This window comes from Mesocricetus auratus, unplaced genomic scaffold (assembly GCF_017639785.1).
Source record: "Mesocricetus auratus isolate SY011 unplaced genomic scaffold, BCM_Maur_2.0 Super-Scaffold_100022, whole genome shotgun sequence".
Lineage (NCBI taxonomy): Eukaryota > Metazoa > Chordata > Mammalia > Rodentia > Cricetidae > Mesocricetus > Mesocricetus auratus.
The window spans coordinates 29157779-29412600 of NW_024429203.1; the positions used below are offsets into that span (position 1 = coordinate 29157779).

A 254822-nucleotide genomic window follows, 5' to 3' on the forward strand; every position below is an offset into this window, starting at 1 on the left:
TGGAGAGCCTGCCGTGAGCACTATCGAACCCTTTCCCCTGGATCCTGCTCTGGAGGAGCCCTGAGTCAGAGCTGCTAAGGCTGGTGTGGGTGTGAGTGGGGAGAGCTGTGAGAGACAGAGACTGAAAACCCCAGATCATTGCTGTCTATATTGGTAGTTAAGGACCAGGCGAGAGTTTACTCAGAATGGAAAATTGCTAGTGAGGTAAAGTGAGCAGGACAAACAGGTTTGTGGGGAATCTTCGGGACTGTTCTCTAAAGTACAGAAATAGTATCAAAGGACGTTATCTAATGCATGCTCCAAATGCTTCAGTGTCTCAAACATCTGCCGAGCCAGGGTCAGCCAGGTTTCCAGAGATGGCAGGTGTGTTCATTGTTCAGTAAATGAGTGTAGCCCGGGCCCTGTGTCTGTAAGCTCCACAGCTGTGGATTTGACCAGCTACCAATCAAAATACCTTGGGGGAAGGGGTTGCATCAGTTTTGAACATATCCAGGCTCACCAAGCAAAGCTACTTCCCAAGGCTTTTATATTAGGTGTTGGAAGCCCAGAGATGGCTTAAAGTCTATGAGAGGACAGTCAGGTTCTATGATATGCTGGCCATAGCTTCATCATACAAACTTTGGGAAGCAGAGTGAGTTTGTACTATATTCTGAAAGTAAGAGAGTGTTTTCAGGGAGCAAGATCTGAAAGATTTAATCATGCCTCTCTCTCTCTCTCTCTCTCTCTCTCTCTCTCTCTCTCTCTCTGTGTGTGTGTGTGTGTGTGTGTGTGTGTGTGTGTGTGTTTAGAGATATGTACATGTGAGTGCAAGTACCCATGGTAGTCAGAAGAGGAAGTTGGATCCCCTGGAGCTGCAGTTACAGGCAATTATAAGCCTCCTGATTTGGGTGCTGGCGATCAAACCCTAGCCCTCTGAAAGAGCAGTATGCGCTCTTAGCCACATGGTTATCTCTTCAGCCCCTGAATCACCTGTGTAGAAAGGTCCCCTCTTTCAGAAAGGACCATGAAAGAGAAGCAAGGAAAAGCAGACTATGAGGCAATGTCAGGAACTAGCAAGAAAGAACGGTGGCAGGTTTTGTTTTGTTTCTGAGACAGGGTCGCACTGTGCAGCCCTGACTGGCCTCAAACTTGCTATGTAACTGAGACTAGCCTTGAACTCTCGGAGAACTGCCTGTCATTCCTTCTGAGTGCTAAGATTAGAGGTGCCCATCCCCATGCCTGGTGTGGCGGCAGTTTTGACCAGGGCTGGCATGAGAAACGGGGCACTAGACAATAAACACTGCACATTTGGGAGGAAGAGCTAGCAGGACTCTGATAGGGAAGGTGTAGGGGGTGAGGAGGGGTGGCCTGTGGGGGGTCAAGGACAACACCCAGATTCTGACCTGGAGGAAAAAGATGGATGGTAATGGCATGGGAGACTGGCAGACAAGGAGAAATCAGAGCTGTGTGTTGGGATATTAAGTTTGACAGCCCCGTGAGATATCCACCTGCAGTTTTGTGATCAGATAAAAAATTGTGATAGGTAAAAAAAGATAACACCGCCGGGCGTTGGTGGCGCACGCCTTTAATCCCAGCACTCGGGAGGCAGAGGCAGGCGGATCTCTGTGAGTTCGAGCCAGGCTGGACCGACAGCCTCCAAAACAATACAGAGAAACCCTGTCTCATAAAAACCAAAAAAAAAAAAAAAAAAAAAAGATAACACCATCTCATCTCTCCCATTTCTTCCACTTGTCCTTACAATACTCTATTAAGATACCATCAGAAATAAAAGGAGTTTGCCACGTTGGAAATTTCCAGGGGAAAATCAATGCACTGAATGAGGGTGAGCTTGGGCCTCAGGAAGGAGAACTTGTATCTCTGGGAACACAAGCCAGGACGTCGTCTCCTAACCGTGTGTACATAAGATATGTAAAGGGAGCAAAGCTGCCCCTCACCTCTCTGGCTGCAGCAGAATCCTGCTGGAAAGTGAAACTAACAGTGGCTCTTCTGTGTGAAAGGGAGGCTAGAAATATCTGATTGTAACAACAGAAACTGGGCACAGTTCCAGGAGGAATTTAAAAGCTAGGAGTTTGAAAATCCAAGAAACTATATACTCTGGTAGTTACAGGTACACCACTGGTCAAGACCCATCTGGTCCTATTTATTTATTCACTCATTTATTTATTTATTTTTGTTTTGCTGTTTGAGACAGGGGTCTCTCTAAAGATCTGCCTGGCTTCACCTCCCAAGTGCTGGGATTAAAGGCATATGCTACCATGCCTACCCCTGTCTGGCCATTTTCATAACTCACTTGGTGGTTGCTCCAAACAATACGAATGGTGGCTAAGCTTATTCATTATGCTCACAAGATACAGTAACAATCCAGGCACAGTGGCTCATACCTGTATTCTCAGCACTCAGGAGGAATGCCGTGAGTTTGAGACCAGTCTGGACTATACAGAAAGACCCTGTCTCAAGGGGGTGCAGGTGGGGGTTGTGGAGGCATGGAAAACTAGTTCAGTCTGTAAGGACTTGTCACACAAGCATGAAGACCTAACCCAGAATACACATAGAAAAAGCTCAGGTGTGGTGGCACACATTTGTAATTCCAGCAATGAGGAGAAAAAGATAAGCAGATTCCTGGGGCTCACTGGCCTAGGCTACTTGGTGAGCCTCAGTCAGTGAGAGACCTCGTCTCAGAAACAACAGTTGAGGTTGTCTTCTGGCTTCCACAGAACTCAAGTGCACACGTGCACGCACATACCCCAAACAAAAACCAATTCAAGATACAATGATTACTTTTTTTTCAATTTTTTCCCTTAGAGGTTTTTTTTTCTATCCCCCACCCCCAGACAGGGTTTCTCTATGTAGCCATGAGTGTCCTTGAACTTGCTCTGTAGACCAGGCTAGCCTTGGACTCAGAGATCCATCTGCCTCTGCCCACCCAAGTGCTGGGATCAAAGGTGTGTGCCACCACGCCTAGACTTAGAGTTGGTTTTGTTTCTGAGAACTGTGCTTTCAAGTATTTTCTATTTCAAAACCCCCATAATCCTCTCTATAAACAAGCCCTGCGGCCAAGACTCCTATAAAAAGAAGTGTACTCCCCAGTGTCCAGAAAGTCAGAATCCACAATCCCTAACTACCTTTCCAACTTCATCCCTAGAGACCTCTGTGGGATACTTTTCACACTAACAATGCATGCAATTCCTTCCTCTTGAGTGTAGTTTAGACCTAGTGATGTGCTTCTAAAGAATAAAATACAGAAATAGTTGTGAGATACACAAAATGGTGACTCTGGCTTTGTGGACAGTCTCCCTTGTTCACTCTGAGGAAGCAGCCATCATGTTAGAAAATGCTTCGAATGAGGCCTAAGTCCCACTACCTTGAGGAGCTGGGTTCAGCCATCCATTGCCTAAGTGAGCTGGGAAGTCGATGCTGCCTGGTCAGGCCTTGAGACAGTCGTGAGATGTTCTGTACACAACCCTGAACCAGAAGTCCCAGGCTAAACCATCTCTGGCTTGCTGGCCCACTGAAACTGAGATAACAGCAGTGTGCTGTGTTGAGTCATATATAAGCTATGGCATTTGTTTCACAACAGTAGATAACTATGATGCTAGCCCAACAGGGTGGTTATAAGGATAAAATAATACAAAGCACCTAGACCAGGTACAGTTACAAGTCTGTACTCCTAACATTTGGTGGGGGTGGGTTGAGAGGATCTGAAATCCAAGGTCATTCTTGGCTACACAGGGAGGCCCTGTCACTTTTCTCGATTTTCATTTTGAAACACAGTCTTAAAAATTATCTAGGAAATTACCTGACACCACAGAAGGCATAGCACAGTGTCGGCTCTACTCTCTTCCCCACCTGTATCCCCTGCCACCACCCCAATACAGACACCCACTGTTTCATGGCTAGATTCCTGCCGTTGCTTTGCAATGGTTTTCTTGGCTTCCTTGTTATTTGGTTGTCTTTTTAAGATGTAATAACGAAACAAAATCTTCAACAACTTCCTATTCCTGAAAGGGAAGACTAAATCTGCATTCAAAGCTCTGTAGAGTGCCCCATACAGTGTTTCTAGGTTCGAATCCCATGACACTATCACACATCCCCATTCTACTAATACTAATCTCCCTATATCTCAAACATACCTCTCACATTCTTACTTTGCTCACTAACATTTACCCCTTTGGTATTCATTACCTCTCTTCTCCTGCATTCTAAACCACCAGCCTGTTACCCACCCACATTAAGTATCACTGAGGACTCTACTTTCCCTGAGCTTTCCCAGACCTTACCACCCTACAGTAAGCATCTTTCTTCTCTAATTAATAACATTTACCCATTTGGCATTTAAAGTCATCAGATTCAGGGACCAGTGGGTAAAGGCACTTCTTAAACATTATGGCCTAAGTTTTGATCCCCAGAATCTACATGGCGGAAGAAGAAAACTAGTTCTTGAATGTAGTCCTCTACCTCTACATGCACACCATGGTATGTGTGCCCCCCAAAAAACTAAATAAATGTGAAATAAATTATTATGCTTGTGTTAAAAAATTCAATCATCAGAGTGAGTTGCCAGGGAGATGCCATGTAGGAGCTGAGGGAGCAAGAGGTCCAGGCATCACCCGTAAGCCAAGACCATGTGGAGATACATAGATCAATAGAAATGGGTTAATGATCAAGAGAGAGCTAGCCAATAAGAAGCCTGAGCTACATGACAAACACTTTATAATTTAAAAAATTAATCATCATAATAAAAGCAGAAGAGGTTGGAGAGTTGGCTCAGTTCAGAGCATTGGCTGTTCTTCCAGAAGACCTGGGTTTGATTGCCAGCACCTACAGGGGCTCTGACAGTAAGAGCCTCTACTAGACAGCAGAGGCTAACAGAAAGTCCAGTGCCAGAATGGGTTACTTCTTTAGGAGTTACTGGCCAGCAAAGTCCCATAGACCCAACCCCACCCCTCAACATTACAGGCTATTGCCATTGCTCTTGGTTACCTTCCAGAATTTGATGGCAAAAACCCTTTTTGCTAAAGATACCACATGCTTGAGTCAGAAAACATGATGAAATAAAACTGGTACTGACCTGGAAGTTTCATCCCTACTAGCTAGCTTTCATAGCACTGGAAAGTACAATGCACAGTTCCAGAGGATAAAATCATCATTAACAATACACAACTGTGAACCCTACAAGCTACAATAATGACTGACCTGGAAATACATGCATTAGTGCACTAGAATCACAAACATCCACTGGTACAAAGAGTAATTGTGATGGATTCAATGACAATGGCCTCCATAGGCTCATAAGCTTGCATGCTTAGTCCACAGCTGATTAACTGTTTGAGATGGATTAGCAGGTATGGCCTTGTTGGAGGCATATTGCTAGGGGTGGGCTTTGAGGTTTCAAAAGCCCATGCCATGCCCAGTCTCTATCTTTCTCTGTCTCTCTCTGTGTTTCTGTCTCTGTCTCAGTCTCTGTCTCTGTCTCTGTCTCTGTCTCTGTCTCTCTCTCTCTCTGTGTGTGTGTGTGTGTGTGTGTGTGTGTGTGTGTGTGTGTGTGTCTTCTGCCTGCAGATCAGGATGCTGAGCCACCATGTTCCTTACCATGATGATCATAGTCTAATCCTCTGAAATGTAAGCAAGCCCCCAATTAAATGCTCTCTTTTCTAAGTGTTGCCTTGGTCATGATTTCTCTTCACAGCAATAGAACAGTGACTATGACAATAACCAACCACTTTCCAATTGGATTTAAGTCCTGCTCCACAAGATAAAATCCATACCTGGCACCATTATTAGGCTACGATTAGACAGGTCATAGGCCCTAGGAGAGAACCTACTACTAGCAGTCTGCTAAGTAGACAGTATTAAACTCTCCTACTGACTTACTGCTATATCCATAAACCAACACATCTCTTGACCTTCATCTAAGAAGCTTCTCTTTATGGTACATGGTGATGACTACAGATCCACAACTGACCAAGGTACACAGAATAAGAGACTGCAAAATGTTCAGCCCTGAAGGGAACACTTATAACATACATGCACACACACACACACACACACACACACACACACACACACACACACACACACGGCTTGGGGATCATTACAGAAGAGGAGGTAGAAAGAATTTAAGAGACATAGGTAGTAGAAAACCCTAAGGAAGCAGTGTCTTCTGGACACATCTAGGCAGCTGCACATATGAGCTCACAGCAATTGCAACAGTATACACAAAACTTGTGCAAGCCCAAGCCAGACCAAATCCCAGCATGGAGAGAGGAGTGGTCACACAATCCCACTACTAACTGTAATGATATTGGCAATTGTTGCTGGCAGAGGGAGAGACAGTTTTCTCTAAGAGAGTAGGCCCTGGTAAGTCAACTGTGTTCCAGTGGGAGACAGCACATCCTAAAGTATTTAGGCAACATAAATTGGTCTTGAAGGGGAAGAGGGGGAAATTCAAAGCCAGGGGAGGGTCTGGGAAGAGCTTGGGGACAGAGGAAGAAAAGGAGGAATGAGAAACTTCAGAAAATATCTAGTTTAAGGATTCCATTTACAGGTAAAAGAACTAAACCTAGAGATGAGTGTGATTCTAAACAGTAACGACCAGCATTTGAGCCCCAAAATGTTCTAGTTAATTAATTCTAAAAATACATACTAGATGTGATAAAATTTCAATAGTGAACCATTTGTCATTCATTTACCTATTTAACAACAACAAAAAAGTCACTGAATGCTATTTACTAGATATGTTCCTTGGAAGAAAGGCTTTGCTCCACAGAAATTTCCCACTAGCAAGAGTATAACAAGAAACAACAAAAGCAGTAATTACAATGTATGTTTGATGTTGCCCCTGAAAGAGAAGTATGGGGAGCCAGACACCTACAACTTTCTCAAAGGCCCCAATGAAAGGACAGAAGAGTTTTAGTTTTATGTCCTTGCCCAGGAGCGGACTTGGCAAGGCCAGTTTAGGGCCGGATTGGGCTGGACCTGATGCCTTGAAAGAATCAGAGCTGTGGTTTCTGGGGATCTGACTTTTGCACTGGGCTGTGGTTACCAGTTCTCAGGCAGCTCTATCTGAGATATCCCATTTTCTCTTTGCCACCAGTGTCTGCTTAGGTCTTTGCTGACCTTAGCCATTTCCCCCTGCAAACGGTATATATGATGGTGTTCTTCTTAATAAACTTGCTTGGCATAAATCAACTTATACAACACCTTCTGGCCCAGCTGTTGCTTTTGTCCTATTTCTCATCTCTGGTCCTCCCTCTCAACTCCTCGAAGTTCAGGGCCCACATTTCTGCTGGTTTGGGTTAAGTGGAGTCCAACATGGGGCTTGAATCCAGGACCCTGAGATTAAAAGTCTCATACTCTATTGACTGAGCTATCTGGTTCCTATCTTTTGGGTTGAGTCTAGCCCTTATAATGGCTGAGCCATGCACCAGCACTAGACTGGCCTTCTCAAGTCCACTCATAGACAAGGATGCAAGGCTCAAGTTCCCTTTGTCCTTTAATCAGAGCCTGAGAAAGTCTTGGTCCCTCTGGCTCCCCATGGAAAAACAAGCCACCAGTATACAGAATAGTATCCTCGGTCCTTTCTATGAACATTCACTAATCCACTCACTCATTCACTTTACAGAGAGATAATAGACAGACAGATTTTAATAGAACAAATAGAATAAGCTAATGTAGTCTTTTGGCCAACAAGATCTCTAAGTAGGTAAAAGGACTTACACAAAGCCTGATGACAAGAGTGTAGATGCCCGTGGAGACCAAGAGGGGCACGGGATTCCATGGAGCTGGAGTTACAGTTTGTCAAGAGATGCCTGATGTAAATGCTGGGGGTCGCCTGATGTAGATGGTGGGTACCAAACTCTGGTCCCCTAGAAGAGCAACAGGTGCTCTTGATATCTGAGCTATCTCTCCAGCCCCTAGAGACTAAATTTCTTAATAGATTGAGTACCCTAAGTTACTTCTAGTTATGCAAAAGGCACAAGTTTCTTCAGTGAAAACTGGACACCTACATGATGTGAGGTAAAGAATGGTGCAATGGTGTTTACCAAGACTGATGGAAACGCTGCCTTTACATGCATTATCAGCTGTAGTCTCAACTTTCTTATTGATATGTGAGCTGCTACTGAGGAACATCATCTCAAACACACTAGTTATTTATATTTGCCTGTAATTCCAGATGTCATGGACACCTGCATAATTTTAATTTAGAAGACTGCATAGTAACCACGTAAGTCAACACAAAAGACCTATGCTACTCAGTAAGGCATTTCCTACACACACTTCTCCTGACTGATCCTGCTTTGCTCTCTGATCACTAAGTTAACCCATATAAGTTGAACTGTATACCTAGTGTTCTTTTCTGTCTTTTAATTATGACTGAATTCTCAAGAATGAATTTGCTTGCTTTGCACAAATAGCTGTTATATTGTGTTCAGTTTGTATTCTAAACTTCTTAAGTATAAGGCTTTGTATTTCTCTGCACATCACAACTAGTGTATACTGGATTCTCGGAATATTGCCATCTAATGAATATTGAGTTGGCTAATACACTGATTATGATCCCAGGAACACTTGCAGAAAAACAGATCCATGGGGAATAAATAAAGGGCTTTTATTATAAATTTTGACAATGCAGTGCCCATTTAGTTAAATTTCAGCTGTCAGAATTTTATTAGTGTGCAATATTTTCTATTGATTAATTGAAAGGCAGGATTGCTGCTATTACTTTGAAAGGTACTTTGTCTTTCAAGTCCCACAAATACCACATAAGGTAAGCAGTTTTCTCATTTTCTTATAAGAAGTTTAAACTGAAAAAAACTGAGTTATTTGTTTAAGATCACTATACAAATAAATTGCAAATGTGTCACGACATCAAAATAAACTATATATATATATCATGAAAAATAAGCTGTACGTATCATTACACACACAAGTAAAAATAACTAAATCTTTAAAAAGAAATATAGTCTCCATACTTTATGCCCCTCTAAAATTTTTCCCTAAGGCTCACATTCTATAAATTGCATAAACATTTTTATTATTTATATTATACCAAGAAAAAGCAAATGCTAGAAATGAAATAGATAACAGAGAATACATACTATGAAAATGTGTTTATTTTGCCTTTAAATGGTTCCACACAAAAACATTTTGCTGAGAATGAAATCATTTTTAATCTCTAGACAACAGACACTCTTAGTGTGGCGTGCTTGGCCCTGGCTCCAATCCTCAGCTCTCCCCTGCTTCCTCACCAAAAACAAATTCAGGGTACACTGTAAGTCTGACTTTTAAATATGAACCTTACAGTTATTTTAACACGCAGACATTCCAGAATACAACATGGAGACACAAATACATGGTGACTACTGGATATTCTAAAGGGACAAAGAGCTTTTTCAAATATGAAAATCAATGAAGCCTTTCTATAATATTAACCCTAATCTCTACTCTCCTTTATATACTACAATGTTGTTGTCAGTTTCATACACTTTTACTTTATAAAGAACTCCTGTAGGAAGAAGTTTCTGGAGGCTTTCCCAGATATAGACAGCTACATTTTCTGTTGTGCTGAAGAAGAAAAAAAAAGGAAAGAAGTTCAAAATGCAAATAATGAACAAAATTTCAGCTTAATATATAGAGAAAACAGGAATTCCAGTAACATCTACCACTGTATCAATATTTTAGAAATGACACGATAATCCATAAAATGTTAACTTGTTTCATTTCTCCTGCTCAAGGCGAGACAGTGACACACACCTTACAACGTCTGCAAAGTAGGGCACGTCCAGATCCAGGTTCTTGTGATCAAGCGGCTTCATGATGGCCTCCTGCAGACAGGAGAGGGAACACCACTGAGTGTTTATAACTCAGTAATGAAGGGTTCCTTCCCCCAGGCCTCAGAGTCTCTCCCTCTCACTTAGCCAAGACTCAACACTGGGAAGTAGTCCGACAAGGCTGTGAAACAAAGTTGGGCCCAGCTCCCTGTAATGACTGCAGATCCTTGCTCCTAATGCAGAGGGAAGAAACCACAGCGACAGAGTTCCTGGGACTTCCTAGAAACAGAACCCTTGGGATTCACACAGTTCATTTTAGCACTTCTTGAATTATATCTAAAAAGTTACTAGAAACTCTCTCCTACAGCATGGTGTCATCTACACAGTGCCCTGTGCCATTAAGGCCTCATCTAAAATGATGGACATTTTCTAAATTTCTATCCCGAAGAAAAATTTAACAATGACCTTCTGTCTTAGAAGAAAAAAAGTAAACATGTCCTCATCACTCCCTGATGTTTACATATGTTAACATAATGTTTCTTCTTGTCATTTGCAAAGATTTTAATTGCCTTATTCTTTCTAAATTTTTATCATTAGCTCTTCTACAAAAGTTTAAGCATGTGTGAAACAAATTTCCTGAAGGTACACTAATAACTTGTTTTCTTCAACAGAACTGGAATCATACAAAAAGAGAGATTCCTAAATCAACTCCTAAACCACTTGATTTTTAAAAGTAAATCAAATGAAGAGATGTGAATACCAAGAAAATAAGTATTTTTGGTCTATCTTGGACCCCAGTTCTAGCTCCAATTTATCCACTGCAGTTTCTACAGGACTCTAACTTCACTCTATGGCCACAGGAAGCCACTTTTACTGGTGGAAATGTGTAATAATTTAGGCAACCAAAGAAGGAAGAAAACCCCAAGCGCTCTCTAAGTATTCGATCCTTCACTGCTGAGGCTTCTTGGGCTGGTGTCTTATAGCGCACAGTACTGCATATGTTATGTTCTGCGCCCCTCTAAATTCAAAGCCCCTGTCTTTTTTCTTTTTTTGGTTTCTCAAGACAGGGTTTCTCTGTGGCTATGGAGGTTGTCCTGGAACTAGCTCTTGTAGACCAAGCTGGCCTCGAACTCAGAGAGATCTGCCTGCCTCTGCCTCCCAAGTGCTGGGACTAAACGTGTGTGCCACCACCGCCTGGCAAAGTCCCTGTTTTTAGAAGTTCTCTAAATTAATAAGCACAGAGCTATTCACTCATTCATTCATTCACTCATTCATTCCCTTATGCCCTTACTCAATACTTTTTGACCATTTACTACTCTTTACCTCCTAGAAAAGACAATGCATATGTTCTGTGGGCTATGTTTCATTCATTCATCTTTGTATTTCCAATAATTAGCTTTTTAAAAATGATGCAAAGAAGCAAATTTGTTGAATATATGAACAACATGAGAGAGTAATTATTTGTAACATTGTTCTACAAAACATCTGCCAACTTTAAGAATAAAAGTCAGCTGAAATGAAAAACTAAACAAGTAGGTTGAAATAGTGGGAAAATGGACTCTAGGTGAAAAAATCCTCAACCTTGTGAACAAGAATGACCACATAACCTGGGGTAATAAAGTTAACTGTCCAGCATCCCTCAGTTTTAACCTATGAAATAAAGAAACTGGTATAAATAATCTCTAAAATCTCTTGCAACACAAGAATCATACAATTAATACAATCAAGAAGCCTTTTACTGATTACACTCTGATGTGTTATCTCTATGATGAATTGCCTTAAAAACTTAGCATAGAGCTACAGCTGTCAAGTAAGTGTAATCTTGGGGCTTCAGAAATGGTTCAAGATGGCAAACAGCCCTTGATGCTCAGGTTGGGTTTCCAAAACTCACATGGAACAGCTCACAACTATCTGTCACTCCGCTTGTAGAAATCCAAGGCTTCTGGCCTCTACTGTTGCCTGCACTTGTATATTTACGGGGCTAGGACTTCTTCATTCATCTTTGTATTTACAATACTGAAGCTTTAAAAGCTGATTCACAAAATTAAAAATAAATCTTAAAAAAGAAAAAAGAGGCTGGGCATGGTGGCACACACCTTTAATCCCAGCAATGGAGAGGCAGAGACAGGTGGATCTCTGTGAGTTTGAGGCCAGCCCGCCTGGTCTACAACAGTAAGTTCCAGGATGGCCAAGAGAAAAAAAAATCATTAGAAAAAGGTGTGGTATTTTTAAATTTTTATAATCAAGGGTACAACTAGCGAAAACTTCAAAGAAAAGGCTGTATTGTGAAAGAAGGGCAGTTTTGATAAAAAGAAAACATGGGTCTCTTCCAATGAAAAGGAGATAAGCATGTAATGTTTCTCCCCATCACTACAACACAACCTCTACTACTTCCTATTAAGTCCTTAGAAGACCAAAAAGTAGTTGCTATAAACCTTCTCCAATCTCCCACCTACCCCAACTCATACAGTCATGGCATCTCAAGAGACAAGGCAAACAGGGGTACTACAGATTATACTGAGGGGGTACCACATAATAAGCACCCAATACGGTATTACCTCCATGTATTCTTTGAGGTCAGTCAAATTCATAACCATTCCTGTGGCAGGATCAATCTAAGGAAGAAAAAAGGGTGTCTATCATTGTAGTAGGCTCTCCATATTTACACTTGCCCAAAACTGGATGGGTGGCTCAGGCCTGTAACCTTAGCACATGTGAAGCAGAAGCAGGAGGACCTGGAGTTCAAAGCCTTTCTTGGATACACAACAAGTTCAAGCCCAGCCTAGTAGGCTACATGAGATCCTGTCTCAAAAGTGAAATAACTTTGCCAGTCACTAAAGGCGGTACAACATGCAGATTGCGCCCACATTTTCCTTTATCTGAGGGATCTTTCTTGTTCTGGGTGCAGAAGCACCATGTACTCCCAGCACCCTTTTCATTGGATGGACCTTCTGCCCATCCATATATAACAGAGAGGCCTGGCACGGCAGCGGCTCACAACACAGAAAGGCCAGCAATGAAGCAACTGAAACCCAAGCTTTCAACACAGATTTCACCACAGTGTCTGAAGATGGCCCAGCAATCTGAACAAATCCACACACCATTTCCAGCACGTACCTCTCCATGTACTGTCACCACAACTAGGAGAAAGAAAACAAAAATACCAACACAAAAGTATGACTTTCAACAGATCAGCATATATTCACAAGTCAGCAATATAAATTGTTAGACCTCAGCCCCCAAGGATATACTTCAATTTTTCTCCAAATATCTATTCTTTTCATTAAAATCTTTTTATCAATCAGTGCAAGACTCAGCCCAGAGAAACTTGGTGGGAGCTTTGACTGAGCAGAGGAAATGAGCCAGATCCCCAAAGGTGTGAATTCTGCTGGTAAGGTTGAAGAGGAGATGTCACTCAGTGTCTTCCTGGAAAAGTGGAAGATGCATGTGCGTGTCCAATCCCTCCACAGGCAAAAGTACTCATCTTTTACTTTCGAGGATGTGTACTCGGCTCACAGAAATGCTCTGCTGAAAATAGGTGTTCATGCAGAGCATTTGAAAACTTTTGTATTTCCTTAACACACACACACACACACACACACACTACTGGAGAGTCCATGGTGAGTAAGTACACTGAGGTTGGGAGGCATCTCAGACAAAGGAAGAGTCAGGAACTAAACCAGAAGTTGTGATCTGCCGAAGCTTTATGTAACCCTACCTCAAGGCTAGGGCTTAGGTATCGTGATTTGAGGCACCAGGCAAGTCTCAAAGAAGAATGCCCCTTTCCCCCACACAAACCTCTTTCTTACAATACTGCCAGCAAAATTTTATATATAAACTATTTTCTGGCACATAATACATCCCTAAGCAACAGACCCTTTTCATTGGCCATTTTTCACTCAAAATAAAATTTTTTAGTTATTCTGTTATGAAGGTTTTTTAATTTTAAATTTCAACTGATACATAAAAATATTTTAAATCTACATATAAAGGGCTACTATTTGATGTTTCAATCCATATATACATAGTGTGATGTTTAAATCAAGTTAAACATACCTGTCTCCTCAAACATTGATTATAATCAAATTTTAGCATTAGTTTCAATCTAGCCTAATTAAAAGGAAATGGCTAACAGCAGTCTTATTATGTATTCAAATGCCAAAGAAAACACTATAAATCATTTTTGTTGCTGATGTTTTCTACTACCTTTAACAGAGTAGACAACTGCGAGGCAAACCATACACTTACCCAACCAAGACAATAGCTCTTTGTCTTGAATTTCCACTGAAGGGCTCAGAGCACTGACACTGTCCACGAGGCTTCTCAGTCATGACCCCTGTACCTAATTACACACACTTCATTCTTACTCACAGGTTAGAAGTCACTGTGTTCTTCCCTCACCTTTATAATTGTGTCCATGGCCATTTGGATTGTTGCATTTCCCAAACACTTCCAAGTTCTCTTCATCACTCAGAGACGGGCTGATGAAAGAAAGACAGAGAAAGTCAGTGTGAGCCAATTAGACAGCCACATTCCTCCGTTAGCATTGCTCTGGCTTTTGAGAACGCTACACCTTAATTTCACGCTAGATCATCAACCAAAGAGATCACTTGGATTCCACTATCCACCTTTCCATCAAGAACCAACGCACACTCCCTAATGAACTACAGTGCCACATAAAATTATCAACAGCCTTAATTTCAACTCACTTAGTTCACATCAAGATTCCAACAAATTCTCTCACAGTCAGCCCTTGCTCTCTGCCCCCTATCTTTTGGCAAGGTCTCCTGTATCCTAAGCTGGCCTCAAAGTCACCATGTAGCTTAGCATGACTTTGAACTTCTGATTCTCTTGCTTCTGCCTCACAAGTACTGGGATCTGGCAACACATACTGACTTATGCAGGGCAGGGGATGGAGTCCTGGGCTCACACTAGTCAAGCACTCTACCCTCTGAGCTACATCCCACCTCCAATTTTCAATTCAAGGAACACTGAGTATTAGTTACGGGACAAGGGCAGAAGAAAGCAAGGAGTAATGACAAAGCACAAGAGATACTTGTCCCCCAGCTTAAAAATCTCATTTCTCCCGGAAAACAACGACCTCATGCTCTTCTTTTAACAAACTCACTCTTCCCTGAATTAACTATTGCCTAGTGGACACCTTACCAGTATGTTCAGGGACACTCAAATCAGGTAAAACTTTAAAATCACTTCCAATAGCTGTCATTCCAGACAGAAAACAATTTACTCAACGAATTTGTGTATCTATCCCAACTCAGCAAACTCCTTATCGTCTGTATCCTTATTAACTTTATGTTTAAGCTTCCCATTATAAAAATCATTTTGAGGGCTGGAGATGGCTTAGCAGGTAAGAATGCTTACTGCTATGGAAAAGGACCAAGGTTCAGCTCCCAGTGCCCACATGACAACTACCTATAACTCCAGTTCCAAGGAATCTAATGCCCTCTTTTGGCTTCCAGAGGCTGCTTCATGTAAGCTGTGCACATAACACACAAACACAATATTTTTTTAATTTAAATTCTTTAAGATCTTTCTTATCCCATTGACTTTCTCCTTCTGCTTACACTTAGCGAGCACTACAGTTCACAAGGTTTTGCAGAAAATTATCTCAATGTACAAAACTTGGCCACCATTTTAAACTCTACATACGGGAGTATTTAGTATTCCCTGCAATGTCCCCGTCTCCTAGCATGGAACAAAAAAAATCATTGTCCATTAAGGAGTGAGAGGATGCTGTTAGAAATGACTGTTCTCATCTCACAGACAAGGAAATGGAGGTTCAGGGAGCAGACCTCTAGTGAGTAGCGAACTCCCTTCAAAACGAAACTCTCAGGTGCTGAGTTGGGTATCTGGGATTCAATTCCCGACCGCGCTGCTCGCTTTTTTTTTTTTTTTTTTTTAGGGTCACGGGTTGCTACCATGTGTTGCACCCGATAGCTTTCATGCTCCTGTCATTGTGCCTTAGGATGCTCTGGAAACGGTATGATGCGGGTGAGTGGCATGACTCTGAACTTGGGGCAGCCCCAGAGGGAACCTCTCCAAAGTGGAGCCTCGGGGATCAGAGCTCTACCGCCCTCTCCCGGGTGAGGCCCAGTACTGCGGCTCCGTACCTTTACCATTTCCTCTTCCGCCCTCCCCAGATCGCCTCAAACCCACGCGTGAGGCCACGCCCCCGGGGACGTGGCGGGAAACGCCCCGCGCTGGCGGTGACACACGTGGTTACACCCCACCTGTGCAGCCGGTGGCTCGCACTGAAGGACACGAGACGTGACAGTCGCGCGCGGCGACGAACGCCACCTGCCACGCTCATGATTCTCAGGCCAGCTATCCGGGAGTGACCTGCACTTCCGCCTTCCCTGCCGAGACCAGCCCCTCCCTCCGCGACTGCGCAGTACATGCTCGGCCCTCCCCCGCCGGAAGCGCTCCTCCGGGTGGTTTCGGCACTTGGAGCACGTCAGTCCGCTTGGATGCAGTCACTTGCCCCTCCTGCTGTTCAGTCTTTGCTAGGCAGTCAGAAATACCCTGGGGCAGTGAGTGGGTGGGAGCCAGAGGCCTGGATTTTTAAATTGCCCACGATAGTTTGTCTTCCCCTTTCACTCCATTTTTGACAGCTCTGGGTTAGAATTGGAAAATCCAGTGGCTGGTACCCTTATCAGATGCGCTCCAACCCAGTACCACATTGAGAGTGTCCTTAAAGGAAACCCTAGTGCATTGTCACCCGAGTTACTCTGGTGGCTGAGCCCGGAGGATTGATTTTAGGAGTTCCTGTCTATTCTAGGCAGCATAGTGGAAAATAAAGGAAAACTTTGACACTACAATCAGCAGGAGATGTCATGCAACGACCTTCTCAAACCAGACTCAGACCTGAAAACAGATTCATCCTTCAGAACCCTTAGCCTTATGGAACAAGCCAATGCTGATTTTCAGTGCTTTCAAACGAAAGGGCATTCAGGTGTAATCTCCATTGCTCTCGTCCAACATCGACTAGCTGTGTTTGGATCCTTTGTCTCAGAAGGTCAGCATCTATTAAATGCTGTCAGAGAATCAGGTGTAGCATATATATCTGTAATCCTAGCACTGGAGGGTTGAGACAGGAGGATGGTGAGCTCAGAGTCTATCTCAAAAGAATAAAATCCTGTAAGTAATCCAAATGGAACCTATGGCAAGGCAGCCCCCACAGCCATCACCTACCCATTAATTAAATTAAAAACTTAAATTTAAAACGTGTTTACCTAAGATGCCCTAAGTATCAGATACACGCATCCCAGAACAACAAAATGGTTCCTGTCCTCTGGAAGTTCAGGTGAATTGGGGGAGTCAAACAAGTAATATGACAAGCAAAAGTTTACTGATTGTCTCAGAGGGAAAAAGAAAGCTTCTGAGAGCAAATTGTTCTGAGCTGGGTTTTAAGAAGTCCAGCAGATGGGTAAATAATAAATTCCAGGAGGAAATAGTTTAAGCAGATGAAAAATGTGGAAATGTGGCTTGCTTGAGGCATAGTGACAAATTCTTGGCTACCTTGGCATGCAAGACAGAAACTGCACTGGAAATACTGACTGCAGACCAATTAGTTGAAGTACTTTGAGTCTTTAAAGAAAGAAATCAAAGAGGATACCAGAAAATGGAAAGACCTCCCATGCTCTTGGATTGGTAGGATCAACATAATAAAAATGGCAATCTTGCCAAAAGCAGTCTACAGATTCAATACAATCCCTATCAAAATTCTGGCACAATTCTTTACAGACCTGGAAAGAACATCAATCAATGTTTAATGGAAAAACAAAAGGCCCAGGATAGCCAAAACAACCCTATACAATAAAGGAACTTCAGGAGGCATCACCATACATGACTTCAAGCTCTATTATAGAGCTATAGTCCTGAAAACAGCTTGGTATTGGCACAAAAATAGGCAGGTTGACCAATGGAGCCGAATTGAAAACCCTGATTTTAACCCACACACCTATGAACACTTGATTTTTGACAAAGAAGCTAAAACTATACAATGGAAAAAAGAAAGCATCTTCAACAAATGGTGCTGGCATAATTGGGCACTGGTATGCAGAAGACTGCAGATAGATCCATGTTTATCGCTTTGTACAAAACTTAAGTCCAAATGGATCAAAGATCTCAACATAAATCCAGCCTCACTGAAACTTTTAGAAGAGAAAGTGGGAGATACTCTTCAACGAATTGGTACAGGAGACCACTTCCTGAACATAACACCAGTGGCACAGACACTGAGATTGACAATTAACAAATGGGACCTCATGAAAAGCTTCTGTAAGGCAAAGGACACAGTCCACAAGACAAAAAGGTAGTCCACAGAATGGGAAAAAATATTCACTAACCCCACATCTGACAGAGGGCTAATCTCCAAAATTTACAAAGAACTCAAGAAGCAAGTCTCCAAAACACCAAAGGATCCAATTAAAAGGTGGGGTACAGAACTAAACAGAGAATTCTCAATAGAGGAGGCTAAAATGGCCAAGAGATACTTAAGAAAGTGTTCAACATCCTTAGCCATCATGGAAATGCAAATCAAAACAACTTTGAGATACCATCTTACTCCCGTCAGAATGGCTAAAATCAAAAACACCTAAGACAATTTATGCTGGAGAGGATGTGGAGAGAGGGAAACACTCCTCCACTGCTGGTGGGAGTGCCAACTCATACAGCCACTTTGGAAATCAGTATGGAGATTCCTCAGGAAAATGGGAATCAATCTACCACAAGACCCAGCAATTCCATTCTTAGGCATATATCCAAAAGAGGCAAATTCATACAACAAGGGCATCTGTTCCACTATGTTCATAGCATCATTATTTGTAATAACCAGAGCCTGGAAGCAACCTAGATGCCCCTCAACTGAAGAGTGGATAGAGAAAATGTGGTACATTTACACAATGGAGTATTACTCAGCAGAAAAAAACAATGGGATCTTGAAATTCGCAGGTAAATGGATAGTACTGGAAGAAACCATCCTGAGTGAGGTAACCCAGTCACAAAAAAGCAAACATGGTATGTCTCACTCATATATGGATTTTAGACATGGATCAGGAGAGTGCCAGTCTGCACTTCCAATGACAGAGAGTCTGGGAAACAGGAAAGAACATAAAAGATATGCATGGTACCCAAGAGAAGAGAAATGAGGCAAGATCCTCTGAACAGATGGGGAACACAGCGAGGGGGGGGAGTGGGAGCTGGGAAGAAGAGAGGGGGAGAAGAGGAAGAGAGAGTAGGTCTTGGGGGAACAGGAAGGTTGACTGGAGGGGTAGGATAGGGGGAAGAGGGAATCATAGGTTAGAAGACAGATCAGGTACCATTGTGACCTCTAGTGATCTAAAGGGATGACACCAATTGGCAAGCTAAGCAATAGTGTAGAGACCACCTCAAATGCCCATTCCTGATAATGAACTTGATGTCTATGACCATCCTGGAGCCTTCATCCAGTGACTGATGGAAGCAGAGGCAAATACCCAGTTAAACACTGAACTGAACCCAAGGAACCCAGCGGCAGAGAGAGAGAGGAGCCATGAGCAAATTGGCAGAGAATGGGCTGGCAAAAACAGCAGAGACAGCTGATCCAAACAGGGGAGAGCTCTTGAACCAGCATGGGACTGATCCAGACCCCCTGAATGTGAGAGTCAGTGAGGAGGCCTGGGCAACCTATGGGGTCCTGAGCAGTGGATCAGTGTTTATCCCTCAAATACTGACGGACATCATGTGTCCATGACACGGGGAGGGATGCTCTCTCAGCCTGGACTCTTAGGGGACTGCCTGGGCCCTACCCTGAGTGAAGTGACTCTGGATGCCCCCTATGTGGAAGGAGTTGGCAGGAGGGGGGGGGGAGTGGGGGGGAGGTGCGGGAGATGGGGAGGGAGAGGGAACTGAGATTGGCATGTAAAACAAGCTATTTAAAATTAAAAGAAAAAAAAAAGAAACGATGATTATGTGGTCTCTACTGCCACCTGCTGCCCAATCGAATAAAGAACCTTCTGACTTTAATCAGTCTCTGGGAAATTATCTATCTAGAGATTTGAATAAATGCCCACACTTAGCAATGTCCCTCAAAACCACCACTTCTGAAGACTGAGCTAGGGGCGAGATCAGAGTGGTAGTGGGTGGTCTGTAAAAGGAAAACTGAAGTGAATTGACATAGCATCTGCCAGACATCAGAGAAACACCCAGTCCAAAGACGACCAACCACAAAAGCACCCAATTGTAACAGACAGACTGACTTGTTACAGACTTGAAGACAGCCAAGTGCTGGTCTAGATTCTAAGCCAGCATTTCTAAACTTGTGGGCTGTGGCCCTTTGGATTGAATGACCTTTTCACAGGGATCATCTAAGACCACTGGAAAACACAGGTATTTATATTATGGTTCATAACAGTAGTTATGAACAGAAGTTCATAAAATGACAGTTATGAAGTAGCCACAGCATGAGGAAGTGTATTAAAGGGTCGTGGCATTAGGGAGGCTGAGAACCACTGCTCTAAGTCTACTATCCTTGACTATATGTATTTCTTCTCCCAGGGCCTCTCATCACCTATGTGGTAGTGGTAATGACCTAATTTTATTCTTTTTGTGTATATTCTTTTTTCAAAAAGTGTGTGTGTGTGTGTGTGTGTGTGTGTGTGTGTGCGCGCGCGTGCGTGCGTGCTGAGGGGGTTATACACCGGGTCAAAAGATACCTTTGTGGCATTGACCATCTCCCTCTATTTTTACATGGGTCCAGGAACCAAACCCACGTCACCAGGCTTGTACTACAAGCACCTTTACCTGCTGAGCCATCTTATCAGCCCCTTTTCATATATTCTTTTAGCTAGAGAAAAGCATGTTCAATAAGTGAAGACTATCTTCAAAATATCCCCAGGGCTTACAAGATGGCTCCGTGGGTAAATGTGCTTATTGAATGACCCTGATGACCTGAATTTGATCCACAATCCACAAAAGGCCAGATGCTACACCTTGTGTCCATAATCCCAGCACTTGGATGCAGAGATGGAAAACAGAGAATGGAGGATTAGAAGGAGAGAACCCACTGTAGAAAGTTGTCTTCGGACCTCCCTAAGCACTCCAGATCTGAACATATACACACATAGTCCATAGGCACACATACAGTAACAACAAATAAGAACTTTAAATATTATACTGATGATTGCTTGATGGTTTTAAGGAATACCCTTAAGGTAATATAAAACCAGGGCTGAAGAGATCACAAAGCAGTTGAGAGCATGCACACTGCTCTTGTGGGGGATCTGAGTTTGGTCCCCAGCACCCATACCAGGCACCTGTATTCACATACACATTCCCACACACACAGTCACACATAAACACATACATCTTTTTAAAATATATAAAGGGGCTGGAGAGATGGCTCAGTGACTAAGAGTGCGTGTTTCTCTTATAGGGGTCCTGGGTTCAGTTCCCAGTACCCACATGGCAGTTGACAACCATCTGTAACTCCAGTTCCAGGGCATCTGATACTCCATTCTGATCTCCTCAGGCATCAGACATGCATGTGGTACACATACATATATGCAGGTAAAACATTCATACCCATAAATCCTTTTAAATGGCATTAAAAACATAAGACCATAATTATCTCACAAATTATGTTTTTAATAGAAATGTAAACAATTTATTCAGTTTTTATATTAGTTACTTCACCACTGCTGCAAAACAAAACCAAACTGACAGAACAACTAACTGTGGAAAGATTTCCTTTGGCTCACAGTTTCAGGGGATTCAGTCTGCCATATTGGGGAAGCATGGCGGAGCAGCCCATCAGTGGCAAGGTAGGGAGCACGGGTGAAGGCTGTTTACACTGTAGTGGGCCAGCAACCAGAGACAGAGCATGAGAGAACAGGGGCTTCAAAGGCTGGTCTCTGGTGCCTGTGAGCTGACCCCCAAAAGTTTCCACAGCAGCCCAAAATGTGTCACAAGCTGGGACCAAGTGTTCAAAATATGAGCCCAAGGAGGTCGAATCAGGTCCAAACTGCAATAGTTTCGGGTGAGACCCACTGTTTTCTCTCTTCTGTACAGAGTGTACTGGAACCCGACGCTCAGACCTCATGCTTGTGCCATCAGATGGGTACAAATGTTCCGTGGAACCCATAAGGCATCTGCACAGGTACCTCTGCTCGCCCAAGTTCCACCAAGTTCTTAGCATCCAAGACAAGGAGGAAGTTACTTTCACTCTAGAAAAGGAAATGCAACACTAAGGTTCCCTCTTCATTTGAAAATCCATCTTACTGGCTAGGACCTTGCTAAGCGAGAGAGTTCGTTTTACTCATGTTCATATCTGTTCCTGGCACCTATGCCTCTCCTAGCCACCCACTAAATGTCTGTCCAGTTGCCCCACTGGACAGAAACACCATGAATAAAGAAGCCCACACCCAAAGCAAAGAAATACAGTTGTTTGTGCCATTTCTCTTCATAAGACGGCTTTGCATCTAACAGTATTTTTGCTCTGCCCTTTCTAATGTTGTAAAATTTGTGGAAATTCTTTTTCCCAAGTTCCATTTTGTGTTACTTAGGGGCTGTACAAAGGTCGGCGTTGTAAGTCAGACTGAGATTTGTGCCATCCTAATTACTGTAGTGTTAAATACATGGAATAAGCCCATAGCAACGTTAATAATTGACCACAGCACGTTTTTTAAATTAAACCATTAAAGAGCTCAGAATCTCATACCCAGGTGCCACTAATAATTGATCAAAGCTGGTGCCCAAGGAGAACACATTTGCTATAAGATTGCCCAGACAAGTCAGTAAGTAGCATTATTGAGATGCTAGACAGGCTTATGATATTGAACTTTTTTAGGTCAGTTCACTGAAATTAGAAACACAGATGGTGATATGAACATCAGGCCAGAAGCCTGATTTAAATACTGTCTTTACCACTGTGAGATCAGATATAAGTCGCCTGAAACTTCTTGAAGTGACAAGTTCCACATGAATAAAATGATACCCCACAATTTTAATAATTATCATAATATGTATGAACATATATAACAAATGCCTCTGAAGACATGCTGTTATGATTTTACAAATAGGACTTTAAGATGTATTAAAGTATAGACTATGATTTGAAAGTGGAGGATATATATATATATTATTATTATTAAAAAGGGAAGAGGACAGAGAAGATGCCATAAGGTATAAAAGTAGATTATGGCCTGTGTCACTCCACATCATGCTCCAATGAACTAGTGCTGTGTTGTTATGATCATGACAGGCAAATAAACTTACCTGCTTGGGAGTGATCACAACAGAAAGAATAACCCCTCCATCTTCCTCATCGGCTCCTGGTGCCGGAACAAAAATGGGCTCTGAGGGATAAAAGCCATCTTCTCTCCAAACCTGCAAGTCCCCCCAACACATACAAAAGGCATCTGATGAAAGGTGAGGGAAGACTGGGAGACATTCCACGGTGTTTGTCACTCACAGCATAAACTGGACTGTCAACAGGATGTTCCAATATCGAACACAAATCCAGGCTTACTGTGTCACCATCTAATACGATTTCCCATCAACATGAAATATAGGGGTCACTACAGCCTTCACCCCATAATTCCTCCAAAAAATGGCATCAATTTTACCATTGTTTCCCCAAGCTTTGGCTTTCCTTTAGAGTTCTCACAGGAAACCAACCCCTTGCTTAAGTAAATCATGATTCTCAAACTTAGGAAAATAGCTGAGCTATTTTAATATTAAAGAATCCTAAGAACTGGACTGCAGAGGCAGTAAGAACACTGGCTGTTCTTCCAGAGGACCCGGGTTCAGTTCCCATCACACACATACAACAGCTCACAATTTTCTGTACAGCAGCTCCAGGGGATCAAGTGCCTTTGTATGACCTCCATAGGCTCCTGCACACATGTAGTGCACATAATATACTTGGGCACAAACACATACACATATAAACAGATATTTAAATTTTTTAGAAAAATAATACAACTGAGGAATTCCTTTAAACAAAACAGAAATCAATTCAAAGGGCAAGGCAGGTCTTTGAAAAAGTGAGAGAAGAGATTTTCATTACCGTCAGGGTCTTGTTCACCACGTCCACCTTAATCAGAGAATCCCCCACCAAATGCCGGAAACCACAGCCATAGAAGAAATTATATTTTTTGCCATTAAATCGGCCATAGTTGATCTGAGGAAATTCAATCCCTCCTTCTTCTACCAGGTCCTCCTGGTGTAGATTTTCAGGAGAGCACCAGATCTAAAAGAGATCCCCAAGGGATTAAAGGTGGCTGCTTAATTCTCTTTATTTTCTCTCAATGTCTTTCATTTCTTTAGTTTATAGGCATACTACTCTAAGTTGTGGCAGGCTCTGAGAACTAAAGTTCTATGTCATGTTTCATATTGCTCCCCTTTCCATAGTGCGTGCGTGTGTAGATAACATTGTCAGGCATCGTGGCTAAGAAGTCAAATGGCACAAGAGGCAGAGCGCTTCTGTGGTATGCTAAAAGTGAGGCATCCAGAGCTACACAATAAAATTCTCGTGGGAAAAGCAGTGTCTCCAGGAGGTGGGGAAGGTCGGGTCAGTCTCAAAAGCTCACACATTTCACGGCCATTGGCAAGTTGCATATATCTGGCTCAAAGCATAGAAGGTATAGTCAAACACAGTGTCCATCCCACCCAGTTTCTGTGACTCTTGTGCAAACAACTTTGCATGACCTCACCCAGGCTCAGCCAAATGATATGAAACCTGCTGACCACCAAACATCTGGAGAAGAGCCAAAGAATAAAGGAATGTCACTAGAATCCAAATTCTTAGTCTGATGTTCACTAAGAGCTTACCTTTCCATCACCCTGTTTCACAGCACTGGCTGAAGAATAGGAGAGTGGACTAAGGTTCCTACCCTTGGGGGCATCCACACTGACATCTAATGGCAAAACAAATCTTCGAGGGAAAGATTTTGCCACTGAATTATAGAGCTGTTCAGAAGAGAGAAATAAACAGATAGGGGAAATATCATCCCTAGGATAAAAAAAACCAGTAACTTAAATTCAGTCATTACTAGAACTATACAAAGTCAAACTCATTCATTCAATAAATATTTATTGAGTACCTACTGTAGGCTAAGTATTGTTTCAGACACTGGGAATTCAGCACTGAACTTTATGAAATTTGTATTCTAGTGGTGGAATAATAACTACAAAATTAAATATTTATTAATTAACATCAAATAAACAAATGATTACATCTAGTCAAAAGTCCCAGGAACTAGACAGTAACAAGAGAAGGTACTTTTTTCATGTTTGCTAGTTCAGAAAAAGGCCAGCTTAGCAGGCTAGGATTGCCCAGACCCCATACATTCTTTTTCTTTTTTTTAAGTATTTATTTATTTATTATATATACAGTGTTCTGCCTACATACCAGAAGAGGGCACCAAATTGAATTGTAGATGGTTGTGAGCCACTATGTAGTTGCTGGGAATTGAACTCAGAACCTCTGGAAAAGCAGTCAGTGCTCTTAACCTCTGAGCCATCTCTCCAGTCCAACCCCACACATTCTTGAGCAAGGCCAATTTCCAAGACTAACCCTAAACTGGCTCCTAGAAACTGGGTCCTTAAACTGCTGCATCTGATAAGAGTATGTGGAGCCTTGAATAACACTGTGTAATCAATAAACATAGTTCATGATAATCATGTTATTTAAAAAGAGCACCTGGGAGCTAAGGATGTAACTCAATGTTACAGTGCTTACCTAGCATGTACAAGATCCAGGGTTTAGTCTTCATTTGGGGGGAAAAAAGATTAACATCTTAATTCACCTAGGAGTCTAGAACTTCAGGACCTGAAATTAGTTACGTTGGATCAGCCTCCAAGACTGATCCCCAGTAAGTCCCTGGACAACCAGAAAGGTAACAGATCACACACGGTATTGGGACTAGTTCTTTCTATGTGTCCTATGCAACCATACTAGTGAAGAATTGCTGCCAGCTCGAGCCTGGCCTCCTCCAGGTCCTTCTTTTTGTACTTACTGTGTTGTCATACTAAATCTTGTGAGTCCTTCTCATGTGTGAACTGCTAATGCTATGGGGGATCCAAGGAACTCCAAAACAGTCTGTATCCTGAGATGGTGTTTAAGGAGAGATGCAAGGGAAGACGCACAGTTCCTGTGACCTGTGCTTTAAGCATGCTTTTCTCTCCAAATGTTGTAAGATAGGGAAGAGACTGTGCTGTTCCCTTGACCTCCTATCCCATGTCACCTTCACCCTGCACAGAAATGCTTTCACTCACTAAAATACACTGCTAGTCTTTCTTGGAAAAATTTGAAACCTCTAGAATATTATTCTTAAACTTTATAAAGTATTGGCTCTCTAAAGTTTACATTTTAGCCAGGTGGTGTTGGCACAGGCCTTTATCCTCAGAACTTGGGAGGCAGAGAGGCAGGCAGATCTCTGAGTCTGAGGCCAGCCTGGTCTACAGAGTGAGGTCCAGGACAGCTAGGACTGTTACACAGAGAAACCCTGTCTCAAAAATTAATTAATTAATTAATTTTAAAAATTACCTTTTATCAACATTGCTTTTTTTTGTAAAACCTTAGCTAAACAAAAGGACACAGGGTTAAGTCAGGTGATGTGAGCCTTTGAGAAGAACTAAAAGGAGAAAAATCTGGATAAAACATTTTAAAATAGGCGTTTGGAGGTGTTCAAACTAGAAAGGCCAGGAAGGACAATGAGGCTGAGATTTAGGAGAGAAAGGAAACCTGCAGATGGACCAGGTGTTAGAGGCAACTCTTCTCTTCCCCTCTGGACCTAGTGAGATGCTCAACAGCGTTAGTCATTTGAGAAATGTAAATCAAAGCCACGGACACCACTCCACACCCATTGGCATGGTTACTATTTTTAATTTTAAAAAAGCAAATACTGATGCAGGACAGTGGTTCAGTGGGTAAAAGCACTTGTCACAGCATGAGGGCCTGAGTTTGAATTTCCAGAATCCATATAATAGCTAAGTTAGATGTTTGCATAGCACAAACATCTATAATGACTCAGCTTCTACTGGGAAATGAGAGGCAGAGACAGTCGAATTCCCACAAATTGCGATCCACTGCCTCAGCCCCACAAGTTTAAACTTTTTTTTTCTTTTGAGACAGGGTCTCACTATGTATCTCCAGCTGGCCTGGAACTCACTATGTAAACAGACTGGCCTGGAACTTATAGAAACCCAACTGCCTCTACCTCCCAAGTGCTGGGGTTAAAGGTATCTGCCACTATACCTAGTTTAAACACTTTTAAAAGGAAGGAACCAGTATTTCATCACATTAATAAAAAAGGGATAAAATTCATGTGGTACTCCCAAAAGTGAGAAAAAATATGAAATGCTACATTTATCCATGACCAAAATATGAAATGCTACATTTATCCATGACCAAATGTAGAAGTAAAAAGGTAACTTTGCTAATACAACAAAATATACACTTTTTAAAGAAAAAAAATCTTAAGACTGGTGTATTAACACATTGTTGTAATCCCAGAACTTGGAAGACAAAGACAATAGGACCAGGGTTCAAGGCCAGTCTTGACTATACAGTGAGTCCAAAACTAGTCTGTACTTCATGAGACTGTCTCAAAATAGGCATCTATTGATAATTTATGTTCACATGCAATCTGTACACAAATGTTTATAACAACTTTTGTCATATTCACCAAAATTGTAAGCTAGCAAGGTATTCTTCAATAGACAAATAGATGGTCAACTAGTATACACAAGACACTATTGCTCAACAATAATAAAACTATCAAGACACAAAAGACATGGAGGAACCATAAATGCATACTACTAAAAGGAAGGAGAAGGGAGGGAGGGAGGGAGGGAGGGAGGGAGGGAGGGAGAGAGGGAGGGACGGATGGACGGAGGGAGGGATGGAGGGAAAGAAGGAAGGAAGGGAAGGAAGGAAAGAAGGAAGGAAGGAAGGGAAGGAAGGAAAGAAGGAAGGAAGTCATTCTAAAGTGGGTGTGGTGGTACACAGCTCTAACTCCATCATTGGAGAGGGTGAGGAAGGGAGATAATGCATGTTCAAGGCCAGCCTGAACTACAGACATTGTGAAACCGACAGAACTGTAGAGATAGCATAATATTTAACACAAAGGGTGAGCCCTAAGAACTGTAGGCTTTAGTTGGTAATAACAGATCAGTACTGATTCATCAAATATAACAAATGTTATATGCATTCACAACAATGCAAGATGTTAATATTGGGTAAAATGAAGCCAGGCAATGGTGGCACACTTCTTTGATGCCAGCACTCAGGAGGCAGAGGTAGGTGGATCTCTGAGTTGGAAGCCAGCCTGGTCTACAGAGGGAGTTTCAGGACAGCCAGGGCTACACAGAGAAACAACAACAACAACAAAGGGTAAAATGGTTTGCTGCACAAGCCCAACAGCATGGGTTCAATCCCCAGACCCCACGGTAACAGGAGAGAGCCAACTCCTGACAGTTATCTCTTTCCTTCACTGCCTTCACTTGTGTGCTGTGTCACCCATGCTCACACACATCATACAAATGCATGCATACAATGACAATAAACCAAAATTTGCAATACTGATATTAAAGAAACTAAGGAAGAAGACTATATGGGGAAACACTCCATGCTTTCAGCTTTTTTTTCCTTTAAATCTAAATCTGCTTTTAAACAGTCCATTAATTAATAAATGGCAAGCAACATCCTTAAAAATAAAATGTTAATGCCTGGTATGGTGATACACACTTTTAATCCCAGCACTCAGAAGACAGAGGACTTAAACCCAGTTACCTGATCAAGCCCTTCCCCGGTTTTCCTTAGATTCTGTAGATGGTAAACTTCCAGGCTCCTCCCATCATCCTGACAGCACAGATCAATCACAATACAGCCCTGGTCTTCAAAGGCATTGATTTGATGGTAGGTAATAAAAGGGTTGCTGTAATACACTCCTGGGAGAGTCTGCAGGGCATACAAACAATTTTGGAAGACACTCAGTTTTCTTTCCTTTTCCTCCCCGTTCCCTCCTTTCTGGCCCCTTTCGGGAATAAACCACAAAGCTCAAAGCAGGAGGATTCCTACCCCCAGTTACATGCTGTTGTCAGTAGGAACAAAAGGAAGAAAAATCAGCATATAGAAGCAGATGATTTAAACATCGCTTGCTTAAGCACCCCATTTCATGTTAATCAGTGAACTGGGGCTATTTGACACAAACCAATCTATTGTTGTGACTAATTTAAAAGCCCCCTCCCCGAAATGTAGTGTGGTCTCATGTTTTACAGGATAAATAGTTCCTAGACTCTAATTACAAGATTAATAGGTAATGCTGTTACTTAGGATGTTTATTATAAATTAAGTAACTAATTGAAAAATGCACTCATTATTCAAATAATTTTGTAATGAAGTCAGGGAAAATTAAATTTAAGATCCTCTCTTCTTAGATATAAACATAGACAAATACAATAGCACTATTACTAATGGGGACTATAAGAAAATACTCAGCCAACATGCTAGACTTCAGTGGGCTTATGATATTGGCACACCAACAAGTCCCAGAAGCAGCTACTTAAAGTAGCTTCAAGGTGTCCCTGTAGAAGTGAAAGAAGAGCTCTGCATAAACTGCACCCCTCTGCACTACTATGGCATGAGAAAACCTGTGATGAGAGCTTCCTGCACCCTTTTAATTCAGTCAATTAGAGGGGTTCCCCAACATGCAACATCCACTGTGCTAATTAATTAGCAGTCAGTCAGTCCAACCAGCAAAAGAAAATAATACCCTTAGTTAGAAACATCTTTAAAGATAATGCATGAAGGTGAAAAGTCAGCCCTGTAGAAAGTCAACCTCAGGGCAGACATTTTCATGATAAATATGCTCAAATACTCAGCCTCTCCAGTATGCTTATCCACCACATGAAACCGTGTGTTATACTGGGGCTCCCAGCTTATCGCATCAGCAAAGGCCTTCCCCCGGATTTTAGAAGTGACCATTTTCCACAGCTTCATCTTTAGAGGCTGTTCAATGAAGATGATGTAGTTTTCTGTCATTCCTAAAAGGTTTCAGGAAACAATCAAATGTTCGTTGGCACACTAGAGTGAACTGAAATGTGGAAGTAGGGGACCCGTCTGAATGACTGGGCATGCTACTGCTAACCTAAGCAAACACCATCCAGAAATACCTCACTGTTTCCCGGCTTGACTGGACATATTTCCTGTTTCTACATAGAAAAGAGAACTGTTAAGAAGACTTGGGTCAATGCCCTTAGTTGAGTTTTGTTTGGTTTGGTTTGGTTTTTTGCCATTTTAAATTGTTTTGTTTAAGGATAACAGAAAACAGAACAATATTAAAGTGCTGTCTATGCTCAGTGTATTTATTCCTTAGCCCTTTTCCTGTACATACTGGAAGTGAGGACCTAGCAATTTTGACTATCACAATTTATAATACATAAAGTAAATGTTCTGAATAAAGGCTAAAATATCTCAAAAGTTAATAACACATTATTTTTAAAGTCTGAAATAATCTATACAGGATATAAGGTCCCCCACCACACACATATACACATGAAATAGACAAGACCTTTTCATGTGTGACTATTATTTTAGGATTTTAATACTGACTAAAATGTTTAATTATCAATTTATGTTTCCAGTAACTGCTTACATTAAGTAGACATGTACCTTCAAGCAATCTGTAGGCTAGCATAAGGAGTACATGACTAAACTGAATAACTTAACTGGTATTAATGCACTCTTAATCTCATTGTCTTTTTTTTTTTTTTTTTTTTACGAGACAGGGTTTCTCTGTATTGTTTTGGAGGCCCAGCCTCGAACTCACAGAGATCCGCCTGCCTCTGCCTCCCGAGTGCTGGGTAATCTCATTGTCTTAACACTCTGATAAATTATCAACATGGTACTTGTCAAAACTAATCTTTGTGATACAGCAATATTAACCCAGAGCCCAGTGTAACTGGCCTCATCCACAGACTCACCAAAGCTATGGTAGTAAGAAGGTTTCATGTTCTCAGTGGAAGCAATAGAACACAGCACTTGTGCTCCATGAATCGTTTCCCCAGGCTCTGTCTTCTCTGGAGGAACTCTAATAATATTATAGCAAGTACCTGAACAACAAAAATTTCTCCCTTTACCATTTTTACATACATTCTAGAATGAAAGATAACCTTTGCCTTTGCAAGGGCTTGGTATTTAGTGAGCATGCTATAATTATTAATGGATTAACTAATAGCACATGGTTATGTAGCTACTCAGTAAATGAACAAATATTTAGGTGATATTGAATTATCTTCCTGGCATTATAATTTACAGTGTACGACATGATGAACGTGCATAATATGGAATTTCACAATATCCATTACTCTTAAGGAACAAAATAACTAACACTTTTTTCTTGGTTCATTTATTCTGCAACCATTTACTAGTAGTCACCAATTATATTCCAAACACTGTACTAAGAATTCTAAACACTATATTTCAAACTCTTGTATACAGCAGTACACAGAACAGATAAAACCTATTCTTTCCTAAAACTCAAATTCTAATAAAACATATAAGGAAAAATGCAAGGCATCCGATGGTGACATGAACTATAATGTAAAACAAGCTAGTAATGGGGACTCCAGTGATTGTCCATGATTGGACATTCCTGTTTGCCACTTTTAATATGGTAGTCTAGGAAGGCTTCCCTAAGTGAAGACCCAAAGAAGATGAGGAAGAGATTTGAGAACTTCTAAGAGAAATTCGTTCCAGACAGAGGAAAGTGCATTCACAGCCAGGAACAGTTTGTGTGTTCAAATAATAATGAAGAGGCCAGTGTAGTCCTGTCTGATAAGCAAGAAAGATGAGGCTAGAGAGGCGAGTGGATTAAGAGGTCAACTGTAGTCACATATTGCTGAAAATACACAAAAGCAAGGTGAAAGAAGTATTGAAGAAATCAATTAAGAGGTTAGTTCAATAATTTTAATTGTAAGAACACTGTGGTTCAAAAATGGATGGGTAGCCATAGAAATGATGACATGAGGTGGTTGGATTTTGAAGATATCTTGAGAGCATTGCTCAGATGGCTCTGTTGATTAATTGGGTGTAGGTGGAATGAGGGATGATTCCAAGTTGTCATTGCCTATTGGAAGGATGGTGTTGCCATCAACTGAAATGAGGATGACTCATTTTTTGAAAGTATAGCAGAAAAGATCAAAGGTTTGGTTTTGTAATGCCTGTTGACAGCCTGGTAAAAACACTGAATGAGCAACAGGTACAAATTACTGCAGATGTCCAGGGTGGAGATATGAACAGGTTTTGAGAGATCACTTAATATATAGGAAACGTTGATGTTTCAAACGAAGAAGAAGAAGAAGAAGAGGAGGAGGAGGAGGAGGAGGAGGAGGAGGAGGAGGAGGAAGGAAGAAGAAGAAGAAGAAGAAGAAGAAGAAGAAGAAGAAGAAGAAGAAGAAGAAGAAGAAGAAGAAGAAGAAGAAGAAGAAGGGTGGATTAATATGAAGAACATAGTTTAAGTATAAAAACTAACTGGGTTGATAAAATGTTCAAAGAATTTTTGCTAATTTATAAAGAGGATCTTAAAATGTCTGAAAAGGCTAATTTGCCTTTTTATTCCTTAGTCCCTTTCCTACATCTTTTAGTTCTTAAAAGTAGACAATTATAGGCATTTTAAAAATTACAATCAGAATTATTACATATCCAAATGTATCCCAGGTATTCAGGCTCCCTACAACTAGAAATGCATTGAGTTCAAACCCTTACCACTAAACCAGATAATCAAATGAGAAAACAGAAGCAGGTCTGATGTTAGTTAGGATTAGAGTATACTCAAAAATTTCCATTGCTGGCAATTGCATTACCCAATTCACCAAATTTAAACACTTAAGTCATTGAACTATTCTAACTACAGGGCGCTGAGGGCATCGTGAAGATATTATGCAAGACAAGCACCTAATCCGATGAGGAATGTGAAAGACAGCTGCCTTGCTTAGCACCTTGAGTCTGATTCTGGAAGTCCCCAGAAATTTGTATAAACAGGAAGTTGAGGTAAAGCAATAAGCATGGGCAGTCATGATCAGTACCTGAGGTGCAGATTCTCGGCCTCTTTTCAGTTCTGATGAACCAGAATCCCTAAAGATGGATGGAGCCCATGATCTATACTGATAGCAAGTATGCTAGATGATTCTTAGATGCTTTAGGTTGAAATTGATGATCTAGTGACTATTTTAATATACATAATTAAGAATATTTTTCAAATCACAAGTAAGTCTCAAAATAAACTACTTGGTTAACAGAGTTAATAAGAAATGGACTTTTTTGTTTAGGACATAGAAGTGGATTTTTAATGATTAAAAAGTGATGGATGGAACAAAACAAAGTAGGATTTAATGTACATAAAAATCAACGGTCTTCTTAGGAAAAAGGTCCCAATATAGCAATTTAGGTGATGATCAGACTAACTAAATTCTGATCTTTGAGGGCAAAACCCAGGTAATTGTATGGTTCCCCAGTGAATCCAATAGATAGCTAGATTTGAAAAGGTCACCAAAGGCTGTCAAGATAACTCATTAGTAAAGGCACTTGCCAGCAAGTCTGATGACATGAGTTCTATCCCCAGATCACACACGGTACAAGGCAAGAACTGACTCCCACAGGTGGTTCTCTGGTCTCCACATATCACTATACCTATCAGAAGAATGTCTACTGTTCCCTAGGACAGTTTAAATAACTAGTCTCTGGGAGTAAAGAAAACAAGCTGGATGGGAGAGTATTGGGGACATCCTGTCTGTACCTAAGCCAATAAAACTAAAGCTTCAGCATCCATCTTCATATACACTCATATGTATAGATATAGACCCACAGAGGAACAATCCACAAAACCAACTGTTCACCAAAGGTATACCACAACCATAACATAGGTTTCACTGACTGTAGACAATAGTAAGACTAATAGTCAAGGTAGACAGTCACAAATATCTAATATTCTCAACTAACACACTCTTGTTCAGAGAACTTGTTCTCAAAAACAGGAACACTTATTTGCCTTCCCTGAGAGAGTGGGTGTATAATTTTAAAGGTCTTGAGTAAGCGGAGGGAGAAATGGTTACAGGGTGGAGGCTGGATGTTAAATAATATCAATATAGCCTTCTGGACTCAGTGATGTAAAACTAATAAAATGGCCCAACAGAATGACTCACAGCAAGCCTTTGTGTTTAAAGTCAGGTCTGGTTTCAGGTCTGGCTTTAGAGACAAGGACACTGGCTCAAGCAAATGACTTAAACAGTCTCACCTGTAAAATGGAGGTGATAATAGGATTGCACACTTCGAGAGTTGGTGTGTACAGATTAAAGAAAACACAGAGAAATATGCTTATCCCTAGCCCATCTTAAGCACTCCATTAACATTATCTGTACTTATTAACTACTAGAACATTCTGGAGCAGACTGGCAGCAGATTTGGAAGTGTGTAGATGACCAGCATATGGTGTACAGAATTGTGAATGCCATACAACTATGATCTTGACTCACTTTGTCAATTACTTCTGTGTGGTAGTCAGTGGGCCCTCCCCACACCCCTTTTCTATAGCACTTTATATTTCTTGCTTTTACAATACAGTATATCTTTAAAGTTCATATTCAAGAGATATGTGACTATGATGCTTAAAACACCCAAAGTTTATAATGGTACATAAAAATGTAAGTTATGCTGAAAAAGACATACAGGAAATCAGTTGCTCAGCATAGGCACAAAAGGATCACAGAATACATCCTTAATGATAAATCACGTATTTTAACCTCAGTAATGCCTCTTTGGAACCTTCCAAGTGATACTTCCTGCTTGTATTTTGAACATAATGGAGCTTTGGGAAACAGTTTACCCTTAATTATATCTAAAAATACTTTCATCCTCACTTCACCTCTTGGCCCATAGGTGTTCCCCATATTGTATGCTGTTCCATCTGGGTCATAATGAGGGTGTGCAGTAGCTCCATTCACAGCAATGAATTTGCTCCAGTCCACCTGAGGGTTTAAGGTCATTTGAGAATTGTAAATAATACACAATAGATCTTTATTAACATAAATTAGCTTACAGCATAGAAGCAAGTTTTCTATGATGAAAGTATGATATGAGAAACCTCTGAGAAATCAAAATTATTTTTCCTGCTCAAGAAAAAGAAACAAATGAAAAGCAAAACAATAAAAACCAGCAGCAGCACCACAGCCACCAACAAAAACATCTGTACAGATTTATCTAATGTCATGGCAAAGTTCAAAATAAGCATAGCAAATATAATCAAAACTAAAATCAAAATTTTAGTCTGAGGCGGTAGAACACACATGTAATTCCAGCACTTGGGAAACTGAGGCAGGAGGATCACAAGTTTAAAGCCAGCTTAAGATACATGGTGAGCTTTAATCCCAGCACTCGGGAGGCAGAGGCAGGTGGATCTCTGTGAGTTCAAGGCCAGCCTGGTCTACAGAGTGAGTTCCAGGACAGCCTCCAAAACAATACAAAGAAACCCTGTCTTGAAAAGCAAAAAAAAAAAAAAAAAAAAAAAAAAAAAAAAGGATATATGGTGAGTCTGGACCAACTTGGGCTACAAAGCAAGACACTGAATCAACAACAAAAATTTCCTGAAAATGTATTAGTTAATGTGCCAAGAAATATGGGTCTATACAACTTCTAGTCTGGTAGTTACAGTGCCTAGGAAGAACATGAGCCTGTCAGGGCTATATCCCTTATACCCTGGCCTAGTGATGTTAAAACTAAGGTAGGAGTTTGGGATTACCCTAAGGAAGACTAACCCAACAGCATTATAATCCTGACAGAAGGTGATGGTAGCCTAAATTAATGGGTGCCTGTGTTTCTGTGGAGATGAGCCTCTGTTTTCTCCCTTAGCTATCTAGACTCTCAAGGAACTCTGAATAGAAAGAAAATTGGAATCTGTTTTATTCATTTGGGCCTACACATTACCTTTTCCATCCTTCCCAGAGTTTCAATGTCCACTTTATTCATAAAATTGGTCTCAGTGCTCATGTAGTAATCACCCTTGTACTGTACAAAGTTGACATTGGTGTTGTCAGTCATGACTGAAATCAAGTAGCAGACATTAAGTACATGCTCTGAGGGAGAAAATTTCAATGCCCCCCTCTTACACACACACACACACACACACACACACACACACACACATACACAGTGTGTTTTTCAAGGGCTGAAGAAATCTCTCAAGATTTAAGAGCACATGTTGCTCTTCCAGAAGACTTGAATTCTGTTCCTAGCACCCACTTAGGGCAGCTCACAACCATCTGTAATTCCAGCTCCAGGGGAATTCAACAATTTCTTCTGGCCTGCATGAACACCCATGCATATAAATAAAAATGTATTTTAAAATGTATATAGTTCAATACTTCTATTTGTATAGATACTAATTTAAATGATGACCACTGGCATTTTAAGGGATCCTTACCAGGAGGCTCAAACCTTGACATGAAACGTTCAAAGATATTCTTGCACGGGTCAGGAAGAGCCAGTGTGCCAAATTCTGAGATCACAATTCTATCTCCAGCACTGTTGGCCTTGTATGTGTCACTCTGTAGAAACCTGCTCCTGTATGTCACTGTGCCCTTCTCCATTCTGAACTGGTGAAGCAAAGCCATTCCATCAAACCAGTGATTGTATCTGCAAATGGGAGGAAACAATAGAAACTAACTGATGTGTAAGAAAAGCATAGGGTTAAAATGATATTTCTGCCATCCATATATAAAGGTAAGCAAATGGCACGTGCCCCACACCAACCAATAACTCAGAGATTTTGAAATTAAGGAATGCCAGTATTCTGAATTCCCTGGGCTACAACAGGAAAGAGCAACTTGCATTCACCTGGCCCTGACAAAGATGTTAACCTTCCTTGCCCATGCTGATGACATCAAGCATTTAATCTGTCAAACACAAAAAAGAAAAGATCATATAATAGCTCTTTGTTTTTCAATTAATTAACTTATTTATTTATTATTGAGACAGGGTTATAGCTCAGGGTAGTTTCAAACTCATAGTCCTCCTGCATCTACCTCTCCAGTGTTGAGATCAGAGGTATGTATCATTATACTGGCTGTGATAATTTTTTTCAAAACAAGGCTACATTTTTTGTTTACAGGTCTTTGATGTTCCATGCATTAAATTTTATTTTTACATGAGCCATGGCATGAGTGTGGAGGGCAGAGGGCAGAAATCTGTTCTCTCCTTCCATCCTTTCTGGAGATTGAAATCAGGTCATCAGCCGTGGAAGCAAGCACCTTTACCCTCTGGACCATCTTGCCAATCCTGTTCTATCACTTTAATAGGTAATTTCTAGTGCACTGCCTGAAAAGAATGGTTCCTGGAATCAGGGCTGGTCTTTGTTCACTCAGGTTCAAGTCAACATTACTCATGGGAGCCAAAAGACAGAATAAAAGTATCTGCTGATAACTAAAAATGAACCAGTTGTAGAGGTTCATGTATGTTACCAAATATGCCGCCTTGACACACTGCTCTGAGTCTGAAATTCTTGAGGGTCAGCAGCTGCTGATCAGAAGGAAGACAGACATCCCTGTACCTGGAGACAGGGAGTTGAAGCAAAGAGAAAACACTATAACCTGGCTAAACAAACACTCACTTTGACAGTAACTTTCTCATAACTAAATGTCCTAGCTCCAACCCTTGTCACATTCTCCCAATTTACTACTCTTGGCCAAGCTACTATCCAGGCTTTGGCACTAGATGACTCTTCCCCACCCCTCTGTGTGTGTGTGTGTGTGTGTGTGTGTGTGTGTGTGTGTGTGTGTGTGTGTGTGTGTGTGTTGTTTGCTTGTGACAAGGTCTGCCTACATAACCCAGGCTGGCCTTAAACTTGCTATGTAGAGGATGCTAACTTTGAACTTGTGATCTCCTTGCCCCGGCTTCCCAATTACTAGATCATAGGCCTGCACCATACTCAATGGCTTTTAATTTTCTTCCACAGGTTCCCAAGTACATACAAACAAACATTAGCAAACAGAATTTATATGACATTTCCCCCACTATTAATCCTCCCAATTGCTGATTTAATTCTTGGGATTAGTGAAGATCACAAGAGGATGAGGAGAAATTTTACCATCTCTACAGTACACAACATATTATTATCTAGCACTAAAAAGGAAGAAAACCAGCCTGGCGGTAGTGGTGCATGCCTTTAGTCCCACCACTTGGGAGACAGAGGCAGGCGGATCTCTGTGAGTTCGAGGCCAGTCTGATCTACACAGGGAGTTCCAGAACAGCTAGGGCTGTTATACAGAGAAAACCTATCTCAAAAAACAAACAAACAAAAAAAGGAAGATGAACCTTGAGGATCATTATGTTAAGTAAAATAAGCTAGTCATAAAAGGATAGACACTATGATCTACTTATATATGACATTAGAAGTACCCAAAGGGTCAGAGAGCTGGCTCAGTGGGTAAAAGCACAGTGGCCAAGTCAGATGATCTGAGTCTGAGCCCAGAAACCACATGGCCAAAGGAAAGAACCAACTCCTGAAAGCTGTCCTCTGACTCCACATATACACACATGAATGTGCACACAATTATACATACTAAACAAATGTACTTTAAATATTCAAGTTTATAAAAACAGGAATAAGGTTAGCTAATGGACTTGGAGGATAGAGAAAATGACAAATTGCTGTTTAACTGGTTAGTTCCAATTTTGCAAGATGAAAAAATTCTGAAAATGTTTCGCAATGTGAATATACACAATTCTACTACTGAACTGTACAATTAAAATGGTTAAGATGTAAATTTTACATGTTAAGTATTTTACCACATTTTTTAAATGTAGGGAAAAAGAAGAAAAAAAGGCTCCTTTATTCCCATGATTTCAGATGCTGTCTTCATCAGATGCTCAGTTTGACAAGCTGTGGCTCTGTTTCTGGGCATCCTGTTCTGTTATCTGCTCCCTTTTCCTGAACGGCGTCATAATGTTTCAATTGTAGAGAATTTACAGTGTTCTTAATGTCTTGGAGAACACTAACACTTTCCATTTTCAGTGTGTTCTTGATCATTCTTGCATATTTATTTCTCCATATGAACTTTTATATTAATTAGTCTAACTTCCTGTAAATAGCTTCCTGGGATTCTTATTAATATCATAATGTATTTATAAATAATGAAAATGCACCTTTAAATGCTGTCATTCTGTTCAAGAACAAGAGGTGGTTTTTCCATTGGTTCAAATGTGCTTTTTGTTTCTAAGCACAGTGGAACAAGCCTGTCATCCTAGCACCTTAGTGGCAGAAAGTTGAAATCAGGTTATGCCCTACTCTAAGTTACTCCATATTGTCATTCAGTACATTATGCATTGTGGAAATCTATATTTGTGTGCTCATAACACTGAGGCAGGAAGTTTGTCTTGAATTCAAAGCTAGTTCAGGCTATGTAGCAAGACCATGTTCCCATGTCTCCAAACGAAACACCAAGAGCCAAGTCCCTCTTCTAAGTATTTAATCTGCTGCTACCATGAGTGATGTTCTCTACAACAGCATATTTCTACATCCTGTTACCTTGAATTTTACTCTCGTGTTTACTTTTTATTATTTATTTTGGTTTCTTAGGTTTACTAACCTGTCATCTGAAAGGGGAGGGTTTACTTCTTTACTTAGGCTTTGGCCCCTAAATCATCAATACCTTTAATCTAACTGTTAATTACATTAATTACATATGGTTTGATGCTGTGTTACTGCATAGCAGTGGAAACCCCAAACATCTTTCCTGGGTATAGCAAAAAACCAAAAACCAACAAAAAAACCCACCAGACACTTGCAGGGCTACACACAGAGAAACTCCAAACACCAACAACAAAACACTTGTAGCAGTCCCCAATTTAGCCTTACTATTTTTAAATAAAGATATAGCATGAAGAGAGAGACAGGGTATCATATATTAACATGTTATTAAGTCATATTAAGAAACCATCTGTTAAGTCTGATTTTCCTGGAACATTTTATGAGAAATAATGAATTTCAACAAAGTCTTCTCAGCACCTATGAAGATAATCCTATAACTATTTTTCCTGAAGCCAATTATTAATGTGATATGAGTAGATTTCCTATTGATGAGCCAACTTTGCTTTCTTGGACTTAATTCTACTTGATCTTTGTGAATTTTATTTGTAATGTGATGTTAGATTCTGTTGGTTAATAAACAATTTGTCAGTGTCAAATTACTGGGGGGTTTTTGTTGTTTTGTTGTTGTTGTTGTTTTTGGTTTTTCCAGACAGGGTTTCTCTGTGGCTTTGGAGGCTGTCCTGGAACTCACTCTTGTAGACCAGGCTGACCTCGAACTTATAGAGACCCGCCTGCCTCTGCCTCTCGAGTGCTGGGATTAAAGGCGTGTGCCACCAATAATCAGCCAAATTACTGTTTTATGTTTTGTTCTTTTGTATATGTACCTATAATTAGTTTGATGTTTCCGTTCTTGCACTGTCTTTATATATTGAAAGGATGCTTCTCTCATAAAGTCGACTGGGACATTTCCTTCCATCTCTAGGGCCCTAAAATAATTTATAAAACAATATCAATCTACCTCATATATTAATTTTTTATAGAATCGTCTTTGAAATAATCTAAGCCTCATTTCTTTTTTTCTTTAAAGCATACACCCTTAATAAGTGTATTTAGCTGCCTAAAGCTCAATCTGCTGAAATTTTCTATCTCTATCCATTCTAGTAATTCATATTTCCTAGAAAGTTATTCAAGGTTTTCAAATGTATTTGCATTGAGACCTACAAACTCTGTTACAGATTTTTTTTCTGTTTCGATGACTACTTCTTTGTTCTCTCTCATTTCTGTCTATTTGAGCTCTCCCACTTGTCCTTTTTCACTATGTTACCTATTGGTTTGTGTACTTTGTTTGATTTTTCTCCACTTTCAACCTCTACCGCAGCCTCCATCCTCTCTCCTCCCACCAGCAATCTGACCTCTAAAGTAACTACTTGAATGCCTCTTGTAGCAGTTGGGTGGGGCACTCCACTGCATTTCATGCATGCTATTCACTGAAGACAAGGCTCAGCAAATTAAAATGTCTGCAAGTATGAAACATTTCTTAAAATTATCCCGAGAAAATCTCAGTCTCTTGGTCCTTGGCTTATTTCCAAAAACAGATGGAGAGGTGTGATGGACTGTGATAGTCAGGCACACGCTCTGGTGTAGCTGACAGAAAAGTAGGGTGGTAGTTGGCAGGGGAAGGGAGGAACGGAAGGAATTAGCTCTTACAGTAGAGCACTCAGTTCTGTAAAATGAAATGAGTTCTGTGGATGGATGTAATGAAACACAACAGGATGAATGAACTCAGAGTCACTGACCTGTACCCTTTGTACCCTTGTAGGTAGTTAAGATAGTAAGTTTATGATATATATGTGTGTGTGTGTGTATATATATACACATATAGCTCAATTTTTAAAAGGTAATAAGCTCTGAAATATCAAGTCATTCAAATGAATGATTATCCCTACTTTGTAGCAACATAAAGTGTGAATTTTAAGTGTGTGTGTCTATACACACACACACACATCACAGAACTCATGTGACAGTCAAAGGACAACTTATTGGAGTTGGTTCTCTCCTTTGACCATGTGGGCTTGGTTCATGCTTGTTAGCAAATACCTTTAGTCACTAAGCTATCTTGCTGCTATGATAGCATAAATATTTAAAAAGCAAAGCGACAGGATTTCTCCGTGTAGCTTTATAGACCAGGCTGACCTTGAACTCACAGAGATCTACCTGCCTCTGCCTCCAGAGTGCTGCGATTAAAGTTGTGTGCCACCACGTGGCACAATTCTTTTCTTGTTGAATTTGTTTTTGATTTATATATTTTGTTTCATGTACATTAGTGTTTTGCTTGCATGTATATATGTGTACCACATGCATGCCTGCGAGGTTAGAAAAGGGCATCAGATGATGTAGAACTGAAGTTACAGATGGTTGTAAGTTACTATATGGTGCTGGGGCTCAAACACGGGTCCTCTGCAAGTCCCTAGACGACTGCAATTTAAAAAAAAGTCTATATAAATAATGGTGAAGACTGGCATAGAGTAACATAGATTTCTAAGAGAGAATGTATCAGGTAATACATGTCCACCCCTACACCACCCCAATAACTTTGCTATACATCAAATTTTCATACAAAAAAATTCCAACATTTAAAAATGTTACAAAGTAGATTACTTCCTAGCCATATATGTATGTGCCCATCATCTCATACAAAGAAATGATATCCTAAAGATTTACTGGGTTTTCAGCCAGTGTATCTACTTACTGAGTGCTAGCTATCTAGTTACAGGCTATTGATATTTGGAACATTTGGATAAATTAGGAAGCATTTCTGCCCTTGTGGAACTTACATCCTAGCAGAGGAACACAGCTAACATTCATAAACAAGGAAAAACAAACAAGGCTGGAGAAATGGTTCAGCAGTTAATAGTGCTTATTGCTCTTACAGAAGACACGGGTTCAGTCTCCTAAACCCATATGGTGGCTCACAACCATCCATAACTCTATTTTCTGGGGCATCTAATACCCTCTTCTTATCTCCGTGGGCACCAGGCATATTTAGGACACATATACTTTCAAGTAGGCAAGACAGTCAAATAAAATAAATGATAAATAAGTCTTTTTAAAAAACAAACCAACAGAGTATACAGACACCGACAATGATAGTGCTGTATATAAAACTGGTAATGCAGTCATTCTGGTGTTTATAGAATGGGAAGTCACAAGAGGCGTTAAAGGAAGTGAGATTGGAGTTGACATCTGAAGGACAAAAATCAGGCCTGAGAGATGAGGTAAGACAGGTAAGAAAGCATTGATGCCAAGATACTGAGCAAAAATATGAGGAACTGAAAGAGGCTATTGTGTCTAGGAGGTTGGGTGGCAGAGGAAAAGAGGTAGGAGGTGAAGGCGGTGCCCTTCCTTCAGGTCCTTATGGTGAAATATCTCGGTACTCTTACAGAGACCCTTGCATGATTCTCTTGGGGCATAAACCCAAAGAGAACTTCAAATTCACAGTTTGTGCTGAGGGTGAGGGAACAAAATTTAAAAAAAACTTTTTTCTTCCTCTAGGTAACAATTTCCCTATCTATAATCAAAGGGTTAGAACAATCACCACAGTAAAGAAAGACAGTTGAATGCATGTCCCATAGAATCAAACCACACTACGAAACCCAAATTGGTCTCCAAAATCTGGGCTTACTTATCATTTCCAAACTCAAACTTCCCAGGTCCAACTCGAAGTAGATAGCCATTAAGCCATTCAGGAATGTATCCTCGGACCCGAGCAGACACAGTGTCCAGAGTCTCTTCTACAGTGGTCAACAGCGGGGCAATGCACGGTAGATTCTTGCGCTGTCTCAACATGGTTTGGTATTTCCCACCTACTTCTTCAAAACTGTGAAAGAGAAGCAAAAAGAACACACACATATACACGTGCTCACACACATTGTTACATGATCTCTTGTTAATGTCTTTATTACCCTATAGACATAAACACACCCGCGCACACGCTCGCACACACACACACACACACACACATACAGTTACATGACCTCCTGCTAACGTGTTTATCCTCCCACAGACACAAGCACACACATCTGCACACACACAAGTGGTGCATACACACACACAGCGTTACAGGATCTCTTGTTAACATGTTTATTCCCCTACAAATACAAGCACACACATGTGCACACACATACACTGCTACAGATCTCCTGTTAACATGCTTATCTCCCCCCACCCCCACAGACTGGAAGCTGGAGGGAAATGTGAACCTAAACCAAATAGTCTCCAAATTCCTCTTTCCTTTTCCTTTTTCTTCTTAACATGTAATTTCTTTATTGATTCGTTGGAAATTTCACATCATGAACCCTAGTTTTGCTCACCTTTCAGTCTCCATATTCTCCCCTCACTCATGCAGTGGCCCCCAAAGAAAATTTAAAAAAAAAACGAACAAATCAAAAACAGAAAATAAAAACCTCTTCCCTTCTCCATCATTCCCACCTTTCCCACATCTCTGAATTCATCCTGGTGGTATTGGGAGTGGTGTGTCACACACACAGTAGACCCTTTTGTCCAACCAGCTTTACTAGCAAATGTCCATTGCAATGAATCACTGGTCTGGTTCAAGGAATTCCTCTCTCCATTTCCTTATTCTCAAGTTAACATGGATTCTCCATTCTGAACCGTAACAACCCTTATGTTTCTCTCAGTAATAATCTACCAAAGTGTAAACTCAATAGTTTAATTACTACTATTGTCATTTCTCATAGTTGAACAATGTTTTTCTTTTCCTATATTAACTCCACATATTAACTCCAGAGGTGCTAATAGTAATTTAGCTGTTAGAGCAAAAATGGTGGCCATTCGATGGGGAACACGGCGAGGGGTGGGGGGGAGTGGGACCTGGGAAGAATAGAGGGGGTAAAGAGGAAGGGAGTTGGTCATGGGGGAACAGGAAGTTGAGGGGGTGGGGGTAGAATAGGGGGAAGAGGGAATCATAGGATCGAAGACAGATCAGGCACCAGAGTGACCTCGAGTGATCTAAAGGTATAACATCAATTGGCAAGCTAAGCAATAGTGGAGGGACCACTTCGAATGCCCATTCCTGATAATGAACTTGATGTCTATAACCATCCGGGAGCCTTCATCCTGTGACTGATGGAAGCAGAGGCAAACACACAACTAATCACTGAACTGAACCCAAGGAACCCAGTGACAGAGAGAGAGGAGTGATGAGCAAATTGGCAAAGAATGGGCTGGCAAAACCAGCAGAGACAGCTGATCTGAACAGGGGAGTGCTCTTGGACCCCAGACCGACAGTGGGGAGGCCAGCATGGGACTGATCTGGACCCCCCAAATGTGAGTGTCAGTGAGAAGGCCTGGGCAACCTATGGGGCCCTGAGCTGTGGATCAGTGTCTATCCCTGGTATACAAACTGTCTTCATGTGCCTATAGCACAAAGAGAGATGCTCTCTCAGCCTGGACTCTTAGGGGAGTGCCTTGACCCTACCAAGAGTAAAATGACAGACTCTAGATATCCCCTATGTGGAAGGATTTGGCAATAGGGTGGGAGGGAGGGGGGGAAGGGGAGTGCGGGAAGAGGGGAGGGAGAGGGAACTGGGATTGACATGTAAAATAAGCTATTTAAAATTAAAATAAAAAATGATAAAAAAATGGTGGCCATTCAATGTAATATTACCATAGTTACAATGATCATGGTACCTTAGATAAGCCATACCATAACCCCAAAGATAGCACTGTGGTCTCTATGTATTTAGCAGGATTTAGATTTAATTTCATATATATGTATGTATGTATGTACATGTGTACATGAATTATCCACTAATACTCTATAAAATTACATGAAATCAATAAGATACAAGAGTAAAATCCTATACTATACATCAATATGACATTTGCATCATCCCTGTTATTTCATACTTACAAGACTTCACAAGATAGTAGTGTATGAATGCAGAGACGTGTGGTCAAATATAACAAAGTTACTTTTAATACTGTCTACAATCCTTTACTTCATAGAGGTTTTTTACTAGACTAGAAAAAAGATAACAGATAAGCATCCAAAGACCTGAGATGTAATTGGCAATTTATTTTATAGTATATGGTCCAGTTCCTTGAAATATTAAGTTTGAAGCAATGTGACCTTTTACTTTCATAAATATAACAATTCAGTCAGGCTCAGCTCTTTCTTGTTTTCCCAAACAATATTTATTTCGCTCTGAATGCCCTTCCCAAAGCCTCTCCCTAAGAAAATTACAGCTGAGGATATAGGTCAGTGATTAAGTGCTTCTCCCCCAATATGTACAAGAGGAAGTGTTGGATTCCAACACTGAAATATAAAATAAAAAAGACAAGAAGAATGTTTGGCAGTTGTGGTGGCACACAACTGTAATCCCAGCACTGGAAAAGTAAAGAAGGAGGAGCATATGATGCCAGCCTGGCTACAAAGTAAGATACTGTCTCAGAAAGGTGGGAGGAGAGCAGGGGAGGAAGGAGGACTGGAAGGTAGCTCAGTCAATAAATTGCTTACTGTGCAAGCATGGAGCATGGGTTCAATTCCAACACCCACATAAAGAACAACAATAACATTGGGTGTAGGAGCAAGTCTTGTTACACTAGCACTGGGACAGTAGAAGAGTCTACGGTTTGCTGGCCGGCCAGCCAGTCTAGCACAATTAGTTATCAGTTTCAGGGTCAGAGAGAGATCTTATCTCAAAAAATAGAGGTGGAAAGAAACTGAGGAAGACACCTGCTACCAACCCCAAGCTTCTGCCTGTGCACATATACATGCAAACACACACACACACACACACACACACACACACACACACCAGAAATAGTAAAAAGAATTCTACCTGTTGTTCAAGGTCTAACTCAAATGTTACTTCCTTTAAAGAGCATACATAGTCAGAATGCCTAGGTTCAACTCTGAAGTCGTTTTTAAAGTTTTTTAACCTCTCTGTGCTTTTTCTTCTTTTCTAAGACAGAGAAATAAAAATTTTTATCATACCTAAGAAAATAAGTGATCATGCAAGTTTATGGGAAGCTTTAAAACACAATACATACCCCCCAAATATTTAGTATTACTTTTTAACCTTTAATGATCAATACAATAGATGCACTACAGATTTTCTTTCTTTGAATTATTTTAGTTTTTCAACAAAAAGCTAGACATTGCTGAAAGACTAAAAAGCCTCCAAACTCAACAAGAGGAACTTGTTGCCTAAGGGGTTGGATGAGTCACTCCAGTGCCTCTGTCCTGTCTGAAGACTGTGCAACAAAAATACAACCCTATTACTCTCTGGTACAGAAGCAAAAATCCAAATTCCTAGACTCCACTCCACACATAATAATACATAGTCTCTGAGGTGAAGCAAGCAGGTATACAAAAAGGTGGGAACAAAAGATAGTATTTAGGGGTATTAAGAAAATGTTTTGGAAAAAAAGCAAAGAGAAATCTTGGGTTTTTTTTTTCTTACTCTACTTATAAACAGTGGTGAATTTATCTTATCCTCCTCTCAGATTAAAATTCCCCAATAAAAAGCAGATTAGCTATTTTACATAAAACTAAACTGAACACTCCCACTAGATACATGAATTGTAATATTGCACGTTTCATGTCTTTGTACTATATACATGCCTGTTGCCCTTAGAGATCAGAAGTGGGTATTGGATGTCCCTGAACTGGAATGAAGGACAGTTGTGAGCCACCCTGTGTATGCTGGAACTTGGAACCCTGACCATCTGGAAAGGTAGCCAGTGCTCAGAACCTCTAAGCCATCTCTAAGGGCCCTTCATTTTAGATTATATTTAGATATCTGTATGCTCTATACTCCATGTTATTGGCAATCTTGTACTTTTCAAACTTCTTGTAGTATTTGATATGACTGTTACCATCTCCTTACACCTGTTTCTGTTCTTGGTTGGGAGACAAGTTACTCTAACATTTAATTGCTATTTTAACTTTGTTATCCTCTAATTATGCTTTTTGTCAGCTTCCTTATTCATTAGCTGGCAACCTTAGGCAAACATCTTAACCCCATCAAACCTCAAGTTTTTTTCAAGATAAAATAATGATTAAGAGAAGTTAATGATTCCTGCTTATATCTACCATCATAATTAAGTATAATGATACTTTGCAAATGTTAATCTCCCTTACTGATCCTTTCCCTCTTATCACCATATAAATGTCAAGGTCTAACCTTGGACCTTTACTCTTTAATTTCAGCATTCTCCTTAGTAATCTCATCTTGGCTCTTAAATTCTCTAGTTATGTCTTAGACATGACTCTCAACTCTTCACCTTCCCTTTTGATCAGTTCTTACACCAGCTGAAACACCTCACTTCAGTCTCTCTGTGGGCACTGAACTCATCTTGTTCCCTGACCTTACAACATAGATCTTCTGACTACAGCGGCACAGAGTCAGTAGGGGAAATCTGAAAAGGAAGACTTCTGTGGCTTATGTATAAATTTCCCAAACTCAAAATTCTGCATGGGCAACTTTATTTTCACCAGTCTCTCCTCCCTGGGACTACACAGTTTTTCCTAACCTAAGCACATCTTCCTGAGCACAGATGCCTCAACTTCTCTTTCTTACATGTCACTTCCTTCCTACTGCCTAACTCGGGCCCTTGACTCTTAACTGGATGAACAGGCTCCCAGCTGGAGAAGTTGGAAAGAGAAACTAAATGAGGAATGAAGTCTTCTGCACACCAGAACATCCTACTTAGTGAGTTACTTGAGCCCCTTCACATCTTAAGGAAGAAACATTAGGCCAATTGATCCTAATATCTCATTAGGACTACAGATTCTATCTGGATGAGCAGGGGAGATGGTTTTCCACCAGTTCAAGGATAAGAAAAAGGCAGAGACACACTGTTACTAAATCAAATTTCCTACGTACAAATCTGGCTGCATCGTTTATCCCTGCATAACTCACAAGTCACTTGTCATTGTTGAATCTGTCTGACCATGAACTTGAAAGCCTTGTATGGTCTCAGCCCAACCTAGCTGTTTATTCCAGCCCAACTGAGCTACTCTCCAATCTCTTCTCATAATCATTCTATTCTCTTCACCCAGAATATTCCCCATATCCTTTATATGAAATTTGTACGGGCAACTTAACCTCCAAACTCCAGTTTCTGGGTCACCTGCTTCCTAAGCACCACATCCCCATTTCCTCACTGCAGCTGTTGATAGCTTTCCTGTGCTCCTTATCTTGCTGTCTTGTGTGATACAGATAAGTATACTTTACAACCTCTCCTAGCAGTGTTCCTAGAACACAAAGTCTAGCTTACGTCTCCTCTGTCCTAGCACCTAACACACTGTCTTACACACTGCAAGCACTAAGTGATTAGACAATTTTATAATTTACTGTGTATATCAGGGCAACTTCTGGAAGTTCTATATCAAACAGATTACTGAAAATAAATTTTTGAAATACTAGCTATAATAGAAAACTACCAAAGAAAACAACAGAGTTTGAAACCAGTTTGGAGAATGCAAATAGGAGAACCAAACATTTCATCAGAATACAAAGGAGTAGTTTTCAGTTGGGAAAAGTCAGAAAAGAAAAAACGCCTTCTGATGAGGTATCCAACAAAAATCTCTAGAGCTAATCCTGCCCCAGAGGGTTGCATTAACTGAGTAAACACAATGGCTGTTTACGATGAGTAAACCAATTCTGTCAGTCTACTTTCACTTCTCCCTCTGTGGAGTTGCTGCTTGCATCACACAGAGGGAATAATTCAGAAGTCCGCCATAATCGTCAGGACACCCGGCACAGCAGTCCACCTGCACACTGGTAAGAAGGGGACCAGGAAGGGAGCGGCTGGGGGAGTCCCCTACCTGGGAGCTGGCGCACTGCAGTGGCAAGAAGGCCCTGGAGGAACGGAGAAAGATCTGAGGAAACATTACTCAGCTCAGGGGCAGCAGGAAGGACTCAAGATTTCCAAATCCGAAGCCACTGGCCTTAATAAGTAAATAATGAGCCTGAATTGTCTCTGGCTCTGTAACAAAATGAGACTGAGGAAGGGCAGGCAAGAGGTGGGGCCTCAAAACACTGGTAAACTTAGTCTCAGTTCCATGGCATGTATCCCAACCAACTATAAGCAATCTTTGTTTCAACATTAAAATCAGACCAATTATATTCTCCCTCCTTGGCCATCCCTTTTTGGAATCTGCCCCTACCTATACTTAAGTCCATGGAACCAGATTCAGGGGTTCATTACACAACTTCTCTCCCTCTGAATGATTCAAACACAGTTTAAAGTCCAAATTTAGACCAACAGGTTACAGCTCACCCTTCTCCTTTTCATTTAATCCCTTTTCTTCTACATTCACTAATCTTATAAAAAGCATTTTCTCACAATAAAGCACAGACAGGACATGAAGTACTTTCACAAGTATCTTTGAGAATCTAAGTAACTAATACTGCTAGGAAGCAAAACTATCAAGACATGGGGTTCAATGCCCCACTCTTTTCTTTCTTTCCCTTCTTTCTCTTTTAATTCCAACACTCTGGAGGCAGAGGCAGCTAGAACTCTCTAAGGGTTCAAGGTCAGATTGGCATACACAGTGAGTTCTAGTGAGTTAGGGCAACATAGATTCTGCCTCAGACAAGCAAACAAGAAACCTGATGAAATAAAAATTTATTTTGAAGTTTACAGGCAGCGAGATAAGATTCTGTCTAATATGAAAATACAAATTCCTTGTGGTGCCCTATGCAAATGTACCCAAGTTCTAATTCCTTATTTTGGAAAATACATATTGGAAGACCAAATTGTTTATATGATTGAAAGTGGAGATTACAACTTTTTTGATCCAACTAATGTAGTTATATATTAAATAGGTCATTTTGAATAAAATCATAGCTATACTTTATTTGTATAAGAAGAGGAGTTATTTAGTCTGATAAGAGATCCTCTAGACCAAATCCAGCTTCACATTTTCATAGGATTGAAGTGGTCTACCAAAGCCATGTATAAGCTGACATCCTGAGTTCCATATTACCAATTTCCATCTCATCAACCCTACAGGTAAGGCTTCTAAATATAATTAATCAACTTCACAAATCAATGTGGTTAATAAATAATAAGGCACTTGGACAGTCAGACTTGATGGTACATAACCTTAGTGTTGATGCTAAGGAGGTTGAGGCAGATGTACCATGAATTCACCTGGGTTCTACAGAGCATGGCACTTAAAAAATAAATGGACAGGTTATAGTAACTTTCAATTTTTATTTTATTACTTTTATCACATGAAAATATTTCGAGCCAAATTTTTATTAGTCAAATATATGATTATAAGTAAAAATAATTTAATGGCAATATTAAATAGCAGCAGCACATAGTTATATTTTATTATATGTTGAAAAACTGGACAAATTTCCTTTAATGTTTAATGTTGTTTTATAATACTAACCAGGAAAAACATTTTAAAACTACTCCCAAATTAGCTGCTATTTAAACAAATATTGTTAAGCATAATCAAATTAACAGAGTCCTCTTTCACAGTGTAAGAACGGTTATGCAATTTAGGAGTAAAGGAGAAAGAAAAGAACACGTATAGAATTTTTAATTTACATTTTTATACAATGTGCCAAATATTTGACCCTCAAAAAAAGATTACAAACTTCATATTACTGTTCATCTTAAAACCCCTTTTAAGTTTAGAAAAAGTTACAGTTTACTACATATATTTTCTTTAACAAGTAGAATACAGCAATAATAGGAACTGACTTTCAGTTGGTAAAGGTATTTTACTTGTGTAGGGTGTTGGTAATTACTGTAAACCTCTGCTTCAGGAACTCTCTTTTTTGTACCAGAAAGTTTTCAATAATATTGGCTTCTTTGAAGAGTCCATCTAACTCGTCAATGTAAGATGCATCTACTGCTGCTCTCTCACTAATAGGGAAAAAGGCTTGATATTAAAATGAGTTATAAAATCTAGACATGCCATCATTGTCATGTTCTTTATACTGTATCTGCTAGCGATTTCAGTTTCATGGCTTTGCCTATGATAGAGCTTAATTAATTTACTAACATTCTTCAAATATTTTTGACTTTTTAAAAAGTCTAACACACAGAAAGTACATCTTATATAGTTACCTTTAATTATAAAGATATAAATTATTTATATATATATATATTTTGTTTTTAAATTTAAATTAGAAACAAGGTTGCTTCACATGTCAATTCCAGGCCACTCTCCCTTTCCCTCCCCTCTTCCCATGCCCTCCCACCAACCCCCCCCAATATCCCCTCATTTCCCCAGGAAGGGTGAGACCCTCCATGGGGGTGTCCATAGTCTGTCATTTCATCCAGGGCAGGGCCTAGACCCTCCCCAAAGAGTTCAGGGTGAGAGTGCATCTCTCACTGTTAGATGGGAGCCCAAAGTCCATTTGTATATCTGGGATAAATACTGATAAGGCTCAATAGAATACCTAGGCCTTCTCACTGACACCCACATTCAGGGGGTCTTGATCAGTCCCATGCTGGATTCCCAGGCATCAGTCTGGGATTCAAGAGCTAACCCTTGTCAAGTCAGCTGTTTCTGGGGGTTAAACCAGCCCAGTCTTAATGCCTTTGATCATCAGTCCTCCCTCTCTGTCACTGGATTTCTTGAGTTCAGCTCAGTGCTTAGCCGTGGGAGTCTGCCTCTGCTTCCATCAGCCACTGAATGAAGGTTCTGTTTCCCAGACTCTCTGGCCATGGGATTGTAGGCTGGCACTCCCCAGATCTATGTCTAAAATCCATATATGAGAGAGTACATTCCATTTTCTCTTCTTGTGACTGGGTTACCTTGCTCAGGATGGTTTCTTCTAGTGCCAAATGATATAAATTATTAAAATTAAACAAACTATTACAGTATAGTGACTGTCCAGTAATTTATAAACCACCTGGTAACACTTCAAATTCTCAGGCCAATATTCAAATTCAGCCTTGAAATGTATACTAATAAAGTATAAATATACAAAATATTTATCTTTAATACAACACCATTAACACTAATTTCACCAAAAAACACTATTCTTAGCCAGGTGTTAGTGGCTCATGCCTTTAATCCCAGCACTCAGGAAGCAGAGGCAGGAGGATCTCTGTGAGTTCGAGGCCAGCCTGGTCTACAGAGGGAGTTCCAGGACAGCCTCAAAAGCAATACAGAGAAACCCTGACTTGAAAAACAAAACAAAACACTATTCTCAGAGATATATCTGAATAAAAATTTAAAGATACTACCATCTAGAAACCAAACTACATTCATTCTGGTATTAGTGCTAGAAATATGACAAACTATGTTTAGACAAGTTGGGGATTACTCCCTTAAAATAATCAACTCGTCTATTATAAGGGATGAAGATAAAATTGTAACTTCAAATTTCTAATTATCAGATAAAATTTAAGCCATGAAATTAAATTTTTCATTACTGATTTTTCAGGACAAATGGATTTCTAACAGAAATACTCAAAGAATCATAATTACTTGCCTTAAAATCTTTGCATATGTAGACAACATCAGATTAATTTCCTTGCTCATATCTGTTCAAAAAATTGAGTAGGTTGTAAAATCTAACAAAGTTTCTGCATGTTATAGTCAAAACACATAAATACAAGCACTATTTATACATCACCGCTCAAATCCTTCTCCAGAGCATCCTCTTTATAAAGGAGTCCAGAACATTCAGAGAAGGAAGAATCCGATTTTCCAAGAGAGGGTACCTGTGGACTATCTGACATCTGGGGCTAAGAAAAGAAAGAAAACAGATCAATGGTAAGATCTTTAAGATACACATATTCTGTTCATTAAAAAAGCAAACAAAACTTTTTCAGAGGGGTTGGAGATATGGTTCTGTACTACAGTTTTTGCCTAGCATCCTTAAGGCTGTAGGTTTAATTCCCAGTATTTCAGAATTAGAAATGAAACTCTAAGCTTGGGGCTGGGGATTAGTTCAATGGGAAGGCACTGGGGAAAAAAAGCAGACACTCTATACCAGTTATTTACATTTTTATTATCAAGGAACCCTTTAGACACAAGAGACACCTTGCTCAAAAAAACTGAATTTTGTGTAGCTTTGAGATTTTGAAAATGGCTTTTAACTCTTAATAAAAAAAAACAGTCTTGTATCTTGCACCAGTGGATGTTTTTATAATATGGTAACTGTAACTTAGACAACAGCCAAATTGTTGCGAAATTTTGCAATATAGAGACGGTGGAGATGGCTCAGCATTGAAAGAAAGCACTAACCACTGAAATCTGATGATCCAAGTACAGTCCCCAGACCTGCCTACAGTATGTAAGAATTTTACTCATCTTAGCAAATAATTATGCATGTAAAGTCCCATGTATCAAAAAGACATGGACTCACGTTGGTTACGTTTAAGACCATAAACTACCAAGAAGAAATTCCTAAGTAGATTTTTATAGGTCTAGCTAGGTAAAGTCAACATAGTTCCTGCTAGACAGTCCTCTCCCTGGGACTATGAAAACACTAAATTCTACTTACCAATGGAACTTTCTTGAAGAAAAGAAACCAGAAATAGGTAAAATATAATAAAACACTCCAGGAGCATAAAGCTCACCTCCAATTCTCTTGATCTCTTGCAGTTTCTAGAATCAGGTTTTACAAGGTGGTTTGCCATCATACTCTGCAGGCACAAGCTATAAAGTTTAGATAGAGATTTGTCAAATTTAGGTACCAACTCCACACTACAGTCTTCTTCACCCATGTCTTTTTCCCACTTCTACCATCATTAATTTCTGCTCTACTGCTAAACTTCATTTCTCCCTTCTCTATTTCATCCTGTCTCTTAAAACTTTTCATCCAAAAACCTGCTGAGACAGTAAACTCAAGTTTTATCACATGGCATCCAAGGTCATCCATTATCTGAGACCACTTTTAACTACTTGTCTATAAAAAATGAGCTCAACTAACCTCATTAGTAATTCTGTCTTCTTTTAGCATCATAACATTTAAGATTCTTCTCTCTTTATAAAATGTTAATGTTAAGATTATAGGTTAGATCCTCTTGGGACCCTTTCCCCCACTCTGAATTGCCTTGATCAGCCTTGAGATGAGGGTTTGTGTGTGTGTGGTCTTACTGTAACTTGTTATGCCATTTTCGTTTGAGATCCCTGGAAGGCCTGCTCTTTTCTGAAAAGAAACGGAGGAAGAGTGGATCTGGGTGAGAGGGGAGGTGGGAGGGAGAGGCTTGGAGGAGTAGAGGGTGAGAAACTGAGTTGGAATGTAATATATGAGAGAAGAATAATTTTTTTAAAAGTAGAGGTCAGAGCTCCCCTCTTTTTGTCCTTTCAAGAAGGAAGAAAGAGGAGAACTCTAGAGATGGTTGATCACATTTAAACAAATAAAACTAGGCTATCCCAGAAACAGAATCTCTTCATTCTTCTAGTCTGAGATTGTTTCCATTGCCCTACCCGTACCTTAATATGGTATCAAATAAATTCTGAAGTTATTTTCCTAAGAATCTGAACTGTTAAGGTTTAAACTTGAAAAGGCATTGGAATTTAAAAGGATGGCCTTTACATCTTAGAGTTGAAGAACTTTTTACATTCAAAGTATTTGCTTCTCTTTTTTTGTTTGTTAGTTTGTTTTTTGAAACAGGGATCTCTGTCTTTGTAGGCCAGGCTAACCTGAAACAGAGATCTGTCTGATCTGCCTGCCTCTGCCGCCAGAGTGTTGGGATTAAAATAAAGGCCTTTGCCATACACCTGGCTGTTTCTTTTAAATACCATGATTAGATTAAAGCTATAGAGAATCCCTGTACTTATACATAATATGTATATGAAACAAGGGCAAAAAGCAGATTATAAAGACACTTCTAACGTCAGCACGGTACTTCCAAATGCCTGCCATTACCTTCAGGGTGCTAAGCTATCGTAGTAATGTGCAGAAACTGCACGTATGGATGGACTGAGGTTCCTAAGGATTCGAAAAGTATTTCAGGGAAACCACACAAGGAAAAAGTCTTCTTCCCTTTTCTGCTTTTTTCTTTTCTCAAACTAACAATGTATACACACACACACACACAATAAAACTTGTATAATTAGGCAATTCTGTGTTTGTAAAAGTGATTTCTGTCATAATTTAAGACTCCTAAATAGCCAAAGTCTATTAACAGGCAGGGCCTCGCGCTATGAACATTTCCGTGGCCTGGGGCTACACCATCTAAGGCGTCACCTTGTGCAACTGTTTGCTGCAGCTTGTCTAGGTTTTTCTTCTGCGGGAGGTGGTTGGTTTGGTTTCAGATTTTCGGGGACTGAAATTCACCACATAAAGCAGGCTAGCCTGGAACTCACTGGACAGCCGAGGCTGGACTCAAACTCGCAGCAATCCTCCTGTTACCGTGCTCCGAGTGCTGGGATTACAAGTGTGTGCTACCACTGCTGCTCCATCCAGCGCTCTTCACTACGCGATTGTCTCCTCACGCCATTTGCCCGCCTCTTTCCCTCGCCTCTCTCACACCTTCCAGTTTGTGCTGCGGGCCCCACACCGGGCCCCAGCCCCGGAGAGGCCGCGCCCAGCCCCACCCACTGCTTTCCTTCCCACTCGATTTCCCCCCACGTCACGCGCGCTCACCCTCTTGTCCCACTGGCGAGCGGAGATTCGGCCACGACCCGCCGCCTCAGAACAGCGAAGGCTTTGCGCTCCTCTGCGCAGGCGCCCCGGTGCACCGCTCCCGGCAGGCAGCGCGCGCGGCGCGAGTCACGTGACGGCCTCGCTGGCTTGGTCCGCTAGGAGCCTCGCTTCCGTTTATTTCCCGCCTTTTTCTCTCGCCTCCAAGAACCAGAAAGCCCGTTTCCCACGCTGCGGAGAAGTTAGAGTAAACCTCGAAACTGGCCTCTAGGAAGGAGGGGGGCGTTGCTAGGGGCGCCCGGGCGTGTGCCAGGGTCAGGAATCTCAGCAGATGAGCATTAACTGTTTAAAGCTGCTCCTCTCAGGAAAGGGCGCGTTCGGCAGAGGGCGTCTCCACTGGTTCCTCTAGCCCACGGTCTCCATCAGTGTCCCTCTATGTCTTTGATGTGACCAAACCCTGAATCACACCCTTAAAATAACTTTATGGATATGTCAGTAAGTGTAGCTGACCTAGTTAGCGTTCAAAAAGTATTTAGTAATTCGAATGGTGCACACACTCGTGGCTTAACTGTACTGGGTACTTTTGCATGCCGACTTTGACCTGTGGTTTCACAGATGAGCTTCCTAACTTAAACTCTTTCCGGTGAGTCAACCTGGTGCGGAAACAGTATATTCCCTCATAAAACAAAGGTCAATGGCATGCCTCCAGTGAACCCTGAGCACATAATTTACGCTTTGAAAGGCTGTTATTTAACACGTGGTCTTTTGTTTTTGTTTTCTTTTTGTTAATTCTGCCTAACTAGTTCCTTCCCCGATGTGGGAGGTGACGGGCACCTGAAAGTGTGTTGAAGTTTGTACTATTTGCAGTATTAATACACTTTTTGTAAAGTTGGGTATGTTCGTTTTATAGAGCTTTCCTGTCCCTGAGTTCAATCTCTAGCACCCATAAATCAATGTATACTTGTAATTCTAGCACTGGGAGGTAGACGCTAGAGGATCCAAAATTTAAGGTCATCCCTTGGCTACTTTTGAGGCTAGCCTGGGATACTGGAGACTACATTGAAGTTAAAGACCATCTTTTATTAAAAGACTATAGCCAGGCAGTGGTGGCCCATGCCTTTAGTCCCAGCCCTTGGGAGGCAGAGGCAGGCAGATTTCTGTGAGTTCCAGGACAGCAGGTTCTAAAGAGTGAGTTCCAGGACACACACACACACACACACACACACACACACACACACACACACACACACACACGAAAAAAAAACCTGTCTTGAAAAACAAAAAAGCAAGACTATGACTTCTCTAAATTTTTTGTATAAACATGAAATAAAAATTTAAGAATTCCTAACAAATATAATATTCTCCACTATTTATTTGGTTTTGTTGGCTTGTTTTTTAACAAACTGGAATTTATAACCCTCTTATTTCAGTCCTAACTATCCTATATCATTATCATTTGCACTGTTATTTTTAAAGGTCCATTAAATCAAAAAGTCTGAGTGATGCTGGTCTATTCCTCTCCCAGCCTTCACATTGCATTATATCTAAACAGATAATTATCCATTTAGTTCTTAAAATATTTCTAAGGAAAAAAGGTTCTATCCTAATGCATAAATGTTTTCATCATATTAAAAGAAAACTATTATATGCTTTTCTTGTTTTAATGTTACCCTCATTGTGTGGGTAATGAATGAGAAGATTGGATGGTTCTGGTTAGCCAGTGCCTTAGAATCTTCCAAGGGCTGGCGGCGGGTCCATAAAAATACATAGGACACAGAAACATATAGCTTACTTACTCTGTATCATAGAAAAAAGAACCTTGTACCAAAGTCCCCAAAACTTAGAAATGTACAAATCATTAGTTCTACAACTTTAGGACTGGAGGAAGTTCACTGGCACTCACTCTGCTTCTGGTCATTTTGTTGTGCATGTGTGGGGATTGAACCGGGATCATGTTCTTGCTAGTCAAATGCTCTACAGTTGAGCTAACGCCACTGATCGCTTTGTGACCCTACTTCATTCAATCTTTTGTGTCGCTAGGAGGATGAAAACTTGCTGTTTTAAATTCAATCCCATCTGTATTCTTACCACATTCTTCCTTAAAATGTTAGTTTTTCTTCTGGTAATTCATCACACCAAGTCCCTCCAAACATCTCACCACAAACTTCCTCTGGCTATGGACATGATGTTTTCATGACTTTAGGAAATTAAAACTCTGCCCATTTTGTTTTGATTTTTTTAAATTCAAAACTACCTGCTTACACAGCATTTTTTTCCTAACTTTAGAAGTCCTCTTACCATTTCTGTACTGGGAAAAAAATAGTCACTTTCAGATTCCATTGCTAACAAAGCAACAATTTAGCTTGTATCCAGGTAAAAAGGCCCTAAGAAGTACTGCTATTATTTCAAGACTATATTTGCACTCCTGTCTTTAGAAGTAACATTTTAGAAGACTATATCAGTGAGTTAATTAGAAAGCTGTATTAATGAGTTAAAGATAAACCTTACAAAATAATCTCCCTAAGTCATATTTCAAATATTTTAAGTCAGAATGTTTCCACCATCCTAGGAATAGACAGTTCTGGTTTGCCTTTGTGTTGGGGGCAGGAACCTTGCAGGTGCTAACATGCTATAGTATGTATATGGCAGTGAGAAGACAAGCTTCTAATGTCAGTCCTAGGGTGTCCACTGAATTACCTGGGCCAGCTGGCCCTGGCTCTTCTGGGGATTCTCCTGTCCACACTTCTTATTTCCTGTAGGTGCACTGGGATTAGACACTGGTACTACTGTGTCCAGATTTTAGTCTATTTTCACTCAAATTTTTTAAAATCTTTTTTAAAATTTAAATTAGAAACAAGCTTGCTTCACATGTCAATCCCAGCTCTCTCTCCCTCCCTTCCTCCCCCAAGCCCCCATGAACCCTCCCACCCTGAGTACCCCACCCAATCCCCACTCCACTCCCCAGGGAGGGTGAGGCCCTCTATGGGGGATCTCCAGAGTCTTCCATACTCAAGTTTTTTACTCAAAAAAATTCAAATGGTGGGACAGAGGAGACAATTCAGCCAGTAAAGTTCTAGCCACACAAGCATGAGGACCTGTGTTCAATCCCCAACTAACTCACAATAAAAAAAAATTGTCTGTCATAGGACCAGTGAGATGACTCACTGCCAAGCCTAAAGTCTGAGTTCAGTCCACAGGCCCACATGCTGGAAGGAGAGAACCTACTCCTGCAAGATGTCCTCTGACCATCTATGTACTACGGCACACGAATCATCTCCCAACCCCCACACACATATACACACTGAAACAAAAAACTTTTTAAAAAGCTTATTAGCATGATGGCACACACTTGTAACCCAGCACTGGGGAGGTGGGGACAGTCCGGCACCTGGGTCTCACTAGCCCATTAGCTTAGCCAGCCAAATCCCATGTGTACCTCAGATCCTAGTAGGAGACCCTGTCTCAAAAACCATTAAGGACAGTTCTGAGGAACAACACCTGAGACTGGCTTCTGCCTCTACATGAATACACAACTCCCACATATGCACACACAGAAAAAAAATTCTAATGATACAGATTTGGTCTGATGTGATTGTAAAAAGGCTTTATGAAAACAGGCTGTTTCCAAGCCATTGAGAAGAAAATCTGAACAGCCCCTATCATGTGTCATGTGATACCATGTTGAGCCTGGGAAGGAAAACTCCTGAATAAAGTCTTAAAGGGAAGAAAACACCATACAAAATATGTATTCCCCCCAAAATGTATTTTATGTGTATTTTAGGTATAATGACTGCATTACAGACATTCTCTGGTGTGTTTGACAAAAGCATTCCATGCTGAAGTGTGACCAGAGCCTCAGAACAGAGGCCAATGTAAAAAAGGATGCTCTAATTAACCAAGCAGGTTCATTTCCTTATGTTGCTTTCCTAACCTTCTGAAGGAGGCATGGACCTGGGAAGGGCTAGACCCCAGCTTTCCCAGAAGAGATGAATCACCCAATAGTGATGTCTGCATTAAAGGAAATGCCTGTGTTTCTAACACTTTGCTGCAAGTGTGCCTTGGGAAGAGGCACCCTTGGAGGCGGGTCTGAGGCGTGCCAGGGCAGTCTCCTCCCTTTGCTACCTCCTTCCTCCTTCCTCATGCCTCAGTCCTCTTCTCAGACTGCTGCTGGATCCACACCCAGACTTCAAGCTCTCTGTGCCTCCATGCTCTCTGTGGTCCTGGCTGCCTGCTCCAGCTGCTGACAGGGCTGCCACCTTCTACAACTCCAGTATCAGGAAGAGGAAAGAGGCCTCTGCTTCCAGATCACTTCCTCTTGGAGGGAACTATTTAATCCAGGTAAGACATGTCTCTCTCTATTTGTAAACACTGGCATGACAACTAGGGGTAAACAAGCTAAAATGCTATTGAGAGAATTGCGTCTCCTCGGCCACCAAGACAGGAAGTCAGTAATCATATAAGGAACAGAAGCGGGGAACAGGTTGTCTTTCTCTACTAGATGTGGGAGAGTGTCACTTCAGGGCACAGATTCTCTGTTATCTTGTGGAGATTATTAAGGACCCTGGAGAGCTTTTCTTTCTCTTGATTGTTTTCCATATTACTGCAATGTACTGTGCTAGAAAAAATTTAAAGTAGTCACCTAGTGGTTTATTGTAAAGTCCATCACATGTATTCTTCTATAACATTCTTAGATACAGCCTTTGGTATGTTTACAAGCCTCTTTACTATTTGGCCCCATGGAAGAGGGCAGAGTTCTTCTTGCTTTGTTTTCAGACTGTTTCAATGGTACACTGACTTCGCCTCTGATACTCTCTTGTCCACTTGTGAGAATATGAGCTCTAAAAGGCAAGTAGCATCCTAGAATTACTAGAATCAGCTTCAGCTACCCTAGGAACTGCTCAGAACCTCTGCTTCTGGAGCGATAAAGGAAGTCCCAACCCCAGAGCTCCTGCAAGACTGATAATCATAAGATCTGCAGCAGAAGTCTTGGGCAGGTCTGTACTTGGATAGTATAGCATTCCCCAGGAAGATTATTTCACAAGGGAAGGGCTGAATAAAATTATCTCCATTTTGGAGTCAAATAACAAAACCAACCAAGATGTCTTTAATCTCTTTACTTTTTGCCTGTTTTCAGCTGACCAAATTCTGACATGCTCCTGCAGAGGGCCTTTCCTCTTACCTACGGCGCTTTCCCCGTGCTGTTAACCAGGGTCTGACTCTTCCATGGGACTCTTAAAGCACTCTATATTCTTCTGTTCACTGCAGGAGAGAACTGCTCCACCCACCACCCCACCCCACCACTGTTCGCCATCACACAAGTACTCTTCCCCAATGTCCTTGTCCTCTGTTCAAATACGGAACAGTCTTCAAAATTAACATTGACTCTCCTTTCACACACACTCATTCCAAGTATGTCAGTTTCATTTGACCTTTTTTTTTTATACTTAACAGTTGATTAAATATTCCTGTCATTAATGATCTAACTTCCTGTTGTGTTCTGCCCCCATTGCTTCTACATCCCACGTCTACACATCTGTGAGATGGCACAATTGCCGAGTGCTAACTGACTTACTGAACTGAAATGCCACCTGGCCAGTGAGATGGCTCAACAGGTAAAAGGACTGCCTCAAAGCCTGCTGACCTGCGGTCCAGACAGGGAACCCATAAAGAGGGAAGGAAAGACTCGACTCCACAAAGTCGTCCCTCACCTCCACACACATGCCATTACACACTCATACACACATACAAAATGCCGGGGTTTTGGTTTTGTTTTGTTTTTTGGTCTGGTTGGTTGATTGGTTGGGTTTTTTTTTTTTTTTGTTCTTGTTGTTGTTTTTGTTTTTTCGGGACAGGGCCTCACTTTGTAGCACTGGCTGTCCTTAAACTCACTATGTAAAACAGAGTAGACTCAAATTCACAAAGATCTGCCTCTGTCTCCCAAGTGCTGGGATTAAAGGCTTGTGTTGCTACACCTGGCTACAGTGAAGGCATTTTTGTTTGCTTGTTTGTTTGTTTGTTTGTCTTTTAAAGAATTGAAATGCTGAGTGTTGCTCTTGCTGCTGTCGAGATGACTTCCCACCTGATTGTAGAGATTTAATCATGTAGCAGGTCCCCTTTGTTCAGCCCACACCTATTCCACAGAACTGGAGTTCCATAGACAGGGCAAATAGGGTCATAGTTGCTTTTCAAGTTCAAGGCATTTTACTTTTAATACAATGCTAAATTGTAAAGCTCCTAGCAATTTAAAAATTCTAGCTGAATAATATTCTATAGCTGTGTATTGCCTTCCAAAGGTTCTCAACTTTCCTAATGCTTTGACCCTTTAATACAGATCTTCATGCTGTGATGACCCCCAACCATAAAATTATTTTCGTTGCTACTTCATAACTGTAATTTTGCTACTGTTATGAATCATAATGTAAAACCTGTTTTCTGATGGCCTTAGGTGACTTCTGTGAAAGAGTTAAGACCCACAGGTTGAGAAGTACCATAGGAGGAAGTGGCTACTAGGACATTTGCCCCATATAAATGGCTGTTTCGTGGCAGCTCTAGCTATAAGCTTAGAACTGCAGAATGCTGGGGCTGAAAAAAAAGCTGGCCCTCCAGCTTCCTTGTTTTCCAAATGAAGAAACTGAGATCCTGAGACCCTCCCCCCAATTAAGTAACTTAACCCAGGCAAAATTGGACCTCATGAGACCCAATTTTCATCATGCTATTCTGCCATTCCCTCTGTGGCTAGTTTTGAAAGGTTTATACAACTTTGTTTTGAAGACCCAATTCTTTTTTTTTTATTTAAGAATTTTTTTTCATTTTACATTCCAACCCGTTTCCCCTCCCTCCCCTTCTCTTACCTCCCCACTTCTCCCTATCCTATTCCCACCCCATCCACTCCTCAGAGGGGATAAGGCCTCCTGTGGGGAATCACCAAAGTCTGGGATACCAAGTTGAGGCAGGACCAAGACCTTACCCTGAATCAGCCTGGGCAAGGTATCCCACCATAGGTAATGGGTTCCAAAAAGTCAATTCTTGCACCCGGGATAAGTCCTTGTTCCCACTACAGCCCCCATTCCCCAAAACAGAACAAGCTATATAATCGTTACCCACATTTAGAGGGCCTAGTTGGATTCCATACAGGTTCCCCAAGTGTCAGTCCATAGTCGATGAGCTACCACTAGCTTTGGTTGGCTGTCTCTGTGGTTTTCCACATCATGATCTTCACACACACACACACACACACACACACACACACACACACACACACACACCGCTCATATGATCCCTCCTCCCTCTATTCAACTAAGCTCCAGGAGCTCAGCCCAGTGCTTGGTTGTGGATCACTGCATCTTCTTCCATCAGTTACTGGATGCAGATTCTATGATGGGAGCTAGAGTGGTTACAGAGGTAGGCTAGTTTAGGCATCCTCCAGTGATTGCTAGGAGTCTTAGCTGGGGTCCTCCTTGTGGATTCCCAGGAGTTTCCCTAGCATCAGGTTTCTCCCTAACCTCATAATGGCTCCCTCTATCATGATATCTCTTTCATTGCTCTCCCTCTCTGTCCCTCCCCCAACTTGGCCATCTCGAGGATCCCTCATGTTCCCATCCCTCCATCCCCTCGCTTCTACCCGCCTCCCAGTTTACCCAGGAAATCTTAACTATTTCCCCTTCCAGGGGTCCTCCTTGTGTGTCCCTCTTAGGGTCCTCCTTTTTACCGAGCTTCTCTGGGACTGTGGATTGTAGTCTGGCTATTCTTTGTTTTACATCTAATATCCACTTATGAGTGAATACATACTGTATTTGTCTTTCTGGGTCTTTCTACCTCATTCAGGATGGTTTTTATCCAGTTCCATCTATTAGCCTGCAAATTTCAAGATGTCATTTTTTTTTACTGCTGAGTAATACTCCATTGTGTAAACGTACCACATCTTCTTTATTCTTTAGGTGAGGAGCATCTAAGTTGTTTCCAGGTTCTGGCTATTACGAATAATGCTGCTATGAACATAGTGGAGCAAGTGCCCTTGTGATATGGATGTGCTTCCTTTGGGCAAATGCCAAGAGTGGTATTGCTGGAAGAATCAATTCTTGCTATATGCTCCTGGGAGGCTCTATGACACTATTAGGTGATGGCTTGGGAGATGACAATGCTGGAAAAGTACTCCAGGACCTGTGTTCAATCCACAGAATGCAAGTTTAAAAAGCAAGCAAAACTGAGAGGTGCAGTGAGCTCATAACCCCAGTGTTAAGGTGACATAAGCAGGTGGATCCATCATGGAGCTTTCTGACCATCCAGTCTAGCCAGCAGCCAAGTTCCAAGACACTGAGAGGTCCTGTTTCAAAAAAGAAAAAAATATGTGGCCAGTAAATTGGCTCCGAGGATAATGATGCCTGCCACCAACCCTGGCCTCAGAAATGACTTCTCCAAGTTGTCCTGACCTTACACATGTGGACGGACACACACACACACACACACACACACACACACACACACACAAATAAATATTGTTTCTTTACTTTCTAAAAGGATGGATGGTGGTTAATGAATAGTAGCTACAATTGTTCTCTGATCTATACACAACACACACACACACACACACAAACAAGAGTCCATGCATGCATGAATAGTTACACACATACATATGCAAGAGACTATTAATAAACTATTGGATAAAATGTTCAAGACATTCTTATCCACTGGGAACTGTATCTCATAGATTAGAATTGAGAAAGTGAAGAAACATGAGTGAGAAAATTCAGAGAAAAGCCAGGCGTTGGTGGCGCACGCCTTTAATCCCAGCACTCGGGAGGCAGAGGCAGGCGGATCTCTGTGAGTTCGAGGCCAGCCTAGTCTACAAAGTGAGTTCCAGGACAGCCTCCAAAGCCACAGAGAAACCCTGTCTTGAAAAACAAAAAAAAGAAAAGAAAAATCAGAGAAAAATGGGGAGAGGAGTGAAGAGGAGATTAGACTTGCAATCATGATGCACTGAGAGCTAATGGATGTGGGAGCAAAGTGAGAACTTCAAAGTAAATACATAGAACAATATAAATTAGGAGGAATGGGGGTGAGAAAGTTCTTCCATTTAATCAGTCTGTTCTCAGGCTTCCCTATTTTTCTTTCTTTCACTGGGCTTTGAGGAAAGATCTAAGGTCTGTCCCCAAATAGAATGACTTTTTAAAATCTTGGGTTTAACCTGTCTTCCTCCTACCCAAGGAGACTGACCTTTTAAGCCTGAGGAATCAAGAATTATTACATGCTCTCCTTCCCTGGTTTTTGTCAAAGGAACTGCACTTCAAGTTCCCCTAAACTGAATTAGGCAAAATCCAAATAATGTAATAGGAAAATAGCAGTTTAACTTTCTAAGTAATTGGAAATAATATGAATATTTTCAAATTAAAGAGTTGGTAAGATTGGTATAATTTCAGAGCTGCTAGGTCAAGGGGATTGTAAACTGTTTGCACTATTGCCAACTAGAAGAACTTACAGTAATGGGATTATCCACCTCCACCACTATGGTAAAAATTAAGCTATTCCTTACATATTTCAGAAGCTCTCACACTGAGCCATAGTTCCAACCTTCCCCCTTCCTTTTGATACATTTTTTTTAAGTTTGGAGACAGGAGCTAAATTACCTAAGCTTGAACTCACTCTGAGTTACCCAAGCAGGCTCCTGTCCTAACCACTCTTGTAACTGGGGTTACAGGTCTATGCTATCACACTTGATTATAATGCTATTATTAAGTTATTATTTGATAACAATGTGTACATGAGACATGTGTGTGACAGAGGACAATTTTTGTGCAGTCAGTTCTCTCCACCTTTATTTAGGTTCTGGGAATCAAACTCAGATCTCCAGATATGGGCGGCAAGTGCCCAGAACCATCTCACCAGCCATATAATACTATGTTTCATCAGAGTTATTTTCTTTTCTTTTTGCCTTTTTGAGACAGGGTCTCTCAAAACCCAGACTGGACTCTAATTCACTGTGTAACTGAAGAAAATCTTGAACCTCCTGCCTCCTCCTTGAACCTCAGGCCTTTACCTACCAAATGTGATTACTGGTGTACACCAACACGCCCAGGTTTAAATATTTTCAGATCTGATAACAATGTTACTATTTGTGATATGAACAATCTCTAAGTATATAAATACAAGCAAGATGGGAGACAGTATTAAGAGGGCCAAAGTACCACCATGATAAGGTGTGAAGAGAAGGTACTCTACAAAGCATTGTTAATAACGCTGAGAAGGTGGTTGGGAAGAAGGCATGCGTCCATCTTGATGGTTGTCAACATGTGCACCCCAAGAATGGTACCTCCACACTGCTACATTTATTACCAAGGACAAAATAGTCTTGGAAGTATGTGGGATCCTTTCTGAAAGCTATGACTACATTTACACTCTTTATGTTAAAATGATGAAACCTCAAACCTTGGTCCCCCAGCCTCCCTGCTCCCTGGTCCTTGATGAGGCTCCGCCTCTGTCTTCACTAACTTCACTACACTAACTCCTACACCACCACGAGGAATCTCTTGCAACTCCAGCTCCTACAGCACCCATCATACCTTGTCCCACCCACTGGAGTCTGAGTCACTGGAAGATGGGACCAAAGTTTCACTCAGCTTCTGGTCCCACAGTTGACTCATATTAGATGCTGAGAGATTAAATGGTAAACAAGTACGAGAAGTATCGGGAAGAGTGTTTTGTTTGTTTCTATGTTGCTATTGTAATTTTTGAAGGGGGAGCCTTGAGTATGCCAACCAAGCTCTCAAACATTGAGTTGCATCCCCCCACTATGTAGCCTAGGGAGGCATCTCTCCAATTCGTGATCTTACAGCTTTTGCTTCTTGATGTTGGGAATACAAACCTGTACCACTGCCCTGGCCAGCAGGGCACAACAAAGGTCTAGCCCATGGGAACCTGGAATGATGAGACAAGAGACAAGAGAAATGGACACCAAGACAACATGGCTGATCAAGCTGCAAGATTTTATTTTCCTTAGGTTTATTATATAGGTTAGGGCGGAAAACTAGGAAGAGCAGAGTAATCAAAGGAGAGGGGTCATTGCCTAGTAACCAGGCCACTGAAGGTGAGCAGATAACAGGTGTTGGCAAGGTGAAAGGGTCGCAGAAGGAGGGGTTAAGTGATCTAATTGTGGATGTTTCCTTTTTTGCCATCGGTTATTCCTGTGAGCCCAAGTTCTATTCATTAGGAAGTGGGGGAGGGGGAAAGGGTTGAATGGGACTGAAGGTAGCTATGGACTATTCTTTTAAAAAAAAGGCTGGCAATATTTACAAGAGGTTCTAAATAACAATGATCACTCCCGACACACCACCAGACCCATTTAGGAGTAGTAAATTAATAAATAATTTATTTATTTTATGTATATGGATGTTTTGCCTGCATGTACCACTGCTGCCTGTGGAGGCCAGAAGAGGGCATCAGCTTCCCTGGACCTGGAGTTACAGATGGTTGTGAGTCGCCATGTGAGTGCTGAGAATGGATCTGAGTCCTCTTGAAGAGCAGCTGGTGCTCATAATCACTGAGCTGTCTCTCCAGCCATAGGAGTAGTATTTTTAGGGTACCTGAGTCCTTCTCTAAGGCCATTCACTCAATGACTAATTAGATACCCACTACAGTAAATACTAGTAATTTTAAAATCCAAATCTTAACCATAGTATTTGCTATATTCCAGGAAAATTACTTTTGAAAAATATGGGCAGGCAGTGGTGGCATACACCTTTAATCCCAGCACTCAGAGGCAGAGGTGGGCAGATCTTTGTGAGTTCGAGGCCAGCCTGGTCTACAGTGCAAGTTCCAGGACAGCCAGGACTACACAGAGAAACCCTGTCTCAAAAAACAAAAAAAGAGACATGTAAATTATAGAATATTAGAGAAGACAACATAAGCTATCAATTCACTAATAACAAATCAAAACAGAGTCCCACCCTTTACTCCTCTGATCCCCTTCCTCCTTCAAATCATCTCCCTTCTACTTTTCATAGTTTTTAAATTTAGACTGGGCATCTGTGAGAAGATATGCTTTCTGGCTTATTTCATCGAAGATGGTGACTTGCAGTTCCAACCATTTTTCCACCAAGTAATATAATTCATCCTTCTGTATGACTGAATAATACTCATTTGTGTACGTATATATGTTTATCCATTTGTCTGCGAGTGGGCATCAACTGATTCTATAACTTGGCCCTTGTGAACAGTGCCATGAGTATCACAGATATGCACAATGTGTGGCTGTGGTTTATCTGGGTATATACCTAGGAGTGATATACCATGATAATATGATAATTCTATTTTTTGCGGGACCTCCATTTTTATTTCCATAGACTAAACTAAACTATACTTCTATCAGAAATGTAAAAGGGTTCCTTTTTCTCTACATTCTTGCTGGCTTTTGTTTGGAATTTCTTTTTTGTTTTGTTTTTGTGTTTTCTTGATGATAGGTATTCTGACTGGGGTGAAATGGAAACTTGATGTAACTTTTATAAGATTTACTTTTTATTGTATTATATGTGTGTGCTTATGCATCTGTGGAAGGGTATGAGCATGTAAGTATAAGTTGCCATGGAGGCCAGAGACATCAGATCACCTGCAGCTGGTGATTATAGGTAATTATAGGCAATTGTGAGATGCCTGATATGGGTGCTGGGAACTGAACTGAGGTCCTCTGCAGGAGCACTACAAACTCTTAACCAATGAGCCATCTCTCCAACCCCTCAATGTATTCTTAATTTGTGTTTCTCTGGTAGCTGAAGGTGTGAGCCTTTTTTTTTTCTTCATGTATTTATCAACCATTTGTACTTCTTTTGAGAACTACATATTCAGTTCCTTTACCCATTTATTGATTGGAATATAAAATACACTTAATAACTATTCACATTTAGATATAATGAACTGAACGTAGGTCAAATTGTTAAAACATCTGGCACGTAACAAATACTTTAGGATAGTTTCATTAAAATTAAGTTTTTCAACTGGGTTTTCATTCCCTTCTTCTACTGTAAGTACTTGATCTCAGATTATTTTAAAAGAAATTTAGGGCATTCTTAAGAGCACAGACTAAATACTATTTTGGCCAGTTTTTTAGAGCTATAACAGAATACCTAAAGCCAGACAATTTAGGGGGCAGTTGGATGGGGCATCAGGAGAAAGGGAAGGAAACAGAAAGAGAAACAGAGGGAGAGGCTTTTTTTTTGTTTGTTTTGTTTTGTTTTTTTCGAGACAGGGTTTCTCTGTGGCTTTGGAGGCTGTCCTGGAACTAGCTCTTGTAGACCAGGCTGGCCTGGAACTCACAGAGATCCCCCTGCCTCTGCCTCCCAAGTGCTGGGATTAAAGGCGTGCGCCACCAACGCCCGGCGTCAGAGGGAGAGGCTTAAAAAGTAATAAATACAGATGGTCTGTAACCATCTGTAACTAGGGCTCCAGGGCATCCAAAGACACACACACATACACACACACACACACACACACACAAGAAAGAGTTAAAATAAATCTTTCTTTAAAGAGCCCTCTCATGAGAAAAATCTCTAATCCATTCCTTCCTGTGGGCTCCACTTTAATTACCCAGACATCTCCACATGGCCCTACTTCCCACACTGACACATAAAGACCAAGCCTCAACATGAGTCTTGGTGGCTACAAACCATCAAAACAATTAACAGTTATGACTCAGTCACAGTCCTGGTTGCTCCATCCATTAACTGCTCTCAGCACGGGACACCAGCTGTTCTCCAGAACATGCCTGTGGTGTAGGGGAAGTTTGAAGTTTTCCCCTGAAGGTACCGTATCTGAGTATGTTGAAATAAGACTGCAGTCAACAGATTATCAAAAGCAGAGACTAAAATCAATAAAAATCTTGACTAAAATCAAGAGATTATTAACAAACACCTGAGCTACATGAAGAATGAAAACTTACTGAAGCCAGAGAGGATACATTCCTAAGAGAGGAAGTACAGTAAGGTTTGCAGGGGCCTTTAAAGAGTGATAATTACTGTTGGGTGGGGGGGTGGAGCATGACCCCAGAGTCTTGGAATCTCAACACTCCTGAGGCAGGAGGATTATGATTTCAACAGGACCCTGTCTCAAAAGAGGAAGAAAAAAAAAAGACGATTGAAGGTAATTGTGTTCCTCTTTAGTGGACCCGCCTTCAGGAGACAGTGAACTGCAGAGAAGTCCCTTTCCTACTTTAGGAGAAAAAGGGATAGAAAGAACCTGCCAATGACCGTAGAAGGGAGCAGAGAGCCCCTAAGGATGCTGCTTTCATCTGGTCCATTATTTTCTAATTAAAGTACATGCAAGAATCTCATAAAATTAGATAATATTAGTACTATTATCAAATAGTATGTAATACTAATATTAAAACTATTAATAACTAATTGAAAGCTGAGGAAGTGGCTGTTGAGACAGAGCCTTAGGTAGCAATCTTACTGCATAGCCTCCATACTACAGATCCTTCTGGCTCAACCTCACGAGTGCCGCCAAAAAAAATCTATCAATGTAAATAGTGTTTTTTATTCCTTATTAATACATTAAGCAACAAGATCTATTAGGGTAATTTCAAAGTGATAAAGAGCTATATCTTATATATATATATTATTTTTTATTTTTAAATTTAAATTAGAAACAAGGTTGCTTCTCATGTCAATTCCAGGTCACTCTCCCTTTCCCTCCCCTCTTCCCGTGCCCTCCCACCAACCCCCCCAATATCCCCTCATTTCCCCAGGGAGGGTGAGACCCTCCATGGGGGTGTCCATAGTCTGTCATTTCATCCAGGGCAGGGCCTAGACCCTCCCGCAAGAGTTCAGGGTGAGAGTGCATCTCTCACTGTTGGATGGGAGCCCAAAGTCCATTTGTATACCCGGGATAAATACTGATCTACTACCCAAGGCTCAATAGAATACCTAGGCCTCCTCACTGACATCCACATTCAGGGGGTCTTGATCAGTCCCATGCTGGATTCCCAGGCATCAGTCTGGGATTCAAGAGCTAACCCTTGTCAGGTCAGCTGTTTCTGGGGGTTAAACCAGCCCAGTCTTAATGTCTTTGGTCATCAGTCCTCCCTCTCTGTCACTGGATTTCTTGAGTTCAGCTCAGTGCTTAGCCATGGGAGTCTGCCTCTGCTTCCATCAGCCACTGAATGAAGGTTCTGTTTCCCAGACTCTCTGGCCATGGGATTGTAGGCTGGCACTCCCCAGATCTATGTCTAAAATCCATATGTGAGAGAGTACATGCCATGTTTCCCTTTTTGTGACTGGGTTACCTCGCTCAGGATGGTTTCTTCTAGTGTCATCCATTTGCCTGCGAATTTCAGGATTCCATTGTTTTTTTTTCTGCTGAATAGTACTCCATTGTGTAAATGTACCACATTTTCTCTAACCACTCTTCGGTTGAGGGGCATCTAGGTTGCTTCCAAGTTCTGACTATTACAAATAATGCTGCTATGAACATAGTGGAACAGACATCCTTGTTGTATGAATGGGAATCTTTTGGATATACGCCTAAGAGTGGAGTTGCTGGGTCTTGTGGTAGGTTTATTCCCATTTTTCTGAGGAATCTCCATACTGATTTCCAAAGTGGCTGAACCAGTTGGCACTCCCACCAGCAATAGAGGAGTGTTCCCCTTTCACCACATCCTCTCCAGCACAAATTGTCGTTGGTGTTTTTGATTTTAGCCATTCTGACAGGAGTGAGATGGTATCTCAGAGCTGTTTTGATTTGCATTTCCCGGATAGCTAAGGATGTTGAGCACTTTCTCAAGTGCCTCTCAGCCATTTGAGACTCCTCTATTGAGAATTAAGAGCCATATCTTAAACAATATTTCAAGATGCCTGGTAGCAATGGTAGCTGATAATAAGTGAGCATTTCCATTAGTAGCAGGGTCAGGGCACTATAGTTTGTTTCCTACATATCATCAGGAGGGGTACTACATTTCAGCTTAGAAATAAAAGAATAAATATGTACTTTTTTCTACCTGAAGTCACAGATTTCTCATACTTAGAACTCCACAACAAGCCCTTACTCCATGACAAAATTCTGGAAGTATCAACACATGTAATTGTAGAGTAGAATGAGGAAAAGGGAGAAAGCAAATACAATGAGATTTTTTTAAAGAAACATTATATTTATTTATTACTCTACACAAACATAGACAAGCCAGACTCCAGATCAAAAGCTGCTGCTGCCTTCGGAGGAAACCCTCCAACTGTCAGAGACTCTCAGACTTTTCCCACCCTGCCCCAGACACCAGGTAGAAATAGCACACTCTCTCTCTCTCTCTCTCTCTCTCTCTCTCTCTCTCTCTCTCTCTCTCTCTCTCTCTCTCTCTCTCTCTCCTTCACCACTGTAACCAAGAGGTCATGAACCTTCAGCATCTCATCTACAGGAGGTCACTGAGTATTAAGTTCAGATAGAACTGGTCCCCAGTTGAGGATGTATTTCTAGCCTCGCCAGAGAACACGAAACCAATCATTCAATAGTGAGTCATATATTCCTCCTTTAAAATATTATAAAACAGCACTCTCCTGATTCCAAAAGTGTAGTGTGACTGACAGATGCTTCTCTTTTATTAAACATCACAGTATTTATCAGCATATTGAGTAGTAAATGACTTTCAAATGTGGAAGTTTAGAAGGTAGTAATAAGGAGCTGGAGAGATGGCTTGGCAATTAAGAGCTCCGGCTACTCTTCCAGAGCACTGGGGTTCAGAAGTTTCAGCACCCACATGGTGCCTCACAACCAGTTGCAACTTCAGTTCAAGGGGATCTAATGCCTTCTTCTGGCCTCCATGAGAACTGCATGCATGTGGTACAGACATACAAGCAAGCAAACACCAAATAAGTAAGGCAACAATCTTTTTTTAAAAAGTAGAAGGTAAGGGGTTTGTTCATTGTATGTGTACCAAGAACAGTCTTTGTCTCCTCATGGGTGACTCTTTCCTTTCATTAGGAATAATGATGGCTGCCAAACATGAAGAAGGCCCCTGCATCAACTTCAGGGAAATGACATTTATTGACAACACACTTTACTTCACACGTAAGTCTAAACCAATAAGACAAATGCAGGGCTCGGATACAGGTATTCAACTAGAAAGGAAACCATGAAGTGAGATTGGACTCCTGTTTGTCATCCAATTCTACTGTAATGTTAATGAACTCCCCTCTCTTAAGAAACAAAAACAAAAAAACAGATTCCCAAGGCCTCAGTGCCCTGCCCCACATCATGGAGTGGCACTCCAGCAGTAGCTTACTAAGATGATGTCTGGTGCCCATCATAAAAATGTATCATTGAGGAAACATTGCTTCCCAAAAGAAATACAATTCATGATATTCTAGGCCTAGAGTTCTATGTACACCATTCATGTGAATACATTTGACCAAAAAAAAAATCTTCTAAGATTCCATGGTTGATTTGACTTCACTCAAAGGTCAGCTTTTTTTTTTTTTTTGGTAACTTCCTGGAAAATCCTTAGATGTCTTGCCATTTAAACAATAAATTTAAAAGGAAAGTTTTCCACTTCACTAAAAAATGCTTTAGCTATGTATTGAGGTTTACAAATCCTGGATTTAAATGTTTTAATTATTACTGTTTTATTTTATGTGCATAGGTATTTCTCCTGCATGTATATCTGTGTACTAGGAGCAGGAAGTGCTCTTAGAGGCCATAAAAGGGTGTTGGATCCCCTGGAACCAGACTTACAGAGGGTTGTGAGCTACCATGTGGGTGTTGGGAATTGAACCTGGGTCCTTTGGAAGAGCAGACAGTGTTTTTAACCACTGAGTCATCTCTCCAGCTCAAGATTTAAGTTTTATACCCAACATGCAAACCCTGATAAGCTTAATTTTATGAGCTCCTGAATGCTTGTCATCTGATATCCCTAATGGAAGTCAACAGAGCCATCACTATCACACAGAGGTTAGGGAGTAAGGAGTGGGGCCAGGCATGGTGGCACATGCCTTTAATTCCAGTACTTAGGAGAAAGAGATAGGTGGATCTCTGGTTTACAAAGTGAGTTCCAGGGAAGCCAGAGCAATTTACTAAAACCCTGGGTGGGGGTGGTGGAAGGAAGTATAGAGTTGCTAAAGGGCATGGGAGGGGACGTGTTGAGCTGCACTATATATAGAATAATAACATTATGTTTCCCTTTTCCTCCCTTTAGCCGAAGATGATGGTAAAGTATAAATTTATTTTTCTCTCTTTGCAAATTAGAAGGCACTTGACACATCCATTGTCTGCTAGCAGAAACTGTTCATAGAGATGTTTCCTTGGTAGTGAATAATCAGAATTGTATTAAATTCAGATTATTCTATGGTGAGAACATAATAAAACTTAAATTCCTTAGCTAATGGACTAGGTTGTTTCCATTTTACTACTGTTATTTACAGCACCCTTGCAGGGTTCTTGGAGATTTCTGTTGTCTGGTTTGACTTGACACTGGTTATTATTATATAACCTAGACTAGCCCAGATGTCACCTTATCACCTGGATTGGCCTCAAACTTGTGATCCTCCTGCCTTGGCCTCTCCAATGCAGCACACTCAGCAGCATTCTTGTACAACAGTGTTGACTGTTCAGGATAACAGGGAGTAGAAATGCCAGGTTGGCAGAAAAAGGGATAATGGGCAAATCAAAGCTTTAGTCCATTACACACAGCATACAAAGTGGGCTCTGCCTTAGATATTGGGGGGGGCACTTTTTCTGAATTTTCCTTTGTTAGAGGAAAAAAATTGTTCCCTCCATTGAGTTTACATGTGCACTAGCAAGAGATAATTCCTTAGTCTGGTGTGGTGGCACACACTTTAATCCCAGCACTCTGGGAGGCAGAGACAGGCAGAGCTCTGAGTTTTAGGCTAGCCTGACATACAGAGCAAGTTCCAGGACAGTTAAGACTACTGGCCATGTAGATTTTTAGTAAACGAATCACAGTGATACATCTTCACACTGTAAAGGAATATTCTGCAATAATCGAGAGAAGGAGAGATGAGGAAGGGAGACAGAGAGAGAGAGACAGAGAGGGGGGAGGGAGGGAGGGAGGGAGGGAGGGAGGGAGGGAGGGAGGGAGGGAGGGAGGGAGGGAGGGAGGGAGGGAGGGAGGGAGGGAGAGAAGACTTGAAACTACAGCTACAGCTGTGGACTGTAAGACACAGAACTCAGCTGGAAAACAAAGTAGTGACAACTGATGGACCTGTCGTGGCACAGGCCTCAAATTTACATAAATAGTTTTTTTTGTTTTTGTTTTTTGGGACTTTGTTGTTGTTTTGTTTTGGGTTTTGATTTTTCAGTACAGTATTTCTCTGTGTAGCCTGGTGTCCTGGAACTCGCTCTGTAGACCAGGCCAAAATTCATAGAGATCTGTCTGCCTTTGCTTCCTAAGTGCTGGGATTAAAGATGGGCACCACCACGTTGCAGCTGGTTAAGGACTTAAGATACTAACAAAATGCTATCATGAAGCCCCACAAGATGCAGTTATGAAGGGGAGGACAGGCAGAAGATCAGTTAGGGAAGAGGTCCCAGAGACAGGGGAATAAAGGGCTTGGTGATGTCTCAGAGCATGGACAGCTAAATAAAAGTGTAGGAAAACAAAGGAGACTGGCCAGAAAGTAAAATATCTGAACCTGAGGAGGGAGAGCAGTTCTGAGTACAAGCAGGAAACACTTTGGTATGCTCTTAGAAGCAGACTGAAACACTAAAGGCAGCTTGCTCATTGCTGCTTCTAGAACAGAGGATTGTGCTGACTCTGGAAACAGTATTATTAGGTCTGTTTGCTGATCTAATAAAACAACTTACCACTAATGATTCAATATATATTATAGGAGACCTGGAATCAGACGACTTTGGCAGGCTTGAAGGTGGTATAAGCACAGTAATACGAAACATTAATGACCAAGTTCTATTCGTTGACAGAAGAAAACCACCGGTGTTTGAGGATATGACTGATGCTGACCAACAGGGTACTTTTCTCTACTTATTTAAAAACACAGAGGTGACCACCAATTCTTCCTACTCCATTTTACTGCCTGCATTTCCAAATGTCAGATCCCATCCTTAGATGGAAAGTCACAGTAGTAAATATAATTTCACTTTAGAGAACACCCCTTTATTAGCTGGAGTGAGGAGTTTGATGCAATAAAGACACTGGTAGAGGCCACACCACTGTGAGTCTATATGTGTATCTCCAGTCCCCCTATATCAATTGCATTCTCAATAAAAGAAGCTTTTCAAGTTGGATCATTCGTCCCCATTGGTTATAGCTGAACATACTGCTGACACCATCAAAACTCAAATGAAAAGTAAAACGGCATTTCAAATAAATCTGTCTTCCACCAGAACATGAGAGTGCCTCTCAAAATAAACAAGCTTACCATGACTCTCATGATATAAGTTCCAAATATCACCGTTTTGGGCCTACTTAGATGTATATTCTTGAAAAAAATCCTATCCTAAAATTTTTGCCTTAAATGTTTTTAACACTCTATGACTAACATTATGTTTTGAGGCTAGCTTTATTTTTTATTTGAGACAGGATCTCATTATGTAGCCCTGGCTGTCCTGGAACTTGCTTTGTAGACTAAGCTATCCTAAGACTTACAGAGATCAGCCTGCCTCTGCCTCCAGAGTGCTGGAATTAAAGGTGTATAACACCTAGCAGGGTTCACAATGTGTTTAACACACTCAAGAAAAATATCAGAAATCAAGAAAAATATCAGAATATCTTTACCACAGTCAGAATACACTTAACACACTCATGTTGCCCACCCAACGGTTTATAACACCCTGTAAGTGTGGGTGGGCCTCATATCTGTTAACTGTCTGGTCAAACCTGAGTAAGGGTTGTGACTGATCTATTAAGGTGGATCTATCCTTTGTTAAATTTCTACAGATGCCAATTGGGGGGCTATCCTAATTAATGGCCTCACTTATTAATATTTATTTCAGCTAATGAACTCCAGACCAGACTGATAATATATATGTATAGAGATTCTAATGCAAAGGGACTGCCTGTAACCCTCTCTGTGGAGAATCAAAAAATGTTTACTCTCTCCTGTAAGGACAAAGTCATCTCCTTTCAGGTAAGAGTCACCTTCACTTTGCTTCTAGTCATATTAATGGACACAATTATAAAAGCCAGATATCCTCAGAACCCAAAGAACAAAGACAACCACTAAAATGGATGAGTACAGGGAATGGTCAAGCCCTTTGGCCTAGTGATGATACTTGGTTGTCTAATTTTGTCTCTGAGCCTGTCAGACAGGAAGAGACAGCTAAATGCTTTTGTTCAAACAGAGTTTCTTGCATCCCAGACTGACTTCAAGCTCAGTATATAGTTGAGGGTGACCTGGAACTTTCAACCCTTCCATCTCTACTCCCAGGAGCTAGGATTACAATTGTATGTCACCGTGCCAGGTCTCACGCTCAGGGTCTCCCACCAATGCAGACCTTATCCATCATTGCCATAGACTAGGTTCGGGTAAGACCCGCTTCATTTCCCTGTTATATCACCAGAGCTTTGTGGCCAAGGATTACTTCTCATTTAGACTTTAAGATTCAGCGTGGTCCTAGATCTTCTCGTGCAGCTTAAAGTATCTCCTTGAGTTGTGATTAACCAGGCACAGCTTCAGAAGGAGATGCTACTAGAGAACTTTATACCACCATCAGTTCACAGCCCATACTAGTTTGGGAAATAGCCAAGAACTATGGATGTCAATTTAAGTAGTCCAGTTGAAAGCACACCTGCAGAGTCTTCTGCATATCTTAAGAGAATAGAATGCATTTTTAATTCTAGAGATTCCCAATCAGTCCATAGGGACATGGGGATCTTTGCTACCCTGGGGTCAAAGTTAACTCCAAAATACCAGTTCTTTTATTAACATGGAAGAACCTACATTTTCTCATACATCCTGAAAAGGAGACAAGATGCAAGAATAGGAAACCCCTATTCTTTTCCTAGCAGTTGTAGGACAAGTGGGAGGGACTACCATTTCCAGAACCTAGTCCTGATTAGGCCCCTGGTGTCTGGACAACAGATTCAGGAAACAGTACTTGGTACTAAACTCATGACAGAAGGGAGAGACTACTGTCCACTGTCATGCTTGGCAGGAAAGCAGAGTCAGGGGCCACAGACTGAGTCAGTGCAGCTGGGCTATTGGGGAACCCAAGACTCAGCTGTAGAACAGCTGCTGGGTCTAATAATGCTACAGTTTAGTTTCAGGATCCACAGAAAGAAGGAGCTAAGATTCTGACACCTGCATCTCCCATGACTGATTCAGAAACTGGAGATACTGAGCTTAAGGAAGGAGACCATCAGTGTGTTTAGTTAAGGATGATTGAAGACAAGAACTGAAATTATTAGTCCAATGAGATGTCTTTGCTAGAACTTTACTTCACCATTAGCACACCTGAACTCCACTTGGTGGAAGAGAACAGAAGGAAGCTCTCTGGGCAAGGGGAACCAGGAGGCCGGTGTGTTGATAAGCTTGCCATGGTGGGAAAGGTCAGACTGGACGAGAAAATAGCAAGTTAGTAATTAAAGAGGGGAGGTCAGTACTCTTATTATTCCTATATTCAGGGTTTTTTTTTCTTAACTCATGAAAAAAGTAAATCTGCTTTAGGTCTGTTTAGTAATATGCTTCTAAATAAACTGCACATATTCAAATTGTTAAAAATCCTTTAAAAAATATTTCTGTATGTATGTCTGTGTGTATGTGTGCATCTTCAGAGGCCAGAGGGGAAGTTGGATCCCATGGTGCTGGAGTTTGGGCATTTGTGAGCTGTACCCCATGTGGGTGCTAGGAACCAAATTCCAGACTCTGAGAGGCCATAGCAGCAAGCCATCGCTCCAGCCCCAATTGTTTATATCCTCAAAGATTGTGTAATGTCTGGCCAGGCGGTGGTGGCGCACACCTTTAATCCCAGCCCTTGGGAGGCAGAGGCAGGCGGATCTTTGTAAGTTTGAGGCCAGCCTGGTCTACAAATGAGTTTGAAGACAGCCAGGACTGTTACACAGAGAAACCCTGTCTCAAAAAACGAACAACAACAAAAATTATGTAATTTGTGTTTTCTCCACAGGAAATGGATCCACCTGAATATATCAATGATACAGAAAGTGATATCATATTCTTTGAGAGAGGTGTTCCAGGACACAACAAGATACAATTTGAATCTTCACTGTACAAAGGACACTTTCTAGCTTGTGAAAAGGAGGATGATGTTTTCAAACTCATTTTGAAAGAAAAGGATGAAAATGGGGATAAATCTGTAATGTTCACTCTTACTACCTTACCTCACAGGCATTAAGTATTTTTGTGTTCCAGAAAGGCGATTAGAATACATGAGCCTTGTGATAAACCATTCATTCTGTGTTGCCATAACACAATACCCGAGGCTGCATAATTTATAAAGCAAACAGGTCCATTTATCTCATGTGTCTAGCCCAGTTCCTACTCCCTGGTGAATGACCCTGGCTGCATTACAACATGGAAGACAAAGGGAAAGGAATTAGCTGCGTGTGGCATAGCACACGGATGAGCCTCACTTCATAGCAACTCATTCTTGAGAGAGGCTTTAGTTCTCCCCATGCTGGAGCCCTCATGATCTGCTCATCTTCCACCTCTTAAATGTCTCACTGCCTTAATACAGTTATACTGAAGGTCAAGTTTCCAGCACATCTTTCAAAGCAATCTATTCTGTGACGGTGAAATAAATACCAATAATGGCTTCAACATGTCATTAAAGTATGGTAATAGCTGTATGGTGACTTTTAACTTGTGAGGTGGAGAGATGGCGCAGTGACTAAGAGCACTCGCCACTCTTCCAGAGGACTCGTGAGTATATGTGGGGTGTGCACTTGCCACACTGAGTGAGTGGAGTCTCGTCTCCTTCCATCTTTGTGTGGTTTCAGGTTCCAGGGTCTAGGAATCAAACTCATATCAACAGGCTTGCATAGAAGTGTCTTTATCTGTTGAGTCATCTTGCTGACTACATATGCTATCTTAGTCTTTATAATTTTTATTTCTCTGTGAAAAGTTTAAGCAAATAAGCATTATTAGGTAGTTCACACTGACTATGACCCCAGCTCCAGCAGCCCTGACACCTGACACCTCCTTCTGGTCTCTGTGGGCACTCACACACACACACACACACACACACACACACACACACACTCTCTCTCTCTCTCTCTCTCTCTCTCTCTCTCTCTCTCTCTCTCTACACACACACACATACGTGTGCGCACTGCAGGCGCACTTAAAAATAAAATCTAAGCACAGAACACACTGACAGCAACTTTATTTCATCATCCCTGGCCCGCTCTCCAGTATGTTTGGAGTTAGAAAACTGAAGGACTCAATTCTGCCCTGTTGGCTTTCTTTCTATCATTTCTTTGAGATCAAATCTCCTCAAGGCCTTGAATTCAGTCCTGCGTTGACACCCCAGGGTAGGCTTTACTCCTGATGGCTGATGCTTAAAGTGTGGGGTAGAGTGATGTGATTGAGACTGGATTTCAGAGTCAAACAACCTCATTTTTGAATCTTGTTCCGTAACCTAGGAATCAAAATGAACAAGAGATATAGACATGGATATACTCTTTCTGGGGACTCAGTGGCCAGACATATACAATGGAAACAACAGAATCACCTCTTCCACAGGGTAGCTGTGTATGTCACATGAGCTAAAGATCTTGGTGGCACACAGCACAGTTTACACTTCTCCAAGTGTCCACACCCACTTCCCCCTCAGCTTGTCACTCACATCACAGCTCAGACATGAGGCCTTTCCCTCCCTCTTTAGGTCATTTCTCTTCCTGCAGACTCCGTTCTCCTCAAGAGGAACAACACTTCATTGTCTTCTGCTCTTTTTTCCTGACTTAGACATATGTTGTAGTTTTTTTCTTCCTATCTTCTCTCAACACGTGGGCTTTATAATTTAAAAATTATAACTTAAAGAGAATAGTTATAATTTAATTTAGAACTTAAAGTATAGCTCATAAAAGCCTATTCCATTTTCCTTGTTAGTTTTTTTTCTCCAAATTCAAGGCCTTGATTATGCTGTACAGGAGAATTCAAATTTACCCTAGTGCATAGAAAACGGCTACTCACAATTGGAAATCTTGTTAATGTACTGACAGTTGTCCAAAACCTACACAGATGGCTGGGCTGTGTCACAGCTTCAAACAGCCTCAAAATTTGGCCTTTGATTTTTTTTTCCCTCCAGTGATGTCTGAGGTGTTGGTTCACGGCTAGGCCTCTCACTATTTTTATTTGTTTGTTTTGTTTAGTTTTTGTCTGGATATAAAGTCAGTGTATTCACAGAGCTCAGGTGTGAAAACTAGAAAGTAAAAGCAATAAATGGCACAGCCACTGAAAACATAAAGCTTGAGACAAGAGACCAGGAGGCTCAACCTGACTAAAGCAAGCCTTCAATTGAGGCATTTCTCCCTCCTTGTCTCCACCCCCATTGCTTTCTCCCCTTTCTTAGGAATGTTTTCTTTTTGTGTTCTGAAGTAGTCAGGCTCTCTAGAGGAACTGATAGAATAAACATTCTCTCTCTCTCTCTCTCTCTCTCTCTCACACACACACACACACACACACACACACACACACACACACACACAAGACCGACAGGCTGTGGTCCATGCAAGTTCAAGAATGCAGAAGTTGTTCACTCCACAATCTGGATGTGTCAGCTAGCCTTTACCACACACACCATCCCTAACAAGTAGACTCTAACGCCAGTGAAGAAATGAACTGACAGGCGAGAGAGAGGGTGAGCAGGCAAGAGACAGCATACTTCCTTCTTCCACATCTCTTATACAGGCTGCCTCTACAAGGTGTGGCCCGCTAAAGGCGGGTCTTCCCAACCCGAAAGATCTGGAGTAAGATATATCTTCTCATCTCAAAATATCCGAATTAAAAGTAGGACTTTCCCACTTCAAATGACTTAAGAATAATTTCCTCACAGGCGTACCCAACCACTTGGGGTTTAGTTAATTCCAGACGTAGTCAAGTTGACAACCAAGAACAGCCATCTCGGGCATCTTTTAATTTCTTCTACATGTTCTCACCATTCTGAAAACTGTGAAGACTAGATTTTAGATTTTCTAGGGTGCTCCTTTGTCCAGGATAGTATGTAAGTTCTATGGGGTAATACCAAGGTATCAGGGATGGCATGAGTAGGGAACCTGGTGCTCCGTTACTAACAACACACTGTGACATATGCTAAGACATCATTCCCTTGTGGTCTCTGGCCAGCTGCGCACAAAGTCGCTAATTAGCCAATTGCCACTCCTGTCCATGAAACACTTTCAGGAGTTTGGCTGTCTCCCCCTGCATGGTTGACATTCTTGGTCACTGCTCTAGGATCCGTTCTGCCTCCCTCCTTAAGTGTGCCGGTTGCTCAGGCCATTGGTGTCAGTTGACAGCCACTCTCTTGCCTCCCAGATCCCTGGCACAGTTCCATTCACTTGGGCATTGTCCTATCTTTGCCTTGATGGCATTTCCTTACTCACAGTGGTCCTTTGAGGGTGAGTGTGCGAAGGATGTTGGTCAAAATCCAAGTCAAGTATTTTCCCATGGTTGAGAGAAGAGAAATTCCTTTCTGAAGAGGCCAGGAGCTGATGTAGTCACTATTTGCTTAATCTTAAATCATTTTGTACCACTAGTAAGGAAAGAGCCAGCCTTAGGAGAAGCCAACACCCAGAGGGGAGAGCGAGGAGCCAGTGTCTGATAGAAGCACTCCTGCCTGATCCTTTAACACTGAGCTGCTATCAACCTTAAAGGGATTCTCTAGAGCTGTTACTGGGGGGCTTGTAAACTAATCTAGGCAGCCCCGGGAATGCTCCTTAGAACACTGAATGTCCCAGTTTTCTGGATCTGCAGGACTGCACTGAGGAAGGTCAGGTCTTAGCTACTCAGAAGACAGCATGTGAGTCCCTCTGTTTTTGTGTCTCATAAATGCAGGGAGGGATGTCGACCTCCCCTCATCCCTAGATCTCCACAGGGAAGCTCTCATTGGATCCTCTCCACCTCTGCCCCAGACCTGCTTTTTCAGAAGGTGACTGAGCCTGCACAACCTGTAATTCCACATCACTGGTCTCAGAATTACAGGTCATTTGGGTCCTTTAATGTTCCAAGTCTGGGTTGATGGTACAGTATAGAGAGAAACAGGCACATGGGGCGGGGGATGAAGGAAGGCCGATCAGAGGTTCAAAGTCATCCTTAACTGCATAGCAAGTATAGAACTAACCTGGCATAGAGGAAACCTTTCTTGGGAAAATAAAAAGAAGAAAAAGAAAAAACTAGGGAGCTGGTGAGATGGCTGGCAGCTTGCTACAGGGCCTGGGGCCTGAGTTTGGTCCTCAGGACCCACATGCTGGAGGAAAAGAACCAACTCCTGAGAGCTGTCACCCGACCTCCCCTTACTTGTTCCTCCTTGTAACATGAGTATGTGTGAAAACATGCACAATAAGTAAATAAAATATACTTTAAAATTTTACGAGCCTCCAAAGCTCTGAATTCTTGAGGACCCTAGTGAAGAGCCTAGACTGTCTGTGTTGAGGGGCAGAAGGTGACATCTGTGACTTAGGCTTTATCAGTGGCTAGTGGCCTCAGAATCTTCCGTGGTTAAAGATTTCCTCTAGAAAACAGAATGCCAATACCTTCTGGTCCAGGACTGTTGAGGTCACAGGTGCAGGCTGCGCACAGTGTGCAGAAGCAACATGCTGGCCCTGCCTGCCCAGCGTTCCTCTTTCACCTTGATAGCACTGCACACCCAAGCCTTCCAGTAAGTAACTGGAGAGGCGCCACCTTTGTTCTAGTGCCTTCGCATGGATAATTGAACTAAGCAAGGGATCAAACTTGCCCATATAAAATGTCTGTTGTTTGCCAAGCAATGTGTCACTGACTATACAGATGTCCACAAATCAAGTTCCTAACTTAGTCTCCAAGGTCAGACTAGTCTCAGGAAGGTGCACACAAGTTGCTTAAAGAAGAAAAAACAGCCCGAAGGTTAAGTGTAAGACAGGGTTTCTGCATTTTCCTAGGAAGTCATTAAGCCGTGCACTGTATCCTTTTATTAGTAGTAATAGCAGTATTAGTACTTACTAGAATCAATAGTAGTAGTATGTTTGTATGTGTGCATGCACACACATGCACTCGAGATCGCATGCTCACCCTGATTCGTGTGTGGAAGTCAGAAGACAACTTTTTTTTTTAAAGGAGAAACTCTTTTTTTATAAACTTTTTTTTTAAGATTTTATTTATTTATTATGAATACAACATCCTGCCTCTACATATGTCTGCACGCCAGGAGAGGGCACCAGATCTCATTACAGATGGTTGTGAGCCACCATGTGGTTGCTGGGAATTGAACTCAGGACCTCTGGAAGAGCAGTCAGTACTCTTAACCGCTGAGCCATCTCTCCAGCCCCAGAAGACAACTTTTAAGAGTCAATTTTCTCTCCCTCCACCATGTGGGTCCTGGGGGTTGAACCCAGTTCATCAGGATTGGCAGCCAGAACCCTTACCTGCTGAGGCATCTCACAAACCAGATTCTGAACTTCTGACCCTCCTACCTCAGACTGCCGAGCTTTAGCATTACGGGCGTATGCCACCATGCCCAATCCGACTATGTGTTCATTCTCACGTTTGCATAGAGGTCGTAACTTTATCTTATTTGGAAAGTTATCGTTTAACTACACAAGAGAGGGAGAGGTGATCTAAGAACGTGGGATAGAGTGAGGACATGCAGACAACGGAGGTCTGCAGCTAAGTGAGGGGCTCAATCAGAAGTCAGCTCCCCGGGAAGAGTCGAAGAGATCAGTTCTTCTTTCACAGATGTTCTTTTGGGTTATAGCATACATGTCTGCTGGGGAAATACAATTAAAACAAAATCTTGGAGCTGGAGAGATGACTCGGCAGTGAATAACACTAGCTGCTCTTCCACAGGACCTGGGTTCGATTTCCAGCACCCACATGGCAGCTCCAGTACCAGGGGATCTGACATCCTCTTCTGGTCTCCCTAGGCATTGCACATGTGGTGCACAGGCATGACATACAGCCAAAACACCCATACACATAAAGGAAAAATAAAGGAAAAATCAAAGCCAAAATCTTTGGTCAGGGAGAAACAGCTCTGTGGGTAAAAGCACTTGCCACCAGCCCTGACAAACTGAGCTCCATCCCCAGGAACTCCATGATGGAAAGAGAGTCCCACAAGTTGTCCCCTGACCACTACACAAATGTGGGCCCTCCACTCACTTAAATAAAAATAAAATAAATAAGCCAGGCGTTGGTGGCTCACACCTTTAATCCCAGCACTCGGGAGGCAGAGGCAGGTGGATCTCTGTGAGTTCGAGGCCAGCCTGGTCTACAGAGTGAGTTCTAGGACAGCTTCCAAAGCAACACAGAGAAACCCTGTCTCGAAAAAGCAAAAGATAAAATAAATAAATAAATAAATAAATAAATAAATAAAACATCTTGGTTGGCAAGTACAACCCACTTTACACATTCCTGAGATAATCATATCAATCAATCCTCAATTAAGAGGTATTGACAACTTATTATCCATGGCTCATCCTAACTTTCTTGAGTGTTCTAGTTTCATTCTGTTGCTGTGATACAACACTCCAACCAAAACAGGGGTGGGGTGGTATTTGCCTAAACTTCCAGCTCACAATTTATTAATGAGGGAAGTCAGGGCAGGAATTCAGGGTAGGAACCTGAAGGCTACTTGTTATTACTCCTCCCATAAACTAACACACTCTCTCTGTGTCTCTGTGTCTGTCTGCTCTCTCTCTCTCTCTCTCTCTCTCTCTCTCTCTCTCTCTCTCTCTCTCTCTCTCTCTCTCTCTCTCTCGTGTGTGTGTGTGTGTGTGTGTGTGTGTGTGTGTGTGTGTGTGTGTGTGTGTAAAGAGAGAGAGAGGTTCATTGTGTACATTCAGTAGAGAACCCTGAGTAATGACTCAGGAACTTTGACACAATTACTAACGTTCTACTGACAATTCATGAGCAGTCACATAATCTCAACTCTGTTCCTTTGTTTATGAGACAGAACTAATTCATTCCAAATAACCTCCAAATTAGAACTAAATTCATTTCAAATCACCTCCATAACAGAATTAAATTCATTCCAAATCATCTCTCCAGAAGAGCTCTGCCACATCTCTGAGTCCTTGTCTTTATCGCTTTTCCTTTACAGTTGGCTACCGCAACATCCCTTGTCATTCATACTGTGACAGCACAGAGAGGAGGGTTCCAAACAGAATGGAGCACCTGGGACTAACTGCTGCAGCTGGCTCAGTGCCAGCTTTGTCTTGCTCAGTCTGTAGCTGCCAAATTGAGCAGCAGATGTGGGGATTCCCAAAGAGAAAGCTGTGTTCACATCAGACAGTTCCACTTTCCTGTGAATAATATTTTCTTATAAGCTTCTGTGCGATGCTGACTCATTTCTCTATTTAAGACGTTTATTGATCATAGTATAACAGTTAATATTAATAGACACTGGAGATTGGGAACACGCCTTTAATCCCAGCACTCGGGAGGCAGAGGCAGGCAGATTCCTGAAGTTCAAGGCTAGCCTGGTCTACAGAAAGAGTTCCAGGACATCCAGGGCTACACAGAGAGAACCTGTTTTGAAAACAAAAAGGGCAAACACTTAATGCCATCAGAATCCATTTTCTCTTTGGACAATGCTAAAATTACAAGATAGCCAGAGAAAAGGTTCCTTCTCCTCTGCTTAACCTTTTTGCTTCGTTTCTGTTGAGACAGGGTCTCACTGTGTAGTGCCAGCTGGACACAAACTTGTAGTTTTCCTGTCTCTGTCTCCCAACTGCAGGGGTTATAAGCATGTACCACCACATCCTGCTAAGGCTGCTCTTAAGTGTTAGTTACAACACATGTGGTGTGTGTGTGTGTGTGTGTGTGTGTGTGTGTGTGTGTGTGTGTGTGGTGTGTATGTGAAAATCATTTCACAGGAGCCCATCCCTGGTCTTCTGAGTATTGTTTTCAATTTGTGATCCACTGGGCTTACATAGGCTGCTCCTGTGGGCTTCATGTAGGGTCCACTGGTGCCTGAGTAACTCACAAGTAGCTATGTCACTGAAGACAATGCCACAATTTTTTTTGTTGTTGTTTTGTTGGGTTTTGTTTTGTTTGGTTTGGTTTGGTTTGGTTTTTACGAGACAGGGTTTCTCTGTATTGTTTTGGAGGCTATCAGTCCAGCCCAGCCTCGAACTCACAGAGATCCGCCTGCCTCTGCCTCCCAAGTGCTGGGATTAAAGGCGTGCGCCCCCACCGCCCAGCCAACGCCACAAGTTTTATTGGCTAAATTTATTAGATGAAACAAAAGGAGAAAAATAGAAATTTACTGAATTCTGCAAGCTTCTAAGTGACATTAAATATTAATGGAGTAAAAGGGAGAGGGAGAAAAGGAGGAGGAGAAGAGTGAAAAAGCCTGGAGGGAAAGGAACAATGATAGTCTGCGGGTGAGGAAATGTGTGCCCAGTGTACCCAGAGAGTTGAGTCATAGCCCAAGTGTCAAACCATCAGTCACACCCATCTCTTTAGGAGAATATTCAAACCAGAAATAGAGCTGGTAAAGGGTTTAAAAAGTGCCACTTCCTTCTTTAAAAGAAAAGGTTGTTATGTGTATAGGTGTTTTGTCTGCATGTATGTCTGTACATCATGTGTGTGTGTGTGTAGTGCCTAGAAATGTCAAAAGAGAGTCTGATTCCCCCTTAACTGTAGTTATAGAGGGTTGTGAGTCACCGTGTGGGTGCTTGGGATTGAACCCAGGTTCTCTACAAGAGCCATCCCCCTGGTTAAGTGTTATGGGATATTCGATCATACTGTGACACCTTGAATCAGGGGGTGGGATCAATGATTAGCTGACTGGAATTAGCCACAGAGATTTTGGAGGACCCAGGGTATGCTATGATAGAGAGGCACAGGAAAGAGTAGGGAGGGGCTTAGAAAGATTCACGGGCCTTTTTGACCTGGCAAGTGCAGAGATTGGGGGTCAGCTGCTTGATCCATCAGGTTTTTACCCTAATACCTGACTCCGCAGCGTTTACAATAACAGAACAACTTAGATAACACTTTAGTGAAGCCCCTCCTATCCTTCTTCATTCACAGCATCTGAAGACATAAACTCAGTAATAGAAAAAATATAAGCTAAAAGGTGAAGCAGCTGTGACACAAGGAGAGAAAGAAAAACACATCATAAAGAGTCAAAACTGGTTCTGGTGGCCATGGTTGCAATCCCTGCACTCAAGACTCTGAGGCAAGAGGACCAAGGGGAGTTTGAGGTCAACCTGGGCTACACAGTGAGTTCAAAGCCAGCCTGGTCTATATGTAACATGATCTGTCTCAAACAGAAACTTCAAAAGTCAAACTCAGGGGCTTGAAATATGATTCAGCATGAAAGACCACTTGCTGTTAAAGCAAGAGAACCGGAGTTCAAATCCATGTACAGCAGTACATGCCAGTAACCACAGCACAGAGCTCACCTAGCAGCTAGCCTAGCCAAAATGGTAAGTTTCTAATTTAATGAGAGACCCTGTCTCAGAAAATAATGTGGAGAGCAACAAAGGGAAAGACCCAGCCTCCTCCTCTGGTGCCTACATGTGTACAAACGTGCTCCCCCTGACATCCCACACACACCCACAAGCAACAGGAGATAAATTCAATAAATTCCACAAATATAAAGGTCAAGGACAAAGAAGAAACACTATGTTCACCACAAGACAAAGACACATACCCAGGGCTACTCCCCACATCACTCTTTATGACAGACAACAGATTCAAGCTAGAGATGCAAAGCAAGAGGACCAAGTGAATGAATGAGGTAACATCCACATACATTAGGTAGTTTCCTTTGCCAGCAAGTGATGACACACTTGCCTACTCCAGCAGAACAGCACTACTACAGAAGAGGGTGTGTACACGCTGTCTGCAGGCAGACAGATGCAGACGGTGTGACGGTGCAGTGGTGTCACCTAGGACTCAGGCTCTTCTGTGTTTGTCATCTTTAGCATCCTGACGGGGTCGAAGGGGTAATGGGGGCACTGAGTCCCCTTTGCAAGTTCTTTATCTCATAGATAAAATGATTCCAAAGCAGAGCTTGAGGACAATTCACTAGAGTCAGAGGTAAGCAGAGTGCCCTGAGGATTGGGGCATCGATATCAGGGGAAATAGAAGAGGATATAGACAGTCACACTTTTAATAGAGTGAAAGAACAAGCTATACTTTGTAGACTATACATTACCCTGAGGAACACGCCACAAAAGAACAAACAAAACCTTGTGTCTTGGGCATTTGTTCCTTGTAACTGTCGAAGGACAGAACATTCATTGCCTTCCTCCCAGGGTGGCATAGGCCCCTGGCATGAAACCAGCATTCCACCCTTTCAGGCTAACAAAGGAGGAAATCCATCCTAATATTACTTGGGAGGCTGAATGGCCCAGTGGTTAAGAGCACTTCCTCTTCCAGTAGACTCAGGTTGGGTTCCCAACTCACAACAGTTTGTAAATCCAATACCAGGGCATCTGGTGTCCTCTTCTGACTTCCATGAGTACTGCCCTTTGGGGAGGGGGGAGAGGAGTGAGTGAGTGAGTGAGTGTGTGTGTGTGTGTGTGTGTGTGTGTGTATGGGGTGTGTGTGTGTGTGTGTGTGTGTGTGTGTGTGTGTGTGTCTGGTGCCCTCTTCTGGCCTCCATGGGCACTGTCCTTAGAGAGAAGGTTTGCATGCATAGACACAGGCAAGCAAAACTCACACACACAAATAACAATAATGGCACCAGGTTCTTTGCATGTATGTTTTGGCTGTTAGTTTGGCTGCTAACAGTGGGAGCTGGAGTATCTCTGACTCTTGCCTGCTCTTGAGACTCTTTTCCTATTGGGATGGATACCTATCCAACCTTGATATAAGGGCTTTCACCTTGCCTTATTTTACCTTGCTTTGTCCTGTTGGCTGTCCTCTCGTGACGTCCTGCTGCTTTGTAAAGAGGAAACGAAGGGGGAGTGGATCTGTGGGACAGGGGAGATTGTAGGGCGGCTAAGAGGAATGGAGGGGGGGAAACTATGGTTGGGATATATTGTATGAGAAAAGAATCTATTTTCTACTTTTAAAGAAAATTTGAAAAAAAAAAAGAGATATGGTTTAGAGACAGGAAGATTCTCGGTGGGTGACAATGCTTGATGCTGCACCTGATGACCTGAGTTGGGTCCCCAAAACCCATATGGTAAGAAAAGCTGACTCCTCAGGACACCTTCTTACCTTCACAGGAGTGTGACCACCCTGCACGCAAACAAATACAAAATAAGTACGTGCTTAAGAGATTCTTTTTAGGCTTGCCTTGTAGTCTGTCACTGTGTGGCTAGAACTCTGCCTGTGCCTAAGGTATCATTACCACGGATCACTGTCACAATCCCTTCAGCTTTGTGGCTAGGAAGGCATCACTAACAGCATGACCGCCATTGACTTTCTTTGTTGAATTTACTGTTGCCAGTTTGCTTTCAGCTTTGTGGTTCTTTTGAATCCCTGCCATTGGATCACCTTTAACCTTCCAATTGGTCGCCACCAACTATGGAGCCTTAGCACAGATTACAAGGCCATTGCTGGCTCACTTTGAATCTGGCCACAGAAGGCTGGCACTGGAAAACAAGATGGAGACAGCTGGTAGGCTTTCCACCACCGTGCTTGATCTCTGCCTTCTTAGCTTGCTATTATTATTACATGTATTATTTGTTTGAATGTGCTCAAACAGTTTAAGGGATAAACAAAGGGTTATTTCTCCCTCTACACCTTGGGACCTGATGCACAAATTCAGATTGACATGGCTAGCAGTTAAATACGCTCATGGGCGGAGACTTCTCTTCCACCTCTGATTTTTAACTATATTTTCTTTTTTTGGAGGGGGGGTTCATGTATGTCATGAAGAGGTCATAGGACAATGGGAGTCATCTTTTCACCATGTGAACTGAACCCCTGGGATCAAAGTCAGGCTATCAGGCTTGGGAGCAGCTGCCTTTACCCCCCTCACCAGCCCCTCTTCAGTTTTCCAGTTCCCTACCCTACTGCCCAGGTACTGACCACGTGATCATACTGATACAAATGCAAATGGCCCCTGGAAATCAGATGGCCCTTTCATTTAAACACTTTCCAGCCTTGCTGCCCAGCAAGTCCTCAGGGAGTGAAATGTAGTGTTAATACTCATCAAGCCATCAAGTTCGTGCAGCTAGAACATGGGGTTTAGAAGGTTTGACACTCACAGAACACCCTAGTATTAACATAGTTCTAACACCTACTACTCAATCTTCATATTCTAATCATACTTAACTGCCTATCACGAGTCCTTTTCATACTGTGGCATTCTATGTGAATTATTTAATTGCTAAGCCACACAAGTTAAAACTCAGCTGATTCAGACCTGTGGATCAATACTTACTTTTTAATTACTTAGTGTTTCTTTGGGGGTGGGGTGGGTTGTTAAGTAACAATCTCACTATGTAGCCCAAGCTGGCTTGGAACTTGCTGAGGTCAACATTGGCCTCAAATTCACACCAATCTTCCTCCCTCTGCCTCCCAAAAGGCTGGAATTAGAGGAATGTACCACTATACCTGGCACAACAGTTTTTTGTTTTGTTTTCCTTTTTTGGGGGGGAGGAGTGTCGAGATAGGGCTTTGTGTAGCCCTGGCTGTCCTGGAACTAGCTCTGTAGACCACGATGGTCTCAAACTCAGAGATCCATTTGCCTCTGCCTTCCAAGTGCTAGGATTAATGGTGTGCAACACTACTGCCCAATAAAAAACAGGTTTTTATATTGGTTTGGTGTTTGGTTTTTTTTCAAGCCAGAGTTTCTCTGTGTAATAGCCCTGGCCAACCAGGAACTCACTCTGTAGACCAGGCTGGCCTCAAACTCAAGATATCTACCTGCCTCTGCCTCCCGAGGCTGAGACATGACACAGTTTTATTGACTCAACTAGAGCCGGGCATAGCAGTATACAACTCAGGAGGCTAGACAGAATCGTCTGAGATTAGGATTTGGAGGCCAGCCTGGGCAACACACTAAGACAGCATCTCAAATGAAAATAAAACAAGTGAGTTTTGTGGTTCACAAATGTAACCCTACACTTGACACCCATAACTCCAGCACCCGGAGCCAGAGACTGCCACAAGTTTGAGGCCACCCTGGTCTCCTACAAGTTCCTGGCCAGCCTGTTCTACCTATAAAGAGTTCCAGATCAGCTTAAGCCTCTAAGACTCTATCTCAAACAAATAAACTAACAAACAAATGGCTAACCAAAAAACCAGACACTAGGAATACTAGCACATAAAAAAGTACAATGTATATTCGTTATGTAATATTTTATTTAAAAATTTTGCTTTCTCGAGAGTATAATTTGTCACTAGTGATCCCCACAGTGGGAAAACACACTTATCTGAAGAGTAAGCCTGTTTGGAATCCGTCATGTTTTAACCCACCTACAAAGGAGAACTCTCTAAATGCAGCTTTCCTCAATTTCCTTCCTAAGATTTAACAAAAACCAGTAACTGGGGATATAAGCATCCCCTGATCTGAAGTTCCCTAGATTCGAGTCATCAACAGCTGATGTCAACAGAGTGGGAGATTCCAAATGGAATACTTTCCAATTTCATGCAAAGCCAATGACTCATGACTGAACAGTCCTCCCTCCCAGTCCAAGTAGAAAATCTCTTATCCAAGCAAGAATAAGCAGAGCTCTGCTCAGGCAATGGCAGTTAAAGGCAACATGAGCTCATGAAATGTGCAGTCACACTGCGAGTTTGGCGCCTGCAACCACCAACTCAGGGATATGGAACCCAGACTCAGGACTAGTTGAGCCTAGCTCCTCTCAAACCTTTCCCTCAACAAATGAATTCTGAAACTAACCATAAAATTAAAAGAAATTCTGCCCACCCATGGACTTCTCCTTCACGCCCTCCTCACTGGGGTTGAATGGCATCGACAGAGCAGAGGCAAAGAGGCACACAATGTAGGGTGTTGAACTACAGAGGTCAGAGCTTCCAAAGCATGGCAACTGCTTTGCAGATGCCCACATCGTGGTAGTTGAAATAGCAAAGCCCAGCGAAGGTCAGAGCTGAGACGGCCAAGAGGCCTGCCTTGACAGCCTTCTGTGTTGCATTCCCATGAACGTAGTCAGTCACCACTTGTCCAAGGCCCCTAAAGAGAAGAAAGTCACAGCACAGGGCAGTTAGAGGCCATCCAGACAAGCCATGACCTGCTCACATAAGAAGTCAGTCTCAAAACACAAAGTCTTTATCTGTAACTCCAGTAACTGTTTGCTTCCTCCAGGGATTCCATGTAGCCACTTTTATAGGTGGAATTATTTCTATGCTTTGAGATAACAAGCCAAAGCAACTTATGGTAAAACAAGCAAAGAAAAAAAAATTAACAACAAGCCGGGCGTTGGTGGCACACGCCTTTAATCCCAGCACTCGGGAGGCAGAGGCAGACGGATCTCTGTGAGTTCGAAGGCCAGCCTGATCTGCAGAGCGAGTTCCAGGACAGCCTCCAAAGCCACAGAGAAACCCTGTCACAGGGGGAAAAAATCAACAACAGTGAAAACCAAAATACAATCAGTAGTTGCTAATATGTAATAAAGAGAGCTCATCCTGTGGATTTAATTTCCATAGCATATACAGTAACTAAATGTTTCTCTACTATAAAATCTTTTCGGCCAGGAGATGGTGGCACACGCCTTTAATCCCAGCACTTGGGAGGCAGAGGCAGGTGGATCTCTGTGAATTCAAGGCCAGCCTAGTCTACAGAGTGAGTTCCAGGACAGCCAGCACTGTTACACTGAGAATCCCTGTCTTGAAAAACCAAAAACAAACAAGCAAAGAAACAATAAACTCTCCTTTTCATTTTTAACTAAAACAAATGTTCTACAGTATCTTCACTCATGCAGAGTTTACTAAGCAGGTGTGGTTGCCAGAACATGTCATGAATGCTAAGGGTGCAAGAGATAATGGATGTTCCCTGTGTGGAAACAGACATTCCTAGTGAAACAGAAACAAGTAAGTGACTGTATATGCAGCATGAGCAAACACCTTAGGAAGGGTGACTTGGAAGAGGTAAGTGACAAGGGCCCTGGCGTCTCTGAGGAACAGTACGTTAATGAGGCTGGAGTCTGTGAGCAAAGCAAAACCCATACTAAAGCAGGGGCAGACTGCAGAGTGCCCAAAGAAACACTCACCAGGTTTTAAGCAGAAAGTATCCTAAATAAGAAGTGACCCAACTTTACTATTTCTACAGCAGTTTTTTTCTTTGTTTTGTTTTTCTTCAAGACAGGTTTCTCTGTGTAGCTCTGGCTCCTGGAATTCACCCTCCTAGACCAGGCTGGCCTTGAACCCAGAGATCCACCTGCCTCTGCCTCCCGAGTGAGATTAAAGACATGCCCAGCAAACTTTACCCTTTTTTTTTTTTTTTTTTTTTGGTTTTTTACGAGACAGGGTTTCTCTGTTTTGGAGGCTGTCGGTCTAGCCTGGCCTCGAACTCACAGAGATCCACCTGCCTCTGCCTCCCGAGTGCTGGGATTAAAGGCGTGCGCCACCAACACCTGGTGCAAACTTTACCCTTTTAACAGAATACAATTCGTTTTTTTTAGTGCAGTCAAAGTTGTGAACTATCACCACTAATTCTAGAACATTTTCACACATGCAAAAAGAAGCACTAGCCATTAGCCTACTCACTGCCCAATCACCGACTTACTTATCTCTACAGATTTGCCTATTCTAGCATTTCATACAAGACTATGCAGGACTTAGCTATGACCTTTGTGTCATATTTCTTTATTCAGCACAGTTTTGTTTTCAATGTTCATCCATATTGCAGCACACCTCAGTACTCCATTCCTTTATGTGGCTGAATAATACTCTATATTCTATTTTGGCCACATGGATGGTTTTCACTTGTAGCTAATTTAAGTAACGTGCTATGACATTCTTGTGTAGGTTTTAATGTAGGCACATTTTTTCTTTTTTATTGTTACAGTTTTTGTTTTTTGTAATGAGATTTTGCTATGGCCTCAAATTTGCTATGTTGCTAATGATGACTTTGAATCTCTGATCCCTTTGCCTCCTCCTCCTTGGTGCTGGGTTACAGGCAAGCACCAGAACACAAACGCAAGACAAACACTGTAACAACTGAGCTGCCTGACCAGCTCTGTATCTGCACTTAATTATAGAAGGGAAGGGCAGGAAGGGACAAATGCACAAAACAGTAAATAGATGCAGTAGTTCCTAAGGAAAAGACAACAAATGAGAGAACTGAGTAAGTGGTCAGGGAAGGCTTTGCTGAGAGTGCTATGTTCAAGTGCATAACTAGTGAAAGTTTCACACAGAACATGAAGAGTGGAGGGTCCCCAGCGCATCTGAGGACTAGGAAGAAAGCCAGTGTGCCTGAAAGGGGCATCTGGAAACGAAACGAGTGGGTGTGTATTTGTGTGGTGGCAGTGACGGTGGAGGTGGTGGTAGTGGCTGTGGTGGTTGAATGAGAAAGACCTCCAATGGCTCATATATTTGACTACCTGGTCCCCAGTTGGTGGAACTCTTTGGGGAAGACGAGGAGGTGTGGCCTTGCTGGAGGAGTCACTGGGGGTGCTGTGGAGGTTTCAAAAGATTCCCAGTGCTCGCTCTCTGCCTCCTACTTATGGATCAGGATGTGAGCGCTCAGCTCTGGCTCCAGAACCATACTTGCCAATCTGCCTCCATATTCCCCACCGTGACAGTCATGGACTCACCCTCTGAAACTTTAAGTCCCAAATAAAGTCTTGGTCATAGTGTCTCTTCACAGCAATAGAAAAGTAGCTAAGACAGAAGGACACATATGTAATCCCAGGATGTGAGGCTGAGTCAAGACAATTTAAAGTTTAAGGCCAGCTTAGGCTACTCTGACTCAAAAAAGTTGTTTGTATGTTTTTAAGTTTTCCAGAAGTCTTGAGAATTTCAGTCAATGTTTTCTTCATAAACAGACAACAGGCTTGCAGAAAACAGAACAAGCAGATAATGGGGAAGGACTGTTGTACTTGCCAGTGACTGTGCAGAGTGAGGGCTGCAGCCAGGGAGTAGTCCACCACAGAGCAGGGATTCAGGTACCCAGCTGGAAGCAGGCCCAAGAGCAAAACACTGACAACCCTCTCGCTAGTCCAATGGAGAGATGCAGCCTTGGAACCAGCTACAAAAAAGAGGAGATTCACAGAGTTGAGGAAAGACAAACACTTCAACCAATCCAATGATTACTAAAACTGTTAGGATGGTAAATAGTATACTCGTCATAGACCCATTTTGAACACAGAGTCAGACAGCAAGCATATCCTTCATGTCTCTGAGCACACCTTTTTAAAGGCAAGAAGGCAGGCTACGTATCTGTGGAATTAAGGCACCCTTGGACTTCAGTCAAACAGGCATATTATGAATGTAATTTAGTGATCATTAATGATTCTCTTTAAAAAATACTAATAACTGTCTAATCTTTGGAGAAAATGTAGTATGTTCTAAAAACAGCTTAAACCAACCAAATGAAAGAGAAGCAAGGATCCGAGAATACCTTTTAAGGTGATAGTCCTTGTGCCCCTTTAAAATTCAGTGCCAAACAAATGAAACACAAACACTGCTTTTAGACAAGGGAAACAACACAGGCTCTAAGCCTTTCTTTTTTTCTCTTTTCTGTAGTGGGAACTTGTTTCCACCAGTAGTTTCAGGGTGCCAGTCTTAGGGCGTGGCTTCAGTGTGCAGACATGACCCCTTAAGGAAGAGGAAGGATCTCTGGCTCTCTTAGGTGGTGGTCTGAGGCCTGATCAGCACATCCTGCCTCACTGTATCCCGGACCTCCAGGAGCAAAGATCATGGTGGCTCCTTACCTTCATTGTATGAGTATTCCCCAAATATTTGCTATTCTTTTATTCTGACATTCATGGACTTCCTTATTCCGCCCTCATTTTTGATTTGCTTGTTTGTTTGTTTTTTCTAGACTGGTTTCACTGTGGAGCCCTGGCTGTCCTCAAACTCACAGAGATCCTCTTGCCTCTGCCCCCCAAGTGCTAGGATTAAAGGGGTATACCATCACCATCTGGGGGCTCTAAGCATTTCTAAGAGGCTATAAACTCCTCAGAGAACCTGACAAAAGGATGGAGTTCCTACCCAGAAAAATGTGCATGGGCATATACATTAAGACCTATGCATACAACTTTAGGGAACTTTCTTCGGTTCCATGTACTCCAGAACCAGTCTGCTAAATCTAACACAAGAATCCAGATAAGAAAACTGGTAGAAAACAAAAAGGGTTTTGAGTTCAAGGCCAGCCTGGTCTACAGAGTGCAAGTTCAAAGGCCAGCCTCCAAAACAATACAGAGAAACCATGTCTGGCAAAAAAAAAAAAAAAAAAAAAAAAAGAATTGGGGAGGACTGAAAGGTAAAACTTAAAAACCATGATGCTTTAAAAATACTGATCTTAGCAGCCTGGCATGATCGCCCCAAAGAGGCTGAGGCAGGAGGACAGTGTCAGTCTGGAATACAGACTGAATTCTAGGTCAGCTACAGTCTGAGAACTATCTCAAAAGTATTCACAAACAAAAAGACAAATAAAAATCCACAATTTCGCCGGGCGGTGGTGGTGCATGCCTTTAATCCCAGCACTCGGGAGGCAGAGGCAGGCGGATCTCTGTGAGTTCGAGGCCTGGCTGGTCTGACAGCCTCTAAAACAATACAGAGAAACCCTGTCTCATAAAAACCAAAAAAACAAACAAACAAACAAACAAACAAACAAACAAAAACAAAAACAAAAAAACCAAACCACAATTTCAGGAAGAACGTGTCAAGTTTGAGGCTAGGCTGGACTACGAAGCAATTTCCAGACTAGCCAAGACAAAATAAGTATTTCTCTCTCTCCAGACTTTAAAAAATGGAAATATGGTTAACTCATTTATGCTCATATTGTCTAATGTGAATATCACACAGTATTTATCTAGTAAATTCCATATGGCTTTAATTAACCTAAAAAACATTCCAGCTATAAATCCATGATTCAGTACATGCACAAATGGCTCCTCTCCATTGGCAAACAAAACAGAACAACAACTAAAACCCCAGTAACTGAGCTACACTGAGTAGACTTCCTACAGAGCTGTTTTGTTGACAGCAATGTAACAAATTTTGAAATTAGGTAGAAGATTCTCTGTGAATACAAATGGCATCAGCATTCATGTTTGTACTGTCTGCCCAAGGGTATAAACTAGGTCTTTATTTAACCAGCAGACAGGACACACTCCCTGAGAGACACTAAGACCCGCCGAATATGATGATTAGCCCAGATAAACATGGCTGAAGCACCAGTAACCGTGCACAACTGTCTGGAACTCCAGTTCCGGGCACCCAAAACCCTCTTCTGGACTCTGCACCAGGCAAGCAAGTACCCAGACAAGACATGCAGGCAAAACACCCATACACTTAAAATAATAAATAAAATTGCTAAACAACAAATAAAATAATAAAATTGTTCACAAGGCATCGGCAGAGAGGACATACAGTGGTGGCTTGGTGATAGGTGAATGTGCTGTGTGCCATGCCATCCTGGGGTAGGCTGGTCCTGGAGAAATGCTGAGACATAAGCAGGTCTGACCACCCGGCTTCGGAGCAACAGAGCTGAGGAGGAAAGACAGCGATCATAAGCACTTCCTGGCCGGACCAACAGACTTTCTAAACTACCATGAACATGCCACTCAAATCATAAAGGTCTTAAAGGGATTTATTTCTACACATCTGAGTGTCTCACCTACATGTAAGTCCATGTTCCATGTACATGCCTGGTGCCCACAGACGTCCTTCCCCATAACTGGAGTCACACCTCCCCTAGATCTACAGTTATAGTTATGAGCCACCATGTGGGTGCTGGGAAGAGAACCCAAGTTCTCTGAAGAGAAGTCATTGCTCTTAACCATCTCTCTAGTCCCAAACTTGTACTACCAAAAAAAAAATCTGTGCTGGGAATGCAGCTCAGTTGCTTGCCTAGTATGCATGAGGCTGTTTCCAGCACATGACAAGCGGAAGCAGAAGGTCAAGGTCATCCTCACCTACATAAGGAGTTGGGGGTCAGCATGGGATTACATGAGATCCTGTCTCAAAAACAACAAAAGTCTGCAGACTCCTAATAACAACTCATATTGCTCTCATTTATTAAAAAAAAAAACTGGTGGCCTCTTGTTCTTACATTTACTCATCACTTATCTAGTATTAACTACAATCAATACTGTGCTTGGCAGTGAAGCAAGAAAGATAAGGCAAAAGTCTTTGCCCTCAAGATACTCAACGTAGTTTAAAAGTTCACCTATTGCCCTCTTCCTTTTCAAAACCCAATCTCATTTTGTATTCCTGAACTCCTTTTGGATTCTGCCTCACCCAGCTACATCACAGATTAGCTATGGGTCGATGAGCAGCTAAGTTAAATAGCTCTCTAAGGTTTGGTTTCATTTGCAGAAGGAGAATGTTGAGTTTGCTTTCTGTTACTGTGATAAATAAATACCATGATCAAAATCAATTTAGGGAAGGAAAGGGTTTATCTCAGCTTGCGCTTCCATCACTGGGGTTCATCAGAGCAAGAAATCAAGTAGGAGTGAAGCGGCAGTCACAGGAGTGATGCCTGCTCCCTGGCTCACAATCTGTTGGCTTCCTTATTCAGCTAAGGCACAAGTGCCTAGGACAGTGCCACCCACAGTGGGCTGGGCCCTCCCACATCAAACATCAATCAAGACAGTTTCTCAAAGACATGGCCAAAGGTCAGTCTGAAGGAGACAATTCTTCAGTCACTTTCCAAATAACTTTAAGTTGTATCAAGTAGGCAAAAACTAGTCAGTAGTCAACAACTGCATTTACTTCAGAACACTGCTAAAAACTAGGCAACATATACAAAGGATTAATGAATTCCCAGAATGCTAACTGCATACATATATATACACACACACACACGAGAAAAATTTAATATTTTCTCTTTTTTTTTTTTGGAGGTGGGGTTTGTTTTTGAAACAGGGTCTCACTTTATAGCGATGACAGGCCTGGAACTTTCTATGCAGACCAGGCTGGCTTCTCACTCAGAGACTTGCCTCACTCTTTCTCCCTTGTCCATAACCCTGAACTTCCCATCCTCAGGCCTCACCTCCAAGCACTAGAATCACAGGCCTTTTCAGGCCTTCTACCAAGGGAGCTGCCGTCCCAGCAACTCCTGCTCTTTCTTCCTTCTCTTTCCTTACTTCTGTGAAGTGTTACTCCAACTATTTGTACTTCCCAACCATTCACCTATGGAATTGTTTTTAATACTTCCTATGTCTGTTCCAGAAATCCAATAATAGTCAATAGCCAGTCACCAAATCTCTTTAACATTTCCTGAGCCTGCCTTCTCTTCCTTGTACCTTCCAAGCTCAGGACTTCCAGACTAGTCTACCTCAGCAGTGACTTACCTCATCTCCATGACTTGCATCTGAACCTGCTCTATTTCCATCAAGCCATCTACTACACTGTTACTAAACAGTAAGTTTAGACTCGGAGTATATAGTTTGGCAAAAGGGCATGTGCTTAGCACACATGCATGAGATGCTGGATTCAAAGGGAAAAGACGCCAGGCAAGGTGGTGCACACCAGCTACTTCCAGAGGCTGGGCCAGAACAAGTTTCAGGCCAGACAACTAAAAAAACTGAGACTGCAAACCTATCAAGCCTTTCAATGTTACTGTTAACCCGGGCAACAAAGAAAGACTGTATCTTCGGAATATAATAAAGTTAATTCTGTGATTTAGTTCATTTCACCTTTCAAGGCTAATTTCACACTCTGACTTTCAACATATTTTATTTGTTCATTTCTCTCTACACATCTTTCTATTCCTTCACCATGGTTTTGCTGCTCTCCGTTGCTGACTATAATGTACTCTGCAGAACCAAGACAGGCTAGTCCTTCCAAAACAATTACCCCAAACTTTCTCTGAACTCGTTGCACAGCCATTATCAGCACCACCTCCCCCGAGTTCTTTGAGAGTAGAAATTGTTTTATTCGTGTTTGTATACCGGCCTCTTAAGTCCCTTGTATAGCCAAAATGCCTGGTTAAAATGATTATCGAAGCCCTGAGTGGCGGTGCATGGCTGCCATGCACTCGGGAAGCAGTCGGGAAACTGTGGGTTAGCCTGGTCTACAAGGCTGGTAGAGGAAAGCCAGCACCACACAGCAAGCCGCTGTCTCAAGAGATCATCAGACTGATTACTTCCACCCACACTCACATCAGCCCGGTAGCACCACCGCAGCCCGGAGGCTGGAAGTACCAGATGGAGAGAGCAGGCACTAGGTAAACACTTGGGCCTTTGGGCTACAGCGGTCCCGGCTGCGCCCTTGCAGGCGACTCCGGGGCCGAAGAGAAAGCTCCTTCCTCTCATGACGCCCCAGCTCCCGGGGGTCGAGCCCTCACTCCTTCCCTTTCCCTCTCTAGGTCGCAGGAGAAACCTCTGATGGTCAAGACACCTCACCTCGGCCTCCTTGGCCACCGCAGAGGACACCCAGCTTTAAGAGAACCGCCATGTCGCTTATGAGGGCTCAAGGTCGCTCAATAACCCGGAAGTAGTTAGGTAGCAAGCCCCGCCCCGCGTAAAAGACGAGCATAGCAACCTGGAGGGTGAAACGGAAAGAGGGAGGCTGTGCAGTGCTACTGCGCATGCGCACACCAGCGAAGTAACCCACGCTGACAATGGCCGAGCTTGGTGAAGCAGACGAAGCGGAGTTACAGCGCCTGGTGGCCGCAGAGCAGCAGAAGGCGCAGTTCACCGCGCAGGTACGATGGTGAGGAACAAGGGAAGGAGGGTGAGGCGCAGGCCCTGAGCACCCACGGAGGTCTGGACACTGCGGCACAGCGGGCTCATTCGATGCTGGACCCCGGCTGCTCCTCCCGGACTTACGGTGTTCAGTGTCCGGGAGGCTAGCGCTGCATGGGATGAAAGAGGTGCAAAGCAGGGGGAAGGTTTGGGCGACAGAGGGACGTGGTGGTCATATTAGCCGGCCACTGGTACGGAATGGTATTCGAGTCTCTGGGTTCCGACCTTGGGATCCAAAGGCCTGTGTGGAAGACACCCGTCCCCCCGCCCCCATCTTGAGTTCTGGGTTCGTTATTGCCCACTGCCTCTCTGCAATGAATCCTGTGATAATGTATTTGGAAGTGATGATCATTGTTAGATAAAGGTGAGCGCTGCAACAATTAGTGTAGACTCAGTAAGACGGTTTGGCGTTTCCAGGCGTATTTCAAACCAGTGTGCTAACCGTTACTGACCTTGGAAATACTGGTAGCTATCCTGAATTTCAAGAACTGATTACTTAGTACTTTGCTTCCCAAGTAGTATCACTACGCGTTCATAGGTACAATCCCAAACTATGCTCGGTTTGGAGAAATTAGATCCTGACTTCTTCCCATTTTGTAATAGTGCTAGTTGCTTTGAGAATTGTGGGCAGGCAGTGATGGCCCACTCCTTTAATCCCAGCACTCAGGCTGATCTCTTGAGTTTCAGGCCAGCCTGGTCTACAGAGGGAGTTTCAGGTCAGCCAAGGCTGCACAGAAAAACCCTGTCTTGAAAAACGAGAGAGTACCGTGTATAAGGATGAGGAATTCTGGTGACTAGACATCAAAGTGATCCCATGCATGGTATATTATTAAGTGGTCTTTTTATTGAGTCACAGAATGAGAAATATCTATTTTCTTTCCCGGCAGGTGCATCACTTCATGGAACTATGTTGGGATAAGTGTGTGGAGAAGCCAGGAAATCGGCTGGACTCCCGCACTGAAAACTGCCTGTCTAGCTGTGTGGACCGCTTCATTGACACTACTCTTGCCATCACCAGTCGGTTTGCCCAGATGGTACAGAAAGGAGGGCAGTAGACCATACCAAAGAGTGACTGAAGATCCAAAACTTTTTACTAGCAGATTGAATGGCTAGCGGAGAGATGTCAATGTGTTGAATTTGCATCAGGGAGTTACCATGTCTGTGGGTGCTAAAAAGTAACATCAAATGTCCAAAAGTGAAATTTATTTATTGGAATTCAGTAATTCCAGGTTGTATCACACTGGTAAATAAATGTGAAGTCTCTAATTCTTTGCCTTCTAAGTCCCAGTTTCAGAATCAACATAAAGATCTCTGAATGACAGAACACTGTTAAGTGTTCCTTGGCTGGTAGTGCAAATGGGAGATCACAGGTTTTGAAAAGCCACCCTAAGCCATCATTAAGGGGATTAGAGGAACCATCAAAGCCTTAGCCTAAGGCATGGAAGGGAATTTAGGGGTAAGAAAGGTTTAGAACAGAAAACAATTTTATTGCTTATATGACCGAGAAAATTTGAACATGGTTGTAGGGATGGGTAAAAAAAAAAAAAATCAGGTGAAATGTGCTTTTCTTGGGGAAGAGGAAAAAAAAGCCTGTTAATATAGGAGGAAGGTAAGGTCAAGACCCAAACAGAACCAACTTCTTGGAAGTGCCATATTCTGCAGGACTGTCTTCTTGAGTCTGTGCTTAGAATCAGTACTTTTGTAGCACAAAACTGCTTTAGAAATACATGCCCAAAACTACTTCCAACAAAGATTTCACTTGCTTCAAGAAGGTTATGAGGTAGTAACTAGACTCTCCTCCCATTAAACCTCCACTAAACCCAAGGAAAAAGCATACCATGGAACATTGACATTTGAGTACCAAAGTTAATAGTGTTTCACTATCCCAAAAGGTAGCACCTGCTCATTATCAAGGGCTAGGGCACATCTGGCCAACTATGTATTTTAAAAACAAGCACTTTATTAGAAGTATGTTCCATAAAGAGCACAAATTTAGTTAAAACTATAAAATGCCACTTCATGGGATGTCAGCATAGTAGTATTCTATTGCTGGTGTCTGTCATGCTAACCATGAAGTATTTTTGTATTACACATGCAAAAAGTAAGGCCAGGGAGGTTAACTTAACCTGCTCTAAAACTCAATTAGTGGCAGAACCATGACCCCCCCCCCACAGTCTTAGGTCTGAGTTTTTGTGCTTTCTACTCAGTACCAAAAGTGACAACCTCAAAACAAAAACCCTGACAATGTCACTTTACCTTTCCTCTTAATGAAAAGTCAACTAACTGTTCTACCAGCCACTTTTCAGTGGTATTTTGGTTTCTTTTAATATCAGGATCACAGTATAGCAGGGAGAAATAATACGTTCTTGATAATCATAACACAAGTCAGACTGGGAAGAAGGGCGAGTATGTCCCTGAGAAGTTTCATTTTGGAATTGATTCAACTGGTTTCAGGGAAAGTCTAAAATTCATTAATAGAATTAGAAATGAACAAGGAAAACAACAGGGCTGGGGTATGGCTCAGTGGTAGAGCACTTGCCTAGTATATGCAAGGCCTTAAATTCAATCCACAACTTGGTTAAAAAAAAAAAAAAAAAAAAAAAAGACACTTAGATGGCTGTTGCCCTGAATCTCTTTGAAAGCATTATTGGCAACGTGACTAATTCTTTCCATTTGATAGATAGGACAACTGAACATTTAAATAATTTCAAACACTAGCCCATTTTAGGCAATATAATGCAATGGAACTAGAAAACCAACTACTATCCAGTTACTGTTATGCCTGGGTTATATTAAATGTAGCTGTAGACCCTGACCAGCAGGGAAATTAGGCAGAAAACCCTACGTTCAGTAGCAGTCATCTGTGGATCTTACTATGAAGGGAAAAGGTTTGTTCTTATACCCATTTTCCCACTAAGTAAATTAGATACCTGTAGGGCCCAACTATAGAACAAAGCACCAAAGCTGAAGTCAGGATACCTCCTGTATAAATAGCAATTGTTTCCTTGTCAAACTGTTCTATCTAGCACTATTTTAATCCTCCTTCTTCATCCCAGACCCTTGATTCCCCCAAATCCAACATTCCAATTGGTGTGCCCAGATCATTACTGATTTCAGCTTTCTGGGTTCTTTAATTTGATGTCTAGGTATTCTACCCTAAGTGATTAATTGCAAAAAATAATCTCTTCAAGAAACCTTAACAAAATACCAGATTCCCTATTAACAACAAAAGGGGGTGGAGATTAACAATCCAAAATAGGAAAAGGGGCATCTGTGGCAGGGCAACTCTGACCTCCAACCTCGGACCTCAGACTCCTGTGAAGGAGTCACTGGCAAACCCCCATTATTAAGAGCTGCAGACAACCAGCGTCCGTGGGAAGCAAGACTGTGACTTTCCCACTTAGTCATCCTCTGAGCTCTCAGCAGACCTCGAATCGGTAGCCACTTTCCAATTCCTGCGCTTGCTCGTCCTCTCCTGTACTTCAGGGTTAGCCACAGGAACATGAACACTTGTCTCTTTCTTTTTCCGTTTGGTTTTCTTAGTGTCTCTTTCCTCCATTTCCTCAGAGCTGCTAGTTGCTGAATCATCTGACTGGGAAGTAGCCCTTTCTCCTTCCAAAGATAAAGATTTTTTAGACTTTTTCCTGGATTTTTTCTTGCTCTTGTGTGGTTGTTTCCTTTTCCTGGTACTACAAGTTCCAGTTTCTTCTGAGAACTCACTTGAGGAATCTGCTGTTATGTCCATAGCTTCCTTTTTGTTTTTCTTCTGTTTTTTGTGGGACCGTTTTTTCTGCTTCTTTTTATGGGATTTCTTTGACTTCTTATGTTTTCGGGATTCCCGGGAAGATGCTTTCGCCTGGGAAGATGTTTTTTTCCCATTGGTAATGTCTTGCTGGTCACTACTAAGGAAAAGTAAAGACAGAACTTTTATGGGAGAAAGAAAATGTATATTTATATTTAATATTCTTCACTAAATTATTAACATCTGAACTTTAAGCTCATATGGTGGTGCATAGCTATACTCCCAGTACTCAGAAAGCAGAAGATCTTCCAAGTTTGAGGACAGCCTGCTCTACATGTTCTAGGCACCCCAGGACTATAAAAAAGAGACTGTCTCAAAAAAAAAAGCAGTAGTACTGTGAGTTTTCTTTTTTTTTTTTTTTTTTGGTTTTTTTCGAGACACAGAGATCCGCCTGCCTCTGCCTCCCGAGTGCTGGGATTAAAGGCATGCGCCACCACCGCCCAGCATTACTGTGAGTTTTCTATTTTATTATTCTCACAAATGTTTTATTTCCTCATCTTTAAAGTCCTAATTTGAGCGGGTATATACCTGTAATTCCAATGTTTAGAAGGTAGAGGCAGGAGGACCAGGAGTTCAAGGTCATTCTTGGCTAGATGTCAAGTTCAAAGCTATCTTAAGCTATAGAAAATTCTGTACCAAAAACAACAAACAAAAAAAAAACACCAACACCTCCTGATCTGCTATGCTGATTTACATATGAAATACTAAACACCATTATGCTCCCTTATCCATAGTTTCATTATCTCTGATTCTTGTCACCTATGGTCAATTCCAGAAACAATTTGTAAGATTTTAATTGCATGTCTTCCTAATTCCTCCCAGTTCCACTGTGTCCCTAGGACCTGAATCATCGCTGTGTCTAGTTACCAACCCTTTGGTCATTTATTAGCCATCTGGGTTATCAGATCCACTGTCTGGATAGCTTATTTAACAACAACCCTAAAGCACAAGTATGATGCTAACAATTAGGATATGGCAGAGAAAAGCAAGAGGGTATGTTCTTAATGTGAAAAAAAGGTTTTACAGGTATTGTGAGTATAAGAAAGGAACAGGCCAGGCGGTGGTGGCGCACACCTTTAATCCCAGCACTCGGAAGGCAGAGGCAGGCGGATCTCTGTGAGTTCGAGGCCGGGCTGGACCGACAGCCTCCAAAACAATACAGAGAAACCCTGTCTCGTAAAACCAAAAAAAAAAAAAAAAGAAAGGAACAGAATATGGGAGCTAGATAGACAAGATAATAAAAATATACAAGGTTTCAAGTATCTTTAACATGTTCACTAAAGATGATAGTGCACTTAGTTTCTATGGCCCTCATGCTTACAGAACATCAAACTACAATCAGGAAAGGTAAATAAGGATTGCCTCCCAACTAAATGCTGCTTGTTTTCTTTGTTTTGGAGACAAAATTTCATTATGTTCCAGGCTGGCCTCAAACTCCTGGACTCAAGCAATCCTCTTGCCTCAGGCTCCTGAACAGCTGGAACTAAAGGCATATACTTCCATTCTAGGTTCTAGTTATATTTTCAATGGCAAATAAATCTTTTGTAAATATTCGGAACTCTACTTATGGCACAATTTTGCATTCATCTTAGGTGTTTGGTTTTGTTTCTCTAGTAAGTGTATTTACCTACCTGTCTGTTTCAAACTCTTCAGGATACAACTCTTTATAACCACTGTGACCCCATCTGTAAAATGACATAATATATTTTTATGAAGCAACGCATATCATTTTTGGAGATTAAAACAAATTACATTTTGGAGTGCATAAATGCACACATACAGAGAACAAAGGAAAAGGGGGCAACCTAATACCACACAATACCTCAGTAACAGCTCTACTTTCTATACTATCATCTCGAACACAGGATGCTATTCATTGAAAGGTTGTGTCTGTGCTTTAAGAGACACCAAAGAGCTCTCCTCAGTGGTGAAGTCCTTTTCCCAACTACTTTATAGCATTATCTACACTGGGACTTTCTTTTTTTTAAAAAATATTTATTTATTTATTAATACAACATCCTGCTTCCATGTGTGTCTGCAGGCCAGAAGAGGGAACCAGATCTCATTACAGATGGTTGTGAGCCACCATGTGGTTGCTGGGAATTGAACTCAGGACCTCTGAAAGAGCAGTCAACGCTGTTAACCTCTGAGCCATCTCTCCAGCCCTACACTGGGACTTTCTAACAAGTGATTCACATGACAAGAAGTTATCCTTTTAAAGTGCAGAGCCTGTAGCCCAAGGCAACCATTAATCTTTCTGTCTCTATGGATTATCCATTCTGGACATACCACATAACAGAATCTTAGAACACAGCCTTTGTAAAGTTTTAAGGTTATGCATATAGAATTAGTACTTCTCCCTTTTACCACTAAGTACTATTCCACTATATGGGAAGTCTACATTCCGTTTATGCATTCATCAGACACAGCCATTTGGATTTCACTTCTTAGTCATTGTAAATACTGTTGCTATGCACACTCACAAGCTTTTATGGGGACAATCTGTTTTGAAGAATTATATTTACGTGTAAGACTGTCTTGCCTGCCTGTATATATGTGCATCACATGCATGTATGAAGCCCACAGAGCTCAGAAGAGGGTGTCAAATTCCCTGAAATTGGAGTTACGGACAGTTATAAGTTGCCTTGTCAGTGTTGGGAACCAAACCTGGGTCCCCTGCAAGAGGAGCAAGTGCTCTTAACCACTGAGCCATTTCTCCAACCCTAGGTCAATTTCAAGAAATGCATATTCTTGGGCCAAATATCAGTAGGGGTCATAAGAATATAGTAACAAACCTGTCTGGCATGTTGGATTCATAATCATATAGCTTCTTGTTCCAGGATTTTGCCTTAAGAAAATCATCTTCTAGGGCCCCAGAAATTTCATTCTTTGGCCTCCAGTAGTCTCTCTGACTTTCTTCATCAAAACCATCACTTCTCATCCGACTGTAAATGAAAAAAGACAAACGTTTAGATTTTAAAGCAACCTGTGATGCCACTTTATGGAGCATTATAAACATACTCATGGAACATGCTAAGACACTACCTTTGCACCACACGACATCGATACTAAGCCAGTAATACATCACAGTCCACATACTCCATGGACACACTCCCCTGCAATTCTTTTTTTTCTAATGATTTCTCTAAGTACTTTAGAAATCAGGTTATGACCCATCTCATATACCTACTTCCTGTACTTAAGGGCACATGAGGCACTAGAGATATTCCTAATTATTCATACACCCTACACCTCCCATAGAACAGTCAAGCCTGAATAATCCTTTATATTCACACTCATTTTTTTTTTTTCTGAGACAGGATTTCTCTGTGTATCCCTAGCTGTCCTGGAACTCATTTTGTAGATCAGACTGGCCTTGAACTCAGAGATCCGCCTACCTCTGCCTCCTGAGTGTTGGGATTAAAGGTGTGCCACCATACCCAGCCACAACCAAATTATTACAAAGGAAATATAAAAGCCCATTGACCTGGTGAAAAGAATGAGTAAATGTGGCTTTTAAACAGAAGAGCTGGCTCAGTAGTTAAGAATACTTGTTGCTCTTGCAGAGGATGCTAGTTCAAATCCCAGTACCCATGTCAGGAGCTTACAACTGCCTATTAACTCTAACTTCAGGGCATCTAATGATCTCTTCTGGCCCCTGCAGACACCAACAGACACAGAGACACATAATGAATAAAATAAATACCTTTTTAAAAAGGTCTAATAGACTAAAGGAAACAGTATGACTTACTGAATTAATTATAAGACTCCAGGGATGGCTAGAGGGCTAAGCAGCCTGGGAAGCCTGATGACCTGAGTTCTATTCCCAGAGCCCACAATAGTAAGAACAAATTCCTGAAAGTTATGTTCTGACTTCCATGTGTGCACTTTGGCATACCCACATTATATATACCCACACTTCATACACAAAGTTGCCAACACAATAAATGAAATTGTGTTTGTTTTGAGACAAGGTCTCTCTTTGTAGTCTTGGCTGGCCTGAATATACACCAGGCTGCCCTAGAACTCACAAAGATCTATCTGCCTCTGCCTCCTGAGTGCTAGAATTAAAGACACGAGATACCATGCCTAGTAAATAATATAATTTTTATAAGTCGGGAAAAAAAAAAAGAAATACACTCCAGTACAAAATCTTAAAAGCTATTAGACAAGGTTGGAATCCATAAAACCTAAACATTTACAGTAATCCAAGGAGAATTTTTTAATTCCCCACTGAAAATTAGTGTAAAAAGTCAGGTGGTGGCGTTGTATGTGTTTAATCCTAGCACTCAGGAGGTAGAGGCAGGCAGATCTCTAAGTTCAGGGCCAGTCTGGTCTATAGAGTGAGTCCTGGGACAGCCAAAGCTACAGAGAAACCCTGTCTTGAAAAGTCAAAAGACAGCAGCTGGGCAGTGGTGCTCACGCCTTTAATCCCAGCACCTGGAAATCAGAGACAGGCAGATCTCTGAGTTCAAAGCTAGCCTGGTCCACAGAAAGAGTTCCAGGACAGCCAGGGCTATATATATCTAGACAAACCCCTATCAAAAAGAGAGCGGGGACAGGGGAGAGACAAAGAAATGAGAGAGATATGAGCAGGGAGAAAGGGAGAGAGGGAGGGAGGGAGGGAGGGAGGAAGGGAGGGAGGGAGGGAGGAAGGGAGGGAGGGAGGGAGGGAGGGAGGGATCACAGCCATTATTGTTAGACTTGGAACTAAATTTACGAAACAAGGCTTAATGATTTGCCGAACTGAATTCATCTGTCCTTAACATACTAGGATGTTTTAAAGCTAAAGTTAGTAATTCTGAAAAAAAAAAAAAAAGAGAGTTATTTTTGATTCTCAGAGGCACACTTCACCTTGAGCTGCTGGGTACCGTGTTCCTTCTTGTCCCTTGGTAAGCATCCTCCATTTGCTTCTCTAGTTCTCTGATTTTCCACATGTCAGACTCCTCCTGAATCTAGACATTTTCAAAAAGGAAAGAAACAAAAATAAGTCACTAAAAATAGCACTTTGCATCACAGAAAAGGAACTAGCTGAAAGTACATACAATCTGCCTTAACTATGGGGTACAGACTGGGCTATGAACTGGAATAGATTCTGGTTTCTCTAAGGAGTTTAAAAGATGACTAGACAGTCCAGTGCAGTAAATATAAAATTATGTAGCAACAGAGGTTTTGAACCCCTGCATAGACATGCTAATCACCTCATCAGTTAAAAATCCTGCTGCAATCAGCAAGTAATAGCCCTACATGTTTCTGAGATGCAATATGATCGCAACATCTTAACAGCAAGTGATCTTATAGGAAAGTAAAGCAGGAACCATTAGAATATTCCACAAAGCAGCAGCAGAAGCTCAGGGACCTGACCAACATCTTTTTTAAAAACAATTAGGTTTTCTTTCTTTCTGTTTTTTTGTTTTTTCAAGACAGGGATTCTCTTTGTAGTCCTGGCTGTCCTGGAACTCAATTTATAGACCAGGTTGGACTTAAGCTCAGAGATCCACTGATTCTGCCTTCCCAGTGCTGAGTGTACAACTACTGCCTGGCTAACCACTGTTTTCTTAGTTTTTCTCAGTGCCATACATATACACTCCACCACTAGTCTGGTACTCCTTCCCAATCCCTGCCTCTTTGTTTTTGTCTTATTTTTTACTGTTCTTGTTGGTGGTAGGTTATTTGCTGTAGTTGTTTTGAGACAATCTAAATTACTTAGGCAGGCCTTCAATTTGTGGCCCTCCAACCTAGCCTCAGCCTCCTTGATGGCTGAGATTATAAGCCTGTGTACAACATCCAGCAGGAACAGGTGTGTAAATTCCGTAGGCATAGTGTCTTTTTATATTAAGAAAACAGAATAGATGGATGGACAGATAGGTACATAGATATAAATTTTTATTTAACTTACTTTGTGTAAGAATCAGAGAGCGAGAGAGAAGGAGAGAAGGAGCACACAGGTGGGGGTCAGAGATAACTTTCATAAATCAATTATTGAGTCAAGGTCTCTCTTGTTTTCTGTTGCTACACTATGGACTCCAGACTAGCTGGCCCTCAGCTTCTAGCCAATTCTTCCATCTCTACCCACATCCTGCTATAGGAATACTGGGATTACATATTTACATCACTGCATCTGGCTTTCTACCTGGGTTCTGGAGATCTAACTCTGTTGATCAGGCTTGCGTAGCAAATGCTTTTACCTGTGCCATCTTCCCACCCCATTTTGCTTTTTAACGTTTATATTATTTTACTTTATGTGAATGAATATTTTGTCTGTGCGATATGAGGTCAGGAGAGGGTCTCCATTCCCTGGAACTAGAGTTACAGATGGCTGAGAATCAAACCCAGATCCTCTGGAAAAGCAGTCATCTCTCCAGACCCTATATGTTTGTTTGTTTTCTGATTCTTGCCACATAGAATAGGCAAGCCATATACTTAAGCAAATTTCCTGTCTGTCTCCTAAGTGCTGGGATTATAGGCATGCACCATCATACCTGATTCACATTAAAATTCTTGTGAGGCTGGGCAGGACTGGCGCTCGTCTTTAATGCCAGCACCCAGGAGGTAGAGGCAGGCAGATTTCTGTGAGCACACAGCCATCCTGGTCTACAGAGAGTTCCAAGATGGCCAGGGCTGTTACACAAAGAAACCTTGTTTGGATAAAAAATTCTAAAAAAAATTTTTTTCTTGTCAGAAACAAAACAACATAGTTACCAGAAAACTGGAATGCAGATGACAATTGCCAAAAACTTAAGTGAATTTTATTTCTAAGTCTTCCTGAATACACCTACCACAAAAATTATCTTGTTTTTAAGCTGTCACTCTCAAACACAAGGTCCCTATACAACTAGACGTAGAAGTAACACAACTATATAGGTAGCATGGGCAACTACATTATCTGCATCCACAGTGAAAATCTCAGGTGGCAGCTGGGCAAAGGTCTTTAATCACAGTTACTGGAGAAATAACAAGTTCAAGGCCTGCCTGGACTATGAAGTAGATCAAGACCAGCTAGACAACAAACTTAGTGATCCTGTCTCCTAGTTTAATCCCCAGTACCTAACACCCTAATATGATAGTGACAGTGTTAGTAGTGATCAAGCCAGGAGTACAGTTTGCTGAAGAAATCTGAACAAGGGGGTCTTGTCCTTATTTTCACTATAGGTGCACTCTTACTTAGATGACTGTCTAAATTCCCAAACTTTTCTTCCAGCTCCAATCTTTCTCCTTGTTTCCAAGTCTGAGTTTTCAACTTCAAGTTCCTTAATCATAAATACATTCAAAATCAAACTAGTTGCACCTCCCACGTTTGTCCCTTTGTCGTTTTTGTTCCTTAGTCACTGCCTACCCAGTCACAGAGGTGGCATACTGGATTTCACTCTTGTCACATCCCATTGAGTTCCTCTTATCCCTGCTATGCCTCCATCCAAACGTCGGCACCACTCACCTACGACGTTAGTCACCTAATCACCCTCCCCAGTACTCTCTCCATCTTCTATTCCCTACTACAACGACAAAATCATCTGTCTAATAGTACATTTGTTTCTGAACGTATGGCAATCATACAATCTCATGCCCCTACCATGTAAAACAACACTTACAGGTATGATTCCACTTGATGATGACTTCTCTATCACTCCCGAAGAGAAAGTTTCTCTCTTAAGTTTCATAAAAACAACTCTAATTTGACACTCGGGCCTTATCTTCTGTCACTATCCCTATATATCTTATATTTTCTAGATGCATATAATTTCTTGCCCTGAGTGATTAATGCTTGAGGGGTGGGGATGGAATGAAGGACTTTGCATATATGAGGCATTACCGATAAAATGTATCACCAACCCCTGATATTTTGCCTTGCATTAGTGCATGGTGATCTCAGTCAAAAACAATGCATTCAATAAACTTTATTCATCGAGAACCAGTTCAAATATCAGCAACTCAAATACCATTCATTCCGTGAAATCTTTCCAATTTCCCAAGGCAGATTTCTTTATTCCTTCCTTGGTACTCTAAAGCATTTTGTAACTATCTTCATGATATAGTACTTTTCAAACTACGATTGTTTCTTATACATCTTTGCTCTCTCCCAACATAAATCATAGTTTACTGAATGCCCTCAAGAAATGTTGTATCGCCTACCTTATTGTGAGCATCTGTATGCCGGATGACATTCCTCAGGAGGACTTTCCCCAGTGGAACCCGTGACATTCTTTAATCTGAAATGAATCAATAATATGTAATAAATTTATTTTTATTAAATTATAAAGAAACAAAAGGAAAGAGGTAAAAAAAATCACTGAACTTAGAAGACACAGAACCTAAGGGAGAATTTTCCTTTCACCATTAAGATGCAGAACTACAGTGAACATAGTATGAAGAGGATGTGTATAGTAAAAAGTCCTTAAAACTACAGAAGGCTGCTCAAAATTGCTCCTTTGAGCACCGTTTTATTTAGTCCTCACAATTTTTTATGTTTTAAGAGTCAAGTAGTCCCTCAAGATCCATGGGGGATTGGCTCCAGGGCCCCTAAAGGAAACAAAATCCAAGTGCGGACTAGGGATGTGGTAAGTGCATTTCCCTAGTGCAAGGGTCATCCAGGATTCAGCCCCCCAGTAACATATGCATGCACACACACAAAATAATCCTAAGGTGCCTGTCTGTCATTTAGAATAGCATTGTATTTGCATATACACTACACTCTTGTGTGTTTTAATTATGATTTTTTTATCGAGATAGGGTCTCACCTAGTCTCAGCTAGCCTTGATCCTCCTGCCTCCATATCTCACATTCAGAGAGAACATGCATGCACTTCCACACTTAGGGTGGGTGGCGTGTCTAGATTACTTATAACACTTAAACTATGCAACTCTTATGTAAAAATGTTAGAAATAATGGCAAAGGGGAGGAAAGGTCTGTACATGATAAGTACAGATGCAATCTGATTCCTCAAACATTTTCAATCGGCTGTTGTTTGAACCTGTTTGATCCCCGAGTTTGGACTCTATCCCCATTCCTATTTTTAAAGTCAAGATCCTTAAAGTCATAACGAGGCCCCAGCCCAAATAGACCCAGGCAAAAGATTATATCAGTATCCAGGTTAGAAGTCAAATCTCACTCCCCAAAATTAGTTTGCAACTAAGTAAACATCTAGATTTGCGGGTATCAGCATCACATATGTCAACAGTAATAAATACTGAGTTCTAAAAAAATCGCTTTAATAACCTAAATATTTCTATTCAGGACATTTTGTTTCCTACAACGTTTGGAACTTTCAAAACCCAGAAGACAAAGATATTCACATGTGTAGCCACAAGGGACTTGGTGCCACCGTCCCGATGCTCACTCACCCCTCGGTCCTGAGGAAATCAGGCATCTTGTTAGTGTGAGACGAAGAACCACTCCATTACAAGATCTCCTCCGACCCAGGAAGCAAGGAGTCAGGGCTGAAAGGCAGCTCTGCAGCTTCACCCGAGTCCTTCGTGAAAACGCAGCCTTCCCACCGGTTACAGTGCCCTCACCCGAGGCCCAGGCTACGGCTGCCTTCCCCGAGCCGAGCCCGCCAGGCGGCTCTCTCTCCGGGACCCAGGCCAGAGCGGGCGCAGGCGCGGAACGCGGCCTCCGGGCGGGCCCGGGCATTCCCCGCTCCCGCTGGGCTGGGACAGCGCCCGGCGGCTCGGTTTCACTCCCGGGACAGAATGGGGACACGGGGCATGGGTATGGCCTTCCGTTGGGACCCGGGAAGTGTCTAGGGTGCCTGAGGGAGAGCTGGAGGTTTCCAAGGGGAAGTCGGAACAAACACCATGTCTGTCAGCGGGCTCCCGGCCCCGCCGCGGCCTCGGCGCTCCCGGCAGCCTTCCCTCGAAACGCCCTCCCCACCCAAACACACACAAACACACCCATACCGTGCGCCGCAGCTTCGCGTGGCGGGGTGGGAGAAAAGGCGACGGCTTCCTTCCGGGCCGGAAGTCGTGCCCCCGAGAAACGCTTCCTTCCCACGGGAGACTCCCACTGAGCGGGCTCGCCGGTCGCCGGGGAAGCTGACAGGTGCAGGAAGGAAGCTGGCACTCTCCTGAGACGGAGCGGGACGGCCCCGCTGAGGAGCCAGTCCGGCACTGGAGAAAAGATCCGGAACGGGATACGGAGACAGCGCTCTACTTTGCACTCCCCGGACACAGTTAGATGCTGTACCGGACCTGGTTACCATGGTAACAGGAGTCGCGGTTTGTCTCCACACTGAATGAAGAGGTGGGTTTCCCCACATTGGGATAAGCTGTGTGTTCGTTGTTTATTAAATCTAATCTTAATACACAATTTAAGGACTCTAAACCTCTTTTTAATATTTTTGTGGACCGTTTGAGACACTTCTCCGTTGCCGGAGGAGGGTGATGATGCGATCTTAGAATACTACTTGTACGTAGTATTTACCAAGTGTTCCAGCTGTAAGTATTGGCGTTCTTAGTCCTCATCTTCATTTTGAGAAGAATAGGTGTATATTACATATATATTACTTGCTCAAGGCAACATAGCTGTCTGGAGTTAAGAAGAACTTAAGCATACTAGCTCCAGGGACTCTCCACCTCACACACTCCCCACCCCGTTTTCTGAGGCAAGGTCTCAATATGTATCAATATGTAACCCTTGCTGTCCTGGAACTTGCTCTGTAGGCCAGGCTGGCCTCGAACGTATACAGATCCAACTGCCTCTGCCTCCTAAGAGCTGGCATTAAAGGTGTGTGCCACCACTGCCCAGCTCAGTGTTCCTACTTTTGACACCAAGTCTGCCAATATCCAACTATTGGAATAATATCACTACGAAAAACAAGACTTAAAAGGACGTTTCTGTTCCCACTGTATTTGTGACGGCCAGAGAGAGGCACAGGTACAAGGTGGGAATTTAGGAAGTGGTTAGACTTACAGGCTGTAGAAGAGCCAAGGTAAAGCAGAGTGGTTACACAATCTTTTAGACATAGGAAATAACGATTCCAAAAGCCTTCCTCCTCCCCGGAAAGGGGAAGTAAGGCCACAGTCACACAGACCCGTCTTTCCTCAAACCACGTCTTTCCACAGGTACTGGAGGCCTATCTTGTCACTAGTCATGAGGGCATCCTCAGAGGGTCTTCTCACCCAGATTTCCCAGTTCTGGAATATGCTTGATGATTTGGCTGAAAATGATCCTGAGCGCTACAAGAACTTCATTGAGCAGGAGCTAAAAGATGGAAAACAGTTCTGTGTGGGTCCAGAACCACAACTCTGCCTACAAACCAAGATCCTAGTATGTAGAGTTGGTGCAACAGATGATGGGTGTTCAGTGAAAGTACTCCGGGATAACTAGAGAATACCTTACCTGTCTCTAGTGCTACTTTAACACAAGAGAAGTTTATTAAAATTGCCTCTCTAAACAAAAATGAAACAGTGTGGAAGGTTTCATTGAAGGAGTAAAAATGAGAAATTCATACTTGGTATTTGAAAAATACCCAAATGAGGCTTTATTGTCCTAGTAGGTAGAAAAATAGTGACATAATGAATTAAGTTTTTAAAAAGTTTCATTACATTTTGTGTGGGCTCAAGAGAGTGCATTGAAAGGATAGTTGCCTAGCATATGGGAAGGCCTGAAAAAATGTGATGACTTGCATTCAGGATATTATCAAATTTTATTTTATAAAGTCTGACAATATCAAAATTATTCACTTTCTAGAAGCCAAAAGAAAAAATACTTTTTATCAACCTATGTCAATGGAAGAGGATCACAGCTCCCCAGTCAGCCACTCATCCTGTACCTCTAAGTGTTGGCAGACCAGAAGATTTCTCTGAGGCATCAGGTATAAAGAATTAAAGAAAGCATACAGGGATTTTTATTGAACATATTCATAGACCAGATTTTACTTAGTAAAAATTTTTAAATATTTCATTTTACTTCATTAACAAATTAGTGTACTTTATGCACATTTGTTATGATTTCTAATAATATAATCTGCTTTCAACCCACATAGAAATACCAACATGGAATTGGAATTTAGCGTGTATGATGTGTTAGAACAGCCTGAATCAGGCCTTGCCTCCCTGCAGCTCTCTCTGAGACAGTAAAGAATCAGTCTGTGGGGGCTGGAGAGATGGCTCAGCAGTTAAAAGCACTGGCTTCACTTTCAGAGGCACTGAGTTTAATTCCCAGCACCCACATGGCAGCTCACAATTTGTCTTAACTCCAGTCCCAGGGGATCCGACAGTCACACACAGACAAAACAGCAAATGCACAGAAAATAAAATTAACCATCAGTCTGTTCTGTGACTTCACAGCTTTCTATTCATCATCACTTGGCTCTTCTGAGATGTTGTGTACACTATACAGAAGTAAATTATTTAACTGAAGTAAATTATGTGATGTGAAACTTACTTAATAGGTTTTCGCCCCCCCCCACATAATTGATTATTATTTCTCTGTGGATGCAGTAAGCCAAATCAAGTCGAATTGGAAAAAGTATAACAACAGGTTTACTTGAGCAAAGCAACTCCCAGGCAGGTTCTCCAGTCCCAGAGATTGAGGCTGGAGAAACTGTACCCATAAACAAAAGCAGGGAGACTTTGTGGGATGTAGGTGAGGGGTGATGACATGTCTGTCACAAGCTAGGTTTGTGCCCAAGTATGGTCAAAAGCTGGGTGCTTAGGTAAGGACTTGGGCAGCTGGTAACTTCAGGGAAGGAAGCTGCAGTAGCTACCAAGATTGCAGAACTGGGCTTTTTGGTGTCTTTCCTTTGTTCAGAGACTTTCTGAGTGGGTGGTGTTTGGAGAAAGAGACAAGAATGTGACTTCTCTAATCATGCAGGAGTGAGCTGGAGGTTCCAACCGAACATTACTGTCATTTCTAAAAGGTTATAAAAAGTCAGCCTTTTCTTTTGTTCTTCAGATTGGTCCTCAAGGGTATTTTGCCCATGGAGGTGCCCTGCAGCTGCTCTCTGAAGGACCACTTGTCCTGCCCCCTATGGCAGCCAGCTTTCTCTCCCACACTACCTCTCATTCTCGCTCTATGACGCTCCTCTCCAAGCTTTAAAGGGAAGCCAGTGGTTGGAGAGATGGCTCAGCGGTTAAGAGCACTGACTGCTCTTCCAAAGGTCCTGAGTTCAATTCCCGAGGCAACCATATGGTGACTCACAACCACCTTGAATGAGATCTGGTGCCCTCTGCTGGCCTGCAGGCAGAAAGCTGTATATACAATAAAATGTTAAAAAAAAAAAAAAAAAAAAGGGAAGCCAGTAGTTCCCTTTAAGGCCTCATCATGCTTAGATCTCCATCTTCTGCATTATTCTTGTCTAAGCGTTTCCTTTCATCTCACTTCAAAGCCCTTTCTCCTACTAAACTGTATCAGCCTCCTTTCTGGACCAGCCACTGCTGATTTAACACAGTGCTGCTATGGTTGCTCTAAAAACACAGGGATGGGATTTGTACTTTCTAACTTTACTAATATGGGTTAGTATACTGCCTGACAAAAATACTTATAGAAACAAGCTGTCTTCTGAATTACACACAGGTTCATATACAGTTATTGATGTTGCCTACAACCCTGGTGTTCTGCAAGCAGCAGAAAAAGACCAAGGGATCAAAGACCAGTTAATAAAAATGACCATGCATTGCATTGAGGAGCGATTCCAGCTCACACTCGCACATTCATACCATGTTACTGGTTTTAAAATAAAAGGAAGCATTGGGAGAATGAGAGAAAATCTGATGGGCACTAAAACTGACTTCACAGGCTTCAAAGAGACAATGGGAACAGGTAAGTGGATGAATGTAAACTAAAAATAAACTGATGTCAGATTTTGTTTTTGTAACCTGTGTGTATTTTCCAAACCAGAGTCTCTAGCTTAAAAGAATGAGAAACTTAAAATAGAAAATATATATTATTAGAAATGTCAGCGTATCCAGAGAGATGTCAAAATCTTGTAAATTCCCAAGCAAATTATTTGGATTGAAGTTCTGGGCATTTTGGGTCTGTTTAGCTGTGCCAAGATCAAATCTCACCAGAGCCTCACATGCCAGGCAACTCCTACTGAACTGCATGCCCAGCTCTGCTTCAGATTCGTCAGAACTAAATTTCCAAACTAACTTAATCGCAGCATTATCAGCCGTCTCTGTAGACACGCCTATCTTAATGCTCACAATTGATAGTGTTTTGTATCTCTCCTCCCTTTTTTCCATGAAGAAAATATTCTTGAAAATATCAGAAGCAGTACTGAGAGTGAACCAAATCGCCTTCCTCAGGTGCTGCTGACAAAAAAACAAACATCATCAGACAAAGGACGATGTCTCATAGAGGAGATTTCTAGTTCAGAAATCCAGGTGGAAGTTAAGAAACCAGCTTATGAACTAAAGGTTGTAAAGGATCAGAATGAGAAACCTCTGAAAATTGAAGTGAAAATCGAGTTACCTGGGATTAACTCAGTCTCTCTCTGTGAGCTTAGTGTTTCTGAGGTAAGTTAAACAGATACTGTAGTAGTCCTGTTGTGTCTCTGGGGGATGGTTTACAGGAACCCCTGCAGGTAAGATTCACTGATGACCAGTTTTTTATTGTTCGCAAATAGCATTGGCACCTCCTCCATGTATTTGAGGTTACTTCTACTGTTGAGTAACATGTAAGTGCTGCGTAAATTTAATTGTGCATCAACTTGGCATAGCTCTAACAAACACGTGAGATAACTTTAAAGAAAAAGATTGGTTAGGTCATGATCTCAGAGATTCCAGCCTTGTTCAGATAAGTTTTCAGATCTGTGTTGGAAGTATCAAGCACATTGTGACAGGAATACATGACAAAGCAAAACCACCCTTTACTCAAAGCCAGGGAGATAAAAGAAAGATCAAGAGTTCCACAGCCAATACCCTGAATGACCCAAAGACTTCGTACTAAGTCCCACATCCTAAAGGCTACAGCACCTCCCAATATCACTTCTATAGTGGGGGGAACAATCAGAGCTTTGGGGAACAGTTAAGATCCAACTATAGCTAGGCATAATGGTGCACGCCTTTAATCCCAGCATTTAGGGGGCAGATGCTGACAGATCACTGTGATTTTGAGGTCAGCCTGGTCTATATAGTGAGTTTCAGGACAGCTAGGTCTATAAAGAGATCCTCCTGCCTCCTAAATGCTGGGATTAAAGGTGTACTGTACCACCACCAGCTGGCCTGTGTTCTTTTAAACCAGACCAATGACATGTCAAGACAAATAATCTACTATGAACCCGGTCCATCATATGGAGAGAGAGCAACTATAAAAAAGTCTCACATCAGAAATGATTCCAAAAGTCTAGTTGCTGGGGAACAGCAAATCCTAGAAAGCAAATCATGTGAAAGGTCCCGCATGGCAGTGGAGGATGTTCTTTGTCCACAATTCTTTCCCAAGACTAGCTTCTCTAAAGTTTTTTTTCTTTGGTTTTTTGAGACAGGGTTCCTCTGTAGCCTTGGAGGCTGTCCTGGAACTAGCTCAGTAAACCAGGCTGGTCTCGAACTCACAGAGATCTGCCTGTCTCTGCCTCCTAAATGCTTGCTGGGATTAAAGTAGTGTGCCACTACCACCCCAAACTTTATTTTTTATTTTGAAATTTTTAGGTTGATATAAAATAACATGTTCCATAATGGCACCTTCATGTCTTTAAACTGAATTACTAACTGCTATACCTGCTATCTTAGCCAAATATAAGGATTGACTGACATTTGCCTTAGCCTACTCAGAGGCTTTTAACAAGTGCCTCTTAAACTTTGTCTCAGTCTGCCATTGTAGCTAATGGCAATTTCTTTCTTTCTTTTTCTTTCCAGACAGGGTTTTTCAGAGTAGCTTAGGAGTCTATGCTGGCACTCGTTCTGTAGACCAGGCTGGCCTTGAACTCACAGAAATCGGCCTGCCTCTGCCTCCCAAGTGCTAGGTTAAAGGCATGTGCCACCAATGCCCAGCTTAATGGCAATTTCTCACTTTTATTTGTTCTGAATTAATTCCATTTATTTTTCAGCCTTAAATTCTTAGAATTTGGCCGGGCGTTGGTGGCGCACGCCTTTAATCCCAGCACTCGGGAGGCAGAGGCAGGCGGATCTCTGTGAGTTCGAGGCCAGCCTGGACTACCAAGCAAGTTCCAGGACAGCCTCCAAAGCCACAGAGAAACCCTGTCTCGAAATCAAAAAAAAAAAAAAAAACAATAAAAAAATTCTTAGAATTTGGAGGCTGCACATAAATTAGTTATTATCTGTACTCACTCTCAATTTGTAATACCTTATGAAATGTACCAGATAAGAAGCACATGTTAATAACATTCTGTTTCCCACTTCTAAAGGCACACATTACCTGGATACTTTATTGCCTTCAAGATCACCAGGCTAGCTTCACTAAAGGTATTATCACTATTAAACACAGATCACTGTCTTTCAGGCCCCAGGACAGTTTCCTTGCCATCTGAAGTTAAATCCAGAAAACAGCAACACAATGCTCAGGTGGCAACACTCAACTTCTGATACTGTTATTAGTTAAAATTTGATGTGTCCCGTTAGTAATCAAAGTCTTAAAATGCAAAACAGCTCAGGGCAGTGGTATGTGCACACCTTTAATCCCAGCACTTGGGAAGCAGAGGCAGGCACATCTCTGTGAGTTCTAGGTCAGCCTGGTCTACAAAGTTCCAGGACAGGCTCCAAAGCTACACAGAGAAACCCTGTCTCAAAAAATAAAAAATAAATAAATAATCAGCAACTTTATTGTTTGTTGCAAGTCCTATGGCTGTAACTAGGTCTTCATATGAGTAAATGTAGTCTCTGAGCATAACCTTTAAGATGCAATTGTCTCATGATTTTAAAATCTATTTTTTTTATTTTAGGTTGATTTATTGATTGAGGTTTCTGAGAAGTACAGATTATACCTGAATCTTCCAGAATCAGTTAATACAGAAATGACTACAGCAAAATTTGTCAAAAATAAATCTGTATTATTCATTACAATGCCACTGGCATAAAAACAGTGTATTCTGTGTTTTCATTGCTACAGCTCATGTCAGTTATAGGACCTGCATTGTGGGCAGGGGTGGTCAGGTTTTTTTGTTTGTTTGTTTTTGTTGTTGTTTGAGACAGGGTCTCACCGTGTAGCCCTATGTAGCTCAAGCTAGTATCAAACTCATAGAGATCTGCCTGCCTCTACTTCCTGGTTTTAACGGAATGTGCCACCACAGAGAATCCATTACCCTCTTCTGGCCTCCAAGGGCACCGCAAGTATGTGCTAAACAGATGCAGTATGCAGGCAAAACTCATCAGATAAAAAAAGATTTGTGAAAGAATACAGTATCACTTGATTGTTTAGAAAAGAAGAAAAATGGCCCTACCTGTAACAGAAAAATAAAAGACCCAACGACAGATATTGGGGTTCAACCTGAAGATCAGGGAAGCAAAGCAGTCAACCACTAGCTCTTACCTCAAGTTCAGACTGAAAGGACTGATCCGTGAACAAGCTCTTCACCAATCTTCAGACTGCTGCCTCTCCTCAGTGCGGCTGAAGAATGACTGCCTCCTGCTGAATACTGAAAATTCTGGTTCTATCTTTATACTCCTCTACTGCTGGGATTAAAGATGTGTGATAACTGGGTGGTGGCATACACGTTTAATCCCAGCACTTGGAGGCTGGAGTTCAAGATCAGCCTGGTCTACAAGAGCTAGTTCTAGGACAACCTCCAAAGTCACAGAGAAACCCTGTCTTGAAAAACCAAAATAAATAAATAAATAAATAAAATAAAGGCATGTGATCTGTTAGTCTTTTAGACTGATTCAATCTCCTGGGTGGCCTTGAACTCAGAAAAATCCATATACCTCTTAATCCTGAATCCTAGGATAAAGGTGTGTACCACCACCTCCTAGTTTCTGGGATTAAAGGTGTGTGCCTGGCTTATCTGGCTTGTGGTTGACTTAGCTTTCTGAATTCTCAGACAAGCTTTAATAAATCATAAATAATATATCACCACACCTACCAAATCACATGACTCACTAATTGACTACCTTCTTAAAAATATTTCTACATTTATTTATTGTGTGTACATGCACACACATGCTATGGCATACACATGGAGACCAGAGAATGCGCCATTTGATTTCTTCTAAAATGTGGGTTTCAGGGATCAGGTCCCCAGATCCGTGGCTTGGCCACAAACACCTTATCCACAGCCATCTCACCTACCCCGAATCTCTATTTTTGCTTCCAACACATAGGTGCTACTTGTTACTATGTTTGTACTCATCATGCAAGTTTAGCAACCAACCTAAATTCAATCAATTCCTGTAACTCATGAAAGGAAACTGGTTCTTTAAGTTTTCTTTTGACTCCTTATGCATATACACACTAAAAAGCCCAATATATTAGACTGCTATTTAAGTTTCTAAAATATCCTACCTATGCATTTCAATGAATTTTATGTTAACAAAGCCATTCCTCCCCTCCTTTTAAAAGCAAAATATTGTAGCCAGGTGGTAGTGGTGCATGCCTTTAATCCCAGCACTCGGGAGGCAGAGGCAGGCGGATCTCTGAGTTCGAGGCCAGCCTGGTCTACAGCGTGAGTTCCAGGACAGGATGCAGTTACACAGAGAAACCCTGTCTTGGAAAAAAAAAAGCGGCGGTGGGGGGGGGGGTGATGTAGGGCACACAAGCCAGTCAAAGATGCCATTGAGGGCAAATCCTGAGTAGTTTACAAAATAAAGATGATTGGTTGTCTACATCAACCAGTTGAGGTCAATGCATGAACGAACATCTTGTGTTACATAAAGCAAAAAGTGCCTAGATGTGTGATAGGCTGATTTTTTTTTTTTTTTTTTTTGCTTTGTTTTGTTTGGTTTTTTTGGTTTTTCGAGACAGGGTTTCTCTGTGGCTTTGGAGGCTGTCCTGGAACTCACTTTGTAGACCAGGCTGGCCTCGAACTCACAGAGATCCGCCTGCCTCTGCCTCCTGAGTGCTGGGATTAAAGGCGTGTGCCACCAACGCCCGGCAATAGGCTGATCTTTAAAACGACTGGCTGGCTGTTTCCCCGCCCTATCGGTGTTTGCTTTAAAAGAAGCTTGCTGTGTCGTAATAAATGAGTTCCTGTTTGACTAGACTAGACTCCTTGCTGCATCTGGTCTGATTGTCTCCAGGATTCTGGGAGGCTGGGAATGGGTGGGCAGCAAACTTACCATTCCTCAGACCCAGCTCAGCCTTCTGTGGTTGGGCTAAGACCCTGCAGGTGAAATATTTTTCAGGAAGGGCATTAATAATGAAATGTAGAAAAGTCTTAATGTGAAGGTTTTTCATGTGTATTCATCATATTTCCTATATGTGTATGTGTGTATACCACGTGCATGTCTGGTGCCTGGAAGTGGCTTCAGATTCCCTGGCACTGGAGTTACAGAAGGTTGTGAGCTGCCATGTGGGTGCTGGGAACCAAATCTAGGCCCTCTACAAGAGCAACCAGTACTCTTAACCACTGAGCCATCTTCTCAGCTCCTCATATATGAACCTCACCGCAAGTAAGAGCAGGCTGTTCTACAGACTGTGAGTGTTTATGATTTTCAGTGTGTTCTAGGGTTCATGCATGACCAGAGGATGACTATTCTTATTCCTGTCATGTCTCACAGGCTGTTCGGTTTCTCTTGTGGTTCATGTCTTAGCAAACTATAATTCCACTCACAAATCCTAGGTTGGGAGGAATTTTTTTTTTGTTTTTGTTTTTTTTTGTTTTTTGAGACAGGGTTTCTCTGTGGCTTTGGAGGCTGTCCTGGAACTTGCTCAGTAGACCAGGCTGGTCTCGAACTCACAGTGATCCGCCTGCCTCTGCCTCCCGAGTGCTGGGATTAAAGGCGTGCGCCACCAACGCCCGGCCGGGAGGAAATTATTTAATAGAGCTAGATCACACTTTCCATCGTGGCAGTAAGTGCCACGCCTCACCATGGGGTTTTTCAGTGACCCCCTTGAGCTACATGTTAGATTATAGCCTGATGACAGATGACATCACTCATCCTGCCAGTGACACAAACTCAATTTTCACCTGTATTAGGAGCTTTGAATTGTGCATGCAGCTGATACTGGTTATTAATCATTTTATGTGAAACAAACCATAAACAGATCAATACTTAGTTCAGACACACTGGAAACATGTTTAATTTTTAAATAATCTTTCTTGATCCAAAACAGTTTCTAACTTCTTTCAGTTACTATGCTGGCTAAGTCCAGATTTAGATTAGAGGGGAGATAAGTCTTAACTGAGAACATTTTTGTCAGATGACAAATTTTTATTTTTCTTTCAAGGGAACAATAGAGCATTAGCAAAGAATGAGTCATTTCTCAACGTCACATTTGACTACATTTGGCTCATGCTAACGGTGTACCCTTATGATAAGTGTGTTCTTTCTGTACAGTCTTTAAGTGCAACCTAGGATCACTGAGTGCTGAAACGGCAGGTAACAGCACAGAACTGTCTACAGTGATACAGCAGCTGGGTGTCTGTGGACTATCTGGAGTTTCACTTACGCAACATCTGATAAAGAACATTTAGAAACAGACTCAACACCAATGAAACACTTCAAATTTCAGAGCATGACCCCACATATTACACACAAGGAAGCACTGGTCAGGATTATTTCAAAGTCACAAATAATTCCAAACATTTATTAAAACACATCACTGTAACAGGAAGTCTAGAATTGTGATAATGTTCCCAACTCATTTTTACTATCCTGCATTATCAACCCCCTTCACTCCGAAAGGTAAAACCTAATAAAATGAAAGGAACATTTAGACAGGTAAGGGGGATAAGTTCTACCCTCCAATGAGATAGGACTGGGTTGATAAACCAAACACTCTTGAATATACACTTTTTTTTTTTTTGATTTTCAAGACAAGGTTTCTCTATTGTTTGGAGGCTGTCCTGGAACCCACTCTGTAGACCAGGCTGGCCTCGAACTCACAGAGATCCGCCTGCCTCTGTCTCCCGAGTGCTGGGATTAAAGGTGTGTGCCACCAACGCCCGGCTGAATATACACTTTTTAAAGAAACTTTATCCAACCAGAAATTATCATGTTGTCCAACTATGCTACTTCCTTAGCACTCTGACCCTGTTCCCAGTTTGGACATCATAGTTAGCCCTGCCAACTGTCCACTAACATCCTCTCTCCCACTTCTTTTCAGGCAGGATCTGGTGATAAATGGATTTTGGCACATATACAACTCTAAAACTATATATTACATATGTACACTTCTCCCATACACATTCCATAGAGTTCTCCAGTTGAGTAATAACATTTGGTAAGTGGGATCCTTTAAATCAACATCCAGTTCATCTTAGAAGGAAAATTCTACTTCTGCAACTTGTTCATTTCAATAAGCATATTCTTTTATTTGGAGGAAACTGCAGAATCTTCAAATTATACATTGAAATCATTTATAAATAAATACATAAATTCTCATTTATACCAAGAAGTTGGTTTTATATCTTTTATCTTAAGGAAGGAAAAGCTATTTTATTTAGAGATTCATATAAAAATAACAGTTGGTTGAAAATGCTGACTCTTAAAGTTTCACTTATTATCCCTGGATTTCTCATGTGATGATAAACCAAGATCATGGAATCGGAAACTCTAGGGTTAGATCCCCCCCCCCCCCCAAAAAAAGCTTCAGTTCAGGCTCTTCCCATGAGAAATACTTTTCATGGCTCTGTTTCCCTCCACTAAGTAAGTTGAACCAATTAAACTTTAAACTGCAAGGTCTCGTCCAGGTTACTTTTATGAGGCCATCTGCAGGGAGCCACAATCCTGCCCTTCCTGTATCCCTAGGAAGAACGTTTTTAACCAACGAGTTAGGTCACATGATCCTTCACTAGGTGTATGCAGCTTTAAATGATGTTTAATTTTAGAGGGGGTACAATATTTGGGTATTATTGGCATTTTAAAAAGATTCATTAATACCTAGTACAAATAAATTATCTGGACAGACTCAATAAAATTAACTAGTGAAACTTTAAAAGAACCAGTGGTTTAATAACATATAAATATAATGTCAGCAGAGAGAGTGTAGAAGTTCTTCGGTAAATTATAACAGCATAGTTATAGGCTTTTCAAGGTACTTTTTGAACTCAGCAAGCCACTGGGCTCCAACTGCTCCATCCACAACTCGATGATCACAGCTGAGTGTAACAGACATCACGCTAGCCACATCAAAGCTAGAAAGAAAGAACATGAGTGGATAGTCTAAAGAACAATGAACCTGGGACAACAGCCACTCATATGCTGATGCCTCCAATAATCCTACCCAGGTAGGTTAGTTCCCACTCATCATTCATTCATTCTGAGGTCTGAATTTAGGTGTCTTATATGCTAGGCAAGTGCTTTACTACTGAGCTATTATCCCCAATCCTCTTCAAACAAACAAACAAAACAGGATTTCTCTGTGTACTAGAACCTTGGCTGTCCCGGAACAAACTCTGTAGACTAGGCCTGCCTCTGCCTCCCAAGTGCTGGGATTAAATGCATGCACCACCATGTCTGTTGAAAAAAACCTGATTTTTAAAGTTTTGAGACAGTTAATGAGGCTGGTCCTGAACTTGCCACATGGATGAAGCAGGCTTTGAACTTCTGACCCTCTTGACTCAGCCCCTAGAACACTACAGATCTGCACACAAGGACTGGTTCCACCCACTCTTTATCTTTCGTTCAAACTGACAGCTTGAAGAAAAACTAAATACATCCCTGGGAACATGGGTTGCCAAACCATACAAACCAGGCCAAATTCTGCTTTCTGCCTATTTTGATAGAGATCTACTTTTCTGTAAGTCATTAACATATTATTTTTGCCTAGTACAATGGCAAGCAATCAGTAACAGACCATATGGCCCAAAAAGCTAAAATATTTACTATCTAACTCTTAAAGAAAAAAATGTGTCAACTTGCCATGTAGAAATCTCAAATAAGTTCACATCTTAAATACTGACTGGAGTTAGTGAAATAAAGTAGCTTCTCTTTGTGTTTCATGCTGTATTTACTGACTCTACCTAAAGCTCTATCTATGTAATAAAATAATACAATCGAATTCCCAACACCTTCTCCACTTTCCTACTTACCCTTTTTCATTATCTGCTGGGATCAGTTTATCCTCTGAAGCACCAATTGCCAAAATACAGGCCTGAGGTGGGTTAATAATCGCAGAGAAATTCTTAATTCCAAACATTCCTAAATTGGATATTGTAAATGTTCCACCCTAAAGGAAAAAGTGTAAAAATAGGTTACACTGTCAGCATAACCATCCCAAAATTACAAAAATTGTCTGAAAAAGCCACAAGATACTTTTATTTAAGAAAGCCTTGAATAGGATACACATTATGATAAGAAACAAAGTAAGTTCTTCTGGCTTTCCTCTACAATTATGAAATACGTCTTTCAGCTTTTCCCATGGAACTGATTTGCTTTATTTTCAAGACCAAGTATGATGGGGATGTCCTTCTGTATATATATTTCTCTTATTGTTTGATGAATAAAACACTGTTTTGCCAATAGAGGCAGAAAGATAGGACATGCCAAGCGTTCTCTGGTAAGAAAAGGCCATGTAGAAATACATAGATTAGTAGTTATGGGTTAATAATTAAGAGAGCTAGCCAATAAGAAGCCCTAGAAATGAACCAACAATTTTATAATTGATGTAAGTCTTTGTGTGCTTATTTGGGGCTGAGAAGGTGGGACCTGGCGGGACAAGAAACTCCAGTGACACAAGTATCACGTCTATGTAGCAGAATCCAAATAGAAAATGCAACAAAAGCATTAGGCTGACCTTCAAAGTGACACACTCCTTACAGATCAGGATGGTTCCTACCTGAAACTCGTGAGGCTGTAATTTACCCTCTCTCGCTTTGGATGCTAAAGAAACAACATCACTAGCAATGGTTTCCAGTCCTTTTATGTGTGCATTAAACACAATTGGAGTGATAAGTCCTGCAGGGGTACTGACAGCAACGCTGACATCAACCACGTGATTTCTGTTGAAAAAGAAAATGGAATCGAACTCATCAACATCGAGGATTAGCAGCTGCCCAGGGCTGGAGAGCGGGCTCAGGGCTTAGAGCACTGGCTGTTTTCCCAGAGGACCCAGGTTCAATTCTCAGTACCCACATGGCAGCTGCCAACTGTGTATAACTGCTCCAGGGGACCTGGTACCCTCACACAGACATTCATGTAGGCAAAACACCAGTGCTCATAAGAATAAATAAACCTTAAAGAGAGAGAAAGAGAGTGAGCTGGAGAGCTGGGGGTCTCCCTAGTTCTTCCATCCTCTGCTCTGGGGGAAAAGAAAACAAAGAAAAAGTGGCAGGTTAAAGAAAATACAGGCCTTGGCTATTTCCTTCAGACACTGTAGGTGCATAGGATGCAGACCAGTGGTCTGTAGACTAGTAGAGCACCTGCCTATACAAATTCCTGAGACGGACATCCTGTACCATCAACCACCTCCATACACATACGCTCACACCCAGACCCCACACATACACTCACACACATAAGACTTTAGAGGTAACTGCACTACTGTTCAGAGATGCCTATCCAACAAGTTAATATCATGATGTGTCTTCTCTTTCACTTGTACTTCTAAAAAAATGAAAGAGGGTGGGGAGAGATATATCAGAAGGTTGATCGAATTCACACTTCCCTTTGGTAAGCCACCAAGTGGCCCACAAAAACATCATCATAATCAGCATCAAACAAACTGACTTTTCTGGGTTTTAAGTGCAAGTACATTATCTAGTGAGTCTCAACAGCAAAGCTTGAGCAGACAGAATACAGGGGGAGAGGAGGACACAATGGGGGTTGGGGCTAGGTAAAGGTGCCTGCGGCCAATCTGACAACTTCAGTCCAATGCTGGGAACCCACGTGGTAGGAGGAGGAAAGGTCCTCCCGGAAGTCGTCCTGAAGTTGGCTATGGTACACAAGCACATCAAAGGGAAGGGAAGGGAAGGGAAGGGAAGGGAAGGGAAGGGAAGGGAAGACAGAGGTAGGGAGGTAGGTACACAGGGAAGTACAGAAGAGGGAAGGAAGGAAGGAAAACATGACAAAAAAAGCAGAGACACCCTAGGGAGAAACCAGAGTGTCCAGGACACAGAGGTGGTCATGTCTCAGGAGATCCTAAAGCAGATTCCTAATCTTTGCTAGAGTAGACAACCTGTATACACCTGAGTAGCATCTCTGTGGAGACCTCTCTCACTCTGTAGGTCAAGGGGGCCTCAACTTCATCTGTACACTCGTAGAATTGTTTACAGTAAGACAGTACACGAGCATTTCCCTAAGCTCTGTGAGCTGCCCCACTAATGGGGTCATGGGAACCTGTTTGTAGTCAGTTGCCAGATCTGAGAGCAGCATCTAAAGAGGGAGCAGTCTTGTGGGACTGAGGCCAAATCTCTGAGATCTGACACTATCTCCAGGTACACAGAATCAGAATGAAGCACTTAGCTGCTGTCCACAGCAAAACTGACAGGCAGATCTCTGAGGATATGCGCATGTGTAAGTGGTAATGTGAGTGTGTGACCACAGAACTTAGTAACTCAAATCAAGCTACAGAAGTCACTGAACCTGTTACTTCATCTAAAAAATAGAAGTGAAAACAGTTAACTGATAAAGTGGTTCGAAAAACCTAATGAAATGTACCAAGCCAGTCATGAACCTGTTTATAAATAAATGCTTCCTGTTATCTACACCTGGAAAAAGTCACTGCTGACCAGATGTCTCACTCCCTGCTCCCGACAATCATTGTTAATATAACTAGACTGCGTTTTATACCTGTTTCCTTTTACTGAGTCGCTGTGAAGAATTACAGCCTTTACTGCCCAGCCTGGCACCATCTCAAGCATTTTACGCTGTTTCAAATCCGTTTATTCACAGTGGTCATCCCCCATCCCTAGTTGCAGTTGGCAGACACTAGCAAACTGCAGACCAGTGTGTACCTTCTCCAGTCAACTTACTGTCTTATAACTGTGTCCATCCAAGAAGAGTTTGCTTCGGGAACTTTCAGACAAGCCAAAGCTGAGGCTTTTATGATGAAGTCGTTAACAGAGATTTTTCCTTTCCCTTCAAGCATCTGTTAAAACAACAACCAACTAATTTTATTAAACTGTCTTGCCCAAACCCTGGTTCTTTTATCTGTTTAATGGAGGCCTTAGGTGCTACGTGTTTCCTCCTTGGCACTGAAGCAGCTGAACACTGTAAGTTATGGTATGTCGCTATTTTCACTCAACAAAACCAAGTTTTTTTTTTTCTTCTTCTTTTTAAAAGATCAAGTAAGTTAGGTAGTGGTGGCACATGCCATCTTTAATCCCAGCACTAGGGAAACAGGGGCAGGCCATGAGTTCAAGGCCAGACTGATCTACAAAGTGAGTCCCAGGGCAGCCAAGGCTACACAGAGAAACCCTGTCTCCAAAAACCAAAATAAATAAACAAACAAACAAATAAATAAGTAAATGACAACCACACTAATGAATGTTTGGTTTAGAAAAAGAAGTAGACTCAAACACTTCAGATTAGGAGTGAAATGGGGGGGGGGGGGACGACACACTATCTCTCCTACATAAAAAAAAGAAAGTGTAACCAACACCAAGATATCAGACAACCGGGCAGTGGTGGCATATGCCTTTAATCCCAGCACTGGGGAGGCAGAGGCAGGAGGATCTCTGTGAGTTCCAGGCCAGTCAGCATGGCCTATAGAGTGAGTTTCAGGACAGGTTCCAAAGCTACACAGAGACACCCTGTCTCAGAAAAACAAGCAAACAAACAAAAAACAAAACAAAACAAAAAAAAACCACAACCCCAAAAACCCAAACTCAGAATAAACACAATCAAAGAGATGAAACTGGTCATGGAAATCCACTCATACAGAAGACTAGACCACACAACTTCTCTGTCTCTCTCTTTCTTTCTGTTCCCCGCCTCCCCCCAGACAGGGCTTCTTTGTCCTGGAACTCGTTCTGTAGACTAGACTAGACTAGACTGGCCTAGTCTATAGATCACAGAAATCCACCAACCTCTGCTTCCCAAGTGGCGGGATTAAAAGCGTGCACCGCCATAGTCCGTCAACCTTTGCAGCTTTACTGGCCGACTCTACCAAACATTTAAAGGCTAACATAAAATCTTCACCTAGCCTTCTTAAAAAATGAAAGAGCAAATTAACAACCCCTCAGTGTTAGTCTCATTCCAAAATCAGACAAAAACCTAACAGCCAAAACCTAAACATTATCTTACGAATATGACAGAAAAGCCCTTAACAAAACACTATCAGAGAAAACCTAGCCATTAGCTATGACCAAATGGGATTTGTTTCAGGGATGGAAGGCTCAGTAACATCTAAAAATCAAAGTGTGCAAAGCAGTATGTGACTACAATCTCATCTATTCAAGAGGCTTAGGCAGGGGAAGCATTTGAGTACTAAGATCTGGGCATCACTGTAAGATCTTCTTTCTTAAAAGAGAAAAAGATTAACTAATGCCCTAACAGAACAAAAAGACCACAAGACTGCTTCAACAGCTCAAAAAGACACTAAATTCAGTAGCACTTTTCACAATAAAACAGTTAATGAACTTGAAGGGAGCTTCCTGATGATAAAAAAAATACACAAAGCCCCATAACTATCTGTTCTCATGCTTAATGGTTGAAAATGACAAGGTATCTCCAGGGGCATCTGTCCCCCTCTTCTGGCTGGCCTCTGTAGACACCTGCACATACATGTGCACATACATTTACAGATACAAAACACACAAATAATAAAGCTTAAAAAAGAAAAAAGGAAGAAAGAAAAACCCATAAATAATATAATAACATGGCTGAACCTTGAAACCATATGATAAATAAAAAGCATTTGGTAAATATCAGACCTCATCTGATTCTAGTCAGAGAATTCCACATTCACGTACTGGTAAAGCCTCTAAGACAAAAATGTAAGACTGGGGAGAATGGAAGGATTGATGGGATTGTGGCAAAGGGCTATTTGGGATGGAGAAATTACTCCAAAATCTATTGTGGATGTGGGTATATGCTGAAAGACACTGAACAGTCAATTCAAATGTATAGCTTTAGAACGGTATGAGTATCTCAAAAAAGCCATTCAAGGTAATACATCAAATATATTGGATACATTTATGTTTCAATACTTTGATTTTTAAAAATATTTTAGTGTGTGTGTGTGTGTGTGTACGTGCGTGCTGTATGCTGTCTGTAACTCCATGGAAGTAGTTACAGACAGTTGTAAATTGATGTGTGAATGTTGGGAATTGAACATGGGTCCTCTACAAGAACAAGTGTTCTTAACCCTGAGCTATCTCTCCAATCCCATTTCAACATTTTGACAGTAACTGTATGCCATCATCTTTAATCCCTGTAGCCATTTACAAACTGTGTCGCTGAACATTCATGCAATTATGTGCATTGTATGTGTCCACTCTGTGCTGGGTACATAATGTTAAGGCCCTCGGTATGAGGCAGTCAACAATAAAGAAAACTTCTGCTCTCAGGGAGCACACTTTCTGAAGTATACAGTACCTTAGACAGTGCTGTGTGAACAGGTGGAGGGAAGGTTGTAAATTTAGAATAAGGAAGAACAGTCAAGGCAGTAATACTTTCCAAGCCCTTGAAGAGGTGAAGGAGGAAGCCAGAGGGACACAGTAGGCCGTATACTGAGAGAGCACAAGTACAAGGGTGTAGTGCTGAGACAATGCCAAGAAGCAGCAAGACAACCAGAGTGTCTTCAGAGGTGGAGAACAGCACAGAAGTCAGACAAGTCCTGCATGCTACTATAAGGAGATGATGGGGTTCTTTTGTTCTACTGTTTTTTAAAGAATTTATTTTATGTGACTGAGTGGCTTCCTCATTTGCTCTTTCCTTATTAATTTAGTTGTTATTATTTTTAAAGACTTACTTTATGTGTGTAGGTGTTCTGTCTGCATGTACATATTTGCACCGTGTGTGAGCCTATTGCCTAGATAGATGAGCCATGTATACCTTGGAACTGGAGTTACAGTTGGCTGTAACTCCATGCGGGTGCTGAGAACGGAACCTGAATTCTCTGTAAGAGCAACAAGCACTCTTAACTACTAAGCCGTCTCTCCAGCCCCACTCTCATTTTTTGAGACAAAGTCTCTCGTTGAACCTGGAGCTGGCTGACTTAGCTAGACTGGCTATCGAGCAAGGGCCAGGGACCCTGTCTCTGGCCTCCCCATGCTGAGATTAGAGGCAATCAGAATGCTGATGTTTTACGTTAGTGATGGGGAGCTTCGTACTCATGCAACAAGCACTTCATGGATCTCCTCCTCCCAGCCTTATTCCCATTCTTAAAGCTCTTAACCATCAGCAACTCTCTGTAATCCAAACACTTCCTATTTTCCATAGTTCAGCCACATTTGTCTTACAGTGCTGTGAATTCCCCAACTGTCATTGGTCTCCCTAAACTCTCTGCGGAACTCCTCCAGTACTGAACACACAGTGTAATTCAGCAGCTTCATTCACAGAGTGGTCTACAAATGAATACCGTCACCTTTATAAAACCATCTTCTCTCCTTGTCACACTTAGTAGTGCCCAGTTCCATTATAAACTCACAATGAAGATAGACTGCTTCGTGCTCTCAGTTCCCAACAGTGCCTTATGCTGAGCTAAGTGGGCTTGCAGCACCTGACTATAGACACGTGAACGTCATTTCTTAACCACTGAAGCAGCCACAAGCATCAAAGCACAGTGAACTTGCTAGACAAATATCTCTCCACAGCAAAGTGAGTTTTAAATGATCAATTTTAATCAAGAGTTAACAAGTAAGCTAGGAAAGACGGTGTACTCCTATAATCCCAACATCAAGGTCTGTGCAGCCGTGTAATATGGAGCTCCAGGTATGAGCTACACTACCCAGAAAATTGCAACAAATCAAACAAAGTTAAGTGAAACCATCTGTGGATACTCTCTACTTAACCATTTCAAGGGGCAGGAATTTTCTATCATTAACCACTTCTCATAAGAGTGCACGGGCAGCACTGAGCTTTAGTGGGAAAGACAGAAGGTCCAGGTTTTACCTTATTAAGCTCCTTCCGTACCAACAGCACCTCTCCCATATTTACATCAATGGAAAGGTAGTAATGAGGTATAGTCTGCTTCGACTGCATTAGCCTCTGTGCAATCACCTGAAACCAGAGAGAGTTCAACATCAGTTCTCTTAGTTGAGCCCAGACCTTACCTAATCCAGTTGTTTACCTCTTCACTCAGCTCCCTGAGCAAGAAGGCAAAGGGCTGCACTTTCTAATAGATTAGCCAAAACAGAGGCTCCCTTATCCCACTCATTCAAGGGACTAAATCAAACTCCCTTACGCTAATAATTCAGTATTTTCATCAAACTCCCTCACGCTAGTAATCCAGTATTTTCAACTGACAGGTCCTTTCCAGTGTCTTAAACTATGGCACAACTAAACAACCAGAGTCAAGTGAAAACGCCCAACAGCTGTGGTTCCAGACTGCGGTGCTGCTCTTACGCGGCGAATGTTGCTGATGGGGACATCTGTGAAGACACCTGCTGCAGGAGCTGGTGCCACTCTTGGACCCGGAGGAGCCATGGCAGCTGCTGGAGCCTAAGAGGGAAAAGACAAAGCACTTAGAGACTGTGAGGATCTTAGGCACCTGTGGAGGACCACCTGTGCGATGCTGCTGCCGTGGAGCACTAGGCGTCCAAGTGAAACAGCCATGTCCCGAAGAATAGTGTCTCCATCCGCGGGGGGAAGAATAGTGTCTCCATCCGCGGGGAGCAAAAGGGACTTGCTTCAGATGCTTAATTAAGAACGTTGCTCTTAATTTTCTTTTTTTACTTAGAATTCTAAACCACGTTTTGTTTTTGTTTTTTGAGACAGGGTTTCTCTGTGGCTTTGGAAGCTGTCCTGGAACTAGTTCTTGTAGACCAGGCTGGTCTCGAACTCACAGAGATCCACCTGCCTCTGCCTCCTGAGTGTGGGAACTAAAGGCGTGAGACACCACCACGCGGCTCTTTAAACCATGCTTTAAGAGTTATCATTTTTTGAGGAAGAGTATATTCAATGACTAGTTTTTATTAAAATTGTAAAGGCAGTCAAAGCATGGTGGTGCATACCTAAAATCCCAGCACTCACGATGTTGAGGAAGTATGACTTCAGGTCCAAGCTTCTTGGCCTGGTTCAACACCACCAGAAAAGGTGGGAAGCAGGGGTGGAGAGAAAGCAAAGCATGTCTAAATTGAAGAATTAAAAAAATAACTATAAAAATAAGGGCTGGGGCCAGGGATGCAGCTCAGTTGCAGGAGTGCTTGCCAAGCATATGTAGTTCCCACAATAACAATAATTTTAAAAAGCCAAAATAACTCACAGGAGCAGCCTTAGAAGGCACAAAAGAGTCAATGTCCTTCTTGATGATTCTGCCTTCTGGTCCCGTCCCTGAAGAAACACATAAAAATCACGCATGTGACAGAACACCATTGGTTCCCCAAGGTCAACACTGTGACCTTGAAGAGACTCTCTGAAGGCATCACAGCCTTGGCTTCTCCCTTGGAACAGTGGCTTTGTTAATTACTCCTTAATTCACAGAATGCCCTGGATCAACAGTGGTTCTTTGAAATTACTGCAAATAGTAATCATTTTTCCTAGAGTTTGATCTAGTTAAATCGAACTCTTTATTTTCTTACTTTGCTTATTCCCTTTTAAGTTGGGCAATACTGATAGAGATAATACAGATCACAGTTAATACATCTAAAAGGAAAATTAGCTGTTGGCTGTGGTTATCTAAAAAATAAGCAAACAAAAACAACAACAACAACAACAACAAAAAAACAGGACCCCCGACCCATTGAACCTTGAAAAAGACACTTATTTTACCATAAAGTATTTCTTTGTAAGAGAGCGACAATTTTCTGAACAAATGAACATTTTTACTTCAGAATGTAATGAATGGTGATGTAAGTGCAATGATGTTATCGTTAGAATCATTCATTTCCCACAGTTTTTCATACCAGTCGAAACTAAACCAACCAGTGTCACTATACTACCATGCCTTTGAAAGACCTTCAGTTTCTCTCACAGGCTTGATTGATTCAAATTTCCCTCCCTCCTCCCATCTATAACATCTCAGTTTAGCCTTAGGCCCAAATACATCATCCTGTCCTTAAAACAGATTCAGAATTTAGTTATTATGATACCTTTTACTCTGGCCCACTTCTAGAAAAAATTTGGTCAAATTGTTTCATCTTCCCCCACGAAGCCTTTTAAAGGATTCCCGTTGTGTGCAGTTCTTCCCAATTGCTTTCCTTCGTTATGAAAAGAGTTGGCTACAACTGTTTATCCTCACCAGGGCTCTAGAACAGAGGCGGCAGTACCTCTATTAGATTCCTGTCTTGTAAGCACACAGAAACCATAACCTCCCCCTGCAACCAGCACCAAGCTTGATCCTCAATCCCTCAGGAGGAAGTCAGCCACCCATCAAGTTTGCTGAGGTAGCCTATGCTTTTCATCGTGTTGCCTCGCTCCCCAAGAAAGCACAACAGGGGAATGGTATAAAGGGAAAATACTAGACTGGCAGTAAACATGCACAGTTCTGTCACATTAGACAGCTGACTAGTCACCCTTCTCAATGGCAGGATGGAAGTTACAGCGGCAGCCCTTGTTCACAGTGAGACAGTGAAAACTCATCTACCAAACTACATTTTCTTCCAACAAACAAGAGCCCCCTGCTCCTAGCTTCCAAGGTCAAATCCCAGACCATGCTATTTCCAGCTCTTAAACATCTCTTGGGGGCTGGTGAGATGGCCCCTGGGAAAAGGTACTTGATATATACATCTAATGACAAGAGAGTTTAATCCTCAGAACCCACATAAAGAGAAGAACCAACTCCATAAAGTTGTCCTGAACTCCACACACATGTCTCAGCCCTCACACATGCCCTTTAGCCCCAATAATGAATAAATAAATAAATAAGTTTAAATCCCTGAAATCCATAACAAAAACAATCTTCTCTTTGCCAGCACTGTGGCATGAGAAATATACTTATGTATGGTCTTTGTTCCAAGCTCTTGGCATGGATCTTCCAAAAACCTTCGAATTTCCCCAAAGATAAGTTTTTTTTCAATCAAGCTTCTTTACATCACACCAGTTTATGTCAATGAGGTCACTGAGGACAAGACTTCTGGATAAGGCCTAGCTAAGCTAACCTAAAGACTTGATTAAAGGGTGATATAACTTTAAATCTTCTTTCCATTCCTCCTCCCCATCTCTTCCTCCAACTCTTCTGCTTCCTGCACCGATTCCACCACAGGGAAAGGGATTGGAAGCTGAGTTCAATGAACTCTGGCCTGTGATTTAGTCTTCAGTGTCTTTATGACGACACCTCTATGAAAACAATGCTTTGAATGGTGAGGACCAGGCTTCCTAGTTCGTGAGGACAGCAATGTGCAGCAAGGCCAAAGAACACATGGGTGCTCTGTGCACCCCTCCCCATTGTACTTCCTAGTTGGTGAGGACTGCAAAGTCCTGTAAGGATGGCAAGCCCAGAGAAGACATGGGTGCTGCGTGTACCCCTACTATACTATGTCCTATTCATCTCTTCCACTGGCTGTGTCTGAGTTGTACTCTCTACAGTAGACTAATAATAGTATATAAGGTCTATCAGTCATTTTAGCTAATTATCAAACCCAAGGAGAATCGGCAATCCTTAACTCACTGCTAATGAGTTACACAAACAGATGGCCCTGGGGACTTAAAAGGAATCTGAAGTAGGAGCGGTCTTACACCATAGTCAGAACCGGACTGAACTGTTGGACACTCAGATACTGGTGGTTATATGGAAAAACTCCAAATACCTGATACCAGGAACACCACACAATCATGGATCTTGAGCTCACTGGGCCTTGGCCACTCCCACCCTCCACTGCAAAATCTCATCAATCTCATCCCCTCTCTACTCAGAACTTGTTTCTCAGGCACAGAAGCCTGGTTCAATTCTTAGCACAAAAGCAAAAAAATAAGTAAAATGAAGGACTCTCTGACTTCATTGACTCTTTCACTTTCTTTTTTTTTAAAGATTTATTTATTTATTATGTATACAGTGTTCTGTCTGCACGTATGCCTGCAGGCCAGAAGAGGGCACCAGATCTCATCACAGATGGTTATGAGCCACAATGAGGTTGCTGGGAATTGAACTCAGGACCCCTGGAAGAGCAGTCAGTGCTCTTAACCCCTGAGTCATCTCTCCAGCCCAACCTTTCAACTTTCACTAGCCTTGATCTTCCTGTTGCCATTTGTCCCTGTCCTTTCCTTCCTTCCTTTGCTCCTCCCTCCCTCTTTCCCCAAATCACAGTCTTCAAACTACTGTTAGAAATCCTTCATTCCCTTGCAAAACTCTAGAACCTGCTTATCTTCTCATTAAGCAATTTTGCTTGGAACAGAAAGCACAGACTTGGCTGACTAACTCAATTCAGAACTGAAAACCTAAGACACAAGCCCAGAAGCTTCCCAGAACCCAACCTCTCCTTTCTATTGTTCCCAGACCTAGAAGACTGGTCTGTAATTTCTCTAACCCTCGCCCTTTCCACACTCACTTCCCAAGATAATCAGATAACCTTAATTTATAGAACAGACAGTGCAAGGAGGGATTCTTATTTCCTACCACCAAACCAACCATCCATAATTTTAAAGGTTAATCCCATTTCCTTTTATATTCCAAAGAATTCTGTTTCCTGACAAACCATTCTGCCCTATGTCACCCCAATTGTTTCTAATGGACCAGATTCTCAAGAAGAGCATTTTGCCTCCCAGGGCACCCTGGCAGCAGCTGAAGATATTTTTGTGCCCTGTGAATGCTAGCATTCACACAATGCTAGGCAAGCGCTCTACCACCGAACTTCAGCCCCAGCTGCCTCGTGGTTAGCTCGCTCTCTAGCCCAGGAGGACCTGAACAGCCCAGCAGATCCTTCCTTCTGCCTCAGCCTTTGACCAGCTAGATCACAGGCGTTCTTCTCACCCTTGTCCTCTGCTCTCCCCTCCACTCTGCATGCTCTGTTACGTTCCTCAGGCATGTCAAGGTTTGTACGATTCCAGACCATGTGCTGCTGGCATACCAACCTCTGACAAAATGCTTGTCTTCAATACTTCACATGGCTGACTCACGGGTGACTCCTTGTCTTCCAGAGATCATGTGACTCCTTCTTGGCAAGATCCTCCTCACCCACCCTGTCTAAAAGTCGCCATGTCCTGTCACTGTCACTCACAGACAGGTTTATCACTGAGTCTAGTCCTTTTTAGCTCTTAAGTCATCTCAGTTCACAATGAAAATTTAGAACCAGGATAGCTAATATGTTTTCTGTGCACAAGCACTCTTACTAATCTTCACAACTTACTAAGTATTATTATTATATACAAGTGACAGAGTCAGGAAAGGTCACAGTGCTAGCATACTGCAGAGCTGACATTTAAACCCGAGCAGTCCAGCTCCGGATCCCATTCTTCACTACAGTAGACTTCTGCTCACTCACCCTCCACTGCTGGCCAGTGGAGTCAGAATGTTCTCCATCTTATGCACAGATGGCATTAAATAACTATCTGCTTAGCTAATAATAAAGGGATTGATTAACCCTGCCTGCATGAAACAATACTGGGATATTTCAATTTAACGCTCTAGTAAAATAACTCTCCAACAAATGACCCTAACAGTCCAGTTTTTCAGGCAGTTATTAACGCAGCCCCTCTGCTCTTTGAAACTCCTTAAACTTGTCTTCAATACTAAACACAAATGTAGAAACAATAGCAAAACTGCTGCTTTGTCTTGAGATCACTTTGGCTTCCAACAACAAAACAGCAGCGTGGTAGTAGGTGAGAATCAGACCGAGTGCACACAGCTGCAGATCTGAGGACATAATTGTAGTTTTCTTCCCCCCCCCTTTGGTTTTCCGAGACAGGGTTTCTCTGTATTGTTTTGGAGGCTGTACTGGAACTCACTCTGTAGACCAGGCTGGCCTCGAACTCACAAGAGATCCTCCTGCCTCTGCCTCCCGAGTGCTGGGATTAAAGTCGTGAGCCACCAACGCCCGGCGTAGTTTTCTTCAGTGACTATGTATGGTAGAGCAGGGAGAGGCAGCACAGAGTAATGGGAAGAATACAGAATTTAAAATAGGACCTAACTACTCAGGGTGCTGAAGACAGAACACTGCAAGTTCAAGGCCAGTCTGGGCAATTTTATTATTCTGAGACGTTATCTCAAAATAAAAGTAAAGAGAGGCGATAGGAATTGTAATGCTTGTTACAATGCTTGCCTACTATGAATGGAACCCTAGATTCAACAACCAGTATCAAACAAAAAAAAGGGGAAAGGAAAAGGAAAAGACAGAACTGGGCTGTTGAGAAGGCTCAATGTGTAAGGCTCTGGCTGCCAACACTGACGACCTGAGTTCAAGCCCAGCATGAGGTGTCACACTGTACACAGAAGTCAAAGGACAAACGACAGGAGTCAGTTCTGTTTCTATCGTGTGGGTCCCAGGGACAGAGCTCAGGTCAGCAGCAGCATTTTTATCTGATGAGCCATCTCACCAGCCCTGTAGCTTATTGCTACACTCAGTCAACTTAGCACTGAGATTTATCACACAGCAAGTCTTAAAACTTAATATTGCTCAACAAACACATACGCTTTTGCCAACAATTAAGTAAGACAGGGAGAAACGGGGATATGAGAAAGGACAGGAGCCCCTCGACAGCTGAGAAGCAAGGATTCCAGCAATTAACATTTGCTGAAGGCCTTTCCTACTTCCCAAAGGTAAACAACCAGAAATATTCTAGGAAGCTCTTGAGAAATCCCATCTACTGCAGAAACCAACACTAGAACCCTTACACTCCTGGCTTCTCCTTAGCAGATTGTAATTCCATCCACTGCACCTTCAGAGCCACCCCACGGTCTTACTCACCAAGGGAGGGAGGGAGGGAAAAGAGCTACAAAAGGGATACACATGGCTAATGGTAAGACATTTAACTGCAACTCTCCCCTCTGGACTCACATTTACACTTGGCTATGCCTGACCTCCTATGACTCTCCCTTAAAAAGCCCATACCTACACCTGGGTATATATTATTATTCCTCCCAACCCTCATGCTTTAAAAATCTTCACTAAAATATCTTTCAATAAATCACACCATTCTTTCATTCTTTTGTGAACACCCATCCTCTCCCCCTGCTTTGTTTTTTGAGACAGGGTTTCTCTGTGCAGCCCTGACTGTCCTGAAACTTATTCTGTAGACCAGGCTAGCATCGAACCGAGAGATACACCTGCATCTGCCTCCAGGCTCCAGGTGCTAGTATTAAAGGTGGGTGCCACCACACCCAGCTTGTGAATGCCTTTCTACTTCTACTAAAACCAACTCAGCTTCGTTCTGACAAGTCCTGAAATTCTTTTCTGCATCAAAGCCACAAAACCGGGGTTTCCCTGAGTCGAGGTCCCTGAAAGATTTAGGGAGCTCCTCAGAGTTCTGAGGACAAATCTGGAGAGATGTTTCCTTTTCTCAGCACTGCTTTTAAAGATTTCCTATAAATGCAGGAACACATGTTAAAAGGCACACAAATTACACAGGCACACTAGGAAGATCATATAAAACACAGTGCTTTCCCTGCTCCATGAAGGAACAAAGATATCTCCCTCCCACACAGTTGTATGCACTGGTCTTATGGACAGCATTTAACTAAGCTTATGGACATCATTTAACTAAACTTGTTAACTCCTTTCTTTAGAAAGAAACTTACCTTTAACTTGGGTGAGGTCAATCCCTCTCTCTGCTGCCAACTTCTTTGCAAGAGGGCTAACAAACACCCTTCCCTTTGGTCCAGCAGGAAGGCCTGAGGGTGTCGGTGCTAGAGGCTGGGCAGTGGGAGGAGCAGCTGCCACCTTGGGAAAAAGTTAACAGTATCCACTTATCACTACAAAGATAATCTGAAAGAACACAGGTTCTTATTTTATACAGTAAAAGGTTTTATAATTAAGTGATGTTTACTTTCTTCCCCTAAGACCGTAATGCACTTTTCTGGTTGGACTAACATACAAGTCTTAATAACAGGAGAGGTATGGAATTAAACTAACCAGTGTTGTGTGTCAGAGGGTGGGGCTTGCCACTAGCTGACCAAAACCATTAACCATAGAGGTTTCAGAGGGCTGAGGACAGATAGGAGACAGGAAGTAGTAAGGCGGGCCTGGGAGAGTATCTCAGCCTTTCAGATGGAGGAACGGAAGACATAGGAGATGACTGGTGGCTGCTACACTGTTTCTCTCATCTTTCAGGTTATTACCCCAATTTCTGACTCCCAATTCTTTATTAATAAAGAATAGTTAGATAAATGCATCAGACCTGTGTATAACATCCTTGTCACCTGTCATCCCCCGCCCCAGACTTTGTAACCCATGGTGATCCTACTGCCTCCACCTCTCCAAGTATCTGAACCACCCTACACCTAGCTTCTGCTACTTATTGTCAGAGTATAATCAACCTGATGTCTGCTTTTGTTTAACCCCACTTCAGGATATAAAATGATACCACCAGGTCATGTTTCAAGTGTCTTAAGGAATAGACTACACTGTTCCCTGACAACATCCCCATCAAAGCAAGTAAGGGAGGAGTCAAGCTTCTTCTGAGGAAACATATACCTTTGTAAACCCTCAGAGGTGTGTGCTGAAGAGTACTAGATGCTATTATACGTCATGTCTGATCAGGGTCCAAGGTCCAAAATACATGTTCATCAACTACAATACACAAATACCAGAACTGAAAATTAAAACAGGTATTTAATAAAGCAACAGAAAATGTGGAGTGAGAGCATCACCTCCCGAGGGCACGAACTTCACAATGAATGCAGAAGAACATGTAACTCAGTTTTGCTCTTACAGGACTCAAGATGGCGGCAAACTACTGACCATCAGGTAGACAGCACATGCTATGCATCCCAGGTGATGCTGGGCACTTTCCTGCATGTAGGATCTGGACACACAGGAGCCTGGGCTACCCATCTGTCTGAAAGGATAATTTCCCAGTTCAGAAGCATACCTACCGGGGGTGGGACAGGTGGTGGTGCCTGTGGCTTTAAGCTGGTCACTTCCATTGGCCTGTAGTCTGCAAAAGCTGCTATATCTTCCTGTTTTTCTACTATGATACAAAGTGGGGCTCCCAGGGGAACATCCCTTGTGCCTTCAGGGATCAGGATTTTTGCCAGATAACCTTCTTCTTGTACTTCAAAGCCTTAAGAAGAAAGAAAAATAGTATGGGGCTCAAGACGTTCTTACAGCTTCACCAGGGTTTCAGATAAAAGGTTTTTTATATTCACACTCCTGGCATTGGTTTGGTTTTATTTTTACAAGCTCCTAAACCTCTCTGTGCCTGTTTTGAGCCTTTAACATGGGAACATGGAACCAGAAATAATACAGTCAACCTTCTGTCCATAGGTTCTGCATCCCTAAATTCATTCAACTGTAGGTCAACTGTTACACTGTACTATGTAGTTAGCTAACAGAGATCTGAACTCAGCACACTTTTTAGTCTTGCAACTGTTTCCTAGGTAATACAGTGTAACAACTGTTCACACAGCACTGTTGCATTAGGCATTACAAGTAACTAGAAATGATTAAAAGTATACTTGGTAGAGGCATAGCTCAGTAACAGAGGTCCTACTAATTTGCTCAAGGCCTTGGATTCAATCCCAGTGACTCCACCCTGACCCCAAATACTATGTCCACGTATGGCTTTTTGTTTGTTTGTTTGTTTTTCCGAGACAGGGTTTCTTTGTACTGTTTTGGAGGCTGTCCTGGAACTCGCTTGGTTGACCAGCCTGGTCTCGAACTCACAGAGATCCTCCTGCTTCTGCCTCCCGAGTGCTGGGATTAAAGGCGTGCGCCACCACCGCCCGGCAACACTATGCCGACTTATACAGGGAACTGGAGTCTATAGACTTCCATCCTTGAATCAGTATGCCTACATATACACCAAGAAATGACTGACTATACCATCCTCGTGCAAATATTATGGATTTAAATCTATTTTTTAAGTGTTTAGGAACAGTCCCTGGAACAGAGTAAACGAAAAAATGCAGCCTGCTCTCCAAATCCTGAGGCCAAAACAATGTGGGAAAGAACTGCACCTGTGCTGGACACCTACGGACGACTTCTCTGGAGCACTGTGATCCCTCGCAGATACTGAGATAACTGTACTGTCCTACCAGGACTGCGGACAGCAGCTCCTTCTGAGAGTTATTGAAAACACCTCAGGGCAGCTCTTATGTGGAACTCACAGGATTGATTCTAAGATGGTTTCAGATACACTGCTGAAAGTCAGTTCCATGGAAGCTGAGTTACCAGAACTGCCAAGCCGGACAGCGTGTGAGATTTCAGCACTAAACCTGTTCTCAGAGCTTCTCAAAGACTGTACTTGACATTACCCTAGATATTCCAATGTGAGGAAATACAACAACACTGGGGTCCCTGTGACAACACTTAATATGTCAATCAGCTGCTGTTTTTCTCAAACACAAAACCTTAAGCTGGGTGTGGTGGTTGTTTTCTTGTAACCCCATCATCAGGAGGCTGAAATAGAGGACATCAAGCTCAAAGATAACCTGAGCAACATAGTAAGTTCAAAAGTTCAAGACCAGATTACATAGCAAAGAGTTCCCCATAAAGAAATAGCAGCAGAGCATGCTAGTGCATGCCTTTAATCCCAGCACTCCAATCTCTGAGTTCCATGCCATCCAGGGTGAGTGAGACCCTGTCTCAGAAATTAATTCAATTAATTAAACTAAAAAATTTTTAAGGCAAAACTAAGTTACTGAAAAGGGCAAGTTCTGCCTTCTGGATCTTATTTCTTTCTGCAGTTACACCTCTTCTTGATGAACACATCTCTAATGACTCCTTTCATTTCCTAACTGGGACAACTCAATAAAGCTGGGCAGAGGGGGCGTAAACCTTTGATCTCAGGTTCGGCAAGCATCTTTAGTCACACCAAACCGTTTTGCTGGCCTTTTGCTTTTTTTCTTAAGACAGAACCACTTCTTCTAATAAAAGCTATGGGAACCAGGTATCGTGGTGCAAGCCTGTAATCCCAGCACTTGAATTTGGAGGCTGAGGCTGGAAGACTGCAGATTAAAGGCCAGTCTCATCTCAAAACTAACAACAACAAAATCCCACATTTTAAAACCATGATGAAAGATGAGATGGAATGCTCTGGTGGGAGGGGAGGGTCTTACTCTTTGGTTCACACTTGCCCTAGGCATCCTTAAGAATGGCAGGGGTGAAGAGAGCACTCACTGTCTGTGACCACTACTTCCTCATGCCTCCTAGGTCCTGCTATGCTTACTCTGTGGCACGGATGGGCTTCTTGCTTCTAGAGACTACGGACGAGTGGCAAAAAGTTCATAATGCCTAGGATTATCAATAAATACAAGCACAAATACACCGCTGCTTAGGGATTTTGTTTCTGAGAATAAAATACATCAAAGAAGGGCACATGGGCGCCGGGCGTTGGTGGCGCACGCCTTTAATCCCAGCACTCGGGAGGCAGAGGCAGGCGGATCGCTGTGAGTTCGAGGCTGGGCTGGACCGATAGCCTCCGAAACAATACAGAGAAACCCTGTCTCGTAAAAACCAAAAAAAAAAAAAAAAAAAAAAAAAAAACCAAAAGAAGGGCACATGGGAATGTGATACAGGTGAAGACTGACAGGCATGGGTTCTGTTTTCCTCAAAATCATTGGAAACCCTTTGGTACTCTCTTGCTCCAGATTGGGGGGCGGGAGATTTTCTTCCTTCTCACATTTAGACAATGGCAGTTCTGGGACAACTTCTGAGTATCATAAGATTATGGCAAACCCTGGCTTAAGAAAAAATCTTGGCTGGGCGTTGGTGGCACACACCTTTAATCCCAGCACTGGGGGTGGAAGTGGGGGACAGAGGCAGGCGATCTCTGTGAGTTCGAGGCCAGCCTGGTCTACAAAGCGAGTTCCTAGGAAAGCCTCCAAAACAATACAGAGAAACCCTGTCTCAAAAAAAAACAAAAAAAAAACAAAAAAAACAAAAAGAAAAAAGAAAAAAAAGAAAAAATCTTGATATGTCCTCCATCAAAGAGTACAGCTCAAAACTCACATATGTGACTGTGCATGACTTTGTTATAAAATATCATGCCAGGCAGCAAATCCCAGGAATTATAAAATTCATGTTACCACTCACTCAGTACAGGAAAGGATGGCCATCCTCCTCCTCCTCACTCAACGACCAAGAACTGAAAAACTCTCACCTATATTGGCCTTGTCAGTCTCTATCTCTGCCAGTAAGTCTCCTTCACTGAGCTTCTCACCCACTTTCTTTTCCCATCTCTGGACCGTGCCCATGGTCATGGTGGGGGAGAGGGCAGGAAGAACTACCTGCAGAAACAAACGCATCATGGTTACCCCAGAAGCACTGCACACAAAAGCATTCTGGCAAGTGCATGCAGAGACTGGGGTGATTCAATCACTGCCACACCCAGCTCGGTTGGAATTAATCTGTAATCTCCACACTCAAAAGGCAGAAGAGAAAGATCATGTTTGAGACCAACTTGAACTACACAGTGAAACCTTGGCTCAAAATTAAACCACAACCAAAAAACCAAATTACCCATTACAGCAAGAATCTGTGCTTAGTAGCTTTCCACCAGTTAAGTCACCTTCAGAACAAGGGTAGTTAATACTTGACCAGTTACCCTAACCCGTCCTCCAAAGTTAAAATCAACAGGCAGGCCGGGCGTTGGTGGCGCACGCCTTTAATCCCAGCACTCGGGAGGCAGAGGCAGGCGGATCTCTGTGAGTTCGAGGCTGGGCTGGACCAATAGCCTCCAAAACAATACAGAGAAACCCTGTCTCGAAAAAAAAAAAAAAAAATCAACAGGCAGGTAGGAAAGATTTCTTTCAGATGGTCAAAACAAGCTCCTCAGTATATATGCAGTCTCTTTTCAACTAGGATGGGTTCTCAACCTTTCTAACACATGTTGTGGTGACCCCCAACCATAAAATTACTTCAATGCTACTTCCTAACTGTAATTCTGTTAGTGCTATGAATTGTAATCTAAGTATCTGATATGTAAGATATGCAATATGTGAGCCCCCAGGTTGAGAACTGCTGCTCTAGGTTACGAAGGATACTGTTCATTTTCACAGAATGATCTTGATCTAGACAGACCACTCTGTTGAATTTGCTGTGTTCTGCAATGAGCATCTATTTAACTTTTCACTCATAAGAAACCACACTTATTTCACACTTACTAGATACATATTTTTTTAAATCAAGGGCTGGAGAGATGATTCAGCAGTTAAGAGCACTTGCTGCTCTTCCACAGAACCTGAGATCTGTTCCCAGCACTCACGTAGGACAGCTCACAACCACCTGTAACTCCAGCTTCAGAAGTTACCTTCATACAGACATACATGCAGACAAAACACCAATGCACATAAAATAAAAACAAATAAATTATGTTTTAAAACCAACATTAAGAGCTCTTCCTGGAGCAAAGGATGAGGATCAATAGTAGAAAAGCACCTGACTAGCATGTTTGAGGCCCTGAGTTAGAACTCAGGATTGGAGGGAAAAACAAAACAAACTAAATACCATTCTTTTTGTTTGTTTATTTTTTGAGGCAAGGTTTCTCTGTATAGCACTGGCTGTTCAGGAACTTGGCTGCAGACAGAGCTGGCCTCAAACCTACAGAGATCTGCTTGCCTCTACTTCCTGAATGCTGTGATTAAAGGCATGCACCACCACTGCAACACCATTCTTCAGTCTACAGCAATAATACATTGTATTCTTGAAAACTGCTAAAGGATGTCTAAGCTTGAACGTGTGTGTGTGTGTGTGTGTGTGTGTGTGTGTGTGTGTGTGTTGTATGCACTGCTCTATGCAAAGGTGAAGTACAGAAGCCAGAGGAAGATATAAGCTGTCCTGTGCTGTCTCCCTTATTTCCTTGAGACAGGGTCTCTCACTGAGGTGTACACCAAGCCTCAACTTCCAACTCTCTAGTCTCTGCTCCCCCACAGCACTAGGGATATATATATATGTATGTATGTATATATATATGTGTGTGTATCTGTGTATACATACATATATACATACATACATACATATACTTCATGAGTTGTTTTTTTACCTCTACACATGTTGGCACACTGCCCACATGCATGCTAAATACATGTAAAAATATTAATTACATTCCTATTTATATGATTGTGTCCACTGAGTTTTGGACAGTTATTCAGTTAATATGGATTTCATTTGCTACCTTCTTAGTGTTTTAAGTACCAATAGCCTCACACTAAGGAAAAAATTTTAATAAATAATGTCTTTAGAAGTGGGAAAAAAATAAAACAAAACCTATAAAATTCTTTCTTTGTTATTGGTTTTTTGAGACAGGGTTTCTCTGTGTAACAGTTCTGGCTATCCTTGGACTCACTTTATAGACTAGGTTGGCTTTAAATTCACAGAGATCTGCCTGCCTCTGTCTCCCAGAGTTCTGGGATGAAAGGCATGTACCACAATGCCTGGCTTTAGAAAATTCCTTAAAAATTACTTTCTGTTCAGAATTTGTTTTCTTTGTTTCATAATCACCAGTGAAGTGACTGAAAGCATGTGTGTGTGGAATATACTCATACATATTTTTATCATCTCAAAGGATTCTTAGGGCCCAATTCTAACACTTGAACATAAAGCACCACAAAATGGAGAAAGAAGGTATTATGTAATAAAATAAGGATGCTAAACTGAATGAATTAATCGTGAAAGCTAAAGACCAGGCAAAATTTCATAAGTGATTGCTACCAACAGAGTTGGAACATGATTTCCAAAGAAACTGATTCATTCAAAAAGACTTCCTATAAAGTTAAAGAAAGTTAGGCTGGACGGTGGTGGCACACCACCAGGACTACACACCCTGTGGCCCTGTTGTTGTGAGATGTTTGTGTACTATTCTGACGACGTATTGCTGTGACTGCTGTAATAAAAAGCTGAACAGTCAATAATAAGGCAGGAGATCCAGATGGGACCCCCAGGCAGAGAGAACTCTGGGAAGAAGGGCAGAGTCACCAGCCAGATGCAGACAAAGCGGGATGGACAACCAGAGATGAAGGAACACCACATGGCAGAATGTAGATTCGTATAAATGGGTTAAATTAAGTTATAAGAGATAGTGGGGCAAACCTAAGCTAAAGTTGAACTTTCATAATTAATAATACATCCTTGTGTCATTATTTGTAAGCTGGCCTCCCAAAGAAAAATCTGACTACACCTTGTCTTTAAAAAGCAAACACACAGGGCTGGAGAGATGGCTCAGCAGTTCAAAGCACTGGCTGCTCTTCAGAGGACCAGGGTTCGATTCCTAACACCCACATGGCAGCTCAACTGTCTGTACCACCTGTGCCTGGGGATCCGACATCATCACACAGACATACACACAGGCAAAGCACCAATATACATAAAATAAAAGTAAATGAATTACAAAAACAAACAAAAATGTTAAAGAAAGGTGAAATCTTAATTCTTTAGATTTTACCTACTTCCATATAAAAACCACATACATACACAGAGGAAAACCCTAATATCTAACAAGCTTATTCAGTGTGTGTATCTTTTTTGTTTGTTTGTTTTTTGAGGAAGGGTTTCTCTGTGGGTTTGGAGGGTGTCCTGGAACTCGCTCTTGTAGACCAGGCTGGTCTCGAACTCACAGAGATCTGCCTGCCTCTGCCTCCCGAGTGCTGGGATTAAAGGCGTACACCACCATCACCCAGCCCAGTGTGTGAATCTAGGTGTCTATGTTTCTTGTGCTTTTTCTTTGGCTTTTTCCCTGTTTGTTTTGCCCTATTCTAGTTTATTTTTATTTTATCATTATTCTTTTTTAGATACATGTTGTTTTTCTAATAAGAGAGAAAAAGAGTATGGGTTTGGATAGGTAGTGAAGTGGGGAGAATCTGGGAGTTGGGGGAACAGAAAATTGTAATTAGATCATGTGTATGAAAGGAAATTTACTTTTAAAAAGAAGTATGTTTTAGTTTACTAAAAGCTGATTTAAGCCCATGGCAATGACATTTATGGCCACTAGCTTTGTTACAATGTTATTGTGTACACTATTCGATACTTCTTTTCTTTAAAAGATTTATTTATTTTTAATTTTTTATGTGCATTGGTGTTTTGCCCACATTTGTGTCTGTGTAAGGGTGTCAGATTCCCTATAGACAGTTGTGAGCTGCCCTGTGGGTGCTGGGAATCAAACTAGGTCCTTTGGAAGAATAATCAATGCTATTGTTAACCGCTGAGCATCTCTCAGCCAATTCACACTCATCCTTTATTGTTACTTTTCTCACTTATTGGAATACTCCATCCATGCTTGGAAACATACCTCTCTAAACCCAAGGAAAGCATCTGGGGACTTTCATTCAATAGACATCATCTGTTCTATTACAAATTCTACTTGTACAGGAAAAAAATCATTTTCATAACCTCAAGCACTATCCTGTGCCCTGCGCTAAGGCTAAGAAAGGTTAAAGGAACTGTCCAAGTTCACACACTTGGAGACGACCGGTCAAAAATAAAAGCCATCAAGTTTCACAGTTAAATATCTGTACTCAGCCAAGTGGCAAGCACTTATCGTCTTTAAAGAAAAGTTTTCAGAGTTCGAGGCCAGCCTGGTCTACAAAGTGAGTTCCAGGACAGCCTGTCTCGAAAAACCAAAAAAAGAAAAAAGAAAAAAAAAAAGAAAAGTTTTCAGGATGCAAATGCCACCCATTTAAAAAAAAATGTAGAAATAAAACCACCAGGAGCCAACACTCAGCAGCTGAGCCTTACTTGCATGTGAGGAGGATAGGAACTCCCAGGAGCCTTTGCAGAAGGTGCAGTTGGTGCAGCACAAGGTGCTGGGGCTGGTGTCGGGGCTGCAGCCTGTGGGGTAGTAGCTGCTGCTGAATCCAATGTGTAATTTTTAAAGGCTTCAATATCCTCAGGCCTGAAGAAGAAAAAGAACATGTAAGAGTTTACAAAGCAAATCCAGCCCCCACACCCCAGCAAGTCTTCAAAAGTCTTTAACTTCCACTTTGAGTTAAAATGCTCTTGGAGCGCCAAGCGTTCACAAATTACAAGGGTTTTCACTCACTTCCCAACTGTGATACAGATGATGGATCCAATTGGAATATCTCTGGTTCCTTCAGCAACAAGGATCTTTGCCATATAGCACTCCTCCAAGCTCTCAAATCCAACAGTGGCTTTATCGGTTTCAACCTTTTAACACAAAGCATTAGCTTAGGTCTGTACTGCCAACATGCAGTTCAGTAGACCGTCTAGAATTTCATATGAAGATAAACCCACTATCACAGACCGGAAAGAATGGTTTTAAAACATTTTAGGTAGTAAGCAGGCATTGCTAGCATTAGGTGGCAGAAGGAGACAGATCTCTGAGAGTTGCAGGGCAGTCAGAGTTACATGGTGAAACCCTGCCTCAAAAAGTTTAGCTATTTGCTGACAACTCGTCTAAACCAATCAACTCTAATAACTGTGAGAGGAAAAATATAAGTTTCTTAAAGAGGAAGGAGTAACTACCCACCAGAAAGCTAAGACTAGTCTGCTTAACAAAGCCTTTCCCTTAAAATCAGCTGCATATTTTAAAACTTACCTCTGCAATTAGATCACCCTCGTTGATTTTTTCCCCTTCTTTTTTTTCCCAGCGGGCTATAGTGCCTGCCTGCATCGTAGGGGAAAGGGAAGGCAACGGAACCTGGAGGAGAAAAAGAAGCATAATTTAAACAGGACACTTAACTCTCGATATAGTTTAGAGTTTCATTACATTCACTTCCGTGCAAAGAATTCACTGAGTCCCAATACAAACTAGTCACTGGGGACGGAAAGGGAGTTCGCGCACCCCAATAGTTCATGATTTTCAATGGTAGGTTGATCGTCCAGTCAGTCTAGTGGATCTGAAGAGAGCCCGTGAGAATCCAGACCTTTTGCATATCGCCCCAGGCTTGAAGCTCTCCTTTCAAAGAAGAGATCCCCACTGGGAAGGTCTGGGGCAAAGCGGTCAATAGATCCTGACCGGTGCTGGCTCACAGAGGCCTCTCAAGGAGGATTCCCCCACGTCAAGGAACCGACTCTGAAGGACAACGGGGTCCGGGGTGGAGCACTCACCTTCTGGTGCGGGGGGAGGCTGTAAGAGCGGCGGCCGGGCGACCCCAGGAGCTGCCGCAGTAAACGGTTACGGGGCGCGGTGTCCGAGCCGGAGCTCCAGCCGCACAGAAAGCGGACCCCATAGCTCGGGGTCCCGCTGCTGAAACGAGCCGCACCGGGGCCGGCCCGTGAGCTCCCACACGGGGCCACGGGGCCATCCTTCAAGACTGCCCACCGATCCCCGAGTCCGGCCCTGGGCACTGCACTCTGCGCCCGCCGCACACAGACTCGCCACATCCTGCCACCAACCCCCACGCCCCAAAAGCTCCGCCGTCTCCCGAGTGACCTCTCCAAGAGCAGCGCGGCTCTGCCGTCAGCCGCGCCCTGCGGTCGCGCAGTGTCGTAAAAGCGGCTCCTTAAACCGGCGCCCGGCACGCACGGCGTCCGCGCCCCTATGCGGGGAAACGGTCCGCGCCACCGGGTCGGACCCGGGCCACAGCTTAGCATCTGCAGGGACAGAGGCTCTTCGAGGCAGCCGAGGGCAGCGCACGTTTGGAAGAAACGGGAAAGGGGCAGGGGTGTGGGTGGCCCTAGGAGAGGTGTCGCAGAGGATGGGAAGCAAGGCCCGCTCTAAGGTGGTGGCCTAAGGCGGGAGAGTCGGACCGGCTGAAGCCTGCGCTCAGGGAAGGGGTGCCAACGGGAACAACACCCTTCTTTCCTTTAAGAAAAAGGCTGGGGAAGCCGGGGCGAGTTCCAGGACAGCCTCCAAAACAATACAGAGAAACCCTGTCTCAAAAAAAAAAAAACTTGTTTGCAAAAAACGGTTATATTACTCCCAAATTACCACGGTAGTCTTCCTCTTGAATAGCGAAAAGATAAAAGAACATGCCGGATATAGTGATTCTTGACTTCAGTAATTCCAGAGGCTAGAGGCAGACGTAGGTGGCTCACTAAATTCCAGGCCAGTGGTCTATATAGCAAGTTCCAGGTTAGCTTGGGGTACATGCTGACATGACGCCCTGTCTAAAAAAAAATTAAGATTCAACTTTGCAAAATGCATTGTCCTGCCATTCTGCAGGTGTGTGAACTCAATAGAAAGATTTCTTAAACTGTGGAGTAACGATGTGGGGGTTCAAAAGAAAAAAAATTGGCCAACAGTGAGAAGTCTCCGAACACAACCTTGCAAGCCTAGGTTGCTTCTTGCTGCTGTTGCCTACACCCCAGTACTGCAGCTGTGGCTCTGGGGACACCCCAGTGCACTTGGCACTGCCATGACCTCAGGGTCACACGAGGCCAGCCAACAGTGCTTGAAACACCTTGGCAAGGATTCATCATGTAGGTGTGATTCGCACTGGTTTTACTGTTCGAAGTTTCCTGCTCTTATGTGAGCATAATGGTTTAATTACAGAAAACGAAGATATTTCCCCACAGTTATTCCTTAGCGCGTAAAAATTATAGTGCCATATCTTTGGATTGGATTCTAATAATATTTGAATTTAAAATTGCTGCAGCTAATTTTGAGTTTTGTTTGAGATTAGGGCAGAATTTCCAGCAATTTCTGAAATGTCCCTAAGTATACATTTTTTATATTTTTTAAAGTTTTATTACATTTATTTTTGATTCTAGACTTATATTCAAAATCATATATATACATATATATATGAAGTAGAAGTGAAATGGGATAAAGGGATTATGGGAAGGGGAATAGCAAAAAGAAGTGGTAAGAAGATATGGAGAGAAATGTATTCAAAATATATACTGTATGAGAATGTCTTTATGAATTCAATACCATGTATAAAGAATTTATATGCCAGGCAGTGGTTAGGCATACCATTAATCCCAGCACTCAGTAGGTAGAGACAGACAGATTTCTGAGTTTGAGGGAGGCCAGTCTGGTCTACAGAGCTAGTTCCAGGACAGCCAGGGTGGTTTTTCTGTATCACGGAGAAATCTTGTCTACAAACAAAATCAATCAAAACGACAAAAAATTTATATTATGGCATGCAGGTGTCTACACAAATAATTACATTTTAAAATATTAGGACTGTGAATGTAGCTCAGTTTGAAAAGTTTGCTTAGTGTGCATCAAATTCTGAGTTCAATTCTTAGCACCTGATGCACTGTGTAATCCCAGCATTTAGAAAGTGGAAAAGGAAAAATCTCAGAAGCTCAAGGTCATCATCCTTGGCTATGTAACAAGTTCAAGGCCAGTCTTGGCTACATGAGACATGTGTGTGTGTGTGTGTGTGTGCATGTATACTCAAATATATATTAGGATAAGTAGATGTGTATATAGTTTTGTTTGATTTTGCCATATTCTTCCCCAAAGTGTTTGTATTCCCCACCAACAATGTATAGGATTGCCTGGTTCCTCACCACAGACTATGTTCTTTAACTCTTTTTGTGGGGAGAAGGGGTGCCAAAGATGTCATAATTCTTGATTTGTAATTAATTTTAATTTGTAAATTACGTTTATGTAGTGTGTGTGTGTGTGTGTGTGTGTGTTCAGGGCACACATATGAAGGTGGTCAGAGGACACTTTTTTTTTCAGAGGACAATTTTTGAGAGTCTGTTCTTTTTGACCATATATGTGTTCCAGGGATAGAACTCAAGTCATCAAGTTTAGGAACTGGCACCTTTACCCAACTGGCCATCTCTCCAGTGTAATTCTCATAGATATGGGTGAGAAATTACATTTAAGGTGATGGGGCTTTAAATTTTAACTTGTCCTTTAAAAGCTTCATACACATACATGATGCATTTTATAGACTGAATTCTGTATGTAAAAACAAAGAGCATCTAATTGTATAGCAATTTGATTTCATCTTTAATAACTGGTAATACTGCCAAAGAGTTGTTTTTCAGTAAATTTATTTAATGAATGTTTTATTTGTAATTTTATATGCCTCTATACCTGGGGATCATGTGAAAATTCCTCACAGAAGAAAATACAAGCAGAAGAAATTCAAGAACCCCTGTCATAGAAATGATTGCATCCACATGGACAGTGGCGGCTGCAGTGTCACCAAGCAACACACACACTTGGTGATTAACCTTAAGAGGGGGAGTATAGCACAAAAAATAAAGTACCCAGAGACAGATAATGGGGTTCAAGCTCCAAGCTGAAGATCAGAAAAGCAGAGTAGCCAAGCCACCATCTCTTACCTCTACCTCAGGCTGAAATGGTCGATCCTGTCTCCACAAGCTCTGATCAAGCCTCAGACTGTTGCCTCTCCTAAGTCTGGCTGGGGAATCCAATGCCTTCCTATCAGTGTGGCTGGAGAATAATCCTGAGACTGACTACTGAATGCCCTGCTCTTATCTTTTATACCTCTCTAGTGCTGGCATTAAAGGTGTGAGCTCTGTTACTCTTTTAGACTGATTGACTCTTGTGTAGCTCTGGGTGGCCTTGAACTCTTGAGATATCCATCTGCCTTTGTCTCCTGAGTCCTAGGATTAAAGGCGTGTGCCTGGCTTCTATGGCTAACTAGCTGCTTTGCTATTTTGATCTACAGTGGCATTAATAAGTCATAGACAATGTATCACCATGGGGGTGAATCTTTGTACACTGTATCGGTCATTAACAAACCATCATTATGTGGCTCATTATTTTATAGCAAAACTAATCTGTTAGCCAGTTCAGAAATCTAATCTATTGTTTCTCTTTGTCTTCTGAGCTAATAAAGTAATAGCTTCTTTGAATATGACTTGAGTTATTGACTAACAATTCATGTGCAATATTTATTAAATGAACACCCATTGTATGACTATATAATTAGAAATCCCCATTATTTCTGAGCTGGCGGTGACATTAGATTAGGAGGAAGCATGTGCTGTATTTATACTGAGTCCTCAGTATACAGATGGTCAGAATACCAAGAACACAAGAAGAAACTGGAGGGAAAAAAAGCTAAAACTGATAGTCAGCATGCTGGTGCATGACTGTCCTAGTGCCATGTAGCCAGCCTGGGCTACATACATGGACTCTATCTTTTAAAAAAATATATTATTTTTAAACCCTAGCCCGTGAGACACAGAGGCAAGTGGATCTCTGTGACTTCCAGGCCAGACTGACTGATCTACATAGCAAGCTCCAGGCCAGCCAGGTCTACATAGTGAGACCCTGTCTCTAACACAACAAAACAAAGTTGAAAGTATGTAATCTGAAGCCAAGTGAAAAAAGCATTCAGAGCTAAAGATGGAAACATATTAAATATTTAAACCCATAACATTAGTGATAAATTAAGCCCTGCTTGAATTTGGGGGATGCAGCCTTTACATTGATTTGTGAATTTTGATTATTTTAAGTATCAATTTCTGGGCTGGGTGGTAGTCCATGCTTGTGATCCTAACTACTACAGAGTCTGAAGGAAGATGATTAATCATCTGAATCTATCAGTTTGGATAACATAGATGCTGTCTCAAAATAGAAAAATAAATAAATATACATTTCTGGCTGGGGTTCTGAGTGGCTCAGTGATAGAGAGTATGCTTCGCATGCATGAGATCTAGGACTCAGTCTTAAACACTTCTGAGCCAACTGGGGTTCACACTGCATTTGAAGATTAATGTCACCATACGGTTTATACTCTCAAGTTCTTATGTGCCTATACATTTACATATGATTTCAAATAGGTGCAAAACTAGCTAATCCTTTTTATAATTATCTTGTGCTTACGTTAGAAATACCAACAGTGAAATATCTCTAGCAATAAAACAGTCCTTATCTCCACCTTCTGAGAATGAGTAAACATGCTACCAGGGAGATCGCTTGAGGAAATTTACCTTTACTAAATGTAAATGGCTTTACTGACTGATCTCAGTTAAGAGACATAAATGAAAATGATAAAGTAGATTTAGTTTGTAAACTCCATTTTATTCAGTGTGTGTGTGTGTGTGTGTGTGTGTGTGTGTGTGATTTTTACTTGTTCACAATTGTGGTACGGCAGTTAAAACAGAAACCTCTGACATAACAAAGCTTTTGTGAAAACACTGTAAAACAGAACCCATGGTAATAATCTCTGAAAGCAGTTACAAACTTCCATGTTTCTAAGAAAATAGAACTCTGTGTGTGTGTGTGTTTGTGTGTGTCCTGGCCGTCCTAGAACTCACTTCCCAAATGGGTTGTGACACACAGATTGAGAACTGTCCTGGAGTATAGCCAAATAGGAGATTATTGAAAACAGAATGAATTCATGCTTGCTCCCACGCTGAAGAATCCAGCATTATGGATTGGAATGAGGACCCCTGGTCCGGAATGTACAGGCACTAATGAATACACCCTCCAGTAGAGATGCTTGGCCGTTTTACCCATGGTGCATGAGATTAGTGAACTACATTCTCTGCATCCACCACATTCTACATCTGCTTTTATGTAGTAGGCACTAAGGCCATATGGCTCCTTTTCCAAAAAAGAGATAAAAATTAAACACAATATAGAGGACTTCAAAGCTTTTTCTCTGATTTAATTTTTGCTGAAAAGTTAATTCCACATAATGTTAAGACTGTTTGCTGAAAGAAAACAGACAAGGGAAATCTGGGTTAAGAGACAGACATTCAAGGTAAATTTGACTACAGTAACAAAGTTTAGCCTGGTCACCTTCATGCTGTCAAATATCAAAACATTAAAATCCATGCAACAGAGAAATTGGTGATATACGGATTTTTATTCCGTCCAGTCATCTTGAGAATAAAATGGAAATAATACTGTTTTCTTCTGTTGGCTTTCACAATGAGTTGTTCTTGCTTATGGCTGACTTTCCTGACCTTTCCTAGTTACAGCTGGTGAAAAATTGTTCTTCAATAGAAGACCAGAGTAACGTGCATGAAAGACTTTCTTTTTGAAAGGGCTTTTTGATCTCATGTCTTTTAGAAGAGCAATCAACTAAAAAAAATAAAAAAAACCTCCAGCACTAAAACAGCAGGGAGACTTAGACAGGAATTGACTTCCATTAGTATACTCGTAACAAAATAAAGCTTGCTCTGAAACCACAAGAGGCAGTAAGAAGAGACTGTAGAAAAGCCACTGGGCACTAGAAAATGGATAGAGTTCAGGGGATGTGGGATTACACTGAAATCACACTTGACTTACAAAAATAGACATGGTTCTCAGACAAAAGCAAACAGGTACAAAACAATTCTCAAACATGAACTATTTTTAAAAGGCATGTCTATATAAAACAATAAGATGCTATCTCAGAGTTCCAAAGAGTAGTCTGTTCAAATGGCTGAAAATGGGAGATGACAGAGACAGGCAGATCCCAAGATTGACCCATCTGTCCCACTCTTCTGTTTGGCAGTGTACAGCGGTGGTTGGAGACTGCTTTGAGGGACTATAGAAACATCATGGTTGATTGGTGGATGGTGCTAGGTATGTGAATGAGAAAACCCAAGTTATGGAGTAACCTCTGGAAGTTGAACTCTTTAGCTTCTATACTAACTGGACAATGTTACGGTGAGAGATGACCCTTCACCTCGAAATGACCCTGCCATTCACAACTCATGTTCCGTGCCCCATGGGTTCCACTGTGCCCTAAAGGAACAGCCCAGGCTAAATATGTAATAGAAAATAACTCCAGCCTTGAAATGAGAGGAGACCAGTACATCGTGCTCAAATCACAAACACAAATGGTAAATGCAAAGGAGATGCCATGAATTTGCATCACAGAGAAATGGGCAGCAGCACCTTTCCGTATCCTCTCACTTCTTATTCTTTTCAAACACAAAGTTCATCTGTTTGGAGAAAAATAAATGGCTCTAAAGTTAACGAGTCCCCAGAGAAAACCAGCAGTTTGTGAAAAATGCCCGCAACGGGCTAAGGACAAGCTGCAGAAGCAGTTAAAACAGAAGAGGCAGCCCAAGGTCTTAATTATGGTTTTGGCATAAGATAGCACACTATGGGCAACCTTTTCCCCACCCAGTCAACAAGTCAGCATCATCCGTGTTCAGGTCAACAAACACAAGTGGGTCTTCATCTTTGGTACCACTTCACAAGTTCCTCCTGGTTTGCAATGTCTGCAGAGAAGCAGAAAAGTTGGTACCTTTGCCTTGTCTATGAGCAAAGATGCTGGGATTATGATGGCTGCAACCTCTGAGGCCAATTAAATGAACACTGTAACATGAAGAGAGATGCATCCACTTGCAGGTCCCAGATAATAGCAGCCACGCCCTTACAAGAGAGGGCTCATCCATCGCTGGTGGTTAAGGCCTTCGGTCTGGTGTCCTCAGAGTAGAATTAAACACTGTTCCCATGGACAAGGAGCTCCAGATGAACCCATGGTCTGTGTTTGGACAGAGATTTTAAGTGCTAGATATGCCAGGCACACAAACAGGACTGGCCCGTGACCATCATACTTGAAGAAGCTTCCTTTTGGCAGCATGGATTAGGAACTTCTCAGCGTACTCTGGTGTTAGTCCTCTTTCCTGAGAGAAGCAGCCAGGGAGTGTCCAGGGTCCAGTTAATTCTCTCTGTGGTCTTCTTCCACCCAAGCTACAATTTTCCCTTCCCATCCAGGGATGGCATCCTCATCATGGAAAACCTAGGTTTAAAAAAAAAAGCCACAATAGGAAAATACAGCCTGGACTATGATGCATGCCTGTAACTGCAGGCTGAATCAGGAGGATAGCTATGAGTTCCAGGTCGGGCCGAGTCACAGTGTGATACCCCATCTCAACAGACCAGAAACTACAGAGTGAAGTAAGGTACAGTCACTTAAGCAGCGCTACTGGTGATAAAGAGAGTTAAGGGCTGGCGAGGAGGCTCAGTGGAAAAGGCAATGTCATAAAGCCTAATGACCTGAATTCAATGACAAGACCCACATGGTGGAAAAAGCATCAATTCCTGCCCCCACAAGTTGTCTCTGGCTTGGAGAACAATCATACACAAATATTAGTTTTTAAGATTCATTTTTAAATATATGTATGAGTGTGTAATTATATGCATTGTGTGTGTAGGTATGTGCACCTGAGTACAGGTGTCTGTAAAGCCAAAAGCACTGGATGCCCTGGAAAAGGAGGTACAGGAGGTTGTGAATCACTGGATATGAGTGCTAGGAATCCAACCTGGGTCTTTACAAGAGTATGCACTCTTAACACTGAGTCATCTTTCCAGGCCCACACAAAATTTTTAATATAATTTTAAAAATCTAAACAATAGAACCTTAAACATTAAGGTTAAGAAAGTGTAAAAGAATTACTTAGACTATGCCTTTGGTTCTGTCCTTTAAGTTGAAATTCTGTGTGTGTGTGTGTGTGTGTGTGTATGTGTGTGTGTGTGTGTGATATGATATATATCACTAACACTATTTCACTCATGGGTATTTATAAGAATAGTAAATTACAATCCACAAAGTACTTTGGTCTTCTTAGGAGAAAGCAATAGCGTATGTGTTTAATGAACAAGAAAGAAGACCATTTTGGTACCAGGCATCACATAGAAAGGGGTATAAAGAAGACCAGGGGCTAGAAATTGCTCAGCAGTTAAGAGCACTGGCTGCTCTTGCAGAGGACCTCCCCGTTTAGTTCCTGGCACCCACATGGTGGCTTATAACCACCTGTAACTCCAGTTCTAGGGAATCTGATACCATCCTCTGGCCTATTTGGGCACCAGGGAGGAATGTGGTGCACACACATATATGCAGGCAAAACAAGTATACACATAGAAATAGATGTTAAAAGATTTCAATTTTTCTGTACTATAACCACAATGAAGGCATTTTTGATAATACATCAGAATCCAGAAATTTTTTGTCCAAGGAAGGTTATATATTGAAAATGGATGATGAGGAGCATAGGCTGAGAAAATATTCAAGGGTTAGTGTCTTAGGATTTCTATTGCTGTAAAGAGACACCATGACCATAGCAACTCTTTTTCCCCCTCAATATATGCTTTTATTTAAATTAGAAACATGAATGCTTCAATGTCAATCCCAACTCCCTCTCCCACCCCTCCTCTCTTGTCCCTCCACCAGTCCCCCCAGCCCCCCACCCAATCCCCACATCATTCCCCAGGGAGGGTGAGGCCCTCCTTGGGGGGATCTCCAAAGTCTGTCATTTCATCCAGGGCAGGACATAGGCCCTTCCCCATGCATCCAGGCTGAGAGAGCATCCCACTATCTGGAATGGGCTCCCAAAGATCATTCATACACCATGGTAAACACTGCTCTACTACCCAATGTCCCAGTGATTTCTGGACCACAGCAACTCTTACGAAGGAAAACATTTCACTGAGGCGGTGCCTGGCAGTTTCAGAGGTTTAGTCCATTATCATCATGGCAGGGAACATGGTGGCATGCAGGCAGACATGGTGCTGGCTGCATCTTGATCAGAAGACAACAGGAATTGGCTGTAACACTGAAGCTTAAGCAAAAGAGACCTCAAATCCTGCCCCCATTAAAAAAAAAAAGAAACCATCCCTTGTTTCTACTACCAGGGATTCCCACTATAATACGGACAGTGCTGCCTGTTCCTGCCTGTCAATTATTCTGTTCTGTGGAAAAAGCAAGTGTAAGTTGCTCATTGGGTATGGTTTTAAAATCTATGTAACGCCAGGTGTTGGTGGCACACGCCTTTAATCCCAGCACTCGGGAGGCAGAGGCAGGCAGATCGCTGTGAGTTAGGTTAGCCTGGTCTACAGAGCAAGTTCCAGGATAGGCTCCAAAACAATACAGAGAAACATTGTCTCAAAAAAACAAACAAAAAAATCTATGTAACAAAAATTGGCTTTAAACTTGTAACAAAAGACTGATAATTAAAATTCCGATGTATAGGTTAATTATAAGCTGTTTGCTTTAAGTTTTAAGCCAAATTTGTTACAGATTTTTATAGATTCTTTAACCATACACAATGAATTTACAAATCAATCTTGAGATTAAGATTGCTTACAGGATGGTCTTAAAAGATTTCTGGAGAGCAAAGCCCAGAGAAATCATAGAGATAAAAGATTTAAGAGTGGTAAGTTATAGAACCTTAGAGGTAGGAGATATTGGAATCATTTGCTTGTTTGCTTGTTGTAGAATAATCTTTTTGTTCACTGTAAACATGTGTCGTTGCTAAGGCGCCTTCTGATTGGTTTAATAAAGAACTAAGTGGCCAAAGTCAGAAAAGAAGAGGTTAGGTGGGGCTTCCAGGCAGAGAGAGGAGAAGAGGAGATAAACCGATGTATGGAAAAGATGCCAGAGAACACAGAGAAAAACACGAGGTACAAGATAAAAGAGAGCTGGGCGGTGGTGGCGCACGCCTTTAATCCCAGCACTCGGGAGGCAGAGGCAGGCGGATCTCTGTGAGTTTCAGGCTGGGCTGGACCGACAGCCTCCAAAACAATACAGAGAAACCCTGTCTTGTAAAACCAAAAAAAAAAAATTTCATAAAAAATGATCAGTCATTGGAACTAGAGACATGGCTCAGGTTTTCTTCCAGAAAACCCAGGTTTGATTCCCAGCACCTACATGGCAGCTCACAATTGTCTATAAGTCCAGTTCCTGGGGATCCCACACTGTCTTCTGGTCTCCCTGGGCACACCATATATACAAGTGGTTTGTAGACATACATGTAAACAAAACACTCATCTACAAAAAATAAAGTAAAATATTCAGTCCTGTAACTAACAAAGCTGTCAACATCAGAGGCCATTCTATGGAATTTAAAGCAATTGGTCCATGAACTGAATCTCTCCATTGGGGGAACTGTGGTGGTCTGAATAGGAATGGCCCCTGTAGGCTCCTGTGTTTGAATACTTAGTCATCAGGGAGAGGCACTACTTGGGAGGGACTAGGAAGAGTGACCTTGTTAGAGTAGGTGTGGTCTTGATGAGGAGGTGTGTCACTGGGGATGGGCTTTGAGGTTTCAAGAGCCCAAGAAGTCAGAAGTCAGGCTCTCTCTCTCTCTCTCTCTCTCTCTCTCTCTCTCTCTCTCTCTCTCTCTCTCTCTCTCTCTCTCTCTCTCTCTCTCCCTCCCTCCCTCCCTCCCTGCTGCCTGCCAATCTGGATGTAGACCTCTCAGCTCCTTCTCCAGCACCATGCATACCTGTATGCCACCATGCTTCCCGCCATGATGATAATGGACTAACCCTCTGAAACTGTAAAGCAAGCTGGCCTTGGCTAAGGTGTCTCTTCACAGAACAGAGAAAAAGTTGGTTCAGGAGTGACCAGTAATACTATCCCATCTGCCCGTGGATTCTTTACCTCTTCTTTGACGGTGCCAAACTCGGGATCCAGGGCTTTGAAATGGTACCGGTGATTCCCTTCTCGATCAATAGCTGCTTTGAAATCCTTCAGTGTCACCTCCCCCAACCTGTAACAAAAAAAGAGTGTACAAAAATAGCCTGTTAAAATAGGCTGGGAAGATAATGTTAGCTTTAAATCTATGCCTCTGCCAGAGTCAATAGGCAGAGATAGCATGGCTTCAATACTAGGTCAGGGCTCCTGCTAATCAATATCACTAAAATAGCAGAGGTTGGGCAACCGGTCACCACTTGGAATGTGTATGGCATTATACATCAGGTGATCAGAAAACTCAAACTCATTGCTTTTGCTGTTTTTAATCCGAAAATAAGGTATTCAAAATAAAATTTGTGAAAAAGACCATAAATACATCTATGTTTTCTCAGTTTCTCCCATGAGATAATAGTTTGATACAATTAAATTAAACAGATGGGTTTTGTTTGTTGTTTGTTTTTGTTTCGACAGGGTCTCACTCTGTAGCCCAAACTTGTCCTGAATTTGCTGCGTAGCCTAAGGTGACTTCAAATTCACAGCCCTGTTTTAGGCCTCCAGTGCTAAAATTACAGGTATGGGCCACCCAGATCAAGGATCAGCAGTTCCCCTGGGGTTAGAAAGCTTGCTTCTACCCAGTGCTGTCGAAATGAACAGACTAGGAGACCCTCAGAGCCTCTCTAAGTAGTTGGTTCTAGGGTTTAGTGCCTTTAGCAATGCAAGGCAAGCTCACTGCCACTGAGGTACATCTCCAGCTCCCTTACAGTACATTTATTTCACTGGGAAGAAGTATATTGAACTGAGCTCTGGAACGTTTTCCACATAAATTCTTACAGGCATGAGTTGTCATCATCACACAGTAATAAACACCCACAAGTAAATGCCCAAGGGGTCAGCCTAAAGGTCATGGCTACGGGAAGGGGCTATTTTGAATACTTAAAAGAACAAGTGTTTCCAGACTTGGAGCATATTTGTATAGCTATCAGGACAGGGGGCACAGTTACTATTCCTGTGGGGCCAGGTGTGGTGGCAAATGCCTTTTATCTAAGCACTAGGGAGGCAGAGGCAGGTGGATCTCTATGACTTAGAGGCAGCCTGGTCTATATAGAGAGTACCAGGACAGCCAAGGCTACATAGTAATACTTTGTCTCAAAACAACCAAAAACCAAACCAAACCAGATCAAAATTTGTCAAGCTGGAACTAGAATCTCTATGTCCCAGGCTCTTTAACTGCTCATTTGGCAGTAACTGCATCTTTCTCTCTTTCTTCCTCCCTTCCTCTCTCCCTCTCTCCCTCTCTTCCTCCCTCCCTCTCTCCCTCCCTTCCTCCCTCCCAACCTTCCTTCCACATCCTCTTTTCCTTGCTTCCTTCCTTCCTGTTGTTTTTACAGTGAAATATGACTTGTGCATCTCACCTCTTTGGTATATTGACCATGAAGGGTGTGAGTGACCGGTCAGTGAAATAGAGCACTTTAGTACAGGTGCTGCTTACGGCTGGAGAACTCTGGGAGTGAGGCAGAGCTGCAATCAGAGATGCTGGTTAGAACTTTGGATTCGATTCAAACTATTCCTCTTTTTGTTTACTCAAAATGTCTCAGGAGGCTATAGCTGCCGGAGGTCACAGCTCCACCAGTAGCCTTGCCAAGCCCTGTGTCCACAGAGCGTGGCTTGTCACCACGAGGACAACAGGTGCCTTGGGCATGAGCATCATCATAGGAACCTCATTTCCCATTCATCACAGGGATTTCTGGCAGAGGAATGCCTGCTCCGACAGCACTGTTGCTAAAGATCAAGAGGTCAGAATACCAGCCGGCCAGATTTCAGAGGCTCAGAGTAGACACCCAGCAGGACCAGCAAACTGCCTACATTCAGATCTTGGAATAAGAATACTCACATGATTTGTCAGGGGTGAGGGTGGGGGCTTGGGGGGAGAACAATGGGAGAAAACCCAGAGGCAAAGTAATCCATTCTACAAAACATAAGACCTTTCTCATGGCTGGTCCTGTGCTGAGCATCTTGTCTTTTAGACTTTGTCTCACTATGTAGCCCTTGTATGTTTTCAGAACTCATGATATAAACCGAACTGGCCTTGAACTCACAGAGATCTACCTGCCTGCCTCTGCCTCCTGAGTTCTGGGATTAAAAATGGAGGCCACCAAACCTAGCCTCTTGTGTGATTTTTTTTTGAAAATGTATTACATTTATTTTAGTGTTGGGTACATGTGGAGATCAGAGGTCAACCTTTAGGAGTCAGTTCTCTCCTTCCACAACACAGGACCAAGGATTACAGTCAAGTAGTTAAGATTTGGTGGTAAGTGCTCTCACCCACTGAGCCAGCCTGCCGCTCCTAGAAATATGTCTTTGGGCGGAAAATCTGAAATATTCTACTACATGATATAGATGACTCTGGTAATACCTGTTCCGTTACCAAACAGGGTCTGTACTAATAATCAATTGGTGAAAACAGTCAGAACAAACTAAACACACACACAATTTCACTATGCTTCTGGCACTCTGCATTGTCACCCTCCACCTAAAGCACAACTCAGAGTCATCAGTGTCAGAGGGGAAGGCAGAGGAGAAGGGAGGAGGACCAGGAAGCAGGAGGAGATCCAAGAAAAAATATGCATGCTAAACCCCAAACACCCTCATGAAGAAGGATCTCTGGACTTTGCTATTTTTAATCATTACATTGCCAATAGACTTTTTCATGAAGTTTCCCTATTTATATGAATATATATAGAGAGATTTTGCATTTACAAACACCTTAAAATTCAATAAAAAGCCAGAAATATGTGCTAAAAATAAGAGTTGCTCAGTGGTTAAGAACACTCTCGCAAGGGACCCAGGTTCCCATAACCCACATGGCCACATGGCCATTCGTATCCTTGTTCCTGTTCCACGGGGTTCTGATGCCCTCTTCTGGTCTCCAGAGGCACTGCATCCATATGGTATGCATACATGCAGGCAAACACACATAAAATATAGAGCTAGGCATGGTGGTATACACCTTTAATTCCACCACCTGGGAGGCAATGACAGGCAGACTTCTGTGAGTTCAAGATATCCAGGTCTACACAGTGAGTCCCTGTCTCAAACAACAAAAATAGCACTAGAGGATTAAAGACCCACTAAAAAAGAATAAAAGTGAGTTTTGATCCATGCCTCACACTATATAGAAAAAATAACTCTAAATGAATCATAAGCCTAAACTTAAAAAGCTGAATATTGAGCATAGTTTTAATCCTAGCACTGGGCAGGCAGAAGCAGATGCACTTCTCTGAGTTTGAGGCCTGGTCTATATAGCAAGTTCTAGGCCAGCCAGCGCTACATAGTGAGACCCTGTCTTAAAACAAACAAACAAAAATTTAATGTAATTCTCACCATTTAAAACATGTTAAGCTGCTTTCTTCATTGTCATGGAGACTGCTCAGAAAAACTACCCTGGTAGAGTGAACCAGCCATGCTTTATAATCCTTCTAGTTCCTTCCTTAAGCTGTGAGATCCTTAGCATGTCCCAGTCCCAAAGCAGAGGGTGGCAAAAGGATCGAATTTGTAAATTTTGCTATGAAAAACTTCGTGTAGAACCCTCTAACCTGCTAAGCTCAGTGACCCCCCCCCCCATCTTGGCAGAGATGCTTCCCCCTGGAAAGTCTGCAGACGTTAGGACTGCCCTTTGTTCTTCCAGTTGCTGGTGGATCTCTTCTATATTCCAGCTACCCCTGCCAGGAGTGGCTGGCAGGGAAAAGATCTGATCAGTGGCTGGAGAGATGGCTCAGTGGTTAAGACCACTTGCTCTTGCAGACATGGGCTTTGTTCCCAGAACCCACATGGTGGCTAACAGCTGCCTGTAACTCCAGTTCCAGGGGATCCAATGGCCTCTTTGACCTCCATGATCAAAAGGCAGACATATGATATGCAGACATACATGTAGGCAAAACATCTGCACACATTAAAAAAGAGAAGACCTGACCAAATGTTATGAGTCTTTTTTAATTATTATTGTAGACGGAGTCTCATGCAGCTTAGGCTGGCCTCCAACTTGCTGTACAGTCAAAGACTACCCTGAACTTCTGATTCTCCTGCCTCCACCTCTCCAGTCCTGGGATTACAGGCATGCACCACACCCAGTTTATGCAAAGCTAGGGATCAAACCCATGGCCTCAGGCATGCTAGGCAAGCATTCTACCAAGTGAGCCACATTCTCAGCCCAGTTTCTTGTTTTACTCCAAAGTTATATATTTTTCCCACCAAACTAGGTATCTGTCAATTACTGTTATGCTTCCCACAAACTGCCCCAGCTAGCCTCAAATTCACCATCCTCCTGCCTCAGCTTCCTATAGATGTGTGTGGCAATAGGATTAGCTATTCAAAAACTGTTTCTGTCCTATTCTTACTCTTCTCCTCCAGTGATGCCAGTCTCACACGTCTTAGTCTGATCTACTCTGCTTGAGTTGTGTTTCTTTTCTGTCCCACATTCCTTTTCTCTTTATGTTGAAATTTCACTAATTTCTGTCACCATATTTTTAAGTTTCTGGATTCTTATAATTTTGGTTGTGAGCCTAGCCTTTAACGGCTGAGCCATCTCTCCAGCCCAAGTTTCTGGATTCTTTATGTGTTGAGTCTACTGAGGCCTATGTTGGCACCATCTTCATAGTTATCTGTTTTTTTTTTTATCTTAACCGCTCTAGTTTATTCCTTATAACTTCTGTCTCATGTTGGGATAATCTTTTTGTACACTGTGTGAAGATGTGTCTCTGTCCTCCCTCACCTGCCTAAGGCACCTTCTGATTGTTTAATAAAGAATTAAGTGGCCAATAGCTAGGCAGGAGAGGATAGATGGGATTTCTAGGGAGAGAGAGGAATTCTGTGAAAGACACAGCTTCTTTAAGAGGCCCTACTGTGCAATGGAGCACCTATCTCACTTTCAAATTACTCAGCATCAGCAGGAAAATAGAAAGAAATGCCTACAGGCCCAGCAACATCCCAAGGCAGGTAGGCGTGGCTCCTGGCCACTGCCTATGGGTCTAAGGTTTGGTTCTCACAGAAGAGCAAGCAAGGGCTGCAGCCCAGGACTGGTGGGGTAGCCTGCTGGATGAACCCAGGGGGATGGAGCCAGTCGCCAGCGCCATGTGTTAAGTGGAGCCTCTGAAAGAGCCCATAGATGTACAGGGGTAGTCTGGCCCTTTAAGGCTTGGTTCATGTGGTCAGAGGAAGCTATAGATATTCAGAAAGCCCAGAAAGTCATGTCCAGACTGAGAAAACCTCTGAACAGGTACAGTATACTTTAAAATGTACTTAAGTGCTAAAAAGAAAAGAAAATGTATATAGACAGTCATAGAAAAAAACAGTTTAAAATAATAAAGTCTTTAAAGAGAAAAAATAATATAAAAAAGTCACACAAGGATAGGAAATACCATAACACAGAACCCTATTATTAACTTTAAAATTTTAAATGCTAATAAACAAATAACAAAAGCTACTAAAGACATTGGATTATGGAAAAAAAGCTGCTGAATTAAACCAGCCTATATATTTTAACAATGTCTTATCTTCAAAATGGAAGTCAGGAAATATGTTGCATTGGGGGAGAGGTTATACCCTTGTTTCCAAAGGAAACAAAAAGCTATAGATTCCTTCAAAATTAATAAAGATCAGATTTGACCTGGAGAAACCTCCTGAAAATTTTGGCTGCAGACATGAAGGATGAAACAAAAACTACAAGACAGGTGCTGTATAGGCTGATCCCTCTACATGGGAACAACTCTGAGTTGAATGAGACATAGCAAATCTTGTTGGCTACAGAGTCCTCATGACAATTTGGTTATGCAGTCCAAACAGACTTATAAAGTTAACAGATGCATTTTTCCTGCTCAAACATAGAATAGAAAAATCTTTAGCTGACGTGTGCACACTATACATTCCATACTTGTGTTAATGCAGGTATGTATGTTACCTTTAAAAACTTGCATGTTTTCAGAACAAAAGGACCAGATATCAATGAAGACAGGTAGCCCAGCTGATCCAGCCTCACAGAATGCCTCCATTGCCATGTTCTCAAAAATCTGCATCCAGGACAAGTTCAAAGCAGCTAGCTAAGATTGTACAGCCTCACAGACAACTTCAGCCAGGACTGCACTTTCCCATAACTCAGAGACTGGACAATAAATGATACAGGTAGCTCTCCCAGGATTTGACCATTATACTAATTTTCTCAGGTTCCCTTAAAGATATAATCACCCACAGACAGTAGGAAGCAATTTTAAGAACACAACACCCACATTCACAAGAGGTGGGATGGGTGGTTTTTGGTTGTTTGATGAGTTAGGAATTTTTGTCGTCATTTAGGGGGTTGAATGCAAGTTGTTATTGGTCATAGTTAGGAAGGAAACTAAGCAAAGGAGGTTAGATTCAGGGGCTTCCTTTTTTACTTGTTTCTTTTTTGCTTCTTTCTTTTTATTTCCTCTAGCCTTCTCTCTCTCTCCTATCTAGTGTTGGGGAAAAAGGGGAAGGGGAATGAAAAGAAAGAAAAGGGGGATATAGAAATGATAGGATAAAAGGATAGATTATTGAATCTACTTTTAAACTAAATAGCAACTACTAGTTTTAAATATTTTACATTGGTATGGGTTTTTATATATTGATACAAATTTAAGGCTATTTTTGTTGCAACATAATATATATATATATATATATATATGTGGGGGGGTGTTTCTACTCTTGTTCAAGGTATTATACCTGTGCAACTCATTTAAAATGTAAAGTTCAAATCCTTGAAAGGTACTATTACAAATTGTTTAGGATAATTAAGATATAATTTTGTGCCAATAGTAAGGGTTTAGACGTAGACAGAAAAAAGCTTTATTTAGCCTTGTGTATATGTTTTCAAGGTTAAACAGAGATATATTAGACAGATAGGTAGTCTTCAAATACTTCAGAGATGTAATAATATGGCATTTCATGACAGTGACACGCATCTGCTCCTGGCAGTACCAATTTACTCCAAAAAAAGATGATGTGCATGGAAGAACCCATGTGGAGTTTGTTTTAAATGTGGCAAAGCTAGTCACTGGGCAAGAAACTTCCCTTGCCTCAACTGCTATCCAAACTGGACAAGCAAGACACAAAGAAGTTGACTGCTGAACTTTGCCAAGACAAGGTAGGCCAGTTCTTCAAAATTCCTGCATTACAGGGAAGTCCGTCAGATATTCTAGGCCTGTAAGCTGAAGATAGATGCCCCAACATTATAGAGGAACCTTGGATGACTGTTCAGGGATCCAGCTGTCTCTGTCATTGCTATAGTTTTGGAAGTTGCTTGCCCTGCACTTCCTGTTTACTCAGGTAATATTTTATCCTCCTCAGCACTCTGATGGGGCTGAAGATTGTTATGGTTTTACAATTTTCCTTGTTACCAAATTCAGAAAAGAAACTCACAAAAGTCAGGTGGTGGTGGCACACATCTTTAATCCCACCACTTGGGAGGCAGAGGCAGGTGGATCTCTGTGAGTCTGAGGCTAGCCTGGTCTACAGAGCAAGTTACAGGTCTACAGAGCAAGTTCCAGGACAGGTTCCAAAGTTACAAAGAAACCCTGTCTCAAAAAACAAAACAAAACAACAACAACAAAAAACAACAACAACAACAACCACAAAACAGCAACTCACACAAAAGAGATATAAGTTAGTAAAGGGTGAGAGACATAAAAGTTTAAGTTGTTTATCTAAGAAAATGCTTTAAGGTCTAAAAAGGTATTTTTAGGATGGTAATACAAGTTATGATAGAAAGCAATTTAGGTATAAAACTTTGGACTCACCAAGACAGGATAGATAATACTTTCTCCAAAGTTGCCAATTATAAATGGATTGGAAATTGTGAATGTAATTCTTACCTGATAATTGTTCTTATTGTATATAGTTTATTGATGTTAGAGAAAGAGCCTTTTATTGGACTAAAAGGGAGAAATGTTAGGATAAACTTTTTGTACACTGTATGAAGATGTATCTCTTTTAAACCTCTCCCACATAAGGCAACTTCTCATTGGTTTAATAAAGAGCTGAATGGCCAATTTAGGCAGGAGACAACAGGCGGGACTTCCAGGGAGAGATAGGAACTAGTGGAAAGAGTCAGAGGCCAGGAAGATTCACCAGCCAGATGTGGAGGAAGTCAGACATAGGGTGTTGAGGAGAGGTAGAGCCCTGTAGCAAGAAAGTAGATTACTATAAATGGGTTAGTTTAAGTTTTAAGAACTAGTTGGAAACAAGTCTAACCTAAGGCCAACCTTTTATACTTAATAAGAAATGTTGCTCTTTCAGGTCTTGGATCCAAGATAACCAAAAAAAGACAAATCAAGGGGCACGCCAAAAAAGGCTGGGGCCAGGTGCAACCAATTCGCTGCAGGAACTGCGCCTGGTGCATGCCCAAGGACAAGGCCATTAAGAAGTTCATCATTTGGAACATTGTAGAGGCCGCTGCTGTCAGGGACATATCCGAAGCGAGCGTCTTTGACGCTTATGTACTTCCCAAACTCTATGTCAAGCTGCATTACTGTGTGAGAGCTGTGCTATTCATAGCAAAGTAGTCCGGAATCGATCTTGTGAAGGTGGAAAGACCGAACACCCCCACTACAATTTAGACCCGCTGGTGCTGCACCACAACCTCCACCAAAGCCTATGTAAAGAGGTGGCTTCATAAAGACAAACACCTTGGAAAAATAAAACAGGACTTTGTGTAGCAAAAGAAAGAAAGGGAGGGGGGAGGGAGGGAGGAAGAAAGAGAGAAAGACAGAAATCTCCCTGTCATTATTTTGGAAGAAAGACCTGCTATAGTTTCATTACTAAAATGCCTCACTGCATATTTTTATCACAACTCTGAACATATTAATCTGTTATTTATAATTCCTGGCCTCATGGTTCCAACATCCTTATCACACTTAGGTTTGGTTCTGTTGACTGATCTGGTTCTTACTGGCTTTTTTCCCTTGCTTTTGAGAATGTCTCTTAATTAAACATTTTTTTTTCCTGTGGGGGGCGATGGAAGCATGGTAAATACACATGCTGAAGTCAGAGCGCAACTTGAAGAAGTCAGTTCTCTCCTTCTACCATGTAGGCCTCATTGCTTTTGTTTTGTTTTGTTTTTGGTTGGTTGGTTTTTGTAGACAGGGTTCTCTGTGTAGCCCTGGCTGTTCTGGAATTCCATCTGTAGATCGGGCTGGCCTCGAACTCAGAGATCTACCTTTCTCTGCCTCTGAGTTTTGGGATTAAAGGTGTGTGCCACACTGTCCAGCTGGTCCTCATAATTTTCTTTATGAACATTAGACATCCTGTGTTAAGGCAGTAGATATCCCAGCACTCAGGAGGCTAAGGCAGGAGGTCATGAGTTTGATCACACTGTGACTTTATCTCCGAGAGAGAGGGAGGGGTGAAAACATTTCTGGAATTGAGGTTGGGGCTAAGGTTATCTTAGAACACTCCCATCTTTATGTTCCTCCAGATGTCTCTTGGGAGGAAGAGCTGGCTTCCTGGAGGGTTCAGCTGTAGACTTTCCTGCTGTTTGTGCCTCACGGTGTAGATGAGGGAGACTTCTGTTAGCTCTGCGCCACACCTGTCGCTCAGTCTACTTCTGCCCCAGGAACAGACAACTTCTAAAGACCTGAGCCTACAAGTGTCCTGGCCCTGCTTCATGATGGGAGACTGTTCGCCTCCCCATGGCTGTAATAGATCTTCGCCTTTGCCTGGTGCTGAGGTGGGTGGGGAGAGTTCGCTCTCTGTGGGTGTCTTTTGTTCCACAATGGACAATGGTCCAGATAGGGCTTTGTGTTTTTGCAGCAGAAGTGCTTCTGTCCTCTGGGTCTGCACCAACAGGGGATGTTTTCTTTTGACTCTCCCCACAAACAAACATTTTTTTATGCATGGAACAGAAGTCCATGGGAAAGTGTCTATAAACTCTTATTACCTTGGCACCTGGGGTTCTCTGCTCAGCCTTTAGTAATGCAGGGAAATATTAGCAACATTCTTATCTGTGGCACAGTGTCCCTTCACCCTTCCTGGCTTCACCACACACAAGCTGGTGCTAGCATCCTTTTGCTCCCAGGAGCCTCCTGCTCGTGTTCCAGACTCGCTGGTTTCCCTATGGCCTCAGCTCTCAGGTGGGCTCAAAATTTGGGACTTTTTAGGCTAGTCAACTTTCTCTTGCTATTAATGTAGAAGGCTCTAGCTTCCTATACTAGGCAGAAGTCAGAATTATACTATTTCAAGAAGATCATATTTTAAGAGTTGAAACAATTCATATGTGATAAAATTCACCATTTCAAGGTGTGAAATTCAGTGACAGCACATCCACAATACTGTGCAAACATTCACCACTGTCTAGCCCCAGACTCTGTCACCACCCCTGAAAGAACCCTGAACTGAGAAAGCAAACATTCGCATGGTCAGCAAGACGGCTTGGGGGGTGAAGGTGCTTTCTCAAGGCTGGTGACTCAAGTTCCATCCCCAGAATTCATATGGTGGAAAGAGAGAACTGACTCCCATAAGCTGCCCTGTGCCCACATACACACAGTATAAGTAAACAAATGTAATAAAAAACTCTTTTGTAAAAAGTAGTCATTTACGATTTCTCCTTCCTTCTTGATCCTGGCATGTGCTTAACCCAACCTCCTTTCTCCCTAATAATTTGCTTGTTCATGAAATTTCATATAAATATACAAATGCAATATATATCATTTTGGGTCTTTTAAAAATATCTTTTGACCTTGTGGTGTCAGATGTCTTCCTCAATCAGTTGCTGCCATACTTTCTGAGACAGGGTCTCTCACTGAACCTGGAGCTCCAGATTGGTTGAGACTCAGTGGCCAGAGAGCTCCAGTGACTGCCTGTCTCTGCCTCCTCAGCACTTAAATCACAGGAGCCTGTCAACATGCCCAGCTTCTTACACAGGTGCTGGGGTTTGAGCGCAGGGTCTCACTTGTGGGGCAGGCACTTAGCGAGTGAACTATCCTTTAGGTCTGCCATCTTGTACTCAGCATCCCGTGTCTTCAGAGCTCACTCGCATTCTATTGTGAATCAGCTCTTTATCCCTTTCTAGAGCTGAACAGGATCACTTCTCAGCTGACAGACATTTGTGTTGATTTTTGGTTTTGAACATTTGTTTTCAATTCTTTGGGGTATATACCTGTAGCTTTCTGTGGTAATGATATGTTTAGCTTTTTGGAAAACTGTTTCCTCAGTGGCTGCATCTTTTTATAACCTCAAAGCAACACAGAAGACTTCCATTTTTCTCCACATCTTTTGTTAACACTTGTTACTTCCTGTTGTGGAATATTAATTTAAGATGTGTTATATTTGTTTATGCTGTGGAACATTTGTTTAATGGTGCAAAGATGTGTTGCATTTGTTTAACTCTGTGAAGCTGTGTTACTCTGCCTGTCTGAGACACCCGATTGGTCTAATAAAGAGCCGAACAACCAATAGTGAGGCAGGAGACAGGGCAGGTGGAGCTGGCAGGCAGAGAGAATGAATAGGAGAAAGCTGGGAAGGGAGCCTGAGGTACAAGAAAGGGAGAAGAGAGGACATCAGGGCCCAGCCACCCAGCTACACAGCAAGCCACGGAGTAAGAAGAAAAGTATACAGAAAAGATAAAAGCTCAGAGGCAAAGATAGATGGGATAAGCTAAGGCCAGGCATTCATAAAAAGAATAAGCCTTCGTATGTATTTATTTAGAAGCTGGGTGATAGCAATAAGGGCAAAGAAATAACCAACTACAGCTTTCCATTATTTTTAGCTGCTCGTGCTTTTGATGTCCTACCTAGAAACCCATTGCCACATCCAAAAGTATACTTCTCCTTTTCTAGAAGTTGTATAGATCTACCTTTTACATGCACATGGTAATAGGGTTGGGATCCCATGTTGTTGGAAATCCACTTATCCCAAGTCAAATGTGTGTGTGTGTGTGTGTGTGGGTTTATATGGGTTTATAAATGAACTCTTAATTTTATTGCAGTAACTTTACTGTTGTTACTTTTAAAATCTGAAGTAAGGGACAGGAGAGATAGTGCAAGCTCTTAAAGCATATACAAGCTCAGTTCCCAGCACCTGGGCAGCTCTAAACTCTGCAATCCCAGTGCCACTGCCTCACGTATCTGGTGTGCCCCATATTTTGCCAGTGGGTTTCAGGTGAAGTCTCATTTAATGGTCAAATCTTTCAAGATTATTTCAATTTGATAATCAAGAAACACAGACCAAGTGCCACTGGTTAACATTCTTGTCTACAGACACACACTGGGGACTGGCAGCCCCAAGATTGCACTGTCTGACTTTATAGCCTCTGTTTTTCCTCTCTTAGTTTACATTTAGTTTGAGGAATGAATTTCAAGTGCCTTAATTACGAAGAGGAACATCTCATTGACATTCAAATACATACCCTTGAAGCTCAGAAAAGCACTGGGATTAGAATAAAATTGCAAAACTAATCCACATACAAGAATGCTTGAAGCCACATGGAATGTAAAAGTAAACCTAAAGAGGCTATAAAACAGTCTAGGTCTGGAACGAGGCCTCAAATGGCATCGCAGGGCAGCCAAGGGCTAGGAAGAGGGGGAGTTCAGAATTAGCATTCGGGGAATACAAGGAAAACTCTAGTTCAGCAGACTTCAATGAAAGCAGCAGCAAGTCTGCCTTGCTCCTGTCCGCACCTGCACAGGCTCACTTTGGTGGAACTACAGGGGTGCTCAGTGCTCCAGCATCGGGACATCACTGCTCAGCACTGGGCCTGATGGTGGGGACTGTTTCCATCAGACTGCTCCAGAGTGTTTAAAAGCATTTGAAAAGACAATGGAAGGCAAGGCTTGAGACACAACCACTTGACTACATAATGAGAAGGTCACCTACAACTCAACAGTGAGGATACAAGGAATAATTGAGTAGAGTAAGAATGAACTGGATTTGGTGGTAAAGGAAAGACACAACCAGAGAGAGTGTGCACACGCACACACACACTAAATAAATAAATAAATAATCGGTATTTAAAAAAAAAAAGGAAAGAGTAAATATAGACCTGCTCAGAAGTCTGTAGTTAAAGGGTTTCCACAGGCCAGGTGTTGGTGGCCCATGCCTTTAATCCCAGCACTTGGGAGGCAGAGGCAGGCAGATCTCTGTGAGTTCGAGGCCAGCCTGGTCTACAGAGCGAGTTCCAGGACAGCCTCCAAAGGAATACAGAGAAACTCTGTCTCTAAAAACCAAAAGAAATAAACAAATGAATGAATGAATGAATGAATGAATGAATAAATAAAGGGCCTCCACAGTTACAGAGGTTTTTAGATTTGATGAAATGAGGGGACATGCTGGCCTGTTTGTGAAAATGGGTGCCCCTGGAAGTTCTGGTTAATACACAAGCCCACTGTGAACTAAGTTGAATAGTACTATATATGCATGAAGGAATTGGTATAGGGAGGAAGTAGTTTATTGTTTCGAAAATTTTTTTCAAGAATTTAGAACTTCTACATTGGCAGTTCATGCTAACCTTGAAAAGGTGTCCAAGAGGATAATTCTAAAACTCTAATGATGCATGGTGGTACATAGCTTTAACTCCAGCAATTAGGAGGTAGAGGCAGGAAGATCTCTCTGAGTTTGAGGCCAGCTTGGTCTACATAGGTCTATACCAGTGGTTCTCAATCTATGGGTCATGACCCCGTTGGGGGCTTCTACAGGGGCCACCTGAGACCATCCACATATCAGATATTTATATTATGATTCATAACAGTAGCAAAATTGCAGCTACGAAGTAGCAATGAAAATAATTTTATGGTTGGGCCACTACAACATGAGGAACTGTATTAAAGGGTCATAGAATTAGGAAGATTGAGAACACTAACTGGTCTACATATACAACAGTAATCCTGGCACCTGGGAAGTAAAGGAGAATCAGGAATTCAAGGTCACATTCTAGATAGCTAGTTCGAAGTTAGCCTGGTTTACATGAGACTCTGTCTCAATAAACAAAACAAATTAAACAAAACACAGAGTAAAACCCTTAAAATATTTATACAAGTATGAAATGTGCAAATTTTTATAGAGCAAATAGTCCCAAATTTCTGATCGTAACATTTCCTTGAGTGAGATGATGATGCTAAGAGGGAAACCAATTATTTTAGCTCAAAAATTAACTTCAGAATCTTTTTTTCAGAAGTCCTTTGAAACAATTTAACTTTTTGTTCAGTTGGTACTCACTATAGTTGGTCTCAAGTTTACAGTCTTCTGCTTCAAGCTCCCAATAGGCATGTGCTACCATTCCCAGCTTTTTTATGGTTTCAGAAACTCTACACATTCACTGGAGAAATAGCTCTATAGTTAAGAGCATTGACTGCTCCTTGGGGAACCTGCATTCAATTCCCAAAACTCACAAGGTGGCTCACAACTTTAACTCCAGTTCCAGGGGAATGAATGCCCTCTCCTGGCTTCCACAGGCACTAGTCACCCGAGTGGTGCACAGTTGTACTGCGGGTAAAACACTTATACATGTAGGAAGGGAAAGGAAAACAAAATTGTACACATAAGAAAAAAACTTGTTCTAGTCAGCTATTTGATCTTCATATGAATTGTAGGAATTCTTTAAAAATGGGCCTAGGTAAAAGAAAAAAAGAATAAAATTCAAACATTGCTGAACCAAGACTCAAAATGTCTACTACAGTGAGAATGGCCAGATGGAGCAGCTTTCTAGTTGAACCAAGCAGAGGAAAATGGATGATTGTACAGGAGCTGGTTCAAACACACTTTCTACTCATGGCCACTAGGTGGTGCAAGTTTAGCAGGCCTTAAATGAATGACCTGGACTCTACGTAAAGTATTAAAGACAGTCCCCAAAGATATTGAATTCCATTGACCAATGTGTCTGTTTTTGTGCCAATCAGAAAAAGCAGAATTTGTGTGTGTGTGTGTGTGTGTGTGTGTGTGTGTGTATGTGTGTGCTATTTGAAACTAGAGTGATATATATATCTTTATGGTTTATTCAGCATGAATGTTTTGAATTTTGCATAGTTTCCAGATATTTCAGCCCACATCAGCAACATCCTCCATATGGCTGATGGTGGTGATGTCATGAGTCCTCATAATCCTAGAGATAATATGACTCTTGTTTTCTCATAATCATAAAAGTGAAACTACACAAAAAAATCGACCCAGAGACTGGAAGTATGAAAATAACAAAGTTTGTAATTGACACAAAATCAGACACATTGATCGATGGAATCAAATTAAAGACCCAGACATAAATCCACATCCTATGAACACCTGATTTTTTATAAAAAAAAAAAAAAGCCAGAAATACACATTAGAAAAGAGACGGCATCTTCAACAAATGGTGGTGGTCAATGTGAAGAGCTGCGTGTGGAAGAATCCAGACAGATCCACACAGCTCACCCTGCACAGAACTCAGCTCCAAATGGATCAAAGACCTCAGCATAAAGCCAGGTACACTGAGCCTGACAGAAGGGAAGGCGGGGAAGAGCCTCGAACGCATTGGCACAAACGACGACTTCCTGAACAGAACACGAGCAGCATGGCACTAAGATTGACAACAGATGGGACCTCATGAAACTGAAAAGTTTCTGTGTGGCAAAGGACACCATCACTTGGACAAACAGCAGCCTACAAAGTATGAGAAGATTTTTACTAACTACACATCTGATAGGGTACTAATATCCAAAATATATAAAGAACACAAAAATTAGATATCAAGAAAATAACCCAACTACAAATGAGATACAAATCCAAACAGAGAATTCTCTAAAGAGAAAATTCAAATGGCTCAGTGTTACAGGATATTGGACTGCACGTGACTCCCCAAGACTGTGTTAATAAAGTTAACCTTGAATCGGGGGAGTAGCCCGTGACTAGAATTAGCCATACAGCAGCCAGGAATACAGATAGAGAAGACACACAGGAAGGAGTAGGGAGGGACTTAGAATTTTTGTGGTCTCTTTGATCTGGGACACATGGAAAGAGGCACTTGCGGGGTCACCTGGCCAATCCTCCTCTGATTCTTTGATCTATCAGGTTTTCACCCCAATATTCGACTCCGGAGTATTTATGGGTAATAGAACAACTTAGATAAAAACAACAGCTGAGAAACACTTTAAAGAGATGTTCAGCATTCTTAACCATCAGGGAAATGCACATGAGAACTACCTTGAGATTTCATCTTACATCCTAGAACCAATGAAGTGACAGGTCATGCTGATGAGCACGTGGAGTCTGGGAAGCACTCACCTGCTGCTGGGGAGACCAAACATGCACAGCCAGCATGGAAATCAGTGTGGCAGCTCCTCGGGAAGATGGAAATCAATCTACCTCAAGACCCAGCTACAACATTCTTGGGCATAGACCCAAAGGACACTTCATCCTACCACTAGGACACTTGTTCAACCATGTTCATTGTTTCTCCATTTACAATAGTCAGAAATTGGAATCAACCTAGATGCCCCTCAACAGAACAATGGATTTAAAAAATACGGTACATTTACACAATGGAGTATTATTCAACCATTAAAAAGAATGAAATCATGAAATTCACAGGTAAATAGATGGAACTAGAAAAAAAAATCACCAAGTGAGGCGTCCCAGGCCCAGAAAGACAAATATGGTGTGTATACACTAATATGTGCTGTACTGGGTGGTTTTGTGTGTCATCAGAGGAAGGAGCCTCACTCAGCTGAGAAACTTGAGACCCAGCTGTAAGGCATTTTCTCATTTAGTGACGGTGGGGGAGGGCCAAGCACATTGTGGGTGGTGCCATCCCTGGGCTGCTGGTCCTGGGTTTTATAAGAAGGTGGGTTGAAAGCAAGCCAGTAAGCAGTTCCCCTCCATGGCCTCTGCATCAGCTACTACTCTGGGATCCTTCCCTGTTTGAGTTTCTGTCCTGACTTCCTTCAATGATGAACAGCAATGCTGAAGTATAAGCCTAACAAACCCTTTCCTCTCCAACTTGCTTTTTTGGTCATGGTGTTTCATTGCAGCAATAGAAACACTAAGACAGTGCATAGACAAATATGGTATGTATTTCCTTATATATGCATATTAGCTGTTATGCCAACGATAACCAAGGCACAAAACGTACAACCACAGAGGTTAGGAATAGAGAAAGGGGCTGGGGGGAGGCAGATAGATTTCCTTAGAAAAGGGAAATAGACTAGATAGTTATGGATGGATGTGGGGAGCTGGAATGGAAGGACCAAGTGAGGAGGAGGGGAGAGGACAACAAGGGAGGGAATACAGGGAAAGACAGCTAAAATTAGGACCATTTGAGGAGTAGTATGAACACCAAATATGAAAAACTCTCTAATACACACGTTTATGAATATAATTTAAATGAAATTGACAGAGTCCCAATTGGACATCTCTTGCCACCAACACTAGGATTGGGTTATATTTAAGTGAGTTGTTGGCCAAAGGGGTCCCGTGGGAAACCCCAAATAACCCAGGCTGTTGCCAAGACTATAGATTGCTCTCCACAAACTGACAGCAAGGCATCCTTGCTGAAGACATCGCCTGCACTGTGTGGAGAAGTCAAGCTGGTGTCTACATGGAGCTTTCACCCCTATGTGGGTGCTAGTTAGTATCTGCAGTACAGAAAGGTACTCTGAATGCTACCAAAAGAGGAGGGGGAGGAGGATAGGGAGAAGGAGGGGGAGGAGGAGGAGGAGGAGGAGGAGGAGAAAACCAAATTTCTATTCTATTATTCCAGACACCTTTACTTAGTGGTATTGAGTACTTACTTGAATTAGGGGGCCAGGATGCCCGGTACTCACTACTTGCTTGAGTTCTGAGTGACCTGCCCCGAACCTGCAAAGTCATAATGACGTCAAGAATTATTTATTATCAATGGAAGGATTTACCCAAAAATTTAAAACAGGAAAGGAAACGAAATTATATAGCACGCACAGCTACAAAAGGCTCTCTAGTCTCCAGCACACTTCCCATGCGTTTTCTCATCCAGAGTCAGCTCCTCTTGGAGGGAGGGAAGGAGAATAAGCAGCAGGGATCCTGGGGACTCAGAACCACAATTCCTTACACAGCTACACAACTGCTGAGCACAAGTTACCACACATTCCTTCCCTGGATGTCATACCTCATCCAACAGTCAGCTCCACTGCGACAGAAGCCCCCAAGAAGCCCAACTAGAGCCCTCAGGGTCATAAATTTATTATTATTGTTGTTATTTGCTGCTGCCTTCATATAAAGGAAGACCCATGAGACCAGGCTACCCCAGGAGCTTGCCTAAGCAAGAAATAGCATCATTACCTTCCTTTCTTGTTTCTTCTGTGATTCCATGACATGGAGACGCTCCATGAGGCTAGAGATTCCCTGCTCCAGGCTGTCAATGGTGTGGTGCTGAGGATCGTGGCCACTGAAGCTGTTACGCAGGCTGCGGAGAGCATCCCGGACAAGCTGGAGGTCACTGGTCTGTGGCTGAAAGGAAAGTGCTGGTAGGAGGGTGCAGTGCCATATTCCCATCTATCCCTGCCCCAGCTGCTGGGCTAAAGAGGACTAAAGGAAAAGTTCCTAGTGCAGAGGCTTGAGTTCTGTGGAGGAAAATCTGCCTCTCTTTTTTTAAGACTTAATTTCTTTTTTAAATATGTATTATTTATTATACAGTGTTCTGTCTGCATGTGTGCCTGCAGCCCAGGAGAGGGTGCCAGGTCCCATTACAGATGGTGGTGAGCCACCATGTGGTTCCACCTCTAGAAGACCAGTCAGTACTCTTCACTGCTGAACCATCTCTCCAGTCCCCATGAACTCTTAAGTTTAAAAACTGACTTTTAATTTTGGTAACCGAATGTCTTCATCTGTATACAACCATCAGTTGCAAGAATCAAAGGCCTAGAGCACATAAAGCTTAGCCCGCTGGTGATGGCTGGGCACTGTTCTCACTTCAGCTTGTTTTCAAGTCATAGAAACCTACCCCTCTATGGGTGACAGACGCAGCACCTCTCCCCACAACTGGAAGGACAAAGCCATTGCGTTGAGAGTTGTGACTGTTGTAATTTGTCACCTAGAGCATCAAGAAGAAATGACAGTTGTTAACAGGATAATTGCAAACCGAGACATCTTTTTCTTTGCACTCCTCCCTTCTGATATAGCATGTAACTATTTCCTAGTTTACTACTTACATTAGAAGTGTTGTGTGGAGGCTGGAGATATGGCTCGGTGAGTAAAAGTGTTTGCCCCACACGCCAAACAGCCTGAGTTTGATTCCAAGAACCCATGTAAAAAGCCAGATGAAACAATGTACATATATAAACCTCACACTTCTACAGTGAGGTGAGAGTTAGAGACAGGACAATCCCCCAGAAGCTCATGGGTCAGCTAGTTTAGACTATGCAGCTCACGAGGGACCCTGCCTCAGTCAGGTTGAAGATGAGACCTGGTGTGCACACATATGTGTGCACATGCCTGCGAGTGCACGTGTGTACGCGTGTGAGCACACACACACATCCCAAATGAAAAAACATTTTTAGAGAATGAGTGGAGATGTGGTCTCTCTTTTCCTCACTGCTGTATCAAGGCTGCAGCTGACACTTTGCGGGCATTTCCAATGCAGGATGAATGAGATAGACCTTGGCCTGGAAGCCCACAGACACTTTAGTACTTTTTAAGTAATCAAGAATACAAGAGCATGTGTATCTTTTTTGTTGTTATCGGTTTTTATTTTGTTTTGTTTTTGGAGACAGGGTTTCTCTGTGTAGTCTTGGCTGTCCTAGAACTCCTGGCCTCAAACACACAGAGATCCTCCTGCCTCTGCCTTCTGAGTGTTGGGATTAAAGGCTTGTGCCATCACTGCCCGGCCTAGAACACATGTATCTCTAATCTGACTCTGTGCTAAGTAGAATTAGTAAGACTGTATTCAGTCTCATGTGTAATTTAATACTCTTCATTATAACAGAGAGGGTCACTGTTGTTTTCATATTTCATTTGTAAATGTTAGATGCTAAGGACCACCCCACCCTGCCTGCTCTGTGCTGGAGAGTGAAGCTGGAACCTTGAACACACTAGGTAAGTGTTCCAGCACTGAGCTACATACCCAGGCCCTGAGAGTGGCCCTCAATGCCCTCGCTATAGAATCCTAACAAACTTGGTCATGTCACGTGAGAAGGAAAACCCAAGTTCTGGGTTACCTCATCTGCCTCTCTTTTCATGCAGTGAGCCAGAAGGACATCCTTGTGCTCTAGCTCCCATTCTAGATCCACCTGGAAGACAGATCAAATCAGGAAAGTGTTTCCCTCAGGCCAAGGGGCCAGGCAGGTCAGTGACTACCGTATCCTGACCTGTTGGTAGCTGGCATCTGAAAGTTTCCGGAGCGCTTCTTCCAACTTGGCCTGCTGCTGCTGAAGGAGACGGTCCTTCTGGCCCAGCTCTTTCTGCAAGGGAGATAAGCTCTCAGAGGTGTGGCAAACACAAGTATAGCAAGTGGCTCACTCTGTGCAAGCTGCCTGTGAAAAGAAGAGCCTCAGGGACACAAGCTTTCCTCCCGCTATACCTGGAAGGCTTCGACACTCTAACAGTCTTACACGGTGCCAGGATTCTTAGAAAGGCAAGCTGGGGAGAATGTCTGCTATGGGCCATTCTTGCTCCTGAGATGGAGGTGAGCCTGCCACCGACTGTTCCCAAATCCCGAGCTATGCTCCTTTCCAAAGCTATGCTAGCTGCACGTCAGAGCTAACAGAAAGTTTTCCTACCAGAGAGAAGACAGAGCTGAAAACGGAAGTGCTCTTTGAGCACCAGCTAACACGGGCTACTCACAAAAGGTCACTGGGAGGGCAGTTCTTACTTTATATTCTCCTAATAGCCGGTTCCTTTCGTCGAGCTTCCTTTGCAGATCCACCTGCGAAGGGCAGAAAGAACTTAGTGGCATGGAGGTATTGTATACTAACCCTTAAGGAAACCAACCATGAGGTAACAAGAATTAACACCAGTTAAAGTATACACACAGAGAGGGCAGGCTGGGACTAAAACACACACCAGCTCTCCACATCATTTACACAGATGGTAAAAACACTATTTGGCCTTTGTGTTCTCCAAGCCAAGTCAAGGACCATCCAGGGCGCTGTAGGCTTAGGTTCTGTGACTTAAGACCAGAAATGAGTCTCACGGGAATAAAAACAACTATAGACACAGAAGGTAGGCGCCCAGGAATAAAATAAAGAGACTACAAGGGCAGCCTGAACAGCACTTCACGCAGCATCTCATGTGACTAACGGGCTGAGGTCACTGTTCACACATGAACTCACATTCTGGTTGTGCAGCTCATCCTTGTCCATATTTGCCCTCAGAAGCTCTTGCTTGAGCTGAAGAACAGATGTGTCCTGCTGAGTCAGCCTCTGCTGCAAGGCATCCTAGGGGAATAAGGACACACACTATTCAGCCTTAATTCATCACCCAGCCAGATAGTACTTCTTACTGAACTCCTCACTGTGTATTTAGCATCAGTTCTGTCAAACTGGGGGATGAAAGGAATAACAAGGACCTTTCCACCAGGACCTGGGTAGAGAGTTTTCTCTCCTCTCCCAAGACACTGTCATCTACAGGAAAATCACATCCATTGTTGTACTGAGAGAAACCTGCTTTTCCCTCACCCAGAGTTCATCCCTGGGATCATGGTGTCCTAATCAGACAAGGAGTGGGTAGCTTTTGAGATAGACAGACCTAGATCCATGTTGAACATCCATCACATCCAATCTGGAGGACACTGACCTTGATCCTCCTCCGCTGGCCTGGTTTTCTTGTCTACCTCTTGAGTATATAAATACTTCACCTGGCTTAGCACCTTCTTCTCTCTGTGTCCAGTCCCCATTTCCTAGAACAGTGGTTCCCAACCTTTCTCATGCTGGGACCCTTTAATACAGCTCCTCGTGTTGTAGTGACCCCCCAACCAGAAAATTACTTTCATTGCCATATCTTAACCTTAATTTTGTTGCTGTTATGAATCAAGGTGTAAATATCTGATATTTCTGATGGTCTTAGGCAAGTCCTGTGAAAGGGTCATTCAACCCAAAGGGGTCGTGACCCACAGGTTAAGAACTACTGCTCTAGATAGTACAGACTGGTTTTGAATTCCTGGTTTTCTTACCTCAGCCTCCAAAGTGGTAGGATCACAAGTGTGTACCAGGCCCAGTAGAGAACACATTTTTAATTATCCAGCTGATGGGACAGTACATGGCAGATGAAATCTAAGATGTCCCTGACATTTGTAGCCTAGGATTTTTCCAAAGTGTACTCCATGGTATAGATGTTAGAGGATGACTTAGGGAAAGAGGAACTTCTGTGATCAGCTATTCTAAATGTTTTTGAGGCAGTGTCTTCAGTTTTCAAAGCTTTTATTTTTATTTGCAGAGTGTGCACATGTGTGTGTCTGTGTGTCTGTTAGTGGAGGTCAGGTCCTCTGGAAGAGCAACAACTCTCTTAACCAATGAGCAACTTCTCCATCCCCAGGACAATCTCTTTATGTTATACCTTCTAAGAGCCTTCAATGTGATATTATTTACAATGAATCTTTAAGCTTATCGGGAATTTCTTAAACTTATTTAACCAAAGGGCACATTTCTGTTTTGAAACATTTCAAAGCATTGAGGTTACTGAAGATGCTTTGGAAAATGTTACTGAGTTAATCTTGGTTAGTCAATGAAAATTTGTGCAAGAAAGAGGGGAACAGTAGGAGCTTTAGATAAACACTCAGATGTTATAATCCCATTTGGGTGAATAGCACATATTCAAGGTTATTAGCTCAAGCATTGTATATATCAGCAAATAGCTCCCTCAAAGTAGCTAGTCTAAAGTACCACCAACAGGAGACTGGTTAAACATAAATATATATAATCAAGAATATATATTAACAGGAATATTATGAGAGCTAAAGGGATGGCTTAGTTGTTAAGTATACTGGTTGCTCTTCCAAAGGACCTGAGTTCAATTCCCAGAACCATATGGAGGCTCACAACTACCTGTAACACAGTTCCAGGGGATCCATCACCCTCTTCTGACCTCCTTGGTTATCAAGCATGCAAGTGGCATAGATACACACAGGCAAAACACCCATAAATATAAAAAAATTAAAGGAAGAACATTACACAAGTATAAAGAAGACCCAAAATGGTCTTTACCATAGAACAGTCTCCCAAACACACTGCTAAGTGAAAAACAAAATAGAGCAAACAAACAAACAAACAAAAACCACCCCGAGCTGTGTTTGCAGTGTACTATTATTTGGGTTGAAAAGTGGGAGGAAACAATAAATAGACATACTGGATGACTGATAAGTTGCCTCAAGGGGTACGAAACTGGTTGAGGTGGCAGTGGGACTGGATGGGAGGTGATGGGGTGGAGCAGAGCCGATGGAAGAGCTTTTCTGGTCGGTCCTTTTGTGTCTCTAAACTGTTCGAATGTTATTAACCATTCCAACACTGCGCCTTTTTCTTTTTTCCTAAAAAGGGCATTCTTCTGAACTGAAAGAGTGCTTTCACACAGAGAAAATCAAGGTGGCACAGAGGCGAGTGACAGCACCATGAGTCACAACTACGAGACATAAGCCTCAGCAAAACAAAGATGTGTCCCTCAGCATGTCTCTACCCACCACAGAGCCCTCCCTATACTCCTAGCACAAGCCTGTTAAAGACTCCTAGCGAAGCCCAACAGTCCCTGGAGTACCCGGCTTTCAACACTCAACTGATAGCTCACTCTACCTCAGAGAGGCTTACAAAAGAATAAAATAAAAAAGAAAGAATTCAATGTCTTCCTTTTACCTTTATCCCCTGCAAGTTTCTGGCTTCTTGTTTGCATTTCAGCAGCTCTTTCTACAAACCAAATATAGTGAGATCAGATGGTGGCATGTGAGTTGCTTCATAAGCATTACCTCATTCTGTCAGCAAGAAGACAAAACCCAGTGGGCCATTCCATGAAGATTAACCCATCAGCTGAGGCACAGACAGATGTCGCCCTGAAAGCAGTAAAGGTTGACCCTCGGAAACAAGACTAAGACCCCTCTGTCCTCTGTGGCACCCATCGCTGAGCTGCCCAGGTAGAGAAGACACCCCATCCAGCCCCACAGGCTCTCTATGGCAGCAATCTCCACCAACAGGAAAGCTTTATCCACATCTCCACTCAAATATGCGATATGCCTGCTGTTGTTGAATAACTGTTTCGATTTCGTTTAACTTCAACAAAGGGCTGGCATGCTTCTGATTCTCCAAAGAGCTCTTGTTCTTTGTGGACTGGGGCTATTGTGCTTTGTGGTCCAAACAAAAGTGAATTTGGTTTTCTAATAGCAAACTGAGTAATTAAATTTCCATATAGATGACTGCAAATAAAAATAGGGATTTTAGGAAAGCAATGCCTGTTATTGAGACCTGAGTCTTTAGCTATTTTGTCACATAAATAATTCATAATTAGCATATCGAAAATTGGGTTTTAACCTGTCCTCCAAGAGATGGGCTCAAGAGTTATTAAAAATGCAGGCCTGGGTGTATATGCATGCACACAAGCATACTTATGGGGATATACGCTGAGTCATGGTGCTCTACCACTGATCTATACATCCTAGCTACACACTTAGAACTCAATTTTTTTATGTTGTTTTTTATTTTATTGTGGGATTAGAGGTTGAAATTAGTACTTTGTCCATAATAGGCAAGCACTCCACCACTGATCTATAGCCCCAGCCACTAACTCAAAAATTAAAACAAGCAGATGACCCCCAAAACAACAACAAAAGTACTGAACTAAAAGAACTCTTGAAAATATTCATAAAAGAAGAACCACACTAATATTTGACACCCTCCCCCTCTCTTGAGTCAGGTTCTGACTATGTAGTTTTGATTGGCCTGGAACTCAGTATGTAGATCAGGCTAGACTCTAATTTATATACCACCATGTCCAATCTAGACTCATTGTTTTCTCTCAGTTAAAAAAGAAATATAGAGCCTTGCACTGGTGGCACACGCCTTTAATCCCAGCACTCGGGAAGCAGAGGCAGGAGGATCTCTGTGAGTTCGAGACCAGCCTGGTCTACAGAGTGAGTTCCAGGGCAGGCTCCAAAACAATACAGAGAAACCCTGTCTTGAAAAAAACCAAAAAAGAAGCAGAAATATAGAAATATTTCAAACTTACAGAAAGGTAACCACCCCAGTAGCACAGGTAATTACTATATAGCATTAAGATTAAAAAAGATGTTACCACTGTGACACAGTTCAGACGTGTCTCTCTCCTCCAAAGAAAGACGTAACACTGATAAGATTCAGCTACCCTTCCCCTCCCCCGGCACTGCATGACTTTCCCTCCCCAGAATTGTCCTAAAGCTGGTACATTATATTCCCACAATTATTTTCAAAGGGGGAAAATGTACATGTCCTATCTTACCTTGAGGTCTTGATTCTCCTCCATACTCTGATCCAGACGGCTTCGGATTATGATCTGAATATAAGACGAAGATGGTCATGCACTTGTAATTCATTCAACAAATGCTCACTGAGCACCTACTAGAAATCACTTCTGTGCTGTGAACACATGGCCTCTGATGCAAGCATATGCCAAAATGCATGGCATAAAATCATATGAATGAAGTTTAGGGTAAGTGTGTGTACTGGGAGGAGATGGCGTCAAGGGAAGAAAAGATGAAGTTGAAAATGGAAATGGGAGCCAGACCATGAGGGGCCAATGAAGCCAATGGAGAATTAATGTAATTTTTTGTTTTTGAAAAGTATTTATTTGTATTCTGTGTATCTGTGTGTATCTGCCTATGGGCATGTGCATAGGGGTGTAGTAGCCTAGGAGACTAGAGGTAAAAGATCCCCTAGGATTATAGGGAACCACCTGACATGGGTGCTGGGTACTCTTAATCACTGAGCCATCTCTTCAGTCCCATTAGTGAATATTTTTATCCAAAGGGAAGACAAAATGAAATTATCCTTATATTGTTCTTGCAATTTTATTGAAAAGGAACTAGAAGAGGTTAGAAGAATCTAGATTCAGCAAAACCTGTTGGGAAGCTATTAGGATGTTGGATAAAGTCCCACACTAAGTAGTGCTCATGAAAATAGAGACACTGGATGTGAGGGGAGGATCAAAAAGAATTCAGGTATGATATCTAGGTTTCTTTTTGGGGCATCCGAGTAAATGAATAAATACGAACAAACATACAGAAGGACAAATAGATCCAGTGGTTATGTAGAAGACAGAAATACTTAGTTGAGGACCCACTGAAACTGAGGTGCGTGTTGCACGCACAATTCTACAAGTCTGTAGAGAGATGTGGGTTGGAAATCCATCTAGGAGAAGCACACGAAGAGTGAGTGAAGACACAGAAGGCAGAGGACACTGCCCAGTGACTGTGCAAGACTGGTCCAAGGCACCGAGGTGCATCTGCATCATACCATAGAGAAAAGAAACACTTCAGGGGACTATAACTGCAGGGGAATGGGGCCTTAGGTATATTTGGTCAATGCCATATCTCTAGCACCTTGGACCAGGGTCTGACTCAAAGAGTCAGCCTTTGCTGGATATCTGTTGAGTAAATCAATGAAGACTAGGAAGGAGTAACCAAAACTGGTAGACAAACTCCAGGAGTCAGGAAAGAGTATTTCAAAAAAGGTGAGGTCAGGAATGGAAACTAGCCAGGCTTCGTAACCAGCCACAAACATGAGCTCACCAGCTGTTCCTCAGGATTGACTCCTGGTTCACAGAGTGCCAAGGGTCTTTCCTGTTCATCTTCGGGTAGGGATCCATTGAGTAGTAAGGCCTGGATAAACACAAATGGAGGAAGAAATTGGACTCCCTACCACCTTGTTCAATCTAGAGCCAGGCTTGGTAAGTTCACCACAAATGGAAATCATCAGATAGCGTAACAGACTTCTGAAGGAAGCCAGATGATAACCTCTGGCTATTTCCAATGGCCCTGATTATGCACAGCTCCTTCTATAGGTCTCTTCTATTATAGGTCCCTTCCCCCAATTTTAAACAGAGTCTCATGTATCCCAGGCTGGCTTTCAACAGCAGAGGATGGCTTTGAACTTCTGATCCTCCAGTCTCTATCTTTCATGTGCTACCATGCCTAGTTTACAAAGTGATAAGGATCAAACCTGGGACCCCATGCAAACTACAAAGGCACTGTACCAACTGAGCTACATCCCAAGCCCCATGGGTCACTTGCATCTTTCTGGATACACACAGACCCTCTGCTCTGAAGATTCTTTATCTCAGAAGAACTACTAACAAGTCTTCCCTTCGGGATTGTCCAAACACAGCTCTACCAGCTGAAAGGGGATCTAAAATCAGTGTGGCATTATCCTGGCTCAGAGATGTATATTATAATGAACTGTTTGAAATACATTGAAAACCATGGCCTTGGGATGGTTTGCTTTTTGTTTGTTTGTTTTAATAATTCTGCATTTCACCCCCTGAGGCAACATGAATAGAAGAAAGAAAATCTTTCCAGAGATGGCCTCACTCATTTCCACTCCAGGCTGTTTTTCATTAGTGCATTAGTGAGTACAAAGGGGGCAGATACACCCTGAAGCTCAGCTTTGGGGCCCTAGTACACAGCCTCTCCCAAGAACCCATACCTAACATGGTAGTTAGAGTTTGTAATCTCATTCCTTCCCTTTTACATGTTACTTATTTTGAAATTTATTTTTATTATTTATTGATTGGTTGATTGATTACAATAGGACCTTACTATGCAGCCCTGGCTGGTCTGGAAATCACTATGTAGCCCAGGTGGGCCTCAAACTCACAGAGATTTATCTACCTCTGCCTCCATGCAACACCTTGCTCTGATAAAATTTACTTTTACTTTTAAAGTCTTGGTGTGCGTTTGCGCACATGAGTTCAGTGTCCATGGATACCGGAAGAGGGCGTTGGATAGTCTAGATTTGGAGTTGCAGTCCTTGTCTGACTTGGGTACTGGGACATGAACTCACGTCTTCTGTACTTAACAGCTGAGCCATCTTTGTGTCGTGCATATTTGTGCGTCTATGTGTGGGTGCATGTGAATCACGGATACATGGCAAAGTCAGGGGACAACTTTCACAAATCCGTTCTCCCCTTCCCTATGTGGGTCCCAGGGATCGAACTCAGATCCTCAGGCTTCACAGCACATGCTTCTGCCTACTGAGCTATCTCGCCAGACTTGTAATCTTATTTTTCTTTAATGTACATTGGGGGTTTGCCTGCATGTATGTCTGTGTGAGGATGCCACAGCCCCAGGAACTGGAGTTACAGACAGTTGTGAACTGTCATGTGGGTGCTGGGAATTGAACCTCGGTCCTTTGGAAGAGCGGCCACAGTGTCCAGTGCTCTTAACCACTGAGCCATCTCTCCAGCCCAGAATCTTATTCTTAAAGCAGCATCCCAGTATACTACCCTCAAATTTAGAGATCTGCCTGATCAGGTAGGTATTGCAAGATGTATCAGGTGAGTTAAAGATGGGAAATTCTGTCCTCATTTTGTCACAGTTTTGTTTCAACTTGAAAGACAGATTCAGAGGTTAAATAAAACCTCTTTCAATAGCTATAACACAAATTCATCATACATGATGATGAAGAATGTTTTAAAATCGCACCAGTGGTTCCTCTACTAAACACTAATAATAATGCTTGAGAAAGCCAAATGAACTTGGTTTTCCCATGGAGTCATGGTGAGAGGAATGGGTGAGCAGGCAGACGGCTCCAGGGCTGCAGGGAATTACAGAGGCAAGGACATCAGGGGACATTGCAGGGCATTGCGGGACATTGCAGAAACTGTAACTCCAGTGTCAGATTGTTCAGTGGTCTATAATTATGGCATACTAATAAGTCACAAATCCTGGATGTGACCTGACATACAACTTGTTCATCACTGAAAGAGTTAAGGAGCCCAGTGGATGCTGGGAGCCCTTCAGTGCTCTTCAGTGAGACTGAATCCTCATTGTCATCACGTGGCAGTGAATTAAAACTCCTCTGTTCGAAGGAAATATTAGGATGTTGCCTTTCTGCCTTACTTTCTTTTTTCATTTTTCTGTTTCATCAGTCATTGCATTTCTTCCAGACTAAGGAATGCAAATCAAACAGAGCCAACCTAATAGCTATCCATGCTTTGTTTACACAATGCAAATTAGCCCAGGGAAAAACCTGGCTAGGTAAAGTCCCCCAAATTCATAGAACACTTCCTATTAAAACAAGAGCAAATCATTAAGATATTCCTTACTGGAGTGGCAGAAAGGAATCCAACAGTTTTTTTTTTTAAAGAATTATCTTAATACAGAGCAAAAAGCAAACACGACAAATTTCTTGGGGAATGTTTAGGAGGATGAAAACATTCCTCCAACCGGTATGGGTTCCTAGGGCATACATTATGCAAACTGTTTCACCGAAGCACCCATCTTCTTTTTTCTTTAGGAACCTTTTGTGTCCCCACCCTGCTGCAGGCTGGCTGGGAGCACGCCCTCCACAGCCTGCCAGAGCCTCATGCATAATGTGCGCTTTGTTTATGTGTCCATAAATATTTCACAATTCAAAACTGGTGCAGTTCCCAGCACAAACAGAATGGAATATTCCTAGACGATTTCAGGGCCTTCAGCACACTACGAGGGCTCCTCCAGGCAGTGTCAATCGAATAAGGACAGAGGATGGAGGGGGTCATGTGGTGGGCTCTGGGGGAGATTCCCTCGGTGGGTAGCACAGGTATAGGAACAACTGAAGGGCTGTGTTGTTCAAGGAAAACCTCTGCTAGCACAGCACTTGCCTTGGCATCGGTTGCTGATGCGTGAGGAGGGAGCCGAGTCCCTCAGCTAGATGCAATGGAAACCTGGTGGCATTACTGCCTCTCGTACCTTTCTGCTGCTGAATTCCTGAAAGTTGCAGTTGCAGGTCTATAAGAGTATAAAAGACACCTACCGACTTACAAAACAGGGGTCAGTCAGAGCTCCCGAGCTAGCACAAATCCTAACAGCTGGACTGTAAACAAGAGTTCCAAAGTCCACCTAAAACATTCACAAATAAGGAATTTTCGTTCTCTGTGTACTACTCACACACAGCTAAAATCAGGTGGGTTTTTTTTCTTTGCCAATTGATACCACCAACTTAAAAGGAATAATTAGCTGCAAAGGGAAGAGCTACCTGCAGTCCAGAAATCATTTTCTTTGCTTCCTCCATTTCTCTTTCTAAATGTTCTTGTTGCTCCAATAGCTGCTCTTCCCATGTGGTTTCCAGGTACGTTCCCGGGCTCCCCGGCCTCCAGTCTTGGGATAATGGAGAGTCTGTCTCGTCTGCGAAATGAAAGGTGGGAGGATAGTCCATGTTGAAGAAGAGGGTGTTCCGGCAGGCAGCCGCGGGGCTCAGTGTACTCCACAGGTTCAGGTCACCTGCTTTCTGAACCTGTCGGCACAGACAAACTGGACTCTCCACTAGGTGGGGTTGTGAGACACAGAGAACTGGCTGTTAACTGGGGTACCAGGCTCGGGAAAACACAAGCTGGGTTAGGGAAGTCCGCCCTCTTAAACCTTACCCTGGGAAGTAGCAGGGTTCGTGCCCCTGCAGACTTGTTATGGCACACCAAGACCTTACTCCCAGCTCCTTGGAATTGACATTCCCAGAGGCAGATGTACAAGTAAAGGAATTGTCAGATGCAAATGAGAACAAAATCCCTTTTGGTGCCTTGAGCTTTGGACAGGAGCCTGTGGTTCAGCCAACCCTATGCTGGTTGGTGTTTGCTGACTTGACACAAACCTAGACACAGCTGGGGAGAGGAGCCACAAATGAGAAAACACCTTTATCAGACTGCCTGTAGGTAAATCTGTAGGGCGTTTCCTAATTAATGATTAGTGTGAGAGGGCCCAGGCCACTGTGGGGTGGGGCTACGCCTGGGCAGTTGGTCCTGGGATGTAAAAGGAAACCAACTGAGCAAGCCAGGCGGCCATGTATCTCCATGGTATCTGCTTCAGTTCCTGCCTCAAGGCCCTGAGCTCCTACCTTGGCTTCTTCCCATAATGCACTGTAACCGCTAAGCCAAATCAACTCTTTCCTCTGTAAGTCAATTTTGGTAGTGGTGTTTTGTTTTTATCGTAGCAACAGAAACCCTAACTAAGGCAAACATATTCCTTTCACCCCTCTGAGCTGTAACTGAACCTTCTCCACACAACATCCTGTGAGTCATCCTGAAATAAAATTAGTAAAGTGCACTCACAGTCTTAACGTTACTCTCCAGTGTATTTCCTAGCCTTTAAGACCTCTTTGCTCCCGCATCCTCGTCTGCTTTATACTAGTTGCATGCATCACCATTCAATGTGCATTATGGAGCGCAGGTGGGTGTAAACTTTGACCGAGCTTCTTTACTTCCGAGAGGTGCATAGCAAATCCTTTGAGTTTCCGTAAAAATTACAAGAGGTAAAACATGAGGAACCCAGTAGTATCCAATAATGCAAGTACTCAATAAATGCCCCTCCCCTCTTTCCACACCCTCAAGAGTTTCTGACTCCATGGGTGGCCTGGAATTCACTAGGTAGTGTAGTTGGCCCCAAATGTGTGATCTACCCATCTGCACCTCCTAAGGGCTGAGATTACAGATGTACACCACCACACCCAGGTTATGACAGACTCAAATGTGTGATCTACCCCATCTCCATCTCCCAAGGGCTGAGATTACAGATGTGCACCACCACACCCAGATTATAACAGACTCAAATGTGTGATCTACCTGTCTCCATCTCCTAAGGGCTGAGATTACAGATGTGCACCACCACACCCAGATTATGACTGACTGGTACAAATGCTTGGCTTGAGGGGAAGCAGAGTAAAGAAGAATTTCATTTCAGATTTTCTTTTGTGGGGTTCAGTTTCATTGCAACCCTTTTGCATGAGTGTATATCAACCTAACACTTGTACTTTGCCTTATCCATGTTTCTTTTTATGTTTAAGTAGGGGGAGAAGAAAAAGAAGATAAATGAGGCAGATTCAAAAGTTTAAACGAGAACTCTGTGGTCCTCTCTGTAGCCCTCATACCAAGACCTGTTCTTTGGTACAAATTCTCATGGGCATTTTAGTGCAAGCTATGTATTCCTGGATCCAACCTAAGTTAGTGGAGAACCAAAGCCATCTTCATAAAATAGGAATAATAAAAAAACTATTTACCCAAATAAGGCTTCTGACTGCCCCAATGTCATTTCCTAATTCATAGGCAGCCAGATAAGGGAGGGCTGCTCTAGGCTGCTGTGAGCTTTTTTGACAGCTCGGTACAAGAAAGGACATTCTGTAAGAGGATAACTACATTAATTGGCTCAAAGGCATTAGAGCCCTCTCGAGCTGACCCTGACCCTACATGCACAGACTGTGAAGACAGACACAGCCAGAAAGCTCCAAGTAGATAGTCAGAACCTCTGAAGTCTTCAGGCTAAAAGCCTTCCCTTGAAGCAACCCAGGCAGGCGGGCAGGTGGTACCTGTTCTGTCTGTTCTGTTCTCTATTCCTTCAGAGGGAACAATCACAAAATCGGCCTTTTCTTCTGACTGGGTTATAATGGATTCACTCTTTGCACTGTGGACTGGACTGGGTGAAGTCAGACTGTGATCACACAAAAGAGAAGAGAAACAATTATGCACAGTTACATAGAAGTCAACTTTCACAACTCACCCCGGAGATATCTTATTCATACCATGCCTAACATGATACCTAACTCACAGTTAGAACAAATATTTGTTGGATAAATTCAATAAATATTGAAAGAATAAATAAAAAAACTAGTCTTGGGAGTATTTTAATTTTTCATATTATTTACTTATTTTACATTTTAGTTGTGTGAATGTTCTATGTCTGTGTGGGGGAGGGGGTGCATGTAAATGCAGGTACCCACGAAACCAGAACAGGATGTTTAGTTTCATGGACCTGGAGTTACAGGCGGTTATGAACTGTTCTAGGTGGGTGCTGGGAACTGAACTTGGAGCCTCTGAAGCACTTTTTACCACTGAGCCATCGCTCCAATACTCCAGGGTGTCTGTTGACTGAAATGAGAGTTACCAGAATAGGCAATAAGTCATTTTTAAATGACTGTTTTGTTCTGTGTGGGGGGGGATTTTTTGTTGCTGTTGTTGTTTTTTGGTTTTGGTTTGCTTTGTGGTATTCATCACTATAATTTCCTAGGCCCATGTTCAGAGGGTGATGGTTGGTTTTTGTTAGCTTTTGGAACTGGATCAAAATCATATTATCAATAATCTGAGTCTCTCACAAGCAACCAGAGATCAGCTCTAAGTTAATCCCGAAAGAGGAGTCATGGCAGGGGACGGTTAGAAACTGCTAGTGTGATTGCAGTGCCAGGATGGGCAGAGAGCCAGTCATTTATCAATCCAGAATATGATAAGTGATCCAGAATATGATAAGAACAGTGGGGATGGGAAGGTAGCTTACTGGGTAAGAGTCCTTACTGCTTTCGCAGAGGACCAGGTTCAGTCCAGCACTAACATAGTGGCTCACAATCTGTAACTCCAGCTCCAAGGGATCTGACCCCCTCTTCTGACCTGCACAGGCACCAGGCATACGTGTGGTGCACAGACATACAATGCAGACAAAACACTCGTGCACATAAAATAAATCTTTAAAACAATAAGAAGAGTTATGGGACGAAAGGAGAAAAACACGCTAGTGGCAGCTAGATCAAAGTTTACTTGATTAGCTCTTACTTAATAATTTTATTATTTTTATTATAATTTGTCATAATTTTTATATTTTCAAATTATCTTGAGACACCTTTCAATGAGCCCTGAGTTCTAATGTAGTTTTGAGAGGAAGTGTTCAGATTTTCAGGGAAGCAGCTTTTAAATCTTCCCCTGGACAAGACAAGATGGGAACATGAGGATAATGCGTCTATCCCGTAGGTTCGGAGGATTCTGGAGAGCCCTTTCTCTTCAGGCTGCACTATGAGAACATCAGCACTAACAGAGTCTCAGGGGCTATGGCTACTCCGGCTCAGCCCCCTCTGAAGAATTCTTTCCAAATCTATCACCCAGACAACAGTGAAAGTGCCTGGGATTCGCTGACCCCCTTAATGTGCCCCTGAAGTCTCTCAGGCTAATCCTTACAACCACAAGCAGGAGTTAACATTTCCTCTTCCCACAAACCAGAGAAAAAACTAGAAACAAGTGCAGTGGAAGCAGCCAGACTTCAAAACCTGTGCACTAGTGTCTCCCCAGGGTCCAAATGATCTCAGTGCTATGTCTTGTCTTTCCTATAAGCTGCTTTCCCACAGCTGGAGGTGTACCGATCATGCCGGTGAGAGAAGTGAGGGGTAGCTCAGACATGCTGAGCGTTTTCTGGAACTCTCTTAGCCATTTTCACTAAGTAGGCAATCTGACCTTCAGGCCAGCGCGAGTTCACAGCTGGGAAGGCTCTTATGTAAAAGGGTTGTATCGCTGATAAGGAGAGATACACCAGTGCTCAGGACCCGGCATTCACCGTTTACGGAATTGGGAATCCGGTGCACAGCACCTTTGTCAGCCGCCCCTCTTCCACAGCTAAGGTTTCATGGATAACAGGTTCCACTGCCTGCTTCTGGCTGGACCGCAGGGATGTGTGAGACAGAAGGAAGGAGGGCGTAATGAGGATCTGTGAAGCTGAGAAAAGGCTTTCCTAAAAGCACAGACGCATGCTCAGTTCCACCTCTTCCCTCCAAGTAAGTTGCCTCCCATATAAGGGCAGAAGGAGGCGGACGTCTGGATATCCAACCCTACCGGGGGAGTGGCAGAGGAGGCAAAGGAAAACAACATTTCTTTTTCTTGAAACGAGACTGCCAGGGTAAGGCTACCGAGGTAAGACCAGGAAACTAAATGGCCACGATCAAGGCCTTGGAGGGAGGAAAATCCTGGGGCATGTGTCAAAGTAGTAAGACCTCCTAGAAGAGGAAGGCACTTTAAATCCTCGGCCTCAAATCATAGAAAAGCATCTTCATGCTAATTAATTGTAAGACTTGGGCTCCTCCCTAACTAGATTAAAAGTCATACTTGACAAGCAAATAATACCCACTTACCATCATAATCCTCTCTGAGGTCAGAGAACTGCTGATTACAAATAAGTCCTATCCATACATTTCTTAATCTAATATCTCGCCGATATTCATTTATCAGACCAGCAAACCCCAACAAAGACACTGCCAAATTAGACTTACATCCATTTTTTAAATGGATACTAGACGAAAAGGAAGAGTCCAGTTGACCCTCCAAGTGTCTCAGCAGACACATGGCGTGAATGCCCTGGAGTAGGCTCCAAATTCCTAAAACCACTCTGTTTTGTAGTGCTAACTCCAGACCAGCCGCCTGTTCTCACCGAATAGCACCCCCAATCATCTCGTCTCCAGCCAACCATGTCCCCCGGTCCTGGACCTGCTTCCCCTCATATCCACACCTCAAGAGCCAAAGTGGCTTCTTCTCACCATTTGACTTGTGTCCCTCCCATGGTCCCCTCCTGGCTCGGGATTCAGCAAGCCTGTTTCCCTGGGTGAGGTGGGAAGCTGAGAGTCACATCGCTCCTAAAGTCTGCCATGTCCCCCGCGCCGGGGCTTGAAGAACGCCTCCAGAGATCAGCCAGCTCGTGGAACGATTTACTGGGGTCTCCGGAGAAAGTAGGAAAGGCAGAGGTGGGCGTCCTGGCCCCAGAGACCGGGATGCTCCCTGGGGTGAAGCGCGCAGTCCCTGAAGCTCAGACTCCACCGCAGCCGAGCCTCGGCGGAAGCCTCCTCCCATCGCCAGCGGCCGATCGCTGGCAGCTGCATCTCGGTCCTTGCAGCCGCACGGCTCCGAGCATTCCCCAAGGCAGCGGCATCTCAACCCATTTCCCTCGGGGCGAGAGGCTCCGGTGGCTCCCACTGAGCGTCGAGTGGGAGTCCGGTGTGCTGTGCTCCTGAGTCGGCGCCGCCTCCTGATCCCTCCCTTCCCGTCTCTCCTTACTCCCCCCACCCCCACCCCCAGGCTGTCACACGCGGCCAGGCAGCGCTGAGCTTGACCCAAGCGTTGCCGACGGCTCTGGGCAGAAAGGTAGGGGTGCTGGCCAAGGCTGGGGCCAAGGGCGCGGTCCGGAACTGGCTGGGCAGAGGGGGACCAGAGTCCTGGGAGTGGTGGGGGATGGGCAGCGCGGTGGCAGAACGGCATGGATCTGATGGTCCTGGTGCCGAGAAGCACAGCAGCAAAGACATAGTAGCCACACCTCTTTGACCCCTCCCCTCCTAGGACACACGATTTAAGACTGATCTAAGCCTGAGGAGCTCAACCCCGCTTTCTGTATATTGGGAAACGCTGTCAGGATTGAGACTGGTGCCCCCCTCCCGCTCCCACCAGCAAACCTGCAGAATGCCCTCCTCTCTGCTACTCTCACTTCCCTTCCCCTCTGGCGGTTCCTATGTCCGACCCCCGACCCCCTACATTGAGAGTCTGGCCTGTTTACTGGAGCAACAGGAGGGTAGAGCTTTGCTAGGGCACCCTTGAGAAGCAGCTGGGGAAGCAGCAAGGGAAGACACCACAGGATGTCTATCTTATATTCGCAGCTATATCCCACCCAAAGCTGCAACAGCTCCAAGACTCCAGGTTCTTCCAGCGGTCACAGGGTCGATAGGTGCCCAAATGGAAGTGGGCAAATGGCAGAACTTGCTAGAAGCCCTCTCCTTTCCTGAGGGGTCAGTGAAGAAATAGGCAGAGTGCTGACTACCATGAAGAACATGGCAAAATCAGGAAGGAGAGAAAACAGATAGGGAAATGTAATCATTGACACATCTACCTGTTGCCATTAGCCTAACACAGCCTGGTATCTAGTGGGTCCCCCATACTGATCTCACAGCTGCACAGTCCAAGTCTTGCCTGGAGGAAGGAAGCAGCCATAGGAGACTCCAACTCTTTTCCCTTCTCCTCCTAATTCTCAGGCACAGTCAGGCTCAGGAGAGCCAGAGGCCAGCAGAGATGCAGGAAGCAATAGACCTCATTATACAACAGAACAGCCTTTGATTCTGTCCTAAGCCAAAGATAGTCCCAGGCACAAGCAAAAATGCAATGGTTTAGAGTCTCATTAAATGCACACCTACTGCTTCATGGTAAAGCTTCTTTGGGGTCTGGTCAAAATGTCTTCTAACTGGATAGAGATAGGGTTTACACAAAATTGTAAAGGTATTACATCGAACACTTAAAATGTTTAATGGTGAATTGTATGTTGTAGATCCATTTTAGAAATAGAAACCACACCCATTATATGTAAACATTGTAAAGTTAAGCTAGGTTAGCAGTATATTAAGATGATAGAAAGAGGTCCACGGGACTTCCATAAATTTAGGAAATGGTCTGTCAAAATAGGATGGGGTTGTATGAGGAAAAGAAACAGGAGGAAGAAAGAAACATGGAAAATACACACAAGGCACAATTAAATTTAAATAGATCAGACTATGCTGGGTTGGAGTAGGAGGGAAAAGATCATTAGAGGATATGCTCATTACAATTTAGCAACAAAATCAAGTTAGCAAGTAGGCTGGGGATGTGTTTACAGGGGCATACTCTCCATGAGCCAGAAAACTACTCTTTTTCTGCCACTATACTTGGCATTGGTTAGGCTTTTATTAGAGCAGTGTCCGGCTCTGGCCCCTGCACTGCTCTAAGGGAAGCAGACAGCCTCTTTACGAGTCACAAACACCTATAGCCCACTTAAATGCATACTAATGTGCCCCAATTCACAGTCCTATAAATGAACGTGGAAATGCTCATGCGTCAAACAGTCCTGCACAATTTCCTTTCTTGCTGGGAGCTTTCTCCAGCCTTCTGTGGCTGTAACTGAAGAATCAGACTCAGCCTGCAGGACAGGGCCCCAGGAACTGGCTATCATAAACACCAGCATCGGATGCACAAACACTGGGCTGGACTAGACTGAAGGACCCAGTCACACCCCCATGTGGCCAAAGCTAACTATTGTCACTGGGATGCTGCAGTTTCTGTGTGGGGGAAATTCATTAGCTCCTATCAACACCAAGCCAGACAGGCCTTGCTGAGAGCTGGTCCTTGAATACCAAACATGAACTGAGGAAAGTAAAACAGGTTAGGGGCTTTTTGTTTTTCAATACTAGGGGTGAATCCAGGGCCTCTGGCAAGACAAGGACCCTTGCAAGAAGCTACACACACACCCAACTGTGGGGAGCTGAAGAAGCCATGAGTGAATATGTAAAGACCAGATGAAGACCTGGATGAAAGTACTACCGGCATGGGCACTGTCATGTCAAGGACCAATGCCTCAGACCTATGGAAAATCAGCAAAGCTTTCCTCAGAGTGGTCAGGCTCAGAACTGGTAAAGGCTTCCTCAGGTCTGAATGCAAATGTTGACAGTGTGCAAGTTTGCAAATTATTGACCAGTGTGTGCAAAAACCAGCAACTCCTGGACGTTGGATGAATATAGCCTCAGACTGCTCACTTAGAGATCTATCAAGACTAGCTAGCTCCTCCCCCTCTGTGGCACCTAATAAATACACTGAAGTATGCACATCCCACCTAACCCCAACTTTTTGGTGTTTGTGGGTCATTTTTTTAAATGTTTGTTCGTTCTTCACTCCCTTGCTACCCCAGACACAAACCTAGCAGGATATGTTGCTCAACCCCACGGGTGACTTAGTGCTTTTGGTCTTGCTACTTGAATCCCCAAGAAGTTTTCTACCAAGACTCTAAAGGTACGGAATGTAAGGCCACAATTACCTGGAACAGCTAGACTCAGACGGGGACCGTTGCTGCCCTTCGTATTGCTGCACAAGTGCCCGGACACTCCAGTATGGGTTCTCAATCTCCTCATCCAGGCTGCTGTTCCTAAGGGGGTGGGGAACCAGAAAAGGAGACCGTGTCAGCCCTGCAGTTTATGTCAGCTCTGCAAGTAGAACCATCCGGCCACTCAGTGTGCATTACAGGAAAGAAGACGCAGAAGGCAGCTGGGCAGCCTGGCACACACCTGTCATTCCAGCGCTCAGGAGGCAGAGGCAGGAGGATCAGGAGTTTGAGACCAGTAGACAGCAAGATCCTTTCTACACACACACACACACACACACACACACACACACACACACACACACACACACACACACGCACACACTTAAAAGGTGAACAAAGTAAAACTCCTTCTAAGGCACTTAAAACCACAAGAGAAGGCAAACATACGAAAGAAGTGATTTTGCCAATCTCTGCAACACCTTGGGGTTGGGTTCTCCTTTAGCAACTACACGACCCTCAAAACACTTCCTGCCATGAAATTTCAAGACAGATTGGCCTTGTGGATACATTCCAGGATACAGCCTCCTCCAGATGGACTACATGTCTCCTAGTGAAGAAAACACACTGTGCCAACCACATATATTTAAATTTTGGGCATGAGAACAGACTTGCACACGTGGTTCCTTACATTATTCTAGCTGTGAAATAAACATCTCGAAAGAAAAGGGTTAGCCTGGCTTGCAGCTGTGGGCCTATAATCACAGCTATTTGGAAAGCTAAGACAGTAGGAACACAAAGTTCATGGCCTGTCTGACCTACAGAGTGAGTTCAAGGCCAGAATGGGCAACTTCATGAGACCCTGGCTCAAAGCAAGACATAAAAAGTCTGAGGATATAGCATAGTAGTGGGGCTCTTGCTTGGCATGTGAAAGGCTCTAGGTTCACTAGCCAGAACTGTCAAAAAAAAAAAAAAAAAAAAAAGGCCAAGCTTTTCTCATTAGGACTTCCCTTCCAAACCTTCTTCCGAACCTCCACTCTGTTCTGTTTTCTTTTCTGCAGTGTGGGTCTCCTTAGTTGACATTTCCTCCTACTTGCACTGTTATCTAAGCAAAGAAATACCAAAGAGAGGAACCAGCTCCCCTCCCCAGATTTTTACCTCTGTCTATACCGGAAGACATCCCGTCCTGAGCGAGACATGTCATGGCACACATCAGCCAGAGCAGCCGCAGCTCCTTGGGCCACAGCAGTAGCACAGTGTGGTTGGTGACTCTGCACAGGAGCTCTGCAGTCACGCCCCTGGCTCACTGTCCTGCTGGAGCCAGGTTTAAAATGAGCTGCTAAGGCAAGGACCAGCCTCATGATGGACTTCAGGTTTCCTTCCACGATATCTAAAGGACAAGACAAGGGAAGGTGCTAAGAGGGAGGCAGAGGCTGTGGACTGATGCATTTACTACATATCGCTGGTGGTCTAGTAAACTAGGCAGGCAGTCTCCATTTTCATAAGGCCATGTTCAACAAGGGACACGGAAGGTTTAAAGGCAATCACAATAAAGTATGACGATAAAGTGGTTAAATGAGAGAGGTACAGGGGTCTTCAGCAGTTTTTGAGGAGATAATCTTAGAGTTTAGATGTATTACTAGAGTGAGTCCTCCATTGAGATTGTGGGTGATGCTTTATTAGCTAATAGGGGAGAAGGGACAAGGACAGTTCAAGAGAAGGTACATGCCAAGGTCTAGAGATCAGTATAATAGGGTGATATCATCTGTTAGGAGAGCTGTAGGCCACAGGAGGCTACTAAGCACTTAAATGTCACTACTGTGAATTGTAGTATGCTCTAAGCAAGTACTCTAAGTATTAAGTAAATACCTTACACACACATGGAAATGTAAAGATCTCAGAGAGCATAAAAAGAGAATGTGGGGCTGGAGAGAGGGCTCAGTGGTGATGAGCACTGACTGCTCTTCCAGAGGACCCCCATTTGATTCCCAGCACCCACACAGCAGCTCACAACCATATGTAACTCAAGTCCCAGGGGATCTGATGCCCTCCTCTGGCTTCTGAGAGCACAAGGCCCACACACAGTGCACAGATATACATGCAGGCAAAATGCCTATACACATAAAAAATAAAAGTAAAATGTAAAATATCTCAGTAATGTTTAGTGTTTACTCCATAGTAAAATGATCATATTATGGACATACTGGGTTACATAAAACATAGCATTAAAATTATTTTCAGTCCTTCTTGCTTATAATGTGGCTTTAGGGGATCTTTTAAGTATTATGTGGCATGCATTATACATATGATTCAGCACGGTGGTGGGGAAAGTGAAAGAGTTCAGTATGGCTGGAGCCCCAGAGCTCAACAGGACAAGGGAAAGCTGAGGGAGGGAGGGAGGGAGGGATCAGAGGTTGGGTCATTTGGGACAGGTAGGCTAGAGGAAAGAGGCCAGGTTTATCCAGGTGACTTCTAGATGCACAGCAGTAGAACAAGGATTTGTGCTCTTAGTTCACTCCAGCTGTGATGTGGACAGCTGACTGGAGGGGGGAAATGGATGCAGTAAAAATGATTAGGAAACACCAAGCTTCTTCAAGCAAAAGACAATGAACGGCAGTGTTCCCTTAAAATAGCCCGTTTTACTGGGCCAGATCCCCAAGCCCACTCCACATGGGGACCAGATCAAAGCTATCGCTGCATTCTACATTCTGCCCTAGAAAAAAAAGAGGAAATCACACACACACACACACACACACACACACACACACACACACACACTCTCTCTCACGAGGAGGGCACACATGCATTGTGAAAGATCTGGTTAAAGTTAATGCAAAGAAATGAATACAATTCCATTGTTTGACCTTATAGCCTTTCAAATGTACAAAGCATGCAAAGGACTATTTGATATCTTCTACCAAATGCTCTTAATGGTCACTATTTGCTCACCTGAGTAACTTCAAACATACAGAACACCAATAATCCAACATGAAAGGGTTCCCTCTAGCCCTCATTCTCAGCAAAACTACAGGCAACAGACCCAAACGCTGGTGCTGAAACAGAACCAGTTCTAGTCACTTCTAGAAAAGCATCAAAAGGAGAAGGGAGCCTATGCTTTCAAAGGACCCCTACATGGCTCCTTCCTTACAGTCTGGGCTAAGGGTTATGTTGCTACAGAAGACCACATATAAAGCTGCAGGGCCCCTTTTGTCTGTCTGGAATATTCTCACAGCCAAAAAAAGAAGTGCTATAAAATATTTTTCTTTTAAGCTGAGTGTGGTACACATCTCTGATCCTGATCCTATAACTTAATACACAGAGGCAGGAGAAACACCTAATTTGAGGAAAGCCTAAGATACAGAAAATTCCAGGCCAGCCAGGGCTACACAGTGAGACCCTCTCTCAAAAATACATATATTGTGGCTGGGCAGTGTTAGAGTTGTGTCTCAGTTGATCCAGTGCTTGCCTAGCATACAAAGCCCTGGGGTCAGTCCCCAACACCACAGAGAGCTGGGTGACAGTGCAGTTTTGTAATTTGATCACTGAGGAGGTGATTAGAGGATCAGGTCGTCCTTGGCTGCATGGCAGTTTCAAGACCAGCCTGGGCTACATAAGATCCTGTCTCAGAAAATAAAGGAAAGGAAGAAAGGAAAGAAAAATAGAAGAAATGAGAGTTTCTTCTAGGAAATTGAATGAAAAAGCATAAGTTATGATGGTTTGTAATAGTACTTGATCATAAAACCCAAAGATCTCAAGAATGCAATCCATCTTCATCTTTGAAAATTTAAACGAGACATTCCAAAATTAATATCTCAATTTTGTCATTTATTCTTGTACCATTATTTCTCCCACACACACACACTCAAGCATATCTATATTCCATTCAAATTAATAGAGAGCTGCTACTTCCAGCCAGGTCTCTGGAGCACTGGGATTTTAGTACTCCATCACTGTCTTCCAAGAGGGTACCTGTCTTCATGAAACAAGGATATAAGACCATGGGCCTAATTCTATTCCACTCTGCTCAGACCCACTGACACATGGCCAAGGGAGCTTCTCATACTGGTTAGCACTGGTAAGAACTGCATTTCTTTCCCCAAGGAGAAGGTACTAACTAACCTTTAGCTGAAGTCTGATGCATACGGATCTTTTTGGAAGCTACAAACTGTAGCACTCTCTCCACATTATTCTTCATTTCTTGTTGGTTACTGGGACTCAACTGGACTCCACTCAGTTTTTCTCCTGCTGTTAGGAGAGGGGGGAAAAGCAACAACACATAACGTCATAAGTAAGAACAATATCAAGGTGTCACAGCAGCAAGGCACAAGGGAGGGGATGCAAACACTAAAATTCCCCATGAACAAGTGAGTGAAGCCCTGGTGTGTGGACCAGGGGCAGTGGTTGGAGAAGAGAAAAATGAAAGACTTCTAGAACACTTTGGTCTTTCAAATGTAAACCAACAGTTATTAATTTTGTTTTTGTGACAGTGTTTCTCTGTGTAGCTTTGGAGCCTGTCCCGGAACTTGCTCTGTAGACCAGGCTGGCCTCAAACTCACAGAGATCTACCTGCCTCTGCCTCCCGAGTACTGGGATTAGAGGTGTGTGCCACCACTGCCCAGCTCTGTGAAGTTATTGTGTGTACATTTATTAATTCAACACATATTCATAAGTAGCCACTGTGTGCCAAACACTATACTGGGTATTACAGAGAGCAGGGAACAAGGTAAACAATGTGCCTTCCCTCCTAGTTTATATCTATACTATAATAAGTCAATGTTTAATATAATTTTGGGCAAGGATAAAGACAGAAAAGAATAATGATCATGGTCTTTCTGATAATATAGTCTTGAAAAGTCTGAATAACAGACTTTTATATTTAAGAAGGTATGGTTGTTTGAAAGAAAATGGCCCCCAACCTGAGTGACACTATTAGGAGGTGTGGTATTGTTGGAGTAGTTATGGCCTCGTTGGAGCAAGTACGTCACTGTGGAGAAAGGCTTTGAGGTCTCATATGTGCTCAAGCCACACCCAGGTTCTCAGACCACTTCTTGTTGCCTATGAGTCTAGATGTAAGAACTCTCAGTGTGTTCTCCAGCACCAGGTCTGCTTGCACGCTGCCTTGCTCTCTGTCATAATGATAATGGACTAAACCTTTGAAATGTACATGAGCCATCACAATTAAAGTTTTTCCTTATAAGAGTTGCTGTGGTCATAGTGTTTCTTCACAGCAATAGAAACCCTAACTAAGACAGAAGGGTATATGCCATGCTGAAGAGCCATACAGACAAACTCCAACACGGTAGATTAGCTCAGCCTATGTTAGAGGAAAAGCCATCAGTGTGGCTAGCTAGGCATGTAGTAAATTGCCTGTGACCTCAGCAGTTGGAAGGCTGAGGCAGGGGGATCAGGAACCAAATCAGGTTAATTGAAGTTACCCATGGCTGCATAGCAAGTTCTTGACCAGCCTGGGCTACATGAGGCCCTGTCTCAGATGGAAAAGACCAGTGTGGCTACAGTGGAGTTATCAGAGTCAAGACTCAGGAAAGGCCACCAAGATAAGCAAGGCCAGTTACACGGGACTTTGGGGACCACAGGAACAGTCCCTGAATTTTATTCTCAGGATAGTAAAAAGCCGGTGGGGACTTTCAGACAGGGCAGTTACATTATCTAGTTTGTGTTTTCCAGAGTGGACTGTGTGTAGATCATGAGGGGGATGAAACAGAGAGATTAGTCAGAAAGATAGTCAAACTATTCAAGGCAAGAGACAAGGATGGCAAGGGTTAAAGTGGAAGGGAATGGCTGGCCAGAAGTCAGACCCTGAGTATATTTTGAATACAAAGCAGAAGGTACATGTTAAGGCCTGACTGTTAAGGAATGACTCTTAAGAGTTCTGCCTGACAAATGAGAGAATGACATGAAGTGTTCCTTGACAAAGACAAAGGTGGGGATGGACAGGGAGGGTAAAGGTCACGGTATGGGCAAGGAAATACAAAGTTCTGGTTAGCTGCCCATAAGACATTCAAACAACAATGGTGAACAGGACACCGTATATGCATGTCTAGAACTCAAGAAAAAGCTGAAGGATAAATATACAAAATTATGGAGAGACTGTGAGGTTATCTCTTTTCTGTTATGTACATATGAGTGTATATGAGGTGTGTGGTATGCATACATGTGTGCATGACTGCACCTATGGAAAAAGCAGGTATCTTGCTCTGTCACTACATCATTCCCTTGAAACAGGTTTTTATTTATTTTGTTTTTCCTGAACCTGGAGCTAGGGTGGCAGTCAGCACTCTCCAGTGATCCTCCTGTCTCCACCCCTCACAACACTAGAGTTATAGGTACACTTGTGAACAAGCATGGCTTTTTAAACATGGGTGGGTACTAGGGAGTCAAACTCCAACCCTTATGCTTGTACATGACACATCACTGAACCATCTTCTCAGTTCCCTTGAGGTTATTTTAGGCTGGGGATATACCTTAGTTATAGAGCCTTGCCTAGCATGTTCAAGATCAATTTCCAGAAACTTGCATCTGTGTGTGTGAGTGCGGGCACTCACATGCACACACACACAGATTGTTTAAAACCTGGATCTTGGGAAAATAAAAACATATCATTATTGCCTTCCAGGTTCATAGAACATCCCTGGAAACAATACTGGCTACCTCCAGAACAAAGGATGGTTAACTTATGGCTAACACCAATTATCAACTTTACAGGGTACAGAACCACCTAGGGGACAAGTCTCTCCATTGAGAAGCGTTTATGTTGGGTTAGCCTCTCTGTCCATGTCTGAGAGGCTGTTTTGATTAAGTTAATTGAGGTGGAAAGAACCCCTAAAAATGGGCGGCACCATTCCCTGGGCTTGGATCCTGGACACAAGGAAAGGAGAAAGTGAGCCAAGAGCACCGGCATTCACTGTTCTCCCCTCTGGATGTGGCTGCAACTTGACTGTTGAAGAAAGACAGGTAGATGAAGAGCGTTTGTTTTTAATCCTTTTGCACCTAAATTTCCTGCTAGTCTACATGTAACCTATTTAAATAAGGGGAGATGCTTAAAATGGACTTCAGGATTTATGTGTGTGTGTGTGTGTGTGTGTGTGTGTGTGTGTGCACGCGCGCGCGCGCGTGCGCGCACATACAAGTGCAGATGACCTTGGAATCCAGAAGAGGGATGATCTGGATCTGGAATTAAAGAAGACTGTGAGCTACCCTACTTGGGTGGTGGGAACCAAACTCAGGTCCTCTGCAAAAGCAGTGTATACACTCTTAATAGCTGAGCCATTTCTCTAGCCAGGACTGCAATTAAAACAAATCTAGATCTGCACCTTTAATTAGATATTTAAATTTATATGAACTTGTGAAGTTACGGAACCTTGTAAACCTCATCAGTAAAATAGTACAGGTTTATCTTCCGTAATCTAAAACTTTGAACTCACAAATGCTCCAAAATCTGAAACATTATTATTTTATGTATATGAGTGTATGTAAGTACCTGATACCCAGGGAGGCCAGAAGAGGGCATCAGATTCCCTGGAAATGGAGTTATAGATGGTTGGTTGAGTTACCACGTTGAATTCCAGAGGACTCAAAGTCAGGTCCTTTGAAGAGTAGCCAGTGATCTTAACTGCTGAACCAGCTCTCCAACCCAAAATTCTGGAATGTTTTAAGCAGCATACTAGTGTTCCAAAAAAAATCCTAATTCAGGGGAATTTTCTTTCTTTCTTTTTTTGTTTTGTTTTTCAAGACAGTGTTTCTCTGTGTAGCTTTGGAGCCTTGCTCTGTAGTCCAGGCTGACCTCGAATTCACAGAGAGCCACCTGCATCTGCCTCCTGAGTGCTGGAATTAAAGGTGTGCACCATCACCATTTGGCCTTGGGATATTTTCAGATTTTGGATTTTTCATAATTCTTAGTTGTAAGTGCTCTCTCTCTCTATATGTGTGTGTGTGTTTGTTTGTGTGTGTGCGTATACACATATATATATATTCCAACATCTGAAACATTTTTGGTCCCAAGCATTTTGGACTATGGATACTCCACTTGAATTCAAACCCACATCACAAAGAAATCAAAATAACAAACTTCGCTTTTTTACTCATACTTATTAAGAACCCACTAATTAATTTATTTTTATAGATCTTCCCTTTTGTTTCTGGAAACGGAAATAGTAATATCTGTTTCCTAAGGGTGTGGTGGTCAAATAAACCCCCAAAATATAGAAAGCATTCCATCCTAGCAGCAGTAATTACTCCTGCCACTGCTACGCTCACTACAAATGGTCAATGGTAAGCTGCCTCAAAAAAAAAAAAAAAAACATTCGCAGATAGGCTGTCTGTTGCAAACTAGCTTCTTCCACACAACCTACCTCCAGGACAACAAGCAATGTCCACTGACAGTAATAAATGTTTGAGAACATATTCCATGCATTTAGCTGGGGTTTGTGGAACCATAAAAACAAAGTATAGAGTAACATTCTCTTCAATAGCTCAGTCTATATCATGCCTAACTGTCAGCCAGTGAGAGAAATCATAACAGAGATATGGACAAACACTTTGGACATATAAGACCCTAATAAGAACAAGACTTGAAATTAAAAAACCCATCTGTGAAAACACATGAGTCCCTTTGATGCTGACATTTTCTCTTTTGTCCTGAATGCTATCTATTCCCTTTTCTGTTTTTTATCTGTTTGTTTTGCTCTCTCTCTCTCTCTCTCTCTCTCTCTCTCTCTCTCTCTCTCTCTCTCTCTCTCTCTCTCTCTCTCTGTGTGTGTGTGTGTGTGTGTGTGTTGCCTGTATGTATATTTGTGCAGAAAAAAAATGTTGGTTCCCCTGGCACTGGAGTTATAGATGGCCGTGAGCTGCCCCATGGGTGCCAGGAGTTGAACCAGGTCCTCTGCAAGAGCAGCCTGTATGCTCAACTGCTGAGCCACCTCTCCAGCCCTCCCACTGCTGTTTTTAACTTAGACAGCAGTTCTTCTGGAAGCCCTCCTCCCCTATTTAGACATGAATTCTTCTGGTCCGCCATTCCTGAACCCCTAGGACTAAAGCAAGGTATCTCTCTGTTTTAATCCCCATCAGAATACGAAGTATAGTAGTATAAAATGGACCTCACTTCCCAGGCTTTTCAATTAGACTGGAAACCTTTGAGGGCACTGCCAGGGCTAACATCTCCCCACATAATACAGTGCCTAGCACACAGTGTTTATTGACCAGTATATCAGTTAACCTTGGGCAAGTATTTTCTGTCTTCCCAACTCCAGCACCATGTATTCTAAAGAAGGAACAACCTGCTCTGAAGGAAGCATGGAGGAGAAAGAGGTCATGTTCTCGTCTATACTAGCATCAGAGTCCAAGGCCAACTGACCAACGATCTCGATGAGATAGGCCAGGATCACACCATCTCGGAGATCCTGTCGCAGGTCCTGCACAGGCTTCACGGATGGCCTCTTCTTCAGCTGGGCATTCACCCAGGCCACATAGGCCTGTAGCTGTTGCTGGAAAATAAAAGGTGGGGAGATAAAGGAAAGATGGCATATCAGTCTTATCCCCTGCCCTGTCCCTATAAGGCAGCATGAGGGAGTGAGGTAGAATCTATATCAGGAAGGAGAGAATGGCTTTAAGAGGTCATGATCAGGTCCAGGGCATATTCCCAAATGTCTAGCTTTAGGGCTAACACCTAGGGATAAGGTAATCTCTGATTTATTCAGCACTGCAGACACAGACACTCCCACTTTCCATGCTCTGCTGATAGGGATCAAGGCTGAGTCCAGGATGCCAGCCAGTATTCAGGTACAATCACTGCTGCCAGCAGGCCACCATGCTTTGCAGCCACAGTTCCTCATGTACTTTATGCACAATGGACAATGACACGCCTATTAATTGATCTTGTGGAACCAGACATGAACCAGGACTCAAGCACAGTGCTGCCTCCCTCAGCTGCTTTCCTGGGAACGAGATGTGGGTGCAGTCCTCTCACACTCAACAGAAGATTTACCCTCCTGAGCCCATAATCCTAGGATTGCTACAGAGTTAGTTTTAATCTGTGTTTTATATTGTCAAAGAGGATCTGGTTACGTAAGACTGATGCAGAGAAGGAAAAGAAAACCATAAAGTGGACAGTGACTCTCTGAGGACTGAGAGGCATTTTCCTTCATATAAAGGCGGGGCCTGTGCTACCAGGAGCCTAGGAGGCTTTTGGTTGAGACATTGAGGAACTCATTCCAACCCGCACACAACCCCACACATTTCATTTCCCATTAAACAGGACATGTATTCTGGTGTTTATTGTTCCCATCTAGTCAGAAGACAGACATTGCTATCTGAAGAGCACACAAACAATATCACAGTCCAGATGGCTGATGTCTCATTTGTGTAACAGTCTCAGATCCTGAACCTAAAAATTAAGTTCAAGGGCTAATTATATTAAATTATAATTTGGTTGAAGTATGGCTGGTGTCTAAGTCTCAAGAACTTCCTTGGTGAAAGGATGCTGGAAATTACCTATTGGCTGCTTCCTGGGGCTCAAATAAAATCTTTGTTAGTTTCTCTGTTGATTGTTGGAAATTGCCACTGGGAGACAGTGCTAATGCAATAATCCATCAGTAAACTATAGGACCTGCAATGGCTAGCAGGAATCAGCAGGAGCAATATAGCATTTATTGAGAGCCCAAACAAACTAAACATCATTTCTGGTGTCTTGAACCTAAGGACTGGTGTGTGCTGGCAAGTGGTCTACCCTTGAGCAATATCTCCAGTCCTAGTTCTTGTGTTCTATTTTAATTACTAATTCTGGTTTAAAGACTCAATGAATGTATCTAGAATTACACAAAACTGATGCTTACCAAAGGGTTGATTGTTTTTACATTTCATTTATTTTGTGTGAGTGTGCTTGTGCACATTACATGGTGGCAAATGTGGAGGTCAAAAGGTAACTGGCAAGAGTTGGTTCTCTCCTTCCACCTTGTGAATCTTGGGGACTGAACTTAGGATGTTAGATTCGGCAGCAAGTAGGTTTGCCCACTGAGCCAGCCAATGCAAATCCTAGCCATTATTATTGTTACCAATATCACCTAATTTTATTCTCAAATATATATAATATATATTTTATGTATTATGTATACTATATATAAATACATATAAAATATATATACATATACATACAACCATTGTCTTAGGATTTCTATTGCTGTGAAGAGACAGTGACCACGGCAAATCTTATAAAGAAAAACATTTAATTGGGAGGCTTACAGTGTCAGAGGTTTAGTCCATTATTATCATGGCAGGACATGGTGGCATGCAGGCAGACATGGTGTGGGAGAGGAGCTGAGAGTGGAGAAGGAGCTACATCTTGATCCCACAGGCAACAGGAAGTGGTCTGAAACACTGGGGATGGCTTGAGCATACATGAGAACTCAAAGCCTGCATCCACAGTGACACACTTCTTCTAATAAGGTCATACCTGCTCCAAAAAGCCACACCTCCTAATAGTGCCACTCCCTATGAGCTTATGGAGCTAATGACAGTCAAACTACCATGACCATAAAGCAATGCTATTTCCATTTTATGGATAAGATTTGGAGAAGTGACATAAGTTCCCCAGTGTCCCCAGAACTAGGACACAGCATGTCCAGTTCTAAAATCCAGTAAACACTGCCCATGCTTACAAAGGCCCCTTGCTATCCAGCTCACTGCACAACAACCTGAGTCAGACACCCGTCTTCAGAAAGTAGCTGATACATAATGTTCCAAGGTCCTACCTGAGGCAGCTGGGCAAAGGGCATCTCTGCAATGAATGCTGTGGTTTAATGGAAACAAGTTAAGAGCAAAAAGAGCATGAAGAGTAACACTGAGGTGGCAAAACTCCTAATTGGGGGGGATACACACCTGTAATACTAGCTTTTGGGAGATGTAGCCAGCTTGAGGCTAGCCTGGGATACATTGGCTCCTGTTTCAAAACAAAACACACAAAACTCCTAATCATTTTCCCTGTATCTTTCTCACTTAATTTTTTTGAGACACTAATGCCTCACGATGCATTCCTGGCTGGAGTGGACCAGGTTGTCCTAGAACTTCAGAGATCCTTTGCCTTCCAAGTGCTGGGATTATGGGCCTGTGCCACCACACCTGGCTTAACTTGCCTATATATAATTATCAGCCACCTTTAATTCATCCTCTAAGCATTCCTGCTTAAAGTTCTTCATTGTTCTCCTGTTATCCTTAAGATAAATCCCATTTCTTGGCTATCCTGTAGTAGGCCTCACTAGGTGCTTTGGCCATGCAATGGGAGTAGACCTTGTGGCATTTGTGATGATTTGTGTGATCACCCCCTACTCCTCCATGTCCCTGTCATGCCTCAGTCTGTCCAAACCGCACACATTTCCCCCCAAATGCATCATGCTTCCTCACCATTGCACCTCCCTCTGCCTGTTAATGTTGGGTTTTTTTTTTTAGTCTCAACTCAAGCGTTACTTTTTCAATAGAACCTTCCCTGATCCTCTCACATACCTCAGACTCCCTGAGGACTCTGTGTGCCATTCAATTGGCTCACTAATCATTTGAGTGCAACCCATGGGACTACAAAGATCTCATACCTTTATACAGTTTGCAGGAGGTCTAGGGAGATGATGGCAGTGGATCAGCTGCTGGTACAAATACAAGTTGGATCCTGAACACTCACATAAAAAAAAACTGGGCAGAGTGGTGGTGCACACTTATAACTCTAGCGCTGGCATGAAGACAGGCGACAGGAAAATCATAGGAGCTCACTGGCCAGACAGCCTACCAAAACTCCAGGTTCAATGAGAGAGCTTGTCTCAAAAAATAACACATAGAGTTACAGAGGAAGGCATCTCAACATCAGCTTCTGACTCCCCACACACACACTTGCACACAAACTTGCTTCCTGGGGGGGGGGATGCATAGAGTACTACAAGGGGATGGACAGAGCACTGACAAGGCATTAGGCATTAGCCCAGCTTGATGTCCAAGAGGTGAAGGAGCAAAGGAGGCAAAGAGGTCAGTGAACCCCAAAGACCTAAGATATGAAATAAGATCTCTGCAGGGAGTCACTACAGTTCAGAACTATTTGCCTCTTAGAATAACAAGTACTCAACAAATATTTGCTTCAATGAGAGAATCATTAGTCACAGGTTTTTGTTTTTTGTTTTTGTTTTTTTTTTTGTTTTGGTTTTTTGAGATAGGGTTTCTCTGAAGCTTTGGAGATTGTCCTGGAACTCACTCTGTAGACCAGGTTGGCCTTGAACTCACAGAGATCCACCTGCCTCTGCCTCCCGAGTGCTGGGATTAAAGGCGTGCGCCACCAACACCTGACCATTAGTCACATTTTATCAGGCCTACATCTAAGTTACTGCAGAACTTCATTGTGCAGGGACATGATTTTTCAGTAGGTGAAGATAATTTCTTAAGTAACCATAGCCTTGCATCGGCTGCAAAGAAGCAAATTGTCTAGGATGCAGAACTGACCACTGGTCCTCTCTATTTGGTGCATGGCAAGACAGCAGAGAGGCATATTAGTCAATCTCTGCTGGGATCTTCCAACAAACGGGGATCCACGGCATCACAGTTAACAAGTTTCAGAGCATCTATTCTGTATCAAAAGCTATGCTAGTTCCCCTAAATGCATTTTTCTCTCTTGTTAATCTGATTGATGTAGATGTTCTATCTATGATGAAGGGATCCACGGCATCAATTGTAACAGTTAACAAGTTTCAGAGCATCTATTCTGTATCAAAAGCTATGCTAGTTCCCTTAAATGCATTTTTCTCTCTTGTTAATCTGATTGATGTAGATGTTCTATCTATGATGAAGACTAAAAACTGAGACTCAAAATAAGGTGAAATAAGCTGTTCACCCAGATAGTGAACCATGAATATGAGATTTGAATTTAATACTCAAGGCAAAAGTTCTTTCCACACCTAAATTAATGCACCTCTGAGCTGTGAGTGGTTCGGTAAACCTCAAGAGATGCTCTTTAGTGTAAAGTACCGGTCCACAGGCACTGTGTGGGTCACTCTTGTACTATTCATCTACACTAAGTGGCTCCCGAGTGCTCAGTGTGCTTCAGACCAGCCCTATCAGCATCCCTTGGGAAACTGCTGGAAAAGCAGACTGTTCTTAGCACACCAGCTCTGCCAAATCAGAACTTGTGTTTTAACAGGCTCCCCTGATGTCTGTGTGCCCACTGGAGTGTGAAAAACACCAACTCAGACCACTGGTCCTCTCTCTAGATGCATGGTAAGACAGAGAAAAGCTAGAGTGTAGTTCAGTGCCAGAGTGCCCCCTCAGCTTACGGGAATTTTCATCCTTCTGGCCTAAAGCTCTCTGAAATCCTGGTACTTCACACCCACTACCATGCATCGGATGTAAAGGATATGTGAAGTTCCCTCACTTATTTCTCTGCTTCCTCTTTTTTCTCTCTTCTGCCTTCCCTTCTTCTCTTGTTCCCAATAGAGCCCCATTGTTGGTCACATGGATGGGTCATTCAAAACCCCTAAGCATTATTTTATTTAACTTAATAACTTTTCATTGTGAAATAATTTCTTGTCCATGAAAAGGTAAATATGGGCTAGAGATATGGTTTCATAAGTAGACAGCTTGCCATGCAGAAGGCTCTGTGTTCAATCACCTGCACCACATAAAGTGGACATGGTGATCACATGCCTGTAATCCCTTTCAGGCAGAGGATCAGAAGTTTAAGGCCATGCTTAGCTACATAGAAAGTTTGAGGCTTGCCTTGACTATATGACATCCTACCTTAAAAAAAAAGTAACATACAAAGAGCTCATCTGTACTCATTACCCAGATACGCACAAGAGAACCACAGCACAGTCATCAAAATAGGAAACTACCATTAACATAACCTACAGACTTCCTTTGAATTTATTTTTTTAAATAGGTGTCGTTGTGCCACATGGGCCTTGGGATCAAAAAAGTCATCAGGCTTGGTGGCAAGCACTGAGCTATCTCTCTGGCCTTTGGTTTTATTGTGTTGAAATTTAGGTTATGGGTTTTTGGCAAAAATATCATGCCTTTCTGAAGGCTTTCCCTTTCTTTCTTTCTTTCTTTCTTTCTTTCTTTCTTTCTTTCTTTCTTTCTTTCTTTCTTTCTTTCTGGTATAGCCAAGAATAACTGAACACCTGATCCTTCTGCTTCTACCTCCCAAATGCTAGAATTCCAGAAAGGTGCTACAATGACTGGTTTTATATGGTTCTGAAGATCAATCCCAGAGCTTCATGCACACCAGGCAAGGGTTCTACCTACAGACACATCAAATATCTCCAGCAGAGAAAGTATGACAGAGTCCCTGGAGCTGGGACAATGTAGCTAGACCCCTCACACCCTGACAGAACAGGAAACAGAGAGAAATGAATTTGGATGCCCCAGACATTCTTTATAGATTAAGAATGTCAGTTCCTTGTTTGGTCATATATCACAGATACTTTATGGTAGAGTATTATAAGGATTTTGTTTTAATTTACTTCCTTATATGCTTCAGTTTTACTTTTAGATCTTGTATTTCTTATATTCAGTTGGAGTTTATTCTTATACATGATATGAAATTCAGCTCTAATTTATCCTTTCCAAAACGGTTAGCCATTTGCTCCAGCACCCATTTATACAAGCATAGTCTTTGTCTATTCCAATGATTTGAGATACTACTTTATCATATTCTAAACTTCCATAAATTCTTAGGCCTATTTCTGGACTTTCTATTCTGCCTCACTTGCTTATGTCTACCCATGTCCCAGCACCAAAATGTGCTACTCAGTATATTTACTAAGAGACAAATCCTCACTATGTGGCCCAGGGTGGCTTCAAACTCTTGATCCTTCTGTGACAGCCTCCAAAATACTTGTGGAGGGGAGGCTGGCTCATGTATCTCAATTTGACCTGCACTTCACTAAGTAGCCAAGGGGGACCATGACAAGTTTAGACCATGATCCTCACAAGGGTGATGAGGATTGAACCCTGGGCCTCACACATGCCAGGCAAGCAATCCCCATGCAATATATGTTAATATATTCTAGGGCCAATTCTCTTCTCTTGAAAAAATCTTACTGTTTTCTTAGCTAGTTTTGTCTATTTATTTCTCCATGGGAACTGATGATGGGGGAATGTCCTTCGGAATGTTGTGAACATATGTCTCTCTTGTTGATGAATAAAGCTGTTTTAGCCAATGGACAAGCAGGATGTAGACAGGAAAGAAGTACAGGTGGGGTTACCAGAGTAGGAGAATGCTGGGAAGAGAAACACAGAGAGTGTTTGTAGTAAGGAGCATCCATTGTCAAAGAAGGCAATGAGGAGACCAAGTGATGAAGATGCGGTCCTAACTGGAAGCATCACCAGACAGAAGATGGCACACTCCAGAAACAAAGCTGACAGGATGCAGCACTGAAGGAAAGAACCCAGAGAGCAATGCCTGAGGACTGGCTGCCTGGCAGTGCTGTAAGGGCTAAAGAACTTGACCTAGAGAACAAGTAGCGGGCAAAGCAAACAGTCAAGTTTTGGGCACAGTCTGAACTGTTTGTAGAATACCAGGGTGGGGATGTTTTCCAGCAAGCTGACAAAATACAGATTCAGAGCATAAGATATGAGGGTTGGGCTGAAGGCACACACCCAGAAGTATCTATGTGTGGTTAGAGAGATGGTTCAGCAGTTAAGAGCAGTGACTGCTCTCCCAGAGGACCAGGGCTCAATTCCTAGCACCCACATGGTAGCTCATAATTATCTGTGACTCTATGTTTGCAAGTGAAATAAGAACTGTGCAAGTGCAGATGATATGATAGTCTATGTGAGAGACCCAAAGAATTCTACCAGGGAACTCCTACAGCTGGTAAACACATTCAGCAAAGTGGCAGGATACAAAATTAACTCAAAAAAATCAGTAGCCCTACTATATATAGACAATAAAGGGTCTGAGAAAGAAATCAGAGAATCATCACCCTTTACAATAGCCACAAACAACATAAAATATCTTGGGGTAACTCTAACCAAACAGGTGAAAGCCCTGTATAACAAGAACTTTGAGACTTTAGAGAAAGAAATTAAAGAAGATACCAGAAAATGGAAAGATCTCCCATGCTCTTGAATAGGTAGGATCAACATAGTAAAAAAGGCAATCTTACCAAAATGAATCTACAGATTCAATGCAATCCCTATCAAAATACCATCACAATTTTTCACAGACCTCAAAAGGACAATTCTCAAATTTATATGGAAAAACAAAAGACCCAGGATAGTCAAAACACAATCCTGTACAATTAAGAGGCATCACCATCCCTGACTTCAAGCTCTACTATAGAGCTTAAGTCCTGAAAACAGCTTGGTATTGGCACAAAAACAGACAGGTAGACCAATGGAATCGAATCAAAGACCCTGATATCAACCCACACACCTTTGAACACCTAACCTTTGACAAAGAAGCTAAAGCTATACAATGGAAAAAAGAAGCATCTTCAACAAATGGTGCTGGAGTAACTGGATGCTGGCATGTAAAAGACAGCAGATAGATCCATATCTATCACCATGCACAAAACTTAAGTCCAAATGGATCAAAGACCTCAACATCAATCCAGCCACACTGAATCTCTTAGAAAAGAAAAGTGGAAAGTATCCTTGAATGAATTAGTACAGGAGACAGCTTCTTGAACATAACACCAGTAGAACAGACACTAAGATCGACAATTAATAAATGGGACCTCTGAAACTGAGAGGCGTCTGCAAGGCAAAGGACACAGTCAACAAGACAAAACAACAGCCCACAGAATGGGAAAAGATATTCACCAATCCCACATCTGACAGAGGGCTGATCTCCAACATTTACAAAGAAATCAAGAAGAAAGTCTCCAAAACACCAAAGGATCCAATTAAAAAGTGGGGTACAGAACTAAATAGAGAATTCTCAATAGAGGATTCTAAAATGGCTGAGAGACCCTTAAGAAAGTGCTCAACATCCTTAGCCATCAGGGAAATGCAAATCAAAACAACTCTGAGATACCATGTCACTCCTGTCAGAATGGCTAAAATCAAAAACACTAATGACAGTTTATGCTGGAGAGGATGTGGAGAAAGGGGAACACTCCTCCACTGCTGGTGGGAATGCCAACTTGTACAACCACTTTGGAGATCGGTATGAAGATTCCTCAGGAAAATGGAAATCAGCTTACCACAAGATTCAGCAATTCCACTCTTAGTCATATACCCAAAAGATGTACACTCATCCATTAAGGACATCTGCTCAACAATGTTCATAGTAGCATTATTTGTAATAGCCAGAACCTAGAAGCAACTTAGATGTCCCTCAACTGAAGAGTGGATAGAGAAAATGTGGTACATCTACACAATGGAGTACTACTCAGCAAAAAAAAAAAAATGGAATCTTGAAATTTACAGGCAAATAGAAGAAACCATCTTGAGTGAGGTAACGTAGTCACAAAAAGACAAACATGGTATGTTCTCACTCACATATGGATTTTAGACATGGAGCAGGGGATTGCCAGCCTACAATCCCACTGCCAGAGAGTCTTGGAAACAGGGAGTACTCTAAGACAGATATGCATGGTAACCCAGAGAAGGGTTATGGGAGGAGATCTCCCAATCGGATTGGGAGCAGGGGAGAGGGGAGGAAAGAGGGAAATGGGAGAAAGAGAGAGGGAGAAGAGGAGGGGAGAGGAGGACACGGGGGAGCAGGAAGATAGAGCCAGGGTAAGAATAGAGGAAAGAAGGATGAGATATACCATAATAGAGGGAGCCATTATAAGTTGAAGGAGAGATCTGGCACTAGTGAGATCTTCACAGATCTACAAAAATGACACAAACTGGCATTAAGGCTACCGTAAATGCCCTCCCCTGATAATGAAATTGATGACTACCTTATATGCCATCCAGTGGCTGATGGAAACAGAGGCAGACACCCACAGCTAAAAACAGAACTGAACTCCTGGAACCCAGTTTCAAAGAGGAGTGATGAGCAAAGGAATCAAGACCTGGCTGGTGAAGCCCACAGAGGCAGCTGACCTCAACAAGGAGGAGGACATAGGCCCCAGACTGATGACTGAGAGACCAGCATGGGACTGATCCAGACACCCCCTCCCCAACCTGGATGTCAGAAAAGAGGCCTCAGCAATCTTTGGGACCTTGGAGAGTACATCAGTATTTATTCCTGACATACAAAGGGACTCTGGGAGCCCAGTCCACATGAAGACATGCTCTCTCAGCCTGGATACATGGTGGAGGACCTAGGCCCTGCCCAGGATTATATGACAGACTCTGAAAAGCCCTCATGGAAGGCCTTACTCTCCCTGGGGAGTGGAGGGGAGATGGAGTGGGGTGGGAGGTTGGGAGGAATGGGGAGCTGGGGGAGGAGGGTGGGGAGAGGGAACTGAGAGTAACATGTGTAAAAAGTTAAATTAAAAAATTATATTTAGCCGGGCGGTGGTGGTGCACGCCTTTAATCCCAGCACTCGGGAGGCAGAGGCAGGCGGATCTCTGTGAGTTTGAGGCCAGGCTGGACCAATAGCCTCCAAAACAATACAGAGAAACCCTGTCTCGTAAAACCAAAAAAATTTATATTTAAAAAAAGAACTGTGCAAGTGACTACCTTCCACTGAGCACTTCCTATACGCCAGGTACTGTGCTAAGTACCTGACCACACACTTTTCATGCAACTGATCACCTCACACACTGATCCCTCTCAGAACGATTCTTCCTATTTGATAGATGTGAAAACAGAGGTCATGAGTAGCAGCACAGCTACAGTCATAGGGCTGGTCAATGGCAGAATAAAGATTTGCATTCAGTGCTTATTCCAAATCCTCTGTTCCAAAACATTTCAAAAAGTGAGGCAAACTATGGTATGAAAAGGAATGGGACATGAGAACACCCAAGGGAAAGAAGAGAACTCAAATGCACTCAGTGCCTATTCTTGTCAGAGAGAGAGAGAGAGAGAGAGAGAGAGAGAGAGAGAGACAGAGAGAGAGAGAGAGAGAGACAGAGAGAGAGAGAGAGAGAGAGAGAGAGAGAGAGAGAGAGAGAGAGTCTGCATCCATTATCTCCTTCAGCCATCAGACCTGTCCTGGTTAGTTTCTGTCGAGGAGACCCTCGACTGAGAAAATATCTCCATCAAATTGCAAATCTGCATGACATTTTCTTGATTAGTGACTGGCACGAGAGGACCCAGGCTACTGGGAGCGGTGCCACCCCAGGAAGGTGGCCCTGAGTGGTGTAAGGAAGCAGACTGAGCAGGCCACAGGAGCATGCTAGTGAGCAGTGTTCTTCCATGGCCTCTCTTGCAGTTCCTGCCCTGACTTCGCTGGATGATTTACTTTGATGTGGCAGTATAAGCCAAATAAAACCTTCCCTCCTCAATACTGCTTTTAGTCATGGTGTTTTATTACAGCAATGGAGAGAAAACTAAGACAAGACCCAATCATTAAAAATCATTGCTATTTATGCCATTTTTCATATAGGAAAACATGCTCTAGATTACACTTCTAATAAGCAGTCAAACCAGGATTTGAACCCATTTCATCTTACTGCAAAGAATATATTATTTCTACTATACAAAGAAACCTGGGACTTATCAACAAGTGGTTGCCAATGAGATGAACTCAGGTCAGCAGGTAAAGGCACTTGCTGAACTAAGTCCCCAGAACCCACACAATGGTAGAAAGAAAGAATGGACTCCACAAAGTTGTCCTCTGACCACCACCTATGCTGTGGCATACACACCCATGCACACCACAAAATCATCATAATGATTTTTAAAGGGTGGAGGACAAGTGTAGGCTAGGGAAATGTCTCATTTTACCACACAAGTATAAAGAAAGGAGTTCAGAACCCTGAAACCACACAAAAGCTAGATGAGCATGGTGGCCAGTGTAGGAGGCGGAACAGGGACTCCCAAGACTAAAAGGGCAAATTCAAGGGTCTACCTCAATATATAAGGTAGTGAGTGATCAAGGGGAAGACCCTTGACATCAACCTCTAGCTTCCACACATGTACTGACACACATATACATACATCTACACACATACAAACATATTTTTAAAGGGAGAAATTGTGAGATGAGTAACAAAAATAGTATCAGGAGATTTAGGAAGAATCAGGACAGAAGAATATGTGTCAACGAATTCGGAGATGAGACTTTTAGGACAGCAGCAGACTTGGGAACCCGAAGGCCATTTGATGTAGTAATAACAGATCATGCTGGTGACCTTTTGGGGAACTGACCTTGTAGAGCCGCAAGGCTGAAGTCAGATGGCAGCAAAATGAGAGGACCCCAGGAGGTGGGAAAATAAAAACAAGAAGGATGGGAGAGAGGGTCCTAGCTGGGGAGGAAAACAGGACTGGGAATGAGTGGCTTTTAGGATGAGACTATTTGTAGGCCTGGGGAAGGGGTCAGTGAGGGAGAAATGATCAAAAGAAGGAGATACTTGATGCAGTATGACTGGGAGGAAATGAAAGAGCTGCTCCCCCCCCCACACACATCTAGGGTGAGGAGCTGTGGGAGAAGAGTGGGGACCAGAAGAGGAAAATTGACTTGCTAGTCCCAGTCCCATTTCCCCCAACTCATTCATTTCTGGAAGGAGGTTCGACCAAGAGAGAAAGTAAAGGGGGCGAGATCTGGAGCAGACCCTATGAGACCACTGAAGACACTCTGCAACACCAGGTGCTCGACAGGGGCTGGAGAGCGTGATGCTACAAGTGAGTCTCCTGGCAAGGCAAGCGATTTACTCTCACAAGGCTCAGCAGGCCTGGACCATCCACGGAGGAACCCAGCACAGACTTGTGCAGTGATGGAAGTAGCCACAGACTCCAGGATCACCAGGGCTAAGGGAGGGTGTGTTGAAGCCACTGGTGGCAGAGTCAGAGCCAGGGAAAAAAGATGAAACCAGAGGATAAGATGGGAGGATGGGAAACACTGGGGAAAGGAGAGGCTGATGGAACAAAAATATTCAGTTTAATGAAATTAATAGTGAAAGCTGGGTTTTGAGCACAGTGTCAGGGTTCAAGAATCTGGCATAGAGCCAGATGTGGGAGTACACACCTATAATCACAGCACTCAGAAGGCTGAGGCAGGAAGACTGCTGTGAGTTTAAGACTAGCCTGGGCTACGCAGTGAAGTTGACGCAATCTCTCTAAAAAAAGAAAAAGAACTTTTTAAAGGTGGGGGAAACACGGGTTTCAGATGTGGTCTTGATGAAGTGACCCAGAGGTGTTAATCACAGCAGAAGGGACAGTGCATGAACTAGGAAACTAAGTCATCATTATGAGGGATCCAGAAGTCCTCCCAGGAAGGTAGTAGACATTAAGATGCTGTGGCTATTTTGTATTATTCCAAGATTCATATAGTTTTTAAAAACTGATAAGCAAGTCTTATGTTAAATCAATTATTTAAAAATATTAATAGCTGGCATTGGGGACATCTATCACAATGCATGCTGGCCCAAGTCAGCCTAATGGAATCTAGCAAGAGTGTTAGAGCATCACAGCTGCATGGGGCAACCCTACCAGGTTAGACCAATCTTCAGGTCTCAACTCCACATTTTTCAGTCTAACATGGAGGGGGCTGTCAACCTCTAAACTGGGGGTCGAGTCTCCCTGTGGCCTGGAGATATCTGTACTTAAAGGGCAAAAAGGACCCTGTTCCTTTGCTACCAAAGCCTGCTGCTGGCTCTGGAGCAGCACACACCCACTTCCTGTTGGAAGTTTACCTTAGAAGAGGCTGTGGTGTGAGCCCGGCCCTGCCTGGCTCAGCTGCTTAGCTTTAACAATAACAGATCACTTAGCTTTAACAATAACAGATCAGGGCATCTCCCTCCATAACAGATGAAACACTATATGCTTTTTGTAAGAGGCTGTCACTCTCTGCAAGTTCCACCAGTTGTCTTATTTTCATCTCCCTCTTTTTTTTTGTATTATAGTATTCTTTAAATTGTAACTGATGTAAGTTAGATATTCATTTTGCATTTCTAGATATCAAACTCTGGGTCTCAACATATTCAACAAGCACTCTACCCCTGAGTCTTAGTTCCCCATAACCAAATGTTTTTTAAAAGATGTTTATATTATCTTTATCCACTTATTTGTGTGTGGCTGAGTGTGAGTATAGGGAGGTTAGGGTGTGTGGACATATTATAACATTCATATGGAGGTCAGAGGACAGCTTGGGGAAATTGGTTCTCTCCTTCTACCGTGTGGCTCCTTGGGAATCAAACTTGGGTCATTAGACTGGGTGGTAGGCCACCCCGTAGGCCCAGAGTTTTAGTTAGTTAATCGTAGCTTTTTATGTTTTGCCTGCAAGCATATCTGTAAATATGTGTGTCTGGTGTCTGTAGAGACCAGAAGAAGGTACTGAATCCCATGGAAGTGGAGTTACAGATGGTTGTGAGCCACCACGTGGGTGCTGGGAATCTCTAGAAGAGCAGCCAGTCCTCTTAACTACTAAGTCATCTCTCCAGCCCCAGATTCTTTTTAAGTAGGTCTTCTCTGGTTAGGACTAGGGTAAGGGGTTCAGAACCTGGATCATTCACACTCTTCCCTGCTAAACCTCCCCTCCAATTTCCCTACTTCCCCCTTACACCTGGCTCCAAAAAGAACTAAAAAGAATATTTATTTCATTTTTGTGTGTAAGAGAGAGCAACATATTGACAGGGACAGTGAGAGGCAGAGACACAGAGAAACAAAAGGCAGAAGGCACCAGGTGAATGACCTGCACACAAATGTGCACACATATGCACACGGGCATCTGCACCCACACAAGCTACATTTAGATGTTGTGACAAACCAGGATGCCAATTTACTCATGAAAAGCTGTCTGTAAAAGAAGAAATAAAGACACCATGGAAAGGGGGGGTAGAGATCTGGGGAGCCTTGCTACCGGAGTTGGAGTTTTTGCTTTTCACTAAGTCTGAAATGCTTCTGTGGCCCTGCCTTTTCTGTGGTTTAATTCCTCAGATTTTCCTAGGATTCCATGAGTCACTAAACTCCACTTCCTATTTCTTCTTGTTCAAGTGGGGTTTTGGCACCTGCAGCCAGATTTGCACAAAGAAAGAGAGGCAATGCAGACGGTTGGTATAAACTGTGTCCATGAGGGTACAGAACCTGACTTTGTCTTGAGTTTCACTTTTCACTTGTTCTGGGGAAGCTATAAAGTTGTCAATGTCCCAGCCGGGAGATATAACTTATAGCCTAAGGGCACTTGCTGCTCTTGCAGAGGACCCTGGTATGGTCTGCAGCAACTATGGGCTGGCTCACAAGTAGCTCTAACTCCAGTTCCAGGGGATCTGATGCCTACTTCTGGTCCCTACAGGCACCATACACTTATAAGTGCACCAGCATACATACATAGGTACATACATACATACATATGCAGACAGAACATTCATACACATAAAAATATTTTTAAAAGATGTCAGTGTCATGGGTACTTCTAGAAAGATGGAGATTTTATGTTAGCTGAGTCAGGCCCAGAGGAAGGGGAAAAGCAGCAGCAGTGGTCTCAGCTATCTAAGCAGGCTTGGAGTCTGACAAGACTCATCAGTGCCCGTTTCCATCAGCTTCCTCCAAATCACTCCATGCACCTTACAATCTGGGTTCAAACTCTCAGTGTAGACAATTCTATCCACATTCTTCATCTGGGCAGGGACCCTTGACCTTGAAAGCCTTCTTGCTGCCAGAAGTAACTTTCCTTCTGTTTTTCTTTAGGATCTGCCCTTTCCCTCCAAACAGCTCTGTAACATTAGCTTCTGCTCCCTGCCCGTTACCAACAGAGATCAAGGACTGTTGCTGTAGAGGATTTGTTTGGGTAGAGATGCAAAAGCAGGTTGGAATTTCCCCCCAGGGAACTCCATGGGATCTACTGTTTCTAGTGTAGAAACATCCCAGTGGTTTGGCTCTGTGGCTCCCTGCTGGTGAACCAGGAGAGCAGCAAGTGTTAGAGACAGTGCAGGAGGAGATTGAAAGACCCAAGGAATTAGTTTAGCACTGAGACCGGAGGATACCTGTCTAGAGCTCAGACTTTCCAACAGTGAAGGTGAAAAGAGAGACATAGGGAGTTCCTCAGACACAAAAGAAAGCCCAGGTTAGTTATGATGGGGCTAAATTCTGCCAGTAGGGGAAAAACCCCACAATATTGTATTTCTTTTCTATTAATTTTTTTTGGTTTTGTTTCTGGAGACAGAGTTTCTCTGTGTAGCCCTGGCTGTCCTGGAGCTCAGTCTGTAGAGTCTGCCTGCCTCTGCCTCCTGAGTGCTGGGACTAAAGTCATGTGCCACTGCTGCCCAGCTCTTTTCTATTAATTCTTTTGATCCTTTGCTGACAGTGTACTTTGTTCATTGAACTTGGTGAGTTGGGTCAAAATAAAAGTGTCATTAAAATTTCTTCTTTCACATGGACAGGACCATTTATATCAATGTTCAGCTTTATGGCCAAAGGATCATATAGAAAAAGGAGAGCTCAGGTTTTCAGAACGATACCATTTCATATCATAAACTTATAAAATTTTCAATAATTGTCAGCTCTCTAAACAGTCTGTTCCTTTATGAACACATGCTACAAGACTAGTGCTCAATAAATGCATGAGACTGAATCTATAGTCACTCTATAACCAATCAATCTATAGTCTAGGGTATCTCTTAGTTTAGAAATAGAACACCTGGCTCACCCTCAGAGCTTCTGATGCAGGATTCACCCCCTTACCAAATGTGGCCCGTGCAGGTTATGTGTCTGGCCACCTCAGTGGGGATTAGCTTAGGAAGTAGCACAGAAATGCACTCAGAAAAGCTTGAGTCTGAGCCTTTGGTCCCCACAGCCCAGACAAAGCCCGTGACCACAGATGAAGTATTATTTGTGCTCAAACTCTCTAACCCGCCTGGGTGAATGGCACCTGGCAAACCGTGCCCTATCACTGCAGCACATGCCTGGTCCGCCCATCACTCAGCACCGAGAATGCAAGGCAGCCTGGTAGCTTTCAGCCAGGGAGCATCTGTTAAGCTGGCCTTGGTGCCAGTGGGAACAAAGGCAGTGAGCCTGGGTGGGCAGTGAGGAAGTCAGCCTAGATAGAAAAAAAAGTCGGGCCAAGAGGTGGAGTGCTCCTTACATTAAATACTTAAGGGTTTCTACAGCAGAGCCGAGCACTGAGGAATCCATCGCGGGAATGTCTGAGAGCCTCTGTCTGGCCCAGTGCTGCAACGCTACTTCATGTAAAGCAGGAGGCACTAACGGGGGTGCACCCAGCAGCTCTTCTGCCTGCCAATCCTCTTCCTTACTCAGCATCCCCTTTACAGGATGAGCCAGACAAAGACTCACACTGTTCCCAAGGACCATCAAGCAGATAAATCCCCGCCCCACCCTTCCCTTTAAAAAAACATTTGTTTGTTTGCCTGTTTATTTATGGAAGGTTAGGAGTGGGTGGGTGGGTGGGGAGTGGGTGCACACCTGCCATGCCGTGTGTGTGTGTGTGTGTGTGTGTGTGTGTGTGTGTGTGTGTGTGTGTGTGTGTAGGTCAGAGGGATGACCCGCAGACCTCGGCTCTCCCCTTCCACCATGTAGGCTCTAGATACTAAGCTCAGGTCATCAGGCTTGGCGGCAAACGCCTTTTCTCACCAAGCCATCTCATTACCCTCGTTCCCGCCACCTTATTTTTCCCAGATAATGTCATTATGCTGCCCATGGTGATCTAAATAGGGCAACATGTGGACTAAGCAACCCTCTTGCCTCAGCCTGCTAAGTAGCTGGGACTCCGGCAATGTGCTGCTTCCCTCTGCCAAGCGGTTTAATATGTTCCTTTCCTACTTGAAGAAAAATGGGCAGGAAAAAATCTGCCAATTCACATGGTCAGACAACTGGCTTCCTGCTGACCAACTTTTTCATAAATCATTCCCTTAACTTTAAACCTCATAGCCATTCACATCAAAACTAGGCAGAAGTTTACTCTTTTCCACAAGCAAGATGTCTGTATCACCACAAAGTTCCCAAGTATGATGCTTTCTTTATCTTCGTTGGCCTGTGAACTCCATTAGGGAACAGACTCTGCTATTTGGCTTCTATTTCCAGAGCCTGGCACGGTGCCTGGTAAACACAGTAATTCAGTGAGCGTTTGGTGAATGAGTGCCTGCACAAATATACCAGCTGAGCAGTGGTGGTGGTAGGGAATCTGACCTCACTAAACACAAAGGTATAGTAATCGCTTCTTTTCATGGTTTTATTTATTTATTTATTGGGTTTTTTGTTTGTTTGTTTGGTTGGTTGGTTGGTTTTTTTGAAACAAGGTTTCTCTGTATTGTTTTGGAGGCTGTCCTGGAACTCGCTCTGTCGACCAGGCTAACCTCTAACTCACAGAGATCCGCCTGCCTCTGCCTTGAGTGCTGGGATTAAAGGCGTGCACCACCAACATCTGGATTTTCATGGTTTTATTAATTAGAAAGTGTTTCTACAATATCCCACAAGCATTACTCTTTTGTGATATTTATGACATTAAGTATCCTATTGGGGCTTTCCCAGTAGGTTTTGTCCCTCCCTATACAATTTTCAATGACTGTATATATATTCCCCTCATCCAATTATTGGTCAAACTATATTATAATCATAGATCTATTAAAATCTCCCAACACAAACACCAAAGTTTTTTAAAAAGTTTATCTCCCAGGAAAAACACTGGCAGAAATTCATATCGCCAAAGACAATGTTAATAAAACAACCAATATCAAATAGCTTGAACTAGGTGTTGAGGGACATTCCAGCAACTCCAGCACTGGGGAAATTGAGGCAGGATGAACAGGAATTCAATGTCGTCCTTTGCTACATATGGAGTTCACAGCCAGTCTGGGTTACACGAGACCCTGTGTCAGAAACAACAGGCCTGGGAGACGGGTCAGTCAGTGAAGTGCTTGATATGTAAGCCTGAAGATCTAATGGCCAGCACCTACATAAAATGTCAGGCACAGCAGCACACAGCTGCAATCCTGGTACTGGGGAAGCAGAGACAGGCAGATCTCCAGAGCTCACTGACCAGACAGCCTAGTAGAATCAGTGAGCTCCAGGTTTGCTGAGAGATCCTGTCTCAAAAAGTAAGGGGAGGCCAGGCAGTGGTGGCGCAGGCCTTTAATCCCAGCACTGGGGAGGCAGAGGCAGGTGGGTCCATGTGAGTTCAAGACCAGCCTAGTCTACAAGAGCTAGATCCAGGACAGCCTCCAAAGCTACAAAGAAACCCTGTCTTGAAAAAACAAACAAAAAAGTACGGGAGTAAGGGGAGAGTAACTGAAGAAGACATGACATCAATTTTAGGGCTGTGCACACATAATAAACACCACACACACACACACACACAGTTTTGAAACAAATGCAGAATAGATCTATGGATAATTCAGTGAAAATCAACCATGTCAATACAAGAGATTGCTTTAGCATCACTGACATGAATCAATTCTGTGACTTCTTTGCCAGGCATGCTGAGGCCAGGACTCTAGGTGGGCAATGTGATTGAAGGAGATTCTGTCACACACAGTTATATTTAGTGACATATGGACTGAGGAGGGACCAGCAATAAATAGAGGGAAACCTTGATTCAAAGGGCAGGGTTTCTCTCTGCTCCTGGATTTCTCTATAATTAACCAATTAAGGCCATCTCCCTGTCTCCTGTGGGAGTTTTCTCTGCCAGGGAGAATGAGGTTGCAGCCCTAACCACACAGACCTATAATAAACCATCTGGGTGATGAAGGATAGCTTCAGATATACTTAGATTATTCCCAAGAGGTGGCTGAATACATGAGTGGTATTCTTAGCCTCAGTAGAAATAATTTCTCAGAGGAATTAAGTGTATTCTGATACTATCTTTTAAGTCCCCAGTTAGTCTTATCACATGTCTCTAGCAAAAGAGATTGAATGTTACTGGGCCTATTAAGCAACCTTGAGCCTGGAATAGATCAAACAATGCCCCCACCAACCATACCAATTGCTTCACTCATCCTGTTATTCAGTAGCATGGTTATGTGATAATATGGGGGCAGGGTGGAATAAAGAAAATGTATTATGTATGTGAGAATTTATGTTAACTAAGGAATCATTCAAATTTAACATTAATACTTATATTACTTACAGGTATAAAACCAAAATGCTATTTTGGTTTTCAGAGTTCAAATCTACTAAGAATTCTACTACAAAGAGTACATGAGTCTGCAGAGAGAGAGCAGTTTGTGGAATGGGTAGACAATTCAAATACCACAGGGGCAAAGGACACATTACTGAATGGCTCTTAACAGAAGAATTGATTGCAAAATTGTCTGACTGTTGCTTTTAGGAATATTCCATTACCACCATAGGGAAAAATATCTTTCACCCCCTCCCTTTTCCCCCTTGTTTTGGAAGAACTGTGCTGTTAGACAATATTTGTGTAGAGGCATGCAAATGATAGCCTGGCCGACTTGTTTTCACATGGGTCTTCAGATGAAGAGCTGGAAATGGAAAACCAGCAGAAAGCAAGGACTAGGTCTTGGCCCTGTGACAGTCATCTTCTAATCAGAAGGCCCTGACACCAAAGAGCCGGTTAAAACAGAGAAGGGGAGAGGCCATCAGAGGACCAACTGGTGAACGGTAGGATTTACACAGCTAAGGACCAGAGAAGGCCCAGGCGCAGAGAGCCTCTGCGAGAGGAGATGAATGGGCATGCTGGAGGCACTTAAAGAGGAGTGCTTCCTGGCTCTGTGTGTCTCACCTCGGGGCCTGTAGCTCTTTGTTAACGATTCCCTCACGTGTGTTCAGTGAGGACTGATGTGAAGATGAGGAGGCTAGCCATGCAGGCAGGATACAAGCTCTGCTCTTTAGTGAAGGTTGTGACACCCCTCAGCCAAAGGAAAATTCCAGCACAGTTGGTCACACTGGCAGAACATTTCCGTTGGACTTTTTTTTCTCTGTGTGTGTCAGGAAGAAGGCTGGGGCACAGGGGCCAGAACTGGGGAAGGTTCTAAGGCAGGTCACAATGCAGGGCTTCTTAATTAGAAACAGGGATCAAGCAGGGAGCCTGTCGTGCAGCTGGAGAAAAAAAATCCTAAATGGAAATTCATGAGAATGGTTGGTTGCCTCTAGGGGAAAGGATGGGAAGGGGGGAGCGGGGAATGGCACACAAGGCTCTTCTATCTTGCCTGTAACGTTAATATTTAAGAAGAAAATCAGGTTGGGGTGTAGCTCAGTGATCTAGCCCCTAGTCATATGCAGGGCCCTAGGTTCAGTCACCAGTGCTGGGGGTGGGGGAGGATACGTTTTCATGTTATCTGACTGAAAACTGATTTTAAAAACACAAGGGCTATCTTAAAGGGTAGAGGAGTAGTGCAGTGGTAGAGCACTTGCATAGCATGCCCAACCCCCCTTTCCCAAGAGATCTTAAATTTAAGAAATCAATGGAGAAGGGAGAGGTGCACTGAGGGAAAAGTGGGCAGGAAGCCATGACCAGCAGCCTAAGCCTTTGTGGATGCTGGGCTAAGGCAACCAAAAGGATGAGTGAGGAGGAGTGGAGGCAAATGGAATGGCAGTGGTCTCAAACAACGATCGACTGGATCACAAAAGAAGCAAATGCAAGTGGTAACAGAATTCTGACAGAAATTTGTGAGGAGAAAATGAGCCTGAGTCAAGCCTAGCTCACCTTTCCTGTCAGATTGAGGATCCCCACAGCAGTCCTCACAGAACTGCTCCTGAAACTCGGCCTGTGACCCAGGTTGCTCCTCTCAGTCACCTTTGTCCTCGGTGGTGGAGGACTTCACGTGCAGGACTCAGGGAATTCACACGTGGAAAGGACCACCCGCAGTCTCCTGCCCTCTCAAACTTTCTACCAATGCCACACCACCACACCCCTCCAGTGACTCATCCGGTTAGCTCCTGAAACAGAAAAGAGCTCGCTATGCTGCCTCCTGTTCAGGGCTTCCCTCAAGGATGTCCCTGGAGAGTCCCTGAGAGCGTGGGTACCACCTTTCTTAGTCCGTGGTCCTAACTGTCCTCGACGCCCAGGAAAGTAATCGTTCAGTGTAGAGAGAGGCCCACCGCCCTTCTGATGCCCTCAGGTTCGTGCATCTATCTGCACCGCACCCAGCACCTTGGCTCTGTACCCAGCCAGGCTCTTCAACTCTGAGATATGATGTGCTCTGGGCCCCCCCAGAGGATGCTCCCCCTGCCCGCCCCAGGGTCCCCTTCCGGAGATTAGGCGGGAGGCGCGGGGTGACGGGGAGCTGGGGGTGGGAGGAGCAGGACAGTTACCTCATTGAAGCCCTCCTGCAGGACATCCAGTAAGTTCCCGCGGGTTAGGCAGGCTAGCATTGTTCCTGCCGTGGGGCTCCCCGGGTGGGGTCGCCCCGCCGCCGCCTCCTCCCTCTGCACACAAAGGCAATGGGCTCAGCTCCCTGGGATCTCTCCTGAGTCCCGCATGCCACTTACTGGAAACCTAGAGCCGAGCCAAACTAGCGGCTTGCACTGGGCATGCTCGCGCTGGGGCCGCAGCCGGAGGGGCCCGGCGCCGTGTGGGTTCCTATAGAAACAGCCAGGCGCGCACGGCAAGCACCGAGAGGAAAGAGCTTGCGCTGGCCGCCAGCCCCGGGGCCGCCCGTGAGTGCGGGGAAGCCGAGGGCGCGCGCACACGCTCCTGAGTGGTGCGCGCGCGCAACGAGCACTCACACACGCGTACACACCTATACACCCGCGCTGACACAAGTGGGCTTGCCAGCACCAGCATATGCTTACAATCACTACACTGCGGGTTTGGAGGCGGGTGTCCCCGCGCGTGCGCAGGCACACGCACGCGAACTCCCCCCCCACACACACACGTATTCACTCTGCTCTCTTAAGGCTGAAAACACCATCCGCACGCGAACACCACACACACACACACACACACACACACACACACACACACACACACACACATTCACTGTGCTCTCTTAGGGCTGAAAGCACCTCACCACAAGGTGGATGGAAAAAGGAGTGAGTCACAGGATTCCCCCACCCCATTCTGCGGACTAACAGCAACCTTTTTCCACACGGGGCTGGAGAGTGAGGCAACCTAACAGAGAGGAAGTAAAGGGCATGAAACAAAACAACAAAAAAAGAGGAATCAGAGGAGAGAGGCTGGGGGTGGGTGTGTCATTAAGTATTAGGATGTAAGTAATTGAACAGTGCTAAACAAATCATAACATCACAACAAAAACATCAAAGATGATTTGGGTTGGCCAAGGTTTTACCACAGGTATCTCTTCTCTCTTTTCAAAATAACTGCTATAAAGGGAAAGGTGGGCAAGATGGCTCAGGGGATAAAGGCTCTTGCAGAAAGAAGTTTGACACCTGAGTTCTGTCCAGGAACCATGCTAAAAGAGGGAAGGGAGAACTCACTCCTCTCTGGTACATGCACCCATATAAACACATCATGCTCTCTCACACACTAATTAATTCTAAAAATAAAATAGCTGCTAAATGCCAGCATGGTGGTGTACACCTGTGATCCTTTACTGGGAGTCAGAAGCGCAATCAGGAGTCATTCTTGCCTAAATAGCCAGTTTCTGGTCAGCCTAAGCTATGTGCAGTCCTTTCGATAAGAAAACATGTATATATATTTATACACCAGACCTGGCACTATAGAAGCAGAGGCAGATAGATCTCTATGAGTTCAAGGCCAGCCTGGTCTATATTAAGCAAGTTTCAGGCCAGCCACAGATATATAGTGAGATTTGGTCTCAAAAAAAAGAAAAAAGGCAAACCTTATTTTAATGGGTTTTTATAAGTGCTTTTAATTGAAATAAAGCACCCAAAATGCCCTAGTACATTGACAGGTAAAGCTTCCTTAAGTGTAACAAGACTTCTCCCTTCTGTGACCTGGCTGAGGTCACCCTTTCGATTTTTAAGAACACTAGTCATTTGCATGTTCAGAGAAAACTGGTCTTTGAAAAAAGAAAGAAAATCAAAAGAATGTCCATATTCCCTTCCATCTTGTGATCCTAGATAGAAGGTGAGAACTACACAGTGCTAAGACCCAGAGAAGTCAGAGCCTTGTCCAAGGACGCAGCTGCTCAGGGACACGCAACTCAATAACTAGGAATTACAAACCACTTTCTAGCCATCCTGGGTGCCCCCCTCAAACCCCATTAGGACCGCAGGAAGAAGAGTCACTAATAAGCCTATTAGTTAACCTAATAACGTCCTCCTCCAGTCACTGGAGAAAAGGAAAAACCTTACTTGGGGCAGCCTGACTGGATATCTAAAGCTGCTAAAAACCGAAGAAGTCTCCTGGAGAAATTATGGGCCTCTGACCACAACACGCAGGGAGCAGAGTGTCAACCTGTGTTGAGCCAGTTGCTCTGCCGGTTAAAGCCTGTGGGTTCCACTCTGACTGAAGTTGGGAAAAAGCTGTAACACCCAGTCAAACTGACCCTGAGCAGCTGGTAAATCAGAAGACCTCTCTGTCCTTCACCATTTATCTGGGGAATATCACTGCCAAGACTCCTCCCCGTTCCTGCAGTTCATGGCAGACTCACAAACCTGTACTTAAGGCAATGGAGCCCTTTATAAACAGTAGCACAAAACTTCCAGTTGCAAAGAACTATATGTGGCGCATTTATATACCCAATGATGCCCAACCAAAACGTCCAGTTGATGACTCAGTGAGGCATCAGGCAGAGGCCTGCAGACTGTCATCTATGCCAGGAGGTCGCTTTTTCCTAAAAAAAACAGTCTCTGAGCCGGGAGTTGGTGGCGTACGCCTTTAATCCCAGCACTCGGGAGGCAGAGGCAGGCAGATCTTTGTGAGTTCGAGGCCAGTTTGGTCTACAAGAGCTAGTTCCAGGATAGCCTCCAAAGCCACAGAGAAACCCTGTCTGGAAAAACCAAAAAAAAAAAAAAAAAAAGCAGTCTCTGATGAGAGCAATATGTGTGAACTCAATGCTTTGGAGGGAAGACTTACTAAGCAACTGATTTATCATTTTAGTCTTTTGCGGCAGGGCCTCAGGTAACCCTGGCTGGTCTCCAACTTCCTAATTAGCCAAAGATGATCTTGAACTCCTAATTCCACTGTTTCTACCTTCCAAGTGCTGGGATTATATGTTTGTGCTACCACACCTAGCTACACCTGACTTTTTTCTAAAATGTGTTTCTGTGTGTCTGTGTGAGAATGTGCCATGTGTGTGAAGGTCTCCGTGGAGATCAGACACCAGAAGAGGCTGCTGAGTACCCCAGAGCAATAGTAAGAGGAGACTGTGAGCAACCCAATGTTCATGCTGGGAACCAAACTCAGGTCCTCTGGAAGAACAGTGAGCGTTCTTAACCACTATACCATCTCTCCAGTCCCCTACTAGATTTTAAATCCCCAAAAGAACGATTTCATTTGGCCCAACTATTTATATCATATAAGAGAGAACCCACGCCAGGAGAGGTACTGACAGTCTCTCAATAAATCAATACGGGCACTGAGATCTGAACAAAGGTCTTTGAGGTCTGGCTTGGTTCTTGTGCAGAGTAGCTCTTCATGGCATGCTGGAGAAATTAAGATACAATCATGGTGACTTGTTTTAAGGGATATGGCAAAAATTTGTACAATTCCCCCAAAACCTAGAGAAGTAGTATCTATTAGAACTTTGTAAGATGGAAATAGTCTATATTCCATATGTTGTGCAAAACAGGAGTTACTAGCCACATGTAGCTGTTGAGTGGTTGAAATATAGCTAAGGCAATTAGGCAACTAAAATTTTGATGTGATTTAATTTTAATTCGTTTAAAAATTGATGACATAAAATTGAAATATTCTGTTCCACTGTCCTACAGATGATTGAGATGTCTCCCCAAAGTAGATTAGATCAAATACAGAATGTTTCTCCTGATTGAAAAAAAAACACAAAATTCCTGTTGGGTCATACAGTTTAAAATTGGTTGAAATATAGCTAAGGCAATTAGGCAACTAAAATTTTGATGTGATTTAATTTTAATTCGTTTAAAAATTGATGACATAAAATTGAAATATTCTGTTCCACTGTCCTACAGATGATTGAGATGTCTCCCCAAAGTAGATTAGATCAAATACAGAATGTTTCTCCTGATTGAAAAAAAAACACAAAATTCCTGTTGGGTCATACAGTTTAAAATTGCTCAGAAGATATGCTTATCATGTCTTTAAGGAACATGAACATATTCTACTCCAGTTTCCCTGCCGCATGCTGTTGTGATATCAACAGAAGAGTTGGGACAGCAAATAGGTTAGGTGGAAGTGGGTTAAGAGGAATGGCCGGGGCAATAACCAATACAATGTAATGTCTGAATATGGGAAAGCTACAAAGCACTCCGGGAGCTGCAATCCCTCCCACTCTGCAGGCCTGGGAGAAGGCAAGGACTGCAGCAACCTGCTTTCCACAGGCTCCCACTCTGCTTCGCTCTGCTTCTGTTTAACCTCCTCAGTCTGCATTCTCTTAGCAACAACGGCAGGCACTTCCTCTACAAACTAAAAGCCACTCAAATATCTAAGTGGAATAGCGAAATTGATTTAATTTTACTATGTCCCAAGTCCTATGTGATGCATCAATATGTATGCATTTGATGGTCACAATTACAATGAACAGTTTGCTATTTACATATGACAAGAGACTGGAGGATAAATATTGAATGGTGAAGTCAAAGTCTCAGTCCTGAAACATTATAAAGTATGAGCACTAGGAACTGAGCCTATGCCTACACATACCAGGCAAGCGCTGGCATGGAGCAACAGCTCAGTACTTTTTTGTTGTTGTTGTTTTTCGAGACAGGATTTCTCTGTATTGTTTTGGAGGCTGTCCTTGAACTAACTCTGTAGGCCAGGCTGGCCTCGAACTCACAGAGATCCACCTTCCTCTGCCTCCCAAGTGCTGGGATTAAAGGTGTGCACCACCAGCGCCCGGCTAAGCTCAGTACTTTTATATGATGCTTGCAACATAGAAGGCACTAACCTAATGTTCTTAGAAGAGTGAATGCACCAGAGAAAAACATTAGCAAATGCATTCAAGCCATCTATTAGTAAATATAATAACATGTTTCCATAATTAAGACTCTCAGCCTTAAACAAAGCTGTCATTTGGTGAAAACACTGCCTGTGACTCTTCTCTGTGTAAAACTAAAATGTGTGAGATTCACACCTATGAAAAATTTAACACATCCACTACAGGCTGTCATTCATGATGAAAATAAGCACGAAGACAGCTTAAGTAAACCAACAGCTAAAACTATCAATGAAATGACCCCTGACCCTCTGAAATAATTTCTTAATCTTCCTTTCATTTTGTCCTATCAGTTGGGTTCTTTAAGGGCCACATGCTTCTTTCACATTTACATTCAGAGACAACAGCACAGACACACACAGAAAGGCTTGTGCCCGACAGCCAAGATGGCAAACATACTCTGGCTTTAAAACTGTATGTGTGTGTGTGTGTGTGTGTGTGTGTGTGTGTATGTATGCATGTATGTATATATGAGTGCAATGCATGCATGCATGCATTACAGTGCTGGGTGTTGAGCCCAGGGTCTCATGTATGCTATCTAAGCACTCTCTCACTGTATACCACACGCTTAAACTGCTCTTTTGTCTCTAGATTCTTCCACTTGCCAGTCTATATTTATCATAATCATTTCAGACAATAGATTCAGTACCCATTGTCTTTCCACACTCCCTTTCTGTAGCACAGCAAATAGAAATTCTTTGTGTCCAGCTCTGCAGGCCTCCCCTGGGATCACCTCTATTCAGGCTAGAAGGCTCCTAGATGTCTCAGGCTCGTTTTCACTTCTGGGCTTTCACACTGACTCTCCGCTTTAAGTGCTCCACACCCTACTCCCTTGCTGTCCACATCTCCAGCATGCCTCCTTTAAGCTTTGTTTTCTCTGCTTCTCTGACAACACTTTCGTTTTGTTTTTCTCTTCCTTTTATTCTTTAAATATTGAGAATTAGCCAGGACTTTATGCATGCTAATTGAGTTCTCTACCACTGCACTCTGAGCCCTCCTTTAACTACTCTTGATTTTAATGTTTTGCTCATCTCGATACCCATGGCTCATTCCTGCTCCTCCTTCAGGTCCCTGTTCAAATGTTCATTTAGACCTTAGTCCTTCTCTTACTAATCTATTTTAAATGACAAAAGTCCCTCATACCTGCACTCCTATATGCCTCTGTCTGATTTATTTTTATTTTTTCCAATAGCCTTCATCATCACTACGGATATTCTAAGTTTACTTGTTCTTTTCTGTATGGAGAGTGGGTGGGTACATACGTATGTATGTAGGCACTCGTATACATGTGCATTCATGCAAGTAGAGGTCAGGTAACATCCACCTTGTTTTTTGAGACAAGATCTTTCACTGGTACTTGGGGCTCACCGATTATGCTAAGCTGGCTAGCCAGCCAGCTCCAGGAGTCAACCTGTCTCTGCCTCCTCAGGACTATGATTATAAGTGGGCCCTACTACACTGGCTTCTTTACAGAGATTCTGGGTTCAGATTTAGTCCCCTATGTTTGCAGAGGAGACACATCACTGAGCTTTCTCCCCAACCCTCTTTTTCCCCCTTGAAGGCTGTCCTCCTCAAGCTGGCTATCCTCCTGTCTTAGCCTCTCAGGTGCTGAAGTGGTAGGCACATACCACCACATCTCTCTTATTGTTCATTTATCATTAGCTTTTCCCTGCTCATAAGGTAAGCTCATGATGGAATTTTGAATGTCTTGTTACTGGTTTATTCCAGAACTAAGAACATTTATTGTCTGGTACATTGTAGATGCTAAATACAAAACTAGCTGAATTCACTAATCCTTTCCTTTTTAGAATGAAAGACACTGGGACTAAGTGGATGCTTCAATGCTTTAAAGCACTTGTTAATCTTACAGAAGGCCTGGATTCAATTCCCAGCACTCACATGGCGACTCACAAACCATTCATAACTCCCAGCTCCAGGGATCTGACATCCTTTCTGACTTCCATGGACACCGAGCGTTTGGGTGGTGCACATACACACAGATGACAAAATGCTGATATACATAGGATAAACCTAAAAAAGATTCAGAGATCAAACCAAGTATGGTGGCACATACCTGCAACCCCAGTTCTGGGAGGTGGCTGCAGGAGGAACCAGAGTTTAATGTGATCTTTGGCTAAATGGTAGGTTCAAGGCCAGCCTGGGCTACATAAGACCCTGCCTCAAAAAAAAGATAAAATTAAATTAAACAAAATCCAAAGTCTAAGCCAAACCTAATAATACTGATCTATAATCCCAGCTCTTGGAGAAGCTGAGGCAGGAGGTTCATACATCCAAGGCCAAGGTAGGCTCCAGAGAGTTCAAGATAGTCTGGCAATTTAATAAGACCCATGCTTCAATGAGGTATAGCTGACTGGTATGGTTTTTGTTTGGTGTGTGAGAGAGCCAAGTTCAATCCCCAGCACTGGAAAAACAAACAAACAAAACACAGATAAATAAATCCCAAGGTCTAGTACTTCAGTACACCATCAGTTTGTCCTTACAGTTAATGTTAAGGCTGTGGGTCTTTCTACGTCTCTTCCAGTCTTTGCAAGTCAAATAAAACTTGTGGTATCCTCTTGTACTTTCTTTTCCTTTACCCATGTATTCTTTCATTAAATATATATTGGGTCCCTATTATATGTGCCAGGCCCTATTCTTTTAGCAAAAAGCTGAAGAACTAAAAGATCCATATATATATATATATATATATATATATATATATATATATATACATCATATACTGAGACAAGAAGCAAGGCTGCAGGAAATAACAGAAAAACTGAGAACTCAGCATCAGATGAGTCTAGATGAGGGGACAGAGTGCACAGGTGTGGTGTGACAGCCAGAAACGGGCAGAAGGAGCAACAAGACACAGTAGTAAGAGACTAAGGCAGAACGTTGCCAAAGTAACCACCAGATGGCAGTGCTTAATATAAACCATGCCAAAGTAGATATGCAAATATGTTCTACGCTTTTTTTTTTTTTAAAGAAAAATCACGCTGTCTGCCAAATATCCCATGGTTTAAAATCAGACCAAGACGGTGACATCTGGCAGATGTTTTGGAAGTGACCCTTGGGTCTCTACTAGGAAAACTCCTGAATTGTTCCTTCCACACTGCCAGTCAGCACTGGCCTCACCATCATTAATTATACTAGCAAAAACCAATCTTTCATGAGGACCCAGGGTCTTCACATCTCAGATTGCTAACATTCAGCAGCCTTCTGAAGGATGTACACAAAATCTGAAATCAAAATTCTTCCTTTACAGGTTACTTATTCTATAAAATGCTCATATCTGGTTATATGGGACCAATTTGGTTTACAGTGAAGCAACAAGAACAATTTTTGCATTGGAAAATAATCCAACATGTGTTCTTCCTCCAAGAGAGTGGCTGTGAAAGCTAGAGTCTCTTTTTGACTCCATGACCGTTAGTGCAGTAGGAACTGGACATGACTTGTCACTGAACACATTGTTGTGCTGATCCACTTAGAAAAAAATGGTGCTTGATTTTTTTCCTATGGGGAAGGGTTCTGTACCCTGAAAATTCTCCCCCTTTTCTTCTGCTGAAAACTGTATCTTGGTGGTGGTGGCAGTGATGGTGCACACCTTTAATCCCAGCATTTGTGAGGTAGGGGCAGGCAGATCTCTGTGAGTTTGAGGCCAGCCTGGTCTACAGAGCTAGTCCCAATACAGCCAGGTGGTTACACAGAGAAACCCTGTCTCAAAACACAGCAACAACAACAACAAAAAAAAAACAAAAAACAAAAAAACCAAGACTATAGCTGGGCGTTGGTGGCGCATGCCTTTAATCCTGGCACTCGGGAGGCAGAGGCAGGTGGATCTCTGTGAGTTCGAGGCAAGCCTGGTCTACAAAGCGAGTTCCAGGACAGCTTCCAAGACAATACAGAGAAACCCTGTCTCAAAAAACCAAAAAAAAAAAACACAAGACTATATGTGGGCTGGAGAGTTGGCTCAAAGGTTAAGAGTGCTGCCTTTGTAAAGGATCAGAGTTCCATTCAATTTCCAACACACATACACATACACACACATATAAGAAAAAAATTAAATATAAAGTATTTGATTAAAATTCTATCAAATCATTCTATTATAATGTTATTTGATATGTAAATTGTATTGTTATACATAATAAAGTATGGTTTAAAGGGACAAAAATAAAATACGAATCCATGGGTGGGAAAATTTTTCTATGTAGTCTTAAATTGCTTATTTTCTTTTTAAATATGTGAATGTTTTCTTGCATGTGTCTGTTCACTACATGTGTTCTTGGTCCCCTTAGAGGTCAGAAGAGGGCTTCAGATCCCCTGGAACTGGAGTAACAGGTAGCTGTGAGATGCCATGTGGGTGCTGGGAATCAAATCCAGGCCCTCTGCAAAAGTAATCAGGGCTCTCAATTGCTGAGCCATCTCTCTGGCCCCCAAGTTGCTTATTTGCAGTGTGTGTGGTGGAGAGACTTAGAAGTTCAACAAAAAGGGGCTGATAAATTGTCAAGACGACTATAGCCAATGGTAGCGCATACAATTCCAGATTACCAAAGGATGAGGCAGGAGAAGGTTGAGGCCAGCCTGAGGTAGGGTGATTTTAATGCCAGACTAGGATTCATAGCGAAACTCTACCTCAAAAAGTCAATCTGGCAGGGGCTGGAGAGATAGCTCAGATGTTAAGACCACTGGCTGCTCTTCCAGAGGACCCCGGGTTTATTCCTGGAACCCACATGATGGTTCTCAACTGTCTGTAACTCCAGTTCCATGGAATTGAGCACCCTCCTCTGGCCTCGTCAGCACCAGGCACGTAGTGCACAGACATACATGGAGGCAAAACACCCCTACATATAAAGTAAAATAATAAAACAATGAAAATGAAAGGCAAATACACATATCACCAAGTTAATATCAAAGTTTGTATATAATAGTATCACAATGAAAACATTTGCATAGATGAAAAGACTAAAAGAATATAGCCTAGAATATTCACAATTTGCTTTTGGATGGGAGACTTATGAGTTGGTTTTATATTTTTTAATCATAATTTGCAATGTTTCTCAAGTGTGCTGTAATTAACATTATTTTTGAACAAGCTTTACTTTTAACAATACATATATATTGACTAACAGCTAAAGTTTTCCAACCTCTGCCTGGTTTTCTTAATTCCAGGGAAAAGGTAATGAATTAATGCTCAAGTGAGCTAGGATTTCTACTAGGAGGAGGAGCAAGAAAGGAAGGTAAATATCTTGTTCCAGGCTCTACATCCTGGTGGAGAAGCACTGACACTCCTGTGAGGTCATCATCACACTCCTGACAATACACCAGAACTTACAGAGGGCGTGCCAGGAATCGTGGAGTTACAGACTCTCATAACCACTTGAGTCCCCATCTTCAGTGTCCCTAGAAGAGCTGACTCAGGGCCACCTTAAAATAGGAAAAGACGATATGTGAAAATACATAGGAGGAGGAAAAACCTCAAAAGCTAAATTAACCTGGTAGGAATCAAGTCCCAACTTAACTCATCTTCAAGTGTTAGACTTTGGACCCTGATGAGCAGCTAAATTATTGCAATCACAATAGGGTCTTCTCAGATGCATTTTCTTTCACTTATGTGTCATGTGTAGGGGGAGATAGATAGTAACTGCAGAGGCCAGAAGTAGGGATGGATCCCCTGCAGCTGGAATTACTGGAGGTTGTGAGCCACTGAAGTTGACTGTTAAAAACCAAGCTCAGGTCCTCTGGAAGAGCAGTAGCCACTCTTGACGGCTGAGCCATCTCTCTAGTTATCTGGTGACATTTTAAAACAACTTTAATTTAGGTTTTCACAGAAATGAGAAGGATGTTTTCTTGGCTTCCTGTCCCACCAAATCTTCTCTACGTTTGTCAAAAAAAAATACAGGATATATTCAGATAACCAGAAGACATACCAGATGATCTGCTCCCGACACACTTTTCATTCTTCTGGAATTTGTTTATGTTTAGGTTTTTTTTTTTTTTTTTTTTGGTTTTTACGAGACAGGGTTTCTCTGTATTGTTTTGGAGGCTATAAGTCCAGCCCGGCCTCGAACTCACAGAGATCCGCCTGCCTCTGCCTCCCGAGTGCTGGGATTAAAGGCGTGTGCCACCACTGCCCGGCTATGTTTAGGAACTTTTAACCCCCACAGAAATCACATACATTGAGGTGGAGGGTGGGGAGTTGAGAAAGGGATTCATGTAACCCAGGCTGGCCTCCAATTTTCTATGTAATACAGAATGATTGAGCTCTTGATCCTCCTGTCTCCACTTTTCAAGTGGTGAGGTCATCAGTGAGCATGCCACACCTGGTTTAGCATTTATAATTCTTTTTTAAAGATTATTTTATGTATATGAGCACTCTATCTGTATGTACAACTTTATGCCAGAAGAGGGCATCAGATCTCACTATAGATGGTTGTGAGCCACCATGTAGTTGTTGGGAATTGAACTCAGAACACAGGACCTCTGGAAGAACAGCCAGTGCTCTTAACCGCTGAGCCATTCTCTCCAGCCCAGCATTTATAATTCCAAGGCAGAATTTGTCTATAGAATTTTATGTTTACATAGTGTTAAGTGTTACCTACAACATTTTATTTGATCCTCATAGTTAAGAACCCTTGGGAGTATTTTGTTTACCCTACACAACACATAGAAAAATAAGCGAGGGAGTTGCTCCAACAGTTTTCAGTGAAGGTAGTCTTTCAGCCCACCTCTTTGAACCACTTGTACTAACTGGGTCTGTGCTAGCGAATAAACCTAACAATTGCTGTATCAGTGGTGGTGATAATGATAATACGACTGAATTTTATGTAATACTACAACAAGACTGATGCTATCTACACGTGTGTGTGTGGTGTGTGTGTGTATGTGTGTGTGTGTGAGAGAGAGAGAGAGAGAGAGAGAGAGAGAGAGAGAGAGAGAGAGAGAGAGAGAGAGAGAGAGAGAGAGAGAGAGAGAGAGCGAGCTGCAAGCTGCAATTCCCTTGTCAGTACTCATCTTCAGGGAATCACCCTCTTAATGAACAAGCAGGTGTATGAGAGTGGTACGATGGGTTAAGAAAGGGAAGTGAATTATAACTCATCTCCAAGCTCTAAAGTCTGAAGTAGAACTGTACACTAAGACTCCACAGGGTTCAGAGACAGCTCAGACCCGAAAACTTCTGCCTCCGTTCCCCACCCCAACTCCTTCGGCACTTTGTCCCTGCCGTGTGTCTCTGCTTCCGATCTGGATGCTCAACAGGTGGTAATAATATCCCATCACTTTTCGGCACCTACCTCTTAAATTATCGGCCCTTTTGGCTCAGCATCTTCCGAGCTGGAGGGCAATTTTTCTAAGCTGCGCGTTCCTGCTGCCATGGCGACACGGAGGCTTGAGTGGGTCTGGCCTGCCTGCCCCGGACTGGAGCCAGCCAGTGCAAGTCTTGGCCTGCCTCCTGCCCTACAGGCCCCGCCTCCACCCGACCAAGAACCCGCCTCTACCATTCTGGACCCGCCTTCTAGCGTCCAGACCCGTGCCAGCCCCCTCGCTAGGCCTTCAAGTTCCCACCCCCACTCTTATGGTCCCGCCCACTGCCGCCTTCGGCCAATGGGAGCTTGCCTTCTGCTCACCAGGCCGCATCCCAACTGCTGACTAGAAGGCGTGCAGGCGTCTCCATTGGCTGAACTCTTCCATAGTGTGGGCTGGGACACGTTGCAAAACCCAACCCCAGGAACAATCACTCAGCCTGTTCTTAGTACTATTCATTTATTGATCCTAATGGCTCTAACAGTCCTTGCAAGGAGAGTTTCTCCAGGCTGTTAGTGTCCGCAGTTTGAAGGCCTTGTGACCGGTGGTTGGAGAAGACTTTAGAATCAGTCACTCAATACCTGTTTCCATCTCTGTGCTAAGGTCTGGAGCCCTTGGCCCAGCTGCTAGATTAATTGACCACAGCAGTTCCGAGGCTGTCAAGGGCTCAGGAAGCTTTTCCAGAGCGCTTCCTCTGCGGTTTTGGAGTAGAGGTGTATAAAGGGGATGTGCCGAGCACAGTGATCACGTGTCTGTAATCCCAGGACTGGAGGTGGGAGACCCGGATAGATCAGGATTTCAAAACCATCCTCAGTTACATAGCAAAAAAAAAAACAAAAATAAAACAAAACCCCCCAAATATCATTACACAATCCCTGTAAGAGACATTCAAAGTGCATAGAGGGCTCTTGCTGCATTTGAGAATTCAAATAATATTAGGGGTCAAAGGACGACTGTTTTGTACACTTAAATATTTGTTTGGAACTCAGCTCACCTATAACCTTACCACAACTCCACATTAACAGTGGCAAACCAAAAGATTCACAGTGCAGAGAGAGGGGCACCCAGAATTCCAGATGTTCTGCTGTTCTTTAAGATTCCCAGAAACAGTAGATTGTCCCCACAGAACGGTAAAATTGTGGAAACCAGCACTTCCTTCCAAGGGCTCACACCAAGGTTCCATTGTTGCTGTCATATCGAGGTGTGGCCTTGGGGAAGCGAAGGACAGCATACTCTGTAGCATTTTCTAGACGGAGGCGATTCACCTTGCCAGAGTGTGGCTGCATTTGGCTGAGCACATGAATGTCCGCATAATGCAAATGGCTCTCCTCGGATGTGGAGTCAGAACTTCTCTTTTGATATACAGGCCGGGGTAACACTTGCTCATACATTGGTCCTGTTGTTTCCCAATCCTGGTAGAAATCCATAGAATTAAGAGAGGCTCTTGATTTGGTTTACCCCTCACCTCCCATTCAGGACCAGTTAGACTGAGGTTCCTTTACTTTGCTTCTTTGGGAGGTCAGGTAACACAACATGAGTTCCCCTCTCTGTGTGTGTGTGTGTGTGTGTGTGTGTGTGTGTGTGTGTGTGTGTGTGTGTGTGTAGGACAGAGGACAGAGGACATAAGACAGCCCCGGGAGAGGGTCCCTGTATTCTATCTTGTTTGTGACAGGGTCTTTCTTGGTCACTGCTGCCTGAGATATTGCCCTGTCTGTTTCCCATCTCCCAGTAGGGATGCGCTGGGGTTATAGAAACTTCTACTGCTGCCTCTGGCTTTTTTTTAAATGCCGGTTCTGGAGATCCGAACTCAGATAGCCAGGCTTGCATGCACATAACTTCTTTACCTGATGAACCATCTCCCCAGACTTCGATGGTTGAGATGAATCTGTCTCAGGGTGAAAAAGCTGAGTAGTGGGATCCCACATCTGAGTGGGCCTGAGAGGGGACAGAAGCCTGTCATTACCTTTGTACCATTCTGCTGTAGCTGTTGCTGTTGCTGTTTCAATATGCTCAATGTGGGCCGTGCTTGGCTCCCTGTGGGGGAAGAAAGCCAACTAACTTAAACTCATTCTCTCTGTCTCTGCTGAGACTGCCCTTTTCAAATGTCCATTAGACTATTGGAGTGAGCTTCTAACGTATCTCTCTGGCTGCATTCCTATTTCTGTCACTTCTACTAATCTACACCCAGACACTTTCCCATTCTCTACCTGGCTATGCTATCTTCCATCTCCTTGCTCACCAGTCAGAGCGCATACTGTGCGAGGCCATGGTCTGGGGAGATAAGGATGAGTAAGCTATTTCCTCTGCCTTGAGAAATCTACAGTGTGCCTGGGAAGACATTTGAGTCAACAGACCACTACGAAAATGTAGTACGTGCTCAGCTACACCATTAGGCCACTTTCATTCAAGCCATTTATTCCCCGCCAAGCATTTGCATGAACTAACTCCTCTGCCTCTGCTGGCACCCCCTTCTACTGATTTGTAAACTTGGTATTATTCCCATGGCATCAGTGTTTTCTCTGTATTCTGTTATAGCACCGGTAGATGATATTATAATTATGTATTTACATGAATCTGCCTCACACAGTTGGTTTTCAGCTTTTCTAGACCTGAGACCTTGGAACCTTCCCCTGGGCTTCTCTTCCTCATTGGGAACCCACAGAATGGCTCACCTATAATACAAGTGCTCAGTTGCATAAGCAAATGACAACACTCTGAAGTAATGGGAAAAGTAAGATCCATAGGTTCAGAGCTAGCCTTGGGTCCAAGAAACTAAAGATTCTTTTTGTTATATCACCTCCCTTTGTCTTATCCAATGTCCCGTCTCTTTTCTACACCTTCTCCAAGGATGTTGGTTTTACTGTCTTTTCCAATTTCCCTTTCTCTCAAAGCCCTCTCCCCTATTACCTGTTTTGTTTTTCTTCTGGAAAGTTGATGGGCAGCTCCTATGTAGAAAAACAGATCATCCATGTACAAGAGTTCTTTCTGTATGTTCTCTCCATACAGTTGCTCTGTGGTCTCTCCTTCACATTCTTGGATGACATCCGCCCCCCCACCCCAAAGATTCACTCTGTGCCAGGCTCAGCGTGAAAGTACTTGTAAAGGATACAAACCTCTCCCATATAGATGGTTCTGGAAAGTAGGGTGGTAAAACTGACATAACCAAACCCAAAATACAGGTTTAGGCAACCAGGCAGTACATGCCAGAGATGGTGCTGGTTTGAAGGCTATTCTGGGATTTTCTATCAAGCTAATCTCAGTAGAGGCTAAGGGAAATCTGCCAAGTTATGGAATATATTCCTGGTTCAAGAGACTGAATCTTCCGTGCTATTTTTTGGGGGTGGGGGTTTGGAGGATCTTTGGCAACCTGGGAGTTCTATGAGTCATAGGAGCTGTGATAACCAGGGCTACCTAGTCAAGGCCCTGCAAAGCTCTATTCCAGTAAGTGGCTACCCTACTTGCTGCCCTGTCCTTGTTTTTAGTTAACAGAAGTGAGAAATGCTTTGCCTAACCTTTAATGCCCTTTGGAGCACTCATCTACAGAACTGGGAACACTGAATTTGGGGAGTGACTCAGCAATCATGCTTCTGGGGTCTCTATGGAGCCTGCACGTCTACGTGACTTTGGATGATTGATGTCCAGGGAAACAGGGTGAATAGTTTCAGGCTTATTCTAGGAGCCTATTCTTGTTAGTATATTTCCAAATCTCACCAGCGCCCTGTCTGTCTGATTTTGCTTCTCCTCAGGAAGTTTCTTTCTCTTGGAAATTAAAGAAAGAGAAAGAAAAGAAGAGAGAGGCATGCAGATATCTAAATCCTGTTGACTGAATTCTTGTAGGGGTGGGGGAGACAGGATTTTTCCACACAAGTTTCCCAAACTCTGTTTTGGAGTGATTTTCAGTTTTGAAGCAACTTCCTTAGAAGCAGGGAGTTGGTCTTTAGCTAAACCACTAAGGGTAGTTTGGCAGAAAGTCAGCTTCTGTCTTCTGCTATTTCTTCCTCTGCTTCTTCAATTCGTGCTTTGTACTAAGACTGCCTTGTCAGAGCCATATGGTAGGAAACAAAGATTTGCCTCTTGTGACTCCTGTTTCCCTACTTGTTTCTATTTAAGTAGACACAGAGAATATTAGAGAATACATGAGCAGAACCATCCAGTTTTGATGAAAAGAGCCTTTTCCCAAGTTGGATGCTGCATAGAACCCAGACACAACCTGGAAGTCATAGGTGATGGAATTAGTTTTAGGTTAGACTTAAAGAATTTAAATGGGCCATCTTCCACAATGGTCATAAGAATAAAAATTGAACAATCCTTTCAGAATGCAATTGACAATAAGGATAAAGATCTTTAAACATAAATGCATATACTGTAGCAATCTCATATACCAATACACTTCCATACACAAGTACATATGGATACTTATTGTGATACTACTATTTCAAAAAAGGAAACATATTAAATCATTAATATTGATGAGTAACTAAATAAACTGTAAATATAGAAAATGGCAAACTGAGCAGGGGGGTGGTGTCGCACGCCTTTAACCCTAGCACTTGGGAAGCAGAGTTTGAGGTCTCTGAGTTCGAGGCCAGCCTGGTCTACAGAGCATGTTTCAGGACAGCCAGAGTTACACAGAGAAACTGTCTCAAAAAACCAATAACCAAAAGTAAATAAGGGCCAGGTATGGTGGTACATGCCTTTAATCCCAGCACTGGGGAGGCAGATGCAGGCGGATCTCTGTGAGTTTGAGTCCAGCCTGGTCTACAGAGTGAGTTCCAAGACCACACATAGAGAACTTGTCTCAAAAGTAAAACAAAAAAGTAAATACATATGTAAACAAATATAGGCAGGTATAGGCAAAGACCTCCTTATTTGTTTATTTTTATTTATTTATTTATTTATTATTTTCGAGGCAGGGTTTCTCCGAGGCTTTTGTAGGCTGTCCTGGAACTAGCTCTTGTAGACCAGGCTGGCCTCGAACTCACAGAGATCCGCCTGCCTCTGCCTCCCAAGTGCTGGGATTAAAGGCGTGCGTCACCAACGCCCAGCTACTATTTTTATTTTTATTTTTTTGATACAGGATCTCACCATGTAGCCTTGATTACCCTAGAAAAGCCTGTCTCTGCCTCTCAACCACTGGAATCAAAGGCGTGTACCACCTTGCTTAGCCAAATTTCTTTTTATTGCTACCTTCTGCATCTGTCACTTCCTGGTACATAGCACATGCTCAGTAAATATTTGTTTAATAACCAAATAGATAAATGAACTATCAGGCCCAGAACTCGAGTTCAGGATTGTCTTCACATTTTAGGTGCTTTCCAATGTACTTCACTTTTCTCTCTCCATGTGATGCTCCTGTGTAAATAAGTAATCTCTGAACTCTGCCCCAGACACAAAATGATATAGCCAGGAGGCAGCTGACAGGATAAAGCCATATTTAGGAATTTGTAGTAGTGGCAAACACTCAGGGGGAAAGTTATAAAACCACAAATAATCTATTACCAAGTGTTTTTTTTTAATGTTACTTTGGGGTTTTGCTTGTTTTTACTAGCTTTTGCTCTCCAAAGCAAACCTATGCTGCAAACAATAGGGACTGTGTATTTTACAAAAGCGAGGGTCCAGAGAAATTACTGGACTGCCTGAGGCCACACAGGGAATAGCATAAAAGTTATATTCACATTTCCCATGGACACTATCCTTCCCACTTCTGTCATTTCAAACAAACATTTGTCCAAATCCTGTTGCTCAATCCATGATCACCTCTATGATTACCTAGTAAGGAAAGTATGGGTTCTGAAGTCTAGCAGCCTGGCTTGGAATCTTGTTTTACCTGCTAAGTTACTAGCCATGTGACAAACATTAGTTAACTTCCCTGAGCCTTTGCTTGATTGTCTATAAGATGGGAGCAACGGTTAAGACCACTTACAGAAGGGTTGGGACAGTTGAACGAGATTATAAGTGACTGCACGTAAGGAACAGTCAAACGCTCCAATTATTACGGTCTGGGGAAGAAAGAAAAGGAGATCAGGAAAAGGAAAGGAGAGCACAGAGAAAGAAGGCTGGTTCACCAGTCCAGCTAACTCTACACTCTACATCTTGCTGTGTTTTTAAGACGTCCTAGGGTACTACTGCTCTGGTATTCGACCCAGGACGTGGCAGATGGAGGAAGGCGCCATCTCTCCGGGGTCTCTCTGATTCTCAGGGTTTCATATCCACCACCGCAGAAGGTCCCCTCCACCTTTCGGCCCTACTCACCAGCTTCCCCCACAGCACAGCCTGTTTCCCATGGCGGATGTGTCTCCCAGGGAGCCCAGCTGGTTTTCAGACATAAAGAGGTTTGCGCATTTCCTGGTTCCCTGTTGAGCGAACCGCAGCAGCTCCCAGGGAGTCGCTGTCAGTGTCAGATTTCAACCAAGTAGGTTGGACCTTGGAAGCCACCTGGTGGAATCATTCTCAGGTGATTGTTCCCAGCCAGAGGGTAGAAAGACACACGGGCTTCAGGTGAGAGTTATCTCACCTTTGGGATTTGAAGCTTCTTTTGGTGAGGCCATAAACTTCGAGCTGCAAGCTTCGTTTTAAAAAGAAACCTGAGATACAAAAGACCTCTGAGTTTCCACAGGAAATGTTTCTCAATGTATCTCACCGCCTTTGAAATATATCCTTTATAACGGAACAAAGGATCCTCCCTCATGTCTGCCCTACCACACTTAGGTTTGAGTGTTACTGTCAAGATAATTGGTACCAGTTTCATATGTCCACAATATGGGGTTGAATCCTAGAGGCTTTTGGAACCTGAAAAGTAGGGGAATGGAATGCTCTCACACGCTCACTATTAAAATTAACGTGGTTAAATCTCCTAACTTTTTATCATCTAGATTGCACAGTGAAGCGTAAGCACTGAATGTATTACCTAATCCTCTTTCTGGTATAAACCAGATGGCTCTGTGGTTGGGATGGAGCACTCACTGTCCTCTTCCGAGCTCAGGACTACAAAATCTCCACCTACCCTGTTTGCAGCTTCTGCTTCCAATGACCCAAATTTGGACCTGTTCCTCACTGGCCAGCAGCTATGATGCAACCGAGTGAATTCCCCTTAGAAAACATGTTTCCAGGTTGGTTATGGTAGTGTATGCATTTAATCCCAGCACTTGGGAGATAGGGAGATGAGAATCAGTCTCTGAGTATGGGGCTTCCGCCTGATCCATAGGGCAAGTTCCAGGACAGCCAGGAATCATAAGAGAGAACCTGTCTCAAACAAACGACAACAACATCAACAACAAAAAGTGTGTGAGTTTGGGATGTATATAACTCCAAGAGAATCTTTGGAACCCACAATTCCAATCTTCAGTGTTTTCTTGGCATCTTTAGTTTTGTCCTGGGATGTCCATAATCAGCCCTGCACTCCACAGAGTATGGTGGATCCTGAACTCCTCCCCATCTTAGGAAAAATGAGGATGATAGTGACTGCCGTGGAGAACTGTGATTCTTTTATTTTTTATTTTTTATTTTTTTTTGGTTTTTACGAGACAGGGTGTTTCTCTGTATTGTTGAGAACTGTGATTCTTGAATGAGATATGTATATAAAGTGTTAGTCCAGGGCCTGGCACACGGAACTCCTTTAGTAAGTCTTAACTATTCTTACTATTATCACTTCTTGTTCTCAGTCAATTATCAGATGGTAAGGCATTCTATTTTACTATCTCGTGTTCCAATCCTGCACATGCTTCTCTCCTACAGACCATTCTTTATTCTGCTATTAACTATATTCTTTTCATCCTGTAACCTGC

At 42.6% G+C, this 254822-nt stretch overlaps 11 protein-coding genes and 1 pseudogene across 23 annotated transcripts; 4 read left to right on the forward strand and 8 right to left on the reverse strand.

The window, feature by feature from the left end:
* Positions 1-9095: 9095 nt before the first annotated feature.
* Positions 9096-16161, reverse strand: Pts (6-pyruvoyltetrahydropterin synthase). Of its 3 annotated transcripts, XM_005069498.4 has the most exons (6): positions 16022-16161; positions 14172-14251; positions 12888-12910; positions 12329-12385; positions 9754-9824; positions 9096-9564 (listed from the first exon to the last, which is right to left on the reverse strand). In XM_005069498.4, the coding sequence occupies exons 1-6, from the start codon at positions 16099-16101 to the stop codon at positions 9441-9443; spliced, it is 435 nt and encodes a 144-aa protein (XP_005069555.1). In that variant the 5' UTR covers positions 16102-16161; the 3' UTR covers positions 9096-9440. The 3 variants fall into 3 exon arrangements, with proteins under 3 accessions (XP_005069555.1, XP_040586104.1, XP_040586103.1); XM_040730170.1 differs by lacking the exon at positions 12888-12910 and having other exon boundaries at positions 16022-16040; XM_040730169.1 differs by lacking the exons at positions 12888-12910; positions 16022-16161 and adding an exon at positions 15902-15991.
* Positions 16162-21395: 5234 nt separating this feature from the next.
* Bco2 (beta-carotene oxygenase 2) lies at positions 21396-49399 on the reverse strand. Of its 2 annotated transcripts, none has more exons than XM_005069499.4 (12): positions 49212-49399; positions 43038-43232; positions 36251-36462; positions 35755-35870; positions 34697-34799; positions 30759-30887; positions 29659-29819; positions 28567-28734; positions 24603-24740; positions 23839-24021; positions 23046-23156; positions 21396-21994 (listed from the first exon to the last, which is right to left on the reverse strand). In XM_005069499.4, the coding sequence occupies exons 2-12, from the start codon at positions 43199-43201 to the stop codon at positions 21881-21883; spliced, it is 1599 nt and encodes a 532-aa protein (XP_005069556.1). In that variant the 5' UTR covers positions 43202-43232; positions 49212-49399; the 3' UTR covers positions 21396-21880. The 2 variants fall into 2 exon arrangements, with proteins under 2 accessions (XP_005069556.1, XP_021082456.1); XM_021226797.2 differs by lacking the exon at positions 49212-49399 and adding an exon at positions 36664-36722 and having other exon boundaries at positions 43038-43111.
* A 1269-nt stretch (positions 49400-50668) lies between these two features.
* On the reverse strand, positions 50669-56466 carry Tex12 (testis expressed 12). 2 transcript variants are annotated; one of them, XM_005069503.4, is made up of 5 exons: positions 55960-56466; positions 53945-54023; positions 52996-53107; positions 52852-52903; positions 50669-51271 (listed from the first exon to the last, which is right to left on the reverse strand). In XM_005069503.4, exons 2-5 carry the CDS (start codon positions 54005-54007, stop codon positions 51127-51129), a joined length of 372 nt encoding a protein of 123 aa, XP_005069560.1. In that variant the 5' UTR covers positions 54008-54023; positions 55960-56466; the 3' UTR covers positions 50669-51126. The 2 variants fall into 2 exon arrangements, with proteins under 2 accessions (XP_005069560.1, XP_021082458.1); XM_021226799.2 differs by lacking the exon at positions 55960-56466 and adding an exon at positions 55680-55891.
* On the forward strand, positions 53015-79679 carry Il18 (interleukin 18). 5 transcript variants are annotated; one of them, XM_040729792.1, is made up of 7 exons: positions 53015-53135; positions 60105-60294; positions 72910-72996; positions 74120-74131; positions 75774-75911; positions 76897-77030; positions 79027-79679. In XM_040729792.1, the coding sequence occupies exons 3-7, from the start codon at positions 72915-72917 to the stop codon at positions 79252-79254; spliced, it is 594 nt and encodes a 197-aa protein (XP_040585726.1). In that variant the 5' UTR covers positions 53015-53135; positions 60105-60294; positions 72910-72914; the 3' UTR covers positions 79255-79679. The 5 variants fall into 5 exon arrangements, with proteins under 5 accessions (XP_040585726.1, XP_012968409.1, XP_040585727.1 ...); XM_013112955.3 differs by having other exon boundaries at positions 60117-60294; XM_040729793.1 differs by lacking the exon at positions 60105-60294.
* A 12624-nt stretch (positions 79680-92303) lies between these two features.
* Positions 92304-101635, reverse strand: Sdhd (succinate dehydrogenase complex subunit D). The gene is made up of 4 exons (XM_005069505.4): positions 101495-101635; positions 98517-98633; positions 96024-96168; positions 92304-93153 (listed from the first exon to the last, which is right to left on the reverse strand). Exons 1-4 carry the CDS (start codon positions 101544-101546, stop codon positions 92988-92990), a joined length of 480 nt encoding a protein of 159 aa, XP_005069562.1. The 5' UTR covers positions 101547-101635; the 3' UTR covers positions 92304-92987.
* Positions 101636-101639: 4 nt separating this feature from the next.
* On the forward strand, positions 101640-103102 carry Timm8b (translocase of inner mitochondrial membrane 8 homolog B). The gene is made up of 2 exons (XM_005069507.3): positions 101640-101796; positions 102724-103102. The coding sequence occupies exons 1-2, from the start codon at positions 101713-101715 to the stop codon at positions 102889-102891; spliced, it is 252 nt and encodes an 83-aa protein (XP_005069564.1). The 5' UTR covers positions 101640-101712; the 3' UTR covers positions 102892-103102.
* A 674-nt stretch (positions 103103-103776) lies between these two features.
* Positions 103777-115669, reverse strand: Nkapd1 (NKAP domain containing 1). Of its 3 annotated transcripts, none has more exons than XM_040729694.1 (6): positions 115532-115669; positions 113769-113845; positions 110493-110593; positions 108434-108583; positions 107270-107323; positions 103777-105738 (listed from the first exon to the last, which is right to left on the reverse strand). In XM_040729694.1, exons 2-6 carry the CDS (start codon positions 113835-113837, stop codon positions 105237-105239), a joined length of 876 nt encoding a protein of 291 aa, XP_040585628.1. In that variant the 5' UTR covers positions 113838-113845; positions 115532-115669; the 3' UTR covers positions 103777-105236. The 3 variants fall into 3 exon arrangements, with proteins under 3 accessions (XP_040585628.1, XP_040585629.1, XP_040585627.1); XM_040729695.1 differs by lacking the exon at positions 115532-115669 and adding an exon at positions 114977-115470 and having other exon boundaries at positions 103777-105735; XM_040729693.1 differs by lacking the exon at positions 115532-115669 and adding an exon at positions 114977-115465.
* Positions 115670-115742: 73 nt separating this feature from the next.
* Pih1d2 (PIH1 domain containing 2) lies at positions 115743-122610 on the forward strand. Of its 3 annotated transcripts, XM_021226800.2 has the most exons (7): positions 115743-115874; positions 116696-116900; positions 117324-117447; positions 119151-119396; positions 119823-120091; positions 121939-121996; positions 122473-122610. In XM_021226800.2, exons 1-7 carry the CDS (start codon positions 115867-115869, stop codon positions 122475-122477), a joined length of 915 nt encoding a protein of 304 aa, XP_021082459.1. In that variant the 5' UTR covers positions 115743-115866; the 3' UTR covers positions 122478-122610. The 3 variants fall into 3 exon arrangements, with proteins under 3 accessions (XP_021082459.1, XP_012968468.1, XP_012968469.1); XM_013113014.3 differs by lacking the exon at positions 121939-121996; XM_013113015.3 differs by lacking the exons at positions 115743-115874; positions 121939-121996 and adding an exon at positions 115881-116068.
* Positions 122611-126240: 3630 nt separating this feature from the next.
* On the reverse strand, positions 126241-154171 carry Dlat (dihydrolipoamide S-acetyltransferase). The gene is made up of 14 exons (XM_040729696.1): positions 153823-154171; positions 153311-153412; positions 152795-152919; positions 152491-152647; positions 147923-148049; positions 144696-144883; positions 143400-143541; positions 136995-137062; positions 136136-136231; positions 135683-135790; positions 131599-131714; positions 129465-129627; positions 128719-128855; positions 126241-127821 (listed from the first exon to the last, which is right to left on the reverse strand). Exons 1-14 carry the CDS (start codon positions 154096-154098, stop codon positions 127692-127694), a joined length of 1935 nt encoding a protein of 644 aa, XP_040585630.1. The 5' UTR covers positions 154099-154171; the 3' UTR covers positions 126241-127691.
* Positions 154172-159245: 5074 nt separating this feature from the next.
* Positions 159246-235426, reverse strand: Dixdc1 (DIX domain containing 1). The gene is given in 21 exon segments (XM_040729697.1): positions 159246-161339; positions 164982-165090; positions 166427-166532; positions 182774-182840; positions 183300-183467; positions 183961-184050; positions 185174-185245; positions 185324-185416; positions 185827-185880; positions 186287-186391; positions 188795-188845; positions 190407-190460; positions 191695-191784; positions 195140-195288; positions 197456-197577; positions 203719-203826; positions 204880-205111; positions 207841-207966; positions 213015-213050; positions 213053-213221; positions 234992-235426. Coding segments are annotated over 21 exon segments (2142 nt in total). The 5' UTR covers positions 235052-235426; the 3' UTR covers positions 159246-161258.
* Positions 167884-173684, forward strand: LOC121133539 (annotated as a pseudogene).
* A 12054-nt stretch (positions 235427-247480) lies between the features above and the next one.
* Positions 247481-254224, reverse strand: CUNH11orf52 (chromosome unknown C11orf52 homolog). The gene is made up of 4 exons (XM_040730112.1): positions 253291-254224; positions 249946-249983; positions 249002-249072; positions 247481-248450 (listed from the first exon to the last, which is right to left on the reverse strand). The coding sequence occupies exons 1-4, from the start codon at positions 253362-253364 to the stop codon at positions 248205-248207; spliced, it is 429 nt and encodes a 142-aa protein (XP_040586046.1). The 5' UTR covers positions 253365-254224; the 3' UTR covers positions 247481-248204.
* Positions 254225-254822: the final 598 nt, after the last annotated feature.

Excerpts from the sequence above, each read along its gene's own strand:
- Pts (XM_005069498.4), bottom strand. The coding sequence starts at position 16,101 with ATGAGCGTGGCAGGTGGCGTTCGTCGCCGCGCGCGACTGTCACGTCTC. Across the intron at positions 14,252-16,021 it reads GCGAGCCACCGGCTGCACAG|CCCGTCTCTGAGTGATGAAG; the intron begins GTGGGGTGTAAC and ends TTCTTTCATCAG. Across the intron at positions 12,386-12,887 it reads TGGTGACAGTACATGGAGAG|ATTGATCCTGCCACAGGAAT; the intron begins GTACGTGCTGGA and ends TTTCTTCCTTAG.
- Bco2 (XM_005069499.4), bottom strand. The coding sequence starts at position 43,201 with ATGTTGAGACAGCGCAAGAATCTACCGTGCATTGCCCCGCTGTTGACC. Across the intron at positions 35,871-36,250 it reads GTCAAGGTTTGAGCCTCCTG|TCATGACTGACAACACCAAT; the intron begins GTAAGGATCCCT and ends ACTTGATTTCAG. Across the intron at positions 24,022-24,602 it reads TGAAACAGGGTGATGGAAAG|ATCTGGTGCTCTCCTGAAAA; the intron begins GTAAGCTCTTAG and ends GATCTCTTTTAG.
- Tex12 (XM_005069503.4), bottom strand. The coding sequence starts at position 54,007 with ATGATGGCAAACCACCTTGTAAAACCTGATTCTAGAAACTGCAAGAGA. Across the intron at positions 53,108-53,944 it reads AGAGATCAAGAGAATTGGAG|CCCCAGATGTCAGATAGTCC; the intron begins GTGAGCTTTATG and ends TTCTTTTCTTAG. Across the intron at positions 51,272-52,851 it reads ACATATGCAAAGATTTTAAG|TGAGAGAGCAGCAGTAGATG; the intron begins GCAAGTAATTAT and ends TTTCCCTATTAG.
- Il18 (XM_040729792.1), top strand. The coding sequence starts at position 72,915 with ATGATGGCTGCCAAACATGAAGAAGGCCCCTGCATCAACTTCAGGGAA. Across the intron at positions 75,912-76,896 it reads GACTGATGCTGACCAACAGG|CTAATGAACTCCAGACCAGA; the intron begins GTACTTTTCTCT and ends TATTTATTTCAG. Across the intron at positions 77,031-79,026 it reads ACAAAGTCATCTCCTTTCAG|GAAATGGATCCACCTGAATA; the intron begins GTAAGAGTCACC and ends TTTTCTCCACAG.
- Sdhd (XM_005069505.4), bottom strand. The coding sequence starts at position 101,546 with ATGGCGGTTCTCTTAAAGCTGGGTGTCCTCTGCGGTGGCCAAGGAGGC. Across the intron at positions 98,634-101,494 it reads CGGTGGCCAAGGAGGCCGAG|CTCTGTTGCTCCGAAGCCGG; the intron begins GTGAGGTGTCTT and ends TTTCCTCCTCAG. Across the intron at positions 96,169-98,516 it reads CCTATCACCAAGCCACCACT|CTGGTTCCAAGGCTGCATCT; the intron begins GTATGTCCTCTC and ends TCTTTTTTGTAG.
- Timm8b (XM_005069507.3), top strand. The coding sequence starts at position 101,713 with ATGGCCGAGCTTGGTGAAGCAGACGAAGCGGAGTTACAGCGCCTGGTG. Across the intron at positions 101,797-102,723 it reads AGGCGCAGTTCACCGCGCAG|GTGCATCACTTCATGGAACT; the intron begins GTACGATGGTGA and ends CTTTCCCGGCAG.
- Nkapd1 (XM_040729694.1), bottom strand. The coding sequence starts at position 113,837 with ATGTCACGGGTTCCACTGGGGAAAGTCCTCCTGAGGAATGTCATCCGG. Across the intron at positions 108,584-110,492 it reads ACGGTACCCAGCAGCTCAAG|TCGGATGAGAAGTGATGGTT; the intron begins GTGAAGTGTGCC and ends TTTCATTTACAG. Across the intron at positions 107,324-108,433 it reads GAATCCAACATGCCAGACAG|ATGGGGTCACAGTGGTTATA; the intron begins GTTTGTTACTAT and ends GTCATTTTACAG.
- Pih1d2 (XM_013113014.3), top strand. Across the intron at positions 116,901-117,323 it reads GCCTACAAACCAAGATCCTA|AAGCCAAAAGAAAAAATACT; the intron begins GTATGTAGAGTT and ends TTCACTTTCTAG. Across the intron at positions 117,448-119,150 it reads AGATTTCTCTGAGGCATCAG|GTTCATATACAGTTATTGAT; the intron begins GTATAAAGAATT and ends AATTACACACAG.
- Dlat (XM_040729696.1), bottom strand. The coding sequence starts at position 154,098 with ATGTGGCGAGTCTGTGTGCGGCGGGCGCAGAGTGCAGTGCCCAGGGCC. Across the intron at positions 152,920-153,310 it reads AGGGTGATCTAATTGCAGAG|GTTGAAACCGATAAAGCCAC; the intron begins GTAAGTTTTAAA and ends TTGTGTTAAAAG. Across the intron at positions 148,050-152,490 it reads CCTATCCTCCTCACATGCAA|GTAGTTCTTCCTGCCCTCTC; the intron begins GTAAGGCTCAGC and ends TTGTTTCTGCAG.
- CUNH11orf52 (XM_040730112.1), bottom strand. The coding sequence starts at position 253,364 with ATGTCTGAAAACCAGCTGGGCTCCCTGGGAGACACATCCGCCATGGGA. Across the intron at positions 249,984-253,290 it reads CTGTGCTGTGGGGGAAGCTG|GAGCTGCCCATCAACTTTCC; the intron begins GTGAGTAGGGCC and ends TTTTCTACATAG. Across the intron at positions 248,451-249,001 it reads TACAGCAGAATGGTACAAAG|GATTGGGAAACAACAGGACC; the intron begins GTAATGACAGGC and ends GATTTCTACCAG.